We start from the raw sequence: 288358 nt of genomic DNA, 5'->3' as shown, positions 1-288358 counted from the left end.
CACTGCTCCACCGTCTGAGCTGGGGTAGAGGGCTCCGGCTGTAACCATTTCTGCACCGGGTGGAGTAAGTCGAACATCTGGGAGCGAGGTGGCTTATCACCGCAATACACCCAATTATGGCCAGACTTCTCAGTTTTGAGTTTCCCATATTCCTGGGCATCTTGCAAGGCTAGGTCATAATAAGCCTTCTGGGGTTCGCCGGTTAAATAGGGGTCCACCACCTCTGCTCACTGGTCTAGCGGCAGTCTCTGTTGCTCTGTCAGAAATTCCTCCACATCATCACCCTAGGTTATTTTCTGCATCGCACGTCTTACCACCTTCCAGACATGTGTGCCATCACCTGGACTTCTGGGCTGGGCTTCCGGCCTTCCCCGAATGGCCTCGGCAAGCAACTTGATCTGCTGCTGTCTGAATTAGTCCTGATGCCGCTGCTGCTGCAGTTGCTGGATGAGCAACTTACTTGTCTCCTGATGGGCTAGCTGTTGTTGCTGCTGTGCGCTCACCAGATGCTTGAGGAGGTCCTCCATTTTGCCTGACGCCGTCCACTGACTGGTGGCCTCCTTTACCCAGGACATGCGGTTTTGACCACAACCGCTACTGGTGTTCCTGGAACGATGCCCACATCCGAAACACCACTTGTAGTAGTTCACTCACGTGGCGGCACAGAGAGGTAGGAAAAAATGGGTACACCATCTCTTTAAGTCTTTGTTGGTTTATTATTAGGCAGCATAAACCAACTCATGGGAATAAAAATTCAGCCTTTCTGGCTAAAACAGGAACAAATCAGTCAAAAGAAATAAAACAACGATGCTGCAACACAGTCCGTATTTTGCGGGTGGCACCCTGCATTGGAGCAGCACAGATTCAGTATGTGACCGACGAGCCACAAAGCCCCTGGAGACTCCTACCTCCTGGCTAGCTGAACACCGACTGCCTGTATAGCTTGGTTATTTAAACCTAAGCCTGTGCTTCCCATAATGTGATTGATCACATGATCATGACCTCACTCAGGTCCTGGCAGGGGAGATAAAGTGGACCTCCTCCCACCTGCTCTATGAAGGTCCACATAAAACCAGCAATTTTATGCAACGTAACCCTCATAGTACGTAGTGTGTTGGAGAAAAACTGCACTGGTTTCATATCACTGACGCTGTAAATGCACAGTGACACATATCTCCCTTCTATCACGCTGCCATTGACTCTGGCACAACATACATTCGGCACAAATATAGTTGGAATACGGCCCGAATATATCAAAATCAGATTCGGGGCTAAAATCCGAACAAATTCGCTCATCTCTAATAGCAACCCATCAGCAACCCGCAACTGTGTGACAGGGGGGCTGATGGGAGCTGATGAGTACATACAGTTGTGGCCAAAAGTATTGACACCCCTGCAATTCTGTCATTCTGTCAGATAATACTCAGTTTCTTCCTGAAAATGATTGCAAACACAAATACAAATTCTTTGGTATTATTATCTTCATTTAATTTGTCTTAAATGAAAAAGCACAAAAAGAATTGTCCAAAAGCCAAATTGGATATAATTCCACACCAAACATAAAAAAAGAGGGTGGACAAAAGTATTGGCACTGTTCGAAAAATCATGTGATGCTTCTCTAATTTGTGTAATTAACAGCACCTGTAACTTACCTGTGGCACCTAACAGGTGTTGGCAATAAGTAAATCACACTTGCAGCCAGTTGACATGGATTAAAGTTGACTCAACCTCTGTCCTGTGTCCTTGTGTGTACCACATTGAGCATGGAGAAAAGAAAGAAGACCAAAGAACTGTCTGAGGACTTGAGAAACCAAATTGTGAGGAAGCATGAGCAATCTCAAGGCTACGAGTCCATCTCCAAAGACCTGAATGTTCCTGTGTCTACCGTGCGCAGTGTCATCAAGAAGTTTAAAGCCCATGGCACTGTGGCTAACCTTCCAAGATGTGGACGGAAAAGAAAAATTGACAAGAGATTTCAACGCAAGATTGTGCGGATGTTGGATAAAGAACCTCGACTAACATCCAAACAAGTTCAAGCTGCCCTGCAGTCCGTCCGAGGGTACAACAGTGTCAACCCGTACTATCCGTCAGCGTCTGAATGAAAAGGGACTGTATGGTAGGAGACCCAGGAAGACCCCACTTCTTACCCCGAGACATAAAAAAGCCAGGCTGGAGTTTGCCAAAACTTACCTGAAAAAGCCTAAAATGTTTTGGAAGAATGTTCTCTGGTCAGATGAGACAAAGTAGAGCTTTTTGGGCAAAGGCATCAACATAGAGTTTACAGGAGAAAAAAAGAGGCATTCAAAGAAAAGAACACAGTCCCTACAGTCAAACATGGCGGAAGTTCCCTGATGTTTTGGGGTTGCTTTGCTGCCTCTGGCACTGGACTGCTTGGCCGTGTAAATGGCATTATGAAGTCTGAAGACTAAAAAAATCATCATTTGAAAGGTAACTCACCAAACCCTGACTGATGCACTGGCAGGACGCAGCAGAACCCCATTGATAAAGGTTTAGGCAGCACAGGTGCACTCCACTGATGAGGACAGCCAGTAACCATTTGTGGTCCGGCTGCCCAGTGGCAATGCACACAGATGAGGCTTGCATAAGGCATAAGTCACACTGATAAATGTGATGCAAAAGTGTCTGAGCAGCCTATTGATCACGCCCCTAGTAAATTAGCAGGCGGGCTGCTTTGCACTATAGATACATGCATCACACAAGGAACCACGCCAAATATAAAGGGCTCTGGCTGCGTCCTGCTGAAAAGTGCAAAAAAAAAAGATAATAGATATGGGGTATTGGTTACTATTTTGGCCAAAGCAGATAAGCTCACAACCCAACGTCAAGGGTCCCCAGATATTGTGAGTCCCTAACACTAAATATAAACAAACACTAATCAGAAAAAATCAATAAAAAAATCATCATTTGAAAGGTAACTCACCAAACCCTGACTGATGCACTGGCAGGACGCAGCAGAACCCCATTGATAAAGGTTTAGGCAGCACAGGTGCACTCCACTGATGAGGACAGCCAGTAACCATTTGTGGTCCGGCTGCCCAGTGGCAATGCACACAGATGAGGCTTGCATAAGGCATAAGTCACACTGATAAATGTGATGCAAAAGTGTCTGAGCAGCCTATTGATCACGCCCCTAGTAAATTAGCAGGCGGGCTGCTTTGCACTATAGATACATGCATCACACAAGGAACCACGCCAAATATAAAGGGCTCTGGCTGCGTCCTGCTGAAAAGTGCAAAAAAAAAGATAATAGATATGGGGTATTGGTTACTATTTTGGCCAAAGCAGATAAGCTCACAACCCAACGTCAAGGGTCCCCAGATATTGTGAGTCCCTAACACTAAATATAAACAAACACTAATCAGAAAAAAATAAAAAAAAAAAAAAAAATCATCATTTGAAAGGTAACTCACCAAACCCTGACTGATGCACTGGCAGGACGCAGCAGAACCCCATTGATAAAGGTTTAGGCAGCACAGGTGCACTCCACTGATGAGGACAGCCAGTAACCATTTGTGGTCCGGCTGCCCAGTGGCAATGCACACAGATGAGGCTTGCATAAGGCATAAGTCACACTGATAAATGTGATGCAAAAGTGTCTGAGCAGCCTATTGATCACGCCCATAGTATTAGCAGGCGGGCTGCTCTGCACTATAAATACATGCATCACACAAGGAACCACGCCAAATATAAAGGGCTCTGGCTGCGTCCTGCTGAAAAGTGCAAAAAAAAAGATAATAGATATGGGGTATTGGTTACTATTTTGGCCAAAGCAGATAAGCTCACAACCCAACGTCAAGGGTCCCCAGATATTGTGAGTCCCTAACACTAAATATAAACAAACACTAATCAGAAAAAATCAATAAAAAAATCATCATTTGAAAGGTAACTCACCAAACCCTGACTGATGCACTGGCAGGACGCAGCAGAACCCCATTGATAAAGGTTTAGGCAGCACAGGTGCACTCCACTGATGAGGACAGCCAGTAACCATTTGTGGTCCGGCTGCCCAGTGGCAATGCACACAGATGAGGCTTGCATAAGGCATAAGTCACACTGATAAATGTGATGCAAAAGTGTCTGAGCAGCCTATTGATCACGCCCCTAGTAAATTAGCAGGCGGGCTGCTTTGCACTATAGATACATGCATCACACAAGGAACCACGCCAAGTTACCTTTCAAATGATGATTTTTTTATTGATTTTTTCTGATTAGTGTTTGTTTATATTTAGTGTTAGGGACTCACAATATCTGGGGACCCTTGACGTTGGGTTGTGAGCTTATCTGCTTTGGCCAAAATAGTAACCAATACCCCATATCTATTATCTTTTTTTTTTGCACTTTTCAGCAGGACGCAGCCAGAGCCCTTTATATTTGGCGTGGTTCCTTGTGTGATGCATGTATCTATAGTGCAAAGCAGCCCGCCTGCTAATTTACTAGGGGCGTGATCAATAGGCTGCTCAGACACTTTTGCATCACATTTATCAGTGTGACTTATGCCTTATGCAAGCCTCATCTGCGTGCATTTCCACTGGGCAGCCGGACCACAAATGGTTACTGGCTGTCCTCATCAGTGGAGTGCACCTGTGCTGCCTAAACCTTTATCAATGGGGTTCTGCTGCGTCCTGCCAGTGCATCAGTCAGGGTTTGGTGAGTTACCTTTCAAATGATGATTTTTTTTTTTTTTTTTTTTTTTTCTGATTAGTGTTTGAAGTCTGAAGACTACCAACAAATTTTGCAGCATAATGTAGGGCCCAGTGTGAGAAAGCTGGGTCTCCCTCAGAGGTCATGGGTCTTCCAGCAGGACAATAACCCAAAACACACTTCAAAAAGCACTAGAAAATGGTTTGAGAGAAAGCACTGGAGACTTCTAAGGTGGCCAGCAATGAGTCCAGACCTGAATCCCATAGAACACCTGTGGAGAGATCTAAAAATGGCAGTTTGGAGAGGGCACCCTTCAAATATCAGGGACCTGGAGCAGTTTGCCAAAGAAGAATGGTCTAAAATTCCAGCAGAGCATTGTAAGAAACTCATTGATGGTTACCGGAAGTGGTTGGTCGCAGTTATTTTGGCTAAAGGTTGTGCAACCAAGTATTAGGCTGAGGGTGCCAATACTTTTGTCTGGCCCACTTTTGGAGTTTTGTGTGAAATAATCAATGTTTTGCTTTTTGCTTCATTCTCTTTTGTGCTTTTTCATTTAAGACAAATTAAATGAAGATAATAATACCAAAGAATTTGTGTTTGCAATCATTTTCAGGAAGAAACTGAGTATTATCTGACAGAATTGCAGGGGTGTCAATACTTTTGGCCACAAGTGTACATTGGTTATCACACTAATTGATGCTGTCAGTGACTGACAAGGACTTTTGGAAACATAAAGGGGTTATCTGTGACTTTGTTAAAAACAGAAAAAAATTGTGCCTAAGCACTAACGATTCAGCGTCTTCCATCACATCAACAAAGCGGCGGTTTCTTTTCCTCTCTGCACTTATGACAGTAAGGGACTGCTGACGTCATGCTGATTGACAGCCGGCTCCCACAGGTATGAAGCGGAGAGCGAGCTGTCAATCAGAATGACAATGGCAATCCTGCCTGCTCAAGAGAGGAAAAGAAGCTGCCACTCTCTTGATGTGACAGGAGGCAGGCAGGAGCTGTTTGTGACCACTCTGTGTCGCACAATAGGTAGGTAGGTAGCAACTCTCTGTCTTTTAGTGCTTAGGCATATTTTTTTTTTTTTCTTAACCAAGTCCCAGATAATCGCTTTAAAACAGCTTCAATAATATTAATTATAATTATTTTTTAAATTTATTGCATGACTTAATATTGAGAATTAAGTATGTCGACATCTCCTATATACACTACGAGACCGCGCATAGCCCCCTCCATCAACAACCAAAGTGATCAACCTTTGAGGCGCTTAGGCTAGGTTCACATTAGCGTTTCTGTGCACAACATATCATCTGCATGCGCAAACGCCTGCAAAAACGCATGCAAATGCATGTTTACGCAGCGTTTTATATTCGCATCATCATACGCATGACACTAAAAAATGCTGCGTGTGCATGTGTTTGTGTTGTTTATGCGCATGTGTTCGATATTTCCAATGCTTTTCCAGTAGAATTTCCTTAACACCAGTCACCCAATGGGCGTGTCTCATGGGGTTCCTGTATATAGACACACTGCACTGATGAAATCCTCATCTTTTGCTGCTGTATCCAGCTGCAAGATGAATCTCAACGTGGAGAGCTTCATTCTTCATCTTGATTTGTCATTGAAATTGACTCTTGCCTTTGCTGTGGCTTGTGAAGAAGAAAGAAGAGAAAGACGGAGAAGACGTCGCTGTTGCTATTGGCAACACCCTGTCGTTGAAGTCCGAGAGAGCTGTGGAGCCTACCACTCGTTGTACACAGTGCTGTGTGAAAACCCTGAGAAATTTTTCGAGTGCGCGAGAATGTCAGAACAGAGCTTCAATTACTTGCTGCTACAAGTCCAAGGATCTATCACCAGGCAGAACACACAGCTACATTGAGCAATTCCAGCTGAGGAACGTCTGTTGGTGACCCTGAGGTACGTAATTTTTTAAAAAGAAACACCTGTCATTAATATGATTGTTCTAAAAGCCATGTACTGATTTTTTTTTCCCATTTTCCCATTTCCTGGCTACCAGAGAAACCTTATCATCTCTACATTTTCAATTTCGGAATGGCGTGTCCACGCTTTCTGGGATTGTTGGAGACACCTGCTGTGCTTTATGTGACGCTCTGCATTAAGAATTCCTTCCCCAACCCACAACTGAACTATGGCTGGAAAATGCTGCAAAATTCCACGACATTTGTAATTTTCCAAACTGGGGGCTGTGGACGGCAAACACATTCGGATTATGAAACCTGCTGGAAGTGGATCCCAGTATTTCAATTACAAAAAATTATTTTCGATTGTTCTCATGACAATTGCAAATGCTGACTGTCGATTTGTCACCGTGGACATTGGCTCATTTGGACGAGGAAATGACTCACAGGCTTTCAAAAACTCAGTTTGTTTTGGTTTGGGATGAGGCGTTTCCAATGTATGCTAACCTCATAAAACCATACTCAAGTCGGGACTTGAATCACACCAAAAGGATTTACAACTACGACTGACAAGGGCACGAAGAACTGTGGAGTGTGCCATTGGATTGCTGGTATCTAAATGGTGCATTTTGGGAACAGCCATCAATCTAAAAATTGAGACAATTGATGAGGTTGTGAAAGCGTGTGTTGTTCTGCACAATTACATACTGGTGAAAGAGTGACACCACTTAGAACTTGAGGAACCTGTTACTACCACACTGCAGGATTACCAAAATCACCCTCTGAGGACTACAGTGGAAGTTGCTCAAATGAGGGATACATTTGCTGCCTACTTTGTTTCGGATATTGGACGTGTGGCATGGCAAGACAAAATGGTTTAAGCCGCTAATAAGTGAAATGTACCTTTAATGTTTGCTGACTTTAATACTAACACCTTCACTGTAACTTTAATACTAAACACCTTGACTGTAACAGCCATTAATACTTCACTCAACAATACACACACGTTTAAATAAAGAGATAAAGAAAACACAGGGAGACAGGGATTGTGAAAAAAAATAATTTTTATTAACAAAAATAAAAACAATGTTTAATTTAACACTTCCTGGACCTGCTCATTCTGAAGTATGCATGTGTACGCATGTCCTTGCGTACCAATGCGTTCCCATAGAGAGTAATGTGTTGTTTTGATGCACTCATCCGATGCGCATGACTGTGCATAATTGACACACGTCCCTGCATACACAATGTTAAATATATGTACGCGTGATGCATGCAGATCTATACGGATCATATACTGCACACAGATACGCTAAAGTGAAATCAGCCTTATACATGCAAACAGTAACAAAAAAACACTTACAAAATTCTCTCTTTAGTTAGTTTAACCCCTTAACAACCGCCGATACGCCTTTTAACGGCGGTAATTAAGGGTACTAAAACCACAGCGCCGTTAATTCACGGCGCTGTGATTTAAGTGAATAGCGCCCCCCAGTGTCGGATTTTCTCCTGGGTCTCGGCTGCCAGGGGTAGCCGAGACCCCAGAGAACATGAATCGGTCGGTTTTTACCGACCCCCGCTTTTGCGATCGCCGTTATTAACCCTATAACGGCGACCGCAAAAAAAAAAAAAGCAGCGATTTTACATTTAATTTCTCTCTCCTCTGATGTGATCGCACATCAGAGGAGAGAGAAATAGGGTCCCCGATCCCCCCCGGTACCTGTCCGTGGCCCTCCGTCCCCTCCCGGTGGTCCCACGTCCCGCCGGCATCCTCCGTCCCCTCCCGGTGGTCCCACGTCCCGCCGGCATCCTCCGATGGGCGCCGCCATCTTGAAAATGGCGGGTGCATGCGCAGTGCGCCTGCCGGGAATCTGCCGGTTCCGGCTGGCAGATTCCATTCATTATTTTGATCACTATGATAAACGATCATAGTGATCAAAATAAAAAAAATAGTACATAACCCCCCCGTTTATCACTCCCTTACATAGGCCAATATAATGAAATAAAGAAAATATTTTTTTTTTCAGTTTTCAATTAGGGTTAGGGTTAGGGTTGGGCTAGGGTTAGGGTTAGGGCTAGGGTTAGGGTAGGGTTAGGGTTAGGGCTAGGGTTAGGGTAGGGTTAGGGTTAGGGCTAGGGTTAGGGTAGGGTTAGGGTTGGGCTAGGGTTAGGGTTAGGGTTGGGCTAGGGTTAGGGCTAGGGTTGTGCTAGGGTTAGGGCTAGGGTTAGGCTAGGATTAGGGTTAGGGTTGTGCTAGGGCTAGGGTTAGGGCTCGGGTCACGACTAGGGTTAGAATTAGGGTTAGGGTGAACTAGAATTAGGGTTAGAATTAGGATTAGGGATGGGATTAGGGTTAGGGGTGTGTTGGGGTTAGGGTTGGAGCAAGAATTGAGGGGTTTCCACTATTTGCCAACTTTGGGGGTCTAAAAATTGGGGTCTAAAAAATCGCTTTTGTGGAAATAAAAAAAGACTTTTTATTTTCACGGCTCTGCGTTTATAAACTTTTGTGAAGCGCTTGGGGGTTCAAAGTGCTCACCACACATCTAGATAAGTTCATTAGGGGGTCTAATTTCCAAAATGGGGTCACTTGTGGGGGGTTTCCACTGTTTAGGCCCATCAGGGGCTCTGCAAGCGCAACATGATGCCCGCAGACCATTCCATCAAAGTCTGCATTCCAAAATGGCACTCCTTCCCTTCCGAGCTCTCCCATGTGCCCAAACAGTGGTTCTCCCCCACATATGGGGTATCGGCGTACTCAGGACAAATCGCATAACAACTGTGCGGGTATGATTTCTCCTGTTACCCTTGTAAAAATAAAAATTTGGGGGCGAAAAGATCATTTTTGTGGAAAAAAAATGGATTTTTTATTTTCACGGCTCTACGTTATAAACTTCTGTGAAGCACTTGAAGGTTCAAAGTGCTCACCACACATCTAGATAAGTTCCTTAATGGGTCTAGTTTCCAAAATGGGGTCACTTGTGGGGGGTTTCCACTGTTTAGGCCCATCAGGGGCTCTGCAAGCGCAACATGATGCCCGCAGACCATTCCATCAAAGTCTGCATTCCAAAATGGCACTCCTTCCCTTCCGAGCTCTCCCATGCGCCCAAACAGTGGTTCCCCCCACATATGGGGTATCGGCGTACTCAGGACAAATCGCATAACAACTGTGTGGGTATGATTTCTCCTGTTACCCTTGTAAAAATATAAATTTGGGGGCGAAAAGATCATTTTTGTGGAAAAAAAATGGATTTTTTATTTTCACGGCTCTACGTTATAAACTTCTGTGAAGCATTTGAAGGTTCAAAGTACTCACCACACATCTAGATAAGTTCCTTAATGGGTCTAGTTTCCAAAATGGGGTCACTTGTGGGGGGTTTCCACTGTTTAGGCCCATCAGGGGTTCTGCAAGCGCAACATGATGCCCGCAGACCATTCCATCAAAGTCTGCATTCCAAAATGGCACTCCTTCCCTTCCGAGCTCTCCCATGCGCCCAAACAGTGGTTCCCCCCACATATGGGGTATCAGCGTACTCAGGACAAATCGCATAACAACTGTGCGGGTATGATTTCTCCTGTTACCCTTGTAAAAATAAAAATTTGGGGGCGAAAAGATCATTTTTGTGCAAAAAAAATGGATTTTTTATTTTCACGGCTCTACGTTATAAACTTCTGTGAAGCCCTTGGGGGTTCAAAGTGCTCACCACACATCTAGATAAGTTCCTTAATGGGTCTAGTTTCCAAAATGGGGTCACTTGTTGGAGGTTTCCACTGTTTAGGCACATTAAGGGCTCTCCGAATGCAACATGGCATCCGATCTCAATTCCAGCCAATTCTGCGTTGAAAAAGTCAAACGGCGCTCCATCCCTTGCGAGCTCTGCCGTGTGCTGAAATAGTGGTTTACCCCCACATATAGGGTATCGGCGTATTCAGGAGAAATTGTACAACAAATTTTGTGGTTGATTTTCTCTTTTAACACTTGTGAAAATAAAAAAAATTGGTTCTGAAGTAAATTTTTTGCAAAAAAAAGTTAAATATTAATTTTTTCCTTCCACATTGCTTTAGTTCCTGTGAAGCACTTAAAGGGTTAATGAACTTCTTGAATGTGGTTTTGAGCACCTTGAGGGGTCTAGTGTTTAGAATGGTGCCACTTTTGGGTATTTTCTGTCATGTACACCCCTCAAAATGACTTTAAATATGATGTGGTCCCTAAAAAAAATGGTTTTGTAAATTTTGTTGTAAAAATGAGAAATCGCTGGTCAACTTTTAACCCTTATAACTTCCTAACAAAAAAAAATTTTGCTTCCAAAATTGTGCTGATGTAAAGTAGACATGTGGGAAATGTTATTTATTAAGAAATTTGTGTGACACATCTCTCTGATTTGAGGGCATAAAAATTTAAAGTTTTAAAATTGCAAAATTTTCAAAATTTTCGCCATATTTCCATTTTTTTCATAAATAAACACAAGACTTATCGAAGAAATTTTACCACTAATATGAAGTACAATATGTCACGAAAAAACAGTCTTAGAATCAGCGGGATCCATTAAAGCGTTCCAGAGTTATAACCTCATAAAGGGACAGTGGTCAGAATTGTAAAAATTGGCCTGGTCATTAAGCTGCAAACTGGCTCTGTCGCTAAGGGGTTAAAACCCCAAATATCTCAGTCACGTTTCTATGAACATGGACTACTTATATATATATAGACCATATTTGCCTGAACAATTTTGTACTTAGATTAGTGGCATCTTCTTTGACGCGTTTCCCCCCACTTTTGGTCATTCAGGGATTCATCAGGGAATTCCTTAAATTAGGACAAGTAAAGGAGACCATAAGCCGTACTGCAATGAGGATAACAGCTTGCAGGCCAAGGCAATATGTCTCCATATAGCTCCTACATACAGTATGAGCCCACACACAGCCCACTACATACAATATGAGTCTACACTCAGTCTCCTACATAAAGTAGGAGCCCACACACAGCCCCTTACATACAATATGAGTCCACACACAGTCCCCTACATACAGTATGAGCCACTATATAGCCTCCTATATACAGTATGTGCCCGCATATAGCTCCCCAGATACAATATGAGCCAGCACATAGCTCCATATAAACAGTATGAGCCCCTAAATAGCCGCCTATATACAGTATGAACCCGCACATACGTAGCTCCCTAGATACAATATGAGCCCGCACATAGCTCCCTATAAAGTTGAGCCTGCACATAGCTCCCTAGATACAGTATGAGCCCACATATATCCTCCTATATACAGTAGAATCATAGAATCATAGAATCGTAGAGTTGGAAGGGACCTCCTGGGCCATCTGGTCCAACCCCCTGCTCAAAGCAGGATTCGCTAAATCATCCCAGTCAGATGTCTGTCCAGCCTCTGTTTGAAGAATTCCATTGAAGGAGAACTCACCACTTCTCGTGGCAGCTTGTTCCACTCATTGATCACTCTAACTGTCAAAAAGTTTTTTCTAATATCTAATCTGTGTCTCCTCCCCTTCAGTTTCATCCCATTGCTTCTAGTCTTTCCTTGTGCAAATGAGAATAAAGTTGATCCTTCTACAATGTGACAGCCCTTTAGATATTTGTAGACAGCTATTAAGTCTCCTCTCAGTCTTCTCTTTTGCAAACTAAACATTCCCAAATCCTGCAACCTTTCCTCATAAGACAGGGTTTGCAGACCGGTCACCATTCTGGTCGCTCTTTTCTGAACTTGCTCCAGTCTGTTGATGTCTTTTTTAAAATGTGGTGCCCAAAACTGGACACAATATTCCAGATGAGGTCTCACCAAAGAGGAGTAGAGGGAAATAATGACTTCACGTGATCTAGACTGTATGCTTCTGTTAATACATCCTAGAATTGCATTTGCCTTTTTTGCTGCTGCATCACACTGTTGACTCATATTCAGTCTGTGATCTATTAGTATACCCAAGTCTTTTTCACATGTGCTGTCACTTAGCCCTATTCCTCCCATTCTGTATATGTTTTTTCATTTTTATTGCCCAGATGTAGTACTTTGCATTTCTCCCTGTTAAAAACCATTCTGTTAGTTGCTGCCCACTTCTCCAGTTTATTTAAATCTTTTTGAATCCTCTCTCTCTCTTCTCTAGTATTAGCTATCCCTCCTAGCTTTGTGTCATCAGCAAATTTAATCAGTTTACCCTCAATTCCTTCATCTAAATCGTTGATAAAGATGTTGAACAATACAGGGCCCAGGACAGAGCCCTGTGGTACCCCACTTGAGACATTCTTCCAACTGGATGTGCAGCCATTTACGACCACTCTTTGGGTTCGATCACTAATCCAGTTATGAATCCACCTAACAGTTGCCTTGTCCATTCCATACTTAGTCATTTTTTCAATAAGGATTGTATGAGAGACTTTGTCAAATGCTTTGCTGAAGTCAAGATATACTATATCTACAGCATTTCCTTGATCCACCCAATCAGTGATACCGTCATAGAAGGAAATTAAGTTAGTCTGACATGACTTATTAGTTACAAACCCATGCTGACTCTGTTTAATCACTTCATTCTTATCCAGGTATTGACATACATGTTGTTTAATAATTTGTTCAAAGATCTTTCCTGGTATAGAAGTCAGACTCACCGGCCTATAGTTGCCTGGGTCCACCTTCTTCCCCTTTTTGAAGATAGGAACAACATTTGCTCTTCTCCAATCTTCTGGCACTTCTCCTGTTCTCCAAGAATTTTCAAAGATTATGGAGAGGGGTTCAAAAATTTCTTCTGCTATCTCCTTCAGTACTCTGGGGTGTAATTCATCTGGACCTGGAGACTTGAATTCATTTAGGTTAGCTAAGTGTTTCCTCACTATCTTTCTGTTTATAGATATCCTGGATTCTTCTATTCCCTTAATAGGACAGTGAATAACAGTTGATGTTACATTTCCTTTCTGAGAGAAAACAGATGCAAAATAGGAATTTAAAAGTTCAGCCTTCTCAACATCCTGTCTTACCATTTCATTATTTTCATCCTGTAAAAATCCTATAGCATCTTTGACTTTTCTTTTACTTTTGACATATCCCCAAAATCCTTTATTATTGCTTTTGACATCTCTTGCAAGCCTCAATTCATTTTCAGCTTTAGATAATCTGATTTGTGCCCTGCAGGTTCTGCAGACAGCATTATATTCTTCTTTAGATATGCTTCCCTCTTTCCATTTTATAAACATTTTTTTCTTCCTTTTTAACATGTGCTTAAGTTCTGTGTTCATCCATCCTGGTTTCCTTAAATGCTTCCTATTCTTCCCTCTTTTTGGAATTGTTAACAATTGTGCTTTGAGAATTTCATTTTTCAAGATTTCCCATCCTTCCTGGACATTTTTGTCTTTAAGGATATCAAGCCATTGGATCCCTCCAATTCTCTTTCTGAATCCCTTAAAATCTGCCTTTCTGAAATCTAACCTTGACGTCTGAGTCTTCACAGGTCTTCCGCCTCTAGTTATCCAAAATTCTAAAATAGCATGGTCGCTACCTCCTAGGGTCCCAGCCACTTTTACCTCCTCAACCATTTCCTCCCTGTTTATAAGGATTAGATCCAAGGTAGCAGTTCCCCAGTTCCCAGTATGAGCCCCCATATAAATTTTTCACTCTTTGTTTCATTGCAGCCATTTGGTAAATTCAAAAAAGTTCATTTTTTTCTCATTAATGTACACTCTGCACCTCATCTTGATGGATTGTTGAAAACACAGGACACGGGTAACATTCCCATAGTCTTAAATGAATGTGCAGGTGCACGTACATCATTGACAATATACAGGCATATATACAAACACTATAACAGCACTCTGCAGTTAATGAACACATGATTTATTTGTCTTTTTAAATTTTACCATTATGCAAGTTTTTGGAAAAGAAGCAAAACAAAAAAAAATGCTAACACATCAGAGCTCATGCTCATGATCGTAGGCTATACTCACATGTTGCTTTTTTTATGCTTTTTTCTGCGGCCAATATGAACAAAGCAAGGTGTTAGTCTACTAATTCAAGACATATTTGAAACCATAAAATATTTTTGAGCAAAAGATGACAATTTATTTAGTGGAAAAAAGTTTTCATCATGTCTGAAAAAAATAGTGACTATTCTGAAAAAAAAAGAGATCATGTGTTCATGAAAAATTACACAACTGCAAATGTAAAAACATCAAGGGAAGGTGAAATGGTTGTGGATTGTTTACCTAAGACAATGGTACGGCCATTAGTTGGGTATTGTTCAATTTCACACATTGGTCAGGCATTGTTTACTTTTCACATCGATCGGGCATTGTTTACTTTTATATATTGGTTGGGCATTGAATTTGTAGGGCTTTGCTTACTTTAACACATATCAATAATTTATTGAAACTGTACTAATATTGACATCCATGCTCAGGAGAGGACACCAAAACACCATAGTTTAAATTTGGGAAAATCACAAAAATAAATAGGCTTCACATCCTGCTGTACCTGCGTTTTTTTTTTTTTTAAATAAGAAAGCTGCAAGAACTGCTGGCAATGTTTTTTGCCACGTTTTTGCACTTCCACATTGCTTTTCTATAAGAGAATAAAATACTGCAAAATGCAAAAATAATTGACATGCTGCAGGTTCTAAAAAATGCAGCAGTTTTCCAATTCAGTCATGAAAAAAAACAAGCATGTGGATGATAGTTCTGAAATCTCTAAGCTTTTGCTGGTACTGGATTTTAATTTGCAGCAAAAACAAAACGTGTGAACATAGCTTTAACATGCAAAACACAAGCCGCGGAGACACCATCACATGTTTCTCAAACACAAGCAATGACTAGCCAGGTCTTTCCCCGGGAAGGAACAACCAGGGGCAGTCTCCAATGAAGGAAACCACCTATGCCAAAACATGGTATCCATCCACAGACAGCTGTTTCGGGGTATTGCCCCTCATCAGTGTGGAATAGGAAACTGGCTAGTAGGAGCAATGCCCAGTAAAAGACTGTGAAAAATGAGGATGAATGAACTCATGGAGCTCAACATCCAACACTGCGGAGACACCATCACATGTTTCTCAACGCAGTGATTCTAGAGCAATGCCTCCATCCCTTATGGGAAATATGCAAAAACATGCAAAACACAAGCCGCGGCGACACCATCACATGTTTCTCAACGCAAGCATTGACTAGCCAGGTCTTTCCCCGGGAAGGAACAACCACGGGAAGGGCAGTCTCCAATGAAGGAAACCACCTATGCCAAAACATGGTATCCATCCACAGACAGCTGTTTCGGGGTATTGCCCCTCATCAGTGTGGAGTAGGAAACTGGCCAGTAGGAGCAATGCCTAGTAGAAGACTGTGAAAAATGAGGATGAATGAACTCATGGAGATCAACATCCAACACTGCGGAAACACCATCACGTTTCTCAACGCAGTGATTCTATGCAAAAACATGTGAACATAGCTTTAGACATACTATTTTGACAAGTGTACATACGAGTCTGCCACACAACCTGCATAACAAATTAAAAAATTGTAACAATTTTTTCAAGAGCTGAAAGTTAAATAAGAACATAGATTTAAGTTATTTTTTGGAAGCTTTCACAGCTTGGTTAAATAAGCCTCTCTGCACTCGAATCAGAATGATCAGTCTTCGGTAAGCAGCATCCTTCTGATAAATGGCCATTTGTTTATGGAGGAGATGCAGCTTATCTGCAAGGTCATCACTAGGGTTATCTGTACTGTACAAGTGGAGAAAACAGAGACTGAGCTCATTCAGCGCTGTAGTTCAGCTTTTGGATACATTAAATATCTAAATGACAGGTTCTCTTGGATTATAAAGCTATGCATCTTAACTGGTTAAATTATGGGCTGAGTGGAAAGAGGAGATGACATATATCATGCAATGATCTTTTAATAATTCGCATTGATTTTAACCAGCTGCAGGATTACTAACCTTTTGCTGCATGATCTCCTGAAATATTTTGTTTTCCTTTTTTATTCCTTACTACTGCTAAAATGTAATGAGGCATACTTCTTGTTAACTACATAACTATGTTCTGAGTGGTCAGTGTAAGACACATTAAGGCTGTGTGCACACATGTTTTTTTCGTGTTTTATTAAGCGTTTTTACCGGCAAAAGTGCTTAAAAAATGCTTACAAGAAGCATCCCATTCATTTTAATGAATTCTGCACTTTTTGTGCATATTGATGCTTTTTTTCGCGCAAAAAAAACGCATTGCGGTAAAAAACGCAGCATGCTCATTAATTTTGTGGAAAAATCCGCATTTCTAGCTATTTTCTATGAGACTGGGGATGCGCGGAAAAAAACGCATCAAAACGCGCGTTTTTTGCGCAAAAAAAGTGCGTTTTCTGGGAAGGAGTCCGGTTTTCATGCAGAAATTTTCTGTATAAGTGTGCACATAGCCTAATAGTTATTATCTACACAAAAAAGGGGAACATTTCCCGGCCTACAATTTGTCCACTGTCTACCCTCATTAAAGGAGATACATTGTATTCATTCACCTCAAGAGTAATATCAAGAAAGTTTATCACTCAAGTCTTGTAGCTGAAAGTTAATTTGATGTTAAACCGATTTTGATGGAGTTGAACCATGAATTGATCCAGTTCCGTTGTACCTTGCCAAAAAATTAGCAAATCATCAATCATCTATTGAGGCGTCTGTTACTGTGTGTTGCATATTTTAGTGCTGTAGCAGCCCGCCTGCTAATACTATGGGCGTCATTAATATGTTGCAAGCCAGACACTTTGCATCACACTTATATATGTGTGACTGACGTCCTATGCAAGTCTTATCTATGTGCATTTTTCCTACTAGGCAGCCAACCCCACCATGGTTTGTTAAAGGGGTTTTACACATAGCGATATCGCTAGCAATATCGCTAAAACGTCACTGATTTTGTGACGCAGCAGCGATATCGCTAGCGATATCGCTATGTGTGATACTTACCTCTGACCGGCTCCCCCGCTGTCTGTCGCTCATCGCGCGAGATCGGGTGGCTCCATTTCTCGTTGTCTGCTTCCTGCTGTGTGAGACAAGCGACGCTGGAGGCGGGCGGGAGGACGTCTGGATCGCTGTGTGTGAAAGCTAAGTATCGTCCGCTGCATCGCTGCTGCATCGCTGTGAGATATTCCTGTGTGGAAGCTCACTAGTGATCATTTAGCGGTGCACCAGCGATCCTAACCGGGTCGTATCGCTGGTCGGATCGCTGGTGCATCGCTAAATGTAAAAGGGCCTTTAGGTGTGGGGTGGCTGTTTTTATCAGTAGTTTGCACCTGAGCTGCCCCTTGCCTCTATTAGTGGAGGCCAGCTGCATCCTGCTATATGTGCATTTGTCATCAGACAGGGTTCTGGTAAGGCCATATCTTGTTGTGTGAGGTTTTCTTTGAATTTTTTCTATGTTAGCTGTCAAATCATCAATGTACCTAATCTGCACATGGTTTGCGGCTTGCACCCCCCCATCCAAAAACAAACTACGCTCCCAGAATCCCAGGTACAGGTTTATGTATGAAGGCGCACAGGCCGCACCCATGGTAGTGCCGCATTTCTGCAATTAAAAATTATCCTTGAAAACAAAAAAATGTGTGTAAGGATGAACCAGAGCAACTCAACGACCAACCTACAAATACGGCTGTGTCAGTTGGAAGTCAATACAAGTATAGAGGGACTCTTTATCAGCAGTGACCAATAATGTACCAGCCTCCATCCCATCCCATTGACCCTCTTTAGTACGTCGGTAGTGTCCTTAACGTATGACACCAAAGTCTTGACTAATCGTTTTAAGTAATAGTCGATAAACTTACACACAGGGTCACATAATCCTTCAATACCCGATACTATCGAACTGCAAGGAGTGTCGAAGGGATCTTTGTGTATCTTGGTAAGAAAGTAATAGGTTGGAAATTTAGATTATGAGCCCCATCGGGGACAGTGCCAATAATGTATGTAAAGCGCTGTGGAATTAATGACGCTATATAAATGAGTAAAATAAATTTAAAATATTTAGTAATGAGACAATCAAACACTTGTTTAGTGATAATACCCTGTTCTAATGCCTCATCGAGACTAGTGAAAAAGACCAGCACATGCAAACTAGTGTGAACAGGTGCCAACTAGTGATGGGTGAGTACTATAATGCTCGGGTGCTCGTGTCGAGCAAATTGGAATGCTCGGGTGCTCGACATGAGCAATGAGCCCAATGTAAATCTATGGGAAACTTGACCATTTTTCCGGCGGCACCCCTTCCCCCCGGTGGTCTGCAGAGGGACTAGAAACTGCAGAAATCAATGGGAACAGTGATCAAATGACATGGGAACAGAATGGGGAATACCCCTGGAAGCATTTCTGACTCCAAGGTCACTGATGTGAACAATGTTGTCAGAGTCTTACGCCACTTTTACAGACTCACAATAAAACATACAAAAATGAAACCAAAATGGATTTTCCTGGGAAATATTTTAAGGAACATTGTTTCCAGGGTAATAACTTGGGCTATGTTCACACTTAGCGTTTTTGATGCGCTTTTGAACTTTAGCATTGCTTTCAAATAACACAAATGCATTTACTGGGAAATGTCATTTTAACATTTTACAACCTTATCTGGCCATGTGGTGTGTGACATATCATCAGACGCATCCTGTTTCGTTTATGAAGGAGGGACTCTGAAAGCCTATTTTTAATAGCCATCAGGCGGCCTTTACTATTTTTAAAGGGCCAGCAGTCGTCCCTCACTATTCTTAGAGGGCTATCAGCCGGCTATGCTTTGCTGTTCCCATTATTAAACAATGGGTCTCCTATACTGTTATTGCGTATGCAGTAAGTGGCATGGCTTCCCAAAATTTAGACGCACCCTGGTGGTGTTGAGCAGTCTGGCCCAATCCAGCTCTTGTCCATTTTTATAACAGTCAGCCTGTCAGTATTCTCAGTTGACAGGTGGATGTGCTTATCAGTTATAATTCCACCAGCGGCACTAAAAACCCGCTCTGCCATAACGCTAGTGGCAGGGCAGGCCAGGAACTCCAAGGTGTAGAGAGCCAGTTCATGCCACATGTCCAGCTTGGATACCCAATAATTATAAGGCACAGAGGAATCACAGAAGATGTTGGTACGTTCAGCAAGGTACTCTTTCAGCATCTTTCAAAACTTTGCACTCCTTTTGAGAGTACCCCGTGCCTCAGGGCCTGTGCGGGTCTAAGAAAACTCTCCCAGAACTTTGCCAGTGTTCCCCTGCCTCTGCTGGGTTTGAGTTGTGTCTCTCTCGCCTGTACTCCTTGGTTGTCCAACGAACTGTGACCTCTGTCGCCAGCGTTTTCAGATGGGAATTTTTTCAATACTTCTGGTACCTTCTGGTACTGCCCCATTTTAGTAGACCTGTCCGCCTTGGGAATAAGAGATAGAAAGTTCTCCTTGTAGCGTGGGTTTAAAAGAGTCACCAACCAGTAACGACCGTCACCCAAAATTTTGAGAATGCGATGGTCACGGGACAGGCAGCGTAACAGAAACTAAGCCATGCGTGCCAGACTGCTAAGAGGCAAGATTTTCGTGTCCTCACCAAGAGGATGACTTACCATGCTCTCCTCCTCCTCCCTGTCCTCAGGCCATCTACGCTGAACAGACGGTATGACAGTTGAGGAGGTAGTACCATCTATAGTGCATGAAACTAGCTCCTGTTCTTCCTCCTCCTCCTCTTCCTCATTGTCACCCAATCCACATTGGGATGAGATGAAGCTGGGCTGTGTGTAATCACCCTGTATGGTTCCTTGCTCCATCTCTTTGTGCTCCGCCTGCAATGTGTAATAACCTGGAGGTACGTGGGATGCAGTCACGCACGTGTAGGCAGAGCAAGGGTAAAACAGGTTTATTTACAGGGGGATGTGCTCCACGCAGGGAGTGAGGGATTGTAGGGCGACGGCGATGAATGGGGCAGAACTGGAAAGTTAGAAGGGTAGGTAAGGGATGAATGAGAATTCAGTAATAAAGAGGTTAAACTTATCGGACTGTAGTCTTTGGTTGTTAGGGAGTACAGGGTTTCAACAGTGGCACCGGCAACAGCAGCCAGGGTCATCTCGTCGCAGTCTCTGACAGGCGGGAATCCAATGGTGGCACCGACAACAGCGGCACATGCAGTCTTTCAAGTCTCTGTCCACGATAAAGAAACAGCCTCTGGGGAAAACACAAGTCCACACTCAGAACGTGTCACCAAGGGGACATTAACGCGCTCCTTGGTCAGTCCAGCTACTACTCTCAGGGGCTCAGATCTGTCATTGCGCATGCTGGCCTGCACACACTAGCAACTGTCTCAGGCTTGTCAAGGGGGTTTCCTCCAGTCACAGAGGCTGGCAGGTCCATGTTTAAACAGAGGGCGCTCACTGCGTACTGTTGGTCTGTCTCAGTCCTCAGCAGGAGGTATCTTTTGAGTATACGGTCACTCTTGGGCAGAGCAGGTGTGGTACTCACTGTCTCCTAGTGTACAGCACCTGGCGTAGCTGGCACAGCTCCGCACACTCTGCTCTGCTGACACGGCTAATTCCCTCAGCACCACAGCTCCTATTCCGGGCAGCAGCAGCACAACCTGTCACAGGGCCAGCACTCTCTGGAGGGGGAAGCAGAGCGAGCTCTCCTTTATAATAATAATAATAATAATAAATTTTATTTTTATAGCGCCGACATATTCCGCAGCACTTTACATTTCAGAGGGGATTTGTACAGACAATAGACATTACAGCATAACAATAATCACATACAGTAGATTATAACAAATACCAAGAGGAAAGAGGGCCCTGCTCGCAAGCTTACAGTCTATGAGGAAAGAGGGAGACACGAAAGGTGGGTGGTAACAGTTACCCTGATTGTATGGACCAGTCATAATGTTAAGTGTGTAACAGTACAGACACAGAGGGCTAATGGAGGCATAAAGCATGTGGGAACATGATGCGGGGAACCTGGTTATGGTAAAACTTTTGGCTCTGCCACACAGGGATAGATTAGGTTAATGTGTTGGGGTGGTAGGCCAGTCTGAATAAATGCGTTTTCAGGACACGCTTAAAATTGTGGGGATTGAGCACTAATCGTATTGACCTGGGAAGTGCATTCCAAAGAATTGGCGCGGCACGTGTAAAGTCTTGGAGACGGGAGTGGGAGGTTCTGACTATTGAGGATGCTAATCTCAGGTCATCAGCAGAACGGAGGGCGCGGGTAGGGTGGTATACTGAAACAAGGGAGGAGATGTAGGGTGGTGCTGAGCCATGGAGGGCTTTGTGAGTGAGGGTAATAAGTTTATACTGAATTCTGGAGTGGATGGGTAGCCAGTGTAATGACTGGCACAAGGTAGAGGCATCGGTGTAACGATTGGTGAGGAATATGATCCTGGCTGCAGCATTCAAGACAGATTGGAGGGGGGAGAGTTTGGTAAGAGGGAGACCGATTAGAAGAGAGTTACAATAGTCGAGACGAGAATGAATAAGAGAAACAGTAAGAGTTTTTGCAGAGTCAAAGGTAAGAAAAGGTCGAATTCTAGAAATGTTTTTGAGGTGCAGATGACAAGAGCGAGCCAGTGATCGAATGTGGGGGGCAAAGGAAAGCTCGGAATCAAGTATGACCCCAAGACAGCGGGCCTGTTGCTGGGGAGTAATAGTGGAACCACACACAGAAATGGCAATGTCGGGTATAGGTACATTAGTAGAGGGAGGAAATAGTGGCTGCTGGGGACTGAGTACTGAGGGACGGCCGCCACCATCAGGTTGTTAAAAGCTTCCATCTCCACGGGTCTAAAAGGCAACATTTCGAGCGCAGTCGCGAAATGTGTGAATTTAGTAGTGTGGCCTGTGGGGCTTTGGCTGCGTATTTGCGCTTGCATTCCAAGGACTGGGGTATGGACAACTGAACACTGCGCTGGGACAAGGACATGGACATGCTTGATGATGGTGCTAGTTAGTGTGTGCAACAACAGGTACAGGGCAGGAAGTATCTTTGCATGCACTATGGACAGTGGATTGGCTTGCATGCACAACAGCTGAAGAAGCAGTGTTGTCACCCGCAGACACTGTTCCTGGACCCTGGGGTTCGGCACACAAAGGCAGATGCTTTGCTGCCATATGTGCCTGATCATGCTGGTGGTGGTCAGGCTGGTAGTTTTGCTACCCCTGCTGATGCTGACCAGCCTTTTTGGGGTTATCAGCACAGTTTTTAAAAAAACAACCAGACTCAGGAAAACTTAACAGTTGGAATGGCAACTTCTGTCGTGTTGGTGTTACGGAGAATGGTAGCCTGTGGCCACCATACTGCTTCTTCCTGCCTTTTGGGGTGCTACACCTCCCTCCCCGTGTGCTGCAGTCCTCGCTCTGCATGTCGTCCTGGCAGGTTGGGTCGGTTGCTATATTATCCACCACCTCATCTTCCACTTCTGTACCCTGGTCCTCCTCCTGACTTTCTGGCAATTGTGTCTCATCATCGTCCACCTCTTATGACACTTTCCCACCGTTGTCTTCCTCTGACTGTGGCTGCTCAAATATTTGGGCATCGCTACATGCAATCTTCTCTTACCCCGCTTCAAGTGAACCGGGCAAGAGGCCGAATCTATAAATGGAAAAGTGAACAGCTCTTCGGAATGTCCAAGTGTGGGATCAGTTGTCTCTGGTCACTCGGCATGGTGGGAGGAAGGACGATCAGGGTGAGGAATATGCGGTCCAGATTCAAGGCTACTGAGAATTGACCGTGTGGAAGACAGGGTGGTGGTGGTGATGGTGACAAAGTGACTGAAAGCATTATCCGCAATCCAACCAACAACCTTTTGACACTGCTCTGGGTTCAATAGTGGTGTGCTGCTGTGTCCCCTAGTAATTGGGACAGGAAGGTCGGATGGGTGTTTGTTGTGGCACAATTTCAGCTTGCCCACGGCCTCAGCCCTCTGCATGCACCATCACCATCACGTCAAGTTCCTTGTCCCTTGCCACGTGCAATGCCCATTTTAAATGGAGGACAATATTTTCCACGTTCACTACAAATGATAAGCACACTACCCAAGCCCATTTCCTTTCATGAGGGTATTGGGCTGCTCATGTTACAACATTTTTTAGCGCTAAAAAGTAATAATCGCATTATTGTTGTGACTATATATATATGAAAATTAACAGAAATATAAAAATATGATACTGATTTTTCCTATGTGTCCTAACTTGTGCATTTGCTAATCTCCGTTTTTCTATGGTATGAGGCATCTTGTTTTATTAAATGTTTATATGTTGCTGAAATAAAATTTGCATTTTAAATAATTAGTGTATTGATCACACTTTTTTGATCTGGAGGTAGTTTTATTTCTACTAGGATCAGTATGTTCACTACAAATGGCTGAATTTGGAGCGAACTTATATGTGATCCGTGTGACGGACAAACGGACGGACAGTTTAAAATATCTGGCCTGTAGGTAACTATTTTTTTTCAGCAAACTGGTGTCAATAATTTGGGTAAGGCTCTGTAACAAAATTTAAATGGAGGCCTGAAATGGCACAATAGTGAGTGCACTGATTTGTGATCCATGTGACGGACAAACCCCAGTTTAAAATAGCTGGATTTTTAGTGCTGTAATATGGAAAGGATCTGGCTGTACTGTATACTACAGTGCCAACAAGGAAATGGAGCAGAAAAACGGTGTTCTCTGGATTGCTTTTAAAGCAAATAATCAGGATTAAGATCCAAAAAAAAAAATATTCCTGGCCCCTGATACCTGGGGCCATGTCTAGAAATATCTGTACTAGGCAGCAGCAGAACCGGAATGGACCCTCTTACTATATGCACTGAAGTCTGCCACATACACTGCCTGCCGCCTGCCTAGCACTGATATCTCTGCAGCTTTATTAGTCCTCAGAAGGACTGTTAGTTGAGATGGATATGTGTATTATATATGGTATAACCACACTAAGTATGAAGCAAACAAATATCTCCCTAGCTCAGCAGCAACTCTCCCTACACTGCCTGATTCCGGAGTAGACTGTGACGAGCATGGCGGTGCTAGGTCTGATATAGACCTGATGACACTGCGGACAGCAAATTACTGTAACGCCACAACCAACATTGCTGTGGCATTACAGTGTGTGGCAGACAATCCCTGCATGTTCATTGGCTGTGCGCCAAACATGCAGGGCGGGGACCCGAGCTTCTGCCGAGCAGCCCCGGAAATACTAGGCGAGCTCCGATCAGTAAGATGCTCGCTCATCACTAGTGCCAACCAAAAAGGCATATAACTTGAAAAGCGATAAAGGCTGCACCATGATTTAAGTTTTTCAAGTTATATGCTTTTCACACTAGTTTGGATGTGCTGGTCTTTTTCTCTATTTGTATCAAACCCTTTTTCGACATGTGCACTCCTACTCCCATCAGTAGTTAGCTGGTCCAGGACAGGAAACCACCTTTTGAAGGACGCCTTTACCTGGCAGTTGGGCTCACATATATTGGCCAATCTATGCGCGAAGTACTTTCTTTTTTACTGTATTTTTTCATAGCAATTTTGCAGATAAATATTTCACATATACCTTATACAGGACTTTTTTTTCCCCATTTTCTATGGCAGTAAGGGTGTATGCACACACTGCAGATTCTGCTGCGGATTGATCTGCAGATTACCCTGCGGTTTTGCCCTGCGGTTTATCACCTCTACAGTGGAGGAGATGGTAAACTGCAGCGGAATCCGCAGAAAGAATTGACATGGCAATTCTTTCTGCGGATTAGAAACCGCAGCAAATCCACACGGAAAAATCCACACCATCTGCACTGCGGTTTCCATTTCCCATACGATATGATGGTACTGTACACCGCAGCAGAAACTGCTGCGGATCCGCAGGGCCAAAACCGCTGCGGATCCACAGCAGAATCCGCAGCGTGTGCACACACCCTAAGGCTGCTTTTACACTTGCCGTGTTTTTGCAGGTCGATTTTGCGGCCCCTATAGATTTCTGTGGGGCCGCAAAATCGGCCAGCAAAAATTCCACGTTGCGCCATGTACCGTATGGCTGTGAGGGCCGTGATAAAAGATTGAGCTTATACAGTGTAAGACCGGATGCTGGGGCCATTATATAGTGTGAAGACTACTCTGTACTGTGTATAGGGGAGCTGTGGGCCCACCTTACTATGTATAAGGGAACAGTACATGCGGAGACTTGGGACATTATTGAATGTTAAGTGGGCACTTAAGAAGCATTATTGGGGCAAACAGTAGATGCAGTAATAGGGACACATATGGTAGTAGTTCAGTATTGGGGCAAGATTAGCAGTGTTTGCAGCTTAGAAATAGATCAGGACAGTGCAAGAAATGTGAAAAGTCAGATGTGTCTTTGTTGTAATTTCTGCGGATGAGTTGTGGCTGGAGAAGATGTTATGGCAGTCTGGGCAAAATGGAAAAGTGAGACACTCCATCAGAAAGAATATTAACTGTATGTCATTATCTGTAACTGTGCTGTAAACTCTTACTTGTTCTGCAGGACTGATATCTACTACCACATCACCATATGGCGGTAATATCAGTGTTGGTCTTTGCATAGAGATGTTTTTCAGCAATGGCATGGTCATCTGCTGAGGTTCTCCTATACCCACAATTAGGGTGCGTCATCCAAGTTGTAATAAGGGTTGTCCAGTTAGGGGCCTACTCAAATGTTTTGAACCCCCCACCCCCACCTAAGCTAACCCCTAGCCACACCTCTGGATCCACAAAATCATGTCCCCAACACATCTGTTAAAATAAGGATGGTGTGGCCTGTCCTATTACCTCATTCTACAGCCACCAACAGTCTAAAGCCGGGGTCACACTATGGAGGAATACGGACGAGTGCTATGCGATAAAACATCGCATAGGACTCGGACCGCTGTTTATCTATGGGGCAGCTCCCATCACCGTTTTTATTCTCGAACGTATTATACGTGCTAGTGAAAACGCAGCATGCTGCGATTTGCAGCGTATATCGGCCGAGTCTCGCCAATGCAAGTCTATGGGTGAGAGAAAAAAACGGACACCACACAGACCATCAGTGTGACTTGCGAGAAATACGCACACATTTTCCTCATTTCAGCCTATTGAGCCATTAAAATCAATGGGGAAAATCAGTGAGAAATGTAAAGCCATATGCATGTCATACGGATACTTAGATGAAAGGAAATCGCATCCTCGCATTGCAAACGGATTACACATGGATCCCCGTATGGAGAACATTGGTACGATTCTCGGCCATCAAAATCGGACCAATTATTTTTTATACGTTGAGTGTGACTCCAGCCTTATACAGAGGATATAGAAAGAAAATGATACATTTTTATTGAAAGATAATTGTAATAATGATTTTTAGTCCCAATTACATGGACTTACGTAAGAGTAAAACTATCTGTAAAGGTGGACAACCCCTTTAAGCATGAGAATGAAATTATGAGTTTAATGTGATTTATACAAGTACTTTATGTGCATCTTCACTCTTTGGCTTTTTTTAAGTGTCTTTTGCTTTTCATCTTGTGGTATTCATTGTCACTTTTTGTGGCAAATGTTTCAAAGTGGCACATGCTGGTTGATGAATTTTTCGCAATATTAAAGATGTTCTTTTCTTTGTGTAATACAATTCTTTAAAATTCTTTGTGTAATACAATTCTTTAAAATAGTACAATCCTTTAAAATGTCTTGTGTTATTGAATTGTAGTATTATTGCACAAAAAGTTTGCAACATTTCAAAAAGTTTTAAAGTAATGAATTAATCTCAGACATCTGGATAGTTTGGAAAGTTTTTAACTCTTTGCACTTTAAAACAATATTTAAAAGGCATGATTTTGTGCATAGAGCGATCTGGTTTAACTAGATTCACGAATTATGACTGAAACGTGCCAGTTTGGATATTTGTATATTGGTCCATCACGGTGGCTCAGTGGTTAGCACTGTTGCATTCAAATCCCACAAAGGTCAATATCTGCAAGGCGTTTGTATGAGTTTGCCTGGGTTATCTGCAAGTGTCGGCATGGGTTTCCTCCGGGTTCTCCGGTTTCCTCCCACACTCCAAACACATACTGATAGGGAAATTAGATTGTGAGCTCCAATGGGGACAGTGATGATAATGTCTGTAAAGCGCTGTGGAATTAGTGGCGCTATATAAGTGAGTAAAATAACTAGAACTTTGGAGTACTGGGCTTGTCTTCTACTCAACTGTCCTTTTGTATGCCTCTTGTGCCTATTCTTAGTCACTCAGTGGATCCTCTAATTTGGGTTCTATAAAAAGTAGATCCAACACTGAAAAAGTTTGGCCAAAGTAAACAAGCAAACCTTTTTGTCTGCTAAAAGCAAACACAAATATTAAAAATGATTACAAAAGGAAACATAAAGTAACTTTTCATTTATATATTACTTAAAGGGGTTGTTCCAAGATTGCAACTAATTACCTAATTACAGGTTAGGTGATAATTTTCTGATCACTAGAGGAATCCACTGGGGGTCCTGAGTCCCTCATTTTAATGGAGCGATGGTTGAACAAGCATGCTACCATTCAATTTAAAGTCTATTGGAGTGACATATAGCCAAGTACATTGGTCAGCTATCTTAGTGCCATACACAGTACAATGAAAGATTCTTTGAAATGGGGAGTTCAGTACACCTTTGATTATGGGGGACCTACTGTTAGCCCCAAGGAAGACCTCAAAATAAATCGAAACCATTGGGATTTCCTGGAGGTAAGAAATTGTTATATGTTCTATATCATTAGATTTCCTTAATTTTTGAACAAAATCTCTCTTAACCTAAATGCTGCAGCTGCCGTACCAGGGCATAGAAAGTAGCTTGTTTGTGTTCCAATTAAAGGGGATGGCCACTTCTTTGTTATTGATGGCCTATCCATGGGTTAGGCCATTAATATCTGATCAGCTGTGGTGTGATACCTGGCAACTATGCCAATCAGTTCTCGAATGCTGTCTGAACATAGGAGATCCGTCATTTCTATAGTGGCCAGGTAATTCAGATCCAGCGTCCATTCATATAAAAAAGTTATAGACCTGTAGCCCCCAGTCTTGGCCAATATAGTTTTGATGAAGCTGATTTGTTCGGGCAGCATCTAAGAACTTCCAGTCTGCGCCTGTAATAGCTGATTGGCAGACGTGTAGGGTGGTGCACCCCCACCATCAAGATATTGACGACTTATCCTATCCAATAAAGTAGTGTCCAACCTCTTTAAGGATTCCAGCATGACTCAAAGTGTTAGCAATAGCAAATGAGCAATGGAGTCAGGAAACTTCTATAAAAATCCAATCATGAATTTATAGTGTTTACTAGTGTAAGAAGGTCGCTTATAAAGGAAATGCGTGTTATTTTATCAGAAAACCTTTTCTTTGTCCCTTCACACATGGCAGAGTCAATGACAACTAATAGATAAGCGTCTGATCTGAGAGAATTTCACACATTTTATCTGCATCTTAGAATTTCTTTCATGGGACTAAAACACCATTAGCACTCAGCGCTAACCCCGTCAGGGCCCTGTGTCTCCTAAGATTCCATGGAAAGGCTTCTCCTATCTGGCGTACATTGTAGGAATGATTGGCATAGTTACGCCAGTGATTTGGCAGTGCTAGATAAATAATAGACATTTCACTCATTTTCTTTTCTTACAAAATGTCCTAAAGACAGGAATTGGGCTCAACCAGGAAGGAAGAGGTTAAGATGTAGATCTTGTTTTTAAAACTACTTTTTATTTCTGTTTAATTACCCTATCCTTAATGAGTATAGATAACTTGTTTCCAGGTGCAATGAACCATTGCAGTTTCCTTTTCTGCAAACCTGAGAAACAAGAAAAAAGAATAGTTGTAAATGATACTTCATAGGCACATTCCTACAAGTGGGAGATCAGTGGGCGATGCGGTACCGGCTTGTGGTGTCCTTGGACGGCATCTCCTTGTGATAAACAATGATGATGTAGACAATCTGCAAAGCTTACAGGATTCCACATAAAATGTTACAGCAAATAGGAGGTTTTGCCAATACTTCTTGTTCCATAGAGACACATGAACAAAACAAGAGGTCTCCCTTTAACTCATGAGTATGGCAAGGAGGAAAATACTACTGTTTGGAAAAAAAATATTAAGCTGGAACATGGAGTAGCATCAGAGCCAAGAAAGAAGAAACTGGAGCACAAAGGAGCAATAAATGAAAAATCAGGGATAGAAGTTCTGTGTGCCCACATTTCTTGATTACAATAAATGCTAACAAATTATTTCCCTTTGTAAAAGATCAAATGTTATGCAATGTTGTATGTAATATTAAAATAAAGCAAAAAAAGCATAGAAATTGCAAAATTAAAACAGTATCAGGTATAAGAAATGTTCTGCACCTTCATATTTGCTAGTCCACTTACATGATTACAAAAGCATGGTAAGCAGTAATTTTATAGTTAAAGGGAACCTGTCACTGAAAAAAAGCTATTAACCTGCAGGTTAACAGGGTTTTGCACTGAGAGCCCTGCTGCCAGGAGAAAATATGCTTTTTCCCTTCGGCAGTTTTCGGCGTTCAGTCACAAGGGTGGCACAGTATCAGTCACAGCTCTATGTATAGATAGCAGCAGCTGTAATCGCACACCCTGAAGTGACTGACAGCAGGGACAGCATTAGAGCCGGCTGTCACGGCAGGTTGTGCGGTTATAGCTGCCACTTTCTATGAACTGAGCAGTGACTGAAACCACGCTGGCGCTGCCTCTGTGACTGAACGCCGAACGCTGCCGGGAGGAATAAAGTTCATTTACCCTCAACAGCGGGGCTCTAAGGGGGAGCACCGTGCAGGTTCGGAATACTATTAACCTGCAGATTATCCCCATATCTGCAGTTCAATAGCGTTTTTTTCACAAGGCAGGTTTCCTTTAAGTGGTCTGTGTGCATAAGGATTCAGTGACCAAACAACCCCAAAACTTCATACTGAACAGCAATCTAGAAATGTCGCCTGCAAATGATGGCTTTATTGTATTGTCACAACTTGACAGCAAACTAGTGGTGTAATATGGACTGGATTCTTATATACAATGTAGGGGTGGTGGCGAGGGTGGGTAATTAGGTGGTGGTGCTGCTGATGATGCTGATAGGCGGGGAAGGTGTGCTGTGCTTAGGTGGTGCTGATCCAACAGGCTGGGGGGGGTGACCCACCTCTTGACGCAGACAGACTGGAGACTGAGACAGGAAAGTGTTATGAATGAGTCAGGAGGCAAAAACAGAAATACTAGCTAAGTCCAGAAAACCAGAAAAGTTGGCAGCTATCGGATTGCAGACCCCTGAACCTAACAACAACAACTAGCAGTAGCCGTGGGGGGTTCCTACGGTGCCCTAGACCCCTCGATCACAGCCAGAGAACTACATAGCCAAAAGACAGAAAGGGAAATCTAAACTGCCCCAGAGCAGACCCCAAAGCAATAGGCAGCCCCCAACATATAATGATGGTGAAGCAAGATGAAAAAACACTCACACAGATAGAAAGATAGGCTGAGCAAATGATGGGGCCCAAACTAACTAAATAGGACAGGATAGAAAAGCTGCTGTCTGCAATCCGCCAAAACCCTCTCAAAACAAGAGCCAACAGACTGATAGGGAAAAAAGCCCTGAAGACGCTAGGCTTCAAAAAGACTATATCAGTACTCAGGTATTTTCTGAAGACAGAGCAAAAAGGAATTCAGCTCACCCAGCAGGGGAAGGCAGAAATCCAGAAAAACAAGGCAAAACAAAACCAAAACACAAATGCAAAAAGCAGAGCAGAAAACTTAGCTTTTGAGGAGCAGGAATCAGACTGGTCTCCTAGAATCCCTCAGAGAAATCACCCGCAAGGCAGGAGGGCGTCGGCTGCCTTATATCCAGTCAGCAATTCCAGTCACCCAGTCATCATCATTCTGCTCAGGTGCTTTGTAATCAGCCTCACTACCTTCCTTCACCAGAAGAGGGAGTTCATCAGACCTCAATGGTGAAGGGCAAAATGAACTCACAACAGGAAAGCGTATTCAACAGGTCCATATTTTATTCACCAACTCCTTTAACAACCTCCACAGACAATGACAGGACTTTTGGGAATTGCTTCTCACACAGACCCGGGTACCTTTACTTGTTCTGTGTGTCACCGTCGTGGTGTCCCCTGTGGTTCTCTTCGCTGTGGCTGCCCTAGGCACCTTCACCACAGCGCTTCACCACCCAGACTACACCGTTGTCCTCACCCTCAGGGTGCCACTGTCTGCTGCCACCGTCTATTGGGTCACCCCTCGTGACCATCTTCACTGTCAGGCTCTCTCTGAGGGCTCTCTGCTGTCTCTCTCCTAACAGCAGACCCTCCTTTCTTGTGAGCTCCCCTGGCTGACTGAAGCTTCTAGAAGCTTACCTCAGTCTTTATACTCACAGCCTAGGTAGCCCCGCCCACTGTCACCTGACAGTCACCTCTGACCAATGAGAGTGACCTCGACCTCTGGCAGTTACATAACCTCTCTCATGGCAGTTATATAACTACCCTTTACAAGCTCCCCACTGCCCTCTAATTGTCACTCTCAATATGGCATTTCTTGATCTGAGTGCCTCTGTCAGGTCTACCTCCCCACATTTTCCCTTCCTTTAACCATTGTCGTCCTTGACAATCTCATCCTGGGGTGAAAGTGGTGTCAGAGACCTGGCACTGTCATGGTCGGCATCTGGGTCACACAGACCCTCTGTCACACAGACCCCTTTGTCACACAGACTCCTGGTCACACAGACCCTTGGTCACACAGACCCCTTCATCACACAGACTCCTGGTCACACAGACCCCTTACACATGTACCCGGTCTGTCTGTCTCCTTCTTGTCCTGTCATCCTGTCATCTTGGACAAGTCGTGGTCATGCTCTCCGTACCCGGGACCTGCTGAATACACATTTTCTTGTTCAAAATAAATAACACTTTAACATTTCAAACTCACTATACAGTTTTCCACATTTGTTGCAATACGTTTTTATCAAAACAGAGCTTTTTTTTCTCGTTTTTTTTAAACATAAAAACTGTCATACTGACATACTCCCCCTTCCTTTGACCTGAGCATCCCCCTTATGCGTTCCCACTGCGTCAGGAGATAAACATGAACAACAACAAAATCATTTCTATAAACGCGGACGTGAAACTGTCCAATTGCACAACTGTGCATCAAACTCCCGGTAGTCCGGGCTATCTCCTGAGGCCGATGTTTTGCCAACTCAGCAAGGGACTTAAAAGTCCTGGGACTCTTGGGGTGTCTCTAGGAGTCCCTTTTACGGGGGCACGTAATCTTCAGGGCAAGCAATTACTGCCACAGCGTAGTAGCCTCGGGGGCAGTACTCCTTATAATAAGAGACCCAGTCTCCTTCTTGCAAAGCCCGGCCGTGCCGGATGGACGGCACATTTAGGTAAACTTTCTCTCCAGTGGCGCGGTCCCGGATAAAACCATATCCTTTCTCCCGGTTTGCATGCACCAGCCTCCCGATAGAACGGGGAGCTGCCATGCCCGCTTCTCCTTTTTCATGGAGCAACCCCCAGATCTCCCGCTCTCTGACCTTTTTTCCTTCAATGACCTCCGCAACCCAGGAGGAGGGTCCGGTATAGGCCGCAGAGTCCGGTGGGCGGGTCGCGGTCGAGGATGGAACAGAAGCAGCCGCAGGCTCCGATGGTGAATAGGCCGCAGCCGGCTTAGACAGCGACGTAGGCGCGGCCGCAGGGGAGGCTGCAGCGGGTACCAAGGCTTCCACGGGCTCCGGCAAAGCAACCTCAGGTAGCGCCACAGATGAAGCAGCGGCCGCATTTTCCGGTAAGTCAGACACTGCAGCTGATGGCCTGATTTCAGTAGTGCCCAGGAGTGAGACCGATGCGTTGGAGGTCAGCTTGGCGGGGGCTACGCCATCGCTCAGAGTGGGAGGCACCACAGCGTATAGAGGTGGGTGGGGAGGCCGAGGACTGATGTCAAGGCCCCGTGGTCTGTCTGCTGCATGGCACATGGGGATGGGGTTGGCCTGGGGTGTCGCCGGCGGGGCCGGGGGCACGCTCACCTGCCCAGCCGTGGCGGCTTCCAGCAGACTCTCCCACCGCTCCTGTTTCAGCCGTTGATCTTCACCCCGCCATCCGACAGGGCCGGCCACCAGGCCCAACAGCTCCGCGGGGAGGCTCCCAGAGCAGGTCTCCCGACGGGTCTCCAATTCTTGGCGTCCGATACCCCGAGAGCTACAGCATCTCATGCCGTCTGAGGTCCAGTAGCTGAATGGCGCCAAACAGCCACAGCGGGTCTCTCCACCCGGGCCACTCCCGTTCTTGGTTCTTGGGGGTGCGGCGGTGGGCTTCTCCACCCATCTTCCAGGGTCCAACATAAGGGAACAGTTCTCTTCAGGCAAACACCACTCCCCCCAGGGGCAGATTTGACAAAGCCCCGAATCATCCAGTAGTACAATCAGCAATGTCTGTTTCTCTTTCTTTGGGTGCCAAATCACCACAGCCATTTTATTGGCAGCCAGCAATCCACAGTCCAATTTTCTTTTTTCTTTTTAATCCACAGGGTACAGCAACCAAACAATTCTTCACACCCACACAACTTGGGGCCTTTGCTACTTGGTGGCAGGCCTGCCGCTGAAGATGTTGTATTGGCGGCAATTGATCCTGCCGACTATGCCAAATGTAGGGGTGGCGGCGAGGGTGGGTAATTAGGTGGTGGTGCTGCTGCTGATGCTGATAGGCGGAGAAGGTGTGCTGTGCTTAGGTGGTGCTGATCCAACAGGCTGGGGAGGTGACCCACCTCTTGACGCAGACAGACTGGAGACTGAGACAGGAAAGCGTATTCAAAAGGTCCGTATTTTATTCACCAACTCCTTTAACAACCTCCACAGACTATGACAGGACTTTTGGGAATTGCTTCTCACACAGACCCGGGTACCTTTACTTGTTCTGTGTGTCACCGTTGTGGTGTCCCCTGTGGTTCTCTTCGCTGTGGCTGCCCTAGGCACCTTCGCCACAGCGCTTCACCACCCAGAGTACACCGTTGTCCTCACCCTCAGGGTGTCATTGTCTGCTGCCACCGTCTATTGGGTCACCCCCCGTGACCATCTTCACTGTCAGGCTCTCTCTGAGGGCTCTCTGCTGCCTCTCTCCTAACAGCAGACCTTCCTTTCTTGTGAGCTCCCCTGGCTGACTGAAGCTTCTAGAAGCTTACCTCAGTCTTTATACTCACAGCCTGGGTAGCTCCGCCCACTGTCACCTGACAGTCTCCTCTGACCATTGAGAGTGACCTCGACCTCTGGCAGTTACATAACCTCTTTCATGGCTGTTATATAACTACCCTTTACAAGCTCCCCACTGCCCTTTAATGGTCACTCTCAATATGGCACCCTCTTTCTTGATCTGAGTGCCTCTGTCAGGTCAACCTCCCCACAACAGTAGCTACTTTCTGTTCTTCTTACTATATAGAATAAAATGTATACAACTGTCAACATACAAACAGGTCCGCATCATCATTCCAGTGAGGATGATAGAAAATTCATATTATATATCTGCTAATGCTATTCTTTGAATAAAGGGTTCTGTTCTGGGGTCAGAATTATTTTGGCATTATGAATTTATTAGTCAGGAGGGGTTATGGGGTCTTTTATAATTTTGGAGTATGTCCTGGCATCTTAATACATTTTAGGGCCTCAATAACTGTTAGGATATGGTGTGGGATCAAAATATTTTTTGGGGATCTGATCTATGGTCTGATTATAAGTGTCTAGTTTGAGGTCTCAATTCATTTTGAGGTCTCCTTGGGGCTATGATTTTTTTTTTTATGCAACTGTAGGGAGATGCAATACATCATTGAAATAACATTAGCAAGTTCACTATTCTGATAATGTTTTCTATGTTTTTAGCCCTTCAGGCTACGGAACACACGTGAGAATGGTAGGGGTGCATAATGCAGACCACAGTATATAGTAAGTGATAAAGAACTAATAAGAATGTATCCTAAAGTATCAGGAGTGCAGTAATGATGGTTGTCAAAGAGCAAATACAAAACTGATGAATGGATGGGGCTTATCTGAGAACTCTGACTTTCAGCAGACTGTCCACTCCTAAAAGCTACTTAATGCATAGTGATTTAAGATGTCAAAGCAGGCATTTCTAAGGATAAAACTTCTGCCGTGGTGGAATGAAGTATGGCATATGGGAAAGAGAGGAATTCACAAACACAGACATGATTTACCCCAAGAAAAAATTTGGCATCGTTCCTATAACATGAGAGATTTGTAGCTTGTATCCGATCATTATAATGTATGCAAAGACATTTTACACGTAAACAAGATAAACACAAAACAGTAGATCTGAGGAACACAGGTGCCCCGAATACGGTGAGGTAAAAATTGGTGCATCTGAATGAGACCTTCACACTTCTTTTCCCTCACAATGAAAGTAAGCATCGACCACTGGGTTCTCCTGCAGATGAAAGCGTACCCCCGCAATTGGCTAGCAAAAAAATTGTCAAGGTCTGACAATTTCTTAAAGATATAAAAGCAACAATTTTACACCAATCTATTGTCAAATTTACACAAACGTTTCATCCTTGTATCCAGTAATGTTTGCTGTGGCATATATTTCTGCAACACATCACTAATCATTTAGAACACCCAAAACTATTTATATCTGGATGTAGCTACATCAAAGACAAGTTCAGAAAAACCATTACATGATCAGTTTATTCCTTCATTACTGAAAAATCAGTGCTTGAATTGATATGTAAATTAGGCTGTAGATTTGAAGCCTCTGTCACTCCTCATCTAGTGCTGCCAACTTCTGCTGAAATCACAGCATAGAGGCTGTCAGATAAGGAAGAGGCAGTGTTGGGTGGGAAATAGAGCTGGGGTGACAAAGGCTTCAGATTCCTTCAGGAACCATATTCCTTCAGCTCCATTCAAGCTCTTATTTACCATTAACGGAGGAATGGATTGGCCATGTAAAAGTATTGCTGGATTTGGCTTTCAAAGAGACACATTCATATCTAAATAGTTTCCATCAATTCCACAGCGCTTTACAGACATTATCAGCACTGTCCCCGATGGGGCTCACAATCTAAATTCCCTATCAGTATGTATTTGGAATGTGGGAGGAAACCAGAGTACTTGAAGGAAACCCACGCAAACACGGGGAGAACATACCAACTCATTGCAGATGTTGTCTTTGGTGGGATTTGAACCTGCAAGGCTGCAGTGCTAACCACTGAGCCACCATACCCCCATATCAATTGCTTCTTTAAAACTTTCTCCTTACTTCATGGTCCTATAATACAGAGATTAGTTACAAATCTCAGTGCCAATAACCTACTTAGATAAAATTTGTCAGGATATCCTATCCATTCTCCTGGCACCAATATTGCTCAGTTCCTACATATTCTCTCCTCTACTTTATTGTCCGATGCATAAACAAAGGATAAAACTGCTGCACATCTCTTCTTTACTTATCCACCCACCTGCTCGTCAGTACATTACCTCCATCATGTTCAAACTTTTTAACCAGCTGGGGTTCCTCATTTTACTAAAACCTCTTTCCTTAATGTGTACTTGTCACCAATATGTGGCTACCTATTTGATTTAAGAAAAGTATAGGCAATCATATCCGAACGCTTTTCCAAATAATCTCTAATTAAAAAGAGTAAAGAAAACTCTCCCTAGACTATCTTTAAATAAACGCAATTTTCTAGCAAAAAACGTATCCAGACTTCTGGTATGTGGTACAGTTTCCAAGAACCTTGCATGGCCGAATTTGCAGCCAGATTGTGAAATCTCTCAGATTAAAGCAAGATCTTGTTCTTCTGACAAAACATATCCCGTTTAAAACAAGTTACTGTACTGTAATTGTGTCAGTTTCCAATTAGTACCTTGTTTTAAAACCCAAAATGCGCTTGTTTATTCAGAACAGTAAAGCTGTGTGCCCATGTTGTGCTTTAGGAATTGGAGTGTTCAAACTTTCTGGGATTGTCGGACATACACTACCGTTCAAAAGTTTGGGGTCACCCAAACAATTTTGTGTTTTCCATGAAAACTCATACTTTTATTAATAAAATGAATTGCCAAATGAATTTAAAATCTAGTACAGACATTGACAAGGTTAAAAAAAAAAGATTTTTATTTGAAATAATTTTTTCCTTCATACTTTGCTTTCGTCAAAGAATGCTCCCTTTGCACCAATTCCAGCATTGCAGACCTTAGGCATTCTAGCAGTTAATTTGCTGAGGTAATCTGGAGAAATTTCACCCCATGCTTCCAGAAGCCCCTCCCACAAGTTGGTTTGGCTTGATGGGCACTTTTTGCGTACCATACAGTCAAGCTGCTCTCACAACAGTTCAATGGGGTTGAGATCTGGTGATTGCGCTTGCCACTCCATTACAAATAGAATACCAGCAGCCTGCTTCTTCCCTAAATAGTTCTTGCATAATTTGGAGGTGTGCTTTGGGTCATTGTCCTGTTGTAGGATGAAATTGGCTCCAATCAAGCGTTGTTCACAAGGTATGGCATGGTGTTGCAAAATGGAGTGATAGCTTTCCTTATTCAAAATCCCTTTTACCTTGTACAAATCTCCCACTTTACCAGCATCAAAGCAACCCCAGACCATCACAATACGTCCACCATGCTTGACAGATAGTGTCAGGCACTCTTCCAGCATATTTTCAGTTGCTTTGCATCTCACAAATGTTCTCCTGAGTGATCCAAACATCTCAAACTTGGATTTGTCGGTCCATGATACTTTTTACCAATCTTCCTCTGTCGAATGTCTGTGTCCTTTGACAAAACTTAATCTTTTCCTTTTATTAGTCAGTCTCAGATATGGCTTTTTCTTTGCCACTCTGCCCTGAAGGCCAGCATCCCGGAGTCGCCTCTTCACTGTAGACGTTGACACTGGTGTTTTGCGTGTACTGTTTAATGAAGTTGCCAGTTGAGGACCTGTGAGGCGTTGATTTCTCAAACTACAGACTCTAATGTACTTGTCTTGTTGCTCAGTTGTGCAGCGGGACCTCCCACTTCTCTTTCTACTCTTGTTAGAGCCTGTTTGTAGTACACACCATTGTAGGAAATCTTCAGTTTCTTGGCAATTTCTTGCATGGAATAGCCTTCATTTCTAAGAACAAGAATAGACTGTCGAGTTTCACGTGAAAGTTCTTTTTTTCTGGCCATTTTGAGAGCTTAATGGAACCAACAAATGTATTGCTCCAGATTCTCAACTAGCTCAAAGGAAAGCCAGGTTTATAGCTTCTCTAATCAGCCAAACTGTTTTAATCTGTGCTAACATACTTACACAAGGGTATTCTAACCATCCATTAACCTTCTTACACAGTTAGCAAACACAAAGTACCATAAGAACACTGGAGTTATGGTTGTTGGAAATGGGCCTCTATACACTGTGGTGTGACTGGTGGTCAAGTGGTTAATGGAAGGTATGTGTCACAGGGATGGTAGCTCCCTGTGATGTAGCACGGAGTGTTTTTATTAAGTGAATGTAGATTTTTAAGTAGTTGCTGTTCAGATTTGGGTCCGGGCTACTGGTAGCTATGAGAGTTGGGAGGGTCTGGCTATCCATGTACCACACACTGTGGTGAGGGGGCTCACTGTACCCTGTTTTGTCTGACGATATGTGTGTGGTTGTGAATCTGAAGGACCTGCAATGAGGTCATAGCCATGTGATCCATACCTCACCTGTGGGTGTGGCTACGGACCATATATGGTGAGCAGGGTGGGTCACATGAAAAAGAGTACATGGATCTGATTGGGCCATATGGAAGGTCCCGGAAGGCCTAGGTGCTGAAAGGTGTGCTGCCTCCCTGAAGAGCACATGCTGAGGTCGCTGACCTGGTGAGGCCTGTGTATATTGGCCTGTGTGTGTGGGATAGTCCCCAGGAGGGAATGGACGTCCTGAATGAGAAGTAACGAAGAGGTAACCCTGGACAGGGGGAAATAACTGTGAGGCTATAGAGCCTGTTTGCTGGACAAAGCACAGCCTGTGTGACCACTGGGTTAAAATAGCGGAGCTCTACATTGAACATTCGTTTGGTCTGATGTAAGACTGTTACCCTTTCTACATGCTGTTTATGCTGCATAATAAACCACATGGACTGATTTATGTGAAAAACCCTGTTCCGGACCCTATTAATAGAAACAAAAAGCACAGAATGACAAATGTGCAAAAATACCTTGCAATAAGACATATAACAGTAGTCAGCAAGTGCTGATAAAAGGTAATAACAAACACAGGGTATTTAGTCGATACGTTTTTTTGCAAAAAAATGTAGACCAAGCTGCCTCACCAACGTCAAGGTAACCCGTATTGAAGCAGTCCCTATCTAATGTATTTAATACCTGAACATATGAACAGTGTCTAAATGAGAAAGATTAAGACAGGCGCTTTCTGGTATGGGCACGTGGTGTAAGACAGCTCCTTATGTGCATGTCACACAAGAGAGGGGTGGGGTCTCTCAAATCATGCATAAGCATGAAAAAAAACTGGATTAAAAACACACATGTGACATGCACGATGTGAACAAATCTGTTGGAAAAAAACGTATCGACTAAATACCCTGTGTTTGTTATTACCTTTTATCAGCACTTGCTGACTACTGTTATATGTCTTATTGCAAGGTATTTGCACATTTGTCATTCTGTGCTTTTTGTTTGTTTTTCAGTCAGGGTGGTGTGAACATGGTCCAACAGACTTGTTCACATTGTGCATGTCACATGTGTGTTTTTAATCGTTTGTTTTCGTGCTTATGCATGATTTGAGAGACCCCACCCCTCTCTTGTGTGACATGCACATAAGGAGCTGTCTTGCATCACGTGCCCATACCAGAAAGCGCCTGTCTTAGGCTAAGTGCACACGTACCGGAACTCTCGCGGAAATTACAGCGAGAATTCGGGAATTCCATTCCGCGGGAAAATCGCATTTTAAATTCCCGCGATTTTCCCGAGGAAAAACTAGCATTTTGCAAGCGTAATTAGCATTGCGGAATCCCATAGGAATGCATGGGATGCTTATTTTTCGCGTTTTCGCGGTTAAAACCGCCGCGGAAACGCGAAAAAAACGCCACGTGTGAACTCAGCCTTAATCCTGCTCATTTAGACACTGTTCATATGTTCAGGTATTAAATACATTAGATAGGGACTGCTTCAATACGCGTTACCTTGACGTTGGTGAGGCAGCTCGGTATACATTTTTTTGCAAAAAAAGTATCGACTAAATACCCTGTGTTTGTTATTACCTTTTATCAGCACTTGCTGACTACTGTTATATGTGTTATTGCAAGGTATTTTTGCACATTTGTCATTCTGTGCTTTTTGTTTGTGTTTCAGTCAGGGTGGTGTGAACATGGTCCAACAGACTTGTTCACATTGTGCATGTCACATGTGTGTTTTGGACCCTATTAATAGGCTGCCAAGTGAGTGTCCCTCAACACGAACAATAGGCGCTACCTTACAACACCTATGAACATATTGCATTACAAACCAGACGTTTGCAGCTAGAATAGTCATTTACGACATTAACAATGTATAGAGTGTATTTCTGAATCAGTTAATGTTAGCTTCATTGGAAAAACGGCTTTTCTTTTAAAAATAAGGAAATTTCTAAGTGACCCTAAACTTTTGAACAGTAGGGTATGCCGTGCTTTATGTGAAGTTCTGCGTGAGGAATTCCTCCCCCAACCCACAACTGAACTCTGGCTGCAAAATGCTTCAAAACTGCAATTTGGTAATTTTCCTAACTGTTTGGGGGCTCTGGACGGCAAACACATTCGGATTAGAAAACCTGCTGCAAGTGGATCAGAGTACTTCAATTATAAAAAAATACATCTGGAACCTTACGGGGATTTTACCTAGGGTACTGCGGGTAGACCTTTGTATCACTGGTACTGGTGTAGTGCACTCTCTATTGGCTGCGCTACGGGTGACTAAGTAGCACGGGTATACCTAATCTGTTTAGGTGTTATATGCTGATGTAATAAAACTAGCACTATATGGATGACAATACAGATGAAAAACTGTCCATTTTTTCTGGATGAAAATTGGATGTTTCGTTTTACACTTGTGTGAACTTAGCATTAGAATGACCAACTTAGAGTCATGACCTCAATCCTCTTGAAATGTTGTGGTGTTATCTGAAGCAGGCCATTAAAGGAAGTGATCCAAAGGAATAAACACAAACTGCAAGTTTTGTGTTGAGGAATGTGCTGAAATACTGCTGCTCATGTCTGATAAGAAGCCTCAGAACATTAGGTTATTGGTAAAAAAGGATGTTACATTAGTTACTAAATATAACACGTGACATGCTTTTACCATTTGTCACCTTGATTGTGGCACTGATGGATGCAGAACTTGGCTAAAGAGTGTACTCACAATTTGTACATTTATAGTAAATGATTCCAAACATAAAAGATATTTGCTATAAATGTGAAAGGAAACTTCAGAATACATAAAAATAATGATACCCACCACCCCCTAAGCGAGCTACATTATAATTCTCTTTACACTGATCCAATCAGAGCTTTCTTTTGATATAACATACTTAAATCCAATTTTTCTGGGGCATTTTAACCCTATTCTAATTTGGATGTAAGTGATTTAGGAATAGCAAATTACACTTGATTGATATTTGCTAATGCCTCAAAGAAGCACTCCCATTAAATGTGTGAATATATATGAAGCGTAGGTGTATTAATGTACTCACGTTTTTCCATCTTCTCTGGTTTCCATCACCGCTCTGGTCCTCTTCTGAGTCACGTGACTGAAGATCTGACTCTCCGGATCACTCAGAATAGTCATCATGTGACCCATAAGAGGATTGGAACGGCACTGGAAACCAGAGAAGATGGCAAAAGGTGAGGATATTAATACACTTATACTACACTCAATATAAATTAAGACAGGTTTAGCTTGTTAATTTAATGTGAGTGCTTCTTTCATTGAAAAAATGGCTTTATCTTTTCTTAATTTTACAATGTGGCAAGATACAATCTCCACTGGCATCACGTGAAAATCATCTCTATAATAGGGAACCTGTCATCAGATCTATGCTTCCCGACACTGGCTGTATGATTGCAGCCAGTTATGTTTTACTCTGAAACTCTGATGTATCTCAGAGTAAATATACACTGGAAAATCATCCACGGACAATCTTGTTCACGATTGGTCTTGATGACGAGGATGACCTGTTTCATGATGAGGTCCATGCCTCTTATTGAATTAGGCACATCTGTAAAGTGGTATGTGACTCGCCACAAATTTTACTAAAGTTGAGGGCTGGAGTAAGATTCCTGGTGTCAGGAGCGCCACTGATCATTGTGCTCCTGTCCCTCCCCAGCTCTGCCCATTGTGTCGTGAAAACACAAAGTCGCAATATTTTTTAATAACTTTAAGTCACGCAAACATTTTACGACATGAGTATTTTACACTAGATTTCTATTGAAAACACTTTGATAAATTGGGGGACAAAGTGTCATGTCTGACTATTCCGAGGCAAGCCCCTGGACGACTTCTCCTTGCACCTGCATTCCTATAGGTTCATCCCTATATGTGAACAAAGTAAGGCCAGATTCACATATTCGTGTGTCCTGGTCCGAGCACGCATCTCATGGACAGGTTGTGGGTCTCCTCACCTCAATATAACAGCCTCATATACAGTTCACCTACAAGACTATCAAAATAAGGTTGGGACTATGACACGTGTTACAATATATCGAATTGCGATGTCCGATTAATACTGCCAGTGGTTTGGGTAGAATGAATCTAATGACAGGTTCCTCTTAAAGGATATGGACACATTCTGGGCAATTTTGCTTTTACTTAAATGCATGTATTTGGGCTAAAACATTATTTTTTCAGTTGTGTTTCATTAAAAAAAATTGTGTTTGTCTTCTATAGCCTCCATGTTGCATTTTCTATTGCTGGTTGAAGAATTAACTAAACATCTGTCAGTCAGACTGTTCTGATAGATGGTTTGTAACTTTTATCTCTTATTGAGCTTCCTTCAGTTGATGTATGATCACATGAAAGTTTAGTTCTGGTTTTATGTGGTTTGTGTTCATAAAACTGGGAGGAGCCCAGTAAAAGACAGATAAGTCTGTTAAGGCAAGGCAGGAATGGAGACCCCCATCTTTCTTTTTAACAAAAGAAAAATTCATCAGCTATAGGGGAGGAGGAAAGACGGATATGACCCTTCCGTAAACTCTCGTTAACACATTCTTTCATGGCGGCCCGCTTGTAAAGGCGAGCTTTTGGCAATTTGGCACTAGGAATAAGGTCAATAGCACAATCATAGGGATGATGGGGAGGTAGTATCTCCGCCTCTTTTTCCGAGACAGATAAGTCTGATTTTTTTTTAATGTGAAACACCAGTCCCACTGCGATATATGATTTCCAGAATGATGGTGGTTTTTTCTGACCTCAACTCCAGTGGCTCATAATTATATATGGATATCTGTATTTGGCCTTACTAAATCCCTATCAGAACAAGCTCACTGATGGATTAATAATTAAAGGGAATCTGTCAACCCCGGGATGTATATGACCTATTAATATGGGCATACAGGTAATAGAAATGTTACACTAGCCCTAACTGTATGCCTCATATTAATGGTCTTGTTGTGGAGAAATGTTATATTCTGTATTTATGTTAATGACATCTTCCAGGCTCCGAGCGCCCGGTGCCTGGAAGAAATACCTGCCTACTGTCTTTATTGTAATGCTTAACTCCTCCCGTCAGCATCAGTTACGGGCCCCGGAATCCTGCGCCTGGACACACTCAGAAATATACTCATCCTCCCTTCTGTGGGCGCTGCATTCAGGGATCTTCTGCGCAGGTGTCGGCATCTTCCGCTCAAGTGAACTCCGGTGTTTGCGCCAATAAGGTGCTCTCCCCACTTCCTCCCTCATAGTCACCGCTATGTATACGATCAATCCCTCACCCCAAACCACATATATGGATGGGCATGCAGGTATTTGAAAAGTAAGTCTATCAATACATTTACAGTGGGGCAAAAAAGTATTTAGTCAGTCAGCAATAGTGCAAGTTCCACCACTTAAAAAGATGAGAGGCGTCTGTAATTTACATCATAGGTAGACCTCAACCATGGGAGACAAACTGAGAAAAAAAAATCCAGAAAATCACATTGTCTGTTTTTTTTTCATTTTATTTGCATATTATGGTGGAAAATAAGTATTTGGTCAGAAACAAGCAATCAAGATTTCTGGCTCTCACAGACCTGTAACTTCTTCTTTAAGAGTCTCCTCTTTCCTCCACTCATTACCTGTAGTAATGGCACCTGTTTAAACTTGTTATCAGTATAAAAAGACACCTGTGCACACCCTCAAACAGTCTGACTCCAAACTCCACTATGGTGAAGACCAAAGAGCTGTCAAAGGACACCAGAAACAAAATTGTAGCCCTGCACCAGGCTGGGAAGACTGAATCTGCAATAGCCAACCAGCTTGGAGTGAAGAAATCAACTGTGGGAGCAATAATTAGAAAATGGAAGACATACAAGACCACTGATAATCTCCCTCGATCTGGTGCTCCACGCAAAATCCCACCCCGTGGGGTCAGAATAATCACAAGAACGGTGAGCAAAAATCCCAGAACCACGCGGGGGGACCTAGTGAATGAACTGCAGAGAGCTGGGACCAATGTAACAAGGCCTACCATAAGTAACACACTACGCCACCATGGACTCAGATCCTGCAGTGCCAGACGTGTCCCACTGCTTAAGCCTGTACATGTCCGGGCCCGTCTGAAGTTTGCTAGAGAGCATTTGGATGATCCAGAGGAGTTTTGGGAGAATGTCCTATGGTCTGATGAAACCAAACTGGAACTGTTTGGTAGAAACACAACTTGTCGTGTTTGGAGGAAAAAGAATACTGAGTTGCATCCATCAAACACCATACCTACTGTAAAGCATGGTGGTGGAAACATCATGCTTTGGGGCTGTTTCTCTGCAAAGGGGCCAGGACGACTGATCCGGGTACATGAAAGAATGAATGGGGCCATGTATCGTGAGATTTTGAGTGCAAACCTCCTTCCTTCAGCAAGGGCATTGAATATGAAACGTGGCTGGGTCTTTCAACATGACAATGATCCAAAGCACACCGCCAGGGCAACGAAGGAGTGGCTTCGTAAGAAGCATTTCAAGGTCCTGGAGTGGCCTAGCCAGTCTCCAGATCTCAACCCTATAGAAAACCTTTGGAGGGAGTTGAAAGTCCGTGCTGCCAAGCGAAAAGCCAAAAACATCACTGCTCTAGAGGAGATCTGCATGGAGGAATGGGCCAACATACCAACAACAGTGTGTGGCAACCTTGTGAAGACTTACAGAAAACGTTTGACCTCTGTCATTGCCAACAAAGGATATATCACAAAGTATTGAGATGAAATTTTGTTTCTGACCAAATACTTATTTTCCACCATAATATGCAAATAAAATGAAAAAAAAACAGACAATGTGATTTTCTGGATTTTTTTTCCTCAGTTTGTCTCCCATAGTTGAGGTCTACCTATGATGTAAATTACAGACGCCTCTCATCTTTTTAAGTGGTGGAACTTGCACTATTGCTGACTGACTAAATACTTTTTTGCCCCACTGTATATCTTCTATCTGTAGCTGATTTCTTGAGAAATTTCCATTTTAATTCATATACAAATAAGGAGTTAGGTGCATTAGTTGTGACAGAGTACTTGATTAGCCTCTGCCTCCTGAGGTTCTTTCCCTGCATAGCATCAGCCTCTTTAGCTATTTGATAGCTCACTTGTGACTAGTCACTTCTCATGGCCAAGCCGTGAGTCAGAGTGGTCAAGAAATCCAAGGTCAGAAGCCAGGAGGGTATGTCATAAACAGAAGGAAGAGACAAAAACGTAATCAGATAACGTTCCAAGGTTAGAGTACTGGGAGGATAACAGATCAGAGCGGATAGTCAGAACAAAGTCCAAAGTCAGGCAACAGATCAAGAATATAGAACTCAAGGCACAGAGAGCACAGCACAAACCTTACAAGATGAATGTACGTCTGGCAGTGGTCTGGGAGAAGCTGCTCAGTTAAGTAGGCGTGGCATTTACCCGGGATAGTGAACACCTGGAGACTGCCGACGCCTCCCAGTCACAGATTGGCTAGTCGAGCTGTCTATAAACACACTGACAGCTTCAGCACACAGAATGGACATACTACTTTAATATTAATTTATGGAATACGTTAGGGATGCGAAGGGATGGAGGAAGCTTTAACCTAAATGCCACAGGAATGACCACCTCTAGGATCTTATATGGACTAATAAACTTTGGACCCAACTTTGCCGATGGCACTTTATGTTTAATGTTCCTAGATGACAACCAAACCTTATCCCCAATCTTAAAAACAGGAAGCACCGACATTCTTCTATCGGCCTTTAATATTTTGTGAATCTGAGCAGTCCCAATATTTTTTTGAACCTCCCTCCAGACATACCCAAGTAACTGCATGGTGACCTCCATCCCAGGGCATTCAGAACTAATCCTAGAAAATTGCCAAAATGAGGATGAAACCCATAATTACAGAAGAACGGTGAGGTTCAGGTAGATTATTTACTCGACTGTTGAAAGTAAATTCATCAGCGAGAGGTAAAAATTAAAGACCAGTCCTCCTGTAGCACTGCCACAAAGCACCTTAAAATCTGTTCCAAAGATTGATTTGTCCTCTCAGTCTGACCATTGGTTTCAGGGTGATAAGCAGATGAAAATGACAAGTCAATCCCTAGTTTATTGCAAAAAGCTCTCCAAAATTTAGACACAAATTGCACTCCCTTATCACACACAATGTTCAGAGGGATCCCATGTCTCTGCTTTAGGTAATCCTGACAAAGGAACAAAATGAGCTTGTTTGCTGAATCGATCAACTACCACCCAAATAGCAGTCGTCCCATCAGACAGAGGCAAATCAGTAATGAAATTCATGGACAAATGAGTCCATGGTCTTTCTGGAATTTTTCAATGGAGACAATTCCCCAGCCGACCGGCTATTTATTTTACTCATTTATATAGCTCCATTAATTCCACAGCGCTTTACATACATTATCGGCACTGTCACCGATGGGGCTCACAATCTAAAATCTCTATCAGTATGTCTTTGGAATGTGGGAGGAAACCGGAGTACCCGGAGGAAACCCACGCAAACACAGAGAGAACATACAAACTCCTTGCAGATGGCTATGACTGACTTTGGCGTGTGCGCAGACTTCACAAGCAGATACAAAATCCTTAATATCCTTATGCATGGATGGCCACCAAAAATGTCTAGCGATAGCTTTCCTTGTGGCAGTAACCCCAGTATGACCACTTAATACGGAAGAATGAAATTCCTGTAACACCCACAACCTTAGGGACACAGGCACAAATATTTTGGTCCCTGGGGAAGTAGAAGGAGCCAACGATTGGGCTTTACAGATCTCCTTTTCCAGCTCCAAGGTTACCATAGACACCACAATACCCAAGAATAATGGAGGATGGAGGTTCTGGAGGAGAAATGGAATGTAGACTATGAGGTAAAGTATCAGCTTTCACATTCTTAGACCCTGGCCTGAATGTACTAGAACAATTAAATTGCGAGAAAAACAAAGGACCATCTGGCCTGTCTAGGAGATAACCTTTTAACCGATTCAATGTACCGTAAGCTAATTTCTTGTGATCCATGATCACCGTAACTGGATGAACCACCCCTCCAAAAAGTGCCTCCATTCCTCAAAGGCCAATTTGACAGTAACTCCCGATTCTCAACATCATAATTTCTCTCTGCTGGTGAAAAGTTTTAGAAAGAAAAGCACATGAATGCAGGTTAGTCAGAGTTTTGGACCCCTGCAATAAGACTGCCCCCACTCCGATCTCTGAAGCATCCACCTCAACAATGAATGTTTCTTGAAGATCAGATTGGATCAGAATGGGTGCGGACATAAAACACTCTTTTAATCTTTCAAAAGCCCTGATAGATCCAAAGGGAGTTTGTAGCTATATTCCGCGCTGCCGCTTTAGACAAATTCCAGTTCCTATCTTCAAAAAGGGGAAGAAGGTGGACCCAGGCAACTATAGGCCGGTGAGTCTGACTTCTATACCAGGAAAGATCTTTGAACAAATTATTAAACAACATGTATGTCAGTACCTGGATAAGAATGAAGTGATTAAACAGAGTCAGCATGGGTTTGTAACTAATAAGTCATGTCAGACTAACTTAATTTCCTTCTATGACAGAATCACTGATTGGGTGGATCAGGGAAATGCTGTAGATATAGTATATCTTGACTTCAGCAAAGCATTTGACAAAGTATCTCATACAATCCTTATTGAAAAAATGACTAAGTATGGAATGGACAAGGCAACTGTTAGGTGGATTTATAACTGGCTTAGTGATCGGACCCAAAGAGGGGTCGTAAATGGCTGCACATCCAGTTGGAAGAATGTATCAAGTGGGGTACCACAGGGCTCTGTCCTGGGCCCTGTATTGTTCAACATCTTTATCAACGATTTAGATGAAGGAATTGAGGGTAAATTGATTAAATTTGCTGATGACACAAAGCTAGGAGGGATAGCTAATACTAGAGAAGAGAAAGAGAGGATTCAAAAAGATATAAATAAACTGGAGCAGTGGGCAGCAACTAACAGAATGGTTTTTAACAGGGAAAAGTGCAAAGTACTACATCTGGGCAATAAAAATGAAAAAAGCATATACAGAATGGGAGGAATAGGGCTAAGCAACAGCACATGTGAAAAAGACTTGGGTATACTAATAGATCACAGACTGAAGTCAACAGTGTGATGCAGCAGCAAAAAAGGCAAATGCAATTCTAGGATGTATTAACAGAAGCATGCAGTCTAGATCACGTGAAGTCATTATTGCCCTCTACTCCTCTTTGGTCAGACCTCATCTAGAATATTGTGTCCAGTTGTGGGCACCACATTTTAAAAAAGACATCAACAAACTGGAGCAAGTTCAGAAAAGAGTGACCAGAATGGTGACCGGTCTGCAAACCCTGTCTTATGAAGAAAGGTTGCAGGATTTGGGAATGTTTAGTTTGCAAAAGAGAAGACTGAGTGGAGACTTAATAGCTGTCTACAAATATTTAAAGGGCTGTCACATTGTAGAAGGATCATCTTTATTCTCATTTGCACAAGGAAAGACTAGAAGCAATGGGATGAAACTGAATGGAAGGAGACACAGATTAGATATTAGAAAAAACTTTTTGACAGTTAGAGTGATCAATGAGTGGAACAGGCTGCCACGAGAAGTGGTGAATTCTCCTTCAATGGAAGTCTTCAAACAGAGGCTGGACAGACATCTGACTGGGATGATTTAGCGAATCCTGCTTTGAGCAGGGGGTTGGACCAGATGGCCCAGGAGGTCCCTTCCAACTCTAAGATTCTATGATTTCCTTTTTTCCATTAGGGTTAGGGCTAGAGTTAAGGCTAAGGCTAGGGTTAGGGCTGAGATTAGGGTTAGGGGTGTGTTGGGGTTAGGGTTGGAGTTAGAATTGGGGGGTTTCCACTGTTTAGGCACATCAGGGGCTCTCCAAACGCAACATGGCATCTGATCTCAATTCCAGCCAATTCTGCGTTGAAAAAGTCAAACGGTGCTCTTTCCCTTCCAAGCTCTGCCATGCGCCCAAACAGTGGTTTACCCCCACATATGGGGTATCAGCGTACTCAGGACAAATTGGACAACTTTTGGGGTCCAATTTCTCATGTTACCCTTGGGAAAATAAAAAAATTGGGGACTAAAAGATCATGTTTATGGAAAATATGATTTTTTTTTATTTTCATGCCCGGGCATTATAAACTTCTGTGAAGCACTTGGGGGTTCAAAGTGCTCACCACACATCTAGATAAGTTCCTTGGGGGGTCTAGTTTCCCAAATGGGGTCACTTGTGGGGGGTTTCCACAGTTTAGGCACATCAGGGGCTCCCCAAACGTGACATGACACCCGCAGACCATTCCATCAAAGTCTGCATTCCAAAACGTCACTTCTTCCCTTCCGAGCCCCGATGTGTGCCCATACAGTAGTTTTCTTCCACATATGGGTTATCAGCGTACTCAGGACAAATTGGACAACAACATTTGGGGTCCAGTTTCTCATGTTACCCTTGGGAGAATAAAAAAATTGGGGACTAAAAGATCATGATTGTGGAAAAAATATGATTTTTTTATTTCCACGCCCGGGCGTTATAAACTTCAGTGAAGCACTTGGGGGTTCAAAGTGTTCACCACACATCTAGATAAGTTCCTTGGGGGGGTCTGGTTTCCAAAATGGGGTAAATTGTGGGGGTTTTCACTGTTTAGGCACATTAGGGGCTCTCCAAACGCGACATGGCGCCCTATCTCAATTTCAGCCAATTTTGCGTTAAACGGTGCTCCTTCCCTTCCTATCTCTGCCATGCACCCAAACAGTGGTTTACCCCCACATGTGGGGTATTAGCATACTCAGGACAAATTGCACAATAACTTTTGGGGTCCTGTTATCCTTGGGAAAATAAAAATTGGGGGCGAAAAGATCATTTTTATGGAAAAAATATGATTTTTTAAATTTTACGGCTGTATATTATAAACTTATGTGTGTCATGATCCAGGTTGGATATGGCAGGTTTTGAATAAGTAACTTTTTTTTTCCTTTGAGCTGGTTGCTTAGAGTTGGTTTTGCCCCCGGTGACCATTAGGGTTATTACACAGTGGTGTCTTTAGTTCTAGTTTGCCCCCGGTGGTGGTGAGCGTTATTGCACGGGAATCTCTAACAGGTGTGAGACTCTGGCTCCTAACTATAAAGGTGTGTCAGGTGTTCTCACTCACTGTTGGTGATATTGGTGTTTTCCAACCATCCTTGGTGAAGGAAGGAGCTAGAGAGAGTTCCTGGCAGCTCAGTCAGAATCCTGGAGTGGTAGCTATGGTGTCAGCAAGTTCTGGCAAAGCTTGGAGGAGTGGCAGTTATGGTGTCAGCGAGGAGTTCTTGTAAAGCATGGTGGAGTGGCAGCTATGGTGTCAGCGAGTTCTTGCAAAGCTTGGTGGAGTGGCAGCTATGGTGAAAGCTGTACTCAGATGCTGGAATCTGTTGCTGGAAGAGAGCTGCACTCAGATGCTGGACTCTGTTGCTGGAAAGCTGCACTCAGATGCTGGACTCTGTTGCTGGAAAGCTGCACTCGGATGCTGGACTCGGTTGCTGTAAAGCTGCACTCAGATGCGGGACTCTGTTGCTGGAAAGCTGCACTCAGGTGTTGGATCCGGTTGGAGGAAAAGATGCACTCAGGTGTCGGACTCTGTTGCTTGGAGCATTAGCATCAGAGCAAAACTAAGTGGTGTTTCCCTGTTTGTCACTTTCCTCAATGTGTTTTAGTGCAGTGGTGGGATTAGTTTCTGCACTGTCCACTTCACTAGTAAGGGATTGGTTCAGGGCGAGCTAGGGATTTCAGGTATCCTGATGGGCGCCCCGGTGCGGAACCGGCCTAGGGATCGTTAGGAGTGTAGAGACACTGAGTCAGGGGAGTGCAGGAGGTCTCCACGTCCCCGTTCCCTATCGCAGGGCCACCATTGTAATTGTTTTCCTGGTTTTCCCCTTTATTCTGAAATTCGCCCTGCTAGAGGTGGTGTATCCAGACATACGTGTACTACTGAAATTCGCCTGCTGGAGGCGGTGTATCCGGCTGCATGTTCTTTTATTTAAATTTGCCCTGCTGGAGGCGGTGTATCCAGGGTCATGCATGTCATATAAATTCGCCCTGCTGAAGGCGATGTCCAGTCTCACGTGACCATGACATTGTGAAGCCCATGGAGGTTCAAAGTTCTCACCACACATCTAGATAAGTTCCTTGGGGGGGTCTGTTGTGAATTCACTTTCTGGCCTACCTCTGGTTGCTGGTGAAGGTAGTGGAGATGGTTGTATTGACAGAGGGGTCGCAAGTTCTCTTTCTGGGCTCCCTCTGGTGGTTATGGAGCTGATCTTATTAACAGAGGCCTGCCACCTGATAATGAGGATGATTGGACATTGGGAGTTTCTGACTGGATTTAAGACAGCCGTCTCCCTCTATCCCTGCTGGTGATTTTTTCCTGCCTCCTGAGGTCTGTTTCCAGCTCAGTTCCTGCATGCTCAAGCTAAGTGTTCTTTTGCTATGGTTCACATTTGATTTGGTTTTGTCTATTTCAGTTTTGTGTGGTCAGCCATCCCCCGCTGGGGCTGTGCTGAATTTCAATCCTTATATTACTGTTTGAGCCAGTTTGTTTTTGTTCCTTATTAGATTGGCCTCTCTTTGCTCTGTTTTCAGAATATACCAGAGTGCTGATATAGTGGGTGAAGTCTAGTGACTTCAGTATTTTTTCTATCAGACGTGTTGGGCATTTTTTGCAGGGTTTTGTGCGTGATTACAGACAGTGTCTTTCCGTTCCTGTCTAGTTAGTTTGGGCCCCATCGTTTGCTCAGCCTATTTTCCTACCTGTTTGTGTTTTCATCTTGTCTCACCGACAATATATGTTTGGGGCTATCTATTCCTTTGGGGTCTGCTCTGGGGCAGTTTAGATTTCCCCTTTCTTGCTTTAGGCTTATTTAGTTCTCTGGCTGTGGCGAGGCATCTAGAATCATCGTAGGTACGCTCCACGGCTACTGCTAGTTGTGTGGATAGGATCAGGGGTCTGCAATCTGCTTAGTTACCAACCTCTTTGGTTTTCTGTGGCTTAGCTTGGTCTTGCTTTCCTCCTTGGTGACCCAATCATAACAGGGGTCTAGTTTCCAAAATGGTGTCATTTGTGGGGGGTTTCCACTGTTTAGACACATCAGAGGCTCTCCAAATGCGATATGGCGTCAAGCCAATTCTGTGCTGAAAAAGTCAAACGGCACTCATTCCCTTCCGAGCTCTGCCATATGCCCAAACAGTGGTTTACCCCCACACATGGGGTGTCGGCGTACTCAGGACAAATTGCACAGTAACTTTTGGGTTCCTATTTCCCTTGGGAAAATAAAAATTGGGGGTGAAAAGGTAATTTTTGTGTAAAAAATGATTTTTTTTAATTGTACGGCTATATGTTATAAACTTCTGTGAAGCCCTTGGGAGTTCAAAGTTCTTACCACACATCTAGATAAGTTCCTTGGGGGGTATAGTTGCCAAAATTGTGTCATTTGTGCGGGGTTTCCACTGTTTAGGCACATCAGGAGCTCTCCAAACGTGGCGTGCGATCTCAATTCCAGACAATTTTGCATTGAAAAAGTAAAGCGGCGCTCCTTTCCCTCTGAGCTCTGCCATGAGCCGAAAGAGTGGTTCTCCCCACATATCAGGTGTCAGCGTACTCAGGACAAATTGCACAATAACTTTTGCAGTCCAATTTCTCCTGTTACCCTTGGTAAAATAAAAAAATTGGAACTGAAGTAATTTTGTGAAAAAAAGATAAATGTTCATTTTTTTTAAATATTCAAAAAATTCCTGTGAAGCACCTGAAGGGTTAATAAACGTCTTGAATGTGGTTTTGAGTACCGTCAAGGGTGCAGTTTTTAGAATGGTGTCACTTTTGGGTATTTTCTATCATGTAGACCCCTCAAAGTGACATCAAATGTGATGTGGTCCATGAAAAAAAATGGTGTTGTAAAAATGAGAAATCGCTGGTCAACTTCCTTATAACTTCCTAGCAAAAAAAAATTTTGGTTCCAAAATTGTGCTGATGTAAAATAGACATGTGGGAAATGTTACTTATTAAGTTTTTTGTGTGCCATATCTCTGTGATTTAAGGGCCTAAAAATTCAAATTTGGAAAATTGCAAAATTTTCACCAAATTTCCATTTTTTTCACAAATAAAAGCAAGTTATATGAATGAAATTTTACCACTAAAATGAAGTACAATATGTCACGAGAAAACAATGTCAGAATCACCAGGATCCATGGAAGCGTTCCAGAGTTATTGCATCATAAATGGACAGTGGTCAGAATTGCAAAAATTGACCTGATCATTAACGTGCAAACTACCCTTGGGGGGTAAAGGGGTTAATCCCCTTATTTTCAGGGGAACAAAATTGCTGCCAGATGCTTTTTTCTCTCAGTATAGAAAACACATGAACATTTAGCTCAGATGAGTCCTCACGTGTATGGAGGAGAGATAGCTGCCTGGGGAGTATCGGTGGTCATATGACATTAAGACTGGAGTCACACCTCACACCCCCAATAAGGATGGAGTCACACCTCACAAAGAGGTTCTCAAGGCAACCTCTGTGTGAGCCACCAGCTGTAACCTGCGGTAACTTTATGATACCGTTCGTCACTGCTGCTGGTTTCCATTCTACTCTCAGCGTGTTCAGGTGGCCGTGGTGGGTGGTAATGTTATTGATGCCGCCGCTTATCATAGCCTATGGATGTAGTCGGGGATCGCCGTGGGGCATCCATATAATGGATTTACAGCGACCCCTGTAGATTTTTTTTGCTAATAAATGGGTAAAAGAGGGTAATTGTTAGGGAATGATTTTTACAATTAAAGGGAATCTGTCACCCACGGGACGTATATGACCTATTAATATGGGCATACAGGTAATAGAAATGTTACACTAGTCCTACCTCTATGCCTCATATTAATGGTTGCTGAGAAATATTATATTCTTTCTTTATGCTAATGATTTCATCCAGGCTCCAGGGCTTGTAGTGCCTGAAATAAATCCTGCTTCCTGTCTTCATTATAATACTTACCCCGTCCCAGCAGCGTCAGTTACGGCCCCGAAATCCTGTGCCTCCACTCCTCAGAAATAATGTCTCATACCTCATCCTCCCTTTAGAGGACTTTATTCAACTATGCATCTGAATTGATCAAAGACTCACTGAATGAAAAAGGAAAAACTGAGTATTTGGAAACACCCCTAACTACTCCTTTACTCATTGAGCCTTAAAACACCAACAGGAAATGAAAAGTATGCTTGAACCTATGCAAATTGATGCAATCTATAAACCTCTCTCTGCAGTAGAAAAGGAGAGGCAACGTACAGAAAATTGATGCCTCTATTGTGGGGGCACTGGACATTTTGCCAACAACTGTCCTAATAAAATGAACATAGCTTTCACAAATGCCAAAACTGAAAGCGATTTAGACCTTTCTGAGTGGTCAGATCAGGTTATGGAGACCATCTGTAATGCAGGATAAAGGCAAAGAGCAATTACCATCATCTCATTTTGTGGTTCCCATACAGGTTATAATTGCGAGCCAAAAAATACAATGCTCTGCCATGTTAGATTCCGGAGCAGGAGTAAATTTTATGGACTTACAATTTACACTTGATAATAACATTGCAAGTAGGTCTAAATCCATGCTAATTGATATGCAAAATGTGAATGGATAACCTTCATCTTCTAGACCTGTTACTCACGAGTAGAGATGAGCGAATATCGTCGGCTTCCTCCTTATTCGGCAAGCTATAGCGCTTACCGAAGAAGCTTCAGCGGAAACCTGGAGCGCTCCTGATAATCAGGTGTCCGGCACCGCAACTGCATGTCGCGGCAGTGTGACAATCACAATACAAAGGCTCTCCATACATGTGTTGTGACTGTCACACAGCTGCGACACATGCAGCTGCAGTGCTGGACACATCATTTATCGGGAGCGCTCCAGATTTCCGGGTTCACGCTGCAGCTTCTTCGGTAAGCGCTATAGCTGAGGGAGCCGACGAAGTTTGCTCATCTCTACTCACGAGACAATTGAACTCTAAATCTGTATTGAACCAAGTCATCATGAAGAGGTTAGTTTCCATCTTATTTCATCTCCAAAATTTATAGTTATTCTAGGAATTCCTTGGTTTTCAATTCATAAACAATCAACTGGGCATCAAGGACCATTACCTTTCCCTCTGAGCACTATAAGAACAATTGCCATGCCAAACAAATTCAAGTAACTGAGATTTCTCATCAGAATGCTGATAAACTACCACCTCTGTACCATTAGTTCAGTGAGGTCTGCAGTAAGAAGAAAGCCGATCAACTTCCTCTTCCTCGTCTTATGACTGTCCCATTGAATTGCTTCCTGGAGCATCTATTCCATTTGGGTGAATTTATGATCTTTCTGAACGTGAATTGAAAGTACTAAAGGAATACCTAGATGAAAATTTAGAGAAAGGCTTCATTCAACCTTCTTCTTCGCCAGCTGGAGCAACCTTGTTTTTTGAAGAAAAGAAACACTCAACCCTGCACCCATGTGTTGTTTACATGGAAATAAGATTGTCATTAAAAATCGCTACCCATTCCCCTTAATTCCTGAGTTGCTTGAGAGTCTGTGTTCTGTCAAGATTTTTTTTTACCAAACTCGATCAAAGAGTGGCTTATAATTTCATACTAATTCGCCTGGGAGATGAGTGGAAAACCACCTTTAGAACTAGATATGGACATTTTGAATACCTGGTTATGTCTTTTGGCCCTAGCAAAGCAGGGAAGGAGGACTGAAGGAGTATCGCAAGCATGTCCAGTTAGTCCTGAAACGTCTACAAGAAAATAAACTATATCAAACTCCAAAAATGTGAATTTGAACAAACCAGGCCTCAATACCAGGGATATATCATCTCCCCAGAAGGTCTGAGCATGGATCCCAGTAATATCACAGCGGTAGTTGACTGGCTTACCTCAATAAATCTAAAAGAAGTCTAGCACTTTATAGGATTTGCAAATTTCTACAAAAGATTCATTGAAAATTTTTCAAAAATTATTTTACCAATTACTTCACTCACAAAAAAAACCCCAAAGTGTTTTCCTGGTCTCCAGAGGCACAAGTGGCTTTTGACATATTAAAGACTCTTATTACTTCCACACCATTACTAGTCCATCTAAATCCTGATCTGCTGTTTGTTGTTGAAGTAGACGCCTCAGACTCTGCGGTGGGAGACGTTTTATCACAGCAAGTTAGTCACAAGATGCAGTATCATTCATATGCATTCCTTTGTTATACCATGTCATCTCCAGAAAAGAATTATGACATTGGAAATAAAAAAACTTTTAGCTATGAAAGTCGCCTTCTACAAACAGAGACATCTTTTGGAAAGGGCCAATCATCCCGCTACTGTCCTTACGGAGCACAAAAATTTAGAATTCATCTGTACAGCTAAGATGCTGTTAGCAAGACAAGCACGTTGGGTTTTTCTCCAAGTTTAATTTTAAATTTTCTTATCGACCTGGTTCAAGAATGGACAAGGCTGATCCACTGTCCAGGATATTTACCAAACCTCAGGAGAGATCTTACACTGACTGTTCCAATTTAACCCAAAACATTTTTGGGGAATACTGGACACCAACTATCATAGTTTTATGACTATAAGACCCACACCTGTCCATAAGACGGGTGTGGAAAATAGCAAAAAAAAGATGGGGGTCCTCACAGGAGGCATGGTCCCTTACTCAGGATGCCAGCGGTGGCAGAAGTGGGGCAATGCTGCAGTCCCAAGGTATCCCAGGGGTGTGATGCTGCGTGTCAGGTGTCAGCGGTGAGGCAGAGCAGAGTGCATTGCATGCAGCAGGGTCCCTTCCTCAGGATGCGGGCGGCAGTAATGTGGCGATGCTGCGGCCTGGTGTCCACGGTGTGCAGAGCCTAATGCATGATTGGTTTCTCGGTGGCCATTTTCCTGAGGCCACGTGTGCGCAGATTGAGATCTCGGCGGCCCTCAGTGTCAGGAAAATGGCTGCCGAGATCTCAGTCTGCAAACGCGATGCCTCCGGCGGCCATTTTCCTGAAGCCGAGGATCGCCGAGATCTCAATCTGCGCACGCGCAGCCTCTGGTGGTCATTTTCCTGAAGCCCACAGCCTCAGGAAAATGAAGCGCAAGAGGTCAGCTGAGATCTCAATCCGCGCACGTGCCCCCTCCGGCGGCCCACGATTTCAGGAAGATGGCGGCAGGGAAACCAATGATGCACTCTGCACTGCTCACCGCCGACACCAAACTTCAGCATCGCCACACTTCTGCTGCCGCCGGTTCCCTGCGGAAGAGACGCTACTACACCACTGCAGCAACCCCTCGGTAAGCCTGCATTCAGACTATAAGACGTACCTCCCCATTTTCCTCACAATTATTTTGGGGAAAAAGTGCGTCACAGATTAAAGATGGAAACCTGATTTCTTAACCATCCTTCTAAAGGCATTGTTCTTTCTTCTAAGGAGGGGTTTTCGATGCAGAACCATCAAATATACGTCCTCGAATCTGCTCGACTTGAAGTGCTCAAACTTGTCCATGATTCTAAACTTGTAGGACACCATAGAGTCATGAAAACGCAAGAACTACTACTATGTTCTTTTTGGTGACCTAATTGTAGGACGGATGTGAGAAAATAAATTTCCTGTTTAACATGTGCACGGAACAAGACACCACGATCCTCACCTCTAGGACTCTTCTAACCTTTTCCAGTTCCATCCAGGCCTTATGGATCAATCTCAATGGATTTTATTGTAGACCTACCTCCGTCTAAGGAAATGACTGTTATCCTTGTTGTGGTGGATCGGCTCACAAAGATGGCCCATTTTATTCCAACTAAAGTAATTCCTACCACTGAACAAACCGCAGAATTAGTGGTCAAAGCGATAGTTAGGCTGCATGGAATTGCTGACAATGTAATTTCTGATAGAGGTGTTCAGTTTACATCAACATTTTGGAAAACCTTCTGTACAGCTTTAGGAATTACTGTCAACTTGTCTACTGCCTTCCACCCACAATCCAATGGCCAGACTAAAAGAACTGACCAAATTCTTGAACAATACTTGTTTTATTTCTAACCTTCACTATGACTGGGTTAGTCCAGTCAAAATACGGTTTGACCCGGAACAAATTCCAAGAAAGCGTTTTATGATTGTGTTTATTACTATTATATGTGGGGAACAACATATTAAAAGTTTTCCAAAAACATCACCACAAAAGTCCTAACTATGACGTCATAAGACGATGACATCCATTGCACTAAAAATAACAAATATTTCCCTATTTCAAAGCTGTAGCTTTAGGTTACAGAAGAGTTTGCATTTTGTATACTATATATTTTCATATAACAATTTTTATACAAAGTTTTATACTAACTACATGGACAGGCGAGGTCATGACGTCATCAATGACATCATGACATATGTATATTTCTAGAAATTATAGAATTAATACACAGTACATTTTAAGACCTACTTCATCACTGAATAAGCGAGTCAGGTCAATAGTCATTATTTTCATCATCAGACACTGCTTCCTCACTCATATTGTCACAATGCCCTTCTTGACATGGTCCGCATACTCGTGAACAGGTAAGTCCGTGTCTTTTACAAGTGCACCGAAGTGTACTACAACCACGAGAACAATTGCAGTGAATTATTTTCAGAAGTGTTTCTGGCGCGGGTGAAGTACCCATCATCACTGGAACTAGACTGTTGTTCTGCAATTCCCATCCAGTAGTGTCCATGGCCTCACCATTGTCCATCCAAAGCATCACTTGGAGGTAACTCCGAAGGGCATGATACTTCGTTGCAGAGGAGGTCGGTGGCAGTCGTTCAGGTGTAACAAAGATTTTGGCTGAACCAACTTTTTTGCAGAGAGTAGAATACCTCATTGCAGACAGATTGTCTCCAGGTTTGCCCTCGAACAATGCCACCATCGCTTTACACCCAGTGTCTTCAATCTCAGCTCTGTTTTAGGTGTGGAAAAGATTTTAGCATAGCTATTTAAGACCAAGTCTCCCTTCAAAACCTTGTGTAGACCGAGTTTTTTTCCGATTCCAAAAACAGCGGAAGTGGTATCGCAACCCGTGAATGCATGAAGGAACAGAAGACTGCTGCAGACATGGTTTCCCAGGAACTTCTTCATAACCTTAATGTCGTATACTGTTGCAGGACTCCCTTTATCAGAGTAGAAATAAAGCTTGTTGCCATCGCTGGTTGACGCGTGATGAAGTAACAACACCAAAAATCTGTATCTTCGCCAATGAGACTAGTACTTTTGCTGGATGACATTGACACTGCTGCCTTAACAATCTCCACATCTGCATCCCCCTCTGATTGTATTACATGGCAACCTCTGTCATTCATGCGCTGTGAAACGAGATTGATAAGAGACTGTTTGTTCTCCACATTCGAAAGGAAGTCCTCCTTTTTCCAGACAAATTTCGTTCCTTCAGCAATGTTCACTTTGTTACTTGTTCGTTTTTTGCCCCGTCGCTGATGGGTAATGTCCTTAGTGTTTGGTCCTCCAATGTAACCATCAAATACTATCGTAGCCTTACCATAGTGCTTTTTTGTGAGAGATGCATAGTCATCAGCGATTGAACAATATGTCTTTCCTTCTGACCACTTCAGTCGATGGAGAAGAGAACCTCCGTCAAGAACATAATGTTCCACTTCTGGTACATCCTTGAGTACTGCGTCATCTGAACTCTGTTCTTTTATAGCAGCCATCAGTTGTGCTTTGTTTGGTTTGCGTAAGAGATGTTTTGCCTCAAAGGGTATGGTGAAAGTTCATAGGCCATAACCTCATCAAGGGAAAGATCAGCAGTTTGAGACACCACAAGAAACCTTTAGAACAAAAGAGCGGGGTCTATTGTTTTGTCCTTAGCAATGTCAATAGCCTCACTGGATGCCAGGGTCTTGGCTTTCATTGACCGCTTGTACTTAACTGAAAACAGTGATTAACCCTCCATAGTTGCCACTATTTCTCTGCCAATGGTGAACAGGTTATGGACATTCACAACCTTATTTGCATTGACACCGGTGATAGTGTTGCGAAGAGACACTTTATCAGAGAAAGGTGAAAAGGTCTCGAGTTTATCTGCAATTTTCTCCAGGTCTTCACAATCTCTTCTCGTCCTTCACGTTCTTGCCTTCTTGTGTTGTTCACTGGTATCAAAACTCTAGCGTGTGAAACCCTACATTGCATCACTGTAGGAAGAGGACACTGGCACAGACAGAGTCCACAAGGCCCTCTGATGTTCGGACATTCCACTTCCTCTGGTGAGTCCTCCTGCAGTTTTTAGGGAGCGCATCAGAGCTTGCTCGATGACTAGGTCGCAACCCAGGCCTGCCCAGTACTGATCAGTCCGCCTTACAACATGCAAGCCATTCATAAATCTATGGAAGACTGATGGCATATCATCTTCCAGAGTGGTCATAGACTGGAGGTAAAGGTAGGTGGCCTTCACATAGTTCCCATGCCCAGCAGCTGCAAGAATGGGCAAACATTCGGCTACAGCATGAAGGTGCATCAGCCAGGATCCTGTACGATCGGCCTCGATAATCTCCTTTGGAATTCCAACCATCTGTTGGTAATTCAGCCATAGTTTACTGGTGCGAGAGTGAGCGGATAATCCGTTTCTTTTGGTGGACAAGAGGTGGACAATTTCACTAAGGCAGGTAGAAGTGATGACCGAATTCAAGTCACTCTCCCCTGTCAGTGTCCAAGCATACAACTGCTCAAGTTCTTGCAACAGGTCTGCAAAACCGGGATGGTCGCAAAGTACTTTGTCTGCAACTTGCTGAGTAAGACACTGATCAAGGAGGAGATGGCCATGAACTGCACGCTGAACTGCCTTTCCAGTCATGATGTGTTGCACAGCATTGTCACCATAAATTGTTCCCAAGATCTCTTTGATTCCACTCCCATCCATCAACGTTCCTATGGCACCCATAAGATTCATCAATGTGTGGAAGCTCCCGAGCATCAGGACAACATCTCGAACCGGGCTGTCTTCAGGCACCTCGTGTTTGATTTCTGATGCTTTCCAGTAGAGTGGCTGATCGAATGTAACAACTGCAGCGGATCGGTGTTTATCAGCAAGGTTGCACAGATACTCAAGAGTAGAGAAGATGCATGACTAGCTAATACTAGAGAAGAGAGAGAGAGGATTCAAAAAGATTTAAATAAACTGGAGAAGTGGGCAGTAACTAACAGAATGGTTTTTAACAGGGAGAAATGCAAAGTACTACATCTGGGCAATAAAAATGAAAAAAGCATATATAGAATGGGAGGAATAGGGCTAAGTGACAGCACATGTGAAAAAGACTTGGGTATACTAATAGATCACAGACTGAATATGAGTCAACAGTGTGATGCAGCAGCAAAAAAGGCAAATGCAGTTCTAGGATGTATTAACAGAAGCATACAGTCTAGATCACGTGAAGTCATTATTTCCCTCTACTCCTCTTTGGTCAGACCTCATCTGGAATATTGTGTCCAGTTTTGGGCACCACATTTTAAAAAAGACATCAACAAACTGGAGCAAGTTCAGAAAAGAGCGACCAGAATGGTGACCGGTCTGCAAACCCTGTCTTATGAGGAAAGGTTGCAGGATTTGGGAATGTTTAGTTTGCAAAAGAGAAGACTGAGAGGAGACTTAATTGCTGTCTACAAATATCTAAAGGGCTGTCACATTGTAGAAGGCTCAACTTTATTCTCATTTGCACAAGGAAAGACTAGAAGCAATGGGATGAAACTGAATGGGAGGAGACACAGATTAGATATTAGAAAAAACTTTTTGACAGTTAGAGTGATCAATGAGTGGAACAGGCTGCCACGAGAAGTGGTGAGTTCTCCTTCAATGGAAGTCTTCAAACAGAGGCTGGACAGACATCTGACTGGGATGATTTAGCGAATCCTGCTTTGAGCAGGGGGTTGGACCAGATGGCCCAGGAGGTCCCTTCCAACTCTACGATTCTATGATTCTATGATTCTATGACTTGTCTCCGGAATACATGTCAATGATGGGCAGGAAGATTACCGAAGACGACCCCGGATGATCACAGTCTTTATGTAGCATGTGCATCATTCCATTCCAGCTCGGTGCAGGCTGTTTGAAGCGTAAGACATCTCCCACAATACATCACCACGATGGTCAATGGCGTCGAGAAATGGCAAGGGCTTGAATTTTATGTTTCGGCGAGTGTGTTTTGCGAAACGGTATACCCTTACATCAACTCTGCTTTGTTCAACTATCTCCAAATCCGCAGTCTTCCGTCTGAGAACAGTGCGACTGACCTTCTTTCCTGGAGTCACACTAGCTACCATCCCCATGCCGTGGAAAGCCCCCTTCCCATCTAACGTGATTAAATTATGATCGACATTGTCCGCAGCGAACAGCAGTGCCGTATCCAGTCTGTCTATGGTACCACCGAGTACATCCTGGCCAACAGAAGCGGCAGCGTTTTCCTCGAATCGCTGAACTTCCGAATATGATGAACAATATCCCATGGCTGAGAGACTGTCTACAAGAAATCGAGACCTGAAATGATGATGGAGCTGGACTGCTAACCCAAGCTGCAATGGAGCTACTACAGCCCTGGGACGTACGGCCTGAATAACTGATTGTCCAATGCTTGCGAACTTCCTGTGAATGTCCTTTCCAACGAAGAGGGTTTCAAGCAAGCAAAGCAAACTCAGGGGGAGATAATCTAAGGCAGACTGACATTCAAGCGAAGAAGTCTTTGGATATTCATCGGTTGAAGATGGGATCTTAGACTTGATATCGCTCTTGATTAGTTTGGCCACAGTCTCTATGATGGCTCTCTTCTGGGCTTCTTCATCCGTTTCCTGACTACGGAAATAGTCCCTCAGGATTATTCTGGTCTTTTCACGGAACGTTACAATGTTAGGCAAACCTTCACACTCTGCTATGAATAGCGAATTGCCATACCTCTCCTCCAGCCTATACCTCAGCCATTTATTACTATAGGCAGCACTGTCTCCTTCTACAAGATACTCCGTCATTTTCTTTGCAAGATCTGTGACAGTCAGTTGCTCTTCATCGTTGTCCTCGAGAAATGCACACATTCTCACGAACGCTTGCTCTTGGTCCATGTTCATCGGCCTCCCTACCTTCCGCGGTTTCTTTGTAGTAGATCCACCACCATGACGCATAGGAATTCCATAATTTGTCCGAAAGTTAATGTCACATTAACGATGATACAGTCTGCAGCATGTAAGTCCTTCCCAAAGTACGCGATTCTCCCTTGAATGGTGATTGTCCAGTCATCGTTACGCTGTTTGCAATGTGACAAGATGGACCTTACAAATCCATCCGATTTGACAAAGCTATAGTTATCGAAATCACTACTAGATCTTGTCTTCACCACTTCATGTCCACAGAACATACACTGCGTCGTGCTATCATAGGATCCAGTAGACACCCGTGTACCTCTCTTGGCAGGTGAACGATGAACGGAAGTAGCTTTCTTATGCAAGTCTATTTGCTTCTTGTTTATGTAGTTCATATGACATCTCTTGTGCACCACTGCTCCAGCAGCTATCTTAGTGCTATCGCCCCTCTCAATACTGGCTTTATTGATCCCTTCAGCTCCTTTCGCACCAATCACCACTCTTTCTCCGTCATCTTCTACTTCATGGCTGCATAAGGGGAAAGTTTCTTGCCTTTCCATCATTCTCAGCTCTGTAAAAGAAGATAAATAAATTGTTAAATAATAAATATAATAATAGTAATTGTAAAAGAAATATGATAGACACTGAAAGGCGAGTCGCATTTAACATTTTACAGCTTTGGCGGCCATATTCTTTGACGTCAGATTTGGACCCTTTGTGGTAACCCTATCTTGGTAAACTTTTAGTATGATTTTCCCTACATGTAATACTACCAAAAAAAAACAATAAAACGCTTTCTTGGAATTTGTTCAGGGTAAAGGATTTTTTTGTCGTATTTTGACTGGACTAGGTGGACTATTTACCAACAGCAGAATTTGCCTTTAATAACTACAAACAGTTCTACATCCCAAAGTCCATTTTTTGCTATGGTTTACATCTGGGATTTATTTCTAATCTTTCATTAAAGACTTTGGTTCGTGCTGTTACTGGCAGACTTACAAAGTTGCAGAAAGCTCAGAAAGAACTCATTGAGATGTTACAAAAGGTCCAAGAAGATTACAAAGAAACAGCAGATAAACATCGCAAAGCCCCTCCTACCCTTCAGGTCAGTGACAAGGTTTGGCTTTCTACAAAAAAAATCTGAAAACAAGCATACCGTCTCCTAAATCAGGTCAAAAATTCATAGGACCTTATCAAATTTCTGCACAAATTAACCCAGTTGCTTTCCGTTGAAAACTTCCTAACAGCCAGAAAAAGTCCATGGTGAAGAAGAGTACATTGTGGATAAAATTCTTGACTCTAGAAGATTTAGAGGAAAAGTGCAATATTTGCTGCGATGTAGGGGTTACGGACCAGAAGATAATTCTTGGGAGCCGGAGGACAATGTCCATGCATACAGGCTTAGGCTGGGTTTATACTGCATTATGGCAGTCCGTTAGACGGACTGTGTTACACCTCGGCATAACGAGGTGTAACGCAGTCCGTCAACACTGCCATTAACCACTATTATTGGGCGCATCACTAACGCATGCCATAATCGGCATGCGCTAGCGATGTGCCGTCATTCTGTGATGGAGCCTTGGACGCGGTCTGCAGCGTCTGAAGCTCCGTCACCGATAGCGCAGATCAAGCATCTGCACTAGCGGTATAGCAGAACGCAGCTCTTGTGCACTAGGCAGCAGTTCTTCTCTCTGAGTTATTCAGCTGACAGTTCCTTGCTAAATCACATACTAGTACCTGTTTTTTTCCTGATGTCTCAAACCTGAGATCCTGATATCTCCATCCCAAGTTCCTGATTGGCTTATCCTGTGATATCCTGATTGAGCACCCTACTGACACTGCACTTGCTTCAATATGAGATTATTGAGCTCCCAGCCTATTTAGTCTTGCTTCTTTCCACCTGCTGTTTATCCTCAAGATCCTACTGCTGTTCCGTGTACCGACCTCTGGCTATATAATGAAATGCTACCTGCCAGTGCTGCCCCTAGTGGCTGCAATATCACTACTCCAACTCAGGTCAGTCATCAACAAGGGAACAGCAACAGGTCAGAAACATCTTCTTACTAGTTCAACACCAGCACAGGCTAAAATAGTCTGTGGCACCACAAATTCCAGCAGATTTGGCAGCAAAATAGCTCACTGACCACTCTGCAATGTCTCCAAGCTGGAATGAAGTGCAAGGTGGTCACTGTAAAGTCAAACTACATCTCTGCTCACTGATTGGTGCGACTGGACGTCATCGTCTCATCACTCCAATCAACGCTAGGGCTGCTCACTCTGACGTTGCCTAGCTCCAGCCTATGATCAGTGCTGTTACAGCACCGATCAAGGCTAGACCTCAGTGTTTCAATGAGACCCGATGCTATGCTGTAAGAATCAGCAGGCACCTTAATGCCATCACTGTACGCTCTATTACAGTGATGCATTTTCCCCAGAAGGTACCCATACATCCAAGGTCAGGAAGTCCTTCCCTTCCAAGGCATATATGTACGTCCAACATTGTGAAGGGGTTAATAAGATGTACAGTAAAGGAGCTACAAGGACACTAAACTTCAGAATGGTGAATTTGCGTGCCCTAAGAAATTAACTTGGTGCCATAAACTGGGACAATGTCCTTGAAAATAAGAGAACACAAAGCAAAAAGGAAACTTTTATGAGCATCCTGAATAGGACCTGTGCCCAATGTATACCTTATGGGAATAAACGAGCTAGAAAAATAGGAGGAAACCACTATGGCTAAATACAGCTGTAAGGGGCATAATAAATTACAAAAAAAATATTAAAAAGAAAATGGTATAAAACCAAAGCCAGCTCATCAACCAGACCATCAGGTGCACAGAACTCCATCCTGATGCGATGTCATCTTGTAATAAGAGAAAAAAAAAGTTTGTTCCAGCTCCTTTAAAAAATTTAATCCTTTAATGATCCCAAAAAAGTTTTCACATGATTAAAAACTCCACAGACAGTGTGCAAATATGAGTGCAAGCGACATGTTTCGATCTATTACAGATCTTTCTCAAATCATGTGAAAACTTTTTTGGAATCCTTAAAGGATTACATTTTTTAAAGGAGCTGGAACAAACTTTTTTTTCTCTTATTAAAAAAAATATTACTTGGACAACTTGTCATAGCCCATGCTTGGCCCCGATACAACATAAAAAAGCTTGTATTCACCTCCCGTGTTGGCGCCGTTCCCGCTGTTTCGCCATTCGCTCTCACCGGGGCTCCTGTGCAGTTGTTGTGACACGTGACCCCAATGCCTAATCACTGCTGGCAATTTGAACATGAAGAGGAAGTCAGAGATCAGCTGCAGTCCAGCGGGAAGGATGACATTTGTAGCCGGGTTCAGGTATCATAACAACCGCATGAGAGCCTTGGGAAGAGTGAGACCCGACACCGCGGGAAAGTCGTTGGTACGGGTGGCCAGTACAGTTTTCTTTAATTTTATCGGGGCCAAGCATGGGGTATGAGAAGGGGTTGTTCTAGTAGTGGACAACCCATTTAAAGCAAGAGTAGAGAAAATGCATTAAAGGGAATCTGTCACCACATTTGATCTAAACTATTCATATGGGCATACAAAGTATAGGCTGCTGAAAACATTCCTACCTGTGTGCATCATATCAGATACCTTGTTGGGGATAAATCTTATCACTTTAAATGACCTCTACCAGGCTCTGGGAAGAAAGCTGCCTGGAGATAACCCTGCTTCCATAAATTATTATACATGAAGGGGAGTTACCAGTGTGAAGTGTAATGGCTGCTCTCTGCTCTCCTGATCTTACTGCAAAGCTGTGTGTGACTACATTGCCTTGCGAAAGTATTCGGCTCCCTGGAACTTTTCAACCTTTTCCCACATATCATGCTTCAAACATAAAGATACCAAATGTAAATTTCTGGTGAAGAATCAACAAGTGGGACACAATTGTGAATTTGAACAAAATTTATTGGTTATTTGAAATTTTTGTGGAAATTCAAAAACTGAAAAGTGGGGCGTGCAATATTATTTGGCCCCTTTACTTTCAGGGCAGCAAACTCACTCCAGAAGTTCATTGTGGATCTCTGAATGATCCAATGTTGTCCTAAATGACTAATGATGATAAATATAATCCACCTGTGTGTAATCAAGTCTCTGTATAAATGCACCTGCTCTGTGATAGTCTCAAGGTTATGTTTGAAGCACAGAGAGCATCATGAAGACAAAGGAACACGACAGAAAGGTCCGTGATACTGTTGTGGAGAAGCTTAAAGCTGGATTTGGATACAAAATGATTTCCAAAACTTTAAACATCCCAAGGAGCACTGTGCAAGCGATCATATTGAAATGGAAGGAGTATCATACCACTGCAAATCTACCAAGACCCGGCCGTCCCTCTAAACTTTCGTCTCAAACAAGAAGACTGATCAGAGATGCAGCCAAGAGGCCCATGATCACTCTGGATGAACTGCAGAGATCTACAGCTGAGGTGGGACAGTCTGTCCATAGGACAACAATCAGTCGTACACTGCACAAATCTGACCTTTATGGAAGAGTGGCAAGAAGAAAGCCATTTCTCAAAGATATCCATAAAAAGTGTTGTTTAAAGTTTGCAACAAACCACCTGGGAGACACACCAAACATGTGGAAGAAAGTGCTCTGGTCAATGAAACCAAAATCGAACTTTTTGGCAACAATGCCAAACGATATGTTTCGTGTAAAGACAACACAGCTCATCACCCTTAACACACCATTCCCACTGTCAAACATGGTGGTGGCAGCCAGTGCTGTGGAGTCGGTAAGCCAAACATGAGACTCCGACTCCTCAATTTCCCTTACACCGACTCCGACTCCCACATATATTGCTTATATTTAAGTGAAAAATTTATCGTAGTACAATGTGAACATCAGACATTTAATCATTTTTATGATACAATAATCAAGATATTTAGATAGAACATAATATATATTTATTGGAATACAACTTTAGAACACAAAAAACTGTAATAAATTGTAACTATGTAATACACTATGTAATATCGATTATTTATATATATATATATAAAAAAAAAAACACTATGTAATAAACTATGTAAGTGGCAAAAAAACAGTTTTCAACAAAAACATACTAAATAACATTTGTGCAGTCTATAAATTTGTTCTAAGAAACAGAATTGCCTCCATCAGATCCTCCTTCATAGATGACCTCAAATCTCACCTAATAATTTTAAGGCCAGAGGACAACCTCTCTGCATTAACTTTGGTTGGAGGCAAAGCCGTAACCAAATGGGCAACATCTCTAACAATTTCCGGGTATAAAGGAATTGCCTCATGCACAGTCAGTTTTGATGAACGGTTGAATTTTTCTATTTCTTTGAGAGCAAGTGAAACATTTTGCTGAAATATGGTCAATCTGCTTGCTATAGGAGACAGAGTGAAATCTTTTTCCTTGCAGCAACGCTTTGCCTGCTCCATGTCATCCAAATACTTGTCAAAGTCAAACTCCTCATCTGATGAGGATAAAGACATGGCAGCATTAGCACTATCAGGACCCAAGTCCTCTTGCGCCTGGCAGTCCTCCTGTAGGCCACTCATCATAACTGCTACCTCAGTCAGAGCTTTTCCTTTAGTAAGCTGTTGATCATCAAGCAGTAGACGATGACTTGGGTCCACATAAACAGCTGCCAGAAAAATTTTATTTTCCAAAAGCAGTGTCTCTCTCCATTTCATTGAAGCAGAAATGCCATTTGCGATTAAACCTCCTCTTTGGGACAGGCAAAATAGCAAGTTCTTCCACTCCCTCATGAAAATGCCAGGCGTTAAATCCTCAGCTTGTAATTTTTTAGTCACAGTAAATGGGTGATTAAGCAATTCCTTCAATTCAGCTACCTGTGTCCATTGACCTTCATTTAGGGTTACCTGAGGGTTCACCATATCTATAAGAAACGGTTTTAGTTCAAGCAATCGCGCAATCATTAAATAAGTGCTGCCCCACCGAGTGGCTTGATCGACAATTGCCCCTTTCCCAGCACGTCTCTTCAAGATGGAATCAATTTTAGGGGTTCTGGTGGCAATAACCATTTTCCTCACTTTTTCAATAAGATTTCCAGCATGTACCTCTTGCAGACTCTCTCATTTCCAGCTGCAACATGTGCACAACTTTCTCACTTTCTCCAGCTCGGGCCCAGGAATCGGATCCTGTGCAGGGCAGGCACCCCTCCCCCTCCTCTCTCTGGTTAAGATGGCAGAAGACAGGACAGAGGAGTGAAGATTGCCTCCTGCAGTCTGGAGCCGATGCAGGACAGGAGCACTTCAGCATACAAGTGAGCTTTGATAGGTGCATGCCCCTGCTTCTAGGGGGGAGGGGTGCTATGATTGGGTCCCTGAGGAGAGCAAGCCCAAGCTAAGCCACAGAAAACCAGAGAGGTTGGTAACTAAGAGGATTGCAGACCCCTGATCCTATCCACACAACTAGCAGTAGCCGTGGAACGTACCTATGATGATCCTAGACGCCTCGGCACAGCCGGAGAGCTAACTATGCCTAAAGGAAGAAAGGGGAAATCTAAACTGCCCCAGAGCAGACCCCAAAGGAATAGATAGCCCTCAAACATATATTGTCGGTGAGACAAGATGAAAACACAAACGCAGGCAGGAAAATAGACTTGGCAAATGATGGGGACCACACTGACTAGACAGAACAGACGCAGTCTGCAATCACGCAAAAAAACCCTGCAAAAAGTCCAACACGTCTGATGCAAAAACACTGAAGTCGCACGACTTCGCCCACTATATCAGCACTCAGGTGATGTGAACTAATTTTCTGGTTTACCTCTGGCTTCTGGTGAGGGTGGTGGAGCTGGCTGTGTTGACAGAGTCGTGAGTTCTCCATCCGGGATCCCTCTAGTGGTGACAGTAGGTAATGAAGCTGATCTAAATGGCAGAGACCTGCCACCTGAGCAGGAGGACTGTGAGTGGACATCAGGAGGCTCTGACTGGATTTAAGACAGCCGAGTCCCTAATTTTGTGCTGGTGATTTTTTCCTGCCCTGAGGTTCTGGTTTCCAGTTCTGTTCCTGCCTTCTCAAGCTAAGTATGCTCTGCTATTTTTTCACATGAGATTTGGACTGGTTTACTCAGTTTTTGTGGTCAGCCAGCCCCTACTGGGGCTGTGCGGAATTTCCATTCTTATGTCTCTGTTTATGCCAGTTTGCTTTTTGTCCCTGATCAGATTGGTCTCTTTTTGCTCTGTCTTCAGAATATACCAGACTGCTGTTATAGGGAATTGAAGTCTAGCGACTTCAGGGTTTTTGTTATCAGAAAGTGTTGGACATTTTTTGGCAGGGTTTTGTGCGCGATTGCAGACAGCATCTTTCCTTTCCTTTCTAGTTAGTGTGGGCCCCATCGTTTGCTCAGCCTATTTTTCTATCTATGTTTGTGTTTTCATCTTAACTCACCGACAATACATGTTTGGGGGCTGTCTATTGCTTTGGGGTCTGCTCTGGGGCAGTTTAGATTTCCCCTTTTCTTGCTTTAGGCTTATTTAGTTCTCCAGCTGTGACGTGGCATCCAGGATCATCGTAGGTACGCTCCACGGCTACTGCTAGTTGTGTGGCTAGGATCAGGGGTCTGCCATCCGCTTAGTTACCAACCTCTCTGGTTTTCTGTGGCTTAGCTTGTTTTTGCTTTTCCTCCTCAGTGACTCAATCATAACACTCAGGTATATTCTGAAAGCAGAGCAAAAAGAGGCAAATCTAATAAGGGACAAAAACAAACTGGCACAAGCAGTAACATATGGACGGTGATTCAGCACAGCCCAGCCGGAGCTGGCTGACCCACACAAAACTGAGATAGACAAAACCAGATCAAATGCAAACAGAATAGCAAATGAACACTTAGCTGAACATGCAGGGACTGAGATGGAAACATCAGACCTCAGGTGGCAAGAAGAAAATCACCAGCAGGGATAGAGGGAGTCGGCTGACTTAAATCCCAATCTGAAACCCCAGATCTCCAATCGTCGTCCTCATTATCAGGTGGCAAGCCTCTGTTAATCAGATCAGCTCTATTACCTCCAGTAACCACCAGAGGGAGCCCAGAAAGAGAACTCGCAACCCCTCTGTCAATCTGACCAGCTCCACTACCTTTTTACTATTATTTATTTATCTAGCGCCATTAATTCCATGGTGCTATGTTGTGAGCTCATTTTCGGGTTTGCCTCTGGCTTCTGGTGAGGGTTATGGAGCTGGCTGTGCTGACAGAGGAGTAGTGAGTTGTCTATCTGGACTCCCTCTGTTGGTGAAGGGAGGTAATGAAGCTGATCTAAATGGCAGAGACCGGCCACCTGAGGAAGAGGACTGTGATTGGACATCAGGAGTTTCTGATTGGATTTAAGGTAGCCGACTCCCTAGTTTCTTGCTGTTGATTTTTCCTGACTCTGGCTCCTGGTTTCCAGTTTGGTTCCTGCCTTCCTAAAGCTAAGTTTTCTCTGCTATTGTTCATATGAGTTTTTGTCTGGTTTACTTAGTTTTTGTGTTCAGCCAGCCCTGGCTTGGACTGTGCTGAATCCCAATTTTGTCTCTGATCAGTTGATCTCTTTTGCTCTGTCTTCAGAATATACCCGAGTGCTGATATAGTGATTTGAAGTCTAGCGACTTCAGGGCCTTTTTCTATCAGACGTGTTGGACATTCTTTTTGGCAGGGTTTTTTGCGTGATTGCAGACAGCAGCTTTTCTTTCCTGTCCTTTCTAGTTAGCGAGGGCCCCATCGTTTGCTCAGCCTATCTTTCTACCTGTGTTTTCATCTTGTTTCACCAACAATACATGTTGGGGGCTGTCTAATGCTTTAGGGTCTGCTCTGGGGCAGTTTAGATTTTCCCTTTCTTTCTTTAGGCTTATTTAGTTCTCCTGCCGTGACAAGGCGTCTAGGACCACCGTAGGCACGCTCCACGGCTACTGTTAGTTGTTGTGGATAGGATCAGGGGTCTGCAATCCGCTAGTTACCAATGTCTCCGGTTTTCTGGGCTTAGCTTGCTTTTTGTTTTTTCCTCCTCGGTGACTCATTCATAACAGTGCTGTACATGAGAAGGGGGGGTTACATACAAAGTTATAGATATCGTGAACAGTAAACAAATTTACAGTGACAGACTGGTACAGAGGGGAGAGGACCCTGTCCTTGCGGACTTACATTCTACGGATGAGCAATTCTTTTCACTGACCGAATCTGCACGGGGTGGGGGACGTCACAGCAAGCACTAGTTTCTACCTTCAGTAATAACCAGAGGGAGGCCAGAAAGCGAATTCACAACAGTACCCCCCCTTGAGGAGGGGTTACCGAACCTTCATCCACGCCACCAGGCCGATCACGATGGGCACGGTGAAAAGCACGAACCAATCTTTCGGCATGAATGGAAGAAGCAGAGACCCAAGAATTATCCTCCTGGTCATAACCCTTCCATTTGACCAAGTACTGGAGTCTCCGTCTAGCCAAACGAGAATCCAATATTTTCTCTACCTCATATTCCAAATTGCCTTTAACCAATACAGGGTCAGGAGGCGCCGCCATAGGAACTACTGGCTCCACAAACCTCTTCAACAAAGATTTGTTAAACACGCTATGGATCTTAAACGTAGCTGGAAGAGCCAGTCGGAAAGAAACGGGATTAAGGATCTCCAAAATCTTATAAGGTCCAATGAATCTTGGCTTGAATTTTGGAGACGCAACCTTCATAGGAATATTCTTTGAAGACAACCAAACCATATCACCCACCTTAAACCGGGGACCAATGGTCCTATGCTGGTTGGAAAACCGTTGGGCTCTTTCCTGAGAGTGGGACAACTTATCCACCACTTGGTCCCAAATCTGCTGCATTCTCTGTACCACAGTGTCCACACTTGGGCAGGTCAAAGATTCCACCTGCCCTGATGAAAATGGAGGATGAAACCCAAAGTTACAGAAAATGGGCGACATCAAAGTGGCAGAACTAGCTCTATTGCTTAACGCGAATTCGGCCAAGGGCAAAAATGAGACCCAGTTATACTGATCAGCAGATATTAAAAAATCTCAAATAAGACTCCAAAGTCTGGTTTGTTCTGTCAGTCTGCCCATTGGTCTGAGGATGAAATGCAGAGGAGAAAGATAACTGAGTTCCAAGTTTGGAACAAAAAGCTCTCCAAAATCTGGAAACAAACTGAACTCCTCTGTCCAACACAATGTTCTCAGGAATCCTGTGCAACCGAACCACCTGTTGTAAAAACAAGAGCACCAACTCAGAAGATGGCAAATTTGGGAGTGGTACAAGATGGATCATCTTAGAAAATCTATCACAAATCACCCAGATAACAATCATTCTCTGAGAGACAGGAAGATCGGAAATAAAATCTATTGAGATATGGTTTCATGGCCTCCTGGGCACCGGCAAGGGCATCAACAACCCACTAGAACAAAAACAGGGCTTGGACCGAGAACAAGTCCCACAGGACTGCACAAAATTCCTGACATCACGAGATAAGGCAGGCCACCAAAAAGACCGACTCACCAAATCTCTGGTACCAAAAATACCTGGATGACCAGCCAATGCGGAGCAATGAATTTCAGACATTACTCTCTTCCTCCACTGGTCAGGGACATACAGTTTTTCCCATAGGGCATCGTTCAGGGCACGTCTCAAATCGGGTGAGATGACGGAAAGAACTACACCCTCATTTAGAATGGTAGTAGGCTCGGTCACATTAAGAGAATTTGCAAAGAAACTCCTAGAAAGGGCGTCCGCCTTAACATTCTTAGTGCCCGGAAGAGACCACAAAATTAAAACTCGTGAAAAACAAGGCCCACCTAGCCTGTCTAGGATTCAAGCATCTGGCTGATTCAAGATAAATCAAATTCTTGTGGTCGGTGAGGACCACAACTTGATGTCTAGCTCCCTTCAACCAATGTCTCCACTCTTCAAATGCCCATTTCATGGCCAACAATTCCCGATTCCCCACGTCATAGTTACGTTCAGATGAGGAGAATTTTCGAGAAAAGAAGGCACAGGGCTTCATCTTAGAAGTCACCGGATCTTTTTGGGACAAAACAGCTTCTGCACCAATCTCAGAAGCATCTACCTCCACCAGAAATGGGAGTGAGACATCAGGTTGCCATAGAACCGGAGCTTAAGTGAATCTCCGCTTAAGCTCCTGAAATGCCGAGACTGCCTCTGGAGGCGAATTCACCACATCAGCGCCCTTTTTGGTCAGATCAGTCAGTGGTTTAACAATACCAGAAAAATTACTTATAAATTTACGGTAGAAATTATCAAAACCCAAAAACTTATGGAGAGCCTTAAAAGAAGTGGGCTGAACCCAATCATAAATGGCCTGCATCTTGGCCGGATCCATTTCAATAGCAGACGGGGACAAAATAAATCCCAAGAATGAAATCCTCTGTACACCAAAGAGGCACTTCGATCCCTTAACATACAGAGAATTTTCCCTCAAAATCCGGAACACAGTCCGGACATGTTCCACATGAGAATCACAATCACTGGAAAAGTTCAAAATATCATCCAGATAAATGATCAAAAACTTATCCACAAAGTCCCGGAAAATATCGTTCATAAAAGATCGGAAGACAGAAGGGGAATTAGTGAGCCCAAAAGGCATCACCAGGTACTCAAAATGTCCCTCCGGAGTATTAAACGCCGTCTTTCATTCATCCCCGTGCTTGATGCGAATAAGGTTATATGCCCCCCTGAGGTCAAGCTTGGTAAACCAACAGGCACTTTTAACTCTGGAAAATAAACCAGAAATCAGGGGTAACGGATACTGATATTTAACAGTGATTTTGTTAATGGAACGATAGTCAATACATGGCCTTAATGAACCATCTTTCTTGGCCACAAAAAAACCTCCAGCACCTAAAGGTGAAGAGGATGGTCTAATATGACCCTTATCCAACGACTCCTTAATATAAGATCGCATAGCATCATGTTGAGGTACCGATAAGTTGAAAAGCCGACCCTTGGGAAATTTACACCCAGGCATTAACTCAATTGTACAGTCATAACTCCTATGAGGAGGCAAAGGCGCAGACTTACTCTCACTAAATACATCAGAAAAATCAGACAAATAGTCAGGAATATCATGAAACTGGGGAGAGGTGGAGAAAATAGGAGTGTCACTAAGAACACATTTACAACCCCAACTCACCACAGACACAGATTTCCAATCCAAAACAGGATGAGTCTGCAACCAAGGAAAACCCAGAACAATAGTATCATGCAAATTGTGCAACACCAAAAATTTACAATTTTCTTGGTGGTCCGGGGTGACCCGCATTATCACCTGGGTCCAAAACTGGGGTTTATTCTCCACCAAAGGAGTAGCATCAATACCCCTCAAAGGGATAGGAGTCCGCAGGGGTATCATAGGAAAACCACAAAGTTTAGCAAAGTCTAAATCCATCAGATTCAAAGGTGCTCCTGAATCTACAAAAGCCTTAGCGGAAAATGTAGACAAGGAGCAGATCAGGGTAATTGCCAAAAAGAACTTAGGCTGTACACTGCCCACAGCAAATGTATGAGCAAAACGCTTTTCTCGTTTAGGGCAGACAGAAATAGTATGAGAGGTGTCCCCACAGAAAAAGCAAAGCTTATTACGCCTTCTAAACTCTTGACGTTGCGCCCTAGACAAAACCCTATCACATTGCATGGGTTCAGACGTTCGTTCAAAAGGTGGCAACGCCTCTCGTGTAGTTTTACGTTCACGTAAATGCCGATCAACTTGAATGGCCAATGACATAGAGTTGTCTAGACCAGAGGGAACAGGAAATACCACCATAACATCTTTTACGGTTTCTGCCAAACCCTTCCGAAAGAGGGCTGCTAGGGCATCGTCATTCCATTTAGTAAGGACCGCCCACTTTCGGAATTTTATATAACTCTGCAGAATCCTGACCCTGGTTCAATGCCAATAAGGTTTTCTCAGCTTGATCAATAGCATTACTGTAGGTTCATCATACAACAACCCCAAGGCTTGAAAAAATGCGTCCACATTAGCCAGAATAGGATTTCCAGGTGTCAAAGAAAAGGCCCAATCCTGGGGATTGCCGTGCAGCAGGGAGATGACAATTTTAACCTGCTGCGCAGAGCTCCCCGATGAGTTAGGTTTCAAAACAAAAAATAGTTTACAATTATTCTTAAGATTCAAAAATTTAGACTGATCCCCAGAAAACACATCAGGAGTAGGGATTTTTGGTTCAACAGCAGATGATTGAGCGAGATAGGCAAAAATTCCCTGCACTTCAGCAGCGAGCTGCTCAACACGATCAGACAATTGCTTAGTCTCCATTTAGAAAAAAAAAATCTCCTCTTGCAGCCCCAGAAAAAAAAAAGGAAAAAATATACAAAAAAAAAAAAAATTCTGACTTTTTAAAAAAAAATTCTTTCCTACTTTAGAGTACCCTAGAGTCTACAGGTAAGCTGGTGATTCTGTTATGATTGGGTCACCGAGGAGGAGAGGAAGCCCAAGATAAGCCACAGAAAACCAGAGAGGTTGTTAACTAATCGGATTGCAGACCCCTGATCCTATCCACACAACTAGCAGTAGCCGTGGAGCATACCTACAATGATCCTAGACGCCTCGGCACAGCCAGAGAGCTAACTAAGCCTAAAGCAAGAAAGGGGTAATCTAAACTGCCCCAGAGCAGACCCCAAAGGAATATATAGCCCCCAAATATATATTGTCGGTGAGACAAGATGAAAACACAAACGCAGGCAGGAAAATAGACTGAGCAAATGATGGGGCCCACACTGACTAGACAGGAAAGGAAAGACGCTGTCTGCAATCACGCAAAAAAACCTGCAAAAAGTCCAACACGTCTGATGCAAAAACACTGAAGTCGCACGACTTCGCCCACTATATCAGCACTCTGGTATATTCTGAAAGCAGAGCAAAAAGAGGCCAATCTAATAAGGGACAAAAAAAAACTGGCACAAGCAGTAACATATGGACGGTGATTCAGCACAGCCCCATCCGGAGCTGGCTGACCCACACAAAACTGAGATAGACAAAACCAGATCAAATGTAAACAGAATAGCAAATGAACACTTAGCTGAACATGCAGGGACTGAGCTGGAAACATCAGACCTCAGGAGGCAAGAAGAAAATCACCAGCAGGGATAGAGGGAGTCGGCTGACTTAAAATCCCAATCTGAAACCCCAGATCTCCAATTGTCGTCCTCATTATCAGGTGGCAAGCCTCTGTTAGTCAGATCAGCTCCATTACCTCCAGTAACCACCAGAGGGAGCCCAGAAAGAGAACCTCGCAACCCCTCTGTCAATCTGACCAGCTCCACTACCTTCAGTAATAACCAGAGGGAAGCCAGAAAGCGAATTCGCAACAGGGAGGCAGCTGCTTCCCTGCCCCTCGCTGGCTACGGCCATGATTCACACACAGCGTTTTTGTGGATCCGTTTTTTGCAGTAAAATACAAAGTCAATGGGTTTCAAGATATGACATTCAGACACATCGTTTTGTGAGGATCCGTTTTTGGGCTGAATGAGCATGTCAGTTTGTGTGGCGTTTTTCTAATCTGCTTTTGCTATTGAAAACATTATCTATGAGCTCAAAAACCTTTTAGGTAATGCAGTTTTTTAAAAAGCTGATGTTTTTGCAGCTGAAAAACGTATCCTCAAAAAACGCAGGAAAAACGCTGTGTGTGAATGTAGCCTTAGATCAGGAATAGAACAGCCATTTATAGGACATTTTATAACTTTCCCAAATTCCTATGAAAAAACATTCAGCACATTCTGCATTGAACTACTGTACCCAATTTATTATATATTTTAGGAGTCGGTCCATTTTACACCGACTCCGACTCCACCAAAATGAGCACCGACTCCGACTCCACAGCCCTGGTGGCAGCCAGGGCTGTGGAGTCGGTGCTCATTTTGGTGGAGTCGGAGTCAGTATAAAATGGATCGACTCCGAAAATATATAATAAATTCGGTACAGTAGTTCAATGCAGAATGTGCAGAATATTTTTTCATAGGAATTTGGGAAAGTTATGTAATGTCCTATAAATGGCTGTTCTATTCCTGATCTAAAGGCTACATTCACAAACAGCGTTTTTCCTGCGTTTTTTGAGGATACTTTTTCAGCTGCAAAAGCAGATCAGCTTTTAAAAAAACCGCATCACCTGAAAGGTTTTTGAGCTCATGTTTTCAATAGCAAAAGCAGATTAGAAATCTGCTCTATCCATATCTGTCTATCCATATCATATCTCATCTGTACCAAAAAGAATGAAAGCCAGGTAGCACACAGACTAACACTCCTTTTTTTTTAGCACCAGTCAGGTACACCTCATAGCTGCCCAAAAGGACGCCCAGTAACACATCAACATCAATTGATAGTTGGAATAAATAGACTGCATTCATCACCACATCTTCTTAAGGTGCAGGCTTTATTTTCAAGTGTAGGGGTGTGCAGTATGAGGTTCTGCAGCAGCTGAGGTGTGCATATGAGGTTCTGCGGAACAGTATGAGGTACTGCCCCCCTAGGTTTGATCCTGGCTACGCCCATGGTGTGAATGTAGCCTGAGGATCTAGGCTTTGACCTAGCTGAGATAAGTCATAGTGATTATATATATATATATAATTTAGAAAAAAGAAGAAACAGCACAGTACTTGGCTTCGGGTGCATGGCCCCCAGGCAAATAGTCCAGTATCAGCCACAGTATCCAGAGCTCTGATATGTGGATCTAATAAATTCGCTATCACTTGATAACTAACTATGGAGTGCTGCCTCTATTTGGAATGAATATATATGTGGAATTATATAATTAACAAAAAAGTGTGAAACAACTGAAAATATGTCTTATATTCTAGGTTCTTCAAAGTAGCCACCTTTTTCTTTGATTAATGCTTTGCACACTCTTGGCATTCTCTTGATGAGCTTCAAGAGGTAGTCACCGGAAATGGCTTTCACTTCACAGGTGTGCCCTGTCAGGTTTAATAAGTGGGATTTCTTGCCTTATAAATGGGGTTGGGACCATCAGTTGTGTTGTGCAGAAGTCTGGTGGATACACAGCTGATAGTCCTACTGAATAGACTGTTAGAATTTGTACATGGCGCATGCCCGAGAACTGTTGACAGAGCGCAGGCGACGAGAATGTAAGGAGCAGAGGAGGCGGCGCAACAATGCAATAGGAGGATGATGGACAGCTCTAAGATGCTGGACACCGGCGGGAGAAAACACACCTCCCGAACACACAAAAGGTATGGCGGGGAATTCATAAAAGTCTGTATTTCGGCATTACTAGGGATCAGAAACATAAAAGACACCTTCACAGAATGCAGTCTTAGTGCTGCTGAAGGTGGCTCTTTTACTTAAAAACACCCTGGGGGGGGTGACAGGGAAAGGTTCCCTTTAATTTCTCCTGTTCTGAGTTAGTGACATGTCTCACCCTGGTAACTCCGTCTTATATTTAAAACATCCACTGGATGAAGAGATATCTTCCAGGCAGCGTCTTCCCAATAGCCTGAGGTAATTTTACTTATAAGAAAATACTTGTTAATTAATTTTACTTCTCTTGGCAATTTTTTGCTGCCTTCGTGTGGTTTTTACACATTTTTTCTATAAAGGGAATCTGTCAGTAGGATCACCACTTCTAAGCCATCTATATGGACATGTAGGTCACAGGAAGCTGAATAAAATGATACCTTGATATCTGCTATTTTGGTACTCCACGGAAATACACCTTTTTTCAACTACATAAACAGTAAATCAAAACTAATCTGGCAGAAATGGTTAAAGAGGAGGAAGATATGGCCAATTTACTAATCACTAGTGATAAGCGAGTATACTCGTTACTTTGATTTCCCCGCTCAGGTGATCTCAGAGTATTTTGGCGTGCTCGGAGATTTCGTTTTTGTGGCCTCAGCTGCATGATTTGCGGCTGCAAGACTTACAAATCCAGTGGTGGCGGTCCCGATGCAGCCTCCCTTCCCAGGCTGGTGCGGCTGTGCTCTGTGGTATCAGGGCTCTTTGGTGCGTGGGGGGCTCAAAGCCCGGAAGCCCCCACAGCTCTGTTGCCGTGACGCGGTGGTCTCCGGAAAGATGGCCTCCGGGGGCGGTGCATGCTCAGATTCAGATCTCGGCAATGAGATCTCTTTCCGGGTCCCCGGTGGCCATCTTTCCGGAGGCCTACGCAAGCAGCAACGAAGCTACGGGGGCTTCCAGGCTTTGATGAAATGCCGGCGGAGCCCCCCATGCAGCACAGAGAGCCGCTGCCACCCCAGGACAGAGCGCTGCCGCCCCACAGAGCCCAAGCCACCCCACAGAGCCCAAGCCACCCCACAGAGCCCCATCGCCCCACAGAGCATCCCCGCAACACAGAGCACTGACCACCGCACCAGCCTGAGATGGGATTTCCTGGAGGCCACCGCACCTGCCTGGACCACCGAACGACCCCTGAGACCACTCCTCCACCTGTGCCGATCCTTTCCCTGGTAAGCTGAATTCGCACTGTAAGATGGACCTCCATTTGACTTTTTTTTTCCCCTATTTTCCTTCTGAAAATTTGGGGTGTGTCTTATAGTCCGAAAAATATGATAGTTCAACCCATAGCCTAACATGTTGATCCAGAGGAAGGCAAAAAAAAACAAGCGGCAAACACTAAGCTACCCATTGGGGAAAAAAATTCCTTCCCGACTCCACATACAGCAATCAGACTAGTTCCCTGGTTCAACGCCCTATCAAGGAATCTAGCATATATATACCCTGTAACATTATACTTTTCAAGAAAGGCATCCAGTCCCTTCTTAAATTTTAGTAGTGAATCACTCATTACAACATCATATGACAGAGAGTTCCATAGTCTCACTACTCTTACAGTAAAGAATCTGCGTCTGTGATTATGTTTAAACCTTCTTTCCTCCAGATGTAGAGGATGCCCCCTTGTCCCAGGTCTAAGGGCAAAAAGATCATTAGAAAGGTCTTTGTACTGTCCCCTCATATATTTATATATTGTAATAAGATCACTCCTAAGCCTTCGTTTTTCCAAACTAAATAACCCCAAGTGTAATAACCTGTCTTGGTATTGCAGACCCCTCAGTGCTCTAATAACCTTGGTCGCTCTTCTCTGCACCCGCTCTAGTTCAGCAATGTCTTTCTTATACACCGGAGACCAGAACTGTACAAAGTATTCTAAGTGTGGTCACACTATTGACTTATATAGAGGTAAAATTATGTTCTCCTCATGAGCATCTATACCTCTTTTAATGCATCCCATTATTTTATTTGCCTTTGCAGCAGCTGCCTGACACTGGCCACTAAATGTGAGTTTGTCGTCCACCCATACACCCAGGTCTTTTTCAGTGACTGTTTTGCCCAGTGATTTACAATTAAACACATAATTATACATCTTATTTCTTCTGCCCAAGTGCATGACCTTACATGCACAGAAGGTGACACAAATGGATTTGAATGGCTAGTAAAGGCAACATCCTCACCTCTGACCAGTTTGATTGTAATCAGTGTGTGTGCATAAAACCTGAGTGTGTTTCTGGGATCCATACAGACTCTTGCAACTTTGATCCAGCCACTGACGTTTCTGGATTGTTAGTCAAGGGGTAAAGCAAAAGAATTGTCAATGGATATACGGGAAAAGGGAGTTGAACTGTATAAAACAGGAAAGGGATACAAAAAAAATCCAAGGAATTGATAATACCATTCAGCAGCATTCAAACTGTGATTAACAAATGGAAAATCAGGGGCTTTGTAACAACAAAACCACAGTTAGGTAGGCCAACAAAAATTTTGTCCACAACTACCAGGAAAATTGTTTGGGATGCAAAGAAAAACCCACAAAAATCAGCTGAAATACTGGACTCTGAAAACTAGCGGTGTGACTGTTTCAAGATGCCCAATTAAGAGGCACTTGAAAAAATATGGGCTGCATGGTCGAGTCACCAGAAGAAAGCCATTACTGCACAAATGCCACAAAGTATCTCGCCTACAATACGCAAAACAGAACCGAGACAAGCCTCAAACTTCTGGAACAAGGTATTTTGGAGTGATGAGACCAAAATTGAACTTTTTGGCCACAACCATAAACGTTACATTTGGAGAGAGGTCAATAAGGCCTACGATGAAAGATACACCATTCCTACTGTAAAGCACAGAGGTGGATCGCTGATGTTTTGGGGATGTGTGAGCTACAAAAGGCACAGGAAACTTGATCAAAATTGAAGGAAAAATGAATGCAGCACGTTATCAGCAAATACTGGAGGCAAATTTGCAATCATCAGCACGGAAGCTGCGCATGGGACGTACTTGGACGTGCCAACATGACAACGATCCAAAACACAAGGCTAAGTCGACCTGTCATTGGCTACAGCAGAATAAAGTGAAGGGTCTGGAGTGGCCATCTCAGTCTCCTGACCTCAATATCATTGAGCTACTGAGGAGATCTCAAGCGTGCAGTTCATGCTAGACAGCCCAAGAATTTACAGGAACTGGAGGCTTTTTGCCAATAAGAGTGGGCACCTTTACCATCTGATAAAATAAAGAACCTCATCCACAACTACCACAAAAGACTTCAAGCTGTCAATTGATGTCAGAGGGGGCAATACACGGTATTAAAAAATAGGGTATGTAAACTTTTTGATCAGGGTCATTTGGATGATTTGAGTTGTCATTATGATTTAAAAAATGAAAACACAGTAGTTTGACAACAAATGGCTTCATCCAACCACTAACCATGAGAGGAGAAAAAGTTTTGGTGTTATTCATATTCTCTGAAAAAAGACAAAGAAAGCAAAAATTCTGCTGGGGTATGTAAACGTTTGAGCACAACTGTAAGTATGTACTGTTAGAGAATATGTCGCCTAGCTCCTAAAAAGAAACCGAAGATAGCTGCAGGGTAAAGAACATAAACAGCAGAGAAATAAACCCTAGCTGGTCTTTCTCTGACTGGCTTCAACTACCGCAGTTTGGCTGGACATCCAAATGAGACCATCACCAGCAGGATATACCAGCAGGGAAAAAGACGATAAAGTCACACCCGAAAGGTGATAGGGCAAACAAATTAGTAAATTAAAACAACTGTTACCATAAAAAAAACTGAAGCAAGGATAACAGAAACTAAAAACCCGGAGAAAATAGGATTTTTGGTTGCTTACCGTAAAATCTGTTTCTCTGAGCCCTCATTGGGGGACCCAAGAACCATAGGTGTATGCTGTTGTCACTAGGAGGCTGACACTACGCACGAAAAAAGTTTGCTCTTCCTCTGCAGTATATACCCCACTGACTGGCAGAAATAACAAGGTAGAGAGAAACAAAACAGAAAACTCAAACTAACACATAACACATTAAAAAGAGCTAATAAACATGGAAGGGTGCTGTGTGCCCCAATGAAGGCTCCGAGAAACAGATTTTACGGCAAGTAACCAAAAATCCCGTTTTCTCTATTGCTTTGAGGGACACAGGAACCATGGGACGTCCCAAAGCAGTCCCTGGAGAGGGAACAGCAGAAAAACTCCATTCAGAGAACTCACCACTTCCGCCTGCTAGATCCTTCTACCTAGGCTGTGTCAGCCGAAGCGTAGGTATGGACCTTATGAAATTTGGCGAACGTGTGAATGGAAGACCAGGTTGCAGCTTTGCAAAGTTGTAAGGCGGATGCCCTATGATGAACCGCTCAGGAGGTGCCCACTGCCTGGGTAGAGTGTGCCTTAATCCCAGGAGGGGGGCACTCTGTTCTTGACCCGGTAAGCCTCCAAAATTGCCGTCCTGATCCAGCGAGCAATCGTAGCCTTGAAGGTAGGAAGGCCTCTTCGCGCACCCTCGGGAATGACAAAAAGAGTCCATCTTCCTAAAGGAGGCAGTCCTAGCCATAGACCCGCACTGCCCTTTCCAGGTATATCCAGTTTAGTATAAAAGACAAAACCGTTGGCACAACCCTATTTAAAATGGTGGTGCACAAGTAGGATCCCAATCCGTGAACTTCTATATATATAGATTGGCACACACTGGTAGGTTCTGATGCAGAAAGGTAGTTTCAATAAAGTACAGTACATACATTCAGACGTTTCGGTCTATGACCTTCATCAATGTACAATATGTTGTACTGTGAGCTCTTAGTGACTGGGCTTAAAGCGAAACCAGTCGCTGAGGAGGCACCAGGAGCCGTCTCTCGTTGCTAAGTGAGCGTTCAGAATGGCTGATGGACGCGGTATCCGGCTGATCCGCGTCCATCAGCCATTCTGAACGCTCACTTAGCAACGAGACGGCCCCTGGTGCCTCCTCACCCATTGGTTTTTCTTTAAGCCCAGTCACAAAGAGCTCACAGTACAACATATTGTACACTGATGAAGGTCATAGACCGAAACGTCTGAATGTATGTACTGTACTTTATTAAAACCACCTTTCTGCATCAGAACCTACCAGTGTGTGCCAAGTCTATAAATATATATATCCTGTTTAGTGGACGCTCCAGAGGATGAGTCAGAGCAGGACAAAGGGAAGGGAGGACAATATCCTCATTTAGATGAAAAGCAGACACCACCTTGGGAAGGAAGGTAGAGGCCGCAAAACCACCTTTTCCTGGTGAAGGACCAAGAAAGGAGGGCGACAGGAAAGAGCCGCCAATTCCGAGACGCGCCTGATGGAGGTGATGGCCACAAGAAACGCCACCTTCCAAGACAAAAAGGACAGAGAGACCTCTCGGAGTGGTACAAGGGGAGAACTCCTAAGTGTCTCTAGGACTAGATCGAGATCCCGGGTGTCCAATACGGGGACCTGCATGCACTACCCTTTGAAGAAAAGTTCTGACCTGAGAACAGGAAGATACATTTTTCTGTAAAATAATAGAAAGTGCTGACACCTGACCCTTTAGTGAACTAAGAGAAAGACCAGCATTAATTCCCGACTGGAGAAAAGCCAAGATGGAAGGGAGAGAAAAAGACATAGGTGGGATGTGATTAGACTCACATCAGCTGAAATATTCTTTCCAAGTCTGATAATAGACCCTGGAAGACGACGGCTTCCTAGTCTGGATCATGGTGTGAATCACCCGATCTGAAAATCTGGACGCTCTCAGTTTCAACAGCCACGCCGTTACATTGAGCGACTGAAAAATCTGGTGGTAGATCGGTCCTTGGGACAGAAGCTCCGGTCTGTCTGAGAGCTTCCAGGGGGCGTCCACGAGAAGATTGACGATCTCTGTGAACCAAGACCTTCTGGGCCAATCTGGAGCAATCAGAATGACCAGCATCCCTTCCGCCTTGATCTTCTTCAACAGCCTGGGAAGAAGAGAGAGGGAAGGAAACAGGGAAGAGTAAATGGCGACCAGGGAATCGTTAGAGCGTCGACGCGCACCGCGAGAGGATCGCGGGACCTGGAAACGAACCGTGGAACCTTCCTGTTCATCCGGGATGCCATGAGGTCCACATCCAGAATTCCCCATCGAAGATAAATCTCATGCTGATGCACGGACCACTCTCCCGCCTCAAGACCTTCACGGCTAAGAAAGTCGGCGGCCTAATTGTCCACACCGTTATATGCACTGCAAATATTGCCGGAACTGTTGCCTCTGCCCAGAGGAAAATCTTTGATACCTCGGCCATCGCCAAGGGGCTCCGAATCCCTCTCCCTGGTGACTGACAAATGCCACCGCCGTGGCATTGTCCGTCTGAACTTGGATTGACAGGCCCCTGAGAAGCCTTTCTCAGTGACGGAGGGACAGAAGAATGGCCCTTTATCTCAAGGATGTTGATCGGATAGGTTGGGTCGAACCGCACCATCCTTTTTCGGCACCACAAATAGGTTTGAATAAAATCCTGTGAAATGTTCCCAGTCTGGGACAGGAACAATGGCCGGCCACTGAACTGAGAAGAGAGGCAATCGGCGCAAAGAAACCTGGAACCATAGAAGCATCTCTTGGAGGACGGGATTCGAAGAATCGATATCGGGAACGCGAAACGAAATCTATTTGGTCTCTAAACCACAGGGAAATGTGAATAGCGGCACCAGTGTTAAAACTTGCAATCCTTTGTACGGAGGAGTTGAACCGGATTATAGAACATTTATCAGCATAAGGCTGGGTTCACACATAGCGAAATTACCGCGAGAATTCCATTCCGCGGGAAAATCGCATTTTAAATTTCTGCGATTTTCCCACGGAAAAACTAGCATTTTGCAAGCGTAATTAGCTTGCAGAATTGCTAGCGTTTTCCAAGCGATCTGGAGCATCGCTTGGAGAACTGATTGACAGGTTGGTCACACTCATCAAACATAGTGTTTGACGAGTGTGACCAACTTTTTACTATTGAGGCCACCTATGCGGCATCAATAGTAAAAGATAGAATGTAAAAAATAATAATAATAAAAAAAATATTGTTATTCTCACCTTCCGACATCCCGCGCAGCCTTCCCACCTCTCTCCACGCTCCCGGTCCCAAAAATCCTTTGCGACAAATACCGCGATGACGTCTGGTCTCGCGGTCATTCGAGATGACGTCGCGAGAACGGACGTCATCGCTCGCAAAGGCTTACTGGGACCCGGAGCGTGGAGAGAGGCGGGAAGGCTGCGCAGGACGTCGGAAGGTGAGAATAACAATATTTTTTATTTTAAATTCTATTTTTTACAGGGATATGGTACCCAAAGCCCGGACAGTCTCCTCTCCTCCGGACCGTGGGTACCATCCGCAAATGTTCTGCTTACTTTTCGCATGGTGTGCACAGCTACATGCGGAAAGTAAGCAGAACAATGAATTCCTATGGGTGCGGGATCGCTGCGATTCCGCGAAATTAATGAGCATAGCGAAGCGATACCGCAGCATTAGCACAGCATTGCGGAAATCCCATAGGAATGCATGGGATGCTTATTTTTTGCGTTTTCGTGGCAAAATCGCGTGGTTAAAACCGCCGAAAACGCCTCCAATTTGGAGGTGCTCAGCATATAGCAACATGTAGATATAAATGATTCAGGAAAAAGTTTCACCTGGACCCGTTGAAGCATGGTAACGCAAAATGGCGGCCGTCCTCTCTCCCCGCATGCCTCTGCCCGCAGCTTCACCCTACCATCTAAGATGATGGCCATAAAATAAAGGACTTTTCATTCAAGCTGCCATGGTGAGTGCTGCATATTTTTTTCTGAATCATTGAAATCTATTTTGTATCTGGAGGATACCACCTCCCTGACCCATGCATCCTCCACCGAGGAGAGCCAGACGTCTCAGAAAAACCGGAGACATCCGCCCAGCCTAGGGGCTTCACTCGGATCTTGAGAGGAGTCATGCAGAGGAAGATCTGCCAGGTCTAGGCCTGGCGGATCTACCCTGTGCGTTACGAGGACGCCAGGAGGGAGTGGGTTTAAAGGAAGTCCTTTTCCTATCCTGGTGAGCCTATGGCCTCGGTTTGCGGGAAAAATCCTCCAGCGCACAGAAACGGCGAAAGAGCCGAAAGGACAAAACTGACATTTCAGAGGAGGCCAGCGAGGTTTGGTCTGAGGAAGGAGGGAGCTCGTCCCTCCGGTGGCCTCCTTAATAATTTGATCTAACTTGGAGCCAAACAGACAAGAACCCTGGAAAGGCAAGTTGGTAAGGGATGTTTTTGAAGATAAATCCGCCTGCCAGACCTTAAGCCAAATAGACTGTCGGATGGCCACAATATTGCTGGAGGCCTGAGGAGTGCATGAGGCGGCATCCAGGGAGGCAGATACCATGTACCTCCCTGCATGAGAAATATAATCCGTGAGGTCAGCCAATTCCTCCGGCCGAGCTCCAGCCAGAATGCCCTGAGGGAGTTTGTTTAGCCCATGCAGCTATGAACTTTGAAACTCAGGTAGTGGCAAAGGCCAGGCACAATGTAGAAGTGGCCATTTCAAAGGCAGACTTTGCAAAAGATTCTGTGATCCTATCATTGAAGTCCTTGAGGGATGCTAAATTTGTAAACGAAAGGACCGTGTTGGTGGACAGTCTGGAAACTTGAGGGTCCACAGTTGGAGAACTGGTCCAGTTCACAGTGAGCTCAGTGATATAGGATGCCAAGGCGCTTCCCTCTTTGGAAGTGTCTGATCGGGTTCTCCCTTTCCCTGGCAAGTACCTCCTCAAATTCTCTATGTTGGGCAAAGACCATAGGAGCTGGTTTCAACGAAACCGCCTGTTCTGCGGATTCCGTAGAGGTATCTTTAATGTTAAAGATCTGGTTGACCGCCACAATGAGGCTCTGGACCATGTCTCTCATATTAGAGGCCTGGTCAGAATCCAGGTCCGAGTCATCCTCTGATAGTGTGTCCGAAACCACTTCGCATGATTCGGGAGAGGAGGATTGGGAAGAGGCAGACCACTGGGAGAGGCCGAGGGGAGAGATGGAGTGGGAAGAGGACCTGGAACGATGCGCTTGTCTAGATCTCTTACGACCTAAGTTGGTAGGCACAGCCTGTGAGTCTGCCACCCGCTAATAACGGCAGAGGCAGGAAGGGGCAACTTGTCACAAATGGACACCAGGGTGTGCAAAATATTGGTGAGGTCCGCCACGGACTGTGACAGAGAGGGAGCCCACACTGGGATAGGGGCACTGCTCTCTCCTAGGGCAGTAGGGGGCTCCTGGGTAGTGAGCACAGGGGGGTTGCTGCTGTCCTGACAGAGGGGAGAGGACTGACATAAAGGGAGCTTGCATTTACACGAAGAGCATACCAAGTGTCTGATAAGAGCGGAGGAAGAAGAGGAGGTAGCAAGAGGACGAGAGTGCTCTCCTTTAGGATTAGGCATGATGAGCAGACCCACTAACTGATGCCAGAAGGTTAGGGGACAGGAAAAGAATGCAAAGGAGAGTGTCAGTCTGCAGAGCAGAGCTACTCACAGTAAGATGCAGTTGTCCTGTAATCTGCTTCCAGGCTGTAGAGGGCTGTGTAGGCAGAGAGGATGCAGGCCCTGAAGGGAAAAGTCACCGTCCGGATCCACAAGCTGAAAAATGGCAAATGCAAGGAGGATGCAAGGGACCAGCAGGGTAAAAGCGCGTGTTGAAGAGAGGTTGGCGAAAGCTGAAAAGCCCGCTCTCTGTGGCAGGAAGAAGGGGTGGAGCTAACCGCTGAGTCCTGGAGAAAGATCGTGATGGCTCAGAGTTTGTCTGATGACCGAGAGGAGGGGGCGGAGCTAGCCGCTGCGTACATGAAGAGGAAGTGTGGGAATGACGGGCGGGAGAAAAGCCCGCCCTAAGTGCTGAGGAGAAGGGGAGGGCGGGGCCAAATGCAGAGACTAGGCCCAAGAAATGCTGGGACCTAGATTAAAGCTGGTGACCGCCGAAACATGTGGGAGTGGCGCGGAGGCTATAAAGGTGCTGCAATCCATAGGGGAACAAAAGTTAATGGCCACCTATGGATCTCAACTACACTAAAGCCCTGAAAATAAAGTGAAGGTTTAGGGGAAAAACTCATCTTTCTTCTGTCTTCATCCTTTAATCTTCATATCTTCTTCTTTACTTGAATCTTCTCCTTGTCGCCTCTGGAAGGAACCTGGGGAAGAGAGAGAAAGAGAAGTACCTCTTCATCCAGGAAAAAATGGACGACCGAAAATCCTGTATTGTGGGACGTCCACGCCTCCTCAAACCGATAGGTTCTGGTGGGAGAGTGGGTAGGATACGGGGGCCAGGACCAAATCCGGGTCACCTAAACACTCTTACGTGTTAGGGGTTGGGGGTCCTGCCAACTAGACATATGATTATACGGGGTGGCAGTACACGCCGTACTCATACTCAGTCTCTATATGGGAGTACAGTTGTGACCGTTCACACTGTATCCCTGCAGAAGGGAGAAGATCCAACTGAAAAAGAAGAGACGTTACTGGAAAATGTTGAAAACTGAGGTAGATATGGGTCTAGTGAAAGACTCGTGTCCACCTCCTACTGACCCTAAGCTAAAACTGATTAACCTAGTGCCAGTCGGTGGGGTATATACTGCAGAGGAGGAGCTTACTTTTTTTTGTGCATAGTGTCAGCAGCATATACCCATGGTTCCTGTGTTCCCCCCAATGAAGCAATAGAGAAAAGATATATCTTCTGTGGCTTGGCAGACAAAGAAGCCATCCACAATGCACAGGCTCAAGAGTTTGAACTCAGAAGCATGACAAGTATTTACACTAAAAAAAACCATGACAGAAGACATATTCAGTGATATAAATTCTCAATTAAATGTCACCTGCTTACCCCAGCAGGATGTACAATGTTGCCTCAAAATTAGACAAATCACCATCCAACCCCCCTCGAGTAGAGCCATTAATTACTGTGATGTAAAGACCATTAACTTCTAATACTCAAGATTCCATAATACCAGGGACGGCACCACAGGTCTGGCATCTAGCAAATGTGGCGCCGATATTCAAAAAGGGGACAGAATCTGAGCTTGTAAATTATAGACCAATAAATTTTACCTCTACTATGGGTAAAATCTTTAAACGTTTTCTGAGTGGTGTAATACTGTTGTATCTGAAAAAGAAAAATCTCATGACCAAGCATCAACGTAAGTTTACGAAGGATCTGTCCTGTCAAACTAATCTGACCTATGAGAACTTAAGTTCCAGACTGGACCAGGGTAATGACATTATTCTCTATCTGGATTTTCCAAAGGCGTTTGATACAGTGCCACATAAAAGGTTGGAACACAAAACAAAAACATTGGGACTAGGGGAAAATATTTGTAACTGGGTTAACAACTTGATCAGTGATTGGAAACAAAAGGTGGTTATTAATGGAACACACTTTGATTGGGTCACAGTAAACCGTGGATTATCACAAGGGTCAGTATTGGGCCCTCTTCTTTTTAACACATTAATGACATTGTAGATCTCATACAGAGTAGAATTTTAATATTTCCATATACTAAAAAGTCTGCAAGGTAATTAACACAGAGAAAGCCAATATAACATTACAGAGGGATTTGTATAAGCTGGAGGTTTGGGCTGAGAATGGAAACTTAAAGCAGATCAATGTAAGGGCATGCACGTGGGTGGAGAAAAAACGTATAATTATGTACTAAATGATAAAACACCAAGTAAAACTCTCACCAAAAAAAAAAAGACATGAACATATGCGTGGGCCGCAAACTCAATTCTGGTGACCTGTGCCAGGCTGTTGATGCCAAGGCAAATAAACTAATTTGAGGCATTAATGGTCATGATAAGAACATGGTTTCGCCTCTACACAAGTCACCCTCAGAATACTGGGTACAATTTTCGGATCCTGGGTATAAAAAGGGCATAGGTGAAGGAGTGAGGGTGCAGAGTGAGCGACCACCACGAGACACGGGCAAAGCTGAAAGACACACACTTATTGACAAATTCCAGCTATCTATTGAAACGCTGCCGTACATGACAGGGAAACCAGTGACAGGACATGTTCCCACAGCCTCCATCCGCCCGGCTCATGCGACGCTCTGGAACACGCCGTCTGGTCGCCACCATTATTCTGAATGGAGAGCTACCATCGAGTTGCTACCGCCGCAGTGCACTGTGGGATTGTGGAGGTCTGCGGTTGGGAGGGGCCCGGATTCCAAAGTAGAGCGGCACCGTGTAGCAGCGCCCGGTGTGCACAAGCGGAAGCTCCGAGCCTCCCGGTCAGGTGAGGCCGCAGGGACGTGTGAGCGCAGACCGGGGTTACCAGCCGCCGCTGCTCTTCTGGCCATCTTGTCTGATGAATGCGGGGAAGTGCTGTGTTATTACATAGCTGTAATGTCCGACTGCGCCTATTATCTGCTTGTCCTGTGTGTAGTGTGTGTGAACAGTGTCCTATCTGTGTGTAATGCCATTGTGTGCAGTATGTCGTGTGTGTAGGGTATCCTATGTGTGAGATGTGTACAGTGTCTTATGCATAGTCTGATGTGTGGATTAGTTGTTTGCAGTATTATGTGTATAGTGTATGGTCTGCTGTGGGGATGCTCTGCGTAACGTACGGGCGCTGTATGTGCGCGGCGTAACGTACGGCCGCTGTATGTGCACGGCGGAACGTACGGCCGCTGTATGTGCGCGCCGGAACGTACGGGCGCTGTATGTGCGCGGCGTAACGTACGGCCGCTGTATGTGCGCGGCGTAACGTACGGCCGCTGTATGTGCGCGGCGTAACGTACGGCCGCTGTATGTGCGCGTCGGAACGTACGGGCGCTGTATGTGCGCGTCGGAACGTACGGGCGCTGTATGTGCGCGTCGGAACGTACGGGCGCTGTATGTGCGCGGCGGAACGTACGGCCGCTGTATGTGCGCGGCGGAACGTACGGCCGCTGTATGTGCGCGGCGGAACGTACGGCCGCTGTATGTGCGCGGCGTAAGGTACGGCCGCTGTATGTGCGCGGCGTAATGTACGGCCGCTGTATGTGCGCGGCGTAATGTACGCCCGCTGTATGTGCGCGGCGTAATGTACGGCCGCTGTATGTGCGCGGCGTAAGGTACGGCCGCTGTATGTGCGCGGCGTAAGGTACGGCCGCTGTATGTGCGCGGCGTAAGGTACGGCCGCTGTATGTGCGCGGCGGAACGTACGGCCGCTGGGTGGGTGCACGGCAAAAGGTACGGCCGCTGGGTGGGTGCGCGGCGCAAGGTACGGCCGCTGGGTGGGTGCGCGGCGCAAGGTACGGCCGCTGGGTGGGTGCGCGGCGCAAGGTACGGCCGCTGGGTGGGTGCGCGGCGCAAGGTACGGCCGCTGGGTGGGTGCGCGGCGTATGGTACGGCCGCTGGGTGGGTGCGCGGCGTATGGTACGGCCGCTGGGTGGGTGCGCGGCGTATGGTACGGCCGCTGGGTGGGTGCGCGGCGTATGGTACGGCCGCTGGGTGGGTGCGCGGCGTGGGTGATGGATGTACGGCTGCTGTATGTGTGTGTAATGTATCTGTTTGTGTATAGCTGTATGTGTGTATAGGAATGAATATGCAGTTAGCCATTTTTCATTACTGTCACACATGAGAACGAGCACACAGCTTCTTCTCACCAAACCTCACTCCGTAATCATCCTGCCATAGACGATCCTCATCCTCAGATATTTGCCGTTGGCGTTTCATTATCGGGCCGTTACCTTGTGGTAATAAAATATCAAGAGTTCTAATATCCTGAGCTGTGGGATAACTGCATAATATGGTACCAATATGTCCTCCTCCACCTTGTTGGCTAATTTATGGGCTTACGGCCATTATGATGTTATGGGGTTTCACTCTTCTGCGTTAGTTTGACGTGACCACTAATATCACATAGTATTCAGCTGCCAGCATACCGTATGGAGTATACAGCTGCACTCTCTACCAGGGTTGACTTTTTCTTTGTACAGCCCCGTTTTTATTCCCCCATCCGTTTACCTGCTCTGTTTTAGGAACAGACAAACTGAATTCATGCCCCTTTTTTATTGCGGAATAAGCTCATCATGCAGAATAATTTCTTTTGTTTTTGAAAAAAAAACACCAAACGGAGACCAGTAGGACCTCATAAAAATCAGTGAGGCCCTTTTCTTGCCTTTCCATCAGTTGGTAAATTGATCCTTTCTGGTTACGAATTGTTCATGCAACTAAGAAAGATTTGTTTTATTGAAAACCAGATCTGTAAGAATGCTCATGCCTCCGCTATAAATGGAGCCCTGTTTCCTAGTGCAAACAGAACCTTATGACTAGAGTTGAGCGAATTTGTTCTGGTTCCCTCTTATTCGGCGCAGCTGCATGTGTTGCGGCTGTGTTACAGCACATGCATGGAGAGACCAACAAACAAGCTATCCATGCATGTACTGTGACACAGCCGCTTAGTGTAAAATTTGGCCAAATTTTATCTGCCCATCAATCATCGTCAAGGTGGCCTCAAAAACTGATGGGTACCTATGTGTGTGAATACCTCTCCTAGGCCGATGTCTGAATTCCTGATCTAACGTGGACACCTCTCTCAGTACAGCCTGCATTTATGGGTAAGTAGGGACCTTCTGTAATTAAAATCACCACATATTGAAGGGCGGAGTGCTCGGTCAGTAAGCTAACATACAAAACAACTGACTGGCACATCCAGACCAGTGTGAATAGGTGCATACCAGTAGCAGCTACCTCAATATACAATATACAAAAAAAGGTTGCACACTCTCATGCTAAAGCATGTCAATATGAATAGCAATACAGCTTTTGAATATTAGGAAAAAAAATTTGAGACTCTTAACATAAGTTTTTGAGGCCACCATGACGATGGTTGATGGGCAGATAAAATTTGGCCAAATTTTATGCAAAGCGTCTCAAATTGCTTTTCATATTTCATATATATCACATTGACATGCTTGAGCACAATAGAGTGCAACCTTTTTTTGCATATTGTATATGGAGGTAGCTCCTCCTGGTATGCACCTATTCACATTAGTCTGAATGTGCCAGTCAGGTTTTTGTCATTTGTGACACAGCCACGACACATGCAGCTGTGGCGCTGATCAGCCGGCGTGATCCAGGGAGCCGAGGTCCCTCTGCAGCTTATTCGGTAAGCGCTATAGCTTGCCGAATAAGAGGAAACCCAAACAAATTCGCTCAACTCTAGTTATGACGTCATTAGTGGGGAACTGTTCTGATGGTATAATGTAGACGTGCTGTTTACAAACATATTTGGTTTACTGTTACAATCCTTATTCATTCTGATGAGAAGAGCCTTCATCTCTAAACCAGGCAGGAACTATAATTAGGGGCTCTCCTGTTCTGAGACCTGAGCCTTTCAGGAGCCCCAAGAGGCTCAATAGTCTGTTTCCTTCTGCACCCCGATTTAATCAGCAGCACATCTTAGAAACTCCTGAGATGCCAGTTCCCATAATTGTGCACAATCTGTTCTCGTCCTAGTGCTGTTCGTATCATGGCAGCATGCAACCAACGTCCTCTACATTTCTTAATGTTCCATATTGTATCAGAATTCCCAAATATAACACTGAATAAACATAGGAATGTTCCCTCTGCCCACTGTCCACATTTAGTTTATGGAGGAAAGTAAAATGTGTTCCCAAGAACTGTACAGCAGGAAGAAGGGTCTATGACATTCCACAGATGCCTGTATAGCTGTAAAGACCGCTCAACTTGTGAGAGCCATTCAATAGGGAGGGATGGGCACAGTTTTAGGGTCTGTAAAAGAGAAAAAAAAAGTTAGAAATCTAAGGAAACAATTGCATCCCACTGTCATTTTATAATCTGTATTTGGTTGTCCAGGCATTGTGGTCCATATAGGGATGTGTGAATTTGGTCTTAGGTCTCATCAAATGAGGCATTATCCTTCCTCCACCTTTTGTGATGTGAGGTATGGCACCTACCCAATATTGTTTTTTTTTATTTAAATGCCATCTATAGATCCTGGTAGTATACATATAACATGGTAAACCACAGAATAGTTTGTCTGTTGATTGACTGACATAGAAACATGAGCACCTAATTAGAGTTGAGCGAAACGGGTCGAAAAATTTCAAAAGTCGGGTTTCATGAAACGAAACCCGACCCTAGGATGAGGTCGGCCACGAGGTCGGCGACTTACGCGCCAAAGTCGCGTTTCAAAAGTTTGTTTTGCGCTCTTTTTCAGCCAATCAGGATCCACGGACACTGTGGGCAACGTGATGACATAGGCAGGGGTCACCACCATCTTTCTGGGCATGCAAGTGATTGGCTTGCTTTGGTGGGCGTCACAGGGGGTATAAAAGGGCGTGCACGCCGTCCGCCATCTTACTTCTGCCGATCTCAGTATAGGGAGAGGTTGCTGCTGATTCTGTAGGGAGAGCGTTAGGCAGGGAAGAAGACAAAAAAACTGCTTCTGCTGCTAGCGATTTGGCCTGCACAACACACCAGTCACTGTGTGTGCAGTGCAAGGGGAGGCTATATAGTGGTGTTGGTTGTTGGGCTGCCTTCTAAGGCTTCCTGACATTCCTGCATTGCTGTTTACCCACTGCTCCGCAAACTGCTTTTTTAAAAGCAATCCAATTTTTTTTTTTTGTCCTGCTGAGAAGAAAAAAAAACTGCTTCTGCTGCTAGCGATTTGGCCTGCACAACACACCAGTCACTGTGTGTGCAGTGCAAGGGGAGGCTATATTGTGGTGTATCAGTGGTGTTGGTTGTTGGGCTGCCTTTTAAGGCTTCCTGACAGGCTGGCATTGCTGTTTACCCATTGCTCTGCAAACTGCTTTTTTAAAAGCAATCCAATCTCCCTTATCCTCTAGTCACTTTTGTCACAGCTGTGCCATCGAGCCTGTGACATAGCGCTCAGATATCAGTGGGCCTCACACAATCCAAAAGTGTCCAGTGTCCACAAGTGTCTGCAGAAATTCAAAATCTCCCTTATCCTCTCGTCACTTTTGTCACAGCTGTGCCATCGAGCCTGTGACATAGCGCTCAGATATCAGTGGCCCTCACACAATCCAAAAGTGTCCAGTGTCCACAAGTGTCTGCAGAAATTCAAAATCTCCCTTATCCTCTAGTCACTTTGGTCACAGCTGTGCCATCGAGCCTGTCACATAGCGCTCAGATATTCATTGGGCCTCACACAATCCAAAAGTGTCCAGTGTCCACAAGTGTGTGCAGAAATTCAAAGTCTCCCTTATCCTCTAGTCACTTTGGTCACAGCTGTGCCATCGAGCCTGTCACATAGCGCTCAGATATTCATTGGGCCTCACACAATCCAAAAGTGTCCAGTGTCCACAAGTGTGTGCAGAAATTCAAAATCTCCCTTATCCTCTAGTCACTTTGGTCACAGCTGTGCCATCGAGCCTGTCACATAGCGCTCAGATATTCATTGGGTCTCACACAATCCAAAAGTGTCCAGTGTCCACAAGTGTGTGCAGAAATTCAAAATCTCCCTTATCCTCTCGTCACTTTTGTCACAGCTGTGCCATCGAGCCTGTGACATAGCGCTCAGATATCAGTGGGCCTCACACAATCCAAAAGTGTCCAGTGTCCACAAGTGTCTGCAGAAATTCAAAATCTCCCCTGTCCTATAGACACCTTGTACCTTGTTTTACATTACTATATAGTTTGTTGGATTTTGTCTACATTTCTACCAAAAATGCGGAAGGCTGGTGGAAGAGGCCGTGGAATTGGGCGGGGGTTGGCAGCTGGTAATGATGGTGTTGGTGGTGGATCTGATGGTAGTGGCAAGAGCAAAATAGGACCGAATGCAGGAGGTGTTGAGCCTGCGTCATCGTCTGGCTACATAAGGCCTCGAACGCTTAGTTTTCTAGGAGTTGGCAAACCGCTTTTAAAGGCAGAGCATCAGGAAAAAGTTTTGTCTTACATTGCTGACTCAGCCTCCAGCTCTATCGCCTCCTCTTCTTCAGTTGTAAAAAGTAAAAGCACTGAGTCGTCATTGGAGGCTCATGTTCATGAACCACACCTTTCCTTGTGTCCTTCACCCCAACCAAGATTGAAGGATGACGCAGGCCATACTACTGATTACTCCATGGAGCTGTTTTCACATACCATGCCTGGATTATCAAGTGAAATGGTGAATTACCCAGGCCAAGATGAATCTGACATGGAGTGCACTGATGCACAGCCGCTGATGGATGATTCTGCTGGTACATTCACTCAGAGCACTACATTGTCCTCGCAGTGTACAGAGCCAGATTCTGACCCTGATGAGACTCAGGTGCCCCTTCCGCACACTATACCACCATACATGGTGAGTGGTTAAAACTAAAAGAGAAAGAGCGCAATAGGGTCTTACCCAGGTAAAAGAGATACAGTTCAAGCTATTATACTCACCAATAGCAGGAGAGTTAGAGGCATAAAGGAATACAGGTCAAAGCTGCTGCACATCCAAATGGCCCCGCCGTGACCATAGATCATCAGATATCAAAGAAACAATTTTCGGATTTAAACGTGCGCTGCTAGACAAAACGACTCCTTTCCAGATTGTGTACTTGTATACTTTTATTTTCCCAACGCGTTTCGAAGTCTCAAACTTCTTCCTCAGGGGATGACATCCCCTGAGGAAGAAGTTTGAGACTTCGAAACGCGTTGGGAAAATAAAAGTATACAAGTACACAATCTGGAAAGGAGTCGTTTTGTCTAGCAGCGCACCATACATGGTGACACAGAGGAAGGTGCACATGACATAGAAGAGGAGGTGATGGATGACCCAGTTGTTGACCCAAATTGGCATCCATTGGGGGAAGAGGGTGCTGCTTCCAATAGCTCAGATGAGGAGCATCCACAGCAGACATCGATCTGGCAGGCCCGGAGCACTCCAAAGACAGGTTCCAAACATCAAAAGAGTTGCTGGACAGCTTGTCCAGAGGGTCAAAAGATCACAGCGTGCTAGGCCGCAAAATGTCTGCCAAAGTAGGAAGAGTGCAGTGTGGCACTTTTTTGACCAAAATCCTCATGATCAGGCCAAGGTTATCTGTAAGAAGTGCGCAAAGACCTTTAGCCAAGGGAAAAATCTGAAAAATTTGAATACCAGTTGCATGCTTAGACATTTAACCAGCATGCACTTGCAAGCGTGGACACAACACCAAACCTCAAGTGCCACATGTGCAACTGATCACAACGAACGTAGTCAGCAACGCTACATTGTTTCCCCCACTGTAAGCCCACCGGTTAGCACAGCAGCAAATGTTGAGGTGTCGTTGCAAGGCCACAGCAGTCAGGGAATCCCACTGTTATATCAACGAAAGACTGATTCTAGGCCATCAGAAAGAACTCCATCACCATCATCAACCCTCTCTCAGTCCGCCCTGTCCACCGCTACTTCCACCATATGCAGCTCTCAAGTCCAGCTCACCCTCCCAGACACTATGAGTAGGTCAAGAAAGTACTCAGTCTCTCATCCACGTACACTGGGTTTGAACGCCCACATTGCCAAACTAATCTCGTTTGAGATGATGCCCTTTCGGTTGGTGGAAAGCACAGCTTTCCGCGAACTCATGGCCTATGCAGTACCACGCTATGACCTACCCAGTCGCCACTTCTTCTCTCGCAAAGCCATCCCAGCCCTCCACCATCATGTGAAAGACCGCATTGTCCATGCACTCAAGCAGTCAGTGAGCGGAAAGGTGCACCTCACAACTGATGCATGGTCCAGTCGGCATGGCCAGGGCCGTTACGTGTCCATCACTGCGCACTGGGTTAATGTGGTGGATGCAGGGTCCACAGGGGACAGCGGTGGTGGGACAGTGCTGCCTAGCCCACAGTATAGGAAACAGTTGGCTGTAGGCGTTCGACCCTCCTCCTCCTCCAGAAGCGAAAGCTCGTCCACAGAGCGCAGTCGTACGAGCACTCCATCTGCAGCTGCCACTGTTGCACACGATGTGTCCCCCTATCGAGCAGCTAGTGGAAAGCGTCAGCAGGCTGTGTTGCAGATGATGTGTTTGGGCAACAGACACACCGCCAAGGTGCTGGCCGAGTACTTGAAGCGACAAACTGAGTCATGGCTGGGCAGTGTACATCTTGAGGCAGGCAAGGTAGTTAGTGATAACGGCCGTAATTTTGTGGCAGCCATAGCCCTTTCAAAACTCAGCCATATACCTTGCTTGGCTCACACCTTGAACCTGGTGGTGCAGTGCTTCCTCAAAAATTATCCGGAGTTAACAGCCCTGCTCCAGAAGGTGCGAAGACTGTGCGCGCACATCCGCCGGTCGCCTGTACACTCTGTTCGTATGCAGAAGCTGCAGCGATTGCTCCACCTTCCCAACCACCGCCTCATTATCGACATTGCAACAAGGTGGAACTCCACCCTGCACATGGTGGAGCGGCTGTGCGAGCAGAGGCAGGCCATAATGCATTTGTGGGAGGATACACGGCCAGGCACTTTGAGAGCAGACATGGAGTTGACAGGTGTGCAGTGGTCGAAGCTGAAAGACCTTTGTAAAGTCCTTCAGTGTTTTGAGGAATGCACACGGCTGGTAAGCGCAGACGACGCCATCCTAAGCATGAGCATCCCACTTATGCGTCTGCTCATGCAAACTTTGACGCACCTTAAGGAGCAGGCGTCTGCAGCCAATGTTGATGAGGAGGAAGAGGAGGAGGGAATCCTTGATGACATTCAGCCATTGTCTGCTCAGGGACCTCTCCTGGACGAGGTGGAGGAAGAAGAGGAGGAGGAGGAGGATGATGGGGATGATTACTTAGGGGAGGAGGATGCATCTCGTGGGGCAAGTGAAAATGTTGGCGTGGCAAGGTCTGGTACAGGGTTTGTGTGAGACTGGAGGGATGTGGATTTGCCAGAAAGTGCTCCTCCAACCAGCACTCGCAGTGCATCATTGACACCGGGAACATTGGCCCACATGTCAGATTATGCCTTGCAGATCCTAAAAAGGGACCCACGCATTGCCAAAATGATGAACGATGACGACTACTGGTTGGCCAGCATCCTGGATCCACGCTATAATGGCAAATTACAAAACATCATGCCACAGGAGAACCTTGACCTAATATTGGCTAATAAACAAGCAACTCTGGTAAATCGGTTGCTTGAGGCATTCCCAGCACACAGCAGCGGTGATGGTTCTCACACGAGCCGTACGGGCCGGGGGCAGCTTGGCAGAGGTGTTCGTGGTGCACACAGCAGAAGTGGCGTTGGAGACAGGGGTTTCATGACAATGTTGTGGACTGATTTTTCAAGTACCGCTCACACAACTGGTAATACTGCATCGATGGAAAGTGACAGGAGACAGCAGTTGTCAACTATGGTTACAAACTACTTTTCCTCCCATATCGATGTTCTCCCACACAGGTCATTCCCCTTTGACTATTGGGCCGCTAAACTGGACACCTGGCCTGAATTGGCACAATATGCCTTACAGGAGCTCGCTTGCCCAGCTGCAAGTGTGCTATCGGAAAGAGTCTTCAGTGCAGCTGGATCAATCCTGACAGAAAAAAGGACCCGTCTGTCAACCCAAAATGTGGATGATCTAACCTTCATTAAAATGAACCACGCATGGGTTTCCAAGGATTTTGTCCCACCTTCCCCTGATGACACATAGGGTGACAGAAAAATGGCTTGCTTTGGTCCACCTCTTCCTGGGACTTGACCTATTTCACCTTTTGCATCAGCTGAATGTCCAACATCAACATATGCCACTTTCTAAAACTCCCTAACTGTGCTGCCTCCCCCCCCATGGCTGGGGTCACCACCTAGCGCACGACACCGTGCGAGTGCCGTTGCCCTGGACAGGTGGGTAGGCCGACTCTTGGGCGCGGGCACTGGCACAGGGTCCCTCATAGTGCAATCAAGTGTCTCTGACGGTGGTGGTGCACACCCGCCGTCAGACACACCGCCGTACTATGAGGGGCCCAGTGCCAGTACCGACGCCCACGAGTGGGCCCCCCTTGCTTGGGCAGGGCCCCAGCATTTGCAATCTTTAACTCTCCCTGCTCCTCCGCTGTGTAGTCTGGGCCGTCAAATCCATACTGTGCCTGACACCGTCTGAGCCTGCCTCCTGATGTATAGACATATCTTTTGAATGTGTACGCTATCCATACATGTTATCTGGGGATACGGTACCCTTTCTAACCTTTGTGCAATCACGTGCAATCCATACTGGGCCTAACACCGTCTGAGCCTGCCTCCTGATGTATAGACATATATTTTGAATGTGTACGCTATCCATACATGTTATCCGGGGAAACGGTACCCTTTCTAACCTTTGTGCAATCACGTGCAATCCATACTGGGCCTAACACCGTCTGAGCCTGCCTCCTGATGTATAGACATATATTTTGAATGTGTACGCTATCCATACATGTTATCCGGGGAAGCGGTACCCTTTCTTACCTTTGTGCAATCACGTGCAATCCATACTGGGCGTGAGAACGGCTGGCGAGCTGTTAAGCAAGCTACAGCACCTGTGGTTTGCACACGTAAGTTTTTCATTTTTTCAGGAATGACGGTTAGGCCTAATTCCGGAACTGCGGTTGACCTGCACTTACTGGGAAATCATTGTTCGCGGGTAATAATTGTAATCAGTGATCCCCATTACTAACGTTGTTCAGCGGGTTATCTGCACCTGTAAGCGACAAACGCTGGCCTTTTCAGTGTAGCGCACATGCAGCCACAGACATGTAAGGGCATGACACACCAGTTATTGGCCAATCTCATGTGCCAGAGCCTCACGTGTCCCTCTAGTAAGCCGGACTCGGACCGCGGGGCATGACGGAGTCTCGTTCGTTAACGGAATTAAGCTTGCAATGTGTGCATCTATTCTGTAGCTGGCATGGTTGAGGTTTCCCAGGTGGAGTCGAATTTAACCGTAGGCTCCACTCCTGGTGGTGCCCTTCTGGACATTCCTTTAAGGTTCAGCTTTGCAACCATACTGCCCACGTAAAACAAACACTTTGCCTTCATGAACGCTGTTTGGAGGGTCATGACTCGTGGGAATAACGCTGCCCAATCAGTTAACCTGCTAGAGAGATCGTTCGTTGCTCCCAAGCATGACATCACACTCCCTAGGAAGAAGGTAATGCCACTGTGGCGACCGTACTCCTGGGGGCGACACAAGTGCACTGATGCCCAGCCACTGCTCGATGAATCTGCTGGTACATTGACCCAGACCACTACATTCCCCTCGCACGCTACACGACCTGAATCTGACCCTGATGAAACTCAGGTTACCCTTCCCATATACAGTTCCATCTTACACGGTGACAAAGAGGAAGCTGCAGATGAAAGTGCAGGTTCGGCCCACCCGCCATCAGACACACCACCGTACTATCAGGGGCCCTGTGCCAGTGCCGTCGCCAACGAGTAGGCCCCCCCTGCTTGCTCAGGATCACAGCACTTGCAAAGTTGAAATACTGTGCAGTGAGATGGAAGATGGGGACGACGAGGAGTCCAGACAAGTACAGGGATTCCCTAGCGAGGAGACTTATTTGATTGTTTTCAATGTTGGGACAGCAATTTTTGGGGAGCACTATACTCTGGAGAATGATAGATGGGGCCCACCATACACTGGAACTTTCCAAAGGTGGACATCAGACACTGGAGCAGCATTTACAGGGCCCATTATACACTAGAGCATTAGAAATGGGGCCCATTATGTTTGGAGCATTATTTGGGCCCATAAGACAGTGGAGCTTCATCCATGGGGACCAACATATACTGTAGCATTACTGGAGCTCATCATATACTGTTTCAAACATTATATGGGACCAATGATTCTGTATGGAGAAATAGATGGGCCTCGTCATGAGATGTAAAAAGTGAAGTATTTTTCATTGTACTATACCGCTATTTCTCTGCCGTATCGGAGCATGATGAGTTGTGGTATGTGTTAAAGGGGAGCTCTTTCGCCCAGGGCACATGAAAACCTGCAGCCAGCCCTCCCCCCCCACAACTTTAGCCAAATAACCCCCATTTTTCAGTGCGTAACTTGTATTATGAAGTTAATTAAGGTTGACAAGCTTAAGTAAGAAGAATTGATGCTTTTGGCATTCGAATGGGCACTGTAGGTGTGTTTCCTGTCCTCCTCTCACTGCCGACTTTTATTCCCCATTGACTTACATTGGGTTTCGTGTTTCGGGACGACCCCGACTTTTCCCTATAATCGGACGATCTTGCTCGACCCGACTTTTGGAAAAGTCGGGTTTCACGAAACGAAACTCGACCCTAAAAAACCAAAAGTCGCTCAACTCTACACCTAATAATACATCGATGTCACTGTAATATATGAGCACCCAATGAAGAAGGCGCAGATATCAGGTAAAGGATGGAATTATCCCACAATCATCGTCTGCGTTAGGTGAACATTAGTGATGAGCGAGCGTGCTCGGTAAGGTGTTATCCGAGCACGCTCGTGTGCTAAGAATCTCCTCGGCATGCTGAAATACTATGTTTGAGTCCCCGTGGCGGCATGTCTTGCAGCTTTACTAGTTACATCATATAAATAAAACATAAAAAAAGGTAAATCAAAAGCGTAGAAGACCATACAATTGTCATTACTGGTATAGGTGTGTGTGGTTTTCTAAAGGTATAATACACAATCATTTATATGTGTGCTGAAAAGTCAAAGACTTTATAGCAGTATTGTTAATAAATTGGTGAAAAAGTGTAATTAAACATTTCACGATATAAAGTCTAAATAAATCCTACCATTTAAGGGCATGATTAAGCAAACATCGTGTATAACTACATTCAACGCACGTTTCGCTGGTGCCCCATCAGGGGTTAGCAAGTAACACGACTTTGATGGTGGCTGTCACTATCTATTGGAAGGCAGTTGGTGATGGATTCTCTTTAAAACCATTGTATTAAGTGACCCGGAATTAATATTTTTCTATCTGCTCATAGTGAACACATTTTGCAGGGCAAAACTGAACCAAAGTGTACAAACCCCCTGTCAACGCAATGGGACTGCATTGTTGGCATGCAAATCCCTGTTCTGTGTGTGCAAATACTTTTCCTGTTTAAGAAAACTAATGAAAATGTCAGTTCATGGCTTGTAATACGTTTTTGTTTTGTCCCCCTCCCCTCCTGTTGCGTACATGATTTATCATATATTGAGAAGAGAAGGGTTAATCAATTTGGGCATCTGAAACTATTACATAGGCCCCTCACCTTTTATTTTCGCTTGCCTTTGTTATGCTAGGGTGGGCCTTGGGGTGTCAGCTGGCTATGGGTTTTTTATTTTTGGAGGGGGGTAGTTTATTCTCCACTTCCTCAAGGATCAGGAGTAGCGTGATAAGTGATGTATACGGTATATCCTTATGGATGATAAACATTGATGATACACTGATGGAAAACACTGGTACCATTTTATTTTTCATGGCAATGTTTAAACACAGATCTGAGAATGAGGCCTAAGAGCAGCAGTCTCATTGAGACTTTTAGCCATTTACAGTCAATAATTCCATTTATGGTCAGATTTTATAGGTATAAAATATAGTACTTTATTTTAGGATCCTCAGTCACTTCCTCTTTGTGATGGTGACATCATTGGTATTATGACTTGGGTGATTCTGTATGAAGATGTTAGTCACCTTTTATGAGTCAGCCCAGTTAGATAACTGGGCATCCTGTGCTGCACATTGTCCACGTTCTTTAATAATATCAAAGGCACTTGCATCACTAAAATCACATGAGTCTCGGGATAAATGAAAGGTTTTTCCATCTTTGCTTCTCTGGATCAGGTTTTAGAGGTGGAATCAAGGTTGTGAAGCAGAGAACAAAACTATTTTTGAAACATATTGCCTCTGATGAATGTAACTGGTCATTTCTGTTGTGATTGGAATGGATTGCAAGTATAGATGCCGTCATAGAAAAATGAATATGAATGGGCGGCCAAAATGAATAACATCAATAATAAAATGCCAATTACCTGCTTATCATAACTTCTAAAGAGGACTCCACTACAAAATGGCCATATAGCAGTTAATTACAAGTGGCAATCAGTCATCTATTGGTAAACTTTTTATTCATTTTGTTTTGGCCATTTTTTTTTTTTTTTTTTAAGTGTAACCGTCATTTTAATTCCTATTTTATAACTAGTACGGTATATTTTAAAATTAGCAAGTTTTTAATAAAGCTTATTAGAGAAAGCAGCTTCTTTCACCACCTGGACTGATCATTCATTCTGAATTCACAAGTAAAATCTGCATTCAGTGACGACAGATGTTTCCCATTACTGAGATGGGAGCTGGCAGAACTGTAAGTGTCATATCAGGAGAACTTGCAGCAAAATGTCTGTCTGCGTCTAGCGCCTCCCTTTTCCATAGAATTTAAAAAGCACCGACTGTCCATGTATGTTTGACTGACAGTTACAGTTCTGACTTTTATGGGCACCAACTATCATCTTCTTTCTCAGTAATGAAAAAATCTTATTCAATGAAGACAGATTTTTACCGGGGAATTGAGAATTTTGAAGATGAATGATCAGTTCTGAAGAAAGAAGATTTCCCTAATAAGATATATTGCACATTTTTTATTTTTTTATTTTCACATGTACTATTGATTTATGAAAATAAAAATGAAAACAGCGGTTACTCATTAAAGTCAATTTTGAGCTCACTTCCCAGAAACTGATGGCAAAACAATCCGATTCATTGACCAGTTCGACCGATTGACAGTATTTCAGTAAGTAATTGAAAAGTGTCAACCAACTCCTTCCTGCTGAAAAAAGACTGAAAAATGATAATAAATTAGGCAGCGTTCACATTGCTTTAGCCTACCTGATCAGGACTCTACTACAGAGCTTAGCTTTCAATTCTTTAACTGTTGTGGGAAAATGGAAGCTGTGCTGTTATTGGTTGGTATGGGTAACAGACTGTTTGCCTTTTAACTGTTTGTGATAAAATCTGCTCAGCATTGAGTGAGGCCGAGTCTATACAGTGCTGAGAGGGCGCAGGACCCCTGAAACTTTCCATGTTATTAACAGCTATCCATACCAGGAAAATCGTACTTGGGCAATGATGAGAAAGTTTACTTCTGGTTTCCTGGAATGAGTGCAGGAAATGAGACCAATTCCTTTTCGTTTTTTCTCCTTGTCCTCGTGCTTTCCTGCATGTGCGTAGATGTGACTTTTGTAAGTTTCTATGTAAAATGATTTGATTGTATACTCGTCACTGCCATGGAGGCGCTAATTATTACAGACAGTGTCAGAACAGGAAGAGGACAACCTAGATGACCACATAAGAACGCTATAAAGTGTGCTTAAAGGGTGGTCCGGCAAATTCTTTATGGGGATGTCGGAAAACCAGAGCGTTGCCCCATAGGAAATAGGGAGTGGTGGTCGATCGTGCACAATGCTGCTCCATAATGAAGGAGATTAGTTCCCATTCTGCTGCTTAGTGCGGGTCCCAACGGTCGGATCCCACCAATCAGTAAGTCATCAACTGACAACCCCTTTACTAATCCGATACACTAAAGTCCAAGTTTGATGTGAGAATGTAAGAGGACCATTATAGAACCGAAAACAGAATCCTTATCCTACATGGGGCAGCACGGTGGCTCAGTGGATAGCACTGCAGCGCTGGAGTCCTGGGTTCAAATGCCACCAAGGACAACATCTGCAAGGAGTTTGTATGTTCTCTCCGTGCTTGTGTGGGTTTCCTCCCACATTCCAATGACATACTGATAGGGAATTTAGATTGTGAGCCCCATCGGGGACAGTGATGATAATGTGTGCAAACTGTAAAGCGCTGCGGAATATGTTAGCGCTACATAAACACAAAGATTATTATGTGAACTTTCCCAGTATTGAGTATTTTGACCATCACATAATAATTTTTCCTTGCCTAGAACAATTACATTTAGGCAAGGTGGCTGACCTAGAGCAGCTGAGTGTGGATCCAGCTCTCTCTGGCTGGTGTGGAGCCCGTTCCTGTGTGGTCTTACTGTTCTCTTGAGCTGGAAACCTATTTACAAGCGCCTCATGTAGAGCTCTATTCTGCGCCAAGTATCACTATTGTGCCTCTTCCTTTAACCTCACAAAGGTTTGTTGCATTATTTCTCTTTGTGATGTTGGGAAGGAACTTAGACAGAAGGGTCTCCTGCAAAGACTGGAATGCTTTTTGATATTGTATATAATGAGGCATTAAATGTAGGCAAATATGTACTTAGAAAATCCTCCAGCCCATTGTGTGTTTTATGTCATGTCATTTATTGTAGCTTAAAGAGCCCCTTTCTCTGACAAATTAGAGACATACTGGCTCACATGAGCTATCTTTTACATGGACCGATGGTCTGTAAATAAAATTGCTGCAGAGAAGAGCAGATTGTTTTGTAGACGTCATGAATAGTTATAAGGGACATTCAAATGTGTACCTGTAACCCTTAAAATACATTCAAAAACCACAGAAAGTGGTAGCAGGTAGCAGGGGGTCTCCTACCTCGGTCAGTGCGGGGTCCCTGGAAGCGCCATGGGACAGTGTGCGGATCAGGTGGGAGCGGGGCCTGGAGGATGGCCGTCTCCAGGGCCAGCGCCGGCACGTGAGTATGTTGCCCCCGAACCCCCGTCCTGGTCTCCTGGAGCAGTCCAGGCCATCATCCTGGGCCGGTTGGCGTGGCGTGCATGGAGCGGGTCGGGCCATGGCGCCGCGCCGCTGTCATGTTTCGCGTCCCCGCGCTCGCTGAAGCACCTGAAGTGACGAGGGCGGGGCCGGCGCCGCCGGGCCAGAAGTCGGATGCCGGCCGGCTTTTCTCTGTTCGCTGCTGGATGGGGGAAGGAGCGGCATGGAGGGAGGGGAGGGAGAAAAATGGAACCCCTGGCATATCGCCTGCGGACCTGGATTTCCGGGGAGAGGTGCATAAAAGGCCACAGAAATGCTTTTGGCCCATTTGCAGCAATGGATGAGCTCCCGTGGCCCAGCTGGACCGAGAGCAGGAACGTACCTCAGAGAGGTCCCGGACAATCTCCCAACAGAGAAAACGAACTGGACAATCCAGCCACAGAAGTTCCTCCAGGCTGAAGGATCCAGCTCGCCCCCCCCCCCCCCCCGTGATCTGGTACATACTCCTACTGCTCGGGTAAGTGATCCTCGTGACTGTGCCCTGATGCAGTGTCCCCCTTATATTTTTTTTTCTCCTATAGGGGAAGTGCGCTGATAAAGCGAAAAACAGGGAGTGTGCCCTTTGCAGTTGTCTCTTGCCAGACCCCTACCCTAAAAAACTGTGTCTGTCATGTATACGGCAGATGGTAGGGATGAAAAAAAAAAAAAAAAGGGCGGTCCCAAAATTACTATACATACTTCCTTACACTTTCCCCACTTCTGCAGGTGGCGGAAGAAACCCCTGACTTCGCTACGAGTCTAAGGGAAATTATCAGGACGGAAGTTAAAGCTATAAAGTCCGTATCCCAAGGGGAATCATCTAAGAAAAGAAAGCGAGTTTCTCAGGGTCGGACTCCTCAGCTGGCCCTAGAGGAAATGAAGATTCCTCATTGTCCTCAACCTCTTCTTCTGCGTCCTCTTCAGAGAAGGAATCCAGTCGTTTCTGCTTGAGTCTAGAACAGGTGGATAAGTTGGTCAAGGCAGTTAGGGCCACCATGGGGGTAACAGATGCAAAACCAAAACGGTCAGCACAAGACCTGATGTTTGGCGGCTTAGACCCCAGGAAACGTAAATCGTTCCCATTAAACGACAAGGTCCAAAACCTGATCAGTAGGGAATGGAAGAAACCAGAAAGAAAGGGCTCCCTACCACCGGCTTTTAAGCGACGATATCCCTTTGAGGACCCCTTGGTGAACAGATGGGATAAAGCCCCAAAATTGGACGCAGCAGTGGCTAAAGCGTCCAAAAAATCTGCTATTCCCTTTGACGACATGGCTTCCTTGAAAGATCCTTTGGATAAAAAGGCAGACTCCTACCTGAAAGGCACATGGGAAATGTCAGCTGGTGCCCTAAGGCCGGCAATAGCAGTTACCTGCACTGCCAGATCTATGATGGTCTGGATGGACCAGCTTGAGTCACAGTTAGAGGGCAGAGCCTCGAGAGAATCTTGAAGACCCTGCCTACCATCCAGAATGCGGCAGCCTTTTTAGCCGACGCTTCGACAGACTCTGCAAGGATGGCGGCCAAAGCCGCAAGTCTATCGAATGAAGCCTGAAGGGCTACATGGCTGAAGTGCTGGCCCGGAGATATCCAGACCAGATCCTGGCTTTGCTCCATCCCGTGTGAGGGAGAATATCTCTTCGGTCCAGTTCTAGATGAACTTCTGGAGAAAGCCAGGGACGATAAAAAGAAATTCCCTACCCTGCCAGCCCCTTCCTATAGAGGTCCCTTCACTAGGAAGAGATTTTTCCGTAGAAGGTCATCCAGAGACCGGGGCAGATGGGAAGATAAGAAGAAAGGTACCGGGTTTTTATTTGGAGGGGTACGCCAGGAAGCATCCCGTGAGACCAAGAAGCCTCCCCAATGACTAGCGGCTCCGGTGGGAGGTAGACTATCGGCCTTCTACCAAGGTGACCCATGGTCACTGATTTCAAACAGTAACTGGATCCTAGGGTTGGTAGCTAGAATTTTCCTGTACCCCCTGGAACAGTTTTAAGTTCACCCCGCTCAGATCTTCCCTATCGGAACAAGCTGCCCTAGAGACCGAAATCCGTGACCTATGCTATAAAAAGGTACTGATAAAGGTACCAGAAGCAGAGAAGGGAAAAGGCTTCTACTCCCCTCTATTCTTGGTCCGTAAGCCGGATAGCTCTTACAGGACCATAATCATCCTGAAGGCACTCAATAAATTCCTGATCATTCGCCCATTTAAAATGGAAATGTTTAATTCCACAATAAAGTTACTGTTTGAAAACTGCTTTATTGTGGTGTTGGATTTAAAGAGCGCCTACTACCATATACCCATCCATGCGTCTCATCAGCGTTTCCTCAGAGTGGCGGTTCATTTAGAGTGGTCGGTACAGCATTTCCAATATGTTGTCCTTCCCTTTGGTATTGCGGTCGCCCCCGAGTATTCACTAAAGTTATAGTGGAGGTTATGGCCCATCTACGCGAAGCAGATATCCTGGTAATCCCCTACCTGGATGACTTCCTTATTGTAGGCAAAACAGCAGGCCATTGTCGGGATCAATTGCAAAAAGCAAAATCGGCTCTGGAACGGTTAGGGTGGCTACTAAACATTAAGAAGTCCTGTCTACAGCCCATGAAAGTTCTGCAGTTCTTGGGTCTATTCCTAGATTCGCAGAATCAGGAGTGTCGTCTACCACCCGGAAAATTAGTTTGCCTACGTCATCAGGTCTTGAACGCCTCCAATAACCCCACTATGTCTCTTATGAAAGCAATGTCCCTCCTAGGTTCTCTCTCGTCCTGCATCCCCGTGGTCCGGTGGGCCCAGTTCCATACAAGGGTTCTACATGGCGAGGTTTTACGTCATCAAAAAATCCTGGGGGGTTACCTAGAGGGCCAGTTGACTTTGTCCCAACATACTATAAAATCCCCTGGTTGGTGGCTAGAGGAAAGCAATCTAGCCAGAGGGGTGCCCTGGGAATATAACGTAACCCGAGTAGTCACCACAGACGCAAGCCCTACTGGTTGGGGAGCCCACATGGGGGAGGTCTTAACCCAGGACCTATGGGATTACCATCAGATGGAAATGTCCACCAACCTGAAAGAGCTAACAGCCGTAGAGCAGGCAGTTAAAAACCTTCTTGTGTATCTACAGGGTCACCATGTTCGAATATTCTCCGACAATCTGGTCACCTCGGCTAACATCAATCACCAAGGTGGGACTCGTTCCAGACCCCTGATGAAGGTAGCAGAGTGGCTGTTCCAATTGGCAGAGCAACATCTTCTGTCTTTAACAGCTCTGCACATAAAAGGAAGAGAAAACACCACGGCAGACTTCCTAAGCCGCAACCTTCTAAGACAAGGGGAATGGTCCTTGAAAACCTCCATCTTCGACCTGATCATACAAAAAAGGTAGCAGCCAGAAGTGGACCTCTTCGCCACCAGGGAGAACAGGAAGGTGTCTCAGATTTGCTCTCTAAATCCCAGAGAAGGGCCTCTGGCAGTAGATGCTCTTTGATAAAATGGGACTTCAGGCTAGCATATGCCTTCCCTCCCCTGTCTCTTCTACCCTTGGTGATGAGGAAAGTCAGGAAGGACAAGGCGAAGATTATAGTGATTGCCCCGTTTTGACCCAGGAGGGCATGGTTCTCATGCCTCAGGACCATGTCGGTGTCCGACCCATGGGTCCTACCAGACATCCCAGATCTCCTATCCCAGGGCCCAGTTTACCATCCTCAGGTGGCTGGCCTACATCTGACGGCGTGGATTTTGAACGGTCACTACTAAAGGAGAAAGGTTTCTCCCCAGCCCTAATTAACACCCTGTTTAAGAGCAGAAAACCAATTACAACCAAAATCTACGTTAGGATCTGGAAAAGATTCCTTCAGGTTTCAGGGGTAGTAGCTGGGCAGTCCACACCGATACCGCAGATCCTAGAATTCTTACAAAAAGGTCTGGACATGGGTCTTTCCACCAGCACCCTTAAAGTACAAGTGTCAGCCTTAGGAGCCCTTTTTAACTGCAACATCGCCAGTAACTATTGGATCAATAGATTTATTAAGGCAACAGGCAGGTCCAGACTGGTAGTAAGAAATAAATTTATGCCATGGGATCGAAACCTAGTCCTCACGGCCATGACAGAGGCCCCGTTTGAACCTATCTCATCAGCCTCTACAAAAAAATCCTTAAAGTGGCTCTTCTGGTAGCGTGGACATCAGCCCATAGAGTAAGTGACATCCAGGCGTTATCTAGACTTCCTCATTACATACAATTCAGGGACAACAGGGAAATACTTACACCCGATCCAGCATACGTGCCTAAGGTAGTCTCCAGTTTCCATAGAACACAGGAGATAGTCCTTCCATCCTTCCTCCCTAATCCAACGAACGAAAAGGAAAGGAAACTACACACTCTAGACGTTAGATGACTCCTAGAGTACCTGGCAGTTACCGACCCCTGGAAAAAAGATAATGCCTTGTTTATCTCCTATCAGGGCACTAGGAAGGGCCTTAGGGCTTCAAAAAGATTGCTAGCGAGGTGGATTAGGGAGGCCATTTCGTTAGCATACACCTCAAAGGGCAGATCGACTCCTGGCAAGCTGAGGGCACATTCCACCAGGGCCATGGCAACCTCGTAGGCAGAGAGATCGGAAGTCTCGATCGACCAAATATGTAAGGCAGCTACTTGGTCCTCTCCGAGCACCTTTTTCAACCATTATAGACTAGACCTGGGTGCTTCCTCAGACCTCTCCTTTGGTGTAAGGGTTCTGCAGGCTGTAGTCCCTCCCTAAGTAATTATTACTCTCTGTAATTCTCTCAGGTGGTGCTGTCATGAACGGCCGAATAAAGTCTTAGTTACTCACCGGTTAACGGTATTTTTCGGAGTCTATGACAGCACCCGTATATTCCCTCCCTTTAGTTTAAATTTGGGTGTGCACTTCTTCCTCTTATATGTACACTGGTAATAAATATTTGAGTAGAGTATTGTACATTATGCTATTAACCTTGGAGGTCCTCTTGTGCTCTGTAAACCAACTGATGCGTGGGAGAGGTGCCGCCCTTATGTATCTGTAGGATTTCCTGTTCCTGAAGGGTGCATCCCCTCTCTCAGGTGGTGCTGTCATGGACTCCGAAAAATACCGTTAACCGGTGAGTAACTAAGACTTTTTTTTATTGACTTTATTTAATAGTTTCTTTAGCATACTTGACAATCGCCTGTGCTACAAATAGCCCTGTCTATGAGCATCATAATTACAGGCACGGGGGAGTTCTGCAGACCCCCTGGCTGTCATGATAACCCATCGGTGCCCCCGATCACGTGACAGGGGCACCAATGGGTGGGACTTGTGATGCACTTTTGGCTGGCACGTGTTAAATGCTGCTGTCAGTGATTGACAAGTAGAACGAAAAGAAAATGTTTGGCTGTGGATTTTATGTATAATCTTAATTTTGCTACTTATGTTGTGTATATATAGTTAGTCCACATGCCAAAACCCGGACTGTATAAGAATCTGTACAGTCGGCGAAAATGACAGGGAGGAAGAAGGAAAAAACAACCTTGAAAGTCCAAAGCGATCAGATGATAACAGATTATGAATAACAAACCAACAACCATAAAAAACAAGGGGTGCACACCCAGGGAGATAAATAGCTATGTCCAGAGAGAGGAGATTAATGATGTGCAACTATGCAGATGTAGACTGATACCAAAATATTATATAATTGTTGTTCAGTATATAAATCAAAGTAAATTGCTAGTGCATAGTCACATCATGTAGAGTAATCTAAATCCACATAGTTACCAGAGCATTTGCAAGAATATTTCATAATATCAATATAAAGGTCTGAAATCTATAAGAAGTCCTAGTGCATAGACGCGCAAATATCCAATATGAATAAAGATTTTATACAAAGTGCTAGTGTACATGGCATGGACATGGCCGATTACATAAATATACGACAGATGGTGTTTTTTTTATTTGGTGCTCTTTTTATGGTCTTTACAAAGGGACATGACCCTAAGGTTTCTCTGGGAGCGTGTCTTTAGGCTGCACTGCATTATTAGACCATGTTGGAGGTACCATCATGTGGTACCTCAAAACAAGTCTTTCCGGTGTGGTCTTCTCCCTTGGTATCAATATGCCTAGCAGACAATTACTCTGTAAAACATCATGCAGTTAAGTACTGGTATGCCGTAATCTAATTTTAATCTGAATTTTCACTAAGGGTATGTCCAAGTACACAGTAAAACATATAAAAGAGAAAGTTCAGCTCACCCTCAAGGAAGACTTCATATGGTCCATGTGTGGAGCAAGGGATTCCGTCTCTGCCGGACGTGGAAACACTGAGGTTATGAAAATAGGATAATCCAGCTCTCACAGCAGTTGCGATAAAAAATTTGTCTTTATTAATTCTTATACCGAGTTTAAGAACACATATCGTGTTTGAAAAGTGTTTGGTTCTTTGATACCCACTCTTTTACACAGGCTGTGCACAACAATGCCTATTTAACTGTCATTTTTATATTGAAGAAGACAAATTTTTTAATCGCAATTGCTTTGAGAGCTGAATTATCCTATTTTCATAACCTCATTGTACAAGTACACACAAAATCTTTCTCTGACAGGTGAACCCACTGCATTTTTCAAGAGGATGACACTTCAGGAAATGTTGTATTTCTATTTTTTGTTTATTTTCCTGAAGCATTTTTTTAGCTTTTTTTTTTTTTTTTATTTGCTTCCTGAGTGTTTTATACTGATTGATTTGTGAATGCTGGCGTTTTCCTTGACTTTTTTTTGTTATTATTTGTACAATAAAAAAATGCTAGCAAATTTTCAACCAAAACCACTCAATGTGCTCAGAAGGATGCTTTTTGAGCTTTCCTATTAACTTTTATTGAAAATTATTCATAGTCTTCAGAGCAGAAGGCTCCTGAAGAATGGTCAGGTCACTTCTTATAACTGCTTGTCATCTTTGGAAACCTTAAAAGACGCCAGAACATATGAATGTTGTTCATTCTTTTGACCGTATTGTGGGCGCTTTTTCAGGCGAGTTTCAGAGCGGAAAAAGAGCTTCATGCATAATCCAATACTAAAAAAAACCATCAAAAGTATGAACTGGGATATAAACTGGTGTGCATGCAGTGTGTAAGCACACGTCCACACTAGCCACCCAACAGAAAAAAACAAAGAAACATAATTACCGTAAATACCCTGCAGTAAACAAATAGAATAGTGCATGAAAATAATATAGGGTAGTTAGTTAACATGTTTTTTGATTTAAGTCTCCCATGGCTGTGTGTCCACTAGTTGGGCCCAGTCCCTCACAGCCCTTATCCACATGCATGTCACTTGACAACAGGTAATATTTTAAATATTAGAGTTAGGACTGTCCAAATTGCAGTCACCGTTGAGTGGTGGGATGGCTTTTGTGTTTTTTTTGGTCAAAAAACATGTTCACTAAGTACCGTATATTATTTTCATGCACTATTGCTGTTTATTTACTGCAGAGTATTTAAACGCTTCGTTTCTGTCTTTGGTTATAGTCAGATACAAGTATAATAGAGACTATTGTGTTGGTGCCTTTTATCAGCATTGTGTTACAATTTCACTTTCATGGTGGTTTATAATGGTGTAATCGGCATTAAGTAGACTAGTGCAAGAACTATAGTAAAACAAGACAAACTCGTCCCCTGTTGGACGGAGCTCTGATTTATATTGATGTATGTTTTATGTCTTTAGCGAGGTGGCTTTCTTTTATTATTTATCTCTGACATGCTGCTGACTCCGCAATGTATGAGAAACCCCACAGGAGCACAATATTATTATAATTTGTCGCTGAACTAGATGTTTATATCTTCAGCTGTCTTGGGGGGAATTTGGAATGTATCTAGGTTCTGAAACCCATTAGAGGATTATATGTCCAGACTTCAAGAGAGTAAAATAATATTTTATGTACATTCTGCAATAATGTACCAATGCGGTGGTATTTTTCTTATAGCAATGGTTTTAGGAAATATGCCTGGACACTTGTAGAAACGTATCACTTTGTGTACTTTAGGTTGTTGTTTTTCCTATAGAAACCTTTTACGAAATGGTAATCTAAATGTAAATTGCCACATTCTTGTGAATTATGTCAATGCTGTTTTTAAGATTCAGTTAATAAAAATTTAATTGGCTGCTCTTTTCTCTGTTTTGGCCCAAGAAGGGTAGCAAATATTCATGTGGAGTAAAGGATCACCCAAATTTAGGATGCAAGGTCAGAGGTTAGATTGGAGTGAAGGGGCATAGTCAGAGCACACACCTAGTAAAAATAGTACTCATCACTCTACTGTAGTAGAATAGGGCTGAAGGCTAGGCATGGCAGAGTGAAGAAAACCGCTTCTTGCTATGTAATCTAGGACTAGAGAAGGCATGGAGCTGGAGGTCAGATTGAAGACATCCAGGCAATGAACTGGATTAACAAGCATTCTTAGGACGCCCATGAGCTTAGATGCTAAATGAGGTGCTTTGATGTTAATTGAATATTTCGGAGTCAGCATATGTACATCCATCTTTACTGATCTGTGCTTGCGCATCTTTGGTGTTTCTTCTTCTATAGAAGCTTTTTTAGACCTATATGTATACATTTACATTCGTGTGTCTTGCTCATACTCTGATATCTTGGTGTCAATGTTTGTTTCTAGGTCCTCTACTTCAAAGTAATACAGTATGTCTCAAACTGGAGAGAAGGTTAAGGTATGTGCTGTTGTAATAGACCCTAGCACCCTAAAGGAGTTTTGTGGAAGGTCTAATTTTTAACCAGTGGCTTAGAATATTTTGACTAAATAAAAGCACCCATACAATTATTTATGGCTCCTAGTTAGGAACATAAAATGTGAAACAAATAAACTATAATACCTGATTGATCCCCTCTCCGGCAGTCCTCTTATTTGTGCTGTCGCGTGCTGCATCTACGGCCTCTTCAGTATAGCTCAGGACTTGGAGACATCCATGCGTCAGTAGTCACTGTGGGTTATAAGATTGCTACGCCAAGACATGCATCCTGACAATGACATATGAGGCCTGGATGCGACCAGAAGTCCTGGCCTGTAGTGAAGATGCCAGAGATGTGGCGCAGAATTAGGAGGACGAGACAGCGGGGTGGCCGTAGAGGTGAGCTTTTTTTATTTATTTATTTTTCCTTCCAATTGCTGTCTCTATCCCTGTTTCAACTTGCATACAAATTTAACATAAGAAAAAAACTTACTGAACCTAGCTAGTTCGTAACCCGGATTCTGCCTTTACTACTCCCCTCACTTAGACCATCACTTCCCTTCTATTGCCCAGATCCCAAAAGTCTCCTGCTTCCTTTTCCTGTCTCGACATAGGAAATGACCCTTAGCCAATCGCTGTGTGGCCAATGATTACTAAGGAAATGACCCTCAGCCAATCGCTGTGTGGCCAATAATTACTAAGGAATTCCGGCTCAGCCATTTTCGGTATGTCGAGACTCAACTAGGATGTAGAGACTAGCGGGCAACCTGGGCATTATCGGAATATAAGGGGCAGGAAATGGGTGAAGTATTTCCTATTATTTTATGTAAACCTTAGCCTGTGGTAGTTGTAATAGTCTATTACCGCAGGCTTTAGTGGAAAGGACTGGCCCTTACATTAATTCGTCTTGTCATTATTTTGTCTGAAACAGCGGAACACTTTATTTGTTACAAATATGCAGATGCAAATCTTACTTCTCACAACACTGTTATTTTCCTAGTTTTCAGACTCTGCCGGCTATGTGGGATTTGCAAACTTGCCCAACCAGGTTCATAGGAAATCTGTAAAGAAAGGCTTTGAATTTACACTTATGGTGGTTGGTAAGTTGTGTAACATTTGTATAACATTTCTTTTCTATTGTGACTTTTCCCTTCATTTGCTGTAATTCTGACCTAATCATTGACCTTTTAGGCTGCTTTGTACCCACCCTGTCCAATTTTAGCATCATTCATGTATAAATGATTCTATGAAATGTAGTTATTTTAGTAGTTGAAAATTAGGGGAGGGGGTTAATTTTGTTTGACTTTTTTTGTTAGACAAGTTTTGACTGCAAATCTGTGTTTTCTCGTTCGCCTTATTGGGGGACACAGAGACCATGGGTGTATGCTGCTGCCACTAGGAGGCTGACACTATGCACAAAAAAGTTAGCTCCTCCTCCGCCGTATACACCCCACCGACCGGCAGGAAATTCCTCAGTTTAGCTTAGTGTCAGTAGGAGGTGGACACGGGTCTTTTATTAGACCCATATCTACCTCAGTGTGCGTCGTTTCTTTGCAGGTTCCGGAGGGATACGGAGTGAACAGTCACATCCGTACTCCCACAAAGAGACTGAGTACGGCGTGTACTGCCACCCCGTATCCTCATAGGTCTCCGGAGCAGGACCAGGAGCCTCGCACAGGTAGGTGCCAGCCGCACGGACGGTCCTTGCCCCCCCGCCTCCCACCATCTCGCCTACCAGAGCCTGAAGGTTGGATGAGGCGCGGATTTCATAGAGACAGACAGCGTGGGATTTTCAGGTACCTTTATTGTAAGGCCCCCTGCCTGGGTGAGTATGTCAGTCTTCCCCCGGCGTTTTCTCTTGGAGCGGTCGCCAGGGGGACCACGTTAGGGTCCCTGCACGCCCCGCATCCCCCCACGGTCACCGCATCCATGCAGGCCCCGGGTCTTCACGGGCCTCGTTCTGTGCTTCCCCCTTTTTTCCATCTTGGCAGGGGTAGCACTGGGGTCGAGCAGTTCTGGGCAGGGACGCGGCCCGGTGTTGCGACGCGTCTTCCGCGCCGACCCCCTGCTGACAGGCGGCCGTCGCAACTAATTTAGGCCCCGGCTTGTGTTCGGGCCTACCGCAGCGTCGCGGCCACGCCCCCCGCCCCTTTCTACTAAGCGGACTTCACTCCCGCTCTCCCCAGGCCCCCCCCCCCCCCGCCTTTCCCTCTCCTGCCCAGCATATGGCTAGAGGGCAGCAATTATTAACCCTGCGAGGACCGCCCTTCCCCGGGACCCGCGCTTTTCTACAGGCAGGCGCCATCTTCACAGCCTGCCAGCCGGACGCAGCTGGAGAGGCTCCCCAGCCCCTGTGCAGTTTCTGCAAGCAGCTTTTTGCCTCTTTGGGACGGCCAGCCGGACTTCTCCCTGATCTGCATCCCCGGACAGGTCGAGCAGCATCGCTTTTGGGGACACCGGACCGTGAGTAGTTCTGCACGGCAGACTGACCCTTCTCCGCCCTCTGTCCCCCAACCTTCCGGCACTACCTCAGGTTTTTCACAATGTCTATCCCTACGGCTGATCGTACCCGCTCTTCGGCCCTCCCCTGCACAGCCCGACGCCGCTCAGGAGCCATCCATAGCCCCAGGGGTGAGTGAGCCCCCCCTTGCCGGGTTGGGCCTCCTCCCTATCACAGTCGGTGGCAGACCTCACCAAGGTGTCTCGGTCCCTAGTAGCCGTTCTGGATAAGTTGCCCTTGGGAGCTTCTGCGGGACCTAGCACGTCCCAGGACGTCCCATCTGAGCCAGCCAGTGTCAGTCGCAAGAGACCCAGGCAGGATCTCCAGGCGGAGTCCTCTCCTCACCCTACCTCACCCCATACTCCCCAGCAGTCTCCCTCTCGGGCCTCCTCTCCCGAGTCAGGTGAAGCGCTTTCGGAATCTGAAGGGGTCTTAGAGCTGGATTCGGATCAGGATGCGAACATGAAGGTTACGGTGCAGAACCTCATTGCCGCGATTTACCATACCTTCGACATCACTGACGCCCCTGCGAAATCCTCAGATCAGGAGGTTTCGTTCAGACGGGCGGAAACACCTTCCAGGGTGTTTCCCTTTCATTCCGAGTTTGGGAAGATTTTTACCAAGGAAAGGGAAGATCCGACTAGACGCTTTCAAAGAGGAAAGCGTCTCGGCGTGCTGTATCCGTTTGCTAAAGAGCTCACGGACAACTGGGCCGCTTCTCCTTCAGTGGACCCTCCCGTATCCAGACTCTCTAATAATACTGTTCTTCCGCTGTCGGGTGTAGCGTCTCTAAAAGATTCTAATGACAGAATCATAGAATCCCTAGCAAAGTCTGCCTTCGAGGCGGCATCTGTGGCGGTATGTCCAGTCTTTGCTTCATCTTGGGCAGCAAAGGCTATATCCGCTTGGGCAGAGGACCTTCGGCAGGGCATTCTGGATAAGGCACAACCGGAGCATTTGGCCGATCTCGCCAATCAGATTTCCCATGCGGGGGATTATCTGCTTTCTGCTTCCTTGGATGCCGCATCTTGCGCGGTTCAGGCGTCAAGCAACATCGTGGCAATCCGACGTACAATTTGGTTCAAGGCCTGGCAGGCGGACTTGTCCTCTAAAAGGTCTGACTAATCTGCCTTTTCAAGGAGTGCATCTCTTTGGGTCCCAATTGGACCAGATTATTAAGGACGCTACCGGAGGTACGAGTTCTCTTCTCCCCCAATCCAAGTCTCGCAGACCTCCTCCAAGGCGTCAGTTCCGTCCCTTTCGGTCTTTCCGCCGTTTCAATGCGGCGGAAAACCCTTCCAACCAGCAAAGGCCACAAGCACGTCAGGAAAGAAAGGTGGTCTCCTTCAGGCTCACTCCGTCCTGGCGGTCCCACTCTTCCCAGGGAAGACCACCCAGATCTAGATCTGGACGGTCTACGTCCGCATGACTATCATCGGTCTTCCGTGGGTCCCTTCCAATTGGGAGGTCGACTTCTTTTCTTCAGCGACGTCTGGTTCGCCTCAGTAGAGGAGGCTTGGGTCAGAGAGGTTGTATCGACAGGATACAAAATAGAGTTCGTTTCTCTTCCACGGGATCGCTTCTTCCAATCCCGTCCGCCACGGGATCCTGCCTTGATCCCGGGGTTCGGTTCGGCCATCGCCTCTCTCCTCAGCTCCGGGGTGATTGTGCCCGTTCCCGAATCGGAACGATTCACAGGGTTTTATTTAAACCTGTTTGTGGTGCCGAAAAAGGATGGGGCGGTTCGACCCCTCTTGGATCTCAAGTTACTCAACAAGAGAGTTCGCCTCCGCCACTTCCGGATGGAGTCGGTTCGCTCGGTGATTGCCTCCATGGAGGAGCAGGAATTCATGTGTTCCATAGACATCCAAGATGCCTATCTACACGTGCCCATATTTCCCGGACATCCGAAGTTCCTGTGGTTTGCGATTCACCACGAACATTATCAGTTCGTCGCGCTCCCTTTCGGGCTCGCCACCGCTCCCAGGGTCTTCACGAAGATTATGGCGGCGTTGATGGCCTTGTTGAGGATCAGAGGTCTTGTTCTTTTTCCGTATCTCGACGATATTCTGATCAAGGCTCCCTCCTTTCATCAGGCCCGCCTAAGTGTGGCGATCGTTCTAGACACCCTGTCCAGTTTTGGGTGGATCGTCAACCGGAAAAGTCCTGTCTGATCCCTACTCAACGCCTTGTGTTTCTGGGCCTTCTTTTCGACACTCGTCAGTCAAGGGTATTTCTCCCACAAGACAAGATTCTTTCCCTGCAGCAGGGCGTCCGATCACTACAGATCGCACGGTTTTCATCTCTCAGGACAGCCATGAGGACTCTGGGGAAGATGGTGGCAGCAATAGAGGCAGTTCCCTTTGCCCAGTTTTCACGCCAGGCCCCTCCAGCAGGCCATTTTGTCCAGGTGGAACAGGTCGGCTCTGTCTCTGGATCGTCCGGTTCGTCTTTCATGCCGGATCAAGCGGTCTCTCAACTGGTGGTTGACGTCTCCCCTCATTCTCTCGGGGCGGTCCTTTCTTCCCAGATTGTCACAACGGACTCCAGCCTCATCGGCTGGGGTGCAGTGTTCCGCAATCACACTGTTCAGGGTCGATGGTCGACTCAGGAATCAGCTCTGCAGATCAATGTCCTAGAGATACGAGCGATCCTTCTGGCTCTCGTCCACTGGGAACGGCGCCTCAAGGGGCTGCCTGTCAGGATTCAAACAGACAATGCCACAGCGGTGGCGTATATCAACCGACAAGGGGGGACACGGAGTGTCTCAGCCCTTGCGGAAGTGTCCAGAATTCTTCAATGGGCAGAGACCTTTGTTCCAACAATTTCCGCGGTTCACATTCCCGGCGTGGACAACTGGGCCGCCGATTTTCTAAGCTGCGAGGGTCTCGCGGCAGGGGAATGGTCCCTACATCCGGAGGTGTTTCATCTGCTCTGCCGTCGGTGGGGAACCCCGGACGTAGACCTCATGGCGTCTCTCCTCAAAAGGAAGGTACCACAATTCGTGTCCAGGTCTCGGGACCCCCTGGCAGGGGGCGCCGACGCTCTGGCCGTTTCTTGGTCACAGTTCGAGCTCCCCTACCTGTTCCCTCCCTTGCCTCTTCTTCCCAAGCTGTTGAAGAAAATCAAGGCAGAAGGGATTCCAGTCGTCCTCATCGCCCCGAATTGGCCCAGAAGGTCTTGCTTCGCGGACATTGTCAACCTTCTCGCGGACGCCCCCTGGAAGCTTCCCGACAGGGCAGATCTGCTGTCGCAAGGCCCGATTTGCCACCCCAATTCTCGGTCGCTCAATTTAACGGCGTGGCTGTTGAGACCGAGGTTTTGAAACGGGCAGGATTCTCTGATCGAGTGATTCATACCATGATCCGCACCAGAAAGCCTTCCTCTTCCAAGATCTATTACCGTACTTGGAAAGCCTATTTCTCCTGGTGTGAGGCCAATGACATTGCGGCCATGGTTTTTTCGCTTCCTTCTGTTCTGGCGTTTCTTCAGACAGGGCTGGATGCGGGGCTTGCTCTCAGTTCCTTAAGGGTCAAGTTTCGGCACTGTCCATTTTATTTCAGAAGACGCTGGCCTCCCGGCCCCAGGTCAAAACCTTTCTTCAGGGTGTGGCTCACACAGTTCCTCCGTACCGAGCGCCCGTGGATCCTTGGGATCTTAATTTCGTTCTTGGGGTTCTGCAAGGTCCTCCTTTTGAACCTCTCAGGGATGTTTCCCTGCCCTCCTTTCTTGGAAGGTGGCCTTTCTGGTGGCCATTACTTCCATCCGACGGGTGTCGGAATTAGCGGCCCTTTCTTGCCGCTCTCCCTTCTTGGTACTTCATCAGGACAAGGTAGTTCTGCGGCCTCCGCCCTCTTTCCTTCCGAAGGTGGTATCTTCGTTTCACCTCAATGAGGACATTGTTCTGCCATCCTTCTGCCCGAGCCCAGCTCATCCTCGGGAGCGATCCTTGAACAAGCTGGACCTGGTCAGGGCATTGAGAGTCTATCTAGCCAGGACATCTTCCTTGCGGAAGTCAGACTCTATGTTTATCATTCCAGACGGTGCAAGGAAAGGTCACCCATCCTCAAAGGCCACTATTGCTCGCTGGATCAGATCGGCAATTTTGGAGGCATACCGGGTCAAGCATCGTGCAGCTCCTTCAGGGATCAGAGCGCACTCTACCCGGGCGGTGGGTGCCTCCTGGGCGGTGCGCCACAGAGCTTCCGCGCTGCAGCTTTGCAAAGCTGCAACGTGGTCTTCGGTTCACACTTTTGTGAAATTCTACAGGGTCCACACCTATGCTTCGGCGGACGCCAGCCTAGGTAGAAGGATTCTGCAGACCGCGGTGGTGAGTCCACTGGCCTGATGGAAGTTTGTTTCCCACCCCAGGGACTGCTTTGGGACGTCCCATGGTCTCTGTGTCCCCCAATAAGGCGAACGAGAAAACAGGATTTTTTGGGTTGCTTACCGTAAAATCTGTTTCTCGGAGCCTTCATTGGGGGACACAGCACCCTCCCATGTTCTACAACTCCTGTTCTTATGTTTGTCGATTGAAAACAGAACGAACAACTCAACTGTAACCAATCTATTCCGTTACTTCTCCTACTGCTTTCTCACTAACTGAGGAATTTCCTGCCGGTCGGTGGGGTGTATACGGCGGAGGAGGAGCTAACTTTTTTGTGCATAGTGTCAGCCTCCTAGTGGCAGCAGCATACACCCATGGTCTCTGTGTCCCCCAATGAAGGCTCCGAGAAACAGATTTTATGGTAAGCAACCCAAAAAATCCTGTTTTATTGATCTACGAGTAAGGATTAGATATGCTGTGTAATCTATGGGCAGCATGTTTTGTTAAAGGCGATGCTGAGAAGAAAGCTACATCGGTTTATGAGTAGATAATCAGGATATCTTTGACTTTAGTCATTTACATCTCTGCTCATACACATTCATACTAGGAAGGATGTCAATCGCTGATTAGGACCACCCACTGGACTCCTAACCATAGGATGAGCAGAGGTTTACACAAGCGTATAAATAATTGTGGGATTCGTCATCCGTGTTCAGTCTGTATACAATCCATTTTTTTACAGCAGCAGCTATTATCTACAGAATTGCAATGGGATGCTATACAGTGGCTACGTATGGCATCTGATTTTAATTTTTTTTTTTTACGCATTCACAGACTTGAATAAATGAGTCTCAACCGGTTTACGTTAGAAACTAGTGCTTGCTGTGACGCCCCCCACCCCGTGCAGATTCGGTCAGTGAAAAGAATTGCTCATCCGTAGAATGTAAGTCCGCAAGGACAGGGTCCCCTCCCCTCTGTACCAGTCTGTCATTGTAAATTTGTTTACTGTTAACGATATCTATAACTTTGCATGTAACCCCCTTCTCATGTACAGCACCATGGAATTAATGGCGCTATATAAATGAATAATAATCTGCACAGTCCCATTGAATAACCTTGATCCATTTTTTTCAGAGACTGCAATCTGACCAAAAATATAGTCAATTGAACAATACGGAATATTTCCCTACACCCCTATATATTAATCTGCAACTATGTACCATGCTACCTACAGATAGGGGTGAATGTAGAACATGTCAGATTCTTTTTACGTGTTCATATTGTTTCATGTTGTATAATATATGGTAACACATGTTTGTATGGAAAACCCATCTTTGCAGGAGAGTCCGGATTGGGGAAATCGACTTTGATCAACAGTTTGTTCCTTACTGATCTGTATCCTGAGCGATATATACCCGGAGCTGCAGGTACTTGCTGACATTTTCTCATCCTGGTTACTGTAGGCATCGGTCCCTCTCTGATTTGGCATCCACTATACTTTTACAGTTTTGCCTCTTACTAGTTTCACCTGTGTCTTTCTGTTACAAGGTTTTCCATACATGTGCACATCCTGTATGTTTCCTTGTACTAACATTTACTGTTTTAGTAGTGTAAAAACTTTGCCCTGTTTTGCTGGATAAACATTAACTGCTACTGGCCTCCCAATGAAGTTATGGGAAATGTTCCTTTTATGTTGTTACTTAGTTTATTATCCTGATAAAACTTGGAACTTTTTGTTACATTTTGAAATTCTTTACATGATTGAATGGTAATTTTGCATTTAATAATGCTCCCTCCTACCACCCACGCGATTTATATGGACCCTGCAGACCCAAAAAAATGAGACTTTGGAAGAGGAACAGTGCCCAGCTATATCGGGCATCCCCATAGAGCTACATTCCCAGGATATAGGGTCTCGTTCCAGCTGCTGGGACACCCAGTGATCTCGAGACCTTACCCCTTTCAGAAATCAGTAAGCATTCTTTATTTCCAGGTATTCTTGGGCCTCACGCAGGCATCAGAGTTGCACATGTGTGTTCTATCTGTCTATTTCATGGATAGAACGCATCCATTAGAGTCGCTCACATGTAAGTGTTTTTTTGTGGACCATGTGTTTGTGCAAAAATCACAGACACGTGTTTTGTTTTTTTTTACCGGCAGCTCGAATGAAAACTACCAATAGAAGACTATGGGTCTGTGAATTATGGAAGGCATTTAGTGTGCAGTCTGTGTGCTATGTGTCATTAAGATTGCTACAAATAGGAGAAGCTTGTAATTTATCTACCTATGCGTGAAAACCACTGATGGTCCAAACTGACACACTGACCAATCACTGATGAAACTGATCGAAAATACTATTTTTTCATGTGTATGTGACAAAGTATGGGCACAAAAATGAGGCCCCAAACTGTGAGCGAGGACTCGCCATTGAAGCCAAAGTTAGTTGTTGAGGCCACACCTGGGGGGGGCAGTTTTCATTGAAGGGATTATAAGCTGCACAGTCCATTCTATGGTTAAAGTAAGTGCTAGTCTAGTTTAATAACCCAATTGACTAATTTTGTACTTATTATAATGTTGGGTTCAGGAGACACAAAAAGACAAATTGAGAAATATGATTGAATGCAAATATGGATCTCCACTAACAATTATTTAAACACTGGCATTAATTTGGTCCGTCTCTTGAGTCTCGGTAGAAAAAGTTTGAGAAGCCCAGTTCTGTCCCAATGGATATGTTATATTTTTGACCGTGGAGATGATGTGGCACAATTGGCAAGGAAACCATCTGATGTCCTATTCATTAGACACAACCAAAGTGGGCGTCGGAGGCTGATCTCGGTAACTGTGATGGTCAGCAGTGTCCATCCATTCCAGATGTTAGATCAAATGAAAAGAGGTGGCGGACAACCCCTTTTAAATAAAAGTTGTGCATCAAATTTTTGCCACTTTTCTCTTGTTTCTGTTTGAGGCCATTTGTAACTCGTAAGTACGTTTCTGGATCTGTAAAGTTGCCTTTTGTAATATGTGTGTTAAGCTGTTCTCAGTGCAATATAGTTAGTTGGACATACAGTATATAACCGTAACATTTTACAACTTATTTATTCGCTAGAGAAAATTGAAAGAACGGTTCAGATCGAAGCTTCCACCGTTGAGATTGAGGAGCGTGGAGTGAAACTTCGCTTAACTGTTGTAGATACTCCGGGCTACGGGGATGCCATTAACAGCCAAGATTGGTAAGTTAAGGTTGAATATATGTTTCTGGTATGCTACATAATGTTTTTTAAGGTCAACCACTATCAAAATGCCAATTTAAGGCTTGCAATTGTCATAGAGGGGCCATCTACTGGTCTATAAATGTGGTATCTAGGGGTATAAGAGTGGTTGAAGCTGAGCTGCAGTGCCGAATACTTTTATGGCAAAGCGTAGCACTATTTCTGGAATGAAATGCAAACCATTGTTTCTTACCCTGAACAACCCCCTTTAAAGGGAACCTCTCACCCCCTCCTGGCGATTTTAAGTAAAAGAGCCACCTTGTGCAACACTAATGCTGCATTCTGTCAAGGTGGCTCTTTTATTTAGGGTACCTTCCACCGCAGAAATAATCTTTGTTTAAAATTGGTCAGACATACCTGATATTTGACAGGGGGGGGGCAGGTCTTTCCCCATCTGACCGAGACGCCTCACATCCGTCACTCATGTCTTCCTGCGTTGTTTGCTCCACCTCTTCATTTTTCTTTTCAAATCCTGGCGCCTGCGCTGTAGTATGTATTCTGGGGCATGCGCAGTGACCGCTGTCTGTCCTCTCTCATGACTTCCTGGCCTAACTATCGCGCCTGCGTGGACGCGCGGCCAGAGATCCTGCCCCGCAGTCCCTTATGATTTAATCAGACTGCGGGGCTGGGAATCTTGGGCATGAGAGCCGCAGATAACTACTGCGAGGCAGATACTGAATGTTTAACTATGCAGTCAGCATATATAAAATATTCTGTCTTCATATGAAATCTTTTTACCTATTTTCTACAAAATCCATGCCATTGGTATAAATGAGAGTCCTCTCTGGGACCTGGCCAGATGCAAAGAGCTTTTTATTTCATCGGTCCTACAACATTACACTGGAAACAGCACAAAGCTATATGTGTCTCAATTGGAGTAAGGGTTAAATGTGATAACTGTGGCTTGCGGTGGGTAGCGATGTGCAGGAGTCCCCCCTTTTCCTTCCGTTGTCGTCTTGCCCCTACAAGAGCTGCAGCCAGATTATTGTGTTTCAAGCAGTTCTTCCTGTTGATTGTGCGCTAATTCATCTTGTTTATTCCATTGAAATGTTTCTGGCTGCCTTCCTTGGATCCTTGTGACAATGCGCAGGTCACAGACATGGACCATAATATAAAATCTGGAGCCACTACGTGGATCTCTTATCGCCAGTTTTCTGCTGGAACACTTGTTGCTTTTAAACAAAGTTAAATTCATTAAATGTAATCTGATTTCAGGGCGTGGGATTTAGGCTTAGGTCCACTGGTATTTGGGAAGTAGGAATCCTGATCAACCTGCGGCCAAGATGGTGGATTATATAGATTTATTTATGGCTTTAGTGACGACAGGGCGAATAATAGTGAATGCACTTCTGGCTGTAAGAACTGAATTTTTACTTTTATAGGATAACCGGTGTTTGGCCTTTTTGTTTTCTATTGTACTTTTTATAAGCTTTTTTTATTTGGCATACATACTTTCAGCATGTGTTATGGTTGATGTTTTATAGCTGGCTTTGATTTGTCTTTTAAACAATTTATATCTACAGTTAGGTCCAGAAATATTTGGACAGTGACCGAATCGTCGTGATTTGTGCTCTGCATGCCACCATTTGTGATTTAAAATTAAATAACTGAGATGTAATTGAAATGTAGACTTTCAGGTTTAATTAAAGGGGGTGAATAAAACTATCCTGTGAAACATTTCGGAATTGCAAACATTTTTCTTCAAAGTCTCCAATGTATTTGGACAAATTAACGTTACATGAATAAAATGTTCATTTTATATGCCGTACTCTGTGGCGAATCCTTTGCAGGCAATGACTGCCTGAAGTCTGATAGCCATGGACGTCACCAAACACTGGGTTTCCTCCTTTGTTATACTTTGCCAGGCCTTGACTGCAGCTGACTTAAGTTTCTGCTTGTTTGTGGGTCTTTCTGCCTTATGTTTTGTCTTACTCATGTGAAATGCAGGCTTGATGGGGTTGAGATCTTGTGATTGACTTGGCCATTGCAGAATATTCCACTTCTTTGTCTTAAAAAAACAAAACAAAAACCTCCTGGGTTGTTTTTGCAGGATGTTTTGGGTCATTGTCCATCTGTACTGTGAAGCAGTTAAATCAACCTTGCTGCATTTGGTTGAATCTAAGCAGAAAGTTATAGCCCTGTACACATCAGAATTCATTTGGCTTATTCTGTCTTCAGTCACATCATCAATAAACATTAATGACGCAGTGCCATTGAAAGCCTTACATGCCCTTGCCATCACACTGCCTCCACTATGTTTTTACAGAGGATGTGGTGTGCTTTGGATGATAAGTCGTTCCAAGATTTCTTCTTCCCATCGTTCTGGTACATGTTGATCTCTCTTTCATCTGTCCAAAGAATGCTTTTCCGAATTGGACTGACTTCTTTAGATGTTTTTTTGACAGTCTAATCTGTCCTTTCTATTTTTACAGCAGATTTTTGGACTTTTGGTTTGCACCTTCTGTAGAACCTTCTGTACTTGCTCTCAGGACGTCTTCAATTTATGGTAGACTTGGGTACTAAAACATCTACTTCCTGAAAGAGGGTTCCTCACTTGTGTGGTTGTTGTCAAGTGTGTTTATTTTTTTTGTTTTTCCATGGAAAGGATTCTGTGGATGTTTAGGCTTTTTATCAGTTTCCTAAGCTCACCAGCGCTACACCTGGAATCAGTTCCAGACCTTTTACCTCCTTAATTGATTATGGATTAAGGAAGGAATAGCATTATGCATCCCAGAGTTCTTTGTCCAATTAATTTTGGTCTCTTTAAAAAGGGCCAGCTATATATTAAAGAGCTGTAATTCGTAAACTCCCTACTCCAATTAGGATGTGAATAACCTCAAATTAAAGCTGAGAATCTGCACTTTAAGACCATTTTGATTATATAACTGTATCTTCAATATGTTTTGGTAAACTGCTAAAATGACAACTTGTGTCACTGTCCAAATATTATTGGACCCAACTGTATCTCTCTTTAATATCTGTGTTTTTGTATGCCCACCTTAAGTTCTGCTTTTAAAATAATAAAACCGTATACACGCATGCTGATTCTGAGAAACAGTCGTGCTATATGACAAGACTATCATGTATTTTCATTAATCCAAATTAGATATAACCTTTTCCTTAGATGTCCCAAGTTTTGTGAAAGGGTATTGACTTGCAGTAAACCATGTCAAGGCTTAGACAACCACACAGACCAAAATGATTTCTATTTATTTTATGGTTCTGCTATGATTTTGCTGAAACCTTAGTGTTTGAGGCCCATAAAATGAAATAACAAGAACATGAGTGAAGTCATCTCCTGCTACATGAGGTCACTTCCGGTTGTGTGTTTTCTTGGCGTTTTGTTTCAGTAACGCTGGCCATTGTATCATGCGATGGGAAGCACCTGGCCGCTGAGGGCACATCCTGTGATAACAGCTGAATGCCTCACACACCAGAGGGAAGACGAAAGCTCTGTTGCGAAAAGTATTCTAGACGATCCAGAAGCAATTAGATTGCAAGCCGAGCTGCAAATGTTCCTGATTCCCTATTGTTAGACAAAGTGAATGAAAACATATAAATTGGAGATCCTGCACTATATGTTTTCTAAGCTTCTACTTCCTAATTTTTCACAATAATTGACAAGCTGCAGTGAATACACAGTAATTATTTGTCAATTACTACTACGGTATGAGGTTAATAATCTTTAAGGCATGCTCACCTTTTAGCATCGCAGCGGATATTGTGTAGGCCACTCTGAAAGCGATATCTTCTGCATTAGGAAAGCACAAGGACTGCTGCATCCAATCCCAGGTGACTGGAAGAGTGTGTCATCAGGGGAGTATCCGACATCAGGGGAGTATCCGACTGTGATTGACTGCAGCGGTCCTGGTGACTTCTGAACAGAGCAGACATCCAGATCACCTGCGCTGGATCTGTGGGGGTACTGAAAGGGGAGTATGCCTCAGTTAATAGAATTCAAGCCTAAACAAAAAAGGAAAATGTGTTCAAATGTTGAACAAACTCCCTTTATGGCACCGTACACATGAAATATTTTCAAACCCACTGACATTGGCATTGTGTTTAGGTGGTCCCGTCGGGGCTTGCATCCGAACCCCCTGCAAAATGGATTTTGACTTATGCGCCGACGGGGCCATAGACAATAATGGTTCCAGCAGAGTGAACGTGCGCTCTGCCGTGCATCATTTTCCGGGTGTATACATCTACTAGAGGCGGACACCCAGACGTAGTAGGCTGGGTGTCCCAATTCTCCTTCCACAAATGGTGAAGGGACCTCTTCTCTCTCCCCACTGAAAATGTGCAAACGCCGTGTCAAGTGGACCGTTCCTCACGACATGCAGCTCATTATTGGGCAGCATGATCTGATGACTGATCCGCTTCAAAATTGCTCCCAACTTTTCTGTTCTGACATAACAATATGTATTCTGAACAATGCTGGTGGCTACAATCCTAAATCAGTTTGTTTTAGCTTCTTGCTGTGCTTAGGAGTCCAGTGGTCGGTCCTTATCGGCAAGTGACATCGGTCTCAGCATGCTTGATTGTACAGAGATAAATCTCTCTGGCAGAGCTTATATATCAATGTGAATATATAGCAGAAATAAAGATAAAAAAATTAGGTGAAAGGAAGACGAAAACAAGTAATGTTCTGTCTATATAGATTTCCAGTTGCTCGTCGTTTAGCTGCTGGTGGTACTTTCCTCCCTAGGGCTACATAGTAATATCACCTGTTTGAAATGCGCCATAACCTGGTCCTTGGGATTACACAATGTATGTGTTTTCTTCAGGAAGCCCTGCTCATTTCCTAGGATTTCATGTTTGTGATATTCCTGCAGGAGGTGGATGAGCATCTGTCAGCACAGCTGGCTCCACGACCTCCTCCAGATTCATCACATACGGCTGCCGAGAACAATGAGAAATGAAGTGTAACGTTATAGCACAATCTGAGTGTGGTCATTTTACCCAACTAATATTTTCCCTCATTCTTTCAGTTTTAAAACCATCATTCACTACATAGATAACCAGTTTGAGCGCTACCTTCATGACGAGAGTGGTCTGAACAGACGCCATATCATTGATAACCGTGTGCACTGCTGCTTCTACTTTATTTCACCATTTGGACACGGGTAATGTACAAGCCTCTTCATGGTGGAGACGCTTACCCCAATCATTATTGTATTTGTTCCTAATAATTGAGATTTCTGTATGAGCATTTCTATGCTATATGTTCATATTTATATGTATATTTATTTATTATATTTATAAAGCTATGTTCGCATTTCCATCAGGTTTCACAGCACTTTATAAGAAACAGAACTTGTCTTTTAGTAAAAAGGTAAACCGCTACAGGCTGTTAAAAGATTAATCCTAGCTGATCCTTACACACACTGCATTTTTTCCACTTGTTTTTCAAGGGTAAAAAATTCTGCACTTTAAAGTACCAGCAAAGTGGATGAGGTTTATGGTTATTTTCTCCTTAAAGTCGTTTTCCGGCCTTGGGGTACGATTCTGCAGTAACTTTATATGGCTGCAGACATATGAATTCCCCGATGCTGTGAACAGGCGATCATGTGTTAACCCCAAGTGTGCAATTTGAATACTTTCGGCCACATCCTGACTAGTCTTGTACGGCTTGCTCAATACACTTACAGAGAGGCCACACTCATCTAGTGTGCACGTGACTGAATGTATGCAAAAAGTATACTTGTAGTCAGACAGTCGCCAACACTGTAGGACCCTAACAGCACATACAATGCGCAATGTGAGGGATCACAAATCTGCAGTCACGTACGAGCGACTGCAGACTTGAAGCCTAAGGCCGAACAACCCCTTCAAAGAATTGAAAAGTAAAAATCCGCGTAGTTTATGCAGCGGTTTTCCTGCCAATGCTCATTTTTGGTGCAGAAAAATCTACTCCAAATATTCAACGTGTGCACATAGCCTTATATTTTTCATGGCTGTTTTTTATTCTGCGAGTTAAAACAGAACTCTGTTGTTCTCGATTAGATTGTTTGAGCAGAGCCAAAATGGATGTGGGGTTGTTGTGGAACGGTAAACCTATTTGGGCTGTTTTTAATAATGTTGAAGTGGATTGGCCATTATGATGAGGCTGTCTGCTGCATCTTCTTTCTAACAAGCGGCTTAGCAGCAGGGTAATCTTTCTATACTTTGTATTATAGAGGGTATGTAGATAATGCTTGGATCCTTCACTGACTGGTTTTGTAGGTTAACTCCTCATTATAGAAAGTGTATTTAATCTACAGTATGTGCCAACAGTAAAGTAGTGAGAAATAAGGCCATTTATAAATTGCAGTCATCAGCTTGGCCCTCGGTTCATAAATGAAAGGGACAGGAAATAATTTTAATATCTATAGTCACACTGAGAGTGGAGCTGATGGTTTCTTGAGTTTTAGGTAACTTCAGAAAAAAATGTTGCATGATCCTTGCACAGAGAAACGCCTACTCACATCATAATCTTTCGTAGGTTGAAGCCGTTGGATGTGGAATTCATGAAAGCGCTTCACGGGAAGGTCAACATAGTCCCAGTCATTGCTAAAGCAGACACCTTGACTCTAAAGGAAAGGGAGAGGTTGAAGAGGAGAGTAAGTACTAGTGAGATGGGAAGATTTAAGAAGTTGGTCACTACTCGGACAACTCCTTCTCATGCCCCACGTTTGGCCCCGATTAAAATAAAAAAAAAAACTATATTCTCCTCCCGTGCCTACGCTCTTGTATGGTTATGACACGTGAGCCCAGCACTAAATAAGCGCTGGCGTCACTTTTCCAGCCTTCGGACAAATTAAACATCAAGAGGAAGTCAAGGCTCCGGCTGCTCTCTCACTTCCTATTGTTATTCAATTTGTCGGAAGGCAGGGACAGTGACACTAGTGGCGATTGGGCAACCACACGTACGTCCTGGAAATGTGAGTGCCGACATGGCTGGAGGTGAGTATAAGATTTTTTATTTTATCAGGGCTAATCATTTCAATTGGGAAGGGGTTGTCCTAGTAGTGGACAACCCCTTTAAGCACGGGGGACAATTTATCAAGGATGTTGCAAAAACAAGTGACTTGTGGTCACTTAATACTTTGTATTCTCTTGCAATGAGATACGATTCTTTGAAACATGCAGCATAAACTGCTTTACAACTGACATGAGGCATGACTGTTACAGACTTTACTTCTATATATTACATACTTATATAGCGCCATTAATTCCATGGCGCTTTACAGACCTCATCACTGTCCCCATTGGGGCTCACAATTTAAATTCCTTGTCCGTATGCCTTTGGACAGAGGTGGTCTGGTGTAGAATATATATATAGTTTTATTCAGGATGTTATCTTTTGTTGGGGAGGCGTGTAACAGATCTGGGGTAAAGCTTTGTGCCGTTGTTAAAGCCACTGTTAGTAGTAGGGGTGAATTCACATATGGCAGCTTTAATTCAGATTTTACGTGCAGATATGTGCAGCAGATTATATCTCTCTCATTCACATATATTGCATGTGATTAGGGATATACCGCATGCCGTATATTTTCAAATCCTCCGCATGCCGATTCTGCAGGTTTGTGGAAAACATCTGTCGCGCGTTGGCTTACTTGATTTTTGTTGTGAATGGCACAACATTTTTAAGAGCATACCAACTGCACCACAACTGTTGATAAATCTTATTTTTTTTTTTTTCATTTTTATCCATACGACATTATGCATTTATTTTTATTAGATTTCTGATGTTTTTTTCCACAAAAACAACCTGTCATATTCAGTACCTAGGTGTACCTGGTGTTTTTGGTTTTCGGTATTTTTTGGTACAGGAACTCTCTTAAACCTTGCTTTCCTGTACCCTTTTCTTTCCTGATCTGAAAGGAAACTATAAAATCTTTATCACAATACTGTGTATGCCAGACACTGGGCTGCATGTGATTTGTGCTTGGCAGGCGCACTCTCAGCACAAAACAAAAGCAATTCTTTCTCCCAGCTCCTTGGGAATTCATAAAGCTGGACCTCATTATACCAAGGCTATTCTCATCACATTATAGTCCTACATTTGACGTATATGTCAAGAAACAAGGCTCCTGTTAGGTACGCCATACATGTCCCTTCACCCAACTGTGACCAAAGGTGTTTGCTTTTGGCTTCTGATGCTCCAGATATACATTGGCACACCATTTTTGTTTTCTTGCATAGAAAAGTCAAGATTACATTTTTTTAAAACACGGACATCCTCCTAAAATATCACAGGATAATTTTAAAAGGGTTTGTCTGGTCTAGAATGACAACTCTGCAGTCACACTGTGTGATTGCAGACTTGTGAATCTTCGCAGCGCGCACCGAGGATTCGTTGGTGTCTGCGTTGGTAAAGGTGGTAAAGTATATACATACTCTCAGCAAGAGCCCATCTACTGGGCACAACCTTGCTAATTAAACAAGGAAGTCTACACTTCAGTTGTATCTTCTATTGTATCTTAGTTGTTTCATTTCAACTGAAAAATAGGTCACTGTGTGTGTTTGTATGTATGTGTATATATATATATATATATATATATATATATATATATATATATATATATATATATATGCATGTCAGTGTCCAGCTGCAGCAATGAGACTCATGGGTCTTTCCCACCTGGTAATAAAGTTCCTGCACGGACTGGATTAGGAGTAAATCCTTCAATAGGAGAACAAAAAGGAAATCCAGCAAGAACTCAGCAAACCAGGATTGGAGTAAAATGGTGCTTTTCTTTATTTCTTCAATAAGGTTAAAAAAACGACCCACAAGGATCAGGAACCAGAGTGCATGGCAAAAATAAACGCAAATGGGACTACGCGTTTCGGCGACGTAACCGCCTTCTTCACGGTCCAAACGGTTTGGACCGTGAAGAAGGCGGTTAGGTCGCCGAAACGCGTAGTCCCTGCCACCAGAGTGACTGTCCAAGTTACTGCCAGAAAGTAAGAGGGGACTTTTTGGCAGTGACTTGGACAGTCACTCTCCTGGATAAATTTATATAGACTTGGCACACACCAAACAGATTCTGATGCAGAAAGGTGGTTTTAATGAATTGCAGTACATACATACAGACGTTTCGGTCTAGGACCAATACTGCAAGGAGGCACCTGCGGCTGTCCCACGTGGTTGTATACAACAAGTGGACGCAGTATCCACCGCGAATCCAAGGGCACCCTTGGATTCGCGGCGGATACTGCGTCCACTTGTTGTATACAACCACGTGGGACAGCCGCAGGTGCCTCCTTGCAGTATTGGTGTCTCCCTTAAAGCCCAGTCACTAAGAGCTCACAGTACAACTTATTGTACATTGATGAAGATCCTAGACCGAAATGTCTGTATGTACTGCAATTCATTAAAACCACCTTTCTGCATCAGAATCTGGTGTGTGCCAAGTCTATATAAATTGAAGTTTGTGGATTGGGATCCTACTTGTGCACCACCTCCGGTTACCAGGGTTGTGCCAACGGTTTTGTTCTAATACTCTTCTGGATAAGGCACTCAGCCACTGCGGGGCCTTAACATAAGGTACGCGTAGGGAGCCATTACCCCGTTTTTACACATTGAACACTGCTCTCATCATTCTCCCCTGCTGTGCCGGCGATCGGCGCAAGCAGGAGAGAATGATAAGTTACATTTAGCCCCTTAATGACCGGTGATACGACTTTTAATGGCGACAGTTAAAGGTACTTAAACCACAGCGCCACTTTTTAGCGACGCTGAGGTTTAGCGCCCCCCAGCGTCAGAATTTCTCCTGGGGCTCGGTTGCCAGGGGTAACCGAGACCCAAGAGAACATGATTCGAGTCGGTTTTTACCGACCCCGGTTTGCGATCGCTGTTATTAACGGTATAACGATGACTGAAAAGTCTTTTTTTCTTCCATTTAATCTCTCTCTCCTCTGATGTGATCGCACATCACAGGAAAGAGAAATGGGGTCCCCCAATCACAGCCCCCCTGAAGTCCCCGGCTTTTTTTTTCCTATTGGTTCATTTTGATCACTGTGATAGACCCTATCCCAGTGATCAAAATAAAAAATAGTAAATCAAACCCCCTTTATCACCCCATTAGCTAGGGAAAAATAATAAAATAAAAAAAGTATTTACTTCCATTTTCCTATTAGGGTTAGAGTTGAGCTAAAGTTAAGGGTGGGGCCTAAAGTTGGGATTAGGTTTGTGCTTATGGTTAGGGCTGGGATTAATGTTTTATTGGGCTTAGGGTTGGAGTTAGAATTGGGGGATTTCCTCTGTTTGGGTTCATCAGGGGCTCTCCAAACACGACATGGCGTCCGATCTCAATTCCAGCCAATTCTGCATTGAACGGCGCTCCTTCTGAGCTCTGCCATGCGCCCAAACAGTGGTTTACCCCCACATATGGGGTATCAGCGTACTCAGGACAAATTGCACAACAACTTTAGGAGTACAATTTCTCCTGTTACCCTTGGGAAATGAAAAAAATTGGATCTGAAGTAATTTTTTTGTGAAAAAAAGTTAAATGTTTAATTTATTTTAAACATTCCAAAAATTCCTGTAAAGCACCTGAAGGGTTAATAAACTTCTTGAATGTGGTTTTAAGCACCTTCAGGGGTGCAGTTTTTAGATTGGTGTTACTTTTGGGTATTTCCTATCATATAGACCCCTCAAAGTGGCGTTGTAACTTCCTAAGAAAAAAAAAATTTAGGTTCCAAAATTGTGCTGAGTAAAGTAAACATGTGGGAAATGTTACTTATTAAGTTTTTTGTGTGCTATAGCTCTGTGATTTAAGGGCATGAAAATTCAAAGTTGGAAAATTGCGAAATTTTCAAAATTTTCGCCAAATTTCTGTTTTCACAAATAAACGCAAGTCATATCAAAGGAATTTTACCATTATCTTGAAGTACAATATGTCACAAGAAAACAATGTCAGAATCACTGGGATCCATGGAAGCGTTCCAGAATTATTACCTCATAAAGGGAGAGTGGACAGAATTGTAAAAAAAATTGGCCTGGTCATTAACATGCAAACCACCCTTGGGGGTAAAGGGGTTAAGTTCCCCAGATCACCAGTGCACTTTTTTTTTTTTTTTCCCGAAACTGTTGATTTGGCCACTCCTAAAATTTCTGCTACTACTTTGATGGATTTCTTTTTTTTTTTTTTTTTTTTATTCAGCCTAATGATGGTCTGTTTTCTTCCATTGAAAGCATGTTGTGGGTTCACAATAAAGGCTTCCAAATGCAAATGCCACACCTAGAATCCACTTCAGACCTTTTACCTTTTTAGTTGATAATGGATTAACAAGAAAATGGCAAATACAGCCCATTAAAGAGCGCTGAGATAATTGACTAATTACTTTTGGTCCAATTAAAAAGACGCACTACACATTAAAGAGCTCTAATTTGTAAAACCTGTCTCTAATTAGGATGTGAATATGCTCAAATGAAAGCTGATCTGCACTTTTAGCCCATATTGATTATATAACTGGGCTGGTATAGAGGTTCATGAAAAGTAGAAATGTTTCTACAACTTAAATTCACAGCTAACGTACAATTGTGTGTGTTTGTAAACTGGAGATGTGAGATAGTAATCATAGAAGCAGATATATTTCTGGACTTTGATGTACACCTTTTTAAGGTCTTTTAGAATGTTTTATTAAATGCATGTATTTTGGGGGCTAAAAATCATTTTTGCAATTGTGTTCCACTGAAAATGTATCAGAGTTTGCCTTCCATATCTTCTGTGTTGCACTGTTTATTGCTGGCTGCAGAATGAGTTGGCTGAGAATCCAGGAATGACCTTGTTCTGATGGGAGAGTGTATAGCTCTTATGTTTTTTTTTTTTTTTTCTGATCTCTGCTGTTTTATGACCTTGAACAACATCAAAGTGAATGAATTTACAGGGAAGCAAAGGGCCTGCAAGAGCCAAACTCTAAAGGGCCTTTTACACATAGCGATATCGCTAAAGCGTCGCCGCTTTTGTGACTCAGCAGTGATATCGCTAGCGATCTCGCTACATGTGACACTTGCCTCCGATCGGCCCCCCTGCTGGATATCGCTGATCGCGCGAGATCATCCTGGTCCATTTCTCATCATCGGCTTCCTGCTGGCGCTGACGAGCAACGCATGGACGAGGGCGGAAGTCGTTGTCATCGCTGCGTGTGACAGGTAAGTGACGACCGCCGAGCATCACTGCATCGCTGGTGAGATCTGCCTGTCTGGCAGCTCACTAGCGACCATTTAGCGATGCACCAGCGATCCTTACCAGGTCGTACCGTTGTCGGGATCGCTGGTGCATCGCTAAATGTAACGGGACCTTAAGATACTTTTAGGCTGTGTGCGTTTTTTTAAGCGTTTCCGCAGCGTTTGTGCCGGCTCAAACGCTGCAGAAACGCTTAAAAGAAGCTTCAACTTAATTTGCATGCGATTTTGGCTTTTTGTGCCAATGCATGCGTTTTTAAACGCTCAGTAATCGCTTAGCGGCTAAAAACGCAGCATTCTCATTAATTTTCGCATTGCTGAGCGTTTTTAACCTTCCCCAATATTCCCAGAAAACGCGCATCAAAAACGCGCGTCTTTTGTGCAAAAAATGCGCAAGAAACGCGCGGAAAAAAGACGCGCGTTTTCTTGGAAGGGGATCAGTTTCCTGAGTGTTTAAAAACGCTAACATGGGCACATAGCCTTAGTGAAACCCAATTACAAAAAAATGAGTCCCTAATACACAAATCTAAGTTTGTTTTTTTATGAGCATTGTGCAAGCCGTCATTCTATGATGTAATGTTACCCATGTAGATCACTCCTTTACATTTCATCTTCCTCCTGTAAGGCAAGGCAGTATACAGATTTGCATGTTTTAGTGCTGTAATACAGAGTGGCATAATCATTTATTCCACTATGCGGGGTCTATTGAATTTTTTTTTTTTTTTACGCTGGCCTACATTTTGATATCTTCGCTTGTTCAGCATTATATTAGCAGCTTTGAAAAGAAAGGAAAATAAAAAAGAAGAAATGATTAGGTAATACTGAGATACTTCTTTTGAAGGTTTAGGCGCTACAGCTGGAAATGCGTTGGTTGGCCAGTAAGTCCTGCAAATGTATCAAGCATGTCCAAAGGGCTTTTATATAATGATTCTTCGCCTCTGGATGGCAGTTTACTCTCGATCGATTTTCCCATATGAAAGAGTAGCATCTCTTTTGCACCCATCCCCCCTTCTCTTCCGATGTTCCTTAGCATGTTGTTTTTGGGTGTTGGAATAACGCGGGCTTTATTTTCTCTGGCAGCAGGTTTTTTTTTTATGTGTAGCTGTATTGTAAACTTTAGAGGCGCTTGCTGCAAAATCATTTTTCCCGCCATTGTTTGAGCACAAGGATGTTATCTAGGAAATCTCCCAGCCGACAGATTTCTCTTGATCCCGGTTTTTGTTTTGGCTCCTGAGCCGGTCTTTGTAGTTAGTGTATGATCATCTATGACGTGGAGAGCAAGCAGGTACCTTTTTTTTTTTTTTTATTTTATTTTATAGATCAATGAAACTCTATGGGTCCGTGCTCTGTGCGAGGAAAAAAAACGGACTGCACACAATCGAGTCGCATGTAGCCTAAGGGTACTGTATGTGCCCACGTCCATTATTTGTAGCTGAAAAGTCTTCTGCAAACACTGATGTATTGGAAGTAAAATTGCTGCATAAAATATGCACATTTTTGCCGTGTTTTGTATGCATTTTTTGTGCTGTTGTTTTTTTTTTTTGTTTTTTTTTTGTTATACATTAAAATGGGTGAAAAATGCTGAAAGAATTGACATGCTGAAGATTTGAAACTCCTTCAAATCTGCAAGGAAAAAATAAGCAGCGCATGCATGAGACTTCAAAAATCTAATTAGCTGTCCAGGGTCATAAAAATGCCGTGATTTTCACAGCAAAAACAAGCCGAAAACCATTGGGAAAAAAGTAATGTGTGAACATAGCTTATGGCTGCAATTTTTGCAATGAAAATGGCATTGCTTTCTGGAAGCCATGCAGTTTAAAAAAAAAAAAAAAAAAAAAAAAATCCTCCCTTAAATGGCACCATTATTCCACATCACTTTACATACATAGGGGTATTCTACCATATCTGAGCTGCATTACACTAATATGGCTCATGCACCCTGCCGTTATTCTCATATGAGCGGTAGCGGTGGTTTTCACAGTTATCACTCGTAATATGATATTCTATGGGGTTGTGCACATGTCTGGTTATTTTTTTTGTCCCTCAACCGAGTAGTCCACAAAAAAAATTGAGGGGTTGGGTCAAAATTGGCAACGCAAGCCTTATAGGTACATGAAAAAAGAAAATCTAAGCGCACTCGCACAACATGCGCGTGCGGTCCAATTTAAAAGAACTTGAGGTGCTTTCATATTGCGATTCTTCACCCATTCGGTGGCCCCGTCAGGGCTTACGTCTGAACCCCTTACAGATCAAAATGGAGAAACACTTTTTTTTTTTTTTTTTCTCTATATGTATGAGAACAACTGATGACACTGATCAAATTCTGATCAAACTTTTGATCAGAATAATCAGTCCGTTTTTCATGTATATGGAGAAATCTGTCACGTCAATCTACCCTTAACCTCTGCATTTGTAATCCAGCACTCCTGATTTAACACTCATCACCCAGCAGCCCCCTTGCCACAAAGTTGCATCCCCTTTATGTGGGAATATGTTGACTTTGAGTCAAGGCTGAAATCTTAACAGATAGTGTGGGAGTTTAGAAAAGAAGACCTCTAGCATATAATCACAGGGCATTGCACATGAAGGATTTTGGTACATGGTGTTCAACTGTAAATATTCGCAAAGGTTCTCATGCTAGCTGTCTTTCATGTATTATGTTCTGTCCATTCACCCTGAAAGTACTTGGGATAAAATGTCCTCTGTGAAGGCTCCATGGCATACTCCTACTCCTCTGTATATATTTATTTATTTATTACTGATGGTAGCTTTAAAGGGTGGTTTCACTACTATTTGACCCCATTTCATATGTCCTAACTCATCATAGCAATCACTTTCATCACCTGTTCTCGTTCTGTGAGTGCATCTCTGTGAGTAACCTAATGCTTTCTTGCATTGCAGCCATTGCTTGATGCTCTGTTATATCCAATCTGGGCACAGAATTCGGATGGCATGAGTTTATCTGTTTACTCTGATCCTGATGGGGCAAAGCTGCCTTTATATGATTAACAGGTTGTTTAATATTTTATTTTATATTGGCGATATATCCTTAGGATAGGTCATCTGTAACAGGTGGGTTTGGATACCAGGCACTCCCTTGATCGGCTGTTATCAGCTTTGGCAGTAGCCACATGTAAACTGGGTAGAAGAGAAATGGAGCTGATCTACAGTACTCTACGGCAGCCACTAAACAGTGTGATTGAGTCTGCTGTATACCCTGTTGGCATGTGGCTGCAACTCTGCTCTGCTGTGCTACAGCACATATCACTCTGCAGTAAGGAGAACAGATTGTTTGTCAATGCTATTGGGGCGGTGTGTTCTTCGTTCCACAGTGTATTGCTGCCTGCTTATGATTGGTCAGCATCAGTAAGGGGAAGAAGTACACACCCCCAGTGAAATCACTCTGGCAACGCCCATTTGGACTTTTTTTTTAGGTGCAAAATACTTTGATTGCTAATATTTTCGTAATGGAGAGGCGAGATAAAAAGAGAACTTTTTATTCTGTTCTGAAGTGCCTTTTACATAGTGTGTCCAGTTCAGCATGAAAAATTAGATGAAAGGTCCTCTTGATTTATTTTTTTTCTAATGTGCATCCTACTTCCAAATTGTATTTTTCTAGTTATTTTATTTATTTAAATCCAATATATTCCGCAGAGTGGAATTGTCATCACTCCCTTTCCCCACTGGGCTCTCACTCTTAATTAAAAGGAAACCCACACAAACGTAGGGAGAGCCTGTAAGCTCCATACTGATGCCATCCTTGGTCAGATTTTAGCTCAGAACTTCAGCACTGCTGTGGGGTTCTGGTATTGTGTTACTGTTGTCGCAATAGAGTTTTAATTTCATTTGTCATATATATCACAGTATAGCGCAAACCTAATTCAACTTTAATATGTTAATCCAATCATTATGTCAAAATCATAGAGCCAGGGGGTCCTCAGCCTGTGGCTCTGGCTGTCATTATGTTGGGGGTTCTGGATGTGGCTCTTGACCCTCTATTAGAGCTGAATCAGTGTCTCAAGGTAAGACAGATTGGGTCCCACTATCATAACCAGCCCTTCATGGCTTACATTACCAACCTTTCATATGTCACGATTATCTTAGGTTTCTCCAGAAAGTAACATAACCAGATGTGGTCTTACCATGCGATTAAGGCTGATCATTAGAGGTTACAGAAGGCAGATCATTAGAGGTTACAGAAGCCAGATCTGTGGCGGATAGTTGATCACCAGGACAGCTTCTACTCTCTAGTCATGAGACAACACCTTTAATAAAGCAGAATTTATATTTTTATGGGACTTTCAGTCTGTAGAGATTTTGTGACCTCATCTGTTCTGTACTGGATCTCAACCAGTCTGATCCTTTCTATTATTGTAGAGGAAAGTAACAGTAACTACAACAATGAGTAATTGCGCTTAATACTGCCTAACAGCAGGTGATAAGCAATAGTTAATAGGCCAGCGGGACATCCAGCAGGCTTTCTGTGCTGACCTATGGGTCAACCGCTGACCAAGCCAAGAATGCCAGGAGCATACAAAGGCAGAAGGTTGCAGCAGGTGCTGTAGTCTGGCCTCTGATTGTATATGCAGAATGACTATGGGGTTCAGGTATGTCGATAAAATACTATTCATTACAGGCTACAAATATATCAGACGTCTGTGACGTTTACTTTTGTTTGCCTCTAAGCATTTTTTTTCACTACTTAGAGAACCCTTTGCATATACCCAAGGAATTTCTGGATAGTCCCCTTTGAGAGGTTTCTATTACATGCCAGTGTCCCTAAACTTGACCTTGACTTTCCATGATTATAATGAACTAACTGAAGGTTTGACAAGTCTCCAATTTTGGTGGGTTTAGATTGCAATTTAGTATATGGGAGCCTCCTATAATAAAATATCTTTGGTTTTCAGGGAAAATAAGCTGATCTCCTATCTCCACATTGAGCACTCATGTGTATGGGGGAGCCGAGAGAGATGGCTGTCTTCTACAGATAGGTATCTTGTCTGTATGGTTTCATTCTACTCACCAATCCTAAAGATCATTTTAGTCTTTAGGTCCTTGTGTCTGTTCTGTCCCACTGTATGGAAACCTGATGACCATATACCTATTTGCTTGGTATGCTTTTATTCCCCCACAGAGTTCTGTAGATTCCCTTGTGCCAGTTGTTTGTAGCTAGTACGATGGCTTTGAACTCCAGGAAGAGGAAAGTGGATCTTTTCCAATTACATTTCTACATCAATGTAATGTGCATGGCAATGCCCATTGTAAGAATATTCAAAGAAAAATAATCATAAGGCCTCATCCCCAGAGAGGAAGGGGCAGAATTTCTGGAGACTGCCTGAGTCCATTTTAATAAACGCTTACGCTCTATCTCTTTTGAAGATTTGGCAAAATATTAAGTTCACACTATGGCTTATTATTTTTCAAAAATTCTGGGGAAAGATAATCTGTTATACGGCTGTTCCCAGTCCGAATTCTCCCTCCTGTGCCAGCACTACTATGCCCGCCAAGGACAGGATGCCGGTCTTAAAGGGTGACGTGAGTCTTCTGAGAGAGCATTTTCTCCTTCTAGTTTAGGTACTGAGGAGCTTATAATGGATTTCCTATTACAGGTCCTAGATGAGATTGCTGAACATGGTATTCGGATCTACCAGCTCCCTGACGCGGACTCCGATGAGGATGAGGAGTTCAAAGAGCAGACTAGAGTGCTAAAGGTATTTTGTTAGAAAATGCATACTCCATAGTGATGCAAAATTGTGGCCATTTTTTATTTTATTTTTTTCTTCTGTAAAAGAAAATAATTTTGGGTGAATATCAGCTCCTCCATCAGTCTGTTTTTTGTTTCCATCTTCTAGAAGTGAAATGTATGTGCATTCCATATAGTAGAAGAATTTATATCCATAGGGTAATATGTAATACTCTAGCTGCAGGTCTGTGCTACACAAAGCAGGATGAAATTCCTAATAACTCCACTTAATAAGCCCTAACCAGCAGGATCAAATCTTGAGTGATGGGGGCAGGGGAGGATTATGCTGCCTTGGCTTTCACTGGTGCGTGGCATTTGATGGTCTCAAGGCTAAGCCGTACATCCAGCGTAAACACAGAATAAATCTCTCGGCAGAGATTTGGGAGCAGACGCCGGTATCCAGCGTTATTTGCTCTGATGCCATGAGCATCATTACTTTTACTACTCAGAATACAATAAACTGGGGGTAAAGGTCAATATATTCCTAGAAGTGGTCCCGTCTGTACACTTTGTGGCCCTGTGTGTGTACATTCACCATCTCACTCAACTTCTCTTATAGTTTTTGGAAATATTTGCATCTGGTCTGATAGAACTCTTTTATACTCTGTCCATGATAAAAGTAGTTGGTAATCTGACTGTAATCCTGTTTTCGCTGTCCCTCAGGCCAGTATCCCGTTTGCTGTCATTGGCTCTAATCAACTAATTGAGGTAAAGGGAAAGAAAATCCGTGGCCGGTTGTACCCGTGGGGTGTTGTGGAGGTGGAGAACCCTGAACACAATGACTTCTTGAAGCTCCGTACAATGTTGGTGTAAGTATTCAATGGCCAGCTGGTGCACAACAAGCATGGCTACTTTATTAGTTACACTATGTGCACTTTTCTCCTTCGTCTCATTGGGGGACACAGAGACTGTGGTGTGTGCTTCTGCCGTCTGGAGGCCGACACTAAGTGTACAAAAAAAGAGTTAGCTCCTCCTCCGCCGCATACACCCTCGCCCCTAGGCCGGGCGTAACTCAGTTTTTGCTTAGTGTCTGATGGAGGCACACGCAGTCTGGAGTTCCAGACTAGATTTTTTTTTTTTTTTCCTCCCTTTTTTCTATGAAGATAAGATAGGGGCGACGGTTCCTATAGAGAGGATCCGATCTCCCCAAGTCACCAACGGGCGACCACGTGTGAGTAACCCTCCACGTGTCCTCTCCCGCACCGAGGGACACATCTGGGACTTTTTTCCAGACATCTATTTTTTAACGAAAGAGGGGCAACGCGTCCTGATTAGAGGACTCGGTTTCCCCACAACTTCATCAGGAGCACGTGTGAGCAGAACCAGGGGTCAGCCTCCGCGTTGCTACTCTCCTACAACAGCAGTGTATGGAGGACCCGTCCACCCCTTGGTAGTGAGTCCAGGGGGTTGAATCGGAGGCGCAGGTGAGAGCGTACAGGGGGAAGAGGCCGCGAGTAAGACCGACAGAGCCCCCCCCCCCCCCCCCCGCGCGCCTGCACGGCGGATGGCCCTGCTCACCTGTTTAGTATATGGGGGATCCGCTCCTGGAGCGCACCGCAAGTTGGCGCTGGTGGGTAGCGGTAGCCAGGGCGTTGCACCCGGGCTCCGCACGCCGCGTGTATCGCGGCCGGAAGCCCGCCGGCGGCCGCGGCCCCACTGCAGAGCGCGAGTATCGCGCGAGGCCGCGCGCCGACTTCCGGTGGTAGCCGGAAGTCCCGCCCGCTGACTTCCGGTGGTAGCCGGAAGTCCCGCCCGCTGACGCGGCGGTGACAGCGGCGATGGTGGAGACGCGCGATATAGGGCAGGAGGTCAGAGGCGCAGATCCCGGAGAGACTTCCGCCCTAACACATCGCATCCACGCAAGGAGCCGGTGGGTGAGTGTAACTCCGTTTGGAGAACCACGCTGCTTGTCAGGGAAGAGGTTACCCTCCTCCTCCTTCTACTCTGCCTTCAGCCTGTGCAAGTATGTCTGCAAAAGGAAAAGCTCACTCTTTCCTTTACGCGGTTTGCGTGTCCTGTGGGGTCAGGCTGCCAAAGGCACAGGCGGGTAAATATTGTGAAGCCTGTGAGTCGGAGCGCGCCCAGGAGCCCCCCACTGTTTCTGAACCAAGGGGTCAGGACCCCCCGGAATGGGCGGTGTCCTTATCGCAGTCTATGCTGTCCCTTACGAGGGCAATTGAATCCCTTCAGGGCCCGGGCGGGAGCAGGGAGGGGGGTCTGCCAGCGGAAGAGAGCTCGTCCTCGTCTCAGGACCCTCCAACCATTAGAGGTCGCTCCAGTACCAGGCAAGCTCATATCAAGAGGGTTCGTTCCCCGTCGGCCGGACCCTCCGGGGCTTCGGCGGCGGGTATTAGGGCATCCCGTTCCCCGTCACTGAGCTCTGGGAGCGATCAGGATGAAGGAGAGGAGGAAGGAGCCTGGAATCTAGAAAGTCTGGGTTTCCAGGATTCGGTGGACAGTCTCATTGAGGCAGTCAACCAGACATTAGAGATCGAGGACGATGTGCCCACAGCCTCAGGTCACAAGGTCTCTTTTAAGAAATCCAGGCGACCACATAGAAGATTTGCCACGCATCCGGAGTTTGAGGAGCTAGTCCAGAAACATAGAGATCACCCGGATAAGCGCTTTGCAATGCAAAAAGCGCTACAGGCAAAGTATCCGTTTCCTCCTGAGCTCCATAAGGCTTGGGTAGAGTCGCCAGTAGTGGACCCTCCCGTGTCACGTTTAGCATCTAGGTCGCTATTGTCAATACCCAGTGTTTCCTCTATTAAGGACCCAACTGATCGCCTCATGGACGGGCTTGCCCGCTCGGTTTATGAGGCAGCAGGGTCGGCTCTGGCCCCCTCCTTTGCGGCGACTTGGGTGGCTAAAGCCATGGTTTCGTGGGGGGAAGCTCTGTATAAGGCCCTCCAGGACAGGGATCTGCCCGCGGAGGTCTTAGAGGTGGCAAATCAGATGTCAGGGGCAAGTGATTATCTTGTCAGCGCCTCACTGGACGCGGCCGAGTGTTCGGCGGTGGCAGCGGCGAATGCGATCGCCATTAGGCGTGCATTATGGCTGAGGCTGTGGAAAGCGGATTCTATCTCTAAAAAATCCTTGACCTCATTGCCTTTTCAGGGCAATCGATTGTTCGGTGAGAAGCTGGATAGGCTTATCTCAGAAGCCACAGGGGGGAAGAGTAGTTTCCTTCCGCAGCAGAGAAGTTGCCCGGCATTCAGGCAAACGCAAAGGCGTTTTCGACCCTTTCGTAGCCCCTGGGGGGGGACTCCGGCCAGGACATACTCCTCCGCAAACGATGGCCAGAGTAGGGAAAAACAAGTCTCTTACAGGGCCAATCCGCTGGGTAGAGGCCGAGGCCATTTACCCAGAGCGAAGGGGGCCAAGCCCCAAAAGCCTCCAGCTAAATGACTGGAGGCGCTCCGTACCTACGGACGACAGGGTGGGCGGACGCCTACTAAGGTTCAGCCACGTTTGGGTCGCAGTGACACGCGACACTTGGGTGGCAGAACTTGTATCGTCCGGGTACAAGATAGAGTTTGTCGGACGGCCACCACAGCGATTCTTCCGTTCGCGACTTTCCAAGACAGATTCGCAGGCGGAGAGTTTGTTACAGGCTGTAACGACGCTAGAGCACAAAGGAGTTATCGCCCCAGTGCCGCAGGGCGAAGAGTCGCAGGGGTTTTACTCCAATCTTTTTTCGGTCCCCAAAAAGGACGGGACTGTGAGGCCGGTTCTGGATCTAAAGATCCTAAACAGATTCATCAGGGTCAGGCGATTCCGGATGGAATCCCTCCGCTCGGTCATTGCAGCCATGGATCCAGGGGAATTCCTGGCCTCAATCGATGTGCAGGATGCATATCTGCATATTCCGATATTCCCCCCACACCAGAGGTTCCTGCGATTTGCGATCGGAGGACGTCACTTCCAATTCGTGGCTCTGCCCTTTGGTCTGGCCACTGCCCCCAGAGTCTTTACAAAGATAATGGCGGTGGTTATGGCCATCCTGCATGCACGGGGCATAACGGTGTTACCTTACCTGGACGACCTTTTGGTAAAGGGGCCGTCGTTTCAGGAGTGCCAGGACAATGTCAATATTACTCTGGATACCCTGGCCCGTCTGGGCTGGCTGATCAATTGGAGCAAGTCGTCCTTGATTCCAGCCCAAAAAATCGTGTTCCTGGGCATGATTTTCGACACCTCCCGGGGGCTGGTGATCCTCCCTCAGGACAAGGCGCAAAAAATCAAGCAAGGGATACGGAACCTTCTACAGCCGGGCTCCAGATCCATCCGGTATGGCATGAGTGTGTTGGGCAGAATGGTGGCGGCGATAGAAGCAATCCCGTTTGCCCAGTTCCATCTCCGTCCGCTTCAGCATGCGCTCTTGACAGCATGGGACCGGAGGCTGCTGTCTCTCAGTCATCGGTGCAAATTGTCTCCGCTAGTACGGAGTTCACTCCGGTGGTGGACTCGCGACTCGTCTCTGGTCCAGGGGAAGCCCTTTCCCCCGGAACAATGGTTGGTGGTGACGACCGATGCAAGCCTGCAACGATTGGCCCTACGACATTTCCAGTGTTTCCTGAGACACCGGCCGGTGCGCATCCAGACGGACAATGCTACAGCAGTAGCATATGTCAACCATCAAGGGGGCACGCGCAGCCAGGCAGCCATGCGCGAGGTCGGACTGGTACTACGTTGGGCGGAGAAGAACCGCGTGGTAATTTCAGCGGTGCACATTCCAGGAGTCGAAAACTGGGCGGCAGATTTTCTCAGCCGACAGGGGGTTGCGGCAGGGGAATGGTCCCTGCACCCCGAGATCTTTCAGCAGATCTGCCAACGGTGGGGGACACCAGACGTGGACCTTATGGCATCCAGAGAGAATGCCAAGGTACTAAGGTTTGTCGCTCGATCCCTCGATCCGCAGGCAATCGCAGCAGACGCACTGGTGCTCCCGTGGGGCCAGTTTCGTCTCCCGTACTTGTTCCCCCCGCTGCCGCTGCTTCCAAGAGTTATCAGGAAAATAAGGAGAGAGAAGGTTCCAGCAATTCTGCTGGCCCCAGACTGGCCCCGGCGGGCCTGGTACGCAGATCTGGTCCAACTAGTGGTGGACGTACCCTGGCGTCTTCCAGATCGGCCGGACTTACTGTCCCAAGGGCCGATCTGCCATCCGAACTTAGGGGCCCTGTGTTTGACGGCGTGGCCATTGAATCTTGGCTGTTAACACAGGCAGGATTCAGACGCGATGTGGCGGCCACGATGGTGAGTGCCCGAAAGCCTTCCTCGGCGAGGGTGTATCATCGGACTTGGGAAGTATTCTTCCGTTGGTGTAGGGATCGTGAAGTGGCTCCTCTGGTTTTTTCGATCCCCAACGTACTGGCTTTTCTACAGGCAGGGCTGGACGCAGGGTTGGCCCCGAGTTCCCTCAGAACGCAAATCTCGGCCCTGTCGGTACTTTTCCAACGAAAAGTCGCTTCCGTCTGGCAGGTTAGGACGTTTATGCAGGGGGTCGCACATTTAGTACCCCCCTATAAGGCGCCGACGGAATCATGGGACCTGAATTTGGTGCTCAGAGCCCTTCAGGAGGCCCCTTTCGAACCATTGCAAGAGGTCTCCTTACCTTACCTGTCCAGAAAGGTCGTTTTTCTAGTAGCCATAACGTCTATTAGGCGGGTTTCGGAATTGGCGGCCTTATCTTGTAAACCACCGTTCCTAACCTTTTATAAGGATAAGGTAGTTTTAAGGCCAGCTCCCCCCTTCTTGCCGAAGGTTGTGTCTGCATTTCATATCAACGAAGACATCGTCTTACCCTCGTTTTGCCCGGCACCGGTGCACAGGGTAGAGAAGGCTTTGCACACTCTGGATCTGGTAAGAGCTCTTAGGAGGTATGTGGCGAGGACGGCGCCATTCCGCCAGACAGACTCTCTATTCGTGGTTCCAGAGGGACGGCGGAAGGGGCTCGCTGCGTCCAGAGCGACTTTGGCCAGATGGGTTCGCCTGACGGTCCAAGAAGCTTATCAAATCAGTGGCACGCCAGTTCCGGCAGGGATCAAGGCTCACTCGGCACGGGCAGTGGGTGCCTCATGGGCACTACGACACCAGGCTTCAGCAGAGCAGGTATGCAAAGCAGCTACCTGGTCCAGCTTACATACGTTTGTCAAGCATTATAACGTACATACCCAGGCATCCTCGGATGCAAGCCTGGGAAGAAAGATCCTCCAGGCAGCAGTTGCGCACCTCTAATCAGGGGCGCAAATTAGCATGGATTGGGTGAGTTAAGATCCCGCCCAGAGGACTGCTTTAGGACGTCCCACAGTCTCTGTGTCCCCCAATGAGACGAAGGAGAAACATGGATTTTTGTGAGTACTCACCGTAAAATCCTTTTCTCCGAGACGCTCATTGGGGGACACAGCACCCACCCTATCAGCCAGTTGGCTTTTACTTATTTTGAGTTTTACAAATCCTTGTACAAGGTTTAGGGTGGTCCCCTTTTTCAGACATATAGTTTCTTGCCTGAGTTTAAGGCGCGTTCTCCTACTGCTTATGCACTAAACTGAGTTACGCCCGGCCTAGGGGCGAGGGTGTATGCGGCGGAGGAGGAGCTAACTCTTTTTTTGTACACTTAGTGTCGGCCTCCAGACGGCAGAAGCACACACCACAGTCTCTGTGTCCCCCAATGAGCGTCTCGGAGAAAAGGATTTTACGGTGAGTACTCACAAAAATCCATGTTTTTTTTTCCCCCATAGTCATTCTTCCTTTCCAGGAATGAGAAGAGCCGAGGGTGCAGCTCCCCTTTGGCTTCTCCCCTCTCAGTTCAGCTTGATTGACTGGTCTCTCCCTATTTTTGTATAGGGGAAAAACCTGTCAATCGTGGCGGGGGCCATAGTTTTGATTCTTCATCCCCATTACTGTCTTCTTTTTCTCCAAAACATCCTTGAATTTTAAAGTAAACAAGAGGAAGAGGTCTAAGGCTGGTTTCACATTAGCGCTTTTTAAGCGCACGCACGGCCGGGGGTAGCTCCGCCCCCGAGCCGGCTCTCTGCCCGGCGTGCCCGCCCCTTGCTTGTAGCGCCGCCTCCTAGCGCACAGCGGCGCCTGCGATCGGCGCACCCTATCTTTAGCATAGGGTGCGCAGATCGTGCGCAGGCCGTGCGCTAGTTGCGCTTTGACCTGCGCTGCGCACTTTTGACGGTGCGCCGTGCGCGCCAAAATCAAACTTTTCGGATTTCGGCATGCTCGGCGCACCGTCAAAAGTGCGCAGCGCAGGTCAAAGCGCAACTAGCGCACGATCTGCGCACCCTATGCTAAAGATAGGGTGCGCCGATCGCAGGCGCCGCTGTGCGCTAGGAGGCGGCGCTACAAGCAAGGGGCGGGCACGCCGGGCAGAGAGCCGGCTCGGGGGCGGAGCTACCCCCGGCCGTGCGTGCGCTTAAAAAGCGCTAATGTGAAACCAGCCTTACATTGTAAAAGAGACTTCCGTCTCACATATAGTGCAGTGTGATGTTGAGAGCCCGATTTTTCATTGTGACCCAAAAGAGGAGCAGAATGACCCTGGATGCCAGAGAAAATGGTGACTGGTGAGTATATTAACAATATCTGCCATACCAAATCGGGAGCGGGCTCATGGGGTGTGCCCGCCACACACTCGGCAGGTAATGGCTGCCAGGAGATGCCTCTAACGGCTATAGCTGGTGCTCCACTCTACCCACGTCTGATAACCTGCTAACTACTGTTGTGAGGCTCTGACAGTGGCATTAACAACGCATCGGCATGGTGGCACATCGTTCTTTGTGCATAGCAGCGCTCTCGTGACCCGCTCGTTGGTGCTGATGTGTTGCTATGACAGCCAGGAGTCTGTTGAAGACTTCTGTGCCTGTCATAATGCAGCTGTACATAGTATAACTGAAAACACAATCGTTTAAGTCCCCATGAGGGGACTAATAAATACAGTGAAAAGTAGAAAAAATATGTATTTTTAAGAATATTTAAATAAACAGCATGTTCAGATCACCCCCTAAACAGAAAAAAATCAAAACTCCAAAATATCAGCAATCCTGAAAAAATGGTCTCCAAAACAAATGTCAGAATGTCATGTCGATCATATAATAGTATCAATTAAAAATGTCATCTCTTCCCGCAAAAAATAAGCCATCACCCAGCTCCATGGACTGAAAAGCATTATGGGTCTTGGAAGATGGCGACACGCAGTTCAGGGGTTTTTTCCACCACTAAATAATAAAATCCTGGACGTGTGTGGCATCGCCATGATCCTACTGATGAGTAGAATCATATTGCCAGGTCATTTTTACCACTCTTTGTGCACCGTAAAAACAATTTCCGAAAAAAAAAAAGTCAGAATTAGGTTTTTTTTCTTCCCCTCAATTTCACCACACTCTGAATTTTTTCCCCGTTTTGATGTACACTATGTTGTAAAATTAATATTAGTGTTCAAAAGTATATCTTGTCCCGCAAAAATGAGCCCTCGGATGGCTATGTGGACAGAAAAATTAAAAAAAAAAAAAAATAGTTGTAGCTCTTGGTAGAAGGGGGAAGAGAACACGAAAAAAATATGATTTGAAGGTTTACACACTGACACTACACTAACATTTCCACAGGTTTAGGGAATAAAAGCATTAATTAACGGGAATTGACAATGTAGTGGGTGGGATATTTACAGCAAAGTGCCTCATGCTATTTTGTAAGTTTGGGCTTTCTTCATCGTTTTTGTATAATACACAGCAATAAGTGCCATATTTTGTGGTGTTCTCGGCCTTTTCACGTATTGTGGCAAGCTGAAAGCTCACACTTTATTGCTGGATCCTGATTTTTTCGATTGGTGATGACATGGTGCACTTTGTTGGGTTATGGAACGTGGTGGAGACTAAATGGGAAGGGATCTGTTGGTTTCACTCCTCCAACATCTAAAGTCTGAGTGCGCACTATGGTGTCCGGACATTGCAGGCTGAGCTTGGCCCATGATTTTTACTGTGTAAAACCAGCATTAAGGATATGTGTTATTAAAGGGAATCTGTCACCCCTTTCTTGAGATATCATATAATGATATCATTCAATTGTGTGTCACATAAGGATTCTCTTAGTACTTTTGCTTCCCCCTGACCCCGCACCTTTCATGCATAAATACCTTTCTTATATCGGTTCAGATGTATGTAAACTGCCGCTGTCCGGTCCGCTGGGCGGGGCTTATTCAACTGCTCCTCCCTGTCTTGCTCTACACAAGAAGAAATGCATAGAGCAAGACGGGGGGGGGGGAGCAGGTGAGTAAGCCCCGCCCAGCGGACTGTACCGTGGCAGTTTACATACATCTGAACCGATATAAAAAAGGTATTTATGCATGAAAGGTGCGGGGTCAGGGGGAAGCAAAAGTACTAAGAGAATCCTTATGTGACACACAATTGAATGATATCATTATATGATATCTCAAAAAAGGGATGACAGATTCCCTTTAAGTAGTACTGTTTGCATTGACATTTTGCAATAGTGGGATATGCCGTCACTTTCTTAATTAAATGGAAGCACAATTATTAAACCTCATGTCTAGATTTTGAACATTGATTGAATTGCTTCCACCACAGTGACACCTGCTGGTTATAATGAGTACTGTTCAGCTTGTCAATAAATATATAGATGCTTACATCGATGATCATTGAGCGTATTTATGGGAAAGTTTTTTTTTTTTCTTTGCTCTACTCCTTTGAAACAATATGTGCTGGTATGGATTGGTAACAAGAATTATTCTGGTTAGGAATTATTGTCACCTGCTGTTAATACTTTAGTACAAGCATTCACATTTTTTTTTTCAGTGAATGGAGTCATCAAATTATTGAAGTGTTAATTAAAGTCTACTTAAATTTATTGTTCATTGCATAAATTCAATAGTTTGGCATCTGTGGGGGTCTGATACAGAAATAGCTAAAAACCGTATATTACAAAAAAAGTCCTATTGCACACTATTAAGTGTTTGGGCGGAGAATAATATAACAGTAGGAAAATGTTATTGTGAACTTATTAATAACAACAATCACTCTGTCATAGCTTTAAAGCAGTTGTCTTTAATTTTAATATTACGTTAGTTGCAGCACATTCAGACATTTACAGAGATGTCAGACTCCCTGCTAATCTAATATTGATGCCCTAAGTATTACAATTCGGAACAGGCCCTTTTAAGATCTTATTGTTGCAATCATTCATATTGGCCTTTATACATATAATATGTTGCGAGAAATGTTCTATTAAAGAGATTCTATACATTCAGCAACTACTTATTTTCTTGATTGTACACTGATCACTACGCGAGTCTCCCCCCTGCGTCGACCATCAGGGATCAGTGTAATTTGTAGGGAAATCAGGCAGTAAGGCCTCTTTCACACTTCCGTTTTTGACCATCAGTCAAAATCCTCCAGTTTTTGAAAAAAACGGATCCGCCATTTTTTTTGGCGGATCCGTTTTTTTCCCCATTGAGTTGCATTACCGGCGGATCTTGACGGATGGTCATCCGTTGGATACTTTTTTTGCGGATCCGGCAAAATGTTTGCGTCCGCCGGCATGCCTGGACGGACCCTGCAACGTTTTTTTTGCAGTAGGATCTGCATTTTACAGTGCGCATGCCCGGCAAGAGGAAGTCAGCCGGGAATTTAACCCTGAAATCCTTTCTGGCGGTGGAAAAAAAATTCTCTCTGTCTCTCTCTCTCTCTGTCTCTCTCTCTCTCTCTCATTACCCAGTACCAATCACATCAAATCGATTAATTGTTTGCCGATTTCAAGGCAGAGCAGCAGATCCTCAAGAACAAGAGTCCTTTGTAACCATTCTGGCCAAGAGATGAGAAGCTTGATAAAAGGGCTCCTTGTTTTAACATAGAATTCCTTAATGGGGTGTATTAGTGGATTTTCTAACTAGGTAATCTGGGTCAGGGCAGATGACTATGCTTGATCTTTGGCCTAATCATCGGTTTTAACCCTCATGGATCTATCTGTAACTATTCAAGTGGTCTCTTCTGGGAAAGGAATCAATGACTTCCAGTCCTTCAGTCTCTTGTCCTAGTAGTGAGACCTAAACTCATCAAACATGAAAGAAGTGGCTGAATCTGGCTTTTAGTTGTTGACCAATAGGGAAACAGATTGGGCATAGCTTCACATTTGTGTCCTAGTGTTAAAGATGAATGAAGACTCAAATATAAAGGAATTGTATTTTTCCCTAGAAGCACATCTGGGGCATATACACACTGCTGGTCTACAGTCTACGTACAGCGCTCCCTAGATCCCTTTATAACATGTTTACCATGTAAAGGATATTGTTCCCACAAAGGAACTCCCAACGTCTGAGAACTGTGCCCCGGCCCTACCGTCTAATTGTTCCCCTCAGTCGGAAGCTTTTCTTTCATTTAGACTGAGTGTGCTCAGGCACGTTATTCATAGATCATCTTTCTGTTTTCGTGGTCCGACTTCACGGTTTGAAGGCTCTGGTGTTTTTGTCTCCACAGGACACACATGCAGGACCTACAAGAGGTCACTCAGGATCTGCACTATGAAAACTTCCGCTCCGAGAGATTAAAGCGCACTGGCAAGTGAGTGTACATTTGTCCCGTTGCAACAAATCACGCCGAGAACATATTGGCACTATCCAAAATAAAATCGCCACCATTGTCATTGTAGGCCTGTGGAAGAGGAGGTGTTGGATAAAGACATGATTCTGCAGCAGAAGGAGGCAGAGGTGAGTGACCCCCGGAGAAGGTGTGACCGATTACTTCCTGTTATCATTTGTGATTGTGCTATATAGGGCTCATCCACACAAACGTCTCTGGTTTTGTATCAGCATAAAAAAATAGATCTGTTACAAAACAGATGGCTGCCTCGTGCCGTCCCTTTTTAATGAAGCCTCACGCATTAAATGACTGCAACTGATCCACAAAACCCGAGAAGAATTGGACATGCACTCACAACGGACACACAGATCATAGATCAGAAAAAAATGGATGTGTAAATAGTTCCACCAAATTATATGGGTCCTTGTGCGGTTAGATTTTAAAACTGACAAGACACTGTCATGTCCTCCTAGTTCACCTCTTATATTGCTTGACTGGTGCTTTATATGGAATGTTTCATCAGAAAATGGCCTGTTTAATTCAGGGTTTGTATGTTGATTTTAATTTATTTTAAATTTTTTTTTTTTTTTCCCATATCACTATATAAAAATAAATACACAAAAATGTCATAATAGGTCTTGACTCACTTCCTATTTCAAATCAATGCTTTTTGCCATCCAGTAAAAATGGATGATTTTTCATCCATGTCCATTTTATTTTTTTTGATTTATCAAAACAGGATTTTTGCACTAACCTTACTACACTATGGCCCCGATTCATCAAGACTGGCGTTGTTTACAGAGGCGTGCTGGAGTCAGGCATTGCAGATTCTTTAAGAGGTGCACGCCTCTTAAAAGGAATCTATCAGCAGGTTTTTGCTATGTAATCAAACAGTGGCATGATGTAGGGACTGAGACCCTGATTCCAGCGATGAGTATCCTAATTTTATTCCAATTTTTTTTTTTTTTTTTTTTTTTTTTTTTTTAAACCACCACAGTTCCAGAGAAATGGGTGTTTTTATTTGGTGTTCCTTTTTCTGGTCTTTACTGATTGACGTGGCTCACTTGATTTTTTTGGGGAGTGTATTTGCCACATCCATTTGGTAAAGATCAAAAAACTTGGCAGTAAATAAAAAGGTCTGATTCTAAGGAATCATTTAGAGAACTTTAACCCCTTTCTGTCATGTGACATACTATCCCGTCCATGTGCCCTGGGACTTAATTCCCAGGGGCGGGATAGTACGTCACAGCGATCAGCGGCGCCCACATGGTGAGCGCCACTGATCTCGGCCGGGTGTCAGCTGATTATCACAGCTGACACCCGGCACAATGTGTCAGGGGCGGTCACGGACCACCCCTGACACGTTAACCCCTTGCACACCGTGATCAAACACGATCGCGGTGTATCGGGGGTTAAAGGGAAGCATCGGCAGGGAGGGGGCTCCCTCCGTGCTTCCCTGAGCCCCCCACAGCAGCGCAATGTGCAGCGCTGCTGTGTGGGGCTCCATACCTGCAGGTCCCCGAATCCAAGATGGCGACAGGGACCTTCGGGGTGTGCAGGGAGCTGGCTTCCTCAGTGCCTGCAAAGCGCAGGCATGCGGAAAGCCTGTGCAGTGCCTGTGACAGATCGCTGATCTGTCACAGTGATCTGTGATGTGACAGATCAGCGATCTGTCACATGACAGCTATGTCCCTCCTGGGACAATGTAATAAAGTTAAAAAAAAAAAGTGTAAAAATAATTTTAAAAAAATCGCTAAATGAATTTTAAAAAAAAAAAAATATTCCCTAATTCATTTTTTTGGAAATGAAAAAAAAAAAACAATGAAAGTACACATATTTGGTATCGCCGTGTCCGTAACGACCCGCCCTATAAAATTGTCCCATTAGTTAACCCCTTTAGCGAACCCCTTAAAAAAATAAAAAACTAAGCAAAAAATGATTTATCATACCGCCAAACAAAAAGTGCAATAACGCGCGATCAAAAAGACGCATATAAATATCCATGGTACCGCTGAAAACGTCATCTTGTCCCGCAAAAAACGGGCCATCATACAGCATCATCAGCAAAAAAATAAAAAAGTTATAGCTCGCAGAATAAGCGATGCAAAAATAATTATTTTTTTATATAAAATTGTTTTCATTGCATAAAAGCGCCAAAACATACAAAGCGACATAAATGAGGTATCGCTGTAACCGTACTGACCCGAAGAATAAAACCGCTTTATCAATTTTACCGCAGGCGGAACGGTGTAAACGCACCCCCCAAAAGAAATTCATGAAACGCTGGTTTTTGTTCATTCTGCGTCCCAAAAATCGGAATAAAAAGCGTTCAAAAGATGTCACGTGCCCGAAAATGATACCAATAAAAACGTCAACTCGTCCCGCAAAAATAAGACCTCACATGACTCGGTGGGTCAAAATATGGAAAAATAGCTCTCAATATGTGGTGATGCAAAAACTATTTTTACAATAAAAAGCGTCTTACTCTGTCGCCTCATTGGGGGACACAGAACCATAGGTGTTATGCTGCTGTCCACTAGGAGGCGGCACTATGCATAATCTGAAAAAGATTAACTTTGGCTCCTTCTCTGCAGTATACACCCCTGGACGGCGTCAGCCTTCTCTAGTTTTTGCTTAGTGTCGCAAGGAGGCACACCTTTTTTTCTTTTTTTCCTTTCGTCGGAACAGATGAAGAAAAGTGGGTCTCCAGCGAGACTCCCGGCATGGCTCCTTCCTTGGCCCCCTTTTTAGGGGTGCCCAGTTGAAGTGGAGATGGCGGTTCCCCATGTCGCTCCTTCCCCAGTCCCTCGGGTACTGGTCCGAAGTTGAGACCCCCCCTCCTTCCCCAACCCCCTTCAGGGTCTGGGTTGAGGTTGAGGCAAGGATGAAGACCCCCTGACGGTGACAGACGCACCCTCCCTAATCCCCCGCAGGGGGCATTAGGTTGAGACGCTGCAGGTAGGGTCGGAGTACAGACAGCATTCTGCACCAGGGACCCCAGCCCAGCTGTGGGATCCTGCTGGGGCCGGGGGAGGGTGCAGGCAGACGTGGCACAGCAGAGACAGGGCTTTCTGCTCCCCTGCCTCTGCAGCAGCAGTGGCTCCATGGTGCTCCAGGGACCCCCCACACAGGTACCGCTAGCCCTGCTGCCCCCACCGCTAACCAGTCACCCATTCCGGGGGGGTCCGGTGCAAATCCGACCCCCTCCCGGACTACCGCGCCGCTCTGGAGCCCTCCTGGGCATCAGGCCTCTAATCTAGACCGCGGCTTCGGCCTAGCCGAAGCCGCCGCCTTTTCCCCGCCCCCCGGATGACTAAAATGACACGCTGGAGTGTCATAGAAGGGGCGGATTGAGGCAGAAAGGGCGCGTTTTTACAAGCCCAGCGCGCCCTTTTCAGCTCTCCGCCCCCTCCTCCCTCTCCTCAGAGTCCCGGTGGCCATTTTTTTTGGATGAGATCCAGGAGAGGAGCATCACAGCGGTCTCCGGGGGGCACAGAACTAGGATCTGTCGGCGCTGGACCTAGGGGCACACCGGTGGGGTAAGCTCACAGCTGGGTTTTCATTACTCAGCTGTGAATCCATACTTCCTAGAAGGCTCTCTGTGGGTTCCCTCTGCGTAGCCACCCCTGTACGATCCCTGATAGCCAGCCTCTGTGCACTATGCCGGGCTCAAGGAAGAGAACCAGGCAGGAATGTTTCTATGCATTCTGCACAGCCTGCAAAGCCACGCTCCCTAGTGGTAGCACATATCCGCACTGCCGGGACTGCATCCAGAACTCTGGGTCAGAACCCCAGGGAGTCCCTACTGACGCTTCAGTGTCACAGGCCACGCCGGAATGGGCAACTCAGATGTCACAGTCTATGACACAGTCCATAGACAACCTAACTGCCGCTTTGCTGCAAGCTCTGCAGAGTCGGGCCCCGGCTATGGACGTTACACAGCAAACGGACAGCTTGTCTCAGGAACATGCTGCTTCCGACTCTCACAGACGTAAGCGTACCCACAGGTCTCGATCACCTGAGTCGGCCTATAGCACAAGGTCGTCCCCCCCCCCCCCCCAGGGAGAGACAGCGTCATTCCAGGTCTCCTAGGCAGTCCCCTGTCACAGACAGACAGTGCAATTTACCACAGAGATCCCCCACCACAGAAGACCCCTGCCCCAGGTCGCCCTCCAGGGATCACCTTAGTGAGGCACAGGATTCGGAGGGCATCTGTGACTCCGACTCAGATAACGAAACTGAGAGGTCCGTGGTACCTTCTCCCCCTAGCAATACAGCGCTAGTTGATGACATAATCTCTGCCATTCATCGGGTGCTAAATATTCCAGAGTCGGCCCCGGAAGTCCCAGAACATAGGATTTGCTTCGAAAGTGTTCAGAAACCACCTAAGGTCTTCCCTAATCACCATGAGTTTGAGGAAATACTTACCAAACAGTTTGCGCAGCCTGAGAAAAAATTTGCTAATCGCAAATATTTGGAAGAGAAGGACCCCTTCCCACAGACAGACACCAAACAATGGACAGATCCACCTGAAGTGGACCCCCCGGTTTCTAGGCTAGCAGCGCAGACCTTACTCTCTCTGTCAGATAGCTCAACCCTCAGGGACGCAGCAGACCGGCAAGTAGAACGCATGGCTCGTTCTATTTTCGAAGCGGCAGGCGCCTCTCTGGGCCCTGCGTTTGCTTCAGTTTGGGCGGCCAAGGCCATCCTGGCTTGGGCCAAAAAACTACAGGAGGGTCTTCAAGCTTCAAATCCCGAGCTCTCGGACCAAGCGGTCCAGATAGCAGTGGTAGCAGACTACATGCTTCATGCAGCCCTGGATTCTGCAAGAGGTGTAGCGGGAATAGCATCAAACGCCATCACGATCCGACGCATCCTCTGGCTGCGAGAATGGAAAGCGGATGCGGCCTCAAAGAAGTCCCTCACGCGACTTCCGTATCTTACTGGAAGACTTTTCGGCGAAAAGCTGGACACAATGATAGCCAATGCCACTGGGGGTAAGAGTACCTCTCTCCCTCAACTAAAACCGAAACGCACGTTTAAACGAAGAAACCAGACGCGATTCCGATCCTTTCGGAATTCCTCGGGCTGGTCCGTCTCGCGCCCAGCGCAAAACCGTAACCGCTCTCCACGCAGGGACAACCCACGGACGCAGCAGCGACCGGACAGGTCTTGGCAGTCGAAAGCAGGCCAAGCGAAACCCAAGGGAGGAAAACCTCAGAACTTCGCTTCATCATGACTCACGAACTCCGGAAGACACCCCACCAGTAGGCAGCCGACTTTTACTCTTCCAGCAAGTCTGGCTGCCTATTACAGAAGACAGGTGGGTCAGGGAAATAGTGTCTTCCGGATACAAGATAGAGTTCACTTCCGTTCCACCGAACCGGTTCTTCCTTTCTATTCCTCCAACACCACCAGACAAGGCTCGTGCTTTCCACCAAGCGGTCTCCTCTCTCCTCCAAGCAGGAGTTGTGGTGCCGGTTCCCGCGAACGAGAGATTCCAAGGGTTCTACTCAAATCTATTCGTAGTCCCCAAGAAAGGAGGCAGCGTCCGACCCATACTGGACCTAAAACAGCTCAACAATTACGTACGGGTCCGTCACTTCCGCATGGAGTCCCTCCGGTGCATCATTGCATCCATGGAGCAGGGAGAATACCTTGCCTCCATAGACATACAGGATGCGTATCTGCACATACCAATTGCCCCCGCCCACCAAAGGTTTCTCAGGTTCGCGGTCAACCAAAACCACTACCAGTTTGTCGCCCTTCCGTTCGGACTCCCCACGGCTCCAAAAACGTTCACCAAAGTCATGGCGGCCACCATGGACGTTCTGCACTCAAGAGGCATTCTAGTCATCCCGTACCTGGACGACCTCCTCATCAAGTCTCCCACTTTCCAAGACTGCGAGGTCAGTGTCTCAATCACAATAGACACACTGAGTCGCCTGGGATGGCTAGTCAACCTACAGAAATCGTCGACTATCCCAAGTCAGACTCTAACATTCCTGGGAATGTTATTCGACACCTCCAGGGGCCTGGTGCTCCTTCCCAAGGACAAGACACTGGCCATCCGTCTGGGAGTTCGTACACTCCTTCGCAGTCCTCCTCGATCTCTCCGGTTTGCCATGAGAGTCCTCGGCCGGATGGCAGCAGCAATAGAGGCAGTGCCATTTGCCCAGTTTCACCTCAGGGTCCTTCAACTAGCCATACTGAGCTCTTGGGACAGGAATCCCTTCTCCCTCGACAGGGAGATCAGGTTGACGTCGTCAACCAGGAGGTCCCTGCATTGGTGGCTCAAACCAACCTCGCTTATACGAGGGAAGCCCTTTCTCTCAGGACAGTGGAAGATCCTGACTACCGATGCAAGCCTGACAGGCTGGGGGGCGGTGCACCTACATCACAGGGCACAAGGCAAGTGGTCACCGAGGGAAGTGACATTGCCCATCAATATTCTGGAAATCAGGGCCATCCTCTTGGCACTGAGAGCCTTTCATCACTTGCTTGCAGCCTCGCACATACGGATACAGTCGGACAATGCCACGGCTGTGGCATATGTGAACCACCAAGGCGGGACCCGCAGCGCCCAGGCGATGAGAGAAGTGGCGCATATCCTCCTCTGGGCGGAAGACACGAGGTCGGTACTTTCTGCGGTCCACATTCCGGGTGTAGAAAACTGGGAAGCCGACTTCCTCAGCAGGCAAGGAATGGACTCGGGGGAGTGGTCTCTCCATCCCGAGATTTTTTTTTACCAGATCTGTCAACGCTGGGGAACCCCGGAGGTGGACCTAATGGCATCCTATCTCAATACCAAGGTCCCCAATTTCATGGCCAGGACACACGACCCGCGGTCGCTCGGAGCGGATGCCCTGGTCCAGGACTGGTCCCAGTTCCGACTCCTGTACATTTTTCCACCCCTCCCCCTAATCTCCAGGGTCGTAAGGAAGATCAAGCAAGAGGGAGTTCCAACCATCCTCATCGCGCCAGACTGGCCCAGACGTACATGGTACGCCGACATCGTTCAACTTACAGCAGACGTCCCCTGGCGTCTACCCGACCGTCACGACCTTCTGTCTCAAGGTCCGTTCTTCCATCAGAATTCAGGGGCTCTCAATTTGACGGCATGGCCCTTGAAACCTGGATTCTAACCCAGGCAGGTTTTTCACCGGCAGTCATTGCGACTATGATCAGGGCAAGGAAGCCTGCCTCCGCCAAGATATATTATCGTACCTGGAGAGCTTTCTTTTCTTGGTTCGAATCTCATGGACAAGTCCCACTCCCTTATTCCCTCCCGAAGGTACTAGGTTTTCTTCAATCGGGTCTAGACGCCAAGCTATCCTTAGGCTCGCTTAAGAGTCAGGTGTCGGCGCTTTCAGTCCTTTTTCAAAAGCGCATTGCTACTAAACCGCAAGTAAGGACTTTCATCCAGGGAGTTTCCCGATTGGTTCGTCCCTACAAACGTCCGCTAGATACATGGGACCTCAATCTAGTCCTGACAGCATTGCAAGCTCCACCCTTCGAACCTCTTAGAGGAGTTCCACTCTCCATTCTGTCTCAGAAAGTGTTTTTTTCTAGTGGCGATCACCTCGTTACGCAGAGTGTCGGAATTGTCAGCACTTTCCTGCAGACGGCCTTTCCTAGCCTTTCACCAGGACAAGGTGGTTCTCCGCACGGTACCATCCTTCCTTCCGACGGTTGTGTCCAACTTTCACCTCAATGAGGAGATTTCACTGCCATCCCTTTGCCCGGTTCCGGTTCATAGAGTGGAGAAGGCTCTGCATACGCTTGACCTCGTCAGAGCATTGCGGATTTACGTGTCCAGGACTGCACCTTTCCGGAAGTCTGATTCCCTCTTCATTCTTCCAGAAGGTAGTCGCAAGGGACTGCCGGCTTCCAAGGCTACCCTTGCCAGGTGGATCAAGTCCACCATACATGAGGCCTACCGACTTAACAGTTCCCCTCTTCCGGCCGGTATCACGGCACACTCTACACGGGCAGTAGGGGCCTCCTGGGCCATTCGGCACCAGGCTTCGGCACAACAAGTGTGTAAGGCGGCCACTTGGACTAGCCTACACACGTTTACGAAACACTACAGTGTTCATACCCAGTCCTCAGCGGATGCGAGCCTGGGTAGACTGGTTCTGCAGGCGGCAGTGCCCCAAACTTAGGGACCTGCTAGCACAATATTCGTCCATTGCTTCCGACCCAGGGACTGCTTCGGGACGTCCCATGGTTCTGTGTCCCCCAATGAGGCGACAGAGTAAAGGAGATTTTTGTGTACTCACCGTAATATCTCTTTCTCTTAGTCTCTAATTGGGGGACACAGCTCCCACCCTGTTGCCCTTATGGGACGTTGTTTACGGTTGAGTTCTCATATTGTTCTTTGAGCTCGTACATAGTAGCCTTCTTACAGGCATGGTTATGTTATTTGGTTATGTTCCTCCTAATGCTTTTGCACAAAACTGGAGAAGGCTGACGCCGTCCAGGGGTGTACACTGCAGAGGAGGAGCCAAAGTTAATCTTTTTCAGATTATGCATAGTGTCGCCTCCTAGTGGACAGCAGCATAACACCCATGGTTCTGTGTCCCCCAATTAGAGGCTAAGAGAAAGAGATTTTACGGTGAGTACACAAAAATCTCCTTTTTAGCGTGTGACAGCTGCCAAAAATAAAAACCCGCTATAAATAGTAAATCAAGCCCCCCGTTATCACCCCCTTAGTTAGGGAAAAATAATAAAATTAAAAGAAAATGTATTTATTTCCATTTTCCCATTAGGGTTAGGGCTAGGATTACGGTTAGGGGTGTGTTGGGGTTAGGGTTGGAGTTGTAATTGGGGGGTTTCCACTGTTTGGGCACATCAGGTGCTCTCCAAACACAACATGGCATCTGATCTCAATTCCAGCCAATTCTGTGTTGAAAAAGTAAAACGGCGCTCCTTCCCTTCCAAGCTCTGCCATGCGCCCAAACAGTGTTTTACCCCCACATATGGGGTATCAGCCTACTCAGGACAAATTGCAAAACAACTTTTGGGGTCCAATTTCTCATGTTACCCTTAGGAAAATAAAAAATTGGGGGCAAAAATATCATTTTTGTGGAAAAAAAATGATTTTTTTATTTTCACGTCCGGGCGTTATAAACTTCTGTGAAGCACTTGGGGGTTCAAAGTGCTCACCACACATCTAGATAAGTTCCGTGGGGGGTCTAGTTTCCAAAATGGGGTAACTTGTGTGGAGTTTCAATAGTTTAGGTACATCAGGGGCTCTCCAAACACACATGACACCCGCAGACCATTCCATCAAAGTCTGCATTCTAAAACGTCACTACTTCCCTTCCGAGCCCTGACGTGTGCTCATACAGTAGTTTTCTCCCACATATGGGGTATCAGCGTACTCAGGACAAATTGGACAACAACTTTTGGGGTCCAATTTCTCCTGGTACCCTTGGGAAAATATAAAAATTGGTGACTAAAAGATCATGTTTGTGGAAAAAATACGATTTTTTTTATTTTCACGCCCGGGCGTTATAAACTTCTGTGAAGCATGGGGGGGTTCAAAGTGCTCACCACACATCTACATAAGTTCCTTGGGGGGTCTAGTTTCCAAAATAGTGCCATTTGTTGGGGGTTTTCACTGTTTTGGTACATCAGGGGCTTTCCAAACGCGACATGGTGTCCGATCTCAATTCCAGCCAAAAACGTCAACTGCAATACCTGTTTATTTTTTTACAAAAATGAAAAAAAAAAATTTGCTTGGGCTGCTGCATAATTTTCATAACCAGCAGTGGGAAAGCTGAGGGCTGATGTTAATATTCTGGGATGGAGCCAATAGCCGTAAAGGTTCCCAGGCTATTAATATCAGATAACAGCTGTTTGCGTAGCCTTTACTGGCTAGTTTACAGGGGGAACCAAGAAAAAAAAACAGCTAGGCAGACAGCTGCCGGCTGATATTAATAGCCTAGGAAGGGGCCATGGATATTGGCGCCCTCCCATACTAAATACATCACCTCTCAGCCACCCCAGAAAAGGCGCATACATAAGATGTGCCAATTCTGGCACTTGGCCTATTCTGCCCACTTGCCCTGGGGTGGCAAGTGGGGTGGTAGTATTAGGGTTGATGTCTCCTTTGTATTGTCAGGTGACATCAAGCCCAGAGGTTAGCAATGGAAAGTCGTCTATAAGTCACCCCCATTACTAACCCAATAGTAATATTATAAACAAAACACACACTCAGAATAAAGTCCTTTATTTGAAATAATGACTCAGACCCCTTTATTGAATCTAAATTAAGCCCTACTCGCATCGTCGCCCAATCCAGTGAAGCCATGGTCTCCTGTAACAGAATTAAAATAACAAACAATAATATTCCTCACCTGTCCGCTGAGAAGGTAATCCAAAATGTCCCACGACGATCCTGATGACTAAGGGTCCTGTTTCACATAGCGAGGCTTCAGCGATCCCGACACCGATACGACCTGGTAAGGATCGCTGGTACGTCGCTAGTAAGCTGTCAAACAGGCAGATCTACTCAACGAGGCAACAACGATACGTCAATCCGTATAACGACCTCGGCGGTCGTGGGACCTTGTCACACAGCAGCTATTCTAACGACTCACGCCTGCGTCCCAGAGTTCTGAGTCGCCAACGAGGTCGCTTGTCGGCGTCAAACATAGCGATGCATGCTGGCCAGCGGGACGCCAACGATCTTAAATTGGCCTAGGACATTTTAGCACGATCAGCGATATCCAGCGAGATCGCTGGCAAGGTCGCTGTTGCGTCACAAAACCTGTGATATTTCAGTGATCTCGCTAACTATCTCGCTATGTGTGACAGGGCCTTTAGAGAGCAGTCACTTTAGTGACTGCTCTCAAGGACAGCCAGCTACATACTGACACAGGAATAAATACCAAGAAAGGCGACAAAATGAGCTATACCAAAGTATCATCATGTATAATAAATTGTAAAAGATAGTATATAAAAAGAATCAACAAAGCTCATTATGATATAGTGTGGGACACACTGAAACATGAAATTTACCACAGGAGAAAACCAGTGCACAAAAGTCCAAATGTATAAAATATAATATAAATCTTTATTTTGAGACTACAGGTAAAATTAGCAACAAATGCATTCAATAGTGACACCAAGAAAAATTGGCAGCATGAAGGAGCACAGTGTAACTATATCAGATGGTATCAAATAATCAGGATGTGCTGGATAGTAAATACAGAGTTAGCATAGAAGAACCCAGAGAGACAAAAGTTACTAAACAGGCATAAAGCCAATGAGTGGCCAGCAAAAAAAGTAAAGGGAAAAGTCCTTGCCAACTAACATCAGATTATAATGGAATAGATATACAAAGTCCCTTAGGGCTTCAAGAGCCATAGTGACTCCAGCACATACCAAAGAAGGGGTTAACACGGGGCTACCACACACTGCCAGACCCCAACGCGCGTTTCAGATAAAGTTCCTTCCTCAGGGGGCGTGTCATAGAACTGGTGTGAGCGCTATAAATAGGGGGCTGAGAAAAAATAAGGCCAATAGCGCAAGAGAACTCGGACGGTCCCCCCCACCCCTCCTGAATCATAACCGCTGACGCCGACAGCTGCACGGGGCCCCGTGGTGTCAGGCGTCAGACAGACCAGGAGGAGGCGGAACAGGAAGTCGCGCCGAGAGGGAGGGCGGCCATCTTGGGAGAGGGCAAACATGTGGGAAAAGAAAAAAAGGATATATGTCCAGCACGATCTAAGTAAGACATGTAAAGAGCAACATAGAAGGATAAATATAAGCAAAGTGACAGCGCCCAAAGTTAATACAGTTAACAAGACATTAAATATACAGCGCATATGTAATAAGAGAATTATGTCATTGAGGATAAATATTACTCTAGGGTAGATAGTATAAATGAAATACAATAGTCCATATACAAAATTGCGTCCATACAACAATACACAGTACATTACATATAGGCGTAATAATACAAATGCATATATAAAAATCACATATATAAATATGGCACCCAAAATTCATAGTAACAGTGTTGAAGACATATATGAAAAATCCATACAAAGTTACCCCGATTTTAATATACCCTAAATAACCCCACTTGACCACTCAACACCAAATGGCTATTGAAATATGGCAGAAAACAGATAATGGAAAACCATCACTGCTGGTGATATCATCCAGCATCCAACTCCCATCATTAAAGTGTAGAAAGGCCTTTGATGTTCATTCTTCAAAATGGATAGAAGAAATATCCCACGAGGTAAAGGCAACAACACAGCAGGACCATAGCATCGAAAGGTGAATAACTAGAATTAAAACCAAACGTTAAAACAATATAATGTAATCAGTATCACTATTATGACAGCAGCTCACAAGTGATTAAAGAAATGGAGCGAAGGATAGACACTCATTAAGGCCGTATGGGTGGACTGTCTTAAGTCTCCATATGCACCTAGACTCTAATTGGCCCAATCTCTTTGATAGACCACCACCCCTAATATCAATATTTGACGCCTCAATGCCTCTCACTTTAAATAGAGAGGAATTACATTTGTGATAGTCCTTAAAATGTCTTGGAAGAGTCCATGTGGTCAAGTGCTGCCTGGATCCCCAACAGGTGTTCTCTCACACGTACCTTAAGTTGGCGCGTGGTTAGGCCAACATAAATTAGATCACAGGGACATGTGGCATAATAGATCACATATCGAGTAGTACATGTGATCCGTTGTCTGATTGTAAAGGATTTATTGCCATCAGAAGTACAAAAAGAGTTACTACGTATGATGTTGGGGCAGGCAACACAATGGCCACACGGAGTACAACCCACCCTAGGAGTAAATCCATCCAGAATAGTAGATGATTGGGTACCAACATAATGGCTAGAGACTAAATGGTCTTTTAAATTTCTCGCGCGGCGAAAGGATAGGGATGGTTTCTCTGTAATAAATTTGCCAATGATCGGGTCAATACGGAGAATCGGCCATGCCCTTTGTAGGGCCTCACGTACCAAACCGGGTCTTGAATTATAGGTAGTCACAAATCTGACTACCTGATCCTTAGTGGATGTTGGAGATACTTCAGATCTATATAAAAGATCCTGCCTGGAAGCGTGTTTAGCCCTATTAAATGCCTTTTTGACTGATCTGCGACTATAGCCAAGCGACAAAAACCGTTGCCGAAGTTCATCGGCCCTACGAAAAAAATCATCATCAGTAGAGCAGATGCGACGAAGTCGCAAGAACTGGCCAACCGGAACAGCTCTGATCACATGCTCAGGATGACCAGATGTTGCATGAAGCAATGAGTTGGTCGCAGTTGTCTTCCTAAAAATGTCCGTCTGCAACAACTCTGAGGGATCCCTCCTCACCGTCACATCCAGAAAATCCAAAGTTTCAGCACTAAATACAAAAGTTAGGTGGATATTACGGTCGTTGCTGTTGAGACGGGTGACAAGTCGCTCAAGGCCGACGGGCGTGCCCTGCCAGACGAAGAAGATATCATCAATGTACCACATCCAAAACGGCACATTGACGACTCCTCGTCTGACAGAGAGAGGTCCCTCTCCCACAGCCCCAGGACATTTTAGCACGATCAGCGATATCCAGCGAGATCGCTGGCGAGGTCGCTGTTGCGTCACAAAACCTGTGATATTTCAGTGATCTCACTAACTATCTCGCTATGTGTGACAGGGCCTTTAGAGAGCAGTCACATTAGTGACTGCTCTCAAGGACAGCCAGCTACACACTGACACAGGAGCTCATCAGCTGATGAACTTGTGTGACCTCTCTCACAGCAGCTCAGCGCTATGCACTGTGGGAGCGATGACTCTCCTGTCAGTCTGTAGCCGGCATATTTACCGTAATTATTTTACATGTTGTTTTTTTAACTTCTCCCATCAGCAGCACCTGTTATCACTGTTATCAATGACAGCAGATGTAGCCTGATGGGATTAGTAGTCTCTTATCAGCTGACGCCAGTGACCTGTGGTAAGATTTTTACCGCGAGTCATAGTATCCCTGTGGAGTCACACTGACATCTAACAGTGTGTTCCCACAGCGCTCTGACCGACGGTAAAGGCCCCGTTACACTAAACGATGCACCAGCGATCCCGACAACGATACGATCTTGTCAGGATCGCTGGTGCTTCGCTACATGATCGCTGGTGAGTTGCCAAACAGGCAGACTCACCAGCGATCAGCACCAGCGAGGACGCTGGTCTCAAAGGTAAATATCGGGTTATTAAGCGGCGCGCGTCACTTAGCACACAGGTTTCTAAGGTACACATCGGGTAATTAAGTGACACGCGCCGCTTAGTATCCCGATATTTACCTTGGTTACCAGCTCCCAGCGCCTGCTGAGAGCGCTGGGAGCGTCGCTGATCGTTGGCTCCCGCTACCACACGCAGCGATGCGCGCTGGCCAGCGGGAGAGCAGCGATCAAGAAACGTCCGTGCACGATCAGCGATACCCGGCGGGGGGGCTGGTCGCTGATCCCTGTCACACACTGCGATCTCGCTAGTGAGATCGCTGTGACGTCACAAAATCAGCGATCTCGCTAGCGAGATTACTGTGTGTGACGGGGCCTTAACAATCCGGTAACATTCCCCCCCTCCCCATCAGAACTGCCTGTATTGCTCGTGCTGTCACTCAGATGACAGCATGGGAAACGCCAAAGGAAGTCTGTAAAAACTCTGCAAATTCGCAAACCTTTTTATCCCTGCGTTTTTGCTGCAGATTTGACTGGCTCCGTTGAAGTCAATTGGTGAAAAACGCTAAAAATCTGCACAAAGACTTGACATGCTGCAGGAAAAAAACGCACTGCAAATACTCAATGAAATTTACTGACCAGCTGTCATTAGGATTCTCTAGCGATTTTGGCCCATTTCCGCACGGAAAAAATGCACCAAAAACGCACCGTGTGCACACAGCCTAGTGGATAAGTAGAAAAAGGAGATTGATGTTTGATTAGACCGCGCTGCTGTAGAAACTATGCAATTCCAGAATGGAAGCGTAATGTCGTAGTTATTTTTTTTTTTACGTGTTTTATGCTCGCACAGAGCGCTTTTTCAAAAACAAACTTCATAGCACAAGAAAACTGGAGCAGATGTAATATGCATAGGTAGATTTAGGAGTTGTAACCGTCATGACCCTTTTCATGTGAGCAACTCCATAGTTCCCTTCTCATCTGTACCTTTCAATATCACCCTATGTTCACTTGTCTCCCCCCTTATTCCTTATTGTAATGGAGGTTACTGATTAACGCCCCCCCAAAGCATTTAGCATAATTATGTTAGTTTTGTCATTGTGTAATCAATTGATCCTTTTATTATGGCGTTTTGCCCACAAGGGGGTGCTGTGATACCGGTCTGGAATTAGAATGAGAATGCATAATATTGATGACAGCATTAAGCAGAATTGTCCTAAAACAAAGCCGTAACTGAGCCCCATCTTTCACTGTTGGGCATAAAACATACTGAAAAAGGTATATGCCGTGCAGAGGCGATAAAAACACGTGACATGCACAAATGTGAACAAGTCGGTCGGACAGTGTTCACACCACCCGCTGACTGAAACACAAAAAGAAAACACAGAATGACAATTGTGCAGAAATACCCTGCAGTAACAAATATGACAGTAGTCAGCAAGTGCTGGTAAAAAGATGGCAACAAATACAGGGTATTTAGTCGATACGTTTTTTTGCAAAAAAATGTATACCAAGCTACTCCACCTCGTCAAGGTAACCCTTAATGGAGCAGTCCCTATCTAATGTATTTAAAACCTGAACATATGAACAGTGTCTAAATGAACAGGATTCAGACAGGCGCTTCCTAGTATGGGCACGTGGTGTAAGGGTGGTTTCACATTAGCGCTTTTTAAGCGCACGCACGGCCGGGGGTAGCTCCGCCCCCGAGCCAGCTCTCTGCCCGGAGTGCCCGCCCCTTGCTTGTAGCGCCGCCTCCTAGCGCACAGCGCCGCCTGCGATCGGCGCACCCTATCTTTAGCATAGGGTGCGCAGATCGTGCGCAGGCCATGCGCTAGTTGCGCTTTGACCTGCGCTGCGCACTTTTGACGGTGCGCCGTGCGCGCCAAAATCCGAAAAGTTTGATTTTGGCGCGCACGGCGCACCGTCAAAAGTGCGCAGCGCAGGTCAAAGCGCAACTAGCGCACGGCCTGCGCACGATCTGCGCACCCTATGCTAAAGATAGGGTGCGCCGATCGCAGGCGGCGCTGTACGCTAGGAGGCGGCGCTACAAGCAAGGGGCAGGCACGCCGGGCAGAGAGCCGGCTCGGGGGCGGAGCTCCCCCCGGCCGTGCGTGCGCTTAAAAAGCGCTAATGTGAAACCACCCTAAGACAGCTCTTTATGTGCATGTCACACGAGAGGGGTGGGGTCTCTCAAACCATGCATAAGCAAGGGAAAAAAAGGGGGTTAAAAACACATGTGACATGCACAAATGTGAACAAGTTGGTCGGACAGTGTTCACACCACCCACTGACTGAAACACAAAAAGAAAACACAGAATGACAATTGTGCAGAAATACCCTGCATGGTTTGAGAGACCCCACTGTTGTGAGTTCATTCTCCCCTCCGTCACTGAGGCCTGGTGAACTCCCTATTCTAATGAAGGAAGGTAGTGAGCCTGATTATCAGGCACCTGGGACTAATGAAGACGATTGGCTGAGTGGAGTCACTGACTGGATTTAAGGCAGCCTACGCCCTTTCTGCCCTGCGGGTGATTTCTCTGTGGACTCTTGGACACCAGTCTGATTCCTGCTCTCCTAAAGCTAAGTTTTCTGTTTTGCCTTTTTGCATTTAAGATTTGTTTGGTTTTTCTTGGTTTTTGGATTCTGCCACTCCCTGCTGGAGTGTGCAGTGTTCCGTTAGCTCTGTCTTCTGAAAGTACCTGAGTGCTGATTTAGTTTTGAAGCTTAGTTGCTTCAGGGCCATTTTTATATCAGCTTGTTGGCTTTTGTCTCTGATAGGGTTTTGGCAGATTGCAGACAGCAGCCTTCCTATCCGTTCCTATCTAGGTAGTTTTTGGGCCCCGTCTTTGCTCAGCCTGTCTTTCTGTCTGTGTAAGTGTTTTCATCTTGCTTCACCGTCATTATATGTGGGGGGCTGCCTATTGCTTTGGGGTCTGCTCTGGGGCAGTTAGATTTCCCCTTTCCTTCTTTAGGCCTATGTTTCTCTCCGGCTGTGATCGAGGGGTCTAGGTCATCGTAGGAACCCCCCACGGCTACTGCTAGTTGTGTTGATAGGTTCAGGGGTCTGCAATCTGATAGTTGCCAACTTCTCTGGTTTTCTGGACTTAGCTAGCATTTCTGTTTTTGCCTCCTACGGTGACTCAATCATAACACCCCACCCCTCTCGTGTGACATCCACATAAAGAGCTGTCTTACACCACGTGCCCATACTAGGAAGCGCCTGTCTGAATCCTGTTCATTTAGACACTGTTCATATGTTCAGGTTTTAAATACATTAGATAGGGACTGCTCCATTAAGGGTTACCTTGACGAGGTGGAGTAGCTTGGTATACATTTTTTGCAAAAAAAAGTATCAACTAAATACCCTGTATTTGTTGCCATCTTTTTACCAGCACTTGCTGACTACTGTCATATTTATTACTGCAGGGTATTTCTGCACAATTGTCATTCTGTGTTTTCTTTTTGTGTTTCGTGCAGCGGCGATAGTAAAGTAGTATCTCTGCGTATGTTTCATGATTGATCCAGGTACAAGTTGCAGACAAATGGCTTGTTTAGGATTTGTGTACGGTCTCCGTTATTTTAATTGTACACTTAAAGGGGCTGTTTTTTGTAAGTAAACCCACCCTCCCCTTTCTAAATGGAGTTAAGCTGGTCAGTTACTCAAAGTCGCAGCTCTTTCTTATTGTGCACCCAGCAAGATGAGGCTGGCAAGGCTTCCCCTCTTTCGGGAATTGCAATGTTCTCGAACTATTGCAGATACAACTCATAGTATGCATCGGACAGATGTATGTAGATGGGTGTTATAGTTTTGCAACAGTTGGACAGCTGCAGGTTGGGTAACACTGTATTACATTACTTCGGTTTTTTAAGGCTAAGTGCAGACGTACTTTTTTGCCCTGCGGATTTTTCCGCGCAGAATTGAAGAAATCCGCAGGTCAAATGACCTGCATTTTTCCTGCGGATTGCTTCCTTTTTTCTTGCGGTTTTCCCCTGCGGATTTGGAGAATGGAGCAGGTGGAAAACCGCACAAAAGAAGTGACATGCTGCATATTTTGAACCACAAGAAAACGCACGGAAAAATCCGCAGCGTCTGCACAGCATTTTTTTTTTTCTATTGACTAACATGCTACATCACAATGCGGATATGCGAAGTTTCTGCGTGGTAAAATCCGCTGCGGATCCGCTGGATATCTGCATCGTGTGCACATGGCCTAAAGGGTGTCCCAAGTAGGCCAGTGTGCAAGTGCTGTCTTCATAAGATACAGTGGCATGTAAAATTTGGGGGCCCCTGGTCAAAATTACTGTTATTGTGAACAGTTAAGCAAGTTGAAGATGAAATGATCTATAAAAGGGTGAAAGTTAAAGATGAATACAAAACAATTTTCAGCTAGAGGTACCTAGCCAAAATAAGGAAGAGATCCATTGAATACAATTGAATAATCTAAAACATAATTAAAAAAGCAGAAAAGCCAGATAGGGGATGCTACTGAGTCGGTCATGTCACTGGTACAAGGTATTTACAATTATCCTTATAAGATAACAATAAATGCAATACAACTTATTAGGTCCTGTGACTGTCTATATTTGCATTGTTCTACCATATAACTATAAGGATATCACCTCAGAAATAAACCCTAATACCAAATAATGCCCAAGTCTATTGACATCAAATAGAAAAAAACAGTGAATTGTCAGAGTTGTCAAGGATCTAATAATCCATACATACCCAATAAGTTTCAATGAACAATGAAGGTCATAGGTGTGCAATACAGTGAAAAAAAGCATCCTATTAAAGGCACCAAATGCTAGGAACCCCCCCCCCTTAGTAGTTCATCATACCTAGGAGTAGAGATGAAGACCAGCACAGTGTTCCCTCACCCCACCTCCCATTTCGCCACCTGCTTCTTCCCGGGGCATGTCATGGTGAGGGGCAGACTCATAATTATACAGTCCGTGATCCAATCAGGGATCATACTGAAGCGGGAGGGACCCGTGATGTATGCATGATGCATCAGCCCGCCTCAGATGTAAATTATCTCCCAAGAAGCGCTCCTGACATGCAAGCGTGGAATGCATGCGTGTCAGGTGTGAGCGCCACGGGAAGAATCGGAATCCGGGAAGACTGCGCATGCGCACAGTTCAGATCCCTCCGTGGAAAGGAGAGAGGAGGCTGCTTGCTATGTTTTCAATTATCAAAATGTCCCACAGCTAGAAAGGTGGACACTTATCGATCAGTCCCAAAGAGTGACATAAGAGTGCTAAAAAATGTGAATGTTTAGTGGGTGCATTGACGAAAAAAACTCGAACAGACAATAATATAAAAAAGTACAAGTTTAATGAAAGTGAAATTAAAGTGACAGTGCACAAGACTATGGTCAAAACATTAGTGTTTTATCAAGAATAAGCTAATACATAGTCATGTTTTTTTTTTTTTCTTTATTAAAAAAAAAAAAAAATTGACCCAAAGTGACAGGGCATATCAGAGGGCTGAATAGCTGAACCCACTTAAAGTTAAAAGGAATCTGTCACCCTCTTTTTGGACTATGAGCTCCCGGCACCGACATCAGGGGCTTATCTACTGCATTCTGTAATGCTGTAGATAAGCCCCCGATGTAACCTGAAAGATAAGAAAAAAGAGTTAGATTATACTCAGCACGGCGTCCAGTCCGATGGGTGTCGCTGTCCAGTCTGGCACCTCCCATCTTCATACGATGTCGTCCTCTTCTTTCCTTCCTGTTGTGGCTCCGGCGCAGGCGCACTGCTCTGCACTGTTGAGGGCAGAGCAGAGTCCTGCAGTGCGCAGGTGCCGGGAGAGGTCCGGCGCCTGCGCACTGCAGTATTCTGCTCTGCCCTTAGCAGAGCAGTGCGCCGGAGCCACAACAGGAAGGGAAGAAGAGGACAGCATCGTATGAAGATGGGAGGCGCCGGACCGCAACACCCATCGGACCGAGACCGGACGCCCCCCCTTTCCGGTGAGTATAATCTAGCTCTTTTTTCTTATCTTTCAGGTTAAATCGGGGGCTTATCTACAGCATTACAGAATGCTGTAGATCAGCCCCTGATGTTGATGCTGGCAGCTCATAGTCCAAAAAAAGGATGACAGATTCCATTTAAAGATGACACATTTCCTTTGTATTTTAGACAAAAATATATATTTTTTAATATTTTAAATTTTAAAAGTTACAAAAAGGAAAATAAGCTGGTGTAAAAGTTTGGCACCCTGCATGGTTAGTACCTAGTAGCACCCCCTTTTGAAAATATCACAGCTTGTAAACACTTTTTGAAACCAGCTGAGAGTCTTTCAATTCTTGTTTGAGGGATTTTCATCCATGCTTTCTTAGAAAATTCTTAAAGTTCTGTGAGGTTCCTAGGTCATCTTGCATGTGCTTCTATTTTGAGCTCTAGCCACAGATTTTTAATGATGATCTGATCAGGGAACCGTGAGGGCCATTGTAAAACCTTCAGTTTTGATGTAGTACATGATCAGGGGACCGTGAGGGCCATTGGAAAACCTTCAGTTTTGATGTAGTACATGGTGGGAAAACTTATTGATTCGCGTATAAGCCTAGGGTGGAAAATGCAGCAGCTACTGGTAAATTTCAAAAATAAAAATAGATACCAATAAAAGTAAAATTGAGACATCAGTAGATTAAATGTTTTTAAATAGCCATATTGAATCAGGAGCCCCATATAATGCTCCATACAGTTCATGATGGCCCCATAAGATGCTCCATACAAAATACGCCCCATATGCTGCACAACGGTTAATAATGGTCCCATAAGATTGCTCCATAGAATAATATGCCCCATATGCTGCTCCATAAATGTTATGTCCCCATAAGATTTTCCATACATTATGCCCCATATGCTGCTCCATAGATTATGCCCCATATGCTGCCCCATAAAATGTTCCATAGAATAGGCCCCATAAGATGCTAATAATAATAAATAATAATCTTTATTTTTATTTAGCACTAACATTTTCCGCAGCGCTTTACAGATTGCACACATTATCATCGCTGTCCACGATGGGGCTCACAATCTAAATTGTGATTGAAGATGCTCCATAGAATATGCCCCCATAAGATGCTCCAATGAATATGCCCCCATATGCTGCCCCTATAAGATGCTCCATTAAATATACCCCCCATATGCTGCCCCCATAAGATGCTCCATTGAATATACCCCCCATATGCTGCCCCCATAAGATGCTCCATTGAATATACCCCCATATGCTGTCCCATATGATGCTCCATTGAATATGCCCCCATATGCTGCCCCCATAAGATGCTCCATTGAATTTGCCCCTATATGCTGCCCCCATAAGATGCTCCATTGAATATGCTTCCATAGTCTGCCCCCATAAGATGCTCCATTGAATATGCCCCCATATGCTGCCCCCATAAGATGCTCCACTGAATATGCCCCCATATGCTGCCCCCATAAGATGCTCCACTGAATATGCCCCCATAAGATGCTCCATTGAATATGCTTCCATATGCTGCCCCCCATAGGATGCTCCACTGTATATGCCCCCATAAGATGCTCCACTGAATATGCCCCCATATGCTGCCCCATAAGATGCTCCACTGAATATGCCCCCATAAGATTCCCCATAGATTATGCCCCCATATATTGCTGCTGCCGCTACTGCAGGTATTTAAAAAAAAAAAAAAAAAAAAAAAGACATACTCACCTCTTGTCGCACCTGAGATATTCACCTGTCCCGGTTCTAATGCTGCTCGCCGCTGTCTGCCCGCCGGGTCCCTCTGTCAGTGACTCTTCAGGCAGAGGGCGTGCACTGACTACGTCATCACGCCCTCTGCTGTCTGAACATCACTGACAGAGAGACCCGGCGGGCAGACAGTGGCGAGCAGCGTTGGAACCGGGACAGGTGAATATATCATATACTTACCTTCCCCTGGCGCATCTATGCAGCCCTATTCTCCCACGGTCTCCCTTCCTTCCTTCAGCGGTCACGGTGTACCCCTCATTAAAGTCATAAATATGCACATATTCATGACTTTAATTAGCGGTACCATGTGACCGCTGTAGGAAGGAAGGGAGACCGTGGGACAAGCAGAGGGGCTGCAGAGACCACGCTAGGGGAGATCAGCATGATGTGACACCCCCGCTCCACCTCCCCCACCTACCCCCTGGCTATATGACTCGCGTATAAGCCGTGAGGGGGACTTTCAGCCCCAAAAAATGGGCTGAAAATCTCGGCATATACGGTGTATATGTATGTATATACAGTATGTGTGTGTGTGTATGTATATATATATATATATATATATATATATATATATATATATATAATTTCTTGTGACACATTTCAGTTCTGCCATATATAATGTATATTCTAGAACACCTTTTTCAATGCAATTTCATTTGGTTGGCCTCAGAGCAGTTTCACTATACACAGGATCCACAAAGCTGACGTATGTGCTCAAAATTAGATTGATCTATCAATTTGCATTATCTTTTCTTACCTTAACATTACAAACAGTTCACAAGCATCCTTATAAAGTAACTATATTTTGATGTAACTTTTTAGAATTTGCTTTCATGTGTATGCACATGTGGAGTAACACTGTTTCTGGCATTTTTATGACTTCTAGCCTCCACTTTTCACCAGTTTTTCCTTTGCAGCCTCTGTCTCTAATCTTCAATTAACTTTGAGCTTGTGAGTGGACACTAGCTGCTATGATGTCTCCTATATGCAGCACACGCAGATGCATTCCTGCTCTTCTTTCTCTGTAGCACACAAAAAGAATCAACTGTAGTGTGGGTGAAATTATTCATAAGTACTGAGAAGTGTAGCAGTGAATCCTTCTCTGGGAATAAGTAAAAAGAAACTGAAGTACAAACTCTGTTTATCTGCTTGTTTTCTCACTCCTCATTCTTCTCCCCACTTTTCCTGTTGATAGATTTCAGAATGCGCTGTATCCCGACACCTCACTGTAACTTCGTCTTGTCTTGGATTTGATTGGTTTCTCTTGTGTTTTTTTTTTTTTTGTATATTTTTAGAGTGAATAGATCAGTTAGGGGGAGGAGAAGTGTCATTTAAATGGATAAATAAGCAGATGTCTCTTATAAAACACATTACAAAGTTTCTTATATTCCTTTTGTATTTTTCTTCTTGGGGGGGGGGGGGAGCGGGGTGTTTCTGTAAGCAGTCGTCAGACATGCAGTATGCAGTAGTAAGGTGGGCTACAACTTGTAGGAGTGGCCTGCTGTCATGCTGTGAGTTAGATTTTCACCTACTGTACCATAATTAGAACTGTTAGTCCTATTACTTCAGCCCTTTTGGTTGTAATTAGACGGTATGACATGATTTTGGTGCTCTGTATTGAGCTTTAGGCTTTGTTTGCATAGTGCTATTTTCCCGTCAGACAATAGCAAACCTTTTCCTCTTGATGGCAGATTGTCCTTTTGTTGGGTCATGTGCATGTCCAGCCGTATGCATTGAGCTAGGATTCCAGTGCACACAATGGCTGCAGTTGCCTTGCACTGACCGGCTTAGCAGTCGTGGTTGAGCTCACAAATAGTCACATCAGTGACTGCTCACTGGTCCGCACTCAGACTGGAATCCGCCACATGTTATTCTTGGCCAGCAGTTCTGCCCCGTCCTTCTCCCCATGTCATTGTCCAGGCAGAAGATATTTTTAAACCAGTACCGCAGCAAACATCGTGGGAACATCCTGCCAGATGATGGGCTCCTTCTTATTTCTCAAATTCATCCTTTCCCTTTCTATCCTTGTCCAGCCAGACTTCGGACTGACTGAAGTGGGCTGTATATCTTTACAGGGTAACCTGTAGCCTAGTTTCTGTGTAAAAGAGCAGAAAGTAAAACATTCCTGCAAATGTCTACAAATAGTAGATCTACTGTAAATATTAATATAGATCCCTGAATACGGCATCATAAGAAAAGACCTACATTAAAGCGTTCTTCCCAGAGTCACAATATTTTTCACAAAGCACAGTAAATGCATACTTATTCTTAATATACAAACGAAGTTCAACATAAAGTTCTTCTTTGTAATTTTTTTCTTTTTTTTTGCATCTCTTTCTGCCCCCTTGTGCATTTAGCTGTACATAGCTGTATGGACCGTCCTATTCTTATTTGCTAAAACCACATTTCCCAGCAATACCCTAGTGCTGCAGATCCCTCCTTTTCTTGTGCGCTCCTGGCTATGCTCCAGTACATACCCTGCCTGCACCATTTTATGTTCTGCCACCTGCATCAGTATAGCTGCAGTGTGGTCTGACGTCATTAGATGCTTCTAGCAGAGTCCATCTGTCCTGCACTCCTCCACAACAGCATTGTAGAACTGTGTTTTTCGCCTGCTAGAGACACGTAAGCTTTGTGAAATTAGAAATGCTTCTCAACTGATGCATATGATAAAAGATAATCTTCTGCAATATGTATTAATAGTGCAGAATTGGCGGTTTTACATCATTGAACTCAGCAGCAGGTAAACAAAGCTAAGCTAATCTCAGCCCCTGTACACTCAGCCCCCTGTATACTCAGCCCCCTGTATACAGCTCATCCTGTAGTACATCTCTCCTCTTCGTTCCCTGCATACATGTATACTGCTGCTTCCTGGTATGAGCTCTGCACTGTAATTAAGGAGGCTGAACCCCTTTCCATAACATACTTCCTTAGGCTATGTGCACACATTGCGGATTCTGCTGCAGATTCACCTGCAGGTTTTTCCGCGCGGATCCGCAGGTAAAGTGACCTGCGGTTTTCCTGCAGATTAGCCTGCGGTTTTGCCCTGCGGTTTCACACCTCTACTATGTTAAAGGTGTGAAACCGCTGCGGAATCCGCCCAAACAATTGACATGCTGCGGTTTGTAAACCACAGCAAAACCGCTCGGAAAAACCGCAGCGTGAGCACAGCGGTTTTGAAGTTGCATAGGCTAACATGGTACTGTACCATGTCTGCGGAACTGCTGCGTTTCCGCAGGGCCCAAACCGCTGCGGAAACTCAGCAGAATCCGCAACGTGTGCACATAGCCTTACACTAGAAGCTCTGTTCAAGACACGGCACAGCTATTCTGCCAGGAGTACAGCCGAGAAAGACAGACAGCACTGCGTAATAGTCACCAGGGCCACTGAAAGTACAAGACAGTTCCTATGGCAACTGGAGGTTTATTAACAATTGGAGGGTCATCCTTAGAAGATGATATGTAGAAGAGGTGGCAGATTTAACCCCTTAGTGACAGAGCCAATTTGGAGCTTAATGACCAAGCCAATTTTTACAATTCTGACCACTGTCACTTTGAGATTAAAGCTCTAGTACGCGTCAATGGATCCCACTGATTCTGAGAGTGTTTTTTCGATTTTTTTCAATATGACTTGCGTTTATTTGTGAAAAACGGAAGTTTGGCAACAATTTTGAAAATTTTGCAATTTTCAAACTTTTTATTTTTGTACCCTTAAATCAGAGAGTGGTGTCACACAAAATAGTTAATAAATAACATTTCCCATATGTCAATTTTACATCAGCACAATTTTGGATACATAATTTTTTTTTTTGTTAGGGCGTTATAAAGGTTAAAAGTTGACCAGCGATTTCTCATTTTTCCAACAAATTTTTTTAGGGACCACCTCACATTTGAAGTGAGTTTTGGGGGGTCAGTATAACAGAAAATACCCAAAAGTGACACCATTCTAAAAACTTCATCCCTCAAGATGCGCAAAACCACATTCAAGAAGTTTATTAACCCTTCAAGTACTTCACGAGAACTAAAGCAATGTGGAAGGAAAAAATGAACATTTTAATTTTTGTAAAAAAAAAAAAAAGTTTACATTGCAACCAAATTCTTTTTTATTTTCACAAGTGTAGCAGGAGAAAATGGACCACAAAATTTTTTGTGCAATTTCTCCTGAGTACGCTAATACCCTGTATGTGTGGGAAAGCCTCTGTTTGGGCACATGGCAGGGCTCAGAATGGAGGGAGCACCGTTAAACTTTTAGAACGCAAAATTGGCTGGAATCAATGGTGGCGCCATGTCGCATTTGGAGACCCTCTGATGTACCTAAACAATGGAATCCCCCAGTTCTAACTCCAACCTTAACTTCAACACGCCCATAACACAAATCATAACCCTAACACCCCTAATCCCAACCCCCACCATAATCCCAACTATAACTACAACCCTAACTTTAGCCCCCAGTCTGTCACTAATGGAAAAATGGAAATAAATACATTTTGTTTATTTTTACCTAACTAAGGTGGTGATAAAGGAGGACTTGACTTACTATTTTTTTTTTATTTTGATCACTGTGATAGGGTCTATCACAGTGATCAAAATTGACCAATAGGAAAAATTTCCTATTGTTGACAGCTGACAGATCTCGGCGGGCGGCGCACTGCGAATGCACCCGCCGTTTTCTTCTTGGAAGAAAATGCCGGGGGATGCAGGAGTGTCCAGGGACATTGGAGGTACCAGGGTGGAATCGGGGGGGACCCTATTTCACTCTCCTCTGTTTTGCGATCACATCAGAGGAGAGAGAAATTAAATGGGAAGTTGTAAATCAGACTTTTTTTTGCGGTCGCCGTTATTTAGTTAACGGCGATCGCAACACTGGGGTCGATAAAAACCGATCTAAATCATGTTCTCTGCGGTCTAAGCTACCCCGGTAGCCGAGACCCTGGAAAAATTCCGACTCTGGAGGGCGCTATACACTTATGCCTCAGCACCACTTTTTAATGGCGCTGAGAAATAAGTACCCTTAACTGCCGCCGTTAAAAGGTGTATTGGCGGTCGTTAAGGGGTTAAAAATGCTTACATTGGCACAAACATAATAATAAGCAGCAAAAGGAAATCAGTGCATAGATGTCCAAGGTATGATAAAATCACAAATCTTTATTAGATAACACAGGTAGAAAAGCACAAACAATGACAGACAAGGGGTGACACAAGCAGAAGCAGAGCAAAGGGGTATACAGTGTCAAAAACCTCACTCTGACCCTTATCATGAGTAAACACCTGGTGGTAAAGATAAATAAGTGTCCAAGTATAAACACCCAATATATAACAGGCAGACCAGTGAAAAGCAGTAATGGGTAAAATCCCCAGCTGGACAGCCACAAAATCAGGGGTGAAATTACAAAGACACAAAAGCAAGAGGTCAGCTGAGCTTTGGATTCAGTGTCTCTCCCCTCTCCCCTCCTGGTATGTTTACCTTGCTTTTGTGTCTTTGTAATTTCACCCCTGATTTTGTGGCTGCCCAGCTGGGGATTTTACCCCTTACTGCTTTTCACTGGTCTGCCTGTTATATATTGGGTGTTTATACTTGGACACTTATTTATCTTTACCACCAGGTGTTTACTCATGATAAGGGTCAGAGTGAGGTTTTTGACACTGTATACCCCTTTGCTCTGCTTCTGCTTGTGTCACCCCTTGTCTGTCATTGTTTGTGCTTTTCTACCTGTGTTATCTAATAAAGATTTGTGATTTTATCATACCTTGGACATCTATGCACTGATTTCATTTTGCTGCTGCTTATTGATTACAGTGTGTCCTACACTGATTTTCCATGGGCTGATTGTGTTGGTTTTCTTTTCATCTGCACCCACATGTAATATATGATGTTATACTGTTTCAGCCTTGTGGTCTGTCATTTTTATTTAACAAATATAATAATGTGTGTGTGTGTATATATGTATGTATATATAGACTACATTGTGATTTTGGCAATACCCCTACATATTGATTGTCAATGATTTTTACATATTGTACACATACATATTAATACGTTCTAAAATAAGTGAACACATGGTTTAAGTAGCAAAATCAGTATTTTTTAGATCTAATACCAATGGAATCTCCAGAATATCAGTTGCTGGAGTTTTATTTTGTATTTCTCTTTAGTATTCTGTAACGTGGATGTTGGATTTTTTGTTTTATTACTTTCATGGTAAATGTTTGACTTTTCTACTAACTAGTAATGTGTACATGGCAGATCTCCTCCCTTTTTAAGAACTTGGATCTTAGCACTCTAGTCTCAGCTTTGTTGGCGTTTGTCCATTTCAAGCAGAACCTTTACGGGGGAGGAGTGGTGGTGGGCACATTTCCTGACTGTACCCAGCTAATGGAAATTCACTTGCTAACTAGGGCAAGGAAATTGGCGGCCAAACTGCGTTTAAAATAAACACTCAAAAAAAAAAAAAAAAAAAAAAAGGCAGTAAAACTCCAAGAGACAGTTTAGATTTTTCATTTCTCCATTAAAAATGTGAACATTTAGTAGGTAAAACAGCTTTGACTATATTACTATTTGATGTCCTATATTAATGCTTTATTTTATGGTCTTTCCACGAAGTGTTATAGTATTCCGTTCCCCGTGACCGTGAATACACTCATTTCTTGGGTTACTGAATCCACATTTCATTGGTAATTGACTTATTGTAATTCTCAGTGGGGTTCTTGTAATATTGCTCACTAGATTCTTCTTTTGTTTTTCTTCTTTTCTAGCTGCGGAGAATGCAAGAGATGATCGCACAAATGCAGGCTCAGATGAGGATGAAAGGTCCCGGAGATGAGTGAGCTGCTCCTTTCAGGTAAGCCTTACTATATATGTATGCATAAAGCCCCTTCTAAAGACTACTAGTGTCTGTATACTGTCCGCTTACTGGATCCAGGGCAGTTTTCTTGTAACGTTCCCAGTTTCTCCATTCCAGACAGACCTCCTCTTCCAGTAGAGATGTCTGGCTTTCTTTCCGCAGTTCTACACCAGTACAAGGACCCTGCTTCGTGCACTTGTGCTATAACTTTTCTCTTAGTGAAAGCATAAACCTCTCTCTTTCATTTGTTGGAGTTTTCATTGTTATTGTTTTGATTATTTTCTCCTCCGTGACTTTGTTTCTGGAGCGCACATTCCATGACGGAAATAAACAGCTACACCCCCACCTTCCCATATGTAGCGCAGTAGAACAACATGTGTCTCTCTGACACCCATGTAATAAAAGTCTAGTCAGCTGGGGAAAAACAATCTTCGTATTAATGGATCTTAACAGTGTTATCCACTACCTGGGCACGCCGCCCTTTTAAAATGATGTAGACGACCCCTGGAAAGCAAAAATCATTTGACTTCAGCAGCAATGCCGTTCCAACTGTGTCTGAGTCTTCCTGGGGGATGAATGTCATTGTTACGCCATGTTAGCCCTGCCGTTATTGGGCTACTGAGCGCTCTCTTCTCTAGGACAAATGTCAGGGAAACTAAAGTGAGAGCTCAACAGCCCCAAAGTGTCCGCTGATTATGCCGCATGAGCCCTACATCCAAAATTGTGCGAGGCACAGTTCTGTCATCACTGGAACGGCGCTGATGCATCAGATGAGTATCTATTATTTTATTTTTTTTTACTAGTGGGACTTCTTAATTTAAGCCCCCGTTACACATAGCGATATCGCTAGCAATATCGCTGTAACGTCACCGATTTTGTGACGTAGCAGCGATATTGCTAGAGATATCGCTATGTCTGATACTTGCCTCCGACGGGCTCCCCCGCTGCTCATCGCTGGTCGCGCGAGAACGTCCTGGACCATTTCTCGTCGGGCGCTTCCTGCTGGGCTTCCTGTGGCGCCGACGAGCGACGCGTGGACGTGGGCGGGAGGACGTCAGGATCACCGCATCTGACAGGTAAGTAGCGACCCCCGACCCCTGCGATGTCGCTGGTGAGATCTACCTGTGTGGCAGCTCACTAGCGACCACTTAGCGATGCATCAGCGATCCATATCGTTGTCGGGATCGCTGGTGCATCGCTAAGTGTAACGGTACCCTTACAAAGGGACTCTCTGGGTAGTGGACAACCCCTTTAGTTTTCAGATTAAGTTATCAACTGAATCCTTATCACATCACCTCTCATCTTTTATCAATATTTCTATTTTACTGGATTTTAAAGAACATTTATCACATATCTACATAATAGCTGAAACATGTCTGACCACTGTGACCCCTGTTGCTTGATGGAACTTGCATACACCTAAATTTCAGCAGCAGAGCACCTATGTGACCTACACGCTATTCAAGATCCAGCACCTGCTTCCCAAAAAATCAATCAAAGCTGGCTCCAAATGCTGCTATTTAACCACTTAGTACCCCTGACGGAGATTTACAGAGGTATATAAGGCTAGGTTCACACTTGCGTTGAGGAGGGCTGCGGATGGCGGCCTACTTCCTCCTTTCTTCCTCCGTGAAGCTCCGCCTACTTCTGTATGCGTCCTGCATTTTCCTGCGTACCCATCTTTAACATTGGGTACGCAGGGACATGCATTGTATGCTGATGCATCCGCATGCGGCAATTTGATGTGTGCGACGACCGCACGGAAACGCAAAATTTTGCGTTTCCGTGTGGTCGCGGCACACGTCAAATCGCCACATGCGGACGTATCCGCATACAATGCATGTCCCTGCGTACCCAATGTTAAAGATGGGTACGCAGGATGCATTCAGAAATAGGCGGAGCTTCACGGAGGAAGTAGGCCGCCATCCACAGCCCTCCTCAACGCAAGTGTCAAACCAGCCTAAGTGGCACAATCTTCGGTAGGTGTCCATTCCGATGCTCATTTCCTTCTCCCACCATTCCCTCCTGTGGTGCGATTGCAGTGTGACGATGTGTTACCATTGCTGCTGGTGGCCTACTGACATGGAATGGGGGCTTGTGACTGGTCTCTTAAAAATAAAAAAATTATATGAAATTGGCCAAAAATATGAGTAGCACCATTACTGCAAAAGTTCAATACATCAAAATATAAAATGATTTATCACAGTTAAAAGAAAAAAAAAAAGAAAAACTTATTTTGGTAACTGCACCCCTCCAATAAAGTGATCATAGCATTTTATGTACCTCAAATCGGTATCAGAAATACACTACAACTTGCCAAGCAAAGAACAAACAATCACACATCCCCATTGAAGGAAGAATGGAAAAAAAGTTGTAGGTCTCAGAAAATGGAGACATAAACCACATTTATTTTTTTTTTATGGTTTCCAAAGTTCAGAATATTTTTTTTCCTCTTTAAAGGGAATCTGTTAGCAAGATTTCATTCCCCTCAAAATGTTTATATGTGCAAGAAGCACTTTACATGGTCAGTCTGTTACTCCTTTACTGAGAACCCAGCATTTGAATTGATATACAAATGACTCTTAACAATTTTTAGATCTGAAGCTTCTGTCACTCCGGCTCTATTCCCCACCCACAGCTGCCCCTTCCTGCTTGACTGACAATCTATATGCTATGCGACTTCAGATAGAGAAGCCGTCAAGCAGAAGGAGCCAGCGGCATTGGGTGGGGAATAGAGCTGGAGTGACAGAGGCTTCATATCTATAGCCTCATTTACATATCAATTCTGATCTCTCACTAATAGAACAGACTGGCCCAGTAAAGGTATTGCTGGGCTTGTCTTATAAGTAGTTTGGGATATGAAATCTTGCTGATAGATTCCCTTTTAGATTAAAAAAAAATATATATACAACCTGTAAATAAATGTACTGACTAGGAGAATCCTTTTACCTGGTCGTTCTTACAACACAAATCCTCTAAAAACAAAATGCCAAATACAGGACAGAATTGCATTTTTCTATTTTCTTTCCCCTCCATTTTACACTTCTTGGAATTTTTTTCCCATTTTTCGGTATATTCTATGGTAAGATGAATGGTGTCCTTTAAAAGTACAACCCCTTCCACTAAAAACTAAGTGAAGTTATGGCTCTTGGAAGAAAAGGAGGGGAATAAAAAAAAACAAAGCGCACAAATAATAATTGGGTTGGTTGGGAAGGGGTTATGGGCTAGAGATCAACAAAAATGTCTCCCACCCCTTGTTCTGTTACATCTGATGGCTTGTGTGGCAGATCCTGGAGACAGCATGCTGACAACTAAGTTATAGGACTCCAATTGAAGCTAATAGGAGGCAGATGCATTAATTTTTGGGGTGCTGCTATATCGACAAATACAAACCGGGATTTTTTTTAAATCGAGTTTTGAAGAAGGAATGGAGCTCTGTATAATATCACTGATACCTAGAACAGTATATCAAGAAAATAATTTGGCTAGTTTGTGTTTCATCAGTGACACATAAATGGCATCTACAAGACATCAGACGTTTCCATGCTGGGGTCTGGCACTGCTGGTTTCATCCTAAGCATGTGTGATGCTTGGTTGAGGCCCAATCATACAGACACTGCTGAATGTAGACACTAAAATACAACAATGACAAATCGCTCTTGGATTGTCTTAAAGATTTTCTGTATGCATTGTTTGTAATAAAAATGAGTTTGGGTGTATTGCAGAGCATCTCCGTTCTTTTTACATTTGCCATCTAAAATTGAACATCTTGAGACCTTTTGGGGCCAATAAACATGTTGAAATTGTATGAAAAAGTTTCTCTACTTGAGTTTTCGGATCTAGGTTGCGGTTTGTGAACATACGTGTTTGTGATTTGGGGAGAATTACCGTCACAATCAAATAACAGCTTACCAGTCCACTAAAGGTGAAAATGTGAATTACCCCAAAATTCTCATTTATTCATGAAGAAGAACTCTACTCATTGAGCAGCCGAGCATCTGTCCTGGGGTCATGTGAGGTTTTGCTCATCTGAAGCTTGCACATATGGTAGACAGCTGTCTATTAGATGACTTCAGAAGCTCCCATAGAGCCGCCCTTTCAGCTTCTGAGTGTGCATGATGGGTGACATTGCAAGCCACCCGGGTTTCTCCTAATTAGCAAGTTACAGGACAGATTGCAACAGGATTGAACAGGAATTGTTAAAGAGCTTGTCCAGTTTCATATTAAAAAGGGCTTGATCTTGAGAATAGAGGTTGGCATTACGTACCTACTTCCACTTCCGGGTCTCCTGTCCCACTTGACACCATGATTGTTGTGACCATTTCTCTCATGTCTTCTTAGACCATCATAGATCAGGGGAGATGCTGTACTGGAGTGGCAGTAGGTGCATAGTGCTGCTTTTTTATTTATACATTGTTTTATTGGTTTCAAATTTTACATAGTAAATTACAAATACAGCAAAATTGTATAAGGTAAAAGGAAAACTACCGGTAAGTCAAAGGGTAAACGGTTTCAAAGTGTGCACGAAGTCAATTTAAAAAAAAAAAAAAAAAAAATTTAAAGCAGGTCAAGTTTTTGCGCAGTTCTACTGTGAATCTAAACAACGCCTTTAAAAGCATGTTCATTATCAATAAAATGTGCATAAATACTGAACTTTAATGGAAATATATCTTTTAGAAAGTTTCACATGCGTTCCATTTTTCCATTTTGTCTTCACATTTAAACAGATTTCCAGAACATAAGGAGGGATATAATGTTTCTTAGTTATTACTTGGTCCTTACAAATTTTTTTCTGTGTTTTTTAAAGCCCTGCTAATTTTTCCTTTTGTACATGGAAAATCCTGTAATTTCCTAGTTTTGTAGATCCTGTCTGCAAACCATCACTTGGCAGCTCCCGGGGCCTTAAATTTAGTAAATGAAAACAAAGTTATAAATAGGATTTATATGAAAGTAGAACCTTGGCTTGAATAAATGGACGTACAAGTCCCCGATTGTCCTTCAGCAGCTTTCACTGTTCCCTCCTTTTTTTTTTTTCCACCATTAAGAGAGCTCTTCCTGCAGACATCTGCAGCCAAATTCAAACCGTTCTATGTCCTTTACCACTAAGCTGTAATAAGCAGCAGATCTGCCAGTTATTAGCTTGTAACGCAATTACTGAGCATGCTGATGTGTTGTGTGGCAGTGAGGTTGGACGCTTTTGTGTTTATTCAGTGGACTAGCAAACGCTGACATTTTTGGGTGTGATGGGAATACTGCTGGTAAAAACAGAGAAGGAGCTGCACAGTAAGGCTATGTGCACACGTAGCGGAACTCTCGCAGAAGTTACCGCGAGAATTTCCGGATTCCATTCCGCTGGAAAATCGCATTTTAAATTCCCGCGATTTTCCCGAAAAACTAGCGTTTTGCAAGCGTAATTAGCTTGCAGAATGCTAGCATTTTCCAAGCGATCTGTAGCATCGCTTGGAGAACTGATTGACAGGTTGGTCACACTCGTCAAACATAGTGTTTGACGAGTGTGAGCAACTTTTTAGTACTGCCAATGCAGCATCAGTAGTAAAAGATAGATAGGATGTAAAAAATAATAAAAAAAATATTGTTATTCTTACCTTCCGGCGTCCCGCACAGCCTTCCCGCCGTTCTCCATGCTCCCGGTCCCAGTAATCCTTTGTGAGAATGACCGCGAGACGTCACGATCCCGCGAGAATGGATGCCATCGCGGTCATTCTCGCAAAGGATTACTGGGACCGGGAGCGTGGAGAAGCGCGGGAAGGCTGCGCGGGACGCCGGAAGGTAAGAATAACAATATTATTCATTTTTAATTCTATTTTTTACAGGGATATGGTACCCAAAGCCCGGAAGGACAGTCTCCTCTCCTCCGGACCGTGGGTATCATCCGCAAATGTTCTGCTTACTTTTCGCATGGTGTGCACAGCCACATGCGGAAAGTAAGCAGAACAATGCATTCCTATGGGTGCGGGATCGCCGCGATTCCGCTAAATTAATGAGCATGCTGCATATTTTACTGCGAAGCGATTCCGCCGCGGAAAAAAAACGCAGCATTAGTACAGCATTGCGGAATCCCATAGGAATGCATGGGATGCTTATTTTTTGCGTTTTCGCTGCAAAATCGCGCGTTTAAAACCGCCGCGGAAACGGGAAAAAAACGCTGTGAGCCTAAGAGTTCACATCTAAATATATGAAAATAAATTGTTCTGTTTGATTAGAAACACAAACAAGACACTGATAAAAAAAAAACTCCATATAAACATATACAGCTCTGGCAAAAATTAAGAGACCACTGCACAGTTTTATAAAAATCAGCTTCTCTACTTGTCAGACAGCCATTCCATTCCAGTGTCAGTTGAATTCCAACCAGAGTACACCTCATTCTACTTAATGTGCTTATGATTAGGTGACCACCTGAACCAAATCTTATTTAACGAAGGAAAGTATAAAAAACCCTGCTGTGGTGTTAACAATCCTCTTGCAATAAGGCAAGCTGGATGGCAAAACAAGTGCTAGTAATATCCCAAGAGTAATAGGAAGGAAAAAAATAACTCTTAACCATGCCAAAGATGTTGAAAAGAAAAGTCTTGATTGAGGAAAAGGGCTCAATTCTGGCTTTATTAGCAGAGGGATACAGTGAGCGTCATGGTGCCTCCATTCTTAAAATTTCTAAGACGGCAGTCCATTACAACAAGGTCAAGCAGCAGATATTAGGGACAGCAAAGCTACAGACCGGCAGAGGTCGAAAATGACTCCACTGACCAGGAAGACCGTTATCTTATTCGAATGTCACTCAGCAACCGCAGAATGACACCAAGTGACCTACAAAAGGAATAGCAAATGGCAGCTGGGGTGAAGTGCACCGCAAGAACAGTTCGTAACTGGCTCCTAGAGGCGCAGGGCTCAAGTCATGTAAAGCTAGAAAAAAGCCTTTCATCAATGAGAAGCAAAGGAGAGCCTGGCTGAAGTTTGCCAAAGACCATAAGGATTGGACCATAGAAGACTGGAGTACGGTTATCTTCTCTGATGAGTCTAATTTTCCGCTTTGCCCAACACCTGGTCGTCTAACGGAGACCTGGAGAGGTGTACAAGCCACAGTGTCTTGCACCCACTGTGAAATTTGGTGATGATCTCGGGATGCTTCAGCAAGGCTAGAATTGGGCAGGTTAATCTTTGCGAAGGACATATGAAACGAGCCGCATACAAGGTTATCCTGGAAAAACAGTTGATTCCTTCTGCTCAGGCAATGTTCCCCAACTCTGAGGACTGTTTTTTTCCAGCAGGACAATGCGCCATGCCACACAGCTAGGTCAATCAATGTGTGGATGAAGGACCACCACATCAAATGCCTGTCATGGCCAGCCCAATCTTCAGACCCTGAACCCCATTGAAAACCTCTAGGAAGATGGATAGTCACAAGCCATCAAACAAAGAAGAACTGCTAAAATTCTTGTACCAGGAGTGGCATAAGGTCACCCAAAAGCAGTGTGAAAGACTTGTGGAAAGCATGCCAAGACGCATGAAGGATTAAAAATCATGGTTATTCCTCAAAATATTGATTTCTGAACAATTCCTGAGTTAAAACATTAGTATTGTTGTTTTCTTAGCATTATTTGAGGTCTGCAAGCACTGCAATTTTTTTATATTTTGACCATTTCTCATTTTCTGAAAATAAATACAAAATTTAGTGCTTGGAAATTCAGAGACATGTTGTCAGTAGTTTATAGAATAAAAGAGCAATTTACATTTTCCTCAAAAATATACCTATAAAGAGAAAAAACAAACTGAAAGTTTTGCAGTGGTCTCTTAATTTTTGCCAGAGCTGTATATTATATACATATAAACCTTCTTGAGCCTGTCACCAGCCAGTACCTGTATATGTTCTGATACAAAGCGCTACTTGATGCATGGTGTGTATGGGACCAGATGATATGACGAGATTCTGAAGGAAATATGAGAAGGGAGAACTATGAACAGTTAGATTGGTGAGGTGATGGGGTAAGTCTGCCTACGAAGATGCTTCAAACTATAGATTCTGGGATTTAGACTGATGTGCAGCACAATAGAAGTCTTGAAGCCAGTAGTGGGAGATTCAGATTATAGAGGATGTTAGTCTTTGCAGAACAGAGAACACGAGTAGTGTGATAGACAGAAATGATGTAGGGTAGCACAGAACTGTGCAGCGTTTTGCAGGTGAGGGTGATAAGTTTGTTGCATTCGGTAGTAGTTGGGCAGCCAGTGCAATGACTGGCACAGGGTGGAGGCATTAGAGTAGCAATCAGAAATGAGCATGACTATCGCAGTCAGCATAGATGGTAGAGGGAAGACAAAAGCTGCATTTACACTGGAAGATAATTGTGAACAAATGTTCTTATAAGTGCCATTACAGAATACTCAGTGCACATCGGTCTTGCCTGTATAAACAGGCTATTAAATGACTACTGATCTGTAAAAGTTTACTGATCAACAGTCGTATCGGTTCCATGTAAACCAGAGGAATCTTTTTTTTTTTTTTTTTTTTTTTGCCATGGGCCATTTGGATATTTTATACCATCCTTCGGGGGCCGTACAAATTGTCTGCTAACTCCACCCACAAAGTACGTCCTGACGTTGGCACAGGTGTCAGGTCGTAACTTTCATTGCATATGCCTCAGTGCTCAGTAGTGACCACTGTGTGTGCTCACGGAGCAAGACGAAATTTAAGGGGCCGTGAGCCCGCAAACTACAGCACTGCGATCCCCAGGAATCTGCCTGGGGGCCGTAAACGGCCCGCAGGCCTGAGGTTCCCCACCCCCTGCAATATACAGTATACATTCATACATTGCAATAATTAGTTTTTTTATACTTAAAATAGAAGCTGTACATTTAGTAGAAGTTTGACAAACTTTCAAAGATTTAATTTGGTTCCATCCTCATCCATCTCTAGTACAGGTTGTCCTATAAACTACCTAATACAAAACTCCCATGATCATGTGCACATTTTTTTCTACTGCCTGATTTGTTACAAATTTAATGCAAATATTGACTTAACCATTACAAAGACATGGATCAGTCTTCTCATTTAGTCACAAAGGCCTGCATGGATTAAGCCGAGTATCTGAAGTATGTGCATTCTTTGAGACGTGGTGGAGTGACGAGTAGTTGTGTGATTGCACACCGCCACTGCACTGACAGTGTACTCAGCTGTACACCCTACTGCTGCCAGAAGACAAATAAGTGATGCTGCTGTGGTAAGTGAATACAGACATAACAGGTTAGTTCATCGGCCCCTTACCACTCAGCAGACTTTAACCCTGAATTGGTCTACAGACAGCTGCTTGTGCTGCAGTAGGTAGATTAGTCTGGTGAGAGCACACAGCTGTCCTGGATGAGTCAGGAATCAGATTCCAGACTGAGTTTTTCTCTGCTAATCACATAAAGCTATGTTCCCACAATCAGTATTTGGTGAGGTTTTTGATTTTGCAGATGTTCTACAGCATTTCTGCACTTATTAGGTAAATTAGAGTGTATTTTTCATTGCGTTTTTAACTGCTTTTTTTTTTTTTTTTTAACATACGTTTTATTGCGGTTTTGACGCTGAGGTTTTTGTCTTTTTGACAGGTCATGTTCAAATAAAGCCCCTTTGTTTTTGAGACTTCTTGCTATTTGGCTTTGATTACTTTGATAGTCATGTTCAGATTACATATATTTTTTGTGCATTTTCGCTGCGAATTGCCTTTTCCGAGAGCACGAGGAGTAGAACACTAGTGCCACCTATTGGAAGTAGCAATACTAAAAGTCAATATCAACCCTTCAACAAGCCTTATCACATGATTTAGGATAAAAGTCAGATCATAATCTGTTTGCAAATGTGTTTCGGGGTGTTGCCCCCTCCTCAGTGCAAAGCATGGGATCTTATTTGACTGTATGAGAGGCATCTGACTGGTGTCTAAGAAGTAATGTTTTTTCTTATGGAGAGTGACATGCCAGGATAAGGAGGCTTATAGGCTGTGCAATTTATCTCCTGGGAAATTAAATGTGCAAATTGTTTCTTCATAAATACAGTGAACACGAATATGTCTTTTTTTACCTGTGGATTTTCATCATCTTTAAACAATTCTATGGGAAAAATCTGCATATAACTTTCAGCATACTCGCAAGAGAGATTTGCATGTTGCGGATTTCAAACACGCTCTGCAAGTCAGTTTTTGCTGTGTAAAAATGAATAAATAAAGCACAGTAAGGCTGAGTTCACACGTGGCGTTTTTTTCGCGTTTCCGCGGCGGTTTTAACCGCGAAAAATAAGCATCCCATGCATTCCTATGGGATTCCGCAATGCTGTGCTAATGCTGCGGTTTTTACCGCGGCGGAATGGAATTCCGGAATTCTCGCGGTAATTTCCGCGAGAGTTCCGGTACGTGTGAACTTAGCCTAAGCATGAGACTTCTGTACATTCCACCCATTTTGTCGGAATTGTAAGACGCTGTGAATTTTCACTGTGCAGAAAATGCAGTGTCAAAAACTCATCGTGCAAAGTTCATGTCTGTCGTCTTGATATAGTGATACTGAAAGAAGGCCAACCATAAACTTTTTTTCTCCTAAACTTGTGGGTATATGTATGTGCTGTAGAGCCAGGGTGTTAATATTCTCACTCATTGCCATATGTGTGTGTGTGTGTGTGTGTGTGTGTATGTATATATACACACACACACACACACACACACAAGGGGCGCCTGAAAACTTCGAGGCCCACCCATGAAATCTTTTTTGCATGGTCTTGTTTTGCAATGCAATATGTTATTTAGTTAGTTGAATGGTTTCATGAGCAATCTGGATTTATTTTGATTTTTTTGTCTCCGTTACAGCATTTTAAAGTTGGATCGCAAGGCAGAAATATGGAAATGGAGAAGTTGGCAAAGTTCACACCAGCTGTTGCAATGGCTGCAATTCCACCTTCCACCAAGGTGCTTTTTCATCTGTGGGAATAGGTGATAGTCCGAGGGAGCCAAATCAAGGGAATAGGGTGGGTGCTGAAGCAGTTGGAAACCACAGGAGTGAATTGCAGCAGCCAATGTGTGAACTTTGCCAACTTCTCCATTTCCATATTTCAGCCTTGCGACCCAACTTTAAAATGCTGTAACGGAAACAAAAAAAATCAAAATAAATCCAGATTGCTCATGAGACCATTCAACTAACTAAATAACATAAACAAAGCACAGAATGAAAAATGTGCAAAAATACCTTGCAGTAAGACATATAATAGTAGTCAGCAAGTGCTGATAAAAAGATTACAACAAATACAGGGTATTTAGTCGATACGTTTTTTTGCAAAAAAATACCCTGTATTTGTTGTCATCTTTTTATCATTCTGTGCTTTGTTTGTGTTTCAATCAGTGGGTGGTGTGAACATTGTCCTACAGACTTGTTCACATTTGTGCATTTCACATGTGTTTTTAATCCAGTTTTTTTCGTGCTTATGCATGATTTGAGAGACCCCACCCCTCTCGTGTGACATGCACAAAAGGAGCTGTTTCACGCCACGAACCCATACAGGTAAGCGCCTGTCTTAATCCTGCTCATTTAGACACTGTTCACATGTTCAGGTTTTAACTATATTAGATAGGGACTGATTCAATAGGGGTTACCTTGACGTGGTGGAGCAGCTTGGCATACATTTTTTTGCAAAAAAGCGTATCGACTAAATACCCTGTATTTGTTGTCATCTTTTTATCAGCATTTGCTGACTACTATTATATGTCTTACTGCAAGGTATTTTTGCACATTTTTCATTCTGTGCTTTGTTTGTGTTTCAATCAGTGGGTGGTGTGAACATTGTCCTACAGACTTGTTCACATTTGTGCATTTCACATGTGTTTTTAATCCTTTTAACTAAATAACATATTGCATTGCAAAACAAGACCATGCAAAAAAGATTTCATGGGTGGGCCTCGAAGCTTTCAGGCGCCCCTCGTATATGTGTGTGTGTATGTGTGTGTGTGTGTATATATATATATATTTACACACACACTTGAAACCAGTCATTTATTATTATTATTATTATTATTATTATTATTATTATGCATTTATATAGCGCCATTTATTCTATGGCGCTTTACATGTGAAAAGGGGAAATATAGACAAGTATAATAAACATGTGTAAGACAAGGGACACACAAGTACATAAGGAGAGGGGACCCTGCCTGCGAAGGCTCACAGTCTACAGGGATGGGTGAGGATACAGTAGGAGAGGGTAGAGCAGGTCATGGTGTGGTTCAGTAGACCGTGGATCATTGCAGGCTGTAGGCTTGTCGGAACAGGTGGGTCTTCAGGTTCTTCTTGAAGGTTTCCGTTGATGGTGAGAGTCTGATGTGTTGCGGCAGGGAGTTCCAGAGTATGGGGGAAGCACGGGAGAAGTCTTGTATGCGGTTGTGGGAAGAAGAGATAAGGGGGGAGTAGAGGAGGAGATCTTGAGATGATCGAAGGTTGCGTGCGGGTAGGTACCTAGAGACCATTTATATACACTATATAAAAAGACACACATGCATTTTTCCTCAATATCTGACATGAAATCTGAATAAGCCTTTCCCAGATTAGGTCAATTAGGATTACCGTATTTCTTATTTGCCAGAATAATGAGAGAGAATGTTTTCAGGCCTTTTTATTACTTACTGCAAAGTCAAAAGTTTACATACACTAAGATTACTATGCCCTTAAACAATTCTGGACTGCCCATACAGTATGTATATGTGTGTGTTTGTGTGTGTGTGTGTGTGTGTAAAGGGTCTTAATAAGCTTCCATTGACGTGGGGGGGGCTGTTGTTTTTTTGTTTTTTTTTATTTGACTATGTATGGATTGCATATGATGACTATATATGATGCATACTTTTAGAATCATCATCTGAAACTATATGTTGAGTGGTAGATTTCAATATTGCCAAGAAGGCAAACATCCTGGCAGGTGAAAGCTATATGCTTACTATTTCACAGACCTTTGATTAAGTATGTGCACAACCATTTCCAGTTTTCCCTTTGGTAACATATTCTTAAATCTCAAGCAGATTTTACTAGATCTTGCTGTAATTGTTGTTTTTTTTCCCCCCTGTCTCTAAACAGGGTCTTGGAGCACCATGAAGCAGATCCCACCCCGGATGAAGTTTTGAGAGCGGGGCTCCGAACGCAATGAAACCTGTCTGGCCATCGTTGGCTTCTGTCTCCTTTTCTATCTTTGCTTATTTGTAGCCATTTACCTTGTTTAAGTGTTTTTATACTCGTGTGTTTGGTAATAGCATTCGGCATATAACATAAGTGCAAAAGGGGCCTGTGCTCCTGAGAAAAGTTTTCCGTTTTCAACCATGTGATCCTGGCAGGAAGTTGCACTTTTCCCTCGGCTGGTTGTACTTGCACTGACTACATCACTATTGCTGACCCTCAGTGTTACGCTCACAGCATTTTCTAATTCTGTATATTATGGTGTGCGTACTCTTCACTGAGGGGGGTTTCCTAGACCACCTTGTTGTATGTAAGGTACGATACTGGTTTTCTTTCCAGGCAGACTGAAGCAGAGGCTCAAGGATTAATTGTACCTGCTCTCAAGTGCCTTTAGTAAACTCAGTTCTGTTTGTCACCCCCGACAAGGATGTACACATGCCATTGTCAAGTAATTACTGTTAACCAACCAGTGCCTTTAATTATATTTGATTGTCTCAGTTTAACGCCATTGAACAATGTATGGCTCGGCCTTATCCTGTTTTAGCACAATGGTGGCTAATATTAATCATTGGGGATTACCTGTCGAAAGGAAGGTTTTTGCCTCAGGCACTTGAACAATGCTGTGAGCAAAGTCTGAGAAATCTCCTGACATATCTATCTCAAGCAACATTTCCCCCTTAAGAGGGAGCATACAATCTGTGTAGAAATGGAGATAAAGATCAGAGCTCGCTGGTGGCTTGTCCTACTCTTCTGTGCTGAAACATCTGACTATTGTGCTCCTTCAAATTGGACCTGGAGAGAACTAGAAATCTTATTCAGGCTCTGAGGCTGTAATTGCCAGACTTGAGATATTCGGGTCCTTACTTAAGCGCTGAATTGTACTAGGTTAGCTTTCTTAGGAACAGGCAATATCCTTATGGGTTTTCTTTTGCCTTACAGAGCACGAATTGGGACTCCTTAAATGTAAAAGTCGGTTACTCTTTTAGGCCTCTCGTTTGCACATTATTTAATTCCTCTTAAAAGGTTACACTCTTTTCCTGCCGTTGTCTTAGCAGAAGCAAAAGGGTTAAACCTGGCAAGACTTGACTTGTTATATAGTAAGTTATGTAGTAACACATTCCTCCTACTTTAGGTATTTTTTAGCAGGTGCAAAACCATAACGCATGACCTATTTTCTATCTTGTGAATTAATATCTAATAAACTGTACAGATGATTCCCGTCTCCGTGTGAAGCAGTTTTCCTACTGACTCCTGAAGTGTAAAGGAATGTGTATAGCAGACAGTTTCAGTCCATGACCCATTCTGAGTAGCCTTGGGAGATCTATATACAGTCAGCACCAGCCTTGCTTGTCAGGCGCACACACTCAAGAATATACTGTAGGCTCCCGTGCACCATAATAGGAATCTGTTGTAGAAAAAAAGACAAAACATATACCGCATGGTATCTTTCTTTACAGTGGCCCTCTGTATAGGAACACAGTCTGCTGCACCTTTTATATACAGTGAAAAAAAAATGTATGCAGATGAATACCTGCCAGATGGAAGTAAATGGGTCCTACGGGAAGGTTACAATTTATGCCGGTAAAAGTTACAATAGTATTCTGTAGTATAAGTGCCGGACGCAATGTGCACCTAACCTAAGACTGGGTTCAAGAACACAAGGATTCCTATTAAAGGGAATCTGTCATCAGGTTTTTGCTATGCAATCTGACAATAGTATGATGTAGGGACAGAGACCCTGATTCCAGTAATGAGTCACTTGCTGGTCTTCATGGTGTCATTTTGATGCAATCACTTTTTCTTTGCTGCAGATCCTATGAATGCTGAACTCCGTATAACACACCCACACCCCTGATTGACATCTTTCTATTTACACTACACATAGGCAGCTTTCTGTCAATCGGTGGTGTGGGCGGGGTTACACAGAGCAGTTCGCTATGCAGCACAAGACACCTAGTCCTCTAGTGATCACCTGTAGTGATCATCTGCTGGTAAAACACTGATTTTATTGAAACAGTAATATGTTGCTGGAATAAGGGTCTCTTCCCATATATCATTCTGCTCTTATATTACAAAACAAAACCATGCTGACAGATTCCCTTTAAAGTTTTGCTCAACCTCTGTTGTACAAAGCGGCTACGGGGCCTCCATCTTCTTTGGTTTCCCACGGCGCTTCCATATGTCTCCAATTTAATTTTCACACACAGGTTCATCTGGATCTAAAATGAAGGGTATGATCTGACATACAGAAGCATATGTTCCTGGATATGACTGAGCCCTGTATAAAGGGGCTTTCTACCACCACTAAATCTCATTTACCACTTTTGAGCTACTTCACATAAGAAGTAACAGTTTACATGGTTGAATATTTCCACATCTTGCCTTGACTATATCAACTTTTGCTATAGTTTCAAAGAAATTGCTACAGATTTGTGCACCAAATATTTTCCTACATATAATACAACAGTCACACAATAAGCTGCTTTGTCACCCTGCACTTTAAGGCTATGTGCCCCCCCATCAGGAAATAGCGTATTTTCGCTGCTTTTTGATCACACAGTTAAATCAGCATGTGTTCAGAGAGCTATAGAGATTTAACACATCTAAGGACTGGCTATGGGTGAGACTACGCAGCGGAGAAGCTAGATAATTGACATGCTGTGGCTCGTAAACCTACGCCGCAGAAAATAGCACAGTAGGCATGGGATTTCTAGAAATCCCATCCACCGTGCTTGTAATGTAGAATGCAGCATTTTGGGCGCAGCGCAGATGAGCTGCTTCTGATCGTGGGCACATAACCTAAGAATCTGCATATTTGGTTCTTTGTGGGTGGTCTCATGCAAGAGGGAAACGATATGTAAACCATTATATTCTGCGAAGTTCTAAAAAAGAATCCGTCACTGGGTTTTTGCTATGTAATCTGACAGCATGCTGTTATTTTCATACAATGTTTTCTCTGCTACAGGCGTAGCAGATCTCTAATGCTGTGGAGGTTAGCTATTGAGGGAGGGCTAAATTAACCCTTCACGGTTGACCAAGTGATTTCCAAATTAATCCACAAGATGTTGCTAGCAACTGGGAATGACCAGACGGGTACGTGTGCCACTGTATGGGAGGATCAAGGCAGATCACTAACCCCGTATATTGTGTCACCTTTTTATAGTATTTTGCTTAATTATGCAAAGTACTCAGCTACCAATAGCATCGTCGTGACACATTTACTTTATTAGCCAATAGTATTGCAAGAAAATCGGAATATGTCCCTAGTTACGTGACGTAGAGAATAGAACAATAGCACATTCTTCAGGGTCTCGTATCTCATATCTTGTTCGGACTGGGACAGTCTGGTTTCATAACAACCGCGAACTTTCACCTAGTTACAAAATTTAACTCGTAAACAACAAAATGGCATCGCAAGCACAAAACAGGGTCTGGAGAACAAGATGTCCCGTACATCTGAATACTGTACTTCACAATCCCCCTAGATAAATTTTGTTAACTAATATGCAGCATTAGAGGTACTATCCCAAGCCATAAGCTCGAGGGGTACTGCTCTTCACATGGCTGATGCCGTGTTATCAGTCATGGCTGTTGCGGCGCACCCATCGCCCCTGTATACTGCAATTTACAAATAACAATTTTTGATGATGGTGGTGGTGATCTTTTGAAGATGGCCATGCACTTGGCTTCAACATCTTCATCAAGTAACCTTTTGAGATCGGTGTAGAGAAGAGCAGGCGCAACGACGCCTTTGGTATCATCATTAGCTGTCCTAGTGCAGAATTTCCTAATACATACAGAAATACACCAAAGAACAAATTTTAGTATCACATACAGTCATATGTTAAAGTTTGGGCATCCCTATTAATGTTAACCTTTTTTCTTTATAACAATTTCATTTCAATTTTTATAGCTATTTCAGTTTCATATATCTAATAACTGATGGACTCAATTTCTGGATTCAAATGAGGTTTATTGTACTAACAGAAAATGTGCAATCTGCATTTAAACAAAATTTGACCGGTGCAAAAGTATGGGCACCTCAACATAAAAGTGACATTAATATTTCGTAGGCAGGTATGGCACTTGTCAGAGACAGGGCTCCCAGCACCCCTGTCTCTGCGGCAGCACCAGCTGCATAGCGCCTCAAAGGGACCCCCCACAGGGCCCAGGTGGCGCTCATGTCCCCACCGCTAGCCTACCGTTCAATCCGGGGGGGTCTGGTTGGAATCCGACCCTCCCCCGGACAACCGCGCCGTCCTGGAGCCCTTCTGGGCATGAGCTATCAAATTTAGGCCGCGGCTTCGGCCTAGCCGAAGTCGCCGCTTTATTCCCGCCCCCCGGATGACGAAAAATGACACTACAGTGTCATAGAAGGGGCGGATCGAGACAGGAAGGGCGCGCTTTTACATGGCTCCGCGTGCCCTTTTCAGCTCTCCGCCCCCTTCCCCCTCCACCTCAGAATCCGGTGGCCATCTTGCTGCACCTGAAGAAACTGAAGGCAGCACAGCAGGCTCTGGGGGGCACAAGACGTGGGATTTATCAGCGCTGGACCTAGGGGGAGCACCGGTGGGGTAAGATCACAGCTGGGTTCTTTGTACTCAGCTGTGAGTTCCTGTAACCAATAACGCTCCCCTACTCCTCCTTTCCTCTGCGTAGATACCCCTGTAGGGCCTCTGTGAATAGGTACTATGTCGGGCTCAAAAAAGGATCAGGCAAGACTGCTTTTACGCAGTCTGCACAGCCTGCAAGGCCACTCTCCCCAGCGGCAGCACGTACCCGCACTGCCGGGACAGTACCCAAAGAACAGCAATGCTTCTGCGGCCGCTACTGCGCCGGAATGGGCGACTCATGTCGCAGTCTATGACAAAGTCTATAGATAACCTGACCTCCACACTACTGCAGGGTCATGTCTCGGCTATGAACGTTACCCAGCAAAGGGACGTCCGGTATCAGGAACAGGCCGCTTACGACAGTTCGAGACGTAAGCGGACCCACAGGTCGCGTTCATCTGCATCCTCACATAGCACTAGGTCGTCCCCCTCCAGGGAGAGGCACAGTGGCTACAGGTCACCGAGACCGTCCCCTGATAGAGACAATGTGGATCTCCACAACGATCCCAGACCACAGAACAGCCCTAGTTCGCCCGCTAGGGAGCTCCTTAGCGATGCGCAAGACTCAGAGGGCATATGTGACTCCAACTCAGATAACGAAACAAGGAACGCTCTGCTCCCTTGTCCCCCTAGCAATACTGCGCTAGTTGAGGATATAATCTCTTCCATCCTTCGGGTGCTAGACTTTTCTGATCCAACCCCTGAAGTACCAGAACACAAGATTTCCTTTGAAAGTGTTCAGAAACCATCTGAGGTCTTTCCTGATCACCCGGAATTTCAAAAAATACTTTCTAAGCATTTTTCGCAGCCTGAGAAAAAATTCGCCAATCGCAAATACTTGAAAGCAAAGTACCCCTTCCCACAGAAGGACACTAAGGATTGGACAGATCCGCCTAAAGTGGATCCTCCAGTCTCTAGGCTGGCAGCACAAATGCTTCTCTCGCTGCCGGACAGCTCAACCCTCAAGGACGCAGCAGACAGACAGGTAGAACGCATGGCTCGTTCAATCTTTGAGGCGGCAGGTGCCTCTTTGGCTCCTGCATTTGCTTCAGTTTGGGCAGCCAAGGCCATTATGGCCTGCGCTGATCTATTACAACAGGGCCTCCAAGCTTCAAATCCTCAGCTGGCGGACCAGGCGGTGCAAATTGCAGTAGTGGCAGATTACATGGTCCATGCAACGTTGGATTCTGCAAGAGGGGTAGCGGAAATAGCATCAAACGCCATCACAATCCAGCGTATTCTCTGGCTAAGAGAATGGAAGGCGGATGCGGCCTTAAAAAAGTCCCTAACAAATCTCCCGTACTTCAGGGGCCGTCCTTTTGGTGAAAAGCTGGATACAATGATATCCAATGCTACCGGGGGGGTAAAAGTACTTCACTCCCTCAGCTAAAACCAAAACGCACGTTTAAAAGACATAATCAATCTCGTTTTCGGAATTCTTCAGGCTAGTCCGTCTCGCGCCCGGCACAAAATCATAACCGTTCCCCTCGCAGGGACAACACACGGGCGGCACAGAGGCCGGACAGAAACTGGCAGTCAAAGGCAAGCCAGGCAAAATCCAAGGGAGGGAAAGCTCAGACTTTTCATTCATCATTACTCATCCCCTCCGGAAAACACCCCACTTGTAGGCGGACGACTGCTACTCTTTCAGCAGGTCTGGCTGCCTATTACAGAAGACAGGTGGGTCAAGGAAATAGTGTCTTCAGGATACAAGATCGAGTTACTACCAGCCCACCGCACAGGTTTTTTGTCTCTGTCCCTCCAAAACCTCCACTCAAAGCTCGAGCCTTCCATCAAGTGGTTTCATCCCTCCTGCAAGCAGGAGTCATAATACCGGTTCCAGCAGACGAGCGCTTACGAGGGTTCTACTCCAACCTGTTCGTGGTGCCCAAAAAGGGAGGCAGCGTCCGACCCATACTAGACCTCAAGCAACTCAATAAGTATGTCCGAGTTTGTCACCTTCGCATGGAATCCCTCCAGTCAATCGTTGCGTCCATGGAGGAAGGAGAATATCTCGCCTCCATAGACATACAGGACGCATACCTGCATATACCGATTACTCCGCCCATCAGAGATTTCTCAAACTCGTAATCAACCAAGACCATTACCAGTTTGTGGCCCTCCCGTTTGGTCTCGCCACGGCTCCCAGAACATTTACAAAGGACATGGCAGCTACCATGGACGTTCTGCACTCCAGAGGCATAGTAGTCGTTCAATACCTGGACGACCTTCTCATCAAGGCCTCCACCTTCAAGGACTGCGAGGTCAACGTCTCAATCACGATCGACACTCTGAGTCGCCTGGGATGGTTAGTCAATTTACAGAAGTCCTCGACTACCCCGAGTCAGTCTCTGACCTTCCTGGGGATGCTATTCGACACCTCCAGGGGTCTGGTGATCCTCCCCAGGGACAAGGCACTGGCCCTCCGTTTGGGAGTTCACACTCTCCTCCGCGGTTTTCCCCGATCTCTCCGGTATGCCACGAGCAGACTGGGCAGGATGGCAGCGGCAATGGAGGCAGTACCATTTGCCCAGTTTCACCTCAGACCCCATCCTCAAGTCCTGGGACAGGAATCTGTTCTCCCTCAACAGAGTTCCTGTTATCAGCAAAAACCAGGAGGTCCCTGCACTGGTGGCTCCAGCCAACCTCGCTTGCAATGGGAAAATCCTTTCTCTCCGGTCACTGAAAGGTTTTGACCACCGGTGCAAGCCTTACGGGTTGGGGCGCGGTACACCTACATCACAGAGCGCAAGGCAAGTGGTCACCAATGGAAGTGACCATGCCCATCAACATCCTGGAAATTCGGGCCATCTTCCTGGCATTGAAAGCCTTCCATCACTTGCTAGCAGACTCTCATATCAGAGCGCAGTCGGACAATGCCACGGCGGTGGCATACGTGAACCATCAAGGCGGCACCCGCAGCATCCAGGTGATGAGCGAAGTAACACATATCCTACACTGGGCGGAGGATGCGAGGTCGGTACTCTCTGCGGTCCACATTCCGGGTGTGGACAACTGGGAAGCCGACTATCTCAGCCGTCAAGGAATGGAATCGGGGGAGTGGTCCCTCCATCCCGAAGTTTTCCATCAGATCTGCCATCGTTGGGGGACCCCGGACGTGGTTCTGATGGCATTCCATCTCAATGCCAAAGTTCCCAATTTCATGGCCAGGACGCGCGATCCGCAGTCGCTCGGAGCAGATGCCCTGGTTCAGGACTGGACCCAGTTCCAGCTTCTGTACATTTTCCACCCCTTCCCCTGATTTCCAGAGTCCTGAGGAAGATCAAACAAGAGGGTATTCCCACCATCCTATTCGCTCCAGACTGGCCCAGGCGTACATGGTACGCCGACGTAGTGCAACTCACAGCAGACGCTCCCTGGCGTCTCCCCACATGTCCCGACCTTCTGTCACAAGGCCCGTTCTTCCACCAGAAATCAGGGGCTCTCAATTTGACGGCGTGGCCATTGAGACCTGGTTTTTGACCCAAGCAGGTTTTTTCATCGGACGTTGTTAAAACCATGATCAGGGCTCGAAAGCCAACTTCAGCCAAGATTTACTATCATACCTGGAAGGCTTTCTTCACATGGTGCGAATCTCGTGGGCACATCCCACTCCCCTATTCTCTTCCAAAGGTCCTCGGTTTCCGTCAGTCAGGCCTGGACGCCGGGCTATCCCTGGGCTCGCTTAAGAGCCAAGTGTCAGCGCTTTCAGTGCTCTTTCAGAGGCATATTGCTATCAAGCCGCAAGTGAAGACTTTTCTCCAAGGGGTTTCTCGATTGGTTCCCCCCTACAAACATCCGTCGGAGACGTGGGACCTCAACCTGGTCTTGACAGCACTACAGACACCCAGGGACTGCTTTGGGACGTCCCACGGTTCTGTGTCCCCCAATAAAGCGACAGAGTAAAGGAGATTTTTGTGTACTCACCGTAAAATCTCTTTCTCTTAGCCTTTAATTGGGGGACACAGCTCCCACCCTGTTGCCCTTCCGGGCCGTTGTTACGGTTGGGTTCTCATATTGTTTGAGCTGGGTTCTCATATTGTTTGAGCTCGTTTATAGTAGCCTTCTTACAGGCATGGTTATGTTTCTGGTATATTCCTCCTAATGCTTTTGCACAAAACTGGAGAAGGCTGACGCCGTCCAGGGGTGTATACTGCAGAGGAGGAGCCAAAGTTAATCTTTTTCAGATTATGCATAGTGTTGCCTCCTAGTGGACAGCAGCATAACACCCACGGTTCTGTGTCCCCCAATTAAAGGCTAAGAGAAAGAGATTTTACGGTGAGTACACAAAAATCTCCTTTGTGCATACCTCAGGCGACTCTGTGGCGTGCTTGCAGAAACTGCTTCTTTCGCATCACTCTCCCATACAGCTTCTCCTTGTGCAAAGTGCGCTGTATTGTTGACCGATACACAGTGACACCATCTGCAGCAAGATGATGCTGCAGGTCTTTGGAGGTGGTCTGTGGATTGTCCTTGACTGTTCTCACCATTCTTCTTCTCTGCCTTTCTGATATTTTTCTTGGCCTGCCACTTCTGGGCTTAACAAGAACTGTACCTGTGTTCTTTCATTTCCTTACTATGTTCCTCACAGTGGAAACTGACAGGTTAAATCTCTGAGACAACTTTTTGTATCCTTCCCCTGAAAAGCTATGTTGAATAATCTTTGTTTTCAGATCATTTGAGAGTTGTTTTGAGGAGCCCATGATGCCACTCTTCATAGGAGAATCAAATAGGAGAACTACTTGCAAGTGGCCACCTTAAATACCTTTTCTCGTGATTTGATACATCTGGCTATGAAGTTCAAAGCTCAATGAGGTTACAAAACCAATTTAGTGCTTCAGGAAGTCAGTAAAAAGTAGTTAGGAGTGTTCAAATCAAGAAAATGATAAGGGTGCCCATACTTTTGCACCGGTCAAATTTTGTTAACATGCAGATTGCACATTTTCTGTTAGTACAATAAACCTCATTTGAATCCAGAAATATAACTGAGTCCATCAGTTATTAGATATATGAAACTGAAATAGCTGTTGCAAAAACCAAAATTGTTATAAAGAAAAAAGGTTAACATTAATAGGGGTGCCCAAACTTTAACATATGACTGTATACAACAAGGATACAGGCAGCAATATGCAACAAGCTTTGTAAGATCCCAGCTCTCCAGCCCACAATTCCCTTAAACCAATTGGCTGGATTGAGAAAGGAGGTGTCTGACCACCAACTGTCCTTATTACGATCATTGTCTTTATCATATTGATCTCTGAGTCTTTGAATGTCTTCTAACTTTAACTTCTACCAATAATAATATGGAAAATGCGAAAAACCAAAACATGCCCCCTTCATTTGCTATTCGCTTGTTTAACCAGCTTGCAGTGCGATGCGTGGATCCAAGTCGGTCTTCCTTCTAGTTTCACTGATGTAGGGGTGATGTGGAGGACTTGATAGGGACCATCATACAAGGGTTCAAGTCGTGCTTTCTGACATGCCTTTTCACGACTGCCAAATCACTAGGCTCCAGGTTATGACGGGTATCGGTTTCTGCTGAATGTAGAAGAGAAGAAGAAACTAGAGCATGGGTGTTAGCAAGATTTTTACTAAGCTGAATAACATATTGAACAGCACGGTCAGTTTCTTCTGATAACTGCTAAGGCTGGAAATTTGCAACTGGGGGCCTAGCGCCAAACAATATCTCATGGGTACAGGCCATGTTTTGCAATAGGGGTAGTACGAAAGTGGTATAGTACAATGTGTAGGAGCTCTGGCCATGGAGCCGTAGTCTCCTGCATCATTTTGGTCAATTGTCCCTTGAGTGTGCCGTTCAGCCTCAACTTTCCCACTGGATTGTGGGTTGTACGGAGTATGGAGGGCTACAGTGGATCCAAGCATTGTCAGAACTTCTTGGTACACATGAGAAGAAAAGGCCGGACCTTGATCACTTTCAACAACTTCTGGAACCCCATACCTGCATATAACTTCCATGACCTGTTTCTTCGCTGTGGAATTTGCAGTCATGTTGGTAACAGGGAATGCTTCCGGCCAACTGGAGAACATGTCAACAACAACCAAACAGTATTCATACCTTCCAGACTTAGGTAACGTGATATGGTCCACCTGGAGCCTTTGGAAAGGATAGTCGGGCTTAGCAAGATGCTTCCGGGGTACACGATGAAGTTGACCGGGATTGCAAGTCTCACAGATAATACAGGCACAGTTGAGCGCTGTCAAAACTGGTAATGCCCAGGGCCCAGTAGAATTTTTGCACCAATGCGAGGGCCTGATTCTTTCCTAGATATGTAGGCCCATGTGCCCGTATGGCAATAGGAGGGTATATCCGCTTAGGGAGACACACAAGTTTTCAGAGACCATTATCCATAAGTGCCTCATCAGTTTTCCATTGCTTCACCTCTTTGGAGACATTCTCTGCATCGTCATTAAGCGGTCTCGCGGGGTCCGACAGAAAACTTCAGTCTGTTGTAGATCATCAGGTTCTTGTAGGGTCAATGCTTCTTGAAACTGTTTACGCTGAGAGTGTGTGGTCACCATAGCTGGTATGGTTGGTTCAATGGGTAAAAGAGCAGTGGCTTTTGCTTGCATATCCGCAAATGCGTTGCCAACAGTCTGTGGACTGTTCCTAGGACCGTGCGCCTTAACTTTGATAATAGCCACCTGAGTAGGTAATTTGATCAAGTCCATGAGGGTTTTAACAGCTTCAGCATTTTTCACTGGGGTTCCGGCAGTAGTAATAAACTCTCGATTGGCCCATAGAGCCCCAAAATCGTGAGCAATACCAAATGCATACCATGAATCCGTGTATATACTAGCCCGTCTGTTCTTGGCCAAAATACTTGCAGTAGACAGAGCCTGAAGTTCTGCTTCTTGTGCTGACTGTGAGGGCGGGAGTGCAGCTGCGTGCAATACAGTGTCCTCTGTGGTAACAGCGTATCCGGTGTGGAATCTACCAAACTCATCAGCATATCTTGAACCATCCATGTATAACACCAGATCAGGATTTGGAAGTGGATTCTCACTGACATTTGGTGGAGTAGCTGTTTCTTCATTCAGAAGTTGGGAACACTCATGTTGGAGATAATCCTCATCACTGCCATCTTTCTTGGGGACCGGAAGTAAAGTAGCGGGGTTGATTGTAGTACAGTGATGCAACTTGACATAGTCAGGCAGAAGGAGTGAACACTGCAGCCGTAAGTGTCGTTGCACAGTCAAATGTCTTGGTTGCTGAAGTGTCAGTATTGCTGCAATGTCATGCGGGGCAAAAATGTGCGTTTCATGTCCAAGAATTATAGCTGCAGTCTTGTCAAGCAATGAGTGAGTGGCGTGAACTGCCCTCATGCATCTTGGTGATGCTCGGGCCACTGGGTTGAGGCGGGCTGAATAATAGCCCACTGGTCGTTGCCTATTGCCATGTGATTGTGTAAGTACCCCTGCTGCGTGTCCTTCATTCTCAGACACATACAAATGGAACGGTCGAGTATAGTCCGGGATGCCCAAGGCAGGGGCGGAAGCAATGAGCTGCTTTAACTCTGAGAAAGCGCGATGGAGGCTTTCCATACAAACCAGAGATCTTTCCTTATAGCTCATTATACCGTCTTTCAAGGCGTTGTAAAGGGGTTGTATTATGCGGGATGCATCCGGTATCCACTGACGACAATAAGTGCATAGTCCAAGAAAACGCTGGAGTTCAGTTTCATCTTTTGGGAAAGGAAGGGAGCTGCTAGCTATTTTTCTTTCTTCTGTGAGGTGTCTGACACCCTGAAGGAGACAGTGACCCAAGAATATCACTTGACCAAGGCAGAACTGAAGTTTCGAGGCCGAAACCCGACAGTTCAGTGCTGCCAGATGCTTGAGGAGGCTAACAGTGGCAGCGATAGCTTTCTGCTCCGTCCGTGCACACAACAAAAAATCATCCACATTCTGAAGCAGCGTGACCTGGGGTGATTTAACTGCCAGGGCAAGAGACACTTGCTCATATTTTTTGCAAACTGGTTGGGACTGTTTTGAGCCCCTTGTGGAATAACTGTCCATGTTAACTGTCGTCCCAAAGTGAATGGAAACAGAAACTGGCAATCTGGGTGTAACGGAATGCTAAAGAAGGCATTGGTAAGGTCGATGACTGTAAACCAAGCAGCATCCTGGGGTATTTGGGACAAAAGAGTATGAGGATTAGGCACCGCTGGCGTTTCCAGAACAGTAGCTGCATTAGCTGCCCGTAGATTTTGTACCAGCCAGTACACAGGGGGCTGGCCAGGCTGGGTCTTTTTCTTAACGTCAAACAAGGGCGTATTACATGGAGAAACACAGGATACCAGAGCACTATTATCAAGTAAGTAGGTGACCGAGTCGGCCACAGCGTCAGCATTGCAGACGAGAAATGGCACGGCGGATCTGGGGAGTAAGGTTCCCAGTAGAGTTGAGCGACTTTTGTCGGATCGGGTTTCATGAAGCAAAATTTGAGTCGGATGAAACTGGTCCGACTAGGGCAAAGAAAAGTCGGAGTTTCATCCAAAACCCGACCCCAATGCAAGTCAATGGGAAATAAAAGTCGGCATTGAGCGGATGACATTCATCCACTCAATGCCGAATTTTATTCCCCATTGACTTGCATTGGGATCGGGTTTCGGACGAAACTCTGACTTTTTTTTGCCCTAGTCGGACCAGTTTCATCCGACTCAAATTTTGCTTCATGAAACCCGATCCGACTAAAGTCACTCAACTCTATCTCCCAGTCATAGGATTAGGAGAGATATTGGAGTAGGGAGCTGAATTTGTGTATGGTTGGAGCATGGGAGCTGAGTTTGCTGTGTGCCACTGACAATGCTGAACCCTGTATAACCCTGCTCATACCATCGATTGGCAGCTTTCTCTATACATTGTATTTTGACAAAAAGCTGCTAATTTGTGGTGGGTGTGAGGTCACACAGAGCTCTTGGATATCCTCTGTTTACCCTGGAAACCAGGGTCGCTGATCGCTGGTCTCTCGCTGCCACACGCAGCGATGCGCGCTGGCCAGCGGGAGACCAGCGATCAAAAAACGGCCCAGGATGATGGAGCGCGATCAGCGGTACCCGGCAGGGGGGCCGGTCGCTGATCCCCGTCACACACAGCAATCTCGATGGCGAGATCGCTGTGGCGTCACAAAATCAGTGATCTCGCTGGCGAGATCGCTGTGTGTGACGGGGCCTTTAATCTCCTCTCCTGCTGATAAAACAGATTTCATTGCAAGAGCAGCAAACAGCCTAATAAGTGTCACATCGCTGGAATCGGAGTCTCAGGCCCTGCATTATACAGCTCCTAGTAAACTAAGTGATACATCACTCTACTCAGGATCTCTTTTCCTACATTATACGTGGCAAAAACCTGGTGACAGATTCCCTTTAAAGAGGACCTGTGTCCAGGTGAAAAGTGGTACGTTTTTGCTCTTTTATTCCTTTTGCTCCACTCAGTATTCCAGTATTTATTTTTATATATTTTTGTCATACTGTTCTTCATGTTTACTTCTAATTTTTATGATCTATACTAAGGGGAGCATTTCTCACAGGATTCTCTGGGAATAGAAAGGAAATAAGAGCAAAAAATGACTACGTTTGACCTGGGGACGGGTCCCTTTTAAGCAGAACAGAGTGAAATATATTAATATTTAGTCTTGTGAGGACAAGTAATAACTTGTGCACTAATTGTGCAGGACCGGGAAACATTCTAGAATGAATTGCATATATCATGTGCACTTTAGTATTACATCTGCTAATGTTGTGGATTGTAACCACTATAAAATGCAGAGGTAATGGTGCCTAGTTCCCACTTATTCGGTATGTGTTAATTATAAACTGTGTATGAATAAATATTAGTTTGTGCCATGCACTTGGAATTTGATGGTCTGGAACGGCCTAGTTGTCCTTATTCCCTTCAGTTTGTAACATATTAGAGAAATGTTGCTTACTTTAGGATTTATATATATATATATATATATACACTCACTGGCCACTTTATTAGGTACACCTGTCCAACTGTGTGTTAAGACTTAATTTCTAATCAGCCAATCACATGGCGGCAACTCAGTGCATTTAGGCATGTAGACATGGTCAAGACAATCTCCTGCAGTTCAAACCGAGCATCAGTATGGGGAAGAAAGGTGATTTGAGTGCCTTTGAACGTGGCATGATTGTTGGTGCCAGAAGGGCTGGTCTGAGAATTTCAGAAACTGCTGATCTACTGGGATTTTCACGCACAACCATCTCTAGGGTTTACAGAGAATGGTCCGAAAAAGAAAAAAAATCCAGTGAGCGGCAGTTCTGTGGCCGGAAATGCCATGTTGATGCCAGAGGTCAGAGGAGAATGGGCAGACTGGTTCGAGCTGATAGAAAGGCAACAGTGACTCAAATTGCCACCCGTTACAACCAAGGTAGGCAGAAGAGCATCTCTGAACGCACAGTGCGTCGAACTTTGAGGCAGATGGGCTACAGCAGCAGAAGACCACACTGGGTACCACTCCTCTCAGCTAAGAACAGGAAACTGAGGCTACAATTTGCACAAGCTCATCGAAATTGGACAGTAGAAGATTGGAAAAACGTTGCCTGGTCTGATGAGTCTCGATTTCTGCTGCGACATTCGGATGGTAGGGTCAGAATTTGGCGTAAACAACATGAAAGCATGGATCCATCCTGCCTTGTATCAACGGTTCAGGCTGGTGGTGGTGGTGTCATGGTGTGGGGAATTTTTTCTGGGCACTCTTTGGGCCCCTTGGTACCAATTGAGCATCGTTGCAACGCCACAGCCTACCTGAGTATTGTTGCTGACCATGTCCATCCCTTTATGACCACAATGTACCCAACATCTGATGGCTACTTTCAGCAGGATAATGCGCCATGTCATAAAGCTCGAATCATCTCAGATTGGTTTCTTGAACATGACAATGAGTTCACTGTACTCAAATGGCCTCCTCAGTCACCAGATCTCAATCCAATAGAGCATCTTTGGGATGTGGTGGAACGGGAGATTCGCATCAGGGATGTGCAGCCGACAAATCTGCGCCAACTGTGTGATGCCATCATGTCAATATGGTCCAAAATCTCTGAGGAATGCTTCCAGCACCTTGTTGAATCTCTGCCACGAAGAATTGAGGCAGTTCTGAAGGCAAAAGGGGGTCCAACCCCTTACTAGCATGGTGTACCTAATAAAGTGGCCAGTGAGTGTATATATATATATATATATATAGTACCCATAAGTGTTGGCACCCTTGAAATTGTTCAATTAAATTAAGTATTTCTCCCTGAAAATTATTGCAATTACATGTTTATTTCCTTTGTGTGTATTGGAACAACACACACACAAGAAAAAAAATCGGAGCAAAAAAGGCAAATTGGACATTGTTTCACACAAAACCCCAAAATAGGATGGAGAAAATTGTGGGCAGTCAACTTTGTTCAAGCATGTGATGCTTGTTCAAACTCACCTGTGGCAAGTAACAGGTGTGGGCAATATGAAAATAAATCCCTGAAATATTTTATAAAAAGTAGAACCGTTGACTCAATCTTTGCATTGTGTGTCTGTGTGTGCCACACTAAGCATGGAGAACTGAAAGAGGAGAAGGACTGAGAACCAAAAAATGTTGAAAATATCAACAATGTCAAAGTTACAAGTCCATATCCAGAGATCTTGAGCTTTCTTTGCCCACAGTGCGCAACATAGTCAAGAAGTTTGCAACCCATGGCACTGTAGCTAATGTCCCTTGACATGGACGGCAGAGAAGAATTGATGAAAGATTGCAATGCAGGATAGTCCGGATGGTGGATAAGCAGCCCCAATCAAGTGCCAAAGAAATTCAGTATGTCCTGCAGGCTCAGGGTGCATCAGTGTCAGCGTGAACTAAATGAAACGCTATGGGTGGAGATCTATACCCTTTGTATATATTCTACATTACCCTTGCAGTATGGTGCTACATCCCACAATGTGGGAATACAACAGAAATGTTATAAAGTGATATGAAACCTATTGTTCCAAGTCCAGAATTTACAGTCAAGGATTGAAGAAAAAAACAATGCACATCTGGTGTATTTATTGCACAGAAATGCTTTATAGTATTGCCATTGTACTGATCTGAAGAAATGGTCATACTCATTCTTTTTCATGGGAAGTGATTCTTGTCATCTATGCAACTATAAATTATTACTGTAACACAGACTTTGGTCGCTAATCTGAGATCCAGGCGTGGGCATCTGTGTGTCTAGTTTCTGATTCTGTCTGTACAGTTTCTTGGGATGAATTGCCTCCATTAATGTTTCTGTACACAACCCATCCATAGAACCGCTGTCACTTGTGTGTGAGCAAATCTAAGCGTGAGAACCAATGTTTGCGCACAGTTTATAGCTGCTGTGGCTAAGATGGGATAGATTGAATAGGACTGATAATAAGAGTCAAGCGAATACCTTCGGTTCCCCGCTTATTCGGCAAGCTATAGCGCTTGCTGAATAAGCTACAGCGGGAACCCGGCTTCCTGGATCGCATCGGCTGAACAGCTGATCGGTGCGCAGCTGCATGTGTCACGGCTGTGTCACAGTACATGCATGGAGAGCCTGTGTGTTCGGCTCTCCACGTACTGTGACAGTGACACAGCCGCGACACATGCAGCTGCGCACCGATCAGCTGTTCAGCCGATGCGATCCAGGAAGCCGGGTTCCCGCTGTAGCTTATTCAGCAAGCGCTATAGCTTGCCGAATAAGCGGGGAACCGAAGGTATTCGCTCGACTCTACTGATAATTAGTAGGTACGTCCTGGAATACAAGCAGAACGAAAAATGGATGAAAACCTGCTGCAGTCGGCACGAGGACTGTGTCTTGTGTGTTAATTGTAAAACAGACACAGATTTAAAGAAACCCCAAAGACTGATTCTCTGGCATAGTCTGGGATCACACATGCGAGAAATTCGAACGAGTCTCTCATCTCAATAGGCGGCACTGCCACCGGCACTCAGGAGCGGAGGGCAGCGGCGTATCTAGGCTTCCTGGCACCTGGGGCAAGAATTTGGTTCGGCGCCCCCCCCCACACCAAGTACATATGCGACTTGCACACTTAGCCATGTACCCACGAGCTGCTCTCCCTAATGCTCTCAATGTTCAATAAAAAACTGAGAGAAGCAGGAAGAGAAGCTCGTTGTCAAGTATGAAAATCGCATATGAGTGAAGTGTCCGTGTGATGACTACTGGAACCTGCAGCGCTGAATCCTGACATTGCAGCTTCTGAATTCTCACAACGAATGCACTGCACACTTTTAGGATTCTCCCTTGCCGATGTACAGTCATGTCAGCACAAGTATGTGATTTAAATACTTCTGGCCACATTCCAACTAGACGTGCCCGGCCTCGCTCCGTTCATTTTCATTGAGTGAGGCCACACACATCTAGTCAGCATGTGACCGTATGTATGTAAATTACCGGCATGAGAGAATCCTAACAGCGTGCAGTGAGAATTCAGAAGTCTGCAGTCACATAGAATGACAGCAGACTCCGCACAAACCTGGACAACCCCTTTAATGTTCCTAACAAATAAAAACATGAGAATTAGTCAGTATCACAAATAACATTTACATCCAAGTACCTTATAGATGACGTCGTCTCTGGGGTCGTTCTGCTTTTCTTCTTCTTGTCCAGACCCAATGATGAGTTTTCTCATCCACAGCGGCCTCTGCAGATGTCCATCTTCTCCGGTATTCTGCAGCAAATCTCCACACGATGCCCTTAAAGATAGAAGTGTCATTATAATGCTCCTGAATAAAAATGTCTGCAATATACTGTATCCTCACACTATTCCCCTCCCTCCTCATACTGTCTCCTCTAACATCCCACCTGTTCACCATACTGTCTCCTCATATATTTACCCCCTCACTCTCTATACTGTCTCCTCACACTATTCCCCTCCCTCCTCTAACATCCCTCTGTTCACCATACTGTCTCATCATATATTTACCCCCTCACTCTCTATACTGTTTGCTCACACATACCCCTGACTCCCCATACTGTGTCCACATACATTAACCCGTTCGCTCCCCATACTGTCTGCACCCAACCCCCATACTGTTTCCTCATACATACTCTGTGTCCTCAAATCTCCCCACACACATTAAATCCCCCCATCCCCACTCCAAATCTCTCACACACATTAAATAACCCCCCATCCACACTCCAAATCCCTCAGACACATTAAATACCCCCCATCCACACTCCAAATCCCTCACACACATTAAGTAACCCCCCATCCACACTCCAAATCCTCCACACATTAAATAACCCCCATCCCTGCTCCCAAATCCCCCCCACACATTATGTACCCCCACTCCAAATCCCCCACACATTAACCCCATCCCCACTCATTAACCCCCATCCCCACTCCAAGTCCCCCACACATTAAATAACCCCCATCCCCACTCCCAAATCCCCCCCACACATTATGTACCCCCCACTCCAAATCCCCCACACATTAACCCCCCAAAGAATAACCCCCATCCCCACTCATTAATTCAATCCCCACTCATTAACCCCCCATCCCTACTCCCAAATCCCCCAACACATTATGTACCTCCCAATCCAAATCCCCCCACACATTAACCCCCATCCCCACTCATTAACCCCCACACACATTAATTCCATCCCCACTCATTAACCCTCCACACATTAATTCCATCCCCACTCAATAACCCCCATTTCCACTCATTAACCCCCATCTCCACTCATTAACCCCCATCCCCACTCATTAACCCCCCACTCATTAACCCGCCACACATTAATCCCCCACACATTAACCCCCATCCCCACTCATTAACCCCCCACACATTAACCCCCATCCCACTCATTAACCCCCAACACATTAACCCCCACACATTAACCCCCATCCCCACTCATTAACCTCCCACACATTAACCCCATCCCAACTCATTAACCCCCCACACATTAACCCCATCCCCACTCTTTAACCCCCACACAGTAACTCCCATCCCCACTCATGAACCCCACTACACATTAACCCCATCCCCACTCATTAACCCCATCCCCACACATTAACCCCCCACACATTAATCCCCATCCCCACTCATTAACCCCCCACACATTAACCCCATCCCAACTCTTTAACCCCCCACACATTAACACCCATCCCCACTCTTTAACCCCCCACACATTAACCCCACTACACATTAACCCCATCCCCACTCTTTAACCCCCCACACATTAACTCCATCCCCACTCTTTAACCCCACTACACATTAACCCCATCCCCACTCTTTAACCCCCCACACATTAACCCCCATCCCCACTCATTAACCCCACTACACATTAACCCCATTTCCACTCTTTAACCCCCCCACACACATTAACCCCATCTCCACTCATTAACCCCACTACACATTAACCCCATCCCCACTCTTTAACCCCCCACACATTAACCCCATCGCAACTCATTAACTCCACTACACATTAACCCCATCCCCACTCTTTAACCCCCCACACACATTAACCCCATCTCCACTCATTAACCCCACTACACATTAACCCCATCCCCACTCTTTAACCCCACACACATTAACCCCCATCCCCACTCATTAACACCACTACACATTAACCCCATCCCCACTCTTTAACCCCCCACACATTAAACCCCATCCCCACTCATTAACACCCCCCCACACATTAACCCCACCCCCACTCATTAACCCCACTACACATTAACCCCATCCCCACTCATTAACCCCCATCGCCACACATTAACACCACCCCATCTCCCATCTTCGGTGGTTTCTTCAGCTCCACATTGGAACACACTTACCACCAGCGCTGAGCGTTCGCTCTGGGCGCCGGGGAGTGACGTCAGCAGCGTGATCACATGACATGTCACGCTGCTGACGTCGCTCTGGCCCGGCGGTCAGAGCTGCAATTGTACTGGCGTCTATATAGATGTTCCCTGGGAGCCGGCATGTGCACCTTCTCTGCGCCAGCTGTCAACTTGACAGCTGACACAGAGAACCGCCGACTCTCAGGCCGGGGGGGCGGCAGAACGCAGCCGCCAGGGAGGACACTGTGGACCGCTGTATTAGGCAGCCCGGACTGCGCCCCCTGCCGGCTGCGCCCGGGGCAACTGCCCCGGCTGCCCCCCCCTAGATACGCCCCTGGCGGAGGGTGCGGCTGCATGTATTTCTATGTAGCCACACGCTCCGCTCCCAAGTGCCGGCAGCAGTGCCGGGTATTAAGATGCGAGACTCGTCCAAGTTTCTCGCATGTGTGATCCCGGCCATACTGTAGAAGTATTAACGATGTGTCCAAAACCACCTGGGATAGACTTTGAATATGTTTGTTCAACTTTGATTCTGATGCAACATGTGAAAATGTGCACAGTTTTGCAAAATTTTAAATATAACGTACTATAGGCAAACACTGTTGAAGACTCAATATTGAATAGATAAATGTCATAAGTCTTAAAGGGATTTTTTTAGGCTTCAGGATAGGTCATCAACATCAGAGCAGTGGTGCTCTGACACCTTGGACATTTATGGATCAGCAGGGGTTTTTTTTCACCTTCTAAGGCTACTTTCACACTAGCGTTTTTTTGCGCTGCGTGCGCAGTCCAAACGCATACAAAAACGCATCACGCACGTCTGCGTTCCCATAGGCTGTAATGTGTTATTTTGTCGCATTACGTGCGCATGCATTTTTTTGAGACAGGTCGGACGGACCAAAAATGCAACAGGTTGCGTCCGACGCGCCTGGGCGCACACCACAAAAAAACACATGCACACGAAAACACATACGAACGCGTGCAAACGCTAGACCATGCGCCCCCATGTTAAAGATAGGGGATCAGGACTCATGCGCATGTACGCGCACGATGCGCTGCGTTAAAAAACGCTAGTGTGAAACCAGCCTTAGCTCTGACAGAGGTCAGAATTAACCTCTTCAGCCCCAGGCCATTTTCCGTTTGTGCGTTTCTTTTTTGCTCCCCTCCTTCCCAGAGCCATAACTTTTTTATTTTTCCGTCAATATGGCCATGTGAGAGATTGTTTTTTGTGGCACTAGTTGTACTTTTGAACAGCACAATTGGTTTTACCATATAGCATACTGGAAAACGGGGGGTAAAAAATTTCAAGTGCTGTGAAATTGCAAACAAAAGTGCAATACCACAAATGCTAAAATTGACTTGACGTAATTCTCTAAGTCATTCCGAGTTCGTAGATACCAAACATGTATATGTTCTTTTTTATTTAAGTGGTGAAAAAAATCCAAAGTTTGTTAAAAAAAAAATGAAATTGCGTTATTTTCCGATACCCGTGGCGTCTCCATTTGGGATCTGCGGTTGGGAGAGGGCTTATTTTTTGCATGCCGAGCTGATGTTTTTATTGATACCATGTTGGTATAGATACAATGTTTTGATTGCCCGTTATTGCACTTTTTGACTTTTTTTCTCAGGACGCTGTTTACCGATCGTCCGCTTCATTGAAATTGTTCCAGAAAATGAAGTATTTCTTCCAGAAAATTATTGCAATTACACGTGTTGTTATACACACGTTTATTCTCTTTATATGTATTTCCTTTATATGTATATGCGTGTAGTATCCAGGGGTCCAAATTTCCTCGAACTGCACAACCTTATCCATATGAAATGCTGTTAGTTTTTCACAGATAATAATTTTATTGATGTGAACAATTTGCAGGTTTTAGATGTTAAATAAAGTCATATAATAATTACAGCTATAATTTCTTATTTTATGGCAGCTGCATCGTTTCTGACAGAGATGTGATTATAATTATACGTTCTTTCTCTTTTGGGAATTTTTTTTTCGATAGTCATGTGACAGTCTATTACATCTCAAACCCCAGTCACCACCCACACAGAAGCCTATAATTACATCAGAGCGATCGTGAAAGAAAAATGTAATTTTTATAAGAATCCATGTCACAGAATCGTGTGATATTAACATGGAAACACCCATAAGATTTTGTCCTGGCGGTATTTGCCCCAAAGACAGAATGATAGCGCTCGCTGTATGATTCGTGATGGCTATAGTCTCTGACACCTACATTACCATGCCAGCTTGGCTCGGGAGCGGTGTCGGGCTGTCCACATATGATTGTCATGATTGCTGAAATGTATTAACAAAAAATACATGTAATGTCCCCATTTTTAGGAATTCATTACTGCTTCCAAAATATTTCCCTCTTGTGTAAACAATGATCCAAAGTGTATGTGCGCCAAGGTGGATTTAGAAGCCCAGTGAGCCAAACTGGCTCTTAAAGGGCCGACGCGCCAAAGTGATTCTTAAAGGGCCGGCACACCAAATCGAAAGCTGAGTGACCCCAGGCTCCAAATCGGAGGCTGAGCCACCCCGGCCTCCAAATCGGAGGCTGATCGACCTTGGCCTACAAATCGGAGGCTGAGCCACCCTGGCCTCCATATCGGACCCAGAGTGGCCCCGCTCACCAAATCGGACCCAGAGAGGCCCCGCCCACCAAATCAGACCCAGAGTGGCCCCGCCCACCAAATCGGACCATGAGGGGCCCCGCCCACCAAATTGGACCCTGAGGGGCCCCGCCCACCAAATCAGACCCTGAGGGCCCCACCCACCAAATCGGACCCTGAGGGGCCCTGCCCACCAAATCGGACCCTGAGGGGCCCCGCCCACTAAATCGGACCCAGAGTGGCCCCACCCACCAAATCGAACCCTGGGCGGCCCCGCCCACCAAATTGGACTCTGAGGGGCCCCGTCCACCAAATCAGACCCAGAGTGGCCCCGACCACCAAATTGGACCCAGAGTGGCCCCGCCCACCAAATTGGACCCAGAGGGGCTCCGCCCACAAAGTCAGACTCAAAGGGGCCCCACCCACAAAATCGGACCCTGAGGGGACCCGGCCACAAAATCGGACCCTGAGGGGCCTAAGCCACAAAATCGGATCCTGAGGGGCCCGGGCCATACAAAATCGGACCATGAGGGGCCCCACCCACAAAATCGGACCCTGAGGGGCCCCACCCACAAAATCGGACCCTGAGGGGCCCCGGTCACAAAATCGGACCCTGAGGGGCCCCACCCACAAAATCGGACCCTGAGGGGCCCCGGCCACAAAATCAGACCCTGAGGGGCCCCACCCACAAAATCGGACCCTGAGGGGCCCCACCTACAAAATCGGACACTGAGGGGACCCACCCACAAAATCGGACCCTGGGGGGCCCCACCCACAAAATCGGACCCTGAGGGGCCCCACCCACAAAATCAGACCCTGAGGGACCCCGGCCACAAAATCGGACCCTGAGGGGTCCCGGCCACAAAATCCGACCATGAGGGGCCCCACCCACAAAATCAGACCCTGAGGGGCCCCGGTCACAAAATCGGAGCCTGAGGGGCCCCACCCACAAAATCGGACCCTGAGGGGCCCCGGCCACAAAATCAGACCCTGAAGGGCCCCACTCACAAAATCGGACCCTGAGGGCCCCGGCCACAAAATCGGACCCTGAGGCGCCCCACCCACAAAATCGGACCCTGAGGGGCCCCGGCCACAAAATCGGACCCTGAGGGGCCCCACCCACAAAATCGGACCCTGAGGGGCCCCGGCCACAAAATCAGACCCTGAGGGGCCCCACCCACAAAATCGGACCCTGAGGGTCCCCACCCACAAAATCGGACACTGAGGGGACCCACCCATAAAATCAGACCCTGCTGGGCCCCACCCACAAAATCGGACCCAGAGGGACCCCGGCCACAAAATCCGACCCTGAGGGGCCCCGGCCACAAAATCGGACGCTGAGGGGCCCCAACCACAAAATCGGACCCTGAGGGGCCTGTGCCACACAAAATCGGACCATGAGGGGCCCCACCCACAAAATCGGACCCTGAGGGGCCCCGGTCACAAAATTGGACCCTGAGGGGCCTCACCCACAAAATCGGACCCTGAGGGGCCCCACCCACAAAATCGGACCCTGGGGGGCCCCACCCACAAAATCAGACCCTGAGGGGCCCCACCCACAAAATCAAACCCTGAGGGTCCCCACCCACAAAATCGGACCCTGCTGGGCCCCACCCACAAAATCGGACCCAGAGGGACCCCGGCCACAAAATCCGACCCTGAGGGGCCCCGGCCACAAAATCGGACGCTGAGGGGCCCCAACCACAAAATCGGACCCTGAGGGGCCTGTGCCACACAAAATCGGACCATGAGGGGCCCCACCCACAAAATTGGACCCTGAGGGGCCCCGGCCACAAAATTGGACCCTGAGGGGCCTCACCCACAAAATCGGACCCTGAGGGGCACCCACCCCGAGAGGCACCCACATTAAAATGGATCCTGAGTTGAAAGTTTTGCAGGGGCAGCAGGCAAGTCTCTCTTAAAGAGGCATCCCGGGCACCATTTCAAAGCACTATCTGTACTTCCTTCAGGAAATACACATCTAGTTATAGTGCTTTGAAAAAAGCACTATATTGTAATCCGAACACTGCTAACTTATTCTTCTACACGCACAGACTCCATTGAGGGGTTGTTTCGAAGCCAGCGTCCACGAGTGGTGTGCTAAGTATTTTTTGTGTCGATCGGATTTGTAGTTTTTGCGCAATTTGCATTTGAAAAAACATTTTCCTGAATGCATTTCAATGGGAAAATTTTGCCACAGGGAAAACATGCCCTGAGGCGATTCAAATGGCAGTTAAGCTCATTGATATGCGCAGGCAGACCCAGTTACTATGCCAACGCCTACGAACTTTACATGACCCCCAGGACACAGTTTCTGCCAGATAATTTCAGCTCTTAAAGCGAAACCCACAGCACAAATGCAAATCTAGCTTCATCACATAACACATGCCCCTGAGAGAGAATGTGCGCCAAAGTGGATTTAGAAGCCCAGTGAGCCAAACTGGCTCTTAAAGGGCTGACGCGCCAAAGTGATTCTTAAAGGGCCGGCGCACCGAAGTGAGTCTTAAAGGGCCGGCGCGCCAAATCGAAAGCTGAGTGACCCCAGGCTCCAAATCGAAGGCTGAGCCACCCCGGCCTCCAAATCGGAGGCTGATCCACCCTGGCCTACAAATCGGAGGCTGAGCCACCCTGGCCTCCAAATCGGACCCAGAGTGGCCCCGCCCACCAAATCGGACCCAGAGTGGCCCCGCCCACCAAATTGGACCCAGAGTGGCCCCGCCCACCAAATCGGACCCTGAGGGGCCCCGCCCACCAAATCAGACTCAGAGTGGCCCCGCCCACCAAATTGGACCCTGAAGGGCCCCACCCACCAAATTAGAGTAGTGTAATGCGAGAAACTCGCGCCTCAATACCCAGCACTGCCACCGGCACTCGAGACTGGAGTGTGCGGCTGGATAGAAATACATGCAGCTGCACACTCCGGTCCCGAGTGCCGGCGGCAGTGCTGGGTATTGAGGCGAGTGACCCGCGCGAGATTCTCTCATTGCACTCGCAAGTGTGACCCCGGCCTTAGAAACAGTATCTTTGACCCTGCTGTGAGACCTTATGCAGGGCTCAGATAAGAGTATGTCAACTCGTCTGATTTTCATCCTTATTGTCAACTGCATAGCCGTTTTTTGTTTTTTTAAATCATGTGATATCTGTTTTTATAGCATTTTAAAAAATAAAAATAGCTCAAATATAATTTCCTATGTTAATTGCAATTACATGTGCCTTTTTTTAACCTGGCTACTCACATTTGCAATGCATAAATGATATACAAAAAGAGGAAGGAATGTCTTGAATTTTTCTTGTGTTATTTATTTTGTTCTTGGGTCCATGTCAATATGCTGCCTATCCAAAGCACAATATTGGCACTTCATATAGCTGTCAGCAAAATAATGGTTCAGCCAATTTAGCTAGCAACTATCTCACCTGACTCTCACATTCACAGGTGCGCTCACTCTGCCCAGAGCTCCTGGCTTCCTGTGAGAGATCCACTGCCAGACATATCTGGCCGAGGCTTATTTCAGTTACACCAGATCCCGTTGATATTGGAGGGTTCAACCGACATCAGACTAATGAGTACAGCACCTTGATTTTTTTCTTGGTTTCCAGCCTAGAAAATTCTGAGTCAAATACATGTGCAGTAGTGTAAGTAAGGGTGGTGGACAATCGCTATCGCGTTCCCACCCCTAAAGATACCAATCACGTTATGTATTATCATGAATTGCAATGTGCATAATGTCTTATATCTTTTGTAAATATTGTGTAATGTGAATTGTACTGTATTGTGATATAGAGTGTGATAAGCATTGATAACCTAACGTGTTCCTGTATAGTGTGTAGCAATAAAGATAAGTCATGTAATGTAATGCTTAGTGTAAGGTATAGTTTTATAAGATAAAGTTTTGTAAGGAAGTTCTGCCCAGCAACAGCCAGCAGGGTCAAAAGTAGTTAATTGTTGGGACTAGCCCACAGTGGGAGGGGTTAATATATACACTGCTCAAAAAATAAAGGGAACACTTAAACAACACAATGTAACTCCAAGTCAATCACACTTCTGTGAAATCAACCTGTCCAGTTATGAAGCTACACTGATTGACAATCAATTTCTCCTGCTGTTGTGCAAATGGAACAGGCAACCGGTAGAAATGTTAGGCAATTAGCAAGACAGCCCCTATAAAGTAGTGGTTCTGCAGGTGGTAACCACAGACCATTTCTCTGTTCTCATCCTTTTTGGCTGTTGTTTTGGTCACTTTTCCATTTTGTCATTGCTCCCACCCCTAGAAGTAAAGAAGCATGAGGCGGTGTCTACAGTACAATGGACAGAAGTTGCTCAGGCAGTGCAGATCATCTCATCAATGCAGGATGTGGCAAGAAAGGTAGCTGTGTCTGCCAGCATAGTGTTCAGAGCATGAAGCAGATACCAGGAGACAAGCTAGTCCACCAGGAGACATGGCGTGGCAGGATTGCTACCTCCTCCCTTGTGCAAGGAGGAATAGGAGGAATGCCAGAGCCCTGTAAAATGACCTACAGCAGGTCACTAACATCTATGTGTATTCACAAACTGTCAGAAACAGATTCCATGAGAGTGGTATGGGGGCCCAACAGCCCAACACTGTGCAGGGCAATTGGCATTTGCTAGAGAACACCAAGATTGGCGGATTCGACACTGACGCCCTGTGCTCTTCACAGATAAGAGCAGGTTCACATTGAGCACATGTAACAGATGTTACAGAGTGTGGAGACACAATTTAGAACGTTCTGCTGCCTGCAACATCCTCAAGCATGACTGGTTTGGCAGTGGGTCAGTAATGGTGTGCGGAGGCATTCATTTGGGGGGCCACATAGCCCTCCATATGCTAGCCAGAGTATTGTGACTGCCTTTAGGTGCCGGGATGAGATCCTCAGACCCATTGTGAGACCATAATCAGGGGCGGTGGGCCTTGGATTCCTTCTGATGCATGACCATGCTACGCCTCATGTGGCATTAGTGTGAAAGCAGTTCCTGCATGATGAAGGCATTGATGCCTTGGACTGGCCTGCCCCATCCCCAATCCTGAATCCAATCGAGCACTTCTGGGACATCATGTCTTGTTCCATCCACTTATGGCACAGGCTGTCCAGGAGTTGACTAATGCTTTAATACAGGATTGGGAGGAGATATCTCAGGAGAACATCTGCCGCCTCATCAGGAGCATGCCCAGTTGTTGTAGTGGGGTCATACAGGCATGTGGGGACCGCACATCCTACTAAGCATCATTTCCTTGTCTTGAGGCATTTCCACTGAAGTTGAATCAGCCTGCAATTTGATTTTCCACTTTGATTTTTAGTATTATTATTATTATTTATTTATATAGCACCATTGATTCCATGGTGCTGTACATGAGTATAATTTCAAATCCAGACCTCCGTGGGATATTAATTTTATTTTGAATTGATAATTTGCAGCTGGAATATTTCATTGAGTGATATCTAGGATGTGGTATTTTAGTGTTCCCTTTATTTTTTTGAGCAGTGTATAAGGACAGAAATAGTTCCTCAGTGTAGTTAAAGTAGTAGTAGATCTAGTGTGTGATAAGAACAGACGTCTAGTCCGCAGGCTGACAAGGCCGTAAGCATTGGGCGATTTGTGGCAAGAGAAGGAGACTCGACTGGAGATAGCTTGATCCTTGAAGTGTAGTTTAAGAGGGTTGAAAACCGATCCTCATATGACCGATTTATCTTCACTGGCGTGTAAGTGTAGTCAACTTCCTGAGCGGGTTGTCCCCAAAAGTCTGGGAGCACAAGTCTTTGCTCTGGTCATGATAGGACCATAATTAAGGAGACTAAACATGGAACCACTGGAAGGGAAGGTGACTGACTGAAGGTGACTGCTCTACACAAGAAGAAATGCGTAGAGAAAGACAGGGAGAGGGGGAGCAGTTGAATAAGCCCCGCCCATTGGACCAGACTGCGGCAGTTTACATACATCTGAACAGATATAAAAAGGTTTTCATGCATGAAAGGTGCGGGGTCAGGGGGAAGCAAAAGTACTAAGAGAATCCTTATATGACACACAATTGAATGATGTCATTATATGATATCTCAAAAAAGGGGTGACAGATTCCCTTTAAGTAAAGAACTAATGTTTAAAACAAACTGTTGTTCTCTCAAGTTGTCTTATGGTCCTTGCCAGCCAAGAACCAGTGGCAGCATATGGCCTGCAAGAACACACATCCCACACTAACAAAATCCACACACCCAGCCAGGACCAGCCAGTTATGCATACTCCTGGCCAGGGCCTGACCACTGGCACGGCCTTGCTACATACACTTGTACAGAGCGAGGCTGCTTCCTGTCTAGTGATGCGGCCGTCTAGTGGGCGTGGTTTACTAGAGGGAGCAGCCTAACTCCATACAAGTGTATGGAGCTAGGCCGCGCCAGTGGACAGACCCTGGCCAGGAGTATGCATAACTCATGCATACCCTCTGGTGGATCCTCACAGCGCACAGACTTATCGATGTGGACCAGACAACCCCTTTAAGCTTTATATTTTTATGTGATCTTTGTGCCTGTTAAAACTCAGAACCACTTAATTTTTGAGATTTTTCTTAAGTGGTGGCCTAAGCATTAGGACTTTATGGTGTATGTGATTGACTGCTATTCACATTTTTTTTTTTTTTTAAATACTTAGCGACAAGTATCGCAAGCTAAGGGCAGGTTAACTATGGCACTATAATGTATAGTGGATGGTTTAATTCCAATCAGAATATGACAAAACTAGCTTATTTGAAGTATTATTGAATATAAAACTAATATACTTTATTTATATATATGTTAAAAACAATTTTTAAAGTGCACGTGCAACAAACCGACAACAGAATATATATATATTCTGTCATCGGTTTGTTGCACGTGCACTTTAAAAATTGTTTTTAACATATATATAAAGTATATTAGTTTTATATTCAATAATACTTCGAATAAGCTAGTTTTGTTAACTATGGCACTAGAAGTGAATTTAAATATTATTTAAATAAAAACCCTTTTACAAGGCTGGGTTAATATTCCTTGGGATGAAGGATTTTGAGACAACTCACACCTCTATTATTCCAACACAATAGCCTAGGAAAACACCTAAGCAGACCTTACCTGATTCTTACATGATTGTTTCATGAATGGCCATTTTTAGTGTTCTCCTGGAGATTCAGTAGAATGGAGTAGATATTAATGATGCATACCATTAGAGCGTTAGCCACAAGAGTCTGGAAAAACTGCCATACATAAGAACATGAGATCATAGTGTTATTACACAGCAGTCTGGAATACAGGTCTACTGAGGAGGTTGCAGTGACAGCAGGATTGGTCTTCCCCTATTGTGGAAGTAGAACAGCACATTCTTAGGGTATATGGAATATATTATTCATCTCATCTAATGATGATATTAAGATGCTTGTGGTTTAGCAGCTCATGAGCTGAAGTCAACAAGTAGATAGTTCCAGGCTATGGCTGTATATACAGCTCTGGCAAAAATTAAGAGACCTCTTCCAAATGTTCAATTTGTCTGATTTTTCTCTTTATAGGTATATTTTGAGTAAAATGTAAATTGTTCTTTTAGTCTACAAACTTCTGACAACATGACTCCGACAAGGCAATACATTTTGTATTTTTTTTTTCTGAAAAGGAGAAATGGTCAAAATTAAAAAAAACAAAAAAAAACCAGTGCTTTCAGACCTCAAATAATGCAAAGAAAACAAGTTCATAATCATTTAGGAACAACAATACTAATGTTTTAAGTCAGGAAGAGTTCGGAAATCAATATTTTGTGGAATAACCATGATTTTTAAAAACAGCTTTCATGTGTCTTGGTATGCTTGCCACCAGTCTTTCACACTGCTCCTGGCACAAAACTTTAAGCAGCTCTTCTTTGTTTGATGGCTTGTGACTATCCATCATCCTTTTGATTACATTCCAGAGGTTTTCAATGGGGTTCAGTTCTGGAGAATGGGCTGCCCATGACAGGGTTTTGATGTGGTGGTCTCTTAATTTTTGCCAGAGCTGTACTGTATGTTCCGTTTACACAGTACAATGTGCTGCCGAGAAGGATTAGAAAATTTTCACCAATTGAAAAAGTGCACCCTTGACTTGGCCAAACAGTTCAATGCAGCGTATCACCAACTTGTTTTCATCTATCTCCCCCCTCCTTTGGCTGCTGTAAATCCAGCGCTGTCAAACAAGGAAGAAAAGGTAAATATAGATGGATAACAAGTAGGTGGAATGGTGCACCGAACTGTTTGGTCATTCTAACGGTGCATTGAGAGCTTGTTCTTGTTTTAAACAGTGACTTTAAAGAGATAAGTTTTTTTTGTATTTTGTTGTGTTGTGTCAATAATAATAATAACAATCTTTATATAGCGCCAACATATTCCGCAGCCCTTTACAGGTTACAAATTTCAAAACACAAGTCATAAGTAACAATGTTAACAATACAATAATTAAAGCAAAATAAGACGGCCCTTCTCGTGAGAGCTTACAATCTACAATGAGGTGGGGGAGATACAAAGTACAGGTGTGTATTTACAATGATGGTTCAGCAATCTTGAGGGAGTGAGGGATGGATGGAGATAGTGAATGGGCTACACATGCACACTTAAACATAAAATGACTTTGATTAGTGCACGCGATAGGCCACTCTGAACAAATGCGTTTTGAGAGAGCGCCTAAAACTGCAAATTGTGTATAGTCCTAATTTCTTGAGGTAGAGCATTCCAGAGGATTGGAGCAGCGCTGGAGAAGTCTTGGAGTCGGGAGTGGGAGGTGCGGATTAGTGCAGAGGTTAGTCGAAAGTCGTTTGCAGAGCACAGTGGTCGGTTAGGCCGATAGACAGAAATGAGGGAGGAGATGTAGGGGGTGCGGCACTGTGGAGAGCTTTGGGGGGGAGAACAAGTACTTTGAATTGGATCCTATAATGAATGGGCAGCCAATGTAAGGACTGGTGAAGAGCGAACGCGTCCGAGTACCGATTAGCAAGATGGATGACCCTGGCTGCTGCATTAAGTATGGACTGGAGAGGGGAGAGTCAAGTAACGGGGAGGCCAATTAATAGAGCGTTGCAGTAGTCCAGACGGGAGTGGATCAATGCGACCGTGAGGGTTTTTGTTATTCCTATGGTGAGAAAAGGGCAGATTCTAGGGATGTTCTTTAGGTGTAAGCGACAAGAGCGGGATGTGAAGGAGAGATTGGTTCCAAACATAACACCCAGACAGCTCACCTGCTGCCGGGGTGTTATTATGGCGCCACCCACAGAGAGGGAAATGTCAGATACAGGGAGGTTAGTAGATGGCGGGAGCAGAAGTTCAGCTTTTGAGAGGTTAAGTTTCGGATAGAGAGCGGACATGATGTTGGAGACTGCGGACAGACAGTCACTGGTGTTCTGTAGTGCCGTGGGGGTAAGGTCGGGGGATGACGTGTATAGTTGTGTGTCATCAGCATAAAGATGGTACTGAAAGCCAAATCTGCTGATGGTCTGTCCAATTGGGGCCGTGTAGAGAGAGAAGGGGGCCAAGGACTGAGCCCTGAGGTACCCCGACAGCATGAGGAAGAGTATATGACGTGGAGCGAGCGAACAAAACACTGAAGGATCGGTCAGAAAGATAGGAAGAAAACCAGGAGAGAGCGGTGTCCTTAATGCCTAGTGACTTGAGCCTAGAGAGTAGGAGACAGTGGTCAACAGTGTCGAAAGCTGCAGAAAGGTCGAGAAGAATGAGCAGAGAGTGGTCACCGTTATATTTTGCTGTCAGAAGGTCATTGGTAACTTTGATGAGTGCAGTTTCAGTCGAATGCAGGGGGTGGAAGCCAGACTGTGAAGGGTCTAGGAGGGAGTGAGTGAAGAGATAACGGGTAAAGCTGGAATAGACTAGGCGCTCCAAAAGTTTAGAGCTGAAGGGGAGATTGGAGACTTGTTTGTAGTTGTTTGTGCAGGATAGGTCGATAGCGGGTTTTTTAGTAATGGAGTAACGATAGAGTGTTTGAAGGAGGATGGGAAAATTCCAGAGGAGAGGGAGAGATTAAAGATTGTAGTTAGGTGAGTTGTGATGACTGGAGAGAGACTGGAGATGTGAGGGAATGGGGTTGGTAGTGCATGTAGTCGGATTAGAAGAAGAGAGGAGTCTGGAGTCTTCTTCTGTGATGGGATCAAATGTGGAAAGTGAGCCAGGGGAAATGCAAGGAGGGATGGGAGTTACAGCACTTGGTGATTGAGAGCAGATTTCCTGACAGATGTTATCTATTTTCTCTATAACGTGTGCGGCCTGGTCATCCCACAAATGTCTGTGATAGGGGCTTGTGCTTTTGCCTGAGGAGGGAGTGAAAGGTGTCAAAAAGTTTCTTGGGGTTGTTGGCTAGTGAGATCAGGGTGGTGAAGTAGGTCTGTTTGGCGAAGTGAAGGGCAGAGTTATAGGTTCTTAACATAAATTTGAAGTGGATGAAATCTTCTGGTGTGCGGGTTTTTCTCCATCGGCGTTCAGCACTCTGAGAGCATCGCTGGAATTGAGTATGCAATGTGAGCCAAGGCTGTTTTACTCTGTGTTTGGAGGTTCTGAGGGTGAGGGGGCGCTACTTGGTCAAGGGTGCTTTTAAGAGTGTCATTGTAGTGATGAACAGCCAGATCAGGACAGGAAAAAGAAGAGATTGGGGACAGAGACGAGTGTAGGGAGTCTGAAAGTGTATGAGGGTAAATGGCATATAGATTTCTGAATGTGTGGTAGGTAGGAGTGTGCTGGGGTGGGCGAGGATTTGTGAAGGTAAAGGAGAGAATGTTCTGGTCAGAGAGGGGAAGCTGTGAGTTATTGTGACGAGCGTCAGCTTACGCTGAGTCGTTCTTCTTTGAATGAGTGGACCCTCTGGGTGTGGCACCCACCCACCTATGGCGAGCTGACCGAGTGAGAATCCACCCCCTATACAGGGAGTGTCAGGGGCAAGACCAAGGGGGTGAGCCACCACGGCAGCTGGACCAGACGGCCGGCTCACGGAAACAAGACTAGGCGAGACGAGACATTAGTTCAAAGAAACTTCATTTAAGGAAGGCTTCAGGGATAACATCAGGTACAAACATAACCAGAACAGGGACAACATAGCAAAGTGCGTACAAGGGCACGCCAAAGTCCAAGCATGGTACGTGCAGATGGTAGGCGGAGGCACGACGACATCAGACTCCGGACAGCAAGCGAAGATCAACCGGGACCTCAGGTTCTGAAGCTCTGTAGGCAATCATCAGGATCCGGACATCCGAAAGTCAGCCAGGGTTCCATGCAAGGAAACAAGACAGGGTTAACGACATGATGCGTGTCAACGGACACGCCAGGTTCAGGTTCGCAGGATGGAGGCCTGCGCATGCCAAGGGGCATGCCAGGAACGGGTACAAGGACGGAGACCTGCTCGGGTGAGGGCACGCCAGGGACGGGTTCAATGGCATCGGAATCCGGGGTGCTGGCATCGACCGACAGGGTCCAGGAATCAGGATGCGGACATCAGCTCCGGACATCAGGCCGCAGTCATCTAGGTCCGGACCTCTGGCAGCAGTTGGCAGGTTACAGAATCTGGCAGGCAAACTAGGTTCAGAGCAGAGCAAAGAGAGCAAAAGACTTTGTGCAAGAGTAGCACGAAAAGGCACAGTGCGAGAACCAGCGTGCGTGCAAGGGAGCACGGAGACCACAGCTGGGAGCACCGGCAGGTGGTACCGACGATGGCATAAGCAAGCAGGCACGACTAGAGGCAGCACTGCTGCGGCCACGCAGCCGGAGACCGCTATAGCACTGGACAGGGCACAGCTGAGGCACACAGGCGAGCACGGCTAGAGGCGGCACGGCTGAGGCACACCAGGCAGGCACAGGCGACCAGGCACGTGCACGGAGCCACAAGGCAGGGATAGGCAAAGATACAGGACAGAGACGCGTGCAGAGTGCACGGCAAAGCCTAGTACGAAAAGTGCAAGAGCGCACGAAACATCCGAAGCAAGGCATAGAGTAGTAGACAGGACCCTGCGCATGCAAAGGACATGCCAGAGGCAAGGTACAAGGCGAGGCCTGCGCGTACCGAGGGGCACGCCAGGGACAGGGCACAGAACGGAGGCTTGCATGTGTAGACAGACACGTCAGGGACAGGGACAGAATCTAGCAGCGGAGTGTAGGCTAAAGCCCAGAGCCGGGCCAAGGGAGAACCTTGGGACTAGACAGGGTACAGAGCGGAGGCCTGCACGTGCAGAGAGGCACGCCAGGGACAGGGTACAGAGACGAGGCCTGCACGTGTAGACAGACACGTCAGGGACAGGGACAGAGTCTAGCAGCGGAGCGTAGCCCGAAGTCCAGAGCCGGGCCAAGGGAGAACCTTGGGACTAGACAGGGTACAGAGCGGAGGCCTGCATGTGCAGAGAGGCACGCCAGGGACAGGGTACAGAGACGAGGCCTGCACGTGTAGGGAGACATGTCAGGGACAGGGTACAGAGAGGGGTACCTGAAGCCACAAAGCAAAGCGAGACAGGAAACATGGAAAGAAACACGGAATAGAATCAGAGCAAACAAGGACTACAAGGCAAAGCAGGGCAAAGATAAAACATAACACAAAGGACAAACACTAGACAAGGCAAGAGACAGAATACAAGCACGTAGCGTGTGCAGAGACGCACTACAGAGCAGAGTGCAAGGGCACAGAATAGAGGGAGCAACCCCACAGACCAAGCGGCCATGCAGAGAAGCAACACAATACTCAGGCCCTGAGCATAGGAAGGGGCGGTCTGATATAGGGCATAGCACCACCACTTCCGTGTCAGGACCAGGGAAGAGCTTCCAGTTCAGATCCTCTAGGATCACAGAGCGCGGTCACATGATCAGGGCTTCAGACCTGCAGAGACGATTGCAGAACCAGACAGTGCAGGATCCTAGGAAAGGTCACATGATCAGGATTTCAGACATGCAGAGACGATTGCAGAACCGGACAGTGCAGGATCCTAGGAAAGGTCACATGATCAGGGTTTCAGACATGCCGAAACGATTGCAGAACCGGACAGTGCAGGATCCTAGGAAAGGTCACATGATCAGGGATTCAGACATCCAGAAACGATTGCAGAACCGGACAGTGCAGGATCCTAGGAAAGGTCACATGATCAGGGTTTCAGACATGCAGAGACGAATGCAGAACCAGCCTATGCTAGAACACAGGAAGGACACATGATCAGGGATTCTAGACATGACGAGATGATCACAGAAGGCAGAGCAGAAACGCAGGCATCCTGCAGCTCAACAGACATGAGGTGAGTGTGCACACTGCTCTAGGGAACATGCAGGATAGCCGACACGAGGTGCGCGTGCACACCGCTCCAGGGGTTCTTGAGGCAAAACAGACAAGGCAGACATGGCGGACATGACAGACATGGCGAGCATGACAGTTATTTAGGTAGGAGATTGAACAGAGCCATACAAAGACCAGGTCAAAGGTGTTACCATCTTTTTGTTTCTCAAAGGTTGAGAGCTGTGAGAGGCCGAGAGAAGTGGTTAGTGATAGAAGCTGGGATGCAGATGTGGAAGTGGGGCTGTTAATGGGGATGTTGAAGTCTCCCAGGATAAGGGTTGGAGTTCTGAGGACATTAAGTGCGGCAGCCAGGCTGAGAAGTGGTCAAGGAAGTGGGTGGATGAGCCTGGGGGAACACAGAATAGAAAAAAAGCACATGGTTAAAAGGGAGAGCAAAGTGTAATTTACCCGACTCCTGCCCTGACTAACCACCATAGAATAACTGCTTTTGTTTAATGCTTAGCTAATGTGATGCTTTGCTGAATGCGTGCAAGCCCCACACATGCGTGTACCCCTTAGAATGATTCTAAATTTATACACCACCACACTACAGGGCCAGGAGAGAGGGATTGTGGGAGCTGCTTAGTTATAAATTAGCAACAGCTGCTCAACGCATCCTGGTGTGGAAGAGATGATCAAAGACACAGTCCTGATTCCAGCTCTATGCTATAGCACCTCTCCTGAGATAACATCTACAGAGTTCCCCCCATGGATATACAACAGTAAGTACTGATAACAATATAACAGATGAATTATAGCAAATAGGTTGAATGACCTGATTACCATTCACACTGCTTGCTAACATTGAATGGAGTGAAATACATGCAGGGTGGTTCAGATCAGAAGTTGAATGACATAATTACCATTCACACTGCTTGCTAACATTGAATGGAGTGAAATACATGCAGGGTGGTTCAGTTCAGAAGTTGAATGACATGATTACCTGTGTGAAGAGAGAAGATGGATGTTAATTCCTTGCCATGGAGTAACTGCCTTTTGCCGGATGCTTAGCTAATGCGATGCTTTGCTGAACACGTGCAAGCCCCACACATGCATGCACCCCTTAGAATGATTCTAAATTTATACACCACACTACAGGGCCAGGAGAGAGGGATTGTGGGAGCTGTTAGTTATAAATTAGCAACAGCTGCTCAACACATCCTGGTGTGGAAGAGATGATCAAAGATGCAGTCCTGATTCCAGCTCTATGTTATAGCACCTCTCCTGAGATAACATCTACAAAGTTCCCCCCCATAGGTATACAACAGTAAGCACTGAGAACAATGTAACAGATGAATTATAGAAAAGAAGTTGAATGACGTGATTACCATTCACACTGCTTGCTAACATTGAATGGAGTGAAATACATGCAGGATGGTTCAGATCAGAAGTTGAATGACAAGATTACCATTCACACGGCTTGCTAACATTGAATGGAGTGAAATACATGCAGGGTGGTTCAGATCAGAAGTTGAATGACATGATTACCATTCACACTGCTTGCTAACATTGAATGGAGTGAAACACATGCAGGGTGGTTCAGTTCAGAAGTTGAATGACATGATTACCTGTGTGAAGAGAGAAGATGGATGTGAATTCCTTGCCATGGAGTTGTCGCGTCCGTCTGCAAGTCTGGGCTGCAGACAGACAGCGCCCCGAGTAGCACCGACACCCTTTACCCCTATACAGGGATCTGGATTTAATGCAGAGCCCAGGAAGCGCTGTCTGAACAGGAGCAGAGTGCCAGAGCAGAACGGTCGCAATAGAAAAGCAGGAAGGGAGCCAAAAATGGAGTCGGAAACCAGGCGAGCAGTGGAGGTACAGAAACGGCAGGCAGAGGCAGAGTCGAGAGTCCAGGCAGAGGTCAAAAACTGGGAGAGTAGCCGAGGTACAAAATCGTCAAGCAGTAGAGGGGGTCAGGAATCCAGGCCAAGGTCAGCGTCAGTAATCAGGAGAAATGCAAGGTACAAAAACGGCAGGCAACAGAGTAGTCAGAAGTTCAGGCTGAGGTCGGAGTTAACGATAGGCAATCACAAGCAACACGTAGGGGAACCAAGAATATATCTGGCGGCTTGCAAGCCCAGTCCCAAGGTATTTGAGGGATCAGGTCGTCCCTCACAGGCTCCCGGGCTGGTGATGTCATCAGGACCGCCCCCAGGACCAGACCTGATGATGATGCACCAGCCCCTTCATGACTGACAGAGGAGCGGAGTCTGCATCCAGTAGACGCCTGCGCAGAAGCCCTTTCATTGTTGCCGCCCTCACTCGGGCGCGAGCCACGGCGCCTCCTAGTGGTTGAGGGCGGAACAGCAGGCCCCGAGATCGACGATGACATGTCAGTCCGGCGTCTCCTGGTGGCCGAGGCCTGGACAGCAGGCCCCGAGCCCGAGGGCGGCGTGACAGTCCGTCGCCTCCTAGTGGCTGAGGGTGGAACAGCAGGCCCCGAGTCTGATGGCGACGTGACAGGAGTAACTGCCTTTTGCTGGATGCTTAGCTAATGCGATGCTTTGCTGAATACGTGCAAGCCCCACACATGCATGCACCCCTTAGAATGATTCTAAATTTATACACCACACTACAGGGCCAGGAGAGAGGGATTGTGGGAGCTGTTAGTTATAAATTTGCAACAGCTGCTCAACACATCCTGGTGTGGAAGAGATGATCAAAGATGCAGTCCTGATTCCAGCTCTATGTTATAACACATCTCCTGAGATAACATCTACAAAGATCCCCCCAATAGATATACAACAGTAAGTACTGAGAACAATGTAACAGATGAATTATAGAAAAGAAGTTGAATGACAAGATTACCATTCACACTGCTTGCTAACATTGAATGGAGTGAAATACATGCAGGATGGTTCAGATTAAAAGTTGAATGACATGATTACCATTCACACTGCTTGCTAACATTGAATGGAGTGAAATACATGCAGGGTGGTTCAGATCAGAAGTTGAATGACATGATTACCATTCACACTGCTTGCTAACAATGAATGGAGTGAAATACATGCAGGGTGGTTCAGATCAGAAGTTGAATGACATGATTACCTGTGTGAAGAGAGAAGATGGATGTTAATTCCTTGCCATGGAGTAACTGCCTTTTGCTGGACGCTTAGCTAATGCGATGCTTAGTTGAATGCATGCAAGCCCCACACATGTCAAGAATAGGTAACCCAAAAGTTAAGCCAACAGTGTTCATCCATAACTGGGCATTCAGGGACACCAGAGTTTAAGGGCTTGATGAGGGGAATTCAATGTTGGCAGTTATCTAGGGCACAAATAAAGTGATTGCTAGGAACATAAAGAAATGGTTGAGAAAGATACAACAGAAGACAATTAAATGATTGTCCATCTTTGATAAGTACCATAGAGAACTTCATGGACCATTTGTGTGAGGGAACATTTTCCAATTGAGCTTGTCCTACTCTTGCCAGATTTAAAGAGGACTTGTCACCAAGTCAAAAGTAGCCAGTTTGAACTTTATTTTATTCTCACGCCTTACCTGAGTATTATGATTTTTTGTCTGTTGGATTTTTTTTAAAAGTCACCATATGGTTCTAGAGACTTTTTACTTAGTGTGCTCAATACGCTAATTTTTATAGTCTTTACCAAAGGGGCATTGCTTACAGGATTCTTAAAGTTATCTTTAGGCTGCAATGCATTTTTACCCTGTTTTTATAGTAAAGACTGTTCTGTCTCCGACATAAATAATAACTCTTAAATGTTTATTTCCATTACATAAATTCAGTGATAATGCTCAGTTTGCCATACAGTTTGATGCGCATTGTTTCCAGCTCCATCTAGTGGCCAAAAATAATAACTGCAGTGTTATTCTCTTCCTGTTTTCCTGTATTTTCCCTCCAATCCACATTGTATTCTGGGTAACTTTGCAAGGGATCAAGGTCTATGCCAGCCCCCTTCTTCTCTCCAGTCCTCCATTTTCAATCTGCTTGCATACTGGAAGCTCCTCATCGCTCTTTTTCCCCCTTGTGTTAGCATCGGTGGTATGTAATCATTCTCTCTGTGTATTCTGCCTTACATTAGCTAGCTTAGTTACAACCCCTGCTCAGCTAGTAGTTCAGATTGTATGTTATGTATAATGTATATTTCCATGAACCCAATACTGATCCTATGTATCTGTTTCTGTTTGTAGTTTTATAATACACATCTATATCTACGTTCAATAAACCACAGATTCAACTACAGTCTCCCTTATTGGACCCCGGTATAGCGGTTTAGCTGCTTGTTAAACTATATGAATCCCGTTCATTTAGTGAGGACATGACAGTAAAACACCGGCTCTCCAGCTAGTGGAATATAGAGAGAAGAAACTTCCATCCTGCAGAGGCCAGTTACACAGCGCTACACAGCTAGTGCAATTCAGGGAAAAGACATCCCTTTATCCAGCTTGCAGAAACTAGTGATGCTGCAGAAATTCCTCTAGTGAGATTCAAGTCACTGGCTACACAGAGAATAACACAGCTACAGCAATCTCTGCACAGCCAAGCATCCTTCTAAGACACCATGTCCCACAAATCACACAGGACAAAATCTGCTACATCCGTCTCCTCAAAGACTGTATCTATCAGCAGCATGGTCGCCATTGCCCGCGCAAATGCGGAAGCCGTCAAAATGCGAGCAAGGTATGCTGAAGAAGAGATGCAACTTAAATTAGAGAAAGCACGCCTAGAAGACCAAGAGAGAAAGTCACTCATACAGTTACGCTTTGAGAGTAATGAGCAAGAGAGAAAGATGCAGTTAGAAAAGGCGCGTGTGGATGCTGCCTTAGAGAGCCTAGCTGCAAAAAAGGAAGCGGCTGCAGCACTGGCAGAGGCAGAAGCTCTGGAAGCCGCACACAACCCTGAGCTGCATAGTCGCAGCAGTACGTCAAGTCTGAAGTTGCCGCTGCAAGATTCACAACGCACATCTCAATATGTTAATGAACTTCCTGATCCAAACTATAACCAAGATCATGACATATCCAGTGAAACGAGTGAGAGTCATCATGAGGCTCAGCTCCAGGGAAACATGAAGCAAAGCAACTCTCCTGTCTTTCTTGCCAGGTAACCAACGTGAATCACCTTGCTGACACACCACATGTCAGACCGAAGCAATATGACACCGGCTGGCGCCACCCTGAGGATACTAACAGGTATGAACGCACCTCACATCACTATCAGGGTGACCCATCACCAGTATACTATGCTGACAACCGGTTCACATCAGAACTTGCTAGGATCTTCACACGACATGATCTAGATGCCAAGGGACTCATGGAATTCACGGACCACGCTGAAGGTTACAGAGCTTGGAAAGCTTCCTTCCAAAATGATACCAGAGACTTGGGGCTAAAAAACAGGAAGAGATAGACCTCTTAGTCAAATACCTAGCAGAAGAGTCAGTCAAACACGCAGTAAGGATCAGAGACATTAATATAAACCACCCTCAAATAGGCCTTAAAGAGATCTGGAAGAGGCTAGATGAGTGTTACGGCTCTGCAGAGGTAATAGAGAGAGCCTTGTTCAAAAGAATCGATGACTTTCCTAAAATATCTAACAAAGGTCTCCCAAAACTTAGAGAGCTAGGTGACCTGCTACAAGAGGTCCTAGCTGCCAAATGTGAAGGTGACCTACCAGGACTTGCATACCCCGACACAGCCAAAGGTGTTAACCCTATAGTCCAAAAGTTGCCCTACAGTCTACAGGAGAGATGGCTCACACGTGGCTCCACGTACAAATACAAACACAGTGTTTCATTCCCTCCCTTCTCCATTTTTGTAGACTTTATACACGAACAAGCGGCAATCAGAAATGATCCCAGCTTTGACTTTACAACGTCATATGCCGCACCACCACCAGCTGCAAACCCACGCAGAACATCTGTGGCAGTGCACAAGACTAATGTTTCTTCTCCAAGTTCCAATTACAGGTCTGCCGGCTGCTCTCAATCAGAGACAAAGGTACGAGAACCTGAGTGCCCGCTTCATCAGAAGCCTCATCCTCTCCTGAAATGCAGAGCCTTCAGAGGAAAATCTATGCCGGATCGCAGAAGCATCCTGAAAGAGAACGGTGTCTGCTACAAGTGCTGCTCATCCACTACTCATCTCACCAAGGATTGTAAGGTCAGTGTAAAATGCACAGAATGTGGCACCACGGATCATAACACTGCACTACACCCTGGCCCAGCTCCATGGAGTGCACAAAACACGCCAGCTGACAGTGAGCATGGTGGGGAGGAAAATAGCACTAATGCAGCTACACCAGAGATCACTTCACAATGTACTAAAGTCTGTAAAGGGACAATAGACAGTAGGTCTTGTTCAAAAATATGCCTCGTCAGAGTGTAACCAAAGGGCCATAGAGACAAAGCTGTGAGACTGTATGCTATCTTGGATGATCAAAGTAATCGATCCCTTGCTAGATCAACATTCTTTGACCTATTCAACATTAAAGGACCAAGCACTCCTTACTCATTAAAGACATGTGCAGGTAATGTGACAACAGCGGGCAGGAAAGCCACTGACTACCAAATTGAGTCCTTAGATGGACAATTCTGCCTGCCACTACCTACAATCATCGAGTGTAATCAGATCCCAGACAACAGGTCTGAAATCCCTACACCAGATGTGGCAATCCATCATGCTCACTTAAAAAGCATAGCGCACCTCATACCGGAACTCGACCCTCAGGCACAGATAATACTGCTGTTGGGAAGAGATATCCTGCAGGTTCATAAAGTGAGAAGTCATATCAATGGACTCAACAATGCTCCCTATGCCCAAAAGCTAGACCTAGGATGGGTCATAATAGAAAACGTATGCGTGGGACACATGCACGCCCCATCTGTGACAAGCATGCTAACAAATACACTGGAGAAAGGGCGCCCATCTCTGTTTCAACCTTGCAACAATGAGTTCCATGTCAAGGAACTACCACACAGCATCCAACTACCCAGTCACTTAATAGACTTTACTCATGACAGTAGTATGGTGTCAGGAAGCTATGAGGATCAGCTGGGGTGCACAGTCTTCCAGAGAACTAAGCAAGACAAACAGGTAGCAATGTCAGTAGAGGATAAGTTGTTCCTGGAGGTAATGGACAAGGGACTCGTAAAAGATGAGACCAACAGCTGGGTCGCACCTCTTCCCTTCAGAACCCACAGACCACGTCTACCAAACAACAGAGATCAGGCATTCAAACGTTTCTCCTCTCTCAAACACAATCTGCAAAAGAAGCCAGAGATGAGAGATCACTTCTCCTTCATGTCAAAGATATTTGAGAACTGCCATGCAGAACTAGCTCCCACTCTCAAAGACTCTGAAGAATGCTGGTTCCTACCCATGTTTGGAGTATACCACCCTAAGAAACCGGGCCAGATTAGAGTGGTGTTCAACTCCAGTGCTAAGTTTGATGATGTCTCCCTGAATGATGTTCTACTGACAGGACCAGATCTCAATAACAAACTACTGGGAGTACTTATGCGCTTTCGTAAAGATTCCATTGCCTTCATCGCTGACATCCAGCAAATGTTCCACTGTTTCCTTGTGAGAGAGAGAGACAGGAACTTCCTAAGATTCTTCTGGTACAGAGACAATGATCCTACTAAAGAAGTCACAGAGTACCGCATGAGAGTACACATCTTTGGCAATAGCTCTTCTCCTGCAGTCGCCATCTATGGACTCAAAAGGTCAGCTCTAGAAGGAGAAACAGAATGCGGGTCAGATGTCAGACAATTCATAGAGAAAGACTTTTATGTTGATGACTGTCTGAAAGCCATGCCTTCAAATGAGACTGCCATCAGTCTTCTCAGGAGAACTCAGGAGATGCTTGCTTGCTCTAACCTCAGGCTTCACAAAATAACCTCAAACAGCCAAGAACTCATTAAAGCATTCCCTTCACAAGACTTGTGTAACGGTCTCAGAGACCTGGACCTAGGGTCAGACCCCACACCAATGCAACGCAGCCCCGGGCTTCTCTGGAATCTACAATCTGACACTTTCACCTTTCAGGTCAGCCAGGAAGAAAAGCCTTTCACACGCAGAGGTGTCCTGTCTACCATCAACAGCCTGTATGATCCCTTAGGTTTTGCAGCTCCTGTTACTATACAAGGCAAAGCCATACTAAGAGACTTAACCAATTAGACTTCTGACTGGGATGCACCTCTGCCACCTGACAAGAGAATCCAGTGGGAAGCATGGAAGAACTCTTTAGCAGCTCTCTCCAACCTGAATGTGTCAAGGCCATACACCGCTGTGCCGTCTACAGAGATACAGAGCCAAAGACTGTGTGTATTTGCAGATGCTTCTCTCAAAGCAATTGCTGCTGTTGCCTATCTCAAAACGGTGGACTCCAAATGTCAGAGCCACATTGGATTCGTCATGGGGAAAGCCAAACTTGCCCCACAACCAGAGCACACCAAACCAAGGTTAGAACTTTGTGCTGCAGTCTTAGCCGTCGAGTTGGCAGAGTTCATCACATCCGAGATGGCTATTGACCTGTTACAAGCCAAGTTCTACTCAGACAGCAAGGTAGTCCTGGGATACATCCACAATGAAACCAGGCGATTCTATGTTTATGTCAACAACAGAGTGCTACGGATTAGGAGATCGGTTCATTCAAAACAGTGGCATTACGTCCCCATGGACCAAAACCCTGTGGATCATGTGTGGCGCCCCCAGGGGTATGGTCGCCACACTGGCCTTGCCTTCCTCCAGGGGAGGGTAATGCCAGGCTTGGAAGCAGTGATGGGTCTCTCCAGCAGTTAACCTAATGCATGCAACACAGTTCCACTCCAAGCCAGCAGGGGGAACTGTGAACCAGGATGAAGGGCAGGGGGTGCTCCCTGAGGGCTGAGAGGAAGGAGTGGTCAGTGAGATGAAGGAGGTCCACGTGTGCAGATGTGTGGAACGAAGCTGGAGGTTGAGCTAGGAAGGAGAGCTTAGGTTTTGCAGCTCCTGTTACTATACAAGGCAAAGCCATACTAAGAGACTTAACCAATTAGACTTCTGACTGGGATGCACCTCTGCCACCTGACAAGAGAATCCAGTGGGAAGCATGGAAGAACTCAGCTGAGAGCGTAAGAACTGGAGCCTGGTCTCCACGGTGGTATGGATACTAACGGTCCTGCCACAGATACCAGAGGAGTAGGAGGTTTTAAATGCCCTGCTCCCATCAGAGACTTGGGACACAACAGCAATTGAGTAGAGAGCCAGGACTCAGGAGAGGAGTCCCCGAGAGAGGCTACAGCTGTCTGTCATACAAGTATAGTTCTAGGAACATCTGAAGAGAGGCATTCCAGAGTAACTAAGTACTGGGGAGCTTCACACCACAAGGCGCTAGGAAGGAGACTGCACAGCCCTTCTCCTGAGAGAGAATCCTGATCTGCTTCCAGGCTAACCTGCTCCAAACACCATCTGTAATCAGGACCCTGGACTGCATATACTAAGTAAAGGTACAGAAACTGCAACCGCTGTGTCTTGTCTGTTCCCTACGCTTCCAGCACTGCTACATCCCCGTGCTGGTTACATCTACACTGCCCTGGGACTACAGCTCCACCTGTGGGGAGCTATTACATCTTTGCTGCACCCTACCATCAGTCCCAGTGGATCTGTATGCAGCGTTGGCCTAACACCATACTTGCCAAACACCATGGGTGGTGTCACGAACTATTCTACCATTAACTACATCTCCCATTGCTTGGGCGCCCAGGGCTACGGACCGGGTCACCGCTGCTGTGACATATTCTCCTGACACTGGCCCGGTACCGAGTACCCCACAGCCCTGGGAGGGCGACCCAATTTGGCATCACGAACAGGATTACAGAACCCGGAATCCCCGGGTCCTGTGTGCCATAGACTGTGTTTGTGAACTGTGTGTGAATTTGGTACCAGAAACCACCATTGCCGCGCTGCTTGGTGCGCGCGGGAAGAAAAGAGGTGGGCCTTCTTGGTTGGAGCCTGCCACAGAGCGCGAAGAAGTGAAGTGCCGCGCAGGAAGAGAGGACAGCGCGCGCGAGAGGAGGAGGAGCTGAGGCCTACAGCCCGGAGCGTCGGGCCTGTGAAGCGGCTGCCGGTGAGCTCACACAACCCCCCCTGGCCCTGGCTAACGTTAACTAGGAGGGGAGAAGATGTCCGCACCACAAGCCAATGCAGCGACGGACGCCGTTGCCAACCCCGCGGTACCGCCAGGAGGAGCACCCGCCGCAGCGGTCCCCATAATGCCGCTGTCTATGCCCTACATACCGGGAGCGGCCTGGCTACCGCAGTACTCGGGTGAGTCACATACCCTGTGTGAATTAAGACTGTGCAGCTTGTTTAAAGTTTACCCTCTGTCTGAAGACCAGAAAGTGAATATCCTGATTGGACAGTTAACGGGTGCCGCACTGAGGGAGGTGAAAGCCTGGCAGGCCACTGATAAAGAGACTGTTGCAAAGGTCCTGGCCAAGCTGAAGAGCACCTTTGACACCCGCACTGCAGCTGAAATCAAGATGCGGTTCTTTGGCTGTAAACAGAAGGCACAGGACAGTATCAGGGATTATACTCTCAACCTGCAGGTGGCGCTGCGAGCAGTTAAGCAAGTTGATCCAGACAGCGTAAAGGAAGAAGATAAACTGTTGAAGGAGCAGTTCATTAAGGGACCTGCAAAACCCTGATCTGGACATTGCTGAATTTAAGGACAGGGCTATTCGGGTACTGCAGGAATCCACCGACAGCCGTCCAGCGCCCCCTAGGCGCCCAGTGATCACCTACCATCAGGAAGCAACCTTTTTTCCTTCCATCCCTGTGGAGGCTGATGCACAGACTCTGGATAAAGATCCAACTGAGGAGCTGCGCCTTCAAGTTCAGGAGCTGACCAAAGGGATGGATGCACTTACCAAAACCGTGCAGTCCCTGCAAGTGTCCTCTAAAGACAAGGTCCAGCTTGCTTCCAGTCCAGAGGATGTCCCATGGCTCCGGAGGAGGATAACCCCGCCACTTCGAGGAAGGAACGATTGCTATGACCAGAACGGAAGTCCCATCTGTCGGCGCTGCTACAAGGCAGGTCATCTGGCCAGGTACTGTCCTTTAAGCGAGCAACCCCTGGTGCAAAGGGCCAACCCCCAGGAGTAGGTTCAGCAGGCCCAAGGAACTGGAGAGCCAACTATGTGGGAGGGAGACCGATCCTTCCTGTGGTGACCGATCTCCATGAACGCTTTGTTGGACACTGGCTCCCAGGTGACCACTATGCCGTACGTTCTGTACAAGAGGTACTGGGCTGATTCTGAACTCACACATGGCCCAACTGATGAACTAACAGTAGTTGCTAGTAACTGTCATACCTTGCCGCAGATTGGATGCAAGGAAATTACTGTTAAGGTGGGGTGGGTAGAGCTAAAATCACAAGGTCTGATAGTTGTTGATATTGATCGACGTGAATGTAATCCCATGATGGCTCTTGGTACAAATGTAATTGAAAATTGTCTGTCCGAGGTTATTGTCTTGTTGCAACAGGTGGCTGAGACTGCTGGTTCCGGTGAACAACGAGTCCTGCAGAAGGAGATCCGAGCCCTGATGCAAAGGCAACAGGTAGAACTCTCAATACCCCCAGGAGTGAAATGTTGATATGGTGTCAGGCAGCTATAGGCCTTAGAGGGAGGGATTACCAGTAGTGTTGAGCATTCCGATACCGCAAGTATCGGGTATCGGCCGATACTTGCTGTATCGGAATTCCGATACCGACTTCCGATATTTTTTCAATATCGGAAGTCGGCATCGGAATCGGAAGTTCAAAGTTGATTGACAGCCTGACGTCATCATGATGCGCGGTGTGTGCGCATCATGATGCGCCGTCATTTCGGGCCTTCCGGGGGTCTCTGCCGGCCTGCCGGGGGGCTGTGCCGGCCTGCCGGGGGGCTGTGTGGACTGCCCGGGGTCTGTACCGGCCTGCCGGGGGGCTGTGCCGGCCTGCTGGTGGTCTGTGCACCCTGTGGGGGTCTGTACCGGCCTGCCGGGGGGCTGTGCCGGCCTGCCGGGGGGCTGTGCTGATGTCCGGGGGTCTGTGCAAGCATCGTCCGATGGGACTACAAGTCCCATCTGGCGATGCCTGCTACCATGACAGTGATTGACACATTAGCCAATGATGGGACAGTAGTAGTCCCATCATCCGGCTAATGTGTTAAATGTTAAAAAAAAAAAAAATACTACATACATACTACATGCATGCTACATACATACTACATACTACATACATACTACATACATACTACATGCTACATACATACTACATATATACTACATGCATGCTACATACATACTACATGCTACATACATACTACATATATACTACATACATACTACATACATACTACATGCATGCTACATACATACTACATGCTACATACATACTACATACATACTACATGCATGCTACATACATACTACATGCTACATACATACTACATACATACTACATACATACTACATGCTACATACATACTACATATATACTACATGCATGCTACATACATACTACATGCTACATACATACTACATATATACTACATGCATGCTACATACATACTACATGCTACATACATACTACATATATACTACATACATACTACATACATACTACATGCATGCTACATACATACTACATGCTACATACATACTACATATATACTACATGCATGCTACATACATACTACATGCTACATACATACTACATATATACTACATACATACTACATACATACTACATGCATGCTACATACATACTACATACTACATACATACTACATGCATGCTACATACATACTACATGCTACATACATACTACATGCATGCTACATGCATGCTACATACATACTACATACATACTACATGCATGCTACATACATACTACATGCTACATACATACTACATATATACTACATGCATGCTACATACATACTACATGCTACATACATACTACATATATACTACATACATACTACATACATACTACATGCATGCTACATACATACTACATGCTACATACATACTACATATATACTACATGCATGCTACATACATACTACATGCTACATACATACTACATACATACTACATACATACTACATGCATGCTACATGCTACATACATACTACATATATACTACATGCATGCTACATACATACTACATGCTACATACATACTACATATATACTACATGCATGCTACATACATACTGCATGCTACATGCATGCTACATACATACTACATACATACTACATGCTACATACATACCACATATATACTACATACATACTACATACAATACATTCATACAATACATACATAGACATACAGTACATATAACATAGAGTAACATACTTACCAATACTTGTCACATTGTTCCCCGAAGCCATTGTCTTTTACGGAATAAATATTAACATAACAAACCACAAAAATACTCACCCACGATCCGAAGCAGTCCACGAGTGTGTCCCACGACGATCTTGGGTAGAGAACTGCAGCATCAGCTGTTGCTGCCGTTCTCTACGGGCTGCAGGAATCCAATGACGGAAGGTAGGTATCCTTCCGCACTGTATTCCTCCGCCACTTAAAAAAAAAAAAAGTCCCTAGTCTCACTTTATGCCATTGCTGTGTGGGAAATTCCCACAGGCCGGGGGGCTGTGCAGGCCGGCACAGCCCCCCGGAGCCTGCACAGACCCCCTGGCAGGCCGGCACAGCCCCCCGAAAGGCCCGTACAGACCCCAGAGAGGCTGTACAAGGGAAAAACAGGATTTTTCTTATTCCGATACCGGAAGTCCCGTAGACTTGAATGGGACTTCCGGTATCGGAATCGCCGATACCGATACTTTTTTTTAAGATCGGCCGATCCATTCCGATCCGATACTTTGACGTATCGGACGGTATCGCTCAACTCTAATTACCAGGCATTGGTGGAACCAGTATACTCCGAAAGCAGGCCCACTGTCCTGACAGCCAGAGGGGTGGTTGTGTTAAGTGTCGGATTCCTGGCACTGCACAGCGGGAATCCAGAGCCAGACATCCTGCGGTCTCTCATTCTCCTCCGACCGCTCAGACTCCTGCTCAGCAATCACGGCGAGCCAGGCATTTCCCTCAGACTCGTTCTGTGAGCCTGGATGTTGCTGCCACCTCTGGTGCAGCAATGGTAGCGCAACCTGCTTTGCAGGGAACTGCTCCAGAGGCTAAGTCCTCGTGCCGTGCTACTGGGCATGCCCGCAACTTCTCCTCTCAGTGGAGAGCAGGGGTCACATGTGCAGGTCCTATGTCGGATCTGATTGGCCCTTCCCAAAGTACTGGAAGGTCCCGGAAGCGCATGGCTATAAAAAGCCCGCATGGCGGCTCGGCCATGCGCTAGTGTAGCATATTATTCTGTGTGTGTATGGTGATGGATGTATGGACTGGTGTCTGACTCATTATGAAACCCATACCCTCTGATATTACGAGTGGTGACCGAGTGTGAATAGTCAGCTCCAGGGTTGTGGCAAGCTACACGCCACTTGCTCCACACCTACACTAGCGTCCGTCGGTGCCCGGTCCTCGGCGCCGACGCTTGCGGCTTTTCTCTGCCGCTGCGCTGTAGCAACAGCAACTATTGGTGTTCGCGGCTGCGACGCCCCACGCAGGCCTCTGTGACGCTAACAGAGCCTGTGCCTTTGCCTTAGCGTTCGGGTGACGTTAACCCGAGCGCAGTCCCGCACCTATTAGGTGCATCTGCCATTGTTCAGCAGCGGTCTTGTCACCTACCGCACGGTGGACCCCGGGCGGCGAACGCACCTACTATTATTTATATTTGGTGCGTTCCGCCGACCTTAACATTACACTAGCGCCTGGGTCTGGCTGGCAATGGCAGACGTGCAGCAGCTGCAGCGCTACATTCGGCAGCTGGAGAGCAGGTTGGCGGCTATTGAGAGCACCAACTCAGCTGCGAATGCTGCGCTAGCTGCTGCTCAGACAGTCGCTGAGGCTGTCTCACGTGCGCCCACACTTTTGCCCTTGCCGACAATGTCTCGCCTCCCGCTCCCCGATAAGTTTTCGGGTGATAGTGCCTCCTGTAGGGGATTCGTTAGTCAGTGCTCCATTCAGCTGGAGTTGCTGGCTGCACGGTTTCCTACAGAGCGGGCTAAGGTGAGATTTATTGTCTCCCTGTTGTCTGGCCGGGCATTACAGTGCGCCATGCCATTGTGGGAACGTGATGATCCCGTGGTACAGGGAGCTGCTCAGTTCCTCGCGGCTCTGAAGCAAGTCTTCTTGGGACCACGGGTCACATACGATACGGCTCTCCAACTGTTATCCTTAACACAAGGGTCACTTTCGGTTAGCTATCATGCTGTCCAGTTTCGGACACTGGCTTCCGAGTTAGAGTGGCCGGACAAAGTGTTGGTCCCGGTGTTTTGGAGAGGCCTGGCTGAGCACGTAAAAGATGCTCTAGCTACTAGGGAAATTCCCACAAGTCTGGAGGAGTTGATCGCCGTTTCCACCCGCATTGATCTCCGCTTCACGGAGCGCGGGTTGGAACGAGCGCAATCCAGACATAGGGTTAATTTGGCTCCCACCTTTACCGAGCCACTGATATATCCCACACAGGAGCTCCCTTCCTCTGAGCCTATGGAGGTGTCTCGCACCGGCACTAAGTCACGTCCGATGCGAAGCTCTGTGCGCTGTTATCAGTGCCGACAGTTTGGCCACTCGGCTGGCACATGCCCTCAGCGGCCGAAAAGACGACCACGTTCAGTGGCCGTAGGTGGTGGTCAATCCAAGGTGGGACCCTTTTCACCCAAACCGGTGTTTCGGGGTACGTTAGATAGTGGGTCCTCCACCTGGGAGGCAGAGGTCACCCTGGATTCCGGGGCCGAGGGGAACTTTATGTCCTCGACTTTTGCCCAGAGACACGCTATCCCTCTGGTGTTACTCTCCCAACCTCTGACCATTAGGGTGGTAAATGGGGCACCGTTACCGTCTCAGGTGACCCATCAGACAGCCCCACTTGGACTCTCTATTTCACCCTCACATCAGGAGACTCTGTCCCTGCTTATTATGCCCAATGGTATCGATCAGGTGCTCCTCGGAGTTCCCTGGCTTCGTTGCCACTCCCCTCATATTGACTGGGCTTCGGGGAAGATACTGGTCTGGGGCAAGGACTGTGAGGGAAGGTGCCTGAGGGGCAGCGTTCAGGTGGCTTCCACTGAAGTGCCTGTGGATCTCTCCGCGCTCCCCAAACCCTACCACCAGTACGCGGACATCTTCTCTAAGAAGTCTGTGGAGACGCTCCCGCCGCACCGTTCCTATGATTGCCCGATTGATCTCCTGCCAGGCACAGAGCCTCCCCGGGGCTGTGTTTACCCCTTATCACTCCCTGAGACGGAGGCTATGTCCCAATATATCCGGGAGAACCTGGCTAGGGGTTTCATCAGAAAATCTGTGTCACCGGCTGGTGCAGGGTTCTTCTTCGTACAGAAGAAGAACGGAGAGTTACGCCCCTGCATTGACTACCGAGGTCTCAATGCTATCACGGTTAAAAACAAATACCCCCTACCGTTAATCTCGGAGTTATTTGACAGGTTGCGGGGGGCCCGGATCTTTACTAAATTAGATCTGCGGGGTGCATACAACCTGATCCGCATTCGCGAAGGAGACGAATGGAAGACAGCTTTTAATACCAGGGATGGCCATTACGAATACCTGGTTATGCCCTTTGGCCTTTGTAATGCGCCAGCTGTCTTCCAAGACTTTGTCAACGACGTCTTCCGCGACATGCTCTCTACCTCGGTGGTGGTCTATCTGGATGACATACTCATCTTTTCGCCAGATTTGACCACCCACCGGAGAGACGTCTGCAGGGTCTTCGACCGTCTGCGGGCGAACTCGCTATTTGCCAAGCTGGAGAAGTGCCAGTTTGAGCAGGAGTCCTTGCCGTTCCTGGGCTATATCATCTCGGCCCAGGGGCTGGCCATGGATCCTGCCAAACTACAAGCGGTAATGGACTGGCAGGAACCCCATTCCCTCAAAGCGGTGCAGCGCTTTTTGGGGTTCGTGAATTACTACCGCCAGTTCATACCACACTTTTCCACACTGGTGGCTCCTTTGGTTGCTCTCACCAAGAAAGGAGCTAACCCCAATGCTTGGTCAGAACATGTCTCCAAGGCCTTCTCGGCTATAAAATCACATTTTGCTGGCGCTCCCATATTACATCGTCCCGATGTGGATAAGCCGTTTATCCTTGAGGTAGACGCTTCTTCCGTCGGTGCAGGAGCAGTCCTTTATCAAAAGGATGCTCAAGGTCGGAAGCATCCCTGCTTCTTCTATTCCAAGACCTTCTCACCGGTGGAGAAAAATTACTCCATCGGCGACAGGGAGCTGCTAGCCATGAAGTTGGCTTTTTCTGAGTGGAGACATCTCCTGGAGGGAGCCCGGTTTCCCTTTCAGGTATATACGGACCATAAAAACCTGGTCTATCTACAGACGGCCCAATGCCTAAATTCCCGTCAGGCCAGGTGGTCGCTCTTCTTTTCCCGATTCCGCTTCACCCTCCACTACCTCTCTGGAGAGAAGAACGTCCGTGCGGATGCTCTCTCACGTTCAGTGGTCTCAGCGGAAGAAGGAGAAGCTGAGCCTCAGTTAATTCTCCCGCCGGAGAGTTTTACGACCGTGGCCCCAGTTGCTCTCGAGTCGGTACCACCAGGCAAGACCTTGGTGCCTCCTCAGCTACGGCCGGAGGTCCTCGCCTGGGCACATGCCTCCAGGGTGGGTGGCCATTTTGGTAATAAACGGACCGCCGAACTCCTGGCAAGGTCATATTGGTGGCCACATATGGCTCGAGATGTCAAGGAATACGTGCAAGCATGTGTGTCGTGTGCTCCGAACAGACCCTCTAGACAGAGGCCGGCGGGGCTGTTGTTTCCCCTGCCAGTGGCGGATAGACCTTGGGAGATGGTTGGCATGGATTTCATAGTTGGCCTGCCCAAGTCTGGTGGCAGTACGGTCATCTGGGTGGTCACCGACCATTTTTCTAAAATGGTGCATCTGGTGCCACTCGCACGCCTGCCTTCCGCTCGAGGTCTGGCCACATTGTTCATTAAGCACATATTCCGTTTACATGGCATGCCGAACAAAATTGTGAGTGACCGCGGTCCCCAGTTTGCGTCTCGGTTTTAGAGGGAGCTCTGCAGTTTACTCAGCATCGAGCTAAATCTATCCTCCGCTTACCATCCCGAGACGAATGGCTTGGTTGAGAGAGCCAATCAGACCTTGGTCACCTATTTACGGCATTTTGTCTCTGCCAGGCAGGATGACTGGGCATCCTTGCTACCTTGGGCTGAATTTGCCCTAAACAATGCGGTGGCTGATTCCACTGGTCAGACGCCCTTTCTCCTAAACTATGGTCAACATCCACGCGTCCCTGTCCCGATGCCAGTGTCCTCCACCGACTCCAGGGTGGCAGACTGGGCAGTGGAGGCCTGGGACATTTGGGATCGCACTCAGGATGCTATCCGGGCATCTAAAGAAAGGATGAGGGCGTCCGCTGACACGCATCGGCGGCCCGCGCCAAGCTTCTCCCCTGGCGACATGGTATGGCTCTCCACCCGAAACATTAAACTGCGGGTCGAGTCTCCCAAGTTCGCACCGCGATACATTGGACCATTCAAGGTCCTCGAGCGACTTAGCTCGGTGGTCTACCGCCTGGCTCTTCCTCCACATTTGGCCATTTCGGACGTGTTCCATGTGTCCCTCCTCAAACCAGTTCACATGGTCCGGTTTTCTGAGTCATCTGCCGGGTCATCAAACTTATCGTCTGATGAGTTTGAGGTTAACGCCATCGTGGGGCGCAGGTTTGTCCGTGGCAAAAAAATTTATTTGGTGGACTGGAAGGGTCATGGTCCCGGGGCTCGGACCAGGGAGCCGGTGGAAAACATTCATGCACCGCTCCTGATTGCGGCCTTTGAGCGCAGTGAGGCTCAGGGGCCCTAGGAGAGGGGGTAATGTTAGGCGTCGGATTCCTGGCACTGCACAGTGGGAATCCAGAGCCAGACATCCTGCGGTCTCTCATTCACCTCCAACCGCTCAGACTCCTGCTCAGCAATCACGGCGAGCCAGGCATTTCCCTCAGACTCGTTCTGTGAGCCTGGATGTTGCTGCCACCTCTGGTGCAGCAATGGTAGCGCAACCTGCTTTGCTGGGAACTGCTCCAGAGGCTAAGTCCTCGTGCCGTGCTACTGGGCATGCCCGCAACTTCTCTCAGTGGAGAGCAGGGGTCACATGTGCAAGTCCTATGTCAGATCTGATTGGCCCTTCCCAAAGTACTGGAAGGTCCCGGAAGCGCATGGCTATAAAAAGCCCGCATGGCGGCTCGGCCATGCGCTAGTGTAGCATATTATTCTTGCTCCACACCTACACTAGCGTCCGTCGGTGCCCGGTCCTCGGCGCCGACGCTTGCGGCTTTTCTCTGCCGCTGCGCTGTAGCAACAGCAACTATTGGTGTTCGCGGCTGCGACGCCCCACACAGGCCTCTGTGACGCTAACAGGGCCTGTGCCTTTGCCTTAGCGTTCGGGTGACGTTAACCCGAGCGCAGTCCCGCACCTATTAGGTGCATCTGCCATTGTTCAGCAGCGGTCTTGTCACCTACCGCACGGTGGACCCCGGGCGGCGAACGCACCTACTATTATTTATATTTGGTGCGTTCCGCCGACCTTAACAGGTTGATGTACAAAAGGGGAGATTACCTGTACGCCTTTTGAATTGTGGGGAGGAGGAAGCCACAATACCTCGGTACGCCACAGTTGTCAAACTGCTCACTGTTAATAACAACTCATTGCAGGAGCAGAGCCCTTGGTCCCATCCGACCAGGTGGAGGACAATGGCTCTGGAAAGCAGCTAGAAGAGTGGTGCCAGCAACTGCAGGTGGGGACTGACTCTACACCTTCATACCAGAGAAATGGGGTCTATAGAGTGACACAAGAGTATGAGCAGGTATTCAGCAAACACCCACTAGATTTTGGGCAGGCAAAATGGGTGCAACCTCATATCCACACTGGAGACCATCCACCCATAAAGGAGAGGTACAGACCTATACCCCCAACACAGTACCAATGTGCTAAGAGTATGCTGAAAGAGATGAAGGAAGCTGGGGTTATCTGGGACAGTTGTAGCCCATGGGCAGCTCCCATAGTCTTTGTAAAGAAAAAGGATGGTACCATGAGAATGTGTGTTGATTACAGGAAAATTAACAGCATTACACATAAAGATGCCTACCCATTACCTAGGATTGAGGAATCCTTAGCTGCACTTAAAACCGCTACTTACTTTTCCACCTTGGATCTCACCAGTGGGTATTGGCAGGTTCCCGTGGCAGAGGCAGATAAGGAGAAAACAGCATTTACTACTCCAATGGGTCTCTGTGAGTTCAATTACATGCCATTCGGGCTCTGCACTGCTCCCGGAACATTTCAACGGCTGATGGAGTGTTGCCTGGGACACATGAACTTTGAGACAGTCCTGTTATACCTAGATGATGTCATTGTTTTCTCCAAGACCTATAAAGAGCATCTGGAACACCTGGCTGAAGTATTTGAAGTTTTATCCAATTTTGGCCTGAAGCTGAAGCCTTCCAAATGCCACCTCCTGAAGCCTAAGGTACAGTACCTTGGTCACGTGGTCAGTGCAGAAGGTGTGGCACCAGATCCTGACAAAGTCACGGTCATCCGGGACTGGAAGAAGCCCAGCAACCTCCACAAGGTACACCAATTCGTTGGACTGGTAGGCTACTACCGGAGATTCATCAAAAGCTTTACTGAAATAGCTACCCCGATGCAAGACCTTCTGGTGGGGCAGTCCAAGAAAAGCAAGCAGAAGAATCCCACGTTTGAATGGACTGAGGAATTGGAGAGGTCCTTCACTAGATTGAAGATGGCCCTCACCGGTGACGAAGTTCTGGCTTACCCAGATTATGACAAACCCTTTGTGCTGTATACGGATGCCAGCAACGTGGGATTGGGAGCAATACTGTTGCAGGTACACAATGGAAAAGAGAGCGTGATCTCCTACGCCAGCAGGAAGCTGCGTCCCACTGAGAGGAACCCGGATAATTACAATTCTTTCAAGCTGGAGTTCCTTGCTATAGTCTGCGCGGTCACCGAACTGTTCAAGCATTACCTAGCTTCTGCCAAGTTTACAGTCATGGCCAAAAGTTTAGAGAATGACACAAATATTATATTTTCACATGATCTGCTGCCCTCTGGTTTTTATGTGTGTTTGTCAGATGTTTTTATCACATACAGAAATATAATTGCAATCATATTATGAGTAACAAAAGGTTATATTGACAGTTAGAATGAGTTAATGCAGCAAGTCAATATTTGCAGTGTTGACCCTTCTTCTTCAGAACCTCAGCAATTCTCCCTGGCATGCTCTCAATCAACTTCTGGATCAAATCCTGACTGATAGCAGTCCATTCTTGCAAAATCAATGCTTTTATTTTGTCTGAATTTGAAGGTTTTTGTTTGTCCACCCGTCTCTTGATGATTGACCACAAGTTCTCAATGGGATTAAGACCTGTGGAGTTTCCAGGCCATGGTCCCAAAATCTCTATGTTTTGTTCCCTGAGCCATTTAGTTATCACCTTTGCTTTATGGCAAGGTGCTCCATCATGTTGAAAAAGGCATTGTTGATCGCCAAACTGCTCTTGGACGGTTGGGAGAAGTTGCTCTTGGAGGACATTCTGGTACCATTCTTTATTCATGGCTGTGTTTTTAGGCAAGACTGAGGGAGAGCCCATTCCCTTGGCTGAGAAGCAACCCCACACATGAATGGTTTCAGGATGCTTGACAGTTGGCATGAGACAAGACTGGTGGTAGCGCTCACCTGGTCTTCTCCGAATAACCCTGTGGATCATGTGTGGCGCCCCCAGGGGTATGGTCGCCACACTGGCCTTGCCTTCCTCCAGGGGAGGGTAATGCCAGGCTTGGAAGCAGTGATGGGTCTCTCCAGCAGTTAACCTAATGCATGCAACACAGTTCCACTCCAAGCCAGCAGGGGGAACTGTGAACCAGGATGAAGGGGAGGGGGTGCTCCCTGAGGGCTGAGAGGAAGGAGTGGTCAGTGAGATGAAGGAGGTCCACGTGTGCAGATGTGTGGAACGAAGCTGGAGGTTGAACTAGGAAGGAGAGCTCCCTCAGCTGAGAGCGTAAGAACTGGAGCCTGGTCTCCACGGTGGTACGGATACTAACGGTCCTGCCACAGATACCAGAGGAGTAGGAGGTTGTAAATGCCCTGCTCCCATCAGAGACTTGGGACACAACAGCAATTGAGTAGAGAGCCAGGACTCAGGAGAGGAGTCCCCGAGAGAGGCTACAGCTGTCTGTCATACAAGTATAGTTCTAGGAACATCTGAAGAGAGGCATTCCAGAGTAACTAAGTACTGGGGAGCTTCACACCACAAGGCACTAGGAAGGAGACTGCACAGCCCTTCTGCTGAGAGAGAATCCTGATCTGCTTCCAGGCTAACCTGCTCCAACACCATATGTAATCAGGACCCTGGACTGCATATACTAAGTAAAGGTACAGAAACTGCAACCGCTGTGTCTTGTCTGTTCCCTACGCTTCCAGCACTGCTACATCCCCGTGCTGGTTACATCTACACTGCCCTGGGACTACAGCTCCACCTGTGGGGAGCTTTTACATCTTTGCTGCACCCTACCATCAGTCCCAGCGGATCTGTATTCAGCGTTGGCCTAACACCATACTTGCCAAACACCATGGGTGTAGTCACGAACTATTCTACCATTAACTATATCTCCCATTGCTTGGGCGCCCAGGGCCACGGACCGGGTCAACGCTGCTGTGACACATTCCCCTGACACCGGCCCGGTATCGAGTACCCCACAGCCCTGGGAGGGCTACCCACATGTAACTAAAGCAGTTGACGCAAGTCGACAAGAGAGCACAACATGGATCTCAGGACCAAAACTATTGTACACTGAGGAGCATTGTCCAGACACCTTTGAACAGATAGGAGAGGACTCAGATGCTGAAATCCACCCTCAGGTGTCCACACTTCATACAATGGCTTCTGATATTCAGCTTGGATCCCACAGATTTGACAAATTTTCAAGTTGGAAGTCACTTACTCAAGCCATTACCTGCCTGACTCATATAGCTCGCTCATTCAAGACCACGAGAGTTTGTGACACAGAAAAACCTACTGTATGGAAATCCAATGTCTCATTAACAAAGCTCCAATACCAGCAAGTAGCTCATTGAGAAAACGCGACCCATTCATCGACAACAACTGCCTGCTGAGAGTAGGAGGTCGCCTCAAAGAAGCTAAAAAGGAGTTTGCGGAGAAATTCCCTCTTATCATTCCTGGAAAATGTCATGTTGATTACCTAATCGTGCAACACTGCAATCTGGTCAAACACCAAGGAAGACTATTTACAGAAGGAGACATCAGAACTGCTGGCCTGTGGATTGTCGGTGCAAAGAAACTCATCTGTAGTGTCATCTACAAATGTATTACCTGCCGTAAGCTTCGTGGTTACACTCAAACCCAAAAGATGGCTGATCTACCAGCAGATAGACTCAGCCCAGACCCTCCTTTAACCAACGTTGGTCTCGATATGTTTGGACCTTGGTCAGTTGTTACTCGTCACATGAGAGGCGGACAAGCCAATAGTAAACATTGGGCCGTCATGTTTACCTGTCTGTCAATCAGAGCCGTCCACATAGAGCTCATTGAGTCACTTGACACCTCAAGCTTCATCAACGCTTTGAGACGTTTCATTGCCATACGTGGTCCTATCAAGCATATACGTTCAGACAGAGGTACCAACTTCATTGGTGCAGCAAAGGAATTGGGCATACCTTCAAATTTAGACCAAAAGACTCTCGAGAAGTTCCTCACTGACCAAAGTTGCACATGGTCATTCAACCCACCTCACTCCTCACACATGGGTGGATCTTGGGAACGAATGATTGGACTAGTACGAAGAACTCTTGACTCTACTCTTCTTCAGGAAGGAGCAGCGAGACTTACCCACGAAAGTCTAACCACCTTCATGGCAGAAGCCGCTGCTATAATCAATGCAAGGCCCTTGGTTCCAGTTACTAATGACCCTGAGGAGCCCTTGTTATTGACTTCAGCTACTCTTCTAACCCAGAAAACAGGACTATCCAGTGCCCCTCCAGGAGGATTCGACGCTAAGGACCTCTACAAGTGACAATGAAGGCAGGTACAAAGTCTTGCCAATAAATTCTGGGACAGGTGGCGCAAACAATATTTGCAGCCACGGACAAAGTGGCAATCTTTCAGGCCTAATCTTCGGATTGGTGATCTCGTCCTTGTTAAAGACTGCCAGGCCCATCTGAACCAGTGGCCACTTGGAGTAGTTACTGTTACGTTCTCGAGTAAAGATGGCCATGTCCGCAAAGTCGAACTCAGGATGGCCAAAGGAGATGGACCTAAGACATTCTCCAGACCAGTGACTGAGCTGGTTCTGTTATTATCTTCGGAGGATAAGAATGGTGGCATCTGTTCAATGCCAGATTGGGAGTGTTCTGTCTCCGACATAAATAATGACTCTTAAATGTTTATTTCCATTACATAAATTCAGTGATAATGCTCAGTTTGCCATACAGTTTGATGTGCATTGTTTCCAGCTCCATCTAGTGGCCAAAAATAATAACTGCAGTGTTATTCTGTATTTTCCCTCCAATCCACATTGTATTCTGGGTAACTTTACAAGGGATCATGGTCTATGCCAGCCCCCTTCTTCTCTTCAGTCCTCCATTTTCAATCTGCTTGCATACGGGAAGCTCCTCATCGCTACTGTATGTTTCTCCTTGTGTTAGCATCGGTGGTATGTAATCATTCTCTCTGTATATTCTGCCTTATATTAGCTAGCTTAGTTACAACCCCTGCTCAGCTAGTAGTTCAGATTGTATGTTATGTATAATGTGTATTTCCATGAACCCAATACTGATCCTATGTATCTGTTTCTGTTTGTAGTTTTACCATACACATCTATATCTACGTTCACTAAACCACAGATTCAACTACAGTCTCCCTTATTGGACCCCGGTATAGTGGTTTAGCTGCTTGTTAAACTATATGAATCCCGTTCATTTAGTGAGGACATGACAAAGACCATAAAAATTAGCACTAAATAAAAAGGCTCATGCTGTATCTCTGACACCGTATGGCAGATTTGAAAAAAAAACAACCCAAAAAACAATAATCAAAGGAGCAGCAGAGACAAAATAAGAGCAAAACTGGCTACTTTTTTCTTGGCGCCCCAGTTGGGTATCAGTGGTCTAACTTATGATAGCTTTCAAAAGATCATGACTATTTTTAGGTAACACAATAACCACAGATGTCATCCAAATATCAAAGGACCCTCCTGAATAACATATAACTCTACATATACATCCCACTAATTCTCACCCCTATCTTTCTCACACTGAGAGAAACGACCACAATCCCTCACACTTAAAACCCGTGCCACTGACCCCCTCCCTCCCGCACCCTCTTTCTGGAGCACTTTGGAATGCTCGCTCCATCTGCAACAAGCTCCATGTGATCCACAACCTCTTTACCTCCCGCAACCTTTCCTTCCTGGCCCTCACTGAGACCTGGCTGACACCCCCTGACACGGCCTCCCCGGCCGCACTGAGTTATGGCGGCCTCCACTTTACCCACACTCCTCGCCCTGGCAACAGACATGGTGGAGGAGTGGGCTTCCTCCTTTCTAAAAACTGCTCCTTCAACAATATCCAACCCCCACCCTCCCTTATCCTCCCTTCTTTCGAGGTTCACTCTTCCTCTAATCTCCAAACGGCTGTCATATACCGACCACCGGGCTCAGCCACTACCTTCATTGACCAATTTTCCACCTGGCTCCTCCACTTTCTCTCTGCTGACATCCCCACCATCATCATGGGGGACTTCAACATCCCCATTTACACCCACCAGCCAGCAGCCTCCAAACTCCTGTCACTTACCTCATCCTTTGGACTTACTCAGTGGTCCTCCACAGTCACCCACGCAGATGGACATACATTAGACCTCATCTTCACCCGACTCTGTTCCCTATCTAATCTCACAACCTCTCCCTTTCCCCTATCTGACCACCATCTACTCACCTTCTCATCCTTGTCCTTCTCACCTGCCCCCCATGTCCAGCCACTAGCACATCCTCCCAGAAGCCTTGCACACCTAGACATTCACAGACTCTCAGACTACCTCTGTCCTCCATATCTTCACTCCACAACACAGACAGTGCCACCGCTTTCTACAACGCCACCCTCACATCAGCCATAGACTCAGCCATAGACTCAGTCGCTCCTCATGCATGGCAAAGTGCGACAAAGCAATAGGCAACCCTGGCACAACAACCTCACCAAAACACTTCGACATGCATCCAGGGTCGCAGAGCGGCGTTGGAAGAAAACACGCCTGCCAGATGACTTCACTGCTTTCAAACAAGCTACAGTTGCCTTTAAATCAGCCCTCACCTGTGCTAAACAGACCTATTTCACAAACCTTGCATCTTCACTATCCCACCACCCAAAACAACTGTTCAGCACATTCAACTCTCTCCTCCGCCCACCACTGCCACCTCCAACTCCCCTCATCTCTGCTGAGGACTTTGCCACCTACTTCAAAAACAAGATTGACCAAACAAGGCAAACCTTTACAGTTCCACCACCCCAACCGCTCCACATACCGGACCTCTGCCCTTCCCTAATAACCTCCCTCTCCGACATCACTGAAGGAGAGCTTACTCATCTCTTTTCCAAATCACGCCTCCCCAGCTGTGCACTTGACCCCATCCCTTCCCACCTGCTCCCCAACCTCACTAACAGGATTATTCCAGCCCTATCCCATCTCTTCAACCTATCCCTAACTTCTGGTACCTTCCCACTGCCTTCAAACATGCCACCATAACACCCATCCTCAAAAAAATCAAACCTTGACCCAACTGCTAGGCCCTGCTATCGCCCCATATCACTGCTCCCGTTTGCTTCCAAACTCCTTGAATAGCATGTCCATGCTCAACTTTCCTCCCACCTCTCATCTAACTCCCTCCTTGACATCCTGCAATCTGGCTTCCGCCCCCACCACTCCACTGAAACTGCCCTGACCAAAATTACTAATGACTTACTCACAGCCAAAGCTAAGACAATTCTCCATCCTCCTCCTTCTTGACCTGTCCTCTGCCTTTGACACAGTTGACCACTGCCTACTGCTACAGATTCTTTCTTCCCTTGGTATCAAAGACCTTGCCCTGTCATGGATTTCCTCATACCTTTCTGACCGCACACTCAGTGTCTCCCACTCCCACACTACCTCCTCATCCCGCCCCCTCTCTGTTGGAATCCCCCAAGGCTCTGGCTAAGTGCACATGTACTTTTTTGCCCTGCGGATTTTTCCTTGAAGAATTGAAGAAATCCGCAGGTCAAATGACCTGCATTTTTCCTGCGGATTTCTTCCTGTTTTTTGCGGTTTTCTTGCGGCTTTTCTGTAGTTTTCCCCTACGGATTTCCCCCTGCGGATTTGGAGAATGGAGCAGGTGGAAAACCGCACAAAAGAAGTGACATGCTGCATATTTTGAACCACAAGAAAACCGCGCGGAAAAATCCGCAGCGTCTGCACAGCGTTTTTTTTTTCTATTGATTAACATGCTACTGTAGATCACAATGCGGATATGCAGCGCTTCTGTGCGGTAAAATTCGCTGCGGATTCCCTGGAAATCTGCATCGTGTGCACATGGCCTCTGTCCTGGGGCCCCTACTTTTTTCCATCTATATTCCTGGCCTAGGGCAACTCATAAAGTCCCATGGCTTCCAGTGCCACCTGTATGCAGATGACACTCAGATCTACCATTCTGGCCCAGATGTCACCTCTCTGCTGTCCAGAATCCCGGAGTGTCTATCAGCCATATCCTCCTTTTTCACCTCTCGCTTCCTAAAACTCAACGTAGACAAAACTGAACTCATTATCTTTCCTCCATCTCACGTATCTTCCCTACCCGATCTATCTATTATGATAAATGGCATCATGCTCTCTCCCGCATCTTAAATCCACTGCCTTGGAGTAACTCTCGACTCTGCCCTGTCCTTCAAACCACACGTCCAATCTCTTGCCACCTCCAGTCGCCTCCACCTCAAAAATATTTCCAGACTCCGTCCCTTCCTCAGTCCTCAATCTACTAAAACTCTTGTACATGCCCTCATCATCTCCCGCCTTGACTACTGCAACACCCTCCTCTGTGGCCTCCCTGCTAACTCTTGCACCACTCCAGTTTGTCCTCAATTCTGCTACCCGACTAATCCACCTCTCTCCTCGCTACTCCCCTGTCTCTCCCCTCTGCAAATCCCTACATTGGCTCCCAATTCCCCAACAAATCCAGTTCAGACTACTAACAATGACCTACAAAGCCATCCACAACCTTTTCCCTCCCTATATCTCTGAACTAATCTCCCAATATCTTCCCTCACGTACTCTTCGATCCTCCCAAGACTTCCTACCCTCCTCTACACTTATTCGTTCCTCACACAACCGCCTCCAAGATTTCTCAGGGAAAATCCCCTATTGTCTGGAATGCCATGCCTCAACACGTCCGATTAACCACCACACTCGGATCCTTCAAACGGAACCTGAAAACCCATCTTTTCAGGAAAGCTTACAGACTGCAATAACCATTCTGCTGCCTCATCACCACCTGAGCTGCCGCCTCATCACCACCAGAGCTGCTGCACCCCCGACCTTCTGTCTTTTCCCCGCTATCCCGTAGAATGTAAGTCCGCAAGGACAGGGTCCCCTCCCCTCTGTACCAGTCTGTCATTGTAAATTTGTTTACTGTTAACGATATCTATAACTTTGTATGTAACCCCCTTCTCATGTACAGCACCATGGAATTAGTGGCGCTATATAAATAAATAATAATAATAACAATATAACTCTCAATTTTGTAGATAAAGTATCTAATTAACGCATGATTTAATTTTAAAAGCAAGGATTTCCATAATGGTCTAGCCTTTGTGTCAAAGTCACTGGCAAAGTGTTGGAGGGAAGATATGTTTTGTTGTGCTTCATGGCGTCAGTTATGTAAAACCCAGAGATTTTCCTCCAGCACATTAAGTCCTGCTAGGGGTTAAAAGCTAATTTGTTTAATGAGCTGTGTTTTTTGTGGACAACCATAGAGCGGGTGGGAAGTTGTCCATCTTATTTCCACCCCAGGGTGTGGTCTGGGACTTAAATAGCTGGCCCCCAGAGGCAGTCGGTGTTCATTGTCTGGAGAGGAACACTCCAGAGAACTGGTTGTGCTGAAACCAACCTGAACCTTGTGTGTTCTGCTAAGTGTGAGCGGTAAGAACCCCGTTTCCAGAAGTACTGTGCTTTGTGCTACCATTTGTTTTTTATTACTGTTTTGCCCAGAGGGCTGTGTTTGTTTTACTTCACCTTGGTTTATGATGCCTATAATAAACCAAAGGAAGTTCTTAAAGAGACAGTGTTCCCGTATCTACCTCTGTGCATCGCTAAGACTAGCTTCACACCAGCTTTCGGCAGGACTGCGGATGGCAGCCTACTTCCTTCTTTCTGCCTCCATTAAGCCCCCCGAACGCGTCCGCTGACCGCAACAAAATGCAACTTGCTGCGTTCGGCGCATCGTCAAAATGTCAGCATACATCCACATGGCCTGTGTACCCAATGTTAAAGATAGGGTATGCAGGACGCATGCAGACATAGGCGGAGCTGAAGGAAGAGGTGTGGCAGTGGGCAGGGCTTAATGGAGGAAGAAAGAAGTAGGCTGCCATCCGCAGCGCTACACAACACTAGTGTGAAGCCAGCCTAAGTGAGCCGATCTACCACATCTTGTAATGTATTGCCCTCATACTAAAGCCACATTGATACTTCCAGTATTTGATCCATACTTAGCATCAGTATTTGTAATCCATAACCAGGAGGGGGTGATAAATACAGAAGTGGTGACATGTTTCTATTGTACATTTTGTCTGATTGCTCCTCTCCTGATTTTGCCTTATAAATACTGATGTAGAATACTGACCAAATACTGAACGTGTGAACAAGGTCTAAGTCAGACATCATGAAATAGAAAAAGTGAGAAAAGATTAAAAGGTACATTAAAAAGCATACTTTACCGTTCTTGCTGATACTTTCATATAGTGTTAGATAGGGCACATGGTTAACATCAGAGCAGTATGATATAAATATGCAATGATATAGGTTAAATATACAAGAGTTGCAAACTGTATATAGTGCATCATTTTACCTTTCATGCAATGTAGTTGATAAAATATTAAGGAGGTTCATCTCTTCATATACAGCTCTGGCAAAAATTAAGAGACCACCACATCAAAACCCTGTCATGGGTAGCCCATTCTCCAGACCTGAACTCCATTGAAAACCTCTGGAATGTAATCAAAAGGATGATGGATAACCACAAGCCATCAAACAAATAACTGCTTAAATTTTTGCACCAGAAGCAGTGTGAAAGACTGGTGGAAAGCATGCCAAGACGCATGAAAGCTGTTTTTAAATATCATGGTTATTCCACAAAATACTGATTTCAGAACTCTTCCTGAGTTAAAACATTAGTATTTTTGTTTCTAAATGATTATGAACTTGTTTTCTTTGCATTATTTGAGGTCTGAAAGCACTGTTTTTTGTTTTTTTTTAAATTTTGACCATTTAGGGCTCTGTTCTGGGGGCTGTATTGTTCAACATCTTTATCAATGATTTAGATGAAGGAATTGAGGCTACACTGATTAAATTTGCTGATGACAAAAAGTTAGGAGGGATAGCTAATACTAGAGAAGAGAGAGAGAGAGGATTCAAAAAGATATAAATAAACTGGAGCAGTGGGCAGCAACTAACAGAATGTCTTTTTACAGGGAAAAATGCAAAGTACTACAACTGGGAAATAAAAATGAAAAAAGCATATACAGGATGGGAGGAATAGGGCTAAGCAACAGCACATGTGAAAAAGACTTGGGCATACTAATAGACCATAAACTAAACATGAGTCAAAAGTGTGATGCAGCAGCAAAAAAGGCAAATACAATTCTGGGATGTATTAAAAGAAGCATACAGTCTAGATCACGTGAAGTCAATATCCCCCTTTACTCCTCTTTGGTCAGACCCCATCTGGAATACTGTGTCCAGTTTTGGGCACCACATTTTAAAAAAGACATCAACAAACTAGAGGAAGTTCAGAGAAGAGCGACCAGAATGGTGACTGGTCTGCAAACCATGGCCTATGAGGAACGGTTACAGGATTTGGGAATGTTTCGCTTGCAAAAAGGAAGACCGGGAGGAGACTTAATAGCTGTCTACAAATATCTCAAGGGCTATCACAATGTAGAAGGATTATCTTTATTCTCATTTGCATAAGGAGAGACTAGAAGCAATGGGATGAAACTGAATGGGAGGAGACACAGATTAGATATTAGAAAAAAGTTTTTGACAGTGAGGGTGATAAATGAATGGAACAGGCTGCCACGAGAGGTGGTGAGTTCTCCTTCCATGAAAGTCTTCAAACAGAGACTGGACAGACATCTGTTTGGGATGATTTAGTGAATCGTGCATTCAGCAGGGGGTTGGACCAGATGATCCAGGAGGTCCCTTCCAACTCTACCATTCTATGATTCTATGATAAGTATAGATGTGGCCTATGCTTACCTCATTTTATATTTTTTTGTTTATTGCTATAAGACCAATAGGATGTACAACACAAAAAATCAAATGGCCAAATTAATCCCTCCATCCTCTGTCTCACATCCCATACATTTATATTTACAGGTATTTTTTTTTATTTTGGTCAAAATATGTATGACTCATAGAATGTACAGTACTATGCAAAAGTTTTGGGCATGTGTAGAAATAAAGCTGCAAAGTAAAAATGCTTTAAAAAAATAAAAGTGTTAGTTTATTGTTATAAATTAATAAAATAAAAAGTGAACGAACAAAAGAGAAATCTAAATAAAATCAAGATTTGATGTGACAGCCCTTTGCCTTCAAAACAGCATAAATTCTTCTACATAGACTTGACAAAATCAGGAATTTTGTCGGATTATAGTTGGATGTATGTGCAACCAATTATGCCAAACAAGTAATAATGATCATCATTTTTATATCTAGGTTGAATCACAATCATTACCTCAAACAGAAACAGTTGTGTAAATGTTACGCACACTAGGTGAGGTGGATCCACCAAGTCCAACGACCAGTTGGGCACATGAGCCACGAGTGTTGGTGCAGCAGCTAGGTAGGGCACGCGGGACACGGCCAGCCAATGGGCAAGAGATCAGAGGTAGGCGAAGGACATCAGGAGACCGCAGGCAAGCGTTTGGAGTGCAGGAATTCACAGGCAAGTGGAGGATGTCAGGAAACCGCAGGCAACAGGTGGAGTGCAGGAAACCGCAGGCAGGTGGAGGACGTCAGGAAGCTGCTGGCGAGTAGGAGGAGTGCAGGAAACTGGATGTAGGCGGTGGATGTCAGGAAACTGCAGGTAAGCAGGTGCAGTGAAGGAAATCACAGGGAGGTAGCAGATAATACTCTGGGATAACGGGAAAGTCAGCAACCAAGGAAGCTGCAGGCAGCCAGAAAGGCATCCTGAAAATTGAAGGCTGGCACAGTGAAGAGGGACAGGTAGCCATCAGAACTCTGGAGTTACTAAAAGCCAGAGATTAGTAGGAAGAGGCACTATATGCTGCTAGTCAACTGGAGAAGTCCTGCAGCCTGCAGTCAGGTTGCTATGCACACACAAACTGCAAGTCTAGTCTCCGATTCAAAACCAAGGTCTGGGGGGGTGTCTTATATAGCCTTAAACAGGCCCAGGCAGTTCCTCATATGGAGGCCGCCTGCAAAGCCTGACATGGAGCACAAGAAAGTTCAACGGACAGGGGATGATTATGTAAAAGGCTTACAACTGAGCAAGGAAACTGTTTCAAAGGTGATGATGTGGAAGGTTACATACAATGGCAAGACTGAGCACAGTAGCAAGACACCCGGCAATTATACTGTATCAACAAGGTCTCTCCCAGGCAAATATTTCAAAGCAACATGGGGTTTTAAGATGTGCTGTTCAAACTCTTTTTAAGAAGAAGCACCAAAAAAATAGGCAAAGCTGATGACCACAGACACAGTGGTTGGCCAAGGAAACTTAGTGCAGAAAATGAAAGACACATCATGGTTACTTCCCTTTGAAATTAAAAGATGTTCAGCAGTGTCATCAGCTCAGAGTTGACACCAGTCAGTGGGACGCCATCTACTGTTCAGAAAGGTCTGGCCAGAATTTGGTCTTCATGGAAAAATTGCAGCCCAAAATTAATACATTTGACATGGAAACAAAGCAAAGCGACTCAAAACATAGGAATTGTGGAGTAGATGAATGTCAGCACGTGTTAGGGACTGATCAATCAATTGAAATATTTGGTTGAAACAAAAACTCATTTTGTTCACCAAAGGGTTTTAGAATGGTATAATAATGAGTGTCTGCAGAGCATACTGCAGCATTATGGAACCTCCTTGCACATTTTGGCTGCATTCCAACAAACAGAGTTGGGGATTTGGTCAGGATAATTATGTCCGCAATGCTGAAAAATATAGACAGATACTCATCTACCATGCAATATCATCAGGAAGGTGATCCATTTGCTTCAAATTTATTCTGCAGCAGGACCACAATCCAAACATACAGCAAATGCCATTAATATACAGTGGGTACGGAAAGTGTTTAGACCCCTTTAAATTTTTCACTCTTTGTTTCATTGCAGCCATTGGGTAAATTAAAAAAAGTTCATTTTCTTCCCATTAATGTACACTCTGCACCCCATCTTGACTGAAAAAAAAATCAGAAATGTAGAATTTTTTGCAAATTTATTTAAAAAGAAAAACTGAAATATCACATGGTCATAAGTATTCAGACCCTTTGCTCAGTATTGAGTAGAAGCACCCTTTTGAGCTAGTACAGCCATGAGTCTTCATGGGAATGATGCAACAAGTTTTTCGCACCTGGATTCTTCCTTGCAGATCCTCTCCAGTTCCGTCAGGTTAGATGGTGAACGTTGGTGGACAGCCATTTTCAGATCTCTGCAGAGATGCTCAATTGGGTTTAGGTCAGGGCTCTGGCTGGGCCAATCAAGAATGGTCACAGGGTTTTTCTGAAGCCAATCCTTTGTTATTTTAGCTGTGTGCTTAGGGTCATTGTCTTGTTGGAAGATGAACCTTCGGCCAAGTCTGAGGTCTAGAGCATTCTGGAAGAGGTTTTCATTCTGGATATCTCTGTACTTGGCCGCATTCATGTTTCCTTCAATTGCAAACAGTTGTCCTGTCCCTGCAGCTGAAAAACACCCCCATAGCATGATGCTGCCTCCACCATGTTTCACTGTTGGGATTGTATAGGGCAGGGAATGAGCAGTGCCTGGTTTTCTCCACACATACCATTTAGAATTATCACCAAAAAGTTCTATCTTCGTCTCATCAGACCAGAGAATCTTATTTCTCATAGTCTGGGAGTCCTTCATGTGTTCTTTAGCTTTCATATGTCTGGTATTGAGGAGAGGCTTCCGTAAGGCCACTGTGCCATAAAGGTCCAACTGGTGGTGGGCTGCAGTGATAGTTGACTTTGTGGATCCTTCTCCCATCTCCCCACTGCATCTGTGGAGCTCAGCCTCAGTGATCTTGGAGTTTTTCTTTACATCTCTCACCAACGCTCTTCTACCACGATTCCTCAGTTTGGCTGGATTGCCAGGTCTAGGAAGACTTCTGGTGGTCCCAAACTTCTTCCATTTAAAGATTATGGAGGCCACTGTGCTCTTAGGAACCTTGAGTACTGCAGAAATTCTTTTGTAACCTTGGCCAGATCTGTGCCTTGCCACAATTCTGTCTCTGAGCTCCTTGGCCAGTTCTTTTAACCTCATGATTCTTATTTGGTCTGACATGCACTGTGAGCTGTGAGGTCTTATATAGACAGGTGTGTGCCTTTACAAATGAAGTCCTATCAGTTTAATTAAACACAGCTGGACTCCAATGAAGGAGTAGAACCATCTCAAGGAGGATGACAAGGAAATGGACAGCATGTGACTTAAATATGAGTGCCCGAGCAAAGGGTCTGAATACTTATGACCAAGTGATATTTCAGTTTTTCTTTTTTAATAAATTTTCAAAAATTTCTACATTTCTGTTTTTTTCAGTCAGGATGGGGTGCAGAGTGTACATTAATGAGAAAAAAATGAACTTTTTTGAATTTACCAAATGGCTGCAATGAAACAGAGTGAAAAATTAAAGGTGTTTGTATACTTTCCGTACCCACTGTATAACTATCCTCATCTCATAGAGCCCTGATCTCAACATCATTGAGTTTGTGTGCAATTACGTGGAGAGTTAGAAGGATTTGTTTAAGCCTACATCCACAGAAGATCTTTGGTTAGCTCCCCAAGATGTTTGGAACAATCTTTCTGCAAGTATCTTCAAAAATTGTGTGCAAGTTTACCTAGAAGAAATAATGTTGTATTAAAAGGAAAGGGTGGTCATAGCAAATATTAATTTGATTTTGATTTCTCTTTTGTTAATTCACTTTACATTTTGTTAACTACTTTGCAGCATTTTTACCACACATACCTAAAACTGTTGTTCAATACTGTAGTTACTTTAATGGCATTGTAGCATCTGGAATATACACCATCCTGATAAACATTCATATAAAACATACTTAAAATAAATCTATCACCAGGTTTATGCTTCCCAAACCGAGGGATAGAGATTTCTGATTCCAATGGTGTGTCAGTTATTGGGCTTCTTGCTGTAGTTTTGATAATATCAGTGTTTTATCTACTGCAGTTCTGCTAGTCATCTTGATGATGAGCTCTAGGTATTGTCACTACTCCACTGACTCTATGTACACTGTGCATAGATAGAAGCTGCCAATCAATAGTGGGTCCATGAATTGTGCAAGATCATAAATATTGTGAGCTACTCAGCAGAGGGTCATCATTGAAATGATTAGCAGAACTGCAGCAGATTTATTACGCTTTGCTTATATAGGACCATGTTATTCCACGGAGCTTTAGAGACCTCATCATCACTGTCCCCTATGGGGCTCACCATCATAATTCCCTATCAGTATGTCTTTGGAATGTGGGAGGAAACTGGGGTCTCCAGAAGAAACCCATATAAAACAGTGTTTTAGCAAAATTACAGCAAGAAGCCCAATAAATGACACACCACTGTAACCAGGGTCATTGCCACTGTATTAGGGCGTCACAGTGGCTCAGTGGTCCTGGGTCCAAATCCCACCAAGGACAACATCTGCAAGGAGTTTGTATGTTCCCTCCGTGTCTGCGTGGGTTTCCTCTGGGTACTCCGGTTTCCTCCCACATTCCAAAAACATACTGATACAGAATCTAGATTGTGAGCCCCCCCTATAGGGACAGGGATGATAATGTGTGCAAACTGTAAAGACCTGCGGAATATGTTAGCGCTATATAAAAAAAATAAAGATTATAAAGATTATACTGTTGTCAAATGGTGCAGTAAAAACATGGTGACAGATTCATTTTACATTTGGAGGATTATGATGCAATTTCTGCCCATATAAAATGAGGACCAATTTTAAAATTACATACATCAACTTATTCCAGGTTGAGATATGTGAAACATGAAATTGAGCAATAAATCCCTCATCAATTTGTATGCATTATATACTACAAGTGTGTTTTGCGGGCACTTGTACTTGCGGGTATGTGTGAAAGCCTGTGTGTTTGTGTGTAGCCATACAGTATTTAATGCTCATTCAGAGATGGTGATGACATGGCTGATGGGTCTCAATACTGACAGCTTGGGTTTGAATCTGCTAGAGCTGTTGTGTAATGAGAAGCAGAAATGCCAGTAATATTTAGCTTCTTGGAACCCGTGTAGCACATTACTTGGCTGATGTCCTCAAATCTAATTATTATCACTTGTATAGAAGTTACAGAAAGCTGCAAAGAAATCAAGTTGAAGGCATAAACCATAAATATCTGAACAGGACTAAGGTAAGTAGCATTACTATACAGGCAATCCCTGCCTGACTTACGAACATCCAATTTACGTATTACTGATCGTTACGAACACAGGATGTAAAAAAACGAAAAACTAATGCTCACTTAGTCGCTCACCTTTCCGGCTGCCCTGCTGCATGCTGGAAGTCACTGCCTGTTTTAAGCTCATGACGTACTTCGCGACCTTATGGCACTCAGTGACCTGCAAGGCTTGGACCCAACCTGGCCTATAGTGAAGAGGCTGGAGATGAGCACCAAACGGCATAAAGAAGAGGACCAGACGATTGGCATCTTGAGAGGTGAATGATGCATTTTTTTTCCTTCTTGTAGCATTGTGTTCAAACCAATTTTGGTTCGAAAAGCGTCTGGTATCTTCATTTAACCCATGTCCCCCCTACTGCCCCTCTATCATAGAGGATCTTTGTCTTATGTATTTTGTACTTTTTGAACTTATCTATCAATTTTTAATTATTGGAAATTAAGACTTCATGATTTTAACCACATCTTTTTGAACAATGGATCAGAACTTGGATCAACCTCTCCTTTTCTTCTGTCTATGGCTGGTTTCACATTTGCGTTTTTTAGCGCTGGAAAAAAACGCATACGTGCGCATGCGATTTTTCCCCTATATTTAACATGGGTGCGCATACATGCGCGCTTGTAAGCGCATGTATGCGATTTTCATGCGCTGCGTTTTTTTGGGGTGTGCGTTGGTATTTTCCAGACGCTGCATGTTGCATTTTTTGGCCCTGGAAAAAAGCGCATGCGCACGTATGCGCACGTTTTGCGCTAAAAATGGCCATTATAGCCTATGGATGCGCATACGTGCGCACTGGCATACGCAGGTATGCGATTTTTTAGCGCTGCGTTTTTTGGGTGGTGTCCACTTTTTATCCTAGTTAGAATCTTCTAAAGTCAAAAAAAAAAAGTCTATATAAAGGAGGTGCCTGCCAAAACTCTGCCACTACTACACTGACAGATTGAAGAGCAGACAGTCAACCAAGAACCCATTATATCAGCGAAGAATGTGAGTATATTACATTATATGCCTGTCCTTTTAAATTATGTATGTACTAATGATTTTTATTATTTTTACATGCAGTATGTCTTCAGAATCCGAGTATTCCCCATCGCGGCAGGAATTGGCGCAAGCAGACCGTGAGGTGATTATTTTCGTGCATCTGGTAAGTATATCTGCTGCTTCTCCAAATCTCTTACGTTTTTTTCAACTTTCTTAAGACATCGTCATCATCATCTGCGGACGGCACTAGTGAGGGCGAAGAGCAGGCGCAGCGAAGCCAAGTCCCGGTGGTGATACGGAATGTAAGTATCAAATGATTTGTAATGTTCTTTATTTTTTATCTTCTATTTTTACTCTTTTTTTTGTTTCTTTTTTTGTAACTTTTTATTCAATTTAAATTTGATTATTCTAATGAATGTGTTTTGTCTAGGTTCCACAACGGGATGAAGACGTCTACCTGGATAATGAGCAGCTCATCAGCCTGGTCCAGGAGCGTTCGCCGTTGTGGGACAGCCATGACCGGCTGTACAAGGACAATGTGGTGACCCGGCGGCTATGGAATGAGGTGGCCGCAGCGTTGATGGATGGCTGGGACAGCGCCACAGCATCCTCCAAAAAGGCGTTTAGTGAGTATTTCCCTGCTCTGTATTGTGCCGCAGTGACTGTTGTCCTTGACGGCACTGTTGGGTTTCGTGCTAGGCGTATTCTAGCAGGAAACCCAACAGTGTCATCGGGGTCTACAGTGACTGCTTTGAGTATTGTATTGCTACATTGTGCCGCAGTGACTGTTGTCCTTGACGGCACTGTTGGGTTTCGTGCTAGGCGTATTCTAGCAGGAAACCCAACAGTGTCATCGGGGTCTACAGTGACTGCTTTGAGTATTGTATTGCTACATTGTGCCGCAGTGACTGTTGTCCTTGACGGCACTGTTTTTTTTTATCAACAGTGGACAAAGTCCGAACACGTTGGCGTTCGATCAAGGACCGCTTCAACAGTGATGTTCGTGCTGAAGGCCAGGTTCGCAGTGGATCTGCGTCAAGGACCAGAACTAGATACCGTCACTATCACGCGTTGCAGTTCCTAAGACCGGTCCTTGCCACAAGATCGTAAGTATTATACATTTTGGGTTTTTATTTTTATTAATCTGTGTTTTTCTAATCCACAGCTGATGCTTCTTGTAAAGGCATGGTAGTAATGATTTTCCTTTCTTCCACAGCACCTGGAGCAGCACCCTGCAACCTGGCCCTGGAGCGGTCCTTCCTCGGACGTCCTCTGACCCGTCCCAGCCATCCGACAGCCAGGAAGCACCTTGCAGGTCAACCACACACACAGCTGGTGACCAGGAAGCTGGGCCATCAGGTGTTCCCCTGTCCCAGGTCTCTGCCACTGGTTATGCGGGCACTACCCGCCAGCGGCAGAGGGCCTTGGACAGGAATGTCTTGCCCGAGTTTATGCATTTGAGCGAGACATTTAATTCCAGCCTCAAGTCACTGTCCGACAGAGTTGAAAGCGGTTTTGCACTCATGGAACGTGGTTTTAACCACTTTGAACACCGCTTCAATTCTGTAGAACAGCGCCTTGACCGTCTGGAGGCCGACCTCAACAGACCAGCACACCATTTTTTTAGTAAGATTGAAAAGGGCATGGCGGAACACCTTAGTCCTGATCAACAGCTGAATGTGCTGCAGGCCTGCAACAATGCTTTCTTGCAGGCTATGCAGCATAATCGGTACGGTCAGCAGTCAGTGGTGTCCTTTCCACCTGTGCCACCATTGACTCGCTTCACCTCACTACCGACTTGTGCTGCATACCACTGCACGGACACCTCTATTCAAAGCCAGGACACCCACCGTTACACCACCACAAGTCTAAGTGCAGCTGGTCACTTCACCGACACCACCATGGCAAGCGCTGCTCCTGTCTGGAGCACCACCGCCAATCCCATGCATGCGTGGAGCTCAGCCACCACTAGGCAAACATGGAACAGCCCTGCCGCTACAACAACATGTAGTAGCCCTGCCACCACCACTCTGCAAACCTGGGCCATCACTGCCGCCACCAGTCCTCCTGCAAGGACGAGCACTGACAACGAAGAGCAGCAGCAGCCACCTCAGCAGCAGCAGCCACCTCAGCAGCAGCAGCCACCTCAGCAGCAGCCGCCACCTCAGCAGCAGCAGCCACCTCAGCAGCAGCCGCCACCTCAGCAGCAGCAGCAACCACCTCAGCAGCAGCAGCCACCTCAGCAGCAGCCGCCACCTCAGCAGCAGCCGCCACCTCAGCAGCAGCCGCCACCTCTGCAGCAGCAGCCGCCACCTCAGCAGCAGCTGCCATACCAGCAGACGGGGGACCTACATTCCATATTTGCCCCTACTTCAAGGCGAAATCAATCAAGGCGGGCATTGGGCCAAAGTCGGTCCAGGCACACAAGCCTACGGCGACATGCCATTACAACTAATGTACCTGAACAGATTTCCTCTCCTACAAGTGTTCCAAGTTTAATTCCCTTAACTGGACTACCTTCCCCCACAAGTTTTGTTGCCCCTTCCCCTCAAACACCGTCTTCAACTGCAAGTGTTGCATATTCCCTGCACACCCCCAAATTGAAACCATCTGCACCCAAACGCCGTAAAAAATAATTTTTAGTTTTTTTTTTGTGATAAAAAATAAATTTACATTTGTGGTTCACCATTAATAAGTTTCATTAATGTTGTTTGCGCCGCTCACACACACTGATGGGTAAATACATGTTAAAAACCAACCCAAGGGCTAGTATAGTCATATGTGAAATAACATGGACTAGTATAGTCATTCCAAGGCCTAGTGTAATAACTCTAGTTTTACCAAATAGAATCTGGTTTCATGAAAAACAAACTGTTGAAACTTGTCTAAAAAATAAGTTTCTTTCTAGTTTCACCAGTTTGTTTTTTGTGAAACAAGATGCTAGTTGTTAAAAATCGAGTTATTACAGTAGGCCTTGGTATGACTATACTAGGCCGTGGTATTTCACATATTACTATACTACTAGCCCCAAGGCCTACTATACTCATATTTGAAATACCACGGCCTAGTATAGTCATTCCAAGGCCTAGTGTAATAACTCTAGTTTTACCAACTAGAATCTATTTTCAAACTGTTGAAACTTGTCAAGTTTCACCCGTTTGTTTTTTGTGAAACAAGATACTAGTTGGCCAAAATCGAGTAGGCCTTGTTATGACTATACTAGGCCGTGGTATTTCACATATTACTATACTACTAGCCCCAAGGCCTACTATACTCATATTTGAAATACCACGGCCTAGTATAGTCATTCCAAGGCCTAGTGTAATAACTTGTAATGGAGCAGATTACATGAGCAGATTACATTCATCCACTCAATGCTGACTTGTATTCCCCATGGACTTTCATTGGGGTTGGGTTTTGAGGGTTGTGTTTTGAGAAAATCACATACTTTGTTTTAAACTAGTTGCACAATTTTCTCTTGAAAAAAAATGGTTTCCTGATTCATGGCCTGCAGCTTTGCTCATTCCAATATATTTCACGCAGACTAGCAATGCTGCATTTTAACTCGTATGTGTATTTACCTGCCCAGGTGTGTGAACATAACAAAATTCAGTTATACATGGGAAGTTTTTTAATTAATTGGAGTTTAAAAAATATAGTGCACTCAGTAATGGTATCAAATAAGGATTTTTATTACCATAAACAACAACATTACACCATTTCATCTTGCCAGTGCACCCGTCCTACATCAGAAATAAAGTAGGCCGCAAATTTGTCCCTCATTTGGCCAACTTCAACGGATGACCTGAGAGTGTGCTGAGTGAATTCAGGCAATGGGTTAGGAGCATCATCGTCCAGTTCAAAGGTCGGGTGCTCTTTAGCCATCACAAAGTTATGTAGAACCACACAGGCCTTCACCACCTCATCGACTGTTTCAAGTTTAAGATTAATGGCCGTGCCCAGAATTCGCCATCTGGAAACAAGAATCCCAAAAGCACACTCGACAGTTCTTCTGGCCCTGGTCAGCCTGTAATTAAAAATTTTTTTGGTGTGGTCCAAGTCCCGGCTGGAGTAGGGTTTCAGTAAGTTTCCGCACATTTGAAAAGCCTCATCGCCAACCATTACAAAGGGCAGTGGCGGAGCTTCGGTGTGAGGAAGAGGCCGTGGCATAGGGAAATTAAATTGGTTGCCATACAACCTCCGGCCCATGTCTGAGTTTTTAAAAGCCTGCGAGTCATTACCACGGCCAAATGCTCCAATGTCCACTGCTACAAACATACATCCGGCATCCGCAATTGCAATGAGTACTATTGAAAAGTACTTTTTGTAATTATAGTACTCAGATCCCGTTCTTTGGGGTTTGATGATCCGTATGTGTTTCCCATCAACAGCTCCCAAACAGTTGGGAAAATTGCATACTGTCCAGAATTTGTCAGCAATTTCCATCCACTTTTCAGCGGTGGGCAGGGGCATAAATTCTGGGCAAAGAACATTCCAGAGAGCCCGGCAGGTGTCAGCAACAATTCCAGACAAGGTAGAGATTCCAATACGGTACTGGAAGTGTAGTGAGGATAGGGTTTCTCCAGTCGCCAGGAATCTGTGAACAGACAAAGAAGTAAAATTAATATTTATGTATATTATTTTTAAAAACTATAAAAAAAAATATTAGTACATTCACGAAAACTAATTACCCAAGGTTTTGAATACTAAATTTACAAAAAAAAACATCAGACCACACCCCTTTGTTTTTAAAACATACCGTAATGTCACCAGTAGCCGTTCCTCAGGAGGAATCGCACGACGGAGCTGTGTGTCCTGTCTCCGGATGGATTGTTGGACACGAGCAAGCAAATCCATGAAACTTTCGTGGGACATCCGGATATAATCAGTAAATTTCTCCGGGTTTGCACGTAGCTCGCTGTAGAGGGTGTGGTATGCCCCACGGCTCTCCCGGAGTTCAACAATCGGATGTATCCACATACGCCGCCGTCTTCGCTGCCTCTCTCTCTTCCTTTGTTCATGGCAAGCAACTGCATACGCCTGAGCCATCGCGATGTCCAAATCCAAGTTGAAGTGAAAACTCTTCCAGCGCAGATCCATGGTCACGAGAAGAATCAAGCAAATGTGAAGTATACTGTAGACAGGGTCTATATATATTAACATACCACACCCACAATGAAGTCCCATTGGTCTTGTGTGTTGTTGAATGGTTGTTTTTTCTTTTTTGTGGGGTTTTTCCAAAATCTGTAAAAAAACGCAAACGCACAAAAAACGCATACAAACGCGCAAAAACGCTGCGTTTTTTTCCTGCATGCGCATTGAAATGCTGGAAAAAAACGCAGCGTTTGTATGCATTTGTATGCGTTTTTTTAATGCGTTTTTTTGCGGGAAAAACGCGCTGCAAAAAAAAGCAAGTGTGAAACTAGCCTATTGCCATGCAGTGTCGTGGATCGCGGGCTTGTGTGCAGATCGAGCTACACTGAGCGGTGAGCTGGTTCCTTCATTATCCATTCCCTGTTAAAAAATATTGACAACCCCCCCTTCTGCAGTCACACTCCATGAGATCACTGTTCATTCAGTGACCAAAGTGTACATGATCTCACTCAACAAGTGTAAATGTATCTATGGTTCTATCATTGTATCCTTTTTTTTATATAATCCTGTTAAGTTTGGACTGGCCCACCATTATAAGATTCTCGTATATGGTTGTTGCTCATGATTTTATGCTTTAAAGGAATTCATAGAACTATATTCAGCTGTCATGCTCCGCTCAAGCCACCGGCAAGTCTGTGAATTGCCGGCAGATTTCGATCCGATTTATATGGCCCTCTGACAATAAGTCTCAAAGGGTTCAGGAGGAGGCAACCCAATATGAACCTCAAGTCAAAGACCTATTAGTCCTTAGACAAGTCCATCACCTCCTCCATTTGAAAAACACGTGAGATGGTGAAGCTGTTTTTCATTTGGAGGAGGAGGATGATGAACAGGTCTGGTCACATGTTCCTCAACCAGTGGCCTTTGTGCGGATATGAATGGTGTAGTGAGGAAAGCTACGCTAATAAGTGAAGGAAAACCTGTAACACTTGCTGTATTAAATAGTAAGTGCCATAAAGTCATGTCTGCAACCAATTTAATGAATAATTACAATGAGAAGCTTCCACTGATTGTTGTTCACGTAGGTGCTTATTTTCTTCCACCTTCTATTCATAGTCAGCTGGGAGCGGTTTGACACTCTTCACAGGTTGACATTTATGAGTAGCACCTGTGTCTTGCTTTTGGCCATATATTGGGAGTGGTGTACAATAGTACTCACAATTGCTGTACGTACTTTGCATTTAAGTCATTTCCTTCATTTGTGTACTAAAGAGTTGCCAGTAGAAATGCATGACTAAATGAATTCCTCAGACCTCATATAGATGTGCGTAAATCTTTTCCCGTATGTATTCTATGTTAATGAATAAAATATGACCAATTATAGTCTAATGCAGGGGTGGGGAACCTCAGGCCCCAGGGCCATTTATGGCCCTCAATGACCTTTTAACAGGCCCTTGAGCAGATTCTCAGGGACCGCATTCTTGGGCAGGGAGCTGTATTTTGATTGCAACCAGTTCATTAATTTCTTCTTGCTCTGTTACATCCTGACACCATTGCCTGAGGCAGTATGTACTTTGTGGTTGGAGTTTGTACGGCCCCGAAGGATGGTATAAATATCCAAATGGCCCTTGGCAGATTATCCACCCCTGGTTTAATGGGTTGCTTTTATATATATATATATATATATATATATATATATATATATATATATATATATATAAACAACCCATTAGACCAGGGGTGGGGAATCTTTTTTCTGCCAAGGGCCACTGCTCAAGAAGGCACATGTGAAGGCCTGCCTGAAGTTTGCCAGTGAGCACCTGGATGATTCTGTGAGTGACTGGGAGAAAGTGCTGTGGTCAGATAAGTCAAATATTGAGGTCTTTGGCATTAACTCAACTCATCGTAGGAAGGGAAATGCTGCCTATGACCCAAAGAACACTGTACCCATTGTCAAGCATGGAGGTGGGAACATTATGTTTTGGGGGTGTTTCTTTGCTAAGGTCACAGGACTACTTCACTGCATCAATGGGAGAATGGATGAAGCCATGTACTGTAAAATCCTGAGTGACAACCTCCTTCCTTGCGCCAGGACATTAAAAATGGGTCGTGGCTGGGTCTTTCAGCAAGACAATGACCCAAAACACACAGTCAAGGCAACAAAGGAGTGGCTCAAAAAGGACTTGATTAAGGTCATGGAGTGGCCTAACCAGTCTCCAGACTTTAATCCCATAGAAAACTTATGGAGGGAGTTGAAGCTCCGAGTTGCCAAACGACAGCCTCAAAATCTTAATGATTTAGAGATGATCTGCAAAGAGGAGTGGACCAAAATTCCTCCTGACATGTGCAGAAACCTCATCATCAACTACAAAAGACATCTGACTGATGTGCTTGCCAACAAGGGTTTGACCACCAAGTATTAAGTCTTGTTTGCCAGAGGGATCAAATATCATATTATTTCTCACTGCAAAATGCAAATAAATTTATATAATTTATACAATGTGATTTTCTGGAATTTATTTTTGATATTCTGTTGTTAAAATTAACCTACCCTTAAAAATATAAACTGTTCATGTGTTTGTCAGTGGACAAACTTACAAAATCAGCAAGGGATCAAATACTTATTTCCCCCACTCTAAATGCATAATGCCATGTTCACAAATTTAATATTTGTGAGTGTTTTACCTCAGTATTTGTAAGCCAAAACCAGGAGTGGGTGATAATATAGAAGTGGTGACATGTTTCTATTTTACTCTTACTCTGATTGGTCATCTCCTGATTTTGGGTTACAAATACTGAGGTAATATACTGACAAATACTGAACATGGCCTTATAATGTAACTTAAAGGCGTTGTCTATGATATATTTTTAATCCATTGGCTTCCTGTGCATAAAACTAATAAATATAGCTGTACATAGCCACTGACTCTTCAGCTCAGGCTGTCACGCCGCCTGTCACGCCACTCTCATCTGGGGGCGGGACCCCACGCCCGACGTCACCCCTTCCGGCGCCGCGGCCGCTCCGGGGATCCTGTTGGGTGCGCACGCGAACCTCTCGTACCTAGTTCCATGGCTGCACAACGTTGTTAGTGCGCATGTGCGCTCTTCTCGGCTCTAGCTGCAGTCATGTCCTCTCTATGGTCCTGGAAGACCTGACCTGGAAGTCCCTGTACTCTTGCCCTATATCAGGCTACCTCTCCCTATGGGAGGTGCCTGATTATTGTTATGCTTCTTGGCTTGGTCTGCTTTGTCCTTGCCTGGCTGTGCGCTGTATTTGGGTCCTCTGCCTTGTACTCTGTACCTGTACTCTGCCTTGTGATCCGTTCCTGTACTCTGCCTTGCCGTGCTTCCCACCACACGCTCTGTTCCTGCACTGTTCTGCTGTGCCTCTTGGCACATGCTCTGCTCTGTGCCCTGTCGTGCTTCTTAGCACACCTTCTGCCTAGCGTTGCACTCAGGCGTGCTTCTCTGCGCACGCTCTGTCTAACCCTGCACTCAGGCGCGCTTCCCAGTGTGTGATCTGTCTAAACTCTGTACTTAGGCATGCTCCTTGCATGCGCCCATCTTTGCCCGCACTAGGGCGTGCCTGTCTGTGCGCATCATACATGCTCCCGTGTATTCGCCTTGCACTATTCAGTATCTAGCACCCTCTCGTGTCTACGCCTTGTATTGTCCTGTACCCTCCGTGCTTCCGTACACTCGCCCTGTACAGTCCTATACCCCGCATGTCCCTGTGTCCACGCTTTGCACACTCACTCGTGTCTCCTGTGAGACCACAAAGTTCTCACCACACATCTAGATAAGTTCCTTAGGGGATCTAGTTTCCAAAATGGTGTCATTTGTGGGGGGTTTCCACTGTTTTGGTACATCAGGGGTTTTCCAATCGCGACATGGTGTCCGATCTCAATTCCAGCCAAAAACGTCAAATGGCGCTGCTTCCCTTCCGAGCTCTGCCATGCGCCCAAATAGTGGTTTACCCCCACATGTGGGGTATCAGCATACTCAGGACAAATTGCACAATAACTTTTAGAGTCATGTTACCCTTGGGAAAATAAAAATTGGGGTGAAAAGATCATTTTTGTGGAAAAAATATGATTTTTTAATTGTACCGCTGTACGTTATAAACTTCTGTAAAGCCCTTGTGGGTTCAAAGTTCTCACCACATATCTAGATAAGTTCCTTGGGGGGTCTAGTTTCCAAAATAGGGTCACTTGTAGGGGGTTTCCACTGTTTAGGTACATCAGGGACTCTCCAAGCGTGACATGGCGTCCAATCTGAATTCTAGCCAATTTTGCATTGAAAAAGTCAAACGGCGCTCCTTCCATTCTGAGCTCTGCCATGCGCCGAAACAGTCGTTCCCCCCCCACATATCAGGTATCAGTGTACTCAGGACAAATTGCACAATAACTTTTGCAGTTCAATTTCTCCTGTTACCGTTGGTAAAATAAAAAAAATTGAACCTGAAGTATTTTTTTTGTGAAAAAAGTTAGATGTTCATTTTTTTTTAAATATTCAAAAAAATTCCTGTGACCCTGTGTAAAGGGTTAATAAACTTCTTGAATGTGGTTTTGAGCACCTTAAGGGGTGCAGTTTTTAGAATGGTGTCACTTTTGGGTATTTTCTATCATATAGACCCCTCAAAGTGGCTTCAAATGTGATGTGGTCCTAAAAATAAAATGGTGTTGTAAAAATGAGAAATCGCTGATCAACTTTTAACCCTTATAACTTCCTAACAAAAAAAAATTTTGGTTCCAAAATTGTGCTGATGTAAAGTAAACATGTGGGAAATGTTAGTTATCCAGTTTTTTGTGTGCCATATCTCTGTGATTTAAGGGCATAAAAATTCAAAGTTGGAAAATTGCGAAATTTTCACCAAATTTCCGTTTTTCTCACAAATAAACGCAAGTTATTTGAATGAAATTTTACCACTAACATGATTTACAATATGTCACGAGAAAATCACCGAGATCCATGGAAGCGTTCCAGAGTTATGACCTTATAAAGGTACAGTGGTCAGAATTGTAAAAATTGGCCCGGTCATGAACGTGCAAACCACCCTTGGGGGGTGAAGGGGTTAAACTATCTCTCCATAATAAGGGGCCCAGAATATCTAAGCTGGTGCTTCTAACTTTAGTCCTCATACTGTTATAAAACATACTTCATTAGATACAACTATTATTCACCTGATTTTACCTTTTGTCCAGATGAACATTCTCAAGTGAGTAACAGTAGTTTTCCCAGTAAGGTTATGTGCATATGAACCCACCTGAAAAATTGCTACAAAAAGTGAACATAATGCGCACCAGTGGAAAACGACATTGTGGTGCACATGCTCAGTCTTTCATTACTTCTTTTAAACACTTAAGGGTATGGAAACTGTGAAGCCATTAAAGTAAGTTGTACCTTGGCAAATGCACCTTGTGTGCCAATACCCTTGGGTTGTGTGCATATAGAGGTTTTTAAGGGGCTTTTGAAGCAGAAACTGAGTGGAAACGGTCCAAATCCTCCTCCAAATATCAAAACTCTTTAAAAACGTTAAGTTTTTGCTCTAAAATCTTATTCCAAGGGTGTGTTCCCACTGAGTCTGAGGAAACTCAAGTTTTTTAGGTGTTTTGAGGTTTTAGGAGTATTTGGAGAGTTTCTACTCAGCTTCTGCTCCAAAAGATCCCCAAAATACAAACCCTTAGACTATGTGCACACAGAATTTTCTGTGTTTTTGTAGTAGAAACTGAGCGGGAACTGTCCAAATGCTTCTGAAAAATGCAAAATTACTCAAGAACTTGAGTCTAAAACCACAGCAAAAAACCCTCAATGAGCAAATACCCTATGGCGAAGTGCACATTGAGTCTTTCAAGAAGTTTTTGAAGCAGAACTAAGCGTAAACCCTCCAAATTCTCATCCAAATCTCAAATCTCCTCAAAAACTTTGCCCTAATTCATCATGACCTGTAGGTTCACGTCAGTCTTGATGATAGGGCGGGGGGGGCAAGTCTCCTAATTCATTAAGAGGTAAATTTGAAGTGGCGTGTGGGGAAGGTGACTTGACGGACAGACGTGACTGGTAGCAGGAGGGGACGATGTGTGCACGGTAGACAGGGATTGGCAGTGACAGAAGGGTAACATCAGGGAAAGACAGAAAAGGGAGTGCAGTACCGAGATTTGACCACAAGATGGCAGGGAGGAGTGTAGTACAGGACTTTACATCAGCTTACGGCTATAGAAACTGCTTAGTCATGGGGGGCGGGGAGACAGGAACCCAGGAGGGGAATTCCCAGTGAGAGAGGGGATAAATAGAACAGGGTAGGGTTCCAGGCTAGGCTAGTCCCGGGAGGAACTCGGTAGAAGACGGAGGAGAGAGAAGAGCTTGACCAGGGGACGGACAACAGAGAAGACAGTCAGGGGGGTAGCCCTGACCCGACGGACCGCAGGACTGGCGAGGCCCCGGGAGTACCGATTGGATGACGACCTCGGGCAGGTGAAGCGCTGGCAGTAGATTGGTCTAGGACAGCCCCAGCGAAAGATCCGCGAGGGACCTTACTTCGACTGGAACAAAGGTGCAGGTACCCGGGCCTGGAGACAGAGAACTGTAAAGTGGCTGCGGTGCGTGGCTGTGGTCGTCAGGAGGACGACAAATAAATCCGGAACTGTTACAACTGAAATCTATCTCCACCTCGTCCTTGCATCGCCTGGTGTCTGTGTCATCTGGACAGGGTAAGCAACGGTCCACCCCCCCCATCCCGGCCCCTACCACAGGCATTCTCATCACCACAAATCATACTCTAGTCGTTGTTGTGGAGTGAGATTTGTGGCATAGCTGCCGCTTGTCATGATTTTGACATGCATGCATTGTCATGCCCACGTCCCACACACTTTGTCAGAAATAGCCTAAAATGACGCAAAAACACAAAGAATCAAGTGACAGGTTCTTTTTAATGGCTCAGATGGGGGTCAGTTTCTAGGTCCTGGCCACCAGAGATGGGTCTACAAAAACAAATAAATGAAGGTGGGTCACGGAGACAGTATAGAGCTATGGTGTTTCCATGACTTGGGAGTTATTCGAACAGTATAGCTTGCTTTGCTATAAGTTTCTATAATTCACACTCATTTCAATGGGAGTTTAGCAAACAGCATAGCAAGTCTGCATTGAGCTGCTTTTGCAACCTTGTCTTTACTGGCTGGGACCTAAAAACAGTTCTCCTCATCTCAGGCATGAAAGGTAGAGTTAGCAATAACCGTTTACAGCACAATTTGTGGTTTTGAAATTTCAATATGTTTTACCAGAATATTTACTATTAATTCCATAATAATACCATCTTTATGATTAAAGGAAATCTGTCAGTAGATTTATGTTGCCCAAACCACAGGCAGAATGTATCTCCACTGCACGACTGCAGCCAAGTACTGTATGTTTTTCCCTAAACTGCTCTGACATTTCAGAGAATACATAGGAGCTGATTCATCAGGATGGGCATAGCGCACGCTAGTACTGCTCAAGTTTTGATGGCGTACAAGGAACCAAATTCATTAAGGCTACTTTCACACATCAGGTTTTCGGCGTCAGGCGCGATCCGGCGTCGTGCCGGAGCGCCGGATCCGGCAAATATTTCGTAAAACCGGATGTGACGGATCCGTTTTTCTGCCGGATCCATCTTGTTCTTGACAGACAAAACCGGATCCGTCTCATCCGGTTAATCCGGTTTTTGTTCCGTTTTTCGACAGATTACGCCGGATCCGGTTTTTAAAATTGACCCTTGTGGCCTTCCGAACGGGATTGGCTACTGAAAAACTATATATAGCGTGTTCCTACAGCCCTTCTTTGACAGGTTGTAGAGGAGAAAGTGCAGGTTGGAGAGAAGAGCAAGTTACTGGCGAAGATGGATGTTGTGATTGGAAATATTTTGAAGAATTTGGCGGATTTTACAGCGGAGGCGAATCGTTTGAGGGTGATTGTTCTGGAGAAGGAGAGAGCGAGACAGCAGCGCATCAGGCATCGTAGACGACGTTTGTGGATCCACCCCATCACAGCCAAGAGAATGACGCGTGGGGTCTATTCTACACTTGGATATGTTCGGATGAAAATGGAGAATTTTGATTACTTGATGGAGCGCATTGCACACCTCATAAGAAAAGCAGACACCTATTGCCGCTTCTCGGTTTCACCCGCAGAGCGTCTGATGGTGACTTTAAGGTAAGCCACATTTATTGGATATGCTCGCATCAGAGCACACTTTCACTGCAATCTTGTTGGTGGTAGTTTGTATCTCCAAGTGTTATAGCTGAGTTTTGGTATGTAATGCTGTGATTTTAAACTAATTGATTGTTTTTTAATTCCCCACAGATTTCTTGCAACTGGAGAATCCCTTTCGTCACTGCATTTCCAGTACAGGCTCGGGATTTCCACCATATCTGGAATAGTGAAGTACACATGCCGTGCACTGTGGGACTCCTTAGCTGAAGAGTTTTTACCAGAGCCCACAACAGAGAGGTGGATTGAAATTTCTGAAAAGTTTCAACAGATATGTCAGTTTCCGAACTGCTTGGGCGCTGTGGACGGGAAACATATCCGCATTGTAAAGCCAGCCGGATCGGGATCGGAATATTTAAATTACAAGAAATATTTTTCCATTGTCCTCATGGCCATCGCTGACTCGGAATACAAATTTATTGCTGTTGATATTGGGGCCTATGGCCGCTCCAATGACTCTCAAGTTTTCAAACTGTCTGCCATGGGGAGTAAACTGTATGGAAACACCTTCCAGTTCCCACCCCCTAGACCGCTGCCGCAACATCTGGTCCACCTATGCCATTTGTCTGTGTAGGGGATGAAGCCTTCCAGCTGTCAGAACACCTTTTGAAACCGTACGGTAGCAGAGGATTGACAAGAACAAAACGCATTTTTAATTACCGCCTCACAAGAGCAAGAAGAATGGTTGAATGTACCTTTGGTATTCTGACAGCCAAATGGCGGGTCCTATTGACTGAGATCAACCTCAAGACAGAAACTGTGGACGAGGTGATCAAAGCATGCGTGGTACTCCACAATTTTGTTATCTGCAAGGAACCCATTTCCATTGAGGACACCTCTGAAGAAACCACCTTGCAAGATTACCATGACATTACCACTAGAAGTTCTGTGACGGTTTCAGTAATGAGGGACAATTTTGCACTATACTTTATGTCACCTCAAGGCAGAGTACACTGGCAGGATGACAGAGTGTGAAAGATTTGTGCCCTAACCAAACTTGTATACCTTCTGTACCAAC

At 45.3% G+C, this 288358-nt stretch overlaps 2 protein-coding genes across 2 annotated transcripts; one reads left to right on the top strand and one right to left on the bottom strand.

The window, feature by feature from the left end:
• Positions 1-63141: 63141 nt before the first annotated feature.
• LOC141069491 (uncharacterized) lies at positions 63142-92790 on the bottom strand. The gene is made up of 2 exons (XM_073559090.1): positions 92676-92790; positions 63142-64931 (listed from the first exon to the last, which is right to left on the bottom strand). Exon 2 carries the CDS (start codon positions 64400-64402, stop codon positions 63311-63313), a length of 1092 nt encoding a protein of 363 aa, XP_073415191.1. The 5' UTR covers positions 64403-64931; positions 92676-92790; the 3' UTR covers positions 63142-63310.
• Positions 92789-200760, top strand: LOC141069492 (septin-2A). Its single transcript, XM_073559091.1, has 13 exons — positions 92789-92925; positions 117897-117948; positions 118967-119066; positions 126134-126220; positions 127900-128023; positions 133051-133185; positions 134544-134661; positions 145847-145948; positions 146644-146789; positions 157473-157556; positions 157645-157702; positions 186264-186349; positions 199451-200760. Exons 2-12 carry the CDS (start codon positions 117922-117924, stop codon positions 186333-186335), a joined length of 1053 nt encoding a protein of 350 aa, XP_073415192.1. The 5' UTR covers positions 92789-92925; positions 117897-117921; the 3' UTR covers positions 186336-186349; positions 199451-200760.
• The last annotated feature ends 87598 nt before the right edge of the window (positions 200761-288358 follow it).

The sequence above is a fragment of the Dendrobates tinctorius genome, unplaced genomic scaffold (genome assembly GCF_039654945.1).
Source record: "Dendrobates tinctorius isolate UK_male_01 unplaced genomic scaffold, ASM3965494v1 ptg000265l, whole genome shotgun sequence".
In the NCBI taxonomy this organism is placed as follows: domain Eukaryota; kingdom Metazoa; phylum Chordata; class Amphibia; order Anura; family Dendrobatidae; genus Dendrobates; species Dendrobates tinctorius.
This window is presented reverse-complemented; position numbering and strand designations above follow the sequence as displayed.

Coding starts and splice junctions, on each gene's coding strand:
- LOC141069491 (XM_073559090.1), bottom strand. CDS start 64,402: ATGCGTCATGGTGGTGGATCTACTACAAAGAAACCGCGGAAGGTAGGG.
- LOC141069492 (XM_073559091.1), top strand. CDS start 117,922: ATGTCTCAAACTGGAGAGAAGGTTAAG. Junction 133,186..134,543: donor ATTTCACCATTTGGACACGG/GTAATGTACAAG, acceptor AATCTTTCGTAG/GTTGAAGCCGTTGGATGTGG. Junction 157,703..186,263: donor TGCAGCAGAAGGAGGCAGAG/GTGAGTGACCCC, acceptor CTTCTTTTCTAG/CTGCGGAGAATGCAAGAGAT.